The 231,396-nt window shown below is 39.1% G+C and overlaps 1 protein-coding gene across 5 annotated transcripts; it reads right to left on the bottom strand.

Annotated features, from left to right (window-relative positions):
• Positions 1-528: 528 nt before the first annotated feature.
• Positions 529-188,046, bottom strand: NCOA2 (nuclear receptor coactivator 2). Of its 5 annotated transcripts, none has more exons than XM_040075201.2 (24): positions 187,919-188,046; positions 178,011-178,090; positions 116,503-116,747; positions 72,326-72,427; positions 71,162-71,334; positions 49,310-49,413; positions 44,305-44,482; positions 42,695-42,880; positions 41,733-41,834; positions 41,501-41,641; positions 38,040-38,187; positions 34,596-35,865; positions 25,758-25,968; positions 22,204-22,413; positions 20,235-20,450; positions 19,470-19,599; positions 16,345-16,510; positions 14,189-14,470; positions 13,338-13,415; positions 12,566-12,803; positions 11,667-11,844; positions 9,216-9,414; positions 3,739-3,828; positions 529-893 (listed from the first exon to the last, which is right to left on the bottom strand). In XM_040075201.2, the coding sequence occupies exons 4-24, from the start codon at positions 72,406-72,408 to the stop codon at positions 882-884; spliced, it is 4,395 nt and encodes a 1,464-aa protein (XP_039931135.1). In that variant the 5' UTR covers positions 72,409-72,427; positions 116,503-116,747; positions 178,011-178,090; positions 187,919-188,046; the 3' UTR covers positions 529-881. The 5 variants fall into 5 exon arrangements, with proteins under 5 accessions (XP_039931135.1, XP_039931363.1, XP_039931213.1 ...); XM_040075429.2 differs by having other exon boundaries at positions 187,878-188,019; XM_040075279.2 differs by lacking the exon at positions 187,919-188,046 and adding an exon at positions 186,310-186,328.
• Between the last annotated feature and the right edge of the window lie 43,350 nt (positions 188,047-231,396).

Raw genomic sequence — 231,396 nt, 5'->3', positions numbered from 1 at the left:
AATAACGGAGTAACCTGTTTTTAAATTCTATTAGAAAGAGTAAGATGATAGAGGTCAGGAGAGCCAAGTTTAAAAAAAAAAAAAAAAACAGATTTGCTGATTGTTAGGAATTTAATTAAATGAGAATGTAACCAACTTGTATGTTTGGATTCATGACTTGCATCATTAACATTACCACAAAACCCAACCAAATCACCCCTTATAAACAGCCCTCTCACAGGGTAATTTTCATTTGTTTTACAACTTTAACCCCATTCAAAATTGGTCTGTATAGTTTTCTGCATCAGTTGATCTTCTCTGACTTGCTGTCAGTGGAACATGCTTGTTGGAGGTCTCTAAATGTACCGGACGTTGCTTCTACGCCCTCCTCCGTGCCTCCTCTCCGCCCCAAAATGCAGGCCTTAGTCTAAAACACCAGTTTTCAGACAGAACTGAATCCTTTGCACCAGACTGTGTAAGCCAGGGAAAACAAAGCAAAAAAACCCCCAAGGTCTAGAACTAAACAGAAACAGAACAAGAGCATGGTTGTTTTTCCTTAAATACATACATTTAAATACATTCAATCTGACATGGTTTATGAAAGTTGCCTGTCAACATTTACTTTGCAGGAGAGATCTAAGTTGCACTAAGGTGAATGCAGTGAACAGACTGAGCAATGTCTGTACGCTAGCTTCAGACTGTCAAAGAAGAGGCTGCTCTTGGGCAAGGACGTCCTGGCTCCCCTCGGGAAGGCAGGGCTGAGTCCTGTCGGCAGCGGGCAGCTGCTGCGGCTGGCGGCTCCGCCGGGACACGACAAACAGACGCAGCTCTTCAAACTGGTAAGGGTTTGGGGCCATAAGCCCAGTCAGCTGAAGAAAGGAGCAACCAAACCACCCTCAGGGTCAGCAATATTTCTGGAAAAGAAGAGAAATGGGGAAAAAACAAATGAATTCTTCCTGCTGGGAGAGTGAAGATGGATAGGTCAATGAGATCTGGGATGCTGGAGTGCAACATCCACTATCAACTGTGCATTACTGTAATGCTTTCCACCTGAAATTTAATTGGACTTTATAAAGCGAAACTATTCTTTGTATAGGCTGATACAACTGACCAGTGATTTAGTTCGTTTGATATCAGTGGAGGTTTAACTTCACTGCAGTCTTAGGTTCTCAGTTCATTCCAATTATCCTGGATATTATAATAACTCAGGACTATCCACCTCTTGTGAACGCCAATTTGGCATTGGCAATAGGGTTTAAAAGACGTTTCATTCTCAGAATATGTGCAAAAATCTCTTAGTGCTGCATCGCTGTCAAAGGGAACAACTGCCCTGGCTCACTTTCCCCTCCGAGACTCATAATGAAAAAGGGAATAAAGAAGTAAAGTCAGCTTCAGCTACGGATCCCTAGAGATGTTTTTTACCCCATACTTAATACCCTTGCAATGTCTTTACACAAATATAGTACAAACTGGTTTCAGCTGAGTTGATTATCTTCTTTCTTATTCACAAGAACATCAGGATGTGGTTTTCACAGTTGTTTTAAGACTACTCCTTCCAGTGGCTGCAATCTGTGCCTTTCTGTCTTCCTCTCCTTGTAAATGCCTGCTCCCGTGGGGTGCTGTGGTCAATCAGGTCAGAGAGTCAATCCAGCCAAACCCATTTTCCTCTCCCCTTGGAGTTGCTTTTCACTCACATCCTGTGGCTCTGGCCATGGAGCAGCTCTTTGCTCCTGTCACACATGAAGAAGGCCCTGTTTGCTCAGTGCACACCTTCCTCTGCATTCACACAAGGCCTAGAAATGTTGCTTTACTGACAAATAAAGTCAGTGTTAAGAATTACCCCTCAATGCAGGAAAGCAGGTCCTATGTTTTGTACATCTCCTACTCCCAGTTTGGCTGGAGCTCTTTGGGTGTGACCAGCCATGGGCAGCACTGAGTCCTGATCGTGGCTCCTCCTTCCTTCCTCACAGCACAGAGACACCACACTCACATCCCTCATGCCCTGACTAATACGGACAAACTAAACTTTGACTCCCCTTTCTAACATGCTGAGAGGCAGTTCAGGGGCCCTTGTTAGTGGTTTTCCAAGTGGAAACAAAAGTGAAAATCCAAAGATGTCCTTATTTTCAGGGTGGACATTTAGGAAGGAGCATCTCCAGAGAGATACTAAATAAACACTCCCACTACACAGCAACTTGAAAAAAGTTATGTACTGCGAAAGTTGCACATTAATTGCACAGCTTGAACGTTCTTAAAAAAAACCCAACAAAACCCAAGAAGTTTTGTAGGAGTAGTTAATGGCTCAGTAGCATGAAAAAACCAGCTGTTTAACCTCTACTACAGTTCAAAGTTCAGTGAAAGGTATTTATAGTGCATATAAACTGCATTTTCATTGACAGTCAGAAGTACATTAGTAAAATAAACGCAGAATCACTGAGTGCAGTCTGATGTACCTTTCCAAAATAATTTGAGAGGCTTCAAGAAGTTGCTTTTCTTCAGGTGAAACAAAGCTTCTCTTATGCATTGCTACTGTCCCTCTCATTATCATGGCACTGACTCCATTATTATAACTTTACACCCCAGAGATTTCCTGCCACAAGTCATGCCACTCATTTCTTTCCATCTGCACCCTGACTTCTCTCCACCATCCCTTGTACCCCTTCTGTCACATTCACTCTCTTTTCCTTCTCTCTTCAACAATTATTTAAAATCTACCTCCTCCTTTAGTCTGCTTCTGTCTCAACATCCTTATTCCTTTTCTTTCCTCAGCAGTACCTGGTATTTCTTCTCTGACAGCCAGGCTTCTCTTAGCACATGACATTTAACTGCTTTGGGAATGCACTAAGTAAGAGACCTTCTAGCAGCCTCCCTAAAAAGGCCCACAGGAGAGCTGGAGAGGGACTTTTTACAATGGCATATAGTGACAGCACAGTGGGCAATGGCTTTAAACTCAAAGAGTAGGTTAAGATTAGATATAAGAAGAAATTCATTACTGTGAATGTGGTGAGGCACTGGAACAGGTTGCCCAGACAAGTTGTGGATGACTCACCCCTGGAAGTGCTCAGGGTTGGATGGGGCTCTGAGCAAGCTCGTCTAATGGCAGGGGGTTGGAACTAGCTATCTTTAAGGTTCCTTCCAACCCAAACCAATTTATAATTCTGTAATAAAGCCTTGGTATATAACAACTTCTGCTAGAGCAGAATACACTTCATCTTTCTATTAATCAAAGTGACCATGAAATTGCTGCAGAAGAGACTCTTTATGTACAGATCCCCCACTCTTGGAGACAGACATCTGTATGTTTATATGAGCAATGAATGTGTGAGAAGAACTGGAGTCTGGGAAGATTTAAGTACATATGAATACAAAAAAGACAGGGACACAATAAAATACATGTATGGTTACTTCTGCCTCAGTACTTTCACATTCTCCATTTTCATTCATGTTAGTAACTTTTCTGACAGATGTTTCTAATTTCCCCTATTACCCAAATTCCTCTTCTTTAACAGCAGGGAACCTCACCGCAGCCTGGCCCAGGAGGCCGCCGCTAGATGGCACCTCCCCCGCGCTGCTCGGCCGCCCTCTGTCTGTCCGTCTGTCTGGCCCTCCCTCCCTCCTTCTCTGCGTCTATAGAGCAATCCTCCCTCACATTAATTACTATTATCCAGGGCACTTGTAACTCTGTGAGTAAAAAGCTGCCGTATCCGCTCCAGCCACAGTACATTCATAGTTCTGCTGCGCCTGTGCCTCGTTTCTTACCCGTGCTGCATCTCCGTCCTGCTTTATCATATCCATTCCAGGCAGCTGGTTTGGAAAGAGATTGCCTCCCCTCATAGCAGGATCATTAACCTGTGGGTAACAAGATATTAAGGAGAACTAATCAAAAAATATATTGTGAGTAGGGCTGGGAATTAAAAAGAAGCATTACAGAACATTACACTACTTGCATGTACTAATGCCCACTCCCGAGACAATGCTCAAGTCAGGGAAGTGGCTGTATAGCCAGGCACTTCTCTTGCACAGCATGTGTTTGACTTACACCATTCTGCTTCACAGTCAACAACAAAGATTTCATTCCTGATACCATGACCCTTATGCATATTTCACAAAGCAGGTTCCATAAATTAGGTCACTGTTATCTGAACAGGACATCTCTGCTATCAAAGTTCTGAAAGCAGAAACATGTAACTACCTTCCCAACCTCAACAACACACAGCTTTGCTGCTTGCAAACCACCACACACTTTTTTCAAAACCTGATGAGGTAACATGTAGGCCAAATTATACCAACTACTGATTTAGTTTTAACAATATTTTTCTGCTTGTAAGCAATGGGAGAAAGATAACATTAAACAGGAAAACATGCAGTGGCATGTTTTCCTAAAGGATGGTCTCCATAATTTTCTGAACACAGTGACAAGAAAGTATTGAAGCTGTGCATCTCTGCACAACCAAAAGGTCTGTCATGCTTAGTTATGTGGAAAGGGTAGTTTGCCAAATTTACAGCATTGCTTTCTCAAAGGATTAATCGTGCCATGTAGGAACTGGCATAAAATACAAAACAGAGTCCTTCAGCAAGGTTCTGAAATATGAGAAGAAACAGCTTTCCTTAGAAGTTTTACAGGGAAAGAAAGAAACCTCTTTCTAGTTTCTGAGTCAATTCTCTGTTACTTCCTTCAGAGTAGATCCCATTCTCTTGACACCCTCCCTCCAGACATATATACTGGTAAGATCCTGTCTCTGCCTTCTCTTCTCGAGGAAGACTGCCTTGAATTTACCACACAAAGTCTTCTCATTTCAGGTCCTTCTGCCTGTTATTTCTGTTGCCATTCACTGATTTTGAAAAATGCATTCATATGCACTTTTGATTTGTTTCAAATTTTGATTTGTTTCAAATCCTGCCAGAGACAAGACTACAATTTAACGGGAAAGATTAAAAACTTAAAATATTTTTGCCATAGGAATTTTAACTCTAAAGAAATTGAGTAAGTGCTGCAATCCTCCTAGTGATGTTTTCTGCTTCTTGAAGTGGTGAGATTTTTAAACCTGAATGTGAAAATTTAAATCAGAAGGGAAGAGAACCACATTATTTTATTCAGAAAGAAAGATAATAGACAGCTTTGCAGCTCTATCTACACGCATTTGATGAATCCATGTTAAAAAGTGCCTTCTGCTACTAATCAACATTCATTACAATGTGCAAGCACAAATCCCTTTTCTCATTGTTCAGTAGACAAAGGAAGGTAAAAATGAAAGCAGAAATATAAAATTTATATCCTGAATCAACAGCAGTTTTGGAACGAAAAGATGACTGCATGATTTGCCTCATAGCACTTAGGACAGGTACGGAAAAGGCAAGTGGCTCCAGGCCGCTGCAAAAGGAACACAGGCATCAAGTGAAGTTTCTATTAAAGAATCTCTTTGCCAGTGATGATGTAAGAATCCTGACTGACATGGTATCAGATATAAATACCTCCAACCTAAACTCAAAAACCCAATTAAAAAACCCCTACTATTTTGTTATATGAATACATTTGCTTCAGAAGACCGTAAAACAAAACACTCCATATCAACTTTTCTGACTGCAAAAAAATTCAATTAGGAAAGTATAGAGAAGGACAAAGAAACTGAAAGGTTTTTATAATTTTCTCAAAAAAGGTAAAGTGGTGTTATCACACATGAAGTCTGACTAAAAAAGAATAAATATATTTTTGAATTCCTTTGCAATTATGCAAAATTAATAGTCTCCCATAAACCAAAGTTATATAACAAGGTGTCTAACAAGTAAAGTTTCCTACCACTACAGAGCTCCTTTAATCTGGTATGCTGAGCAAATTCAAAATACCACTTCAAGATAAGTCTTCTTAAATGCCATGATCATTTTGGCCTGGGGAGTACTGCCCTGTGCAGATAAATGCACAACTACTCTGAGAGGAGTTCTAAACAGGGGTTTATTTCATATAATGAAAAGCCTCTTTTCTTGCATAGGTTTCATACTGCCTCTTTGATAGCTCAGTTAATAGCATGGATCCATGATGCAAAATAAGTAACAGGCAAAACCACAGCAAGAGTTCACTGTGAAAACAAGAAGATGAGGACAAGGGCACAGTAAGATCTCTGAACAGTGCAACACCAGGAAGGGTTACTTTCTTGATGCCTGGGGAAGCTGTTTTGGACAGGAGGAACCTGCAGACCTGGCAGCTAGGAATTCAGCACTCTTGGTAGCAGCCTCTAGAAGAAACACTAGTAAGAGCAGCCTGAAGAGATTTAATGTAATTTTAAGAGAGAAGGTGATAATGAGACAAGATTTCATTCCTCAAATATATCAAAGAGCCTCTAAGCATGTAATAATTACCAAGCCCATTCTGGCCATAGTCCTTTTGCTTGGTGATGCTGGGAGCCCAGGTGGTAAACAAGAGAAATTAGAGATAACACAAGTATGATCAGATAAACACCAAACTTAGTATTTCTGAGCTCTGGATATATCTGTATGATACAGCATTGTGCCACAATGAGAGATGAGAGAGACAACAAAATGTATTTGGTAGCAGGGGTAATACATCTGCTTCTCACCAGGTAAGTCCAGGCACACTTTATTATTAGGTAATAAGATCTTACTTCCAAAACCACCCAATAGCAATAATGTTGAGTATTTTTTGCAAAAGCTAGAACACATTTGAATCACTGTTACTCTCACTGTGGTTAGAAAGAAATAGGCATGTGAAGTTCAAATTATGTATTATGGAACAAAAAGTGACACTGAGTAAGTAAACAGAAGTGTAGGTGACATTGCAAGAAAACCCCGAAGAATGAATGAAATGGAAACACTCAGCAGAATTACAGAAAATAGTAATTTTGAAAACCACCAGTTACAAGAAAAAGTTCAGCAGAGTCTAGGTCAATTGCTTAATAAATATGCCAAACAGTAAAACACTAAGCCCTGAAAACAGGAAAAAAAGGTGTCAATTTTAGTATTCAAGTGTACATTTTTAGTTATTCATGTTTCTCAAGAAAGAAAATGCAAAGCAGTACAGCACATTCCTGAGTACTAAAAAGTACTGTCTCGTGGCCCAGAAATGGCCCCTCAGCTGTCAGCTGGCCACCTCTTACCTAGACCAAGTATAAAACATTTGCTTGCAGATGACACAGTGCTGGGGTGGTAAATCAGGAGGAAAACAGGTTACTGTTACAGAATGAGCCACGCCACTTCACTTTAACAGATGGGATCTAAGAAACACTATTTGATGGAGACAGGAAGGAGGCAATACTTTTGGGAAGAAAGAATGCAGGTTTCATCTATGTAGAATGTATTGAGGAGAAACATAAAGGTTTCAGTGTGACATTGTCACCAAAAGAACTAAGGCAATCCATAGACTGGGAAAGAAATTACATGCAGAACTTGACTCTTCATGGCTTTGGTGCAGTCACTGTTAAATCACTGTCTCTGGTTACCCTGTTCACACTTCTAGAATGAGGTTACAACAAAGAGTTTAAAGTAGATCCAAAAAAGGTACTGATGGGCTGAAACTCAAATGTTGAGATGGATAAAGAACTTCAGCCTATTCAGCTTACTGGAAGTTAGATAGATGCTATCTTGAAACAAGATCTTGTAGTCTAACAGGGAGGAAAAGCAGTGTAACGGCTGTGCCACGGGAAACAGTAGCCTGCATGGAAATCTTTGAAATAAAACCAGATCTCTTTCTACAATGCAGTTTGTCAGTTCAGGTTCCTAGGAAAAATTGTGTAGCATGGGTATGCTGAGAAATCAGATTGGATCATCACCTTTAAAACCCCTCTCTTTTCTTTTTTGGTTTTACTATTTTACTACACTAAATGTGTGCAATTCTATTAACCTGGGAACTAATAATAAACAAAGTCTGCTATAATTGGGCTCAGCAACTGGGAATATCAAAGAAGGTGATAGATTTGGGAGTATCAAAATTACTTTGGGTCACCAATATGTAGCAGCTGTAAAAGACAAATGTGATCTGCAGCTGTATCTGTTGGAGTATTCCAAAAGAAATGGGGAAGAACTAGTGTCATGCACTTGGCTCTGGTGCTTAGGAAATACTGATTCAAACTAGAACAGCTGCAGGAAAGGAAAGGGAATTTAAAACCTAAGAGATTGAAAAACTGTGGCTTGTTTGGCTAACAAGAAAAATCCCACAAAACCCAAAACTAAACAATCCAACAATCTCACACTAACCAAAAAAAAAAAAAAAACCAACCAAACATGTTGATAGAATCTTTCTAAAATACAAGAAAAGATCTATTTAAGGTAAATGACAACATTGGAAAAGTAAATACTCCGTTATCAAATTCAGGCTAGAAAAAAAGTCATGCATTTACAAGCCATCAACATAATCAGCTTTAAACTGCAACATTATGTTATCAGAAAAAAAGTTATAGCAAGAGATGTCCATAGCAGGAGATGTTACCGGAAGACACAAGAGGTACTGTCCTGCCACTGTTTCTAAGAAAAGTTCATCATTTCAAGCCTGTGCTTTTGAACAAGCAGTGTTCTGAACAAGCTGAAGGCCAGTTTTGAAACAAATATATGAGCCTGTTAATTAAGAGGATTTGTTTGTCAAACACTTATTAATGTACTGAGAGAGTTTAACTGAGGATTGACAAACAAAATGTTATTTTTCTTATTTCAGATATCCTAAGTAGCAGTATCAAATAAGAATGAGTGTGTTAACAACCTTTCAGCAGAGACGGTTACTTACCTGTTGGTTCAGCGACCTATTTGATATGCACCACATCACAAAAAATGTGCATTTAGTGCTTGTGAAGCTCGCTCATGGCAAGTTCTGAAAGCTGATCATTTATTGTCTGGGACTACAAACACTGTAGCAGTTGAAGTATCTGCCCATGCTGATAACTGCCCATGCTGGCTGCTTTCACTCTTCTCTCTAGGAAGCAGCTGCCTGCCATCAAGTTCTAGCCCCAGCTGCTAAGAAAATCAGCAACCGCACCTGTGCTTCAGACACTTACCTCCTGAGAACAGGAGCTACCACCAGCACATGCTTCCCAGGGAAGTCCAGGAGCTAGCTATAGTGCTCTCTACCTCACTGGTCACCTTGGCTACTTGAGTGCAGAGCTAAAGCCAAAGCCCTTTCAACATCATCATTTCTCAAGACAACTAGTAGGAGAAACATAATGCAGTGGACCTGAAAAACTACTGGAAGTAAAAGCAAATCCTCTAGCTGTCATCTCACATCTTTAGATTCTCACCTGCTCAGGACCCATGGAGGACAACCCTGATGTAGGCACAGAGGTCGCTGAGGTCATGCTGATCTGCCCTGTCATCTGGTTCATGTTGTTCATACCACTTGTGTTGGTTGCCATGGATACACTGATGTTCATGTTATTGTTGTACATGCTGGTGCTTGCTTGCTGCCCAAAATGTGGTGGGGACTGCTGTGAAAACATGCTACAGCAAGGAATGGAAAAAGCAATGTGTCAGACTTAGAATGCTGAAGCCGCTAGGAAACCTTTTAAAATCTATCTTAAGCCAGAATTTATATATACTGTCATTTATTCCAACTTCAAAGGAAAAACTAGTTTTCACCTGCATTAATGTCTAAGGAGTCGATTTTCAAAATTTAAGGTCACATGTCTGTGTACAAAAACGCATGCCTTTGCGTGTGAAACTATTGCAGAGTACAAATCTGTTATGCACGTGCAAGAACAGCCAATTAGCTGTCCAAAGGAGCCTCGTGTGTATTTTAAAGTAATGTTTGGAGGGAGAGGAGTACACCTTTAACCTCCAGTGTTAGCACAGCACAGGACTATTGAGTTGAAATTGTAGACGGGGTAATAAACTTTCTTTTTCGCAAAATAAGCTATTTGCATATATGAATACCAGATTTGCACATACATTTATGGCAAGCAGGCTCACAATTATAGACATGCAGTTGTGCAGAAATTTATTTACTAGGTCTTAGCATCAGGTTTTGAAACTGTGGCACTGTAAGAAACAACATAAAGTCTAAGACAATTACCCTCTATATTTCTTTAAGGGCATTTCTGAACAACTTAAGCAGAACTAACTGTGGAAAACCTCATCCCAGATTTTATTCAGTCCAAGTGCTTTCTGGACAGTATCTTCCTTCTCATTATGTTGAAAGACATATGACAGACTTCTTTACATTTCCGAAAATGCACTTCGCTGTTTACACATCAGTCTTTTCTAGTCTTTGAGCATAATTCAACAACGGATGAAGGAATTGTTACTGGCAATATGTCTGTTTAAAGGATGCGCATTAGACTGAAATACTGGAAGGGCTGCTGTGTCTCAGCATCAGTGGCCGACTTTCCCTCCCTGAGAAGCACTGCTCTCACAGCTGAGGAAATCTTTCAGGCTCAACACTCCACCTCGCACTTGCGTACTCCATTAGGCTACTGCTGTGCACTCTGAGACCTGGTGGAGTGCAACGGCATTCTGGGCACAGGACCAAGCCCAGAAAAGCCCACCATTCTCTTCTCTCCAATTCCATGTCTTTTCAGGCCACCTCACCCCGTTTTTAAGTCGTTATCTGGATGGCTGAAAGAGTACACTACAGATCATTGTGAATACTCAGTGGCTTGTGTAAGCACATTTGACATGTCTCTGCTGTAGAGCTGCAGTTTAGTAAAGCCAACCCCACTGGACTTAGGGAGCTGCCCTGCTGCCATTTTTGGCAGGAGCCACGAGAGTGGCAGCTATGCCTCCTGCAGATGTTTCAGGAAGACTGTGAGGATGAGGCATGGACAGGATAAGGATAAGAGATAAATCAGCTGCTTTAGGGGTCAAATTTACTTGGATTAGCCTCATCAATAAAATACTGGTGTTTTGGGTTTACGATATCATTATCACCTAGTAGGAAAAATACTTATTGCCATGCTAGGACAGTAAGACTGAGAACTTCAGGATGACAAAAGCACTGTGCTAGAGACAGCTGTGTGCACTCCAGTGCCAACTGACAGAGGCTGTACCTGGTAGCTCCTCCCATCTTCCAAGAAAAAGCTCAGATCACTGCCATCAGGAAGCTCATCACTGTCTACTGACAGTGTTCAACATCCAACCCATTTGATTTGGACAGACTGATTATTAGAGCTATACCCACTGGGGCAGGGGCCTCAGCTGAAAAGGTGACTGCATGCATGAGATATTGCTACAACGCTGTCAGGGAATGACAGCTATATGCTGACCCCCAGCATGTGCAAGCACTAATGGGCTGAACCTGGTTACACTCCAGCATTTAAAGTGGGAGGTGATAATCCAGTTACTGCAATTCCAGAGCAGCAGGGAATGCATAGGCTCTGGCTTAGCTGATCCAGCCATGTGGAAAGCAGTGTGGGATGAAAATCATATGCAGAAGAAATGCATCCACACAAACGCTGGGGGCTAGAGTACACTGTGCAGCACAGGTGCTTCTTAAGGGCACACAGTGTTTGATCAGTTATAACAGACAAAGCAATGCACTGCGTGGATGCAGGTCTTTTAGCTATGCACTCACTTTGCCTTGTATGAAGACAGAATTTAAACCAACTCGTCAAGCCAAATTGAAAAGAAATCTCTTTTAGGATAGATAGTTAACAACAAACACGCAAACAGTTACATAAAATGAGCCCATAAATGAGTGTAGACCATAAATGACCCCATTACTCTGTCTGTCCATTCTGGTTTTCTTCTGGATTTACCTGTTACCACCCATATTCCCTTGTGCCCACCCATTCATCTCCGTAGAGGACTGATAGGCAGGATTAGCCTGAGTCTGCTGAATCATGGGGCTTTGAGTGTGAGCCAGCCTTGGTGACATCAGTGGACTCTGAGGAGTGGTGGCCCCTGTGAAGCCTGGATCGGGCTGCTGACTAATACCTGAAGAAGAAAATGAGAAATTTACCCACTGTACATTTAGAGTTAAACCAAGAGCTCATACCTGCAGATGTGTCTTCACACAACCCTACTTCTATCATCAGGTAGGAGCAGATACCAAATTTAGCGTTGGATGGACGTAATTTGTTATATTAGCAAAATTTTCACATAACATAGTATTTAATAGAATTATAACATACAGTAGATATAAATAAAGAAACTGTATAATAATAATAACTGTATGGAGGTAACTGCCCAGAACAAAGTGGTTTGTAGCTTTGTAAAACAAAAAAAGGAAACTGTATTAATTACCATATTACACATAGGGTTAGGGGTAGGAAATTGAATGCCTTCTGTAAAACTGATTTATATTACTTAAATAGAAGAGGTTTTTGTTTAGTTCACTCAAAATTCAGAGTCCATCAAGCAAATACATACAAACATATGTGTTCGTGTGTGCGTACACATATTTATCTGCATACATCTATATATAAACAAACATACACTGCACTTCTGCTGCTGCTCATAGAAAGAGCAGTGCTGGAGAATAACTGGTACTGGAGCCAGGAAAGTGCAACCTCCAAGGCATCCAAACTGCCATGTTTTCCACTGTTCCCAGGGAGCCAGGCAAGAGCCTGTGGACCAGGGGCTCGGACCCAGCACTGGGGAGAGCACGGGGGTGTAAGGACTGACAAAGTGCACTGAGGGGGAGTGGAACCAGTACCGTAGTTTGGAGGAAATGGAAACTGCTGTGCATTTGCCTGCGGGATGCGCGGGTTGCTCATGGTTGCTGGGATGCCACCGGTGGCCACCATGCTGGGGGTCATGCTCAAGCCTTGCCCTCGCATCATCAGCGTCCGCTGCTGCACCTGCTGCTGCTGCTGCTGCATCTGCCGCTGCCGCAGGTGCTGGCTCAGGATCTCCCGCTGCCTCTGCGCCAGCATCTGCGCGTTGATGGGGCCCTGGGGGAAAACCACCGCCACCCATCAACAACCCTTCCAAGGCAAACCAACCAGCAGAGGCGTCTCCACCAGAGCAATCTCAAAGATTCCAGCTTCTTTCCCCCCTCACCCCATAACAAACAAAAATATAAAGCAGGAGAATAATTAGCAGAAGCTAATACTTCTGCTGGGAAAGACTTCCAACAGTGCAGGAGTCAGTAACTAAAATAGTATCAGTGTGTAAGGCTGCAGTGATTTGTATTTGCAGTGATTCACATTTACAAATGGAGCAGCTCATTAAAAACACACATCTTTAGGAAATGAGAAACATGGTTAAAAATGAAGTTATATCAAATCTTTATGAAACAATCATCCAGCCCATGTAAAAATGGGAATGACTCTCAGAAATAGAACAGCAAAATACTCCCTATCACACAGATTGCAATATGTGTGTTGAAACTGTACTTGCCACATAACATTACTATTGTATTATATTGGGGCAAGAAAGCAAAAAAGGAAGTGACTTTCTGTTTAAAAAGGTATTATTTTTCTCACCTGTGTTGGCACTCCAGTTCTCAAAGACAGATTCATATTGGAGACGCTGCTGATCTGATTTATCAGTGGCTGCCGATTCTGAAGAGAAAAAAAGCAAACCACCCCAACACCAAAACCCAGAAGTTTTTAGAAGGAAAGGGAAAAAAAGAAGTGTTACATACAAAGTCATACAGATCTACTTCCCTGATTAGCTGGTCTGTAGACCTAGCTCTACATATCCAAGCACTGACTAATTTTTCTCCTCAAATCCTACTACCATCCACAGAATGCTGTTTCTTAAAGAGACAATACAGCATAAAAATAACAACAAAGGCACTATGCTGTTTATACCAAACATGGTCCCTTCATAGTTCCTGTTCTTTTTGACTTTGGGACTCGACTGTTGAGGTTTGCTCCAAATTAGACCTTATCCTGATGATTGAAGGCAGAAGTGTTCTTTCCTCCTTAAATGCAAAAAGTATTGATATCTCACTGGTAGTACTACAAACCTACGTATTTAAAAATTAAACAAGAAACAAGAACTTAATTCTCATAAGCAGATCAAGGCCAAGAGGAAAAAAAAAGGATGCAGGTAATGGGCAGCAATAAAAGCAGTTAGATTTGCAGAAGAGTCAAGATACAACAAATAGAAAAATATGTACAGAACAAAACGCACCAACGCAACCTTGCTCAAAGACTTAATGACAAAACAGAAGATCAAAAAAGAGAACGTGCAAAGCACTATCTTGTCAACTTCATTGTGGCTCCTGTCAAATCTTAGCTTAAAAGCCGAATGGAGCAAGACCCGGTTTATTTGGAGCAAGCCGACCGCACGCGCCACCCAGGAGAGCTGGGCACGGAAGGGGCTGTACCTGCTGCGCCTGGAGCCGGTGCTGCAGCTGGAGCCGCAGCTGGTTGGGCTGGTTCTGCACGATGCCGGCGGGCCGCAGGCCGGGCCGGGGCTGCATGCGCAGGGCGGTGTATCCCGGGCGCTGCCCCATGGCCGCGTGGAAGCTCGGGTCCTGCATGGGCGCGTAGCTGCCCTGCGCCATCTGCGCCTGTGCCGCGTACTGCTGTGAGAACACCGGAGCCTTCTGCTCCATCAGCATGCTGGACTCCTGGCTCGGGAAGGTCTCGGGGTCGACAGCTTGGCTCTGCAGAAACACACGAACAATAGGAACAGTTGGTGGGACACGGCTTTCCAGAGGATTATACGGGACTAACGCAGGCAGCCTGTGAAAACAACCTCCTAGGATGGGAATGTTTCCAAACAGAAAATTACAGTAGCTTTTTTACCTCAATATAAAACTTATAAATAAGCAGAACTGTATATCTGAGTATCAAAATATATTCACAAAGACAAATTATTCCTCTCTTTTCCTTTGTTTTGTCCTTTGTTTTTTAACAAAACCTCACAATCTTCCGTTCTTTACACAGACCTTGTACTACTATGAATAAAAACCTGAAATGACAAATGCTAGATCAGAATCTGTAAATGAAGTGATGGCAGCGTATTTTTGCTATTGAATCTGAGGTAAATTCAAAGGTATTACAAACGAATAAGTAGATTTTTATCAGTATCTTCAAACAAAAAAATGACTTCAAATAAAGACGTCTGGAACTATTACAGAAGCTAATGTGAACAGAGTGCCTAATTCTTTCTGGGCACTTTTGCACTAACTGATTATCCATTAGCATAAATAAACTAACACAATTCTACATTTTATTCTAGATACTCCCCTAATATTTGCTGTAGCCAGAATAATTTTATAGCTTATTCCACAATGACCTTGAAAATGAAGTTAATCTAAATTTCAGTGTCCTCATGAAAGAAGGTCTTTAAGCTGCTGTAAAATGTTCAAAGGCTATTTTAAAAAACATGTTTTAAAATGAAGCAGTTCTCTTATCTGCAAGATCCTTTAACTCTTTCCACTGAATTATTAATTAAATAGAAACATATTTACTTCTTAGTTTGAAATAAACCGTTATTCACAATTTTTGGTGGTGGCATTCCAAAACCTATATAATATTGCATGAAAATTTCATACCGCAAAATTGAAGTTCACCAATAAATTTTATCTCCAGCTCTACACCTCACTGACTTCTGTGTCGTACCAAATAGGCTTGGAGATAGCTTTCTCATGTTCAAAGCAGAATTTCATTGGTCCTATTTCATATCTAAAATGCAGAGCTAGTTCAGAAATTATGCTCAGGGTGCTGATGAGTGCTGGGGAATGAAATGAGTATTGCAGGTTCCTCTGAGAATATTAAGTCATTATACAGACATATACTGATTTGGGAAATAAAATTCTGATGCCAGAAATTCTGATGTCAGGAACTTACTTTTACTCAAAATACTTTTATTTTTGCCACATTTTTTTTTCACCATATAAAACTGAAACAGGCAAGAACCACATGAAACTCAACAAAAGTAACCGTGGGGAAGAATGGATGGAAAAGCACAGAACAAAGTGTAGCATGCTCACAATTTAGAAAAAGGAAATTACAGTTGAAGTGCTTGGAATTAAATCAACTGCCTCAGATAAAACCCATCCATTAACACACATTAATCAACTAAGGAAAAAACCATGGGTGAATTTACACATCTCAGGTTTGCTAATCCAAACACTTGTTTGGCCTCATCACACTAAACTCCTGTCAGGAGCAGCTCCTCTGCTCCTAGGTCTTCATGCTCTTATTTTCCTCTTTCCTATACTGTATTGCTGGCCATGATCTTACCTTTGTCCTCCCACAGTTGTTCCTCTGACCACTATATTTTTGTTTTGGTCAGTTTAGTTGCATAAAGCAGGTCAGAAGAAGGAGAGCTAGGTGAGGGTGGCAGGGGAGAGGAAGGAAGACTAAACCAGTGGCTGAGGGAAGGTTTTTCAGGTGACACTGAGCCATTAAATGGACTCCCACCATCCTAGCTTGCAAGAAGTGTTTTATAATCCCCTCTTTCAACTCCACTGTGACAACATATCTTATAAAAGCAGTATCTAATGCATGCAAAATACCATGTCTGGTATACCTGGCTCACTAGTTCTGGTATTCCTAGAGCCCTGTCGATTTCTTCTAAACCATCAAAATTCCTTAATGCCATGTAAAGCTGATCCAGGAGAGCACCCTCATCACTTGGTGACTCTGATGAAGGATGATTACACAAGAGATCATCTGGTGAGCTGCCAAACGGTTGCCTGTGAAAACATGAACACAGGGTTAGTAAAGAGCTGCTGGAAAACATGAACTAATATCGGGGGATTAGTACTCAAATGGAACAAACAAATGGAGACAGAATTTTTTTTAATCGCTGACAATTTTGTCTAGAAAGTTATTCTGGATCGAAGTTAAGCTACCCAAAGAAGCAAGCAAATAGTGTGATTAATGCCTGCCAAGACCCTACAAGCATGTTGTATCTGACAAGCAAGAAAGCCCACCAAAGGTAACCTGAGCGCTGACTGCATATTACAGGGTCAACAGAGGAACAGAGAAGTCAGTACTGAGGACAGAAGGCTAAACAACTGATTTTTTTTTAAAACTAGCTGTAACTTTGAATGTTTCATGTCAGGTCAAGTATACTATCACAAGTAGTACTCACTTCCATAGATTCTCCCCTTAAGTTGGTTTTCTATCAGGCTAAACAAGCCAAAGAGGTCACAGACAGGTCTGTGGATTGTCTGAGCTTGTACATACTGAACATCTGGAAGAGCTGGGCAGAAGCATGAGGGAGCAGGGAGAAAAGAACATTCCCCTTTTTGTTTGCAGCAAAACACTGCATCAGCTCACCCCAAATGCACACTTGGGTACCAGTTTATACACTTGGTTATGTGCCTTGGAAGGACATCAGCAAGATTTTGGATACTGTCAAGCAGCATGTGATGGCTCTATAAATCCTGCTTACCTCACCCCTGAATTTGTATGCAAAGCACACACACAGTTACAAAGGCAGAATAAAGGTTTATTATAAACCCAGAGGACAAAACTTCTTGAGAAACAAACTAAATCTGAAATAACACCTTATCTGCAGCCAAATAACACGTTTTTGTTCTGCAGTTCACACACCTGCCCTGCTTCACGCACGCTACCACAAAACTGCAGCAGAAAATATAAAGAGCAGAGCATTCTGCAGGCAAGGGCAGCTACAATATGCACATCATGGAAGAATCCCATCCCAGATAATTATTCAAAGACAACAAAAGCTGTCACCCATGGAGGGAGGAAAAGCACTATATATGAACCCTTTTTACATGTCTGTTTAGAAAAAACAAAGAAACATGTTTGTGTATTTAATTTCCATAATGAGATATATGGTTGCCATGGAAGTCTAATCTCTATGTCAAAGCTAAGCAGGAGAGCTGCATCGTCAGGCTACACACTGAATGAACTCAAAGGATGGCAAGCAGGAAAACTAATAAAAATATATTCCTCTTAATTGGATCCCAGATAGTAAAAAAAAAAAAAAAAAAAAAGATATATGACACACCTTTAAAACATTGCAAAGTATTAATCAAACTCATACAGAGAAATTTCTTTAACTCTCATAGATGAAATTATAAATCAGCAAAAGGGAAGAGCAAAAAAAAAAATCCTTTGATTCAAATTGCTTACAAACTCTAAAGATAACTTAAAAGAAAGGATCTATTATATGGAAAAACAATTGATGAGGCTAGCAAAAAAATCCTCCTTGAAATTGCAAATGAGTGTAAGCACACATGATAAAACCTAAAACATTTGTCAAATTATGTGTATTAAAAAATGACAGTTACTTACAATTTCTCTATTTCTTTTATATACCCCAATGACAATTCTAATTTTTAGTTTAAGAATTATTTTTACTCATTTAATACACAGCAAAAATCAGATTATAAAAATACTAAACTTGGGGATTAATAAAGCAAGAAATGGCAGCATCAACCAATTAATCATCTCTGGCTGGGGCGTAAATGATAAAAATATTGTTACTTTCAGGTGCAATGCAATAGGAATTTTTTCCACCACCTTCACTTATAAGGAAGTTATGAGAAATGAAAAGGTAAAAAAAAAATGGAAGAAGTAACTGCCCGGCTTGCTGACCAGACATAACCCTCTATTTTTCTTTTATGGTGTAATTTTTAAAGTGAGTAATTCAGTTATACAAACAGCGCATTTTGTATATGGTTATGCTAACCTAGGGAAACTCCAGTAAACATCTCGAAAAGCATGGACTATAACAAAGAAAATGCCACATATATTTATGGATAATATTTTCAGACATCCTAATGAAAACTAAAAGAATATAGTCAGAACATTTTTTTTCAAACATACTTTTTTCCCACATGTATCCACTTCATTTTCTTTTCAGTGATCCTCCAATTTACTACTTACACAATTGAAAATATTTCAACATTTTGCACTTGCTTTTCCATTTTGCATTCCTTAGACATTCCATATAAACACGGTCTCTCTAAAGCAAGCTGCAAACCTTTTGGAGAAGACACGGCTCTTTCTTAAGAAGTGTAAGCTGCTCATAACAGTTGTGCCACCATTTAAAAGTCTTGATAGTGAATGAAGTTATTAATACATTACATATGAGTTAATGAGTTGTGACCAAACTGTAGCTCAGATTTCCTGAGGAGGAGCTAACTTCAGGGAGGAGGCAGCCTTCCTTTCACTTCATCTTTCCTTCCTCCTCTTTTACAGAATTTAGGTCAATTAAAAAAGCCCAAACAAAACACAATTAACCATGTCCTACACCACTGAAAATGCAACCCTGCTGCAGGAAGGGACAGAAATCATGACTAGGTAGTCATGGCTAGTACTACTGGCACTCTTCCACACGCAGTGTTAAGTGTAATTGTTTACAATAAGAACAGCAAAATCAGACAGAATCATGCCCATGTTAATGCTCAAGAGGTGAAAAATGGCGCAACTATACCTCAAGTGCTGGCAGCATTCACTGTGATACAGAACTTTCAATTCATTCAACACAATTACATGACAAAGAGAGCATTTATAAATAATTTTGGAACACACATGGATTTCATGAATACAAAATAGTACAAAAATTAAATTGATGCACATTTGGTGAATGTTTTATGTAGAACTTTGCTTCTATGAGGTGTATAAATTATAGGCCTGCAAAATCTCTCTGTGTTCTGACGTGACACCAAGACTCACCTGTTCTGATTACCAAAAGTTGCCTGTTCTATAGGCAAGATGCTTTCTGGCCATGGTGCAGTCTGATTTGGAGGTGCCTGCTGTTGGCTATACTGAGGTCCTCCTATGTTCATTTCCAATTCAGATGGCCCTAATCAAGAAAAAATAACCATATAACTCTTCCAAAGAGAAGCTACTTTCATGTTAATTGTTTCAATGGAGTTACCTATGTTATGGTAAAAACAAACAAAAGCATTAAGACTTCAGCAACATTACAATGAAAACATCACTATTCTTTTGTTAAAATTTGCTTTTAAATTTTGAGAAAACATGAGTACTCTGAAAGTGGTTCAAAACGATAAAATAGCAGATACAACATCGTAGATGCAAAAATTAATAAGACAAGCATAAGAAAAAGACTGTATGTCGAGTCAGTATTATAATGCTCTTGCTTTAAAAGTAACTAGGAGCAATTATCATTCCACAGCATTTCCTCTAAAAACACTCCACAGTCTTTAGGGAAGCAAGGCACCCTCATATCCTCTTTCTTTGGCCACACAACCGTGGAGCTACAGAGTAGCAGGAACTGTCCATCTCCATACATGTGTTAAAATATAGCGCTTTAGGCACCTTCTTTCCCACGTCCACGGGAGAATTTCACTATGAAATACGGTTCTTATCAAATGTATAAATGAAGTGAGGATTTTTTACTTTCTTTTTCTTTCTCCTGTTTCATCTTTAACAATCCAGCGTGCACCAAAAGGAACAGCTCCGCATGCGACTTACCCATATTCATGACCTGAGACGGGAGCATCTGCCTTGGGCCGGGCTGGTTGCTGGGTCTCAAGGGGATGCTGGCCGTGGGGTTGCGGATCATGCCTGCTTGCACCGGCCGGTTCATGGCGCCAGCCGTGGGCGCGCAGGTCACCCTCACCGCGGGAGCCTGGCTGCCCCAGTCTCCAGATGCCATGGCAGGCCGAGGGGCATTGCCACCAATCATTCCTGCGCAAAAGCCAAACACACTCAGGTACCAGTGCATGATCAGAACAGCCCTGACACTACTGCTGCCTGAGGAGCTGCATTTTCAGCAATACCAATGCAGTACCACCACAGCTGCCCATCCAGATGTGCAAAGCTGCAGAATGCCGCTCTACGCTGCTTAGTCAAGGGGCGGGAGACTGTGATCGATCTTACAGGAGGAAGACCCTTTCATCGTTTCCGAAACGCTGCTCAGAGTAAGTGTTCCCACATGTAGTCTGCAACAGGTGCTGAGGGTGTGTGGATAGCCTTAACTTCCTTCCTCAGGAAATGAATCACGTTTGCTGATGTGTGTCACTGCTTTACTTTCCAAGTGCTAAGTGAGAATGGGGACTTCAGGAACAACGTGTTAACACTAAACGCACTTACAAATTAGAAGGATTGAGTATCAATTCAGGTCCTGCAAACACCTTTTGGAGACTTCTGTCACTTAGAACCTAGAGCCTTCGGAGCTTCAAGGCTCACCCAGATAATCTCAGACCAATGTACGGTGCAGGGAAATTACTCACAGGAACTTTCCGATAGATGCTGAAGTTCATTACCGTTATTATAGGGGAAGTCCTCCCACACCTACTGTAGACAACTGATACGTTTTATTTACACTTGGAATATATAGAATACTACACTCTGACAGTAGCCAAAAAAGCGTCAAGCAAAACCCGACACAAAAATCCCCGAGCCCCAAAGATGGCATTCATAGTATTTATGCATTTCAATTTTCTATCAGTCGAGAGAGTAGATAAAACACTGATTTCAAATTGGACTATTGGTTCAGATTGGTCTTTTCAGTTGCATTATGCAACCTCCCTAAATGAATACAAAAAGCCACGCAAACAATGACTACTTATCAGTTCAATTATTTGGTGACATATAACCAGAGTAAAACCCTCCGAAGGGGGTCGTTTCAGCTGCTGTACAAAATTTGCTTTAGTGTTATACCCTCAGGTTCAGTCCATTTGTGTACATATTCTATCAGCTGAAAGATGTGCTATGCTAGACCAATGCAGGGACACAATACTACTTTCTAATTTGTATACATAAGATGAATAAAACCCTCTAATATGTACAAAGAACACGAAAGTGAGAGGACACTAGAAAGAATACAAGTTGATCTCTAAACTGATTAAACAAAATATTTCAGTGTCTAGCTGCATGTCTCTTTTAATTCTGATGCCAACTAAATATATAAATTTGACACCAAATAGCCAGCTGATAGGATTTACAATGCCCATTTATTTACTCAGAGCTCTTACAGTAGTTGTTGCAAACTTGCACAATCTTAGACTATGCACTAGTTGAAATAAATTCATCAGCCAGACTCTTCTTGTCTAACAGGCTACACGCTTGTTCATGTATTAGGTGAACACGTTGTTAATCACAACATCTGACTGTTCCCAAATAGGAGCTAAAGCTACGAAATAAAGAGTAATTGAGGGCAAAGCCAACATCATAAGGGCAACAGTATTGGCCCTGACTTCGTTTTGAAAGGCCCATCTCTGTGGGTAGGTAAAAAGCAGTGCATAAAAAGCAGGACTAAAAATACGCAGACACAGAAATTCAAAATAAATATGTCAATACGTAACACCCCACAAAACACGATTCCTTCCCGACTTTATGGAAAGTAATAATCCGCCCTGGTATTAACTGCAATGTTAAGCTGCACATGCTATAGCCTATTACTCATGCATATTTAAAAATAAAAGGAAAATCATCTTACCTGTGCTACTGTTGCCTAAGGTTCCTTGACTTCCTATCATCCCTTCATTCCTGCCCATCAGTCCCGGCTGAGGTATCACTGAGTAGGGGCTACTCGTTCTTATGGGTGGGAAAGTTCCTGCACCTGTTGGGTTCTGCAGTGTTATGTCAAGTGGTAAATTCTGGTTTGGTAATAACCTGCCCAGTTGCCCTGCTCGTGGGTTATTAAAAGCTAGACAGGAGGAGCAAAGAAAAAAAGCAAAGTTACAAGAATGGAAACTTCACTAGGAAAAAAAGAAAAAAAGAAAAAAAAAAAAAGAAGAACCCAGACACAATTAAAGCTCTTGGGCTCAGCTATTTAATGTTGCATGATTTACCCACTTTATATCTGTCTGAGAAACATCCCTTCTTGACATTTAAATGTAAATTTCAAAATGGAACATTCTGACACTAAACACAAACCAGATATGATGTATATTTAAAAAAAAAAGCCTTTAAATTATGTAATTTAACTGACAGAAGAGCCACTACAGCAAAATACACCTCTGTGTTGTGCATACTACTGCCAATTAATCTTGTACCTAGTAGGACTGTAATTGCATGCAGATGTCATCCTGAGGCAGATTGTTAGGAATTATCTCAATTTGGACAGTTTTCCAGCATAAGATGTGCCCCTGAAGAAATTTTCAAAATTAAGGAGAGATTGACTCCATATTGGGTCCCAAAGCCCCATTTCAACATGTCCCTCTTAATTTTTTGGGTTTTTACATTTTTTTTGGTATTAATAAGAATAAATACTTCCATGATTCAGCAGCAACAAAAAAACCAGTCCAGAAACAGAGCTGTGCCACCATAATGTTCTGGTAAAATAGAACCATCCTTGATGGTTACTGCCACCTTTATGTAACTACCTCCTTCTGGGTTGTGCTTTTAAAATCAGCCTCTGCAAATGAAACGGCAGACTGCCTCAGCAGAGTGAGTTTCAGACTGTGACTGGCAAGCATCTGGCTCAGCTGGTCTTTGGGCAATGTTCCAATGCATGAGAGCATCCTCTGTGTGCTCAGCTAGTTCTCAAACATGAATGAAACACTGACCTTGTAGTTTTGATTCCATTTCCAATCACACCCATAAAATACATGCAAGTAAATTAAACATTTTTTGTGAGAGTATTATTTGCAATACTTTCTGATAGCTTCCCCTAGGAGCGGCTCTGATCCTTTACAGCATCCTTACAGCAAGTTCTGCATTTTTGTGTCCATCACATTACTGGAGAAGTTAAATTAATACTTTCTTATTTTCTTATTCACTAGGTTGGAAGAGACTTTCAAGATCATCAAGTCCAACCCATGCCCTAACACCTCAACTAAACCATGGCATAGAATGCTATATCCAATCTTTTTCTAAACACATCCAGGGTTGGTGATTTCACCACCTCCCTGGGCAGACTATTCCAGTACTTTATCACTCTTTCCATGAAAAACTTTTTTCTAATATCCAACCTATTTTAGATCGAAGTAGTGCTACTTCTAATCTGAAAACTTAGATGAGGTTTAGTAAATTTGTTAAAATGACAGAAATATCTCATAACAGAGGTCTCTGACTTTTATTTTCCTTTTGTAAAACCGGACCACAGGAACTTATTGTATTTATTTTTTTAATATAAGTTCTCTGCCAGATGAATGTGCAGAATATGCGTACCAAAAATACACCTAATTCCTGACCATGAGATTTAAGTTTTGTCTTGTCTGCCTATTCAACCAAGCAAACAAAACTGACTTATAAAGCAAAAGTTACTTTCTCAAGATTATGGGCATCACAAAGCCCAAGGACTGAAGCAAAATTAAACTTCAGCGACAGTTTCAGAACAATTTGCTCTAGAAGTTTGACACATCACATAGATAAATGAGTTATAGTATGTGCAGCTTTGCCAGCATCCACTAATATTACAAAAAGGAATTCTGGAAATGCAGCACAAAATAACAACACAGTTGATGAGTTGTGATGGTGCTTAGATCACATCACCTCCTGTTTATTCTACTCTTTGTCAGGATGGGACTAAGGAGGCTCCCTATCCCCCATGTAACAGACTCCAGCAATTTGGGAGATCTAGCAAAAAATATTTGTCTGTTGAAAATAAATGCAATTCATTGAAACCTGTAAAGTTTAAGTTGGTTATTTCTTCAGGAGAAAAAAAAAAATGTTAAAAAACCCGAGATCTCTTTTGGAATTGTGTATGATTTGACATTCATTCTACATTGCTTTTCTGTGAGCATATGAGAGGCCCCTCACAATTTCTGTGGACCTGTTTTCTGTGTGCTTTTCTACTGAACACAAGGCACAAGCTCCTAGGGGAATCAGGCACAGACACAAAACTGAGCTGGGGGAAAATATTTTAGTTTTTTAATTTAGATGGGAAACAGGATGCTGTTTTTACAGAACTGCTGCTAACCACCAAGCCACTCTCATTTACAGTCATACTGTTACTGTACTGCCAGTAGCTTTGAAAGCAGATTTAAAGCTAGGCTAGCCCTAGAAAGCCAAGAGGCTGGAAGGAACAAACAGACCTTGCTTCACGAAGAATATGCTGAAAGACTTCATATGCACAAAGATTTCCTTCTGACTTCTGAGGTGCTGCTGTTAGTACCTCTATACTCACAAAAGCAAGCACCTTAAACCCAAACATCCTTCTCTGAGCAACATGGAAAACAAGCGATAACTTATGAATCTGAAATGGCCTTAACGTGAATTTAAACACTAATATTTTTTGATAGAATATTAGTATTTATCTAAACGCTTTAAATTTGAGTGAATTTGAAAGTGGCTCAGCATTAGTTAACTATTATCAGAATGGCTAAAAATATTATCTAAACCCTATGCTTTACAAGAAAATAATCTAGAGCACATTTAAGGAAGTAAATAGATGTGGCCATTCTAGCCAACAGGAGCAAAAAATGAAGTACTATTTTTAATGCTGTTTTATTCAACATTAGTACTCGATAAGACTCCTGTCTTGCTTGCTTTCCATTATACTGTGATGGCAAACCAGTACTTCAATGCTGATTTGTAAGCTGATTAATAAGGTTAAAGAAAGCTGTCAGCTGGAACTGACTCAACTAAAAGCCACAATCTCAAATCAAAGTTGGGGATTCCTAACCTTCTGTCCCTCTATTAACCTTGTGCTTTTAGAAGAAGATTATTCTCCTTCATGCTTAGAAAAGCTTCTCTCGCACCTTTCCCTGCACGAACTGCCAGAAAGGAATGATCTGGATCTGCACGGCAAAAAAACCCCACGGGCTCTCCACGCCAAAACCCGCACATGTGACCACGGGAGGGGCTGTCTGGTTTGAGGGTACCCTGAACCCGTCTCCGCGGACGCAGACTCGCAGGGTGTGCGAGTTAGACACGACTCCTGCGCGGTGGGAGCGGGCACGACCGCAGATGGCGCTCGGTCACCACACACCACCAGCCCAGCACCGGGAGCTGCCCAGCTCCTCCCCGGCTGACCCGGGGCACCGCGGCCCCGCACCGGCGCGCTCCCGAGCTCGCTGTACGCCTGCGAAGGCGGGCTGCACTCACTGCTCTGTGGAATCCTCATTGCTGGTTTCTGGGTGGCCACCGCCGCGCCGGGGCTGCTGTCACTGGTGAGCTGCATGAGGTCATTGATGATGGCTTGCTTGTCGACCGAGCCCGCTGGCACGCCTGGGCGGCTATCTGGGAAAAGCTGCGGTAACTGGCTGTTCTGCAGGTCATCCAGAATCTCTTCCAAGTTGTCCAGCTCACTGCCCGGCTGCAACAAAGAACGCACAAACCCACAGTACGGGTCGCTGCTCGCCCGCTGTTGGCGCCCTGCTAGCGCCCAGCCGGGCAGCCCCCAGAGTCACAGCCGCACGGCCTCGGATGTGACTGGCACCAGGCCTGACGCGGAGAGCTCACAAACCCGGGGGAAGGGGACTCTGCAGGCTTCCCAGGGCTAGTCTGCCTTGCTTTTGGGGAGCCCAGTGTGGTACTGGCACCCCTTCAAAAGCCCCGCATCGCGATGTATGATTCCATACCTTGGGCTACAGAGAGATGCTTCCCTGTGCACTGTGTGATCAGTGCTGACAGGATAACAGGAAATCTAGGAGTGCTGAAGATGGGGGTTTACGTAGGTATAACCAATATTTCTTTCAGCACAGTTGTATTTCTAGTCTCTTTATGACTTGATTAAAAGCATACAATTGAAAAGTTACTTTATGGCTGTAACAATTCCCCATATGCCTTTTCTTTGTTGTATTCAAAACCTGAACACCGAATAACTCTTATATATGTTAACTGGCAAGATATATACATAGGACTGGGAATTTATTTTGCTCCCAACTTCCCAAATCATTGAAAATAACTTCTCTAGAATATGAAAAGAGAAATCTACATATGAATTTACATTTAAATTCAGTAGAAAAGTATCATGAAATAAGGATGGGAGAAGAATTAAGTTCACCTTACACTAACATAATTACTGACCTGCTTGTTTTTCTTAAATATATTGATTTTTCACTGGTATTCTCTTTTGTCAGCTTCTATGTCTAAAACCTCTCAGAATGAAAATGATTTTCTGACTGAAATGTGGAAATCATTGCAACTATATTCTCCAATCCTAAACTCTTGATTAGGGTAAAACTTGGGTAATAATTAGGAACAGGGTGTCCAGTTTCAGTTTACTACCATCTTGAACAGTAAATGTATCATAATAGTACATATAAGAAGTATCTACTCAAAATCAGTGTCTTCATTAGGAAATGGGCAATGACAGAGGAGAGGCAGAGTGAGCAGCCACCCGTGAAGGATGAGGAACTGAGAAACAACACCACAAACGTGCAGAACTGAAATACAATTCCTCCTGGGTGGGTGTTGTTTTTTTTTTTGTTTGTTTTGTTTGTTTGTTTGTTTTGGTTTGGTTTTTTTGTCCTTCCCCACATCATGAACTTCTTACTGAGAGCAAGCTTATGCCACAGATCACAGAATACTATAGAAATACCTGAGATGGCTTTAAACTACCTACTGAGGCTCTCACAGGCCAGGTAGGAAGCACTGCACATTAGTCTGGGCAGAACTCCTGCTGCCCCATCTAACCTGCTCCTGGGAAGTCCAGCTATTTTATTCAAAGGTAGCTAAAATGCCCCAAGGTTACACTGCTACATGCTTTTTTTGGGGGGATGACTGACTGCAAATAATCACGGTATTATTTTTTTATTCCTTCTACATCCTCTCCTAGTCATATAAACTGTAGTATATGGTACAAAAGAGGAGGGAACTCACTCCATTAAGAGGAAGCACGTGGGCGATCTAGAGGCTGGTGTTATTGGCAAAATGGTAGGAAATCAGAGAATCAGAGGACTGGAAGAAATTGAAAGCCTCCAGGCAAAATCTGTGTATGCCATTCCCTATGGAACTTCATACAGTTGCTTGTTAAAGACATCCAGAGACAGAAAATCCACAGCTTCCCTGGAGAATTGGTTTCAGCACTCTGCCATCCTTACTAGTCTTGCTTTTTTTTTCTCAGTCTCAATGCAAAATCTCTCACAGTAAGATTTAGACCCTTCCTTCCAATCATTTTTTAAAACTGGAGAACATACTGTGTTCCCCTTCCTTTTTCTAACTTTTTCTGTATTTGAAAACATGCGCCCTTGTGTGTTTTAAGCTGAAATTAATAAACAATCTCAACTTGCGGATTTTCTTCAGCAAATAACCTGTTTTCTAGGCCTCTCATTATTCTTGTTGTTCCTGTAGATTGCTTTCAGTTGATCCACACTTTTGCTGAAGCCATGTCCAAGACAGGACTTAAAATGAAGCCTTATAACTGCTGGGTAAAACAGAAAACTTACTGTACACATTGTACACTTTGATGGCATAATCCAGAAAAGCACGTGATTCTTTTAATTACACGACATTACTGACTCTCACTTATCTTGTCGTCACTATGATCCCTAGAACACCTCTGAAAAACTCCTATTTAGTCAGTTCTCCCCTCATTAAAAAAAAAAAAAAAAAAAAAAAAAAAATCTGAGAGACTATTCTTCAGTAATGATAATAAATAGCATTTATTCAGCCTGAATGTTCTAACATTCTGTATCTCTTTGCTGCAGCTGAATCTGAATTGTGTCCTCCAGTGCGTTTGCAGACATCCAAGTGCCACGCTCAGCTTTACCAAGCTCTATTGTCACGTCAGGTCACGTAGGTTAACTAAAACACTGAGCAGCTCTAGATGCTGCACTGGTCCTGCAGCATCTCCATCTTGATCCTTCAGTAACTCCTGTGTGTGGAGGGATCTCCAAACAGCTTCCTCACCACTCACAGCAGCTCCATCTTGACCATGCACCTCTACCCTGCCATAAGGAAAAGGGCCAAAGAGCCTTACTCAAATCTGAACACCCTGACACGCTGTTCCTCTTACGCCAACAATCCTGCTACCCTCTTGCTGAAGGAAAACAGGTTGGCTGGTCCAAGACTACCTGTTCTTGACAAATCCCTCTGATGACTCACTGCTTTCCAGGCAATTAGAAGCAGCTGGGTGGACCCAGCATATCAGTAGAAAAGGCTGTGCCAGGAGGAATCAAATGTGATTATATGAAGCCTAAACCACTGCAAAGACAGGTGATAAGCAGATTCAAAAAGGTGCTCCAAGAGACAGCCATGAGTGATGTCTCTAGAAGCTGCAGTTTGAGCGATGGGAGATCTGGAACAAGAAGACCACAAGAGCCAGGAGAAGAGACTGATACAGAGCATCATAAATTATAGAAGGATGATTCAGTACTCTTTGGGGGAATTAAGACATATGGCCTTCATTACACGTATCCGAGACAACAGCGAAGGGCAGTTTTATACGTTGCAGGGGGGTTTTTTGGTTTTATGCGGGATTTTGTGTTTTCTTTTAGCATTCTGGCTACTGCAATTCTTTTTTCAAACACTAGATATTAAAAACAAACAAACAAAAAACAAACACCTCAAAACCAAACCTAAAAAAACACCAATGAAGAACATATTGATCCAAATGTATCAGAAAACTACACTCCCTAAGATGCTTTTAATTCCTCTCAGAAGTGGCAAAGAAAGGGCAAATACAACAGATGTACTACAACAACACATACATAACCTTCTCCTTTTTTTGCTTAATAATCAATATTAAACATTTCATCTTTATATTTTCATAAGGGTTCTCAACTGCTACAAAATCTCCAAGAGATGTGGAATTAACACCAACCTATGACGTTAGCCTAAGTCTTTCCAGACTCACCCTCAAATGGCACCATATGTGCAGAAACTAGCATTAAAATATTTACTTGGTTAGTTTCATGGGATTTTTCTTTTATTTATATTCTATATTTATTTTGTTAATGGTCTAAATTGAATTTTATGTAACTAGAAGCACACCCTGTGCTCCCTGTGAAACAATTATTTGTCAGGAATTGAAAAAAGCCCACCTGATAAAGTGCTAAGCATTGCAAGAAAGTTCTTGTGTGGATATTTTCACTATGTCTAAGTAATGCAATTATGACAATCTCTGTAGAACTTGGACACTAAGTGCCAGAAAATGTAAAACAAATAATTCTCCAGAATATTTTTGCATTTGAAAAAGTACTTATTTTATAATGTCATAGAGAGAAATTCAGAATAAAGTTAAGAGCTTACAGGATTTTTTTCAGCTGTACTGAAAGGCAGCTGCACCTCAACATGAAGTTTGGTTTACAAAAGATGCTGTTTCAAGGTCTAGCTTCCATGGATTGTAAAGGACTAGATAAGATACTCAAGTCTCCAAAAACCTCCTTCCTGCCATGGGCATTGCTCATGGCTTGCACTGTGACCCTGTATTCTAACGACTTACAACAGGATGTCTTTTAATGGGGACACAGCTTGAAACTACACCTGACCTGCATAAATTTGAAGTTAGCTCATCTTCTACCTCAGAAGTATGGGCAAAGCATTTGACCATAAGAAGCTAACAAAATCAAATCCCTGCTCCAAACTGGCAATAAATTAAAGGATTATGAAAAGAAGGGAAAAGGAAATTAGAAGTGGAACCAATACAGTGTTTTTCTCCCTGGTAACTGCAATAAACATAAAATTGGCTAGAAATCCTATTAAATTATCAAGCTATTCTATGACTAACATTTGAAAACAGAACTCTAATTGAAAGACATTCAGAAAATGGAATCTTCATTCTAAGGTTTTGATAGAATTTCAAGAAGAAACAAATGTTCCTCATGAACTTAATGGATTCTGGACTATTAAACCAGAAATAGGTTTTTTAAAGATGAGTGGCATGTGTAGAGAAAATATGCTAGTCTTGGGAAGATACTGATTTCCACATAAAGCATGAGCACAGCGGAGTTGATCAAGTATGTGAGGAACACCAGAGCAGTTTTTGAGTTTTAGGACAAAAATGTACATACTTGAGATGATTTCTGGAACAGCATTTGTGCAGACTGTTGCATTGCACAGTCCCTGTCAAACAGGCTGTCTTTGTGGTCTACTGAACAAAAAAGAGGAGAGTACACTTGTGGAGATCAGGATTTTATTCCATACTCCCCCAAGTGATTTCTCAGAGAACAAGCTACATTGGCAGGGCAATATCTAATACTGATATTTCAGTATTAGATATTTCATGGTATTTCTCTTATGTTCCCCTGTACTTTCATCTCTCCTTCCCCTCCAAGCTGTGAGCCAGTCCTTGCCACATCTGACCATCTCCTGATTACTACAGGGGCTGCTCCTGGCAGTGGACAGTCAGGGAGAATGGGAAGAGACAGGCTTACTCCTGAGGGACACTCTCTTCCCTTTCTAACAGCGGTAACCATGTGAGAACTTGTGGTGCTTGACCACAACAACCCTACTACGGTTGGTGCTGTAGGAAAACCCCACTGACTATCCCCAGCAGGTCTCTCTTTCATCCTCTCCCCTACAGCTGCTCTAACTGGAACAGCAATCAGCCTAATACAGCCTGATAACCATCATCCCACCAAGGAAGGGAAAAAGGTACAGCTGTGCTGGAAATATTCTCTGCCATTTGAGAAAGGCTTCCTGTCAGTTGCTCTCTGCAGAAGAGTATGTTTAAACACACTACCTAGAAGACTGCTATTTTTAGTACAGTGGTGCACTTCAAAGCATTTCCTGCTCAGAAAGTCACACCAAAAGTAAAAGGAGAAAATGCAATGGCTCTGTTGCCTCCCAACACACTGATCTCCCTTGTAGAGTCCATCCCACTGCTGCTCTGCTGCAGTTTCCAGAGAAACTGCACACTCCAGTGACTAATTACTTAAAAATACAACATTCCTCAGGGAGGAGAAGTTTTAAATAACCTGCAAAATAGGTAACACAAGCACATGGCTAATTTTTACATATGGGAGGAAGAAGGAGGGGGAAGGATGCAGGAGGATGGAAGAATTTAGCTCAAGAATCTGTGTTCTAGTCTTGTACTAAATAGTTCCAGCTTTGATCTAAATTTAGGCAATGAGCACTTCCTGTGGGAGACCATCTTCCAAAGCTGAAGAGTTTCGATGCTAAATATTGTTAGTGATTTTATAATTAGGGTAAAGTGGTTATTTGTTTAAAGGCCTGGACTTCAGACAGTTAAACACTTACATTATTCTATATTCCCCACCATTTCCTCTCCTAGTCCATGCATGACTTCTGTTTATTCAGCTCCAGGTTTCACTGCATTTTAAGTGGGTTTTAAAGTTCTGTTTACAACCAAGAGGAGCAACAGAAGCCCTTCTGTCATTATCCAGCAGTCTTCCATCACAAGTGACAAGACTGGCTGCTCCATACCTTGGTGCTGAGGAAGCCCTTACCACTTTATCACGACTCCTGCACTGCTTTGTGGTTTTCTGAACAAACTCAACTCCTGGACCTCTCTGTACCTCCGGTTCCCTCTATCCCAGGAGACAAACTCTGTCTTCAAATTTTAAGAAAAGGCAATACATCCACAGCCCACATTTCAACCCCCTCACATCCCTCCCCAACCTCAGAAACATAAAACCTAAAAATAAAAAATGAATGGACTATTCACTTCACGAAGTTCATCATACAGGAGACCTGATTTTCAACTGCTTGAGGTTGGCAATGCTTGTAGACACTAAAGTCTCTTTCTTTAAAGTTAGTTTTATAGTTAGTCTCATGTTTACATTTAGGGTGAGACACAACTAGCCTATGAAAGTAAAGCAGCTAGTTTAAACTGTTCACCTGTGCTACCACTTGTCAATGGGAACATCAGTAAAGAACAGCTCACATTGTCTGTTTTAGACAAACATTAGGATTTAAAAAAAAAAAAAAAAAAAAAATCCTGGAGTATTTTTCTGTGTTTCTATCAGCAACAAAAGGAGTTTGCAGGACTAGACATCAAAGTTCCAGCGGGGACAAAACCAGCTTTCTGAGAATTGGTTCATAAGCTAAACTGTTTCTTGTGTACTCCACAGAAATTATGAAAGGAGAAATTTTATTTCTTTTAGAATGTTAATTATTGGGAAAAAAACCCATCTGAATGCCATGATTTTGATCTATGGATGAAGGGCATAATTTTTTTGGTGATTACCAAATTTTAAGTTCTTGCTGAGTGTCTAATACTGGAGGACTGAAGACCTCTGCTTTCAATCTAGTACTGACTTCAATGCATAGGATCTGAACTAGGATTTGAAATCTATCAGACATTTTAAAAATATGCCATTCTTGTCAGTTTAGCTATGCATTTCTAGATATCTGTGTTTTTCTAGCCTAATGAACCATAAGTTCTCACAGAGAATCTAAACCCTACCTCTACAGACACTATAAAATACAGGTTTCTACTGAAAACTAAACTAACATCCAGGCTTGAGGATGAATCAGTGCAAATTTCAGTGAGGAGAAATTAGTACAATTTGGCCTCCTTCCTCCTAAAGTGTGGGATGGATTGAAAAACCACAATTGCTCCTACATAGTGGCAACAGTTGTCAAATTTTGTTGAAACAAAAGCAGCAAAGTAACCTTAGGAGCTGCCTGGATAACTGAGATTTTAACATTGCTGCATCTACGCTGGAGTGGCATGTTTGGCCTCTATGTTTTGTGTCTACATCCACTGTTGAAAGAACTGTCTACTAGTTATAGACTGCCAAAAGGGCAAGTTAAAAAAAAAAAAATCCAGTGTTGTGATTTAGGATTAAGAAAATGTAGTCTATCCCTCCTCAGCCTCACAATACAATATAGAAAATATAGAAAATATAAAAAAAGAATGTCTTTATACACACACAATGAAAAGATACAATAGGTTTAAAAAAATAAACAAGCTCAAACCTAGTCTGCACTTTAGAAAATACATAAAATTTTTAAAATTAAGCACATGGCTGTGAATGAGACACATGAATGTTTGCATTGTGTATGATCTGATCATGGTTTACAAACTAAGGCTTTACACACAGGGCTGCCTTGGGATTAATGACCAGCTGGGAAATTTGATAGTGTAGGACAAACCTAAGGATCGTTAACTCCAGCTAGCTATAACCTTCCCAGAAAATGCTTTATGCTAAATTGATACTGTAATTACTCATTTTATAAATAATCTAAACAGTAATATTGAAGTAGCAGATTGTATTCACTGAGCTCCTTTTTCTTGCAAAGCTCTGAGAACTGGAGCACTCTGGGTGATGTGGACCTGGTGCTTTTGTAAAGTGAATTCTGTATGAAAGCCAGTGACATAACACTTCTTAGCACAGGTCCCAACAATACACAATTTATTATTGTGTTGGGCAGCACAGCAACAAGCAGTCCTGCACAGAAAGTCTGAATGCAAAATTCAATGCAGATAACCTTGCGCAAGGAGACGTGATCCCTGCACTGAACGATTAATCATCTGCAGAAACTTGAGGCTGAATATAAAGAATTTTTAAGACAACAAGAAAACCCCATCAAATCCTCCGAATTGGCACTGAACTCTATTTGCTTTGATTTTAATTTGCAGGTCAAGCATAGCACAAAGACCAGTAATGCAAAATTTCAGACAACTCCTGTTCTTGAGCATGAACCTGTTTTCCATGGGAGGAGTGTAGCTGCTATGCTGGGCTAGGTCAAGGACCCATTTAGCAAGCACAACAGCAGTTCAACATCAGCCTGTGGGAAAAGCTGTCAATTAGTTAGCACTACCCAAGAGTCACGAGTATTTTTTCTTTGCCTGACTACCATCTGGGATAGGCACCCTGCATTATCCATCTCCTCCCAGGCAGAGTCTGTGCTTTTACACAGTGTGATCAACAGACCCTAGTAACACCCACTGGGAAACTGAGTGAAGACTGGATTTCAAAAGACAGGTAAACAGCCTCCTGGAGCGCCAAGATGCAGCTCTTAGGGGAAGTCAGATGGCAGGAATGCAGGCCTGGAACAAGTCATTCACACATAATGCAAAAATGAGCTTACCTGTTCATTAGGCTCAAAGCTTATCTCTTCTTTTTCCGTCCTCATAGCTATTAACTTTGTGCTACCGGAAGGGTCTGTCTTACTGTCCAACCGCTCCAGTTTTGGGGGTATGTCTGGTAAACCAATATCTTTAGTATCATCTTTATCTAGCAAGTAGCGAAGTAGTGCATTATTATTCTTCTTAGGACTCGCTGGCTCCTGTTTAACAGTCACCTCTGAACCGGGAGCTGTGCTACTGGACTCCTGGTTCAGTTCTTTGCCTGTGGCCTCTGCTGTGAGCTTGGCCAAATCTACAGGAGAACTACTGTCCTGCAATAGTCTGTGCAAAATTTTATGCTTCTCCTTGAGTGAGGTTCCGTGTGTTGAACCAGACCCAGGCAACCCTCCTGCGGAGTCCTTGCTAATGTCTCCCATGGTACTGGACAAAGGTGAAGGCTCCATCTGATCTGATTTGGTGGTCAGCAATTGTAAGAGCTTTGTCTGGCTTTTTCCATCATGCAGTTTGTTCTGTCCATCAGGTCTCTCGCCACTGACAACCGGTGGCATGTTGCTATCGTTGTTCTCCTTCTGTTCTCCTGAATGGCAGCTGCTCTCTGCTTGTCCAGTTGTACCTTCTGATTGCTCCCCATATATTCCAAAGCAGTCTTTAGAGTCCAGGCTTCCCATCTTGCTTAGCTGGGGAGGATTCATATTCACAGGGGAATTTTGTAAATTTCCCATTTTTAGGTCAGGTGAAGCCAACGACGATCCAAGAGAAACGCCGTGGCCCTCGCTGAGGGCCTGAAGTGCGTTCAGGGAGCTGTTGGTGTAGTTATGGCTATTTCCTGTGCTGCTGCAGACTCCCACAGGTGAATGTAAGCTTCCTGCAGGGGAGAACTGACTGGGTGGGATGCGAGGACTTCCTGCCACTCCAGGGCTCACGCGATGCCTTGGGGAAAGCATAGAGTTTGGCTGCCCTGGGTTCATGCCGGGGCTGCTTTGTGAGGGGCTATTCATTTTTAGTGCATAGTTACTACCCTGAGGAGTGGATGCTTGTATGCTTGACACATGGTTCATGCCCCCTGAACCACCAAACCTGCCTGTTGGCATGCCCACTTGCTCCTTTGGGCCATTTATGGCAAAATTTATATTGCTACTGATGGTCATATCCTGACCTGGGTTCCCACTGCACATGGCCTGATGGGCGGGGCTGCTGGAACTAATTGGGTTCAGTATCTTCCCCATTCCTTGTCCAGTCAAATCCTGATTCATTCCACAGACATTCTGCTCTCTATGTGGCAAAAGGGAGAAAAACAGCCTATTAGCTACATGACAGTTGCCAACCTGCAATTACATTACAGAAAAAGAAGCAAAACCCCAAACCTCACTTTAAAATGACACAAAACCCCTACAATCAAAAACAAAACAACAATTTGACAAAACTGATATGCAACTCTCAACATGGCTGAACATTAACAGTACAGTTTTTCAGTACCTCATTAGAAGACAATGAAAGAGAGGAAAAACAAAATTAAACCTCATTTAAATGACACTCATTGGAAATGCTGATAGGTTACAATTTCAGACTCCCTTTAATGTATCCATCCTCTACAGTTTGGCAAAAGCTAACTTCTAGAACTGAAAGAAATCTCATCTGAAACATATGACCCAACAAATACATGTTTTACAAGACAGCTGCAAACAGCTGTTTGCTGGAGTTTTGAATTTCTCTGAGTTAGCCCCACGACAAGGCTGGAGTGGGCTATTTGCCCACGAAGTTCATAGCAAAAAGAAAGTTGAAAAAGTCACATTTTTACACTGCCGGAGTATTTCAATACTGCTCCAAAACAGCATGTGAGCCAAGGAACTACTGGATACTGGTTCAGAATGAGAACAGCCTGTTAGCAATCCAGTCCTGCACAGGCATTTAGGAAAAGGGGAGAAGAAAAACAACAAACCACACACACAGGAGCTGAAACTCATATTTTAGAGATGTAGGCCGTAAGACAGAAGAAGCAGAAGAGAGACACACATATACACACACACAGAGAAAAGCTCTTGTGAGAGCACCTGAAGGTCACTTTTCCTCAGTAGATTTTAATTAGTTTATGGGAGGATGTAATACACTTCTTACTCTGTGCTAAAACTTAAATTAGGAAAATCAGACATATTCCCAAATGCTGAAAGCTACAAAAGAGACAGAGTCAAGTAGGTTAGGAAGGAAAAAAATTTGAGATTCTGGAAAAAAAAAAAAAAAGGAAAAAAAAAAAAATCATATTGGCTATGGACTTCCAAAACCAAACAGAAATGGAACATTCCTAATACACATTCTCCATGAGACAAAACCCATTCCTATTTGCAAAGTATAAGTGCAGATAAAACTTCACTTTTGCTAAAGCATGAGAAGTGAAATAATTGAAGAATATAGAGTAGTGAATCTTGTTATTTGGTATTTGTTACCGTGGGTATAAGGCAAAGGTGAAAATCATTAACTTTTATAAAATAGGGGTATTTTTAAAACCGTATTACAAATACAGTAGTACCAGCACTCTGCTAAAAAAATTGCAAGAAAATATATGAGTAACATTTAAAAATTATTAGTGATTGCTTTTTAAATTTTAAAATTTGGCACTTAATAAAATACTAGGTCTATTCAGCAATCCAAAGAAAACAAATTGCAGACAGCTTTTGGTCAGATCAATCTACAATTTCTACAGAACGGTTTCAGTTATAATTATGTTTAGCACTGTTTTCTTCCTCTCAAGAAAAATTATACAGAGGGTTCAAGGAAAATGGCATTATAATTATAGTAAGCCAATAAAACCTGAAACAAAATCTGATATAAATACACCAGGATATGCAATGACCTAATAAAAATTGTATGTTGAAGTTCTGATGTCAGTGATTACTCAACCCTGACTCTAGCACAGTATTGGCACAGTATTTTTTGAAAAAATCCCCCAAACTAACAGTAGTGACACTTTTTAGTGGACATATGAAAGTCACTAAGCCAAGCACCAGAAAAGAAAAGGCATGAAGTGAATAAAAAAAAAACTATGTAGCACTTTGCCTAAAGTGCAGGCCTAGTAAATGTAACATGTTCTTTTAAGAAGAACCAGAAACAATAACAGAATGTGAACTACAGGAATCCTAAACTTTCTAGACTTAATTACAGTTGGAAAATTTCTTGTATCTAGTATGCAAAATACAGGAAACTAAAATACTGAAATTAAGAACATGGCATTGAAAATCCAGCATGTCATTTTAAAATTCTGAAATAATCTTACAGTCTTTTCCTGCTGCAAGCACTGATTTCAAAACCTTACTTTGTTTCCATGATATCAGTTCTGGGTCAACGGAAATCTATCCGCAATAGGTTGCCTTAAGCAATCTATTTGCTTTGGCAGCCTCGTACTTTGCACGTCTCTTAGCACAGTGTGGATGTAAGGAAGTGGCCAGCATTACCTGTGAAGCATATGCAAGGAGATTACAAGCTGAGGTTCACTGGTCGTCTGAGAACGGATGAGCTTGCTCTTCGTTTGGGCAGAAACGATGGTGCCATCCGACAGGGAAAAGCGATAAACGGGACTGAAGGCCAGTCCCTGCCTCAGCACTGCAGGCAAGCAGAACAACACAGTTCAGCTAATGAGAAACTGCAGTACAGGTAGCTCAGCTGCTCAACATCTCATGTTCAGCATCGATATTTAAGCAAAACAAACAAAAAGAACATTTTGAAAATAAATAGATGCGATGCATACAAAAGAAAGGATCCCGCATGTTGTAGGGTGATCAAATGAAAATCTGTAAGGAGCGACAGCAATAACAGGAAGATGCTATGAAACAGAATATATCTCAGGAGCAGACAGGAAGTTCTTGATGTCCATTTCACTTTTTATCAAATATGTGTCTAATTCCTTTTGTTCACTTTTTCATTGTACCACCTACATCATAATGATTTAATATAAATGTCCTTAGTTTTTGGATCATCTGTTTCCATTAGCCTGTATATTCTCTTCCTTACTGCCTGCCTAATTGTCTTGCAAGTTACTCTCACTTCTTCTTTTGTCTAAAAAATGCATAAACTCTTACATGAGAACAATTAGAAATGAGAACTGGAAAGAGAAATTATTACTTCTAAAAGAGCAAATGCGAAATATATATAGCTCAAAAAAAATTACAAATACAATTACCTAAACCAAAACTGGGGCTTTGGTACTGTTTCTCAGTGTTGACTGCATTTCAGACTTGGGGTTTACTTCACTGTACGTATTCTGCAGCCCTTAAAGTTTTTAATGTAAATCTGAACTTCAACAAATTCAGTTCTCCAACTTCCAAAGACCCCCGTGACACTTCTTTAATGAAAAATTCAAACATGTTATGGAAAAGCCAATCTCCCAGACATTTATTCTACTGTTCACTCTCTGCCATCTATGAAACAAGTGCGGTCACTTATACAATTTCTAGTCCAAAAGCAATCACATTAGGATTGCAGACATGAGAGAAGTAAAATGCTTCAAAAATTTGCATATAATCATTTAAGGAAAAAATAAGAACAAAGGACTACAAATACATTTAGTTTCCTATTTTTTCATACATATATATTTTCTGTGGGGTTCTTTCTCTCTCTTTTTTTTTTTTTTTTTTTTAATTAATAGTATCCTGTGATCTTCATTTCATTGCTTGTCTTTTAATATTTCCTGTTGTAATGAAATGACATGGATTTCCAAGTGTGACCTTTATTTATCTGGTCTACAGAGCTACCACATTTTCAGCCTTGCAAGACTGGTTACGATTGCTTTCCTTCCCTGTCCCCCACTGTTATATATTGTTCTGCAAGGTTTCAAAGTATTATCTAGGCAGTGAGAAAACAGGAAGCACAATTTAAACAACCAGAAGGGGTTTTTCAGAGTAAAAATGTAACGAAAAACAAAAACCTACAACAGTGAAACAATACAAAACAAAATTTCACTGTTAGGTATGTCATTGTTTCAGTTTAACCTCTGGGCACCAGAAGGTCCAAAGCTCTTAACTTTAGCATATACCACATCAGGAAATTCCAGTACTCAATGCCAACAGGATACAAGTGAAATCTCTACTTAAATCATTTTCCAAACTAATTCTTTAAGCAAACAAGAATGTTTCCATATTCCTCTTGAGGAAATGCTATTTTTCTGACTGTGGCCAATAAAAACTTACCATATATTCTGCATTTTATACTGAGAGAGAATTTTAAAGCATGCTTTTTACTGTTTATCAAGCTAATGCTGCATTTTTTCACACTAATGATGGACTACATGTAGGAGATCATTACTTTCTTTGCTTCCATTCTCAAACCACAATGACTTGAAAACTGCAAGCACAAAGATGCTACAGGCAAAGATATTACATGTTTCTCTTCTCCATACTGCAGAGCAGGGGAGCAAATATTTCTGCCATTATTTCTCTTTAGTGCTGCATCATTTGTAGGAAAGTAATTCCACGGGTTTTTCCTCCTTTTATCACTCACTCTTTTCACTTTGACAAGAAGAGAAGAGCTCTCTCATTTAGACTAATTCTACAATTTGCATGACGATCCTAAGCCGCAATTGCAATATGATACAGCGTAAACTCCAAAACACGTATGTTTTCACCACTTCATAGAAAGCTTAAGAGAGGAGTCATTCAAACCTTAGGGCTCAGAGTAGTAGCTGCTAATGTGGTTACGAATAACTTGAAGAATACAGAAATAACAAGTGCTGGGATGCCATAACACATATCCCTAAATCATCTCTGGCACAGATGAGTCCTTACCTGCAATTGCTTTCTAAACACCTGGTGTAACTTTAATTGCACGCTGCCTTCTTCAGTTCTGTCTAGAATCACAGCACACGGCTGTGAACTTTTAGCACTTCTACTGTATTTTTATATATATATATCCCAAAACCTGTTATCTAAAATAACACAGCATTTCCGTGATCCCACATTTCTAAAACACCACCTGAAGATTTCGGGAAAGCAGAATATATTAAAGAATATTTAACTAATGCCTCGTGACTAAAGCTCTTTTTTCTGTGTGTATTTGGTGGAATAATTTGATATTCCAGTTACAATTTAGTACCCGAGATGACATTCTGTTGCTTAATGACCATGGTAACTATTTGTTATAAGCCAGCTGTAAACCCTGTTCTTTAAACATGAGCCCAAAGAATGATGCTTCTGTACTGGAAATGTTCCAGCTATTCCCACTCGGTTTTGAGATTACTTTCCCATGGACTAGATAGAGTTATTTGCTTTTATTAATTTGGGTCTGTGTTACTAGAATTAGAAGTAAAAGGGTTTTATGAAAAGTCCCCATCCAGTCACTAGCACTGAAACCTCATGGGGACCATTCCAAAGTGCAGAACTTTCTTACTCCTTACCTGCCATAATCTTGACTGAGTAGATGTGCCTGTGGTATATCCTATCACAGTTATCAGCTAGATACAGTGCAAAAATGTAGGTTTTCAAATAGCATGAGGTGCAGCTTTGGGAATTTACACTCACTGCTTCTCACAGGAAATGTGACAGTGGGCGACCATTTTCTTAGAGAAAGGGAATACAGACAATGAACTGCAATGTGTGAGCTGAGGTTTTTGAACAATATTGGTCAGTGAGCATTTTGGTGGACAACATCCAAGGGTTTTTCTTTCCAAAACAGTTTTGACATTTTGAAGATCTAAAACACACTCCAGGATGGCATAGGTGTAACAAGAAGGTTAAAACAACCAGTGAGAAAGCTGAAGACCTCCCTAGAGAGTCATCAGTGCATTAAGTAAAACAGGTTGAGAAAGGGACTGTCAGTAGCTGGTGATTATTTCATGAAAGCACAACAAAGAGCACAACCAAGAGACACAAATGGCAAACAGGTTATATAAAATATATAAGGTGCTAATAGTATAGAACCTAACCTTCCTGGTGATGCCTCTTGGCAAAAGATATTTCTCCCTCATGCTGCGAATGGAACCTCTGAATGCATCTTCTCACCAGATCCTCCCAGCCAGGTTTCATAGCTGCTCGCATGGTACTCGTGTCCAGTGAAGTTATTTTGCCTGGTATTAGATACATTAGAAAATATTTATCATAGCAATTTCCCCATTGAGGAGAAGGAAATAAAATCAAAAAACTTCTATTTCACAATACCTTGAAGATCCTGGCGTGTAGTAAAGCTCTCTGAAGAAGGAAGAAGTGGTCTTTCCTTCATTGGAGCTCTTCTTGCAACACAAATCAAGCAAGACTGCAAATCTTAGAGAAAAATGTTACTTCATTTAATTTTTATGGAAAGAAAGGACTTTTGCTTCCACAAAGACTTCAAGAGTACTTTTAAAAAGTTCTTTAAATACATTTGGACCAAAAACCACAGATTTTTGTACCAATAAATGCATGGACAAAACTCAGTGGGTCTGTATCTTCATTACTTCCTCAAACACTAAATAAAACAGGAAAGGTAGGTTTGCTTTCTTTCAGAAGAAAAATAAACAAGGACTCCACCACAATCCAGAAGTATTGGCACATATTTATGTATCTACCTGTAGTAGCTCAACCACTCAGGAGGTAGTAATAAAGAAGAATATACTGCATGCACAAAGAGGACATTTCTTCAACACTCACCATTTTGTACCTTCTAAGCAAAATTTCTTAAACTTGCCCCCAATGCTTGCTGTTCGTGAGAACTCAGCTTCACAGTAACCATTTCTACTTACCTGAATACTTACAAAACAATCTGAGGAAATTTACCTGCTGAAGTAGTAAATGGTAAAGGAAATGGTGAACCACGATTGTCTTCAAATTCTAAGAATTCAAAAAATTGCCCTTTGAAACTTTCTTCCTAGTCAGCGACATTTTTCTTACAATTGCAGCAATATAAAACTAGGGTATCTCTCTTTGAGGTAAACAGAATTTCTCTCAGTTCTCTCAGCTGGTTTAATAAATAGGTGCATGCAAGTGTATACTTTCATAGCCAGTACATTTCTACAGTTAAATTAAATTAAAAAAAAAAAACCAAACCAAACAAAACGTAAGAATTTCTCTGATTTTCAGGACTTAGAGGTCACTTTATCAACAGCTCTGAAAGTGCATTAACACAAACTAGAAATGATAATTACCTTCACCGTCCTCCTTGAAAGAATTTGGTTGAGAAACAGCAAAGCACTGCATAGTTTCATATTTCTGATGTGCTTCCTGGTTATCATGGCCTTCTTCAGAATCAGCAAGAGGTTTTACCAGCATCCGACAATTAAAGGTATGGCTATTACGCCTAGGAGTGTCACCAGACCAAGATCCCCCATTCACTGAGCAAAAGCAAAATCAGATAGTGAGACAAATCTGGTACCAGGCATTTCTGCTGCTTATCCACAGGAAACTAATCAAGATGGCTTTACAAACTGGCTGGGAAACAAGCTCATTTAACAACAACATCAATTTAATTTTAATAGCAAAGCCCAAACCAGGGCTACATAACTAGGTAATTTATAAAATTAACAGATTTTAAGACCATTGCTAATTTGTCCAGCTATTACGTTTTTTTTTTTTCAAATGACTTAAAATGACATAGTAGAAAAGCAGAATAAAAGTCTAAATATTGGTGCATGTAAAAGTTATACAGCACAGCAAAAGCCTACTGAATATATTAAGTTGATTTATGAGACTGAAAAAAGTAAGGCAGTATGTAGGGTCTTTCCAGTAAACTTAAAAGGTACTACTAAAAGACATGGCTGCATTGTATAAAAATCTCTGTCCAGATTAGAAAGGGAAAGAAACGAAACTAATACGCACTTATAAAAACAGGAAGCAATACAATAGGGAATACACTGAAATACACAGTCACAGCTGCAATGGGGAAGACTGAAGGGTTGAAATGACCCAGGTGGAGCTATAGATAAAACTAAAGTCTAACACAGTGCTTAAGACTAGTAAAAAAAGAAACAAAATCCTGAGATGCACAAATACAGGTACTGGGCATCAGTCAGAGCGAATTAATGTTACACCACATTAGGACATAGCAGGGTCATATTTAAAATACTCTTCGCTTGCCCTCTTCAGTCATAAAATGCAATAAATGCGGTAATATATTGACTTTATCCATTTACATTTTTGCTTCTTCAGAGTATATAAGTACAGTAATAAAAAGCTAAAGTGAATTGAGTAATACTTTTTAAACTGCTGTGGGTAAATGAGGAACCCAGTATTGACTTTCTCTTTCTTTTCATCTCCTCCAAAACTCAATGACATTAAAAGTAGTATTAATATGAATCCAAAAATGGCTGCAACTAACAAAAACAATTTCTGAAAGCTAAGATTAAATATTGCTGACAATAAAAACATTGTAATAAAAATTCTAGTTTAAGGAGTTTCTGATTTTTCTTTTATATTCCTCCTTTCCTGGGCCTTTCTTGGAACAAGCAGCCTAGACAGAGAACTAACAGAGTTCACATCACTAATGCTGTCTTTTAGTGATTCACTCTGGAGATCCATTAAAAAATATCAGGTAACATGAATTACTAAGAGCAATTTTAACAAAGGAGAATTTGAAAAGAGTGGAGGATGCTTTTGAGAATAATATTAATCATTCATAGTCCATATATACATTAAAAATAAATAATGTATATGATGAAACTGTAAGTAGTGTCAGGACATTAACTTAAGTTATTGAAATGCTGACTTACAAAACCAAAGTTAAATAAGTAATGGTATGATAAGAGGAAAAGTTATATACCTAAAGATTTTGGCAGCAGGATTTTGACAAATTCATTGTGGTCCCCTACATGCAGGATGCTGTATATGCTTGTGTTCATCAGCTCTTCTTGGTTGTACCTCAGGTACTGCGTCACATTCTCAGAAACAAACACAACATTACCTTCTGGGTTCACTACAAAGAAGAACCCATCTAGGGCCTAAAAGGGAAAAAACAGAAACCCCAGGAGAGAAAGAAAGAGAGTGAGAGAGAGAATAGCAAACAATCAGATTAACAAAATATACAGAAAATAAATACTCCATTCAGAAGACGTAACTGAATCTTTCCTCATCCATCCCAGTTCTTATATTATTGTCTGTAAGAGCAAAGGACACATTTCAGATTGAGCATCTAATCTTACGTACATGACACTAGTGTAAAAGCACGGAAAGGTATACACCTTGCAAAATAATGAAACCCACACATGGAAACAAACCAAATCCCCCACCCCAAACAAGCAAAATGGGAGAGGCTGCCATCTATCTATCCATCTGCCTGTGTATGAAGTAAGAAACTTGGACCAGAAGATGGTTCTGCTAAAGCCACAGCCTGTTCACTCCTCTATGCAGTACAGGAAGATTGATCCCGGGAACACACCACAGGACATCCTGGCACAAGGCAAGGAAAACACTGGCAGAAAGAAAGACTCTCTCCCCATCCCCAGCAGTGCATCTGCATAGAGACAAGGCCCCATGGAGCTGGTAGTGTGAGGCATTAAAAGCAGAGGAGGGCAAAGGGAGCTGAGAGCAGGCAGTGAGCAGTGAAGATGGGGGGGGGGGGGGGCTTTAGCCTCTGCTCCCAAGGACTGCTTTCATTTTTAAAAAAATCTGACACCAGTTTAATTCAGTCCACACATTATCCAGGGAACAGGAATCAGATTTTCACCTCCTCAACTCAGCTTCACGGTTTTCCAAAGGACTTAAAATTTCTGTGAGGAAGTGTCTACATTAGTGTTTTCTGCTGATTGGTTTCCCTTCTTATCTCTTGTGACAGTGATGACCTAGCTGCAGCATTCTCTCCAGGATATCTGCCCTACACTATCTGAAACCTAAGCCAAATACTACATCACTTCTAGCCAATGAGGATGAAGTAAAAATTTGAGTATTACTAAGAAATTCTCATGCAAATTTTATTTTTCTTAGGATGCAAGCATGATTGCAGATGGTAGAAATATATCATCCCTCTAGTTTTATGTCATATGAGCAGATAAAGGGGGTGATACAGTTAAACTTAAAAGCACCAAAGCTTTTGGTCTAAACATTCAATTAACAATCTACACAGACTTCTGCAGCTTTGCCTGATTTATTCACCTCTCTAAGGATTGGCAGGAAATCACTAGAAGAGTTGTTAGTTATTGTATCTCCAGGGACAGAAATAAATTAGAAAAACAGGCCACCCACAATTCATTGTGGGTCAAACCCAGGTGGATCTATACTAAATCTGAACACAGCTCACTGCAAAACAGTCTGAACAAGGAGGAGCTGCCACAGCAAGCACAAGGCATTTTTGACCTGTGCACTTGTACAACTTGCGTACTTTTTAACTTGCATACTGCACAACTCGTGTGTTGGTCGTAGCAGGCAGTTCTCAAGTCCACTGGTAACAGATGTTTAAAATATTGCACATTACTGAGCAGTTGGCAAATCCAGGCAATAGAAGAGAAGGCAAAGAACGGATTTTACTTCTGCCTTCAGCCACCTAGCAGGAGACTAAAGAGAGGGCAGAGCCAGGCTCTAGGTTAGAGTTCACAAGGGAAGGATGAGATGCAACAATCACAGGTTGCAAGTCAGGAAACTTCATGGAGATAAAAGAAAAAAAAATTCCACCATGAAGGTGCTCAGATATGGGAAGAGGCTGCAAAAACTCCTCCCACAGAGATGTTCAAACCTCGGCTGGACTCGGATCTGGGCCACCCGCTCTGCACAGAGCAGCTTGCAGTGGGAGGCAGGAACACACAAGCTCCAGAGGTTCTTCCCAAACTAAGTTAGGTGAGTTAGATAATGATTCTGCTGCAGGGGAGGGTCAGTGAAAACACAATGCAAGCAGAGCAGCTGAGCCAATGGCTGACAAATGCTTTCTCTGTTCTATTTTAAAATTATAACTTATTAAAAGCCACAAATAAATGTATACTTTCCCTGAAACCCTCTAAATTAAGATAAACTATGTCTTTTTTTCTCCTGGTGTCACAAATTCTAATCTCAGACATAGATTTTTATCATTGCCTTCTTTTTGTATCTGATAATTCTTGGTTCCTCCTGTTGATTTACTTTTTTTGTGAGCTCTGTCCTTTATGCGTACTTCCTTAACATTCATTACATTTTCCTGCTGAGTAGTATTTATTTTAACTAATAAAGATTTACAAATTAATTAATAAATCGAGGCTCTAGTATAATTTTCAGCATAATAATTTCAAGTATAATAATCAGCATCTCTGCTATGGACTAGTGTCTTAGGCTGCATTTCACCACCACTTAAGGCCAGCGTAAGCACGGCCTGTTTGATTTAGTACTTCCAACATCACATCAGCAACCTGTACTGCATGAGGCTATGAAGAGATGGACCAGAGAGCTGAGCTGGCTGAAAAGTAATTAAAGGAAAAAAAAAAAAGATGCTAGCCACATCAGTCCTCAGCTGGCCAACCATAGAAGCCACGGTTTTTAGAGCCGGTAGAAGGGTGTGGGTTTGCCTGAACTATCCTGCTGGACAGCGGTCCACACATTGATTCACAGGGGCTGCAAAACCAAAGCTATCACAGATGTTTATTGGAGTCCTAAGGAGAAAATTTTCAAAGGTGGAGATGGCAAGCAAGAGATTATGAGAGTCACTGGCATCCCACAATAATGTTCAGTTCCCCCAACTGTTTCCTGGAGTGGCAACTTCTTTGGCAAGGAAGTGCTCTCTGTGCTGCTCCCTCACAGCTGTTTCTTGAGTTGATCACAGATATGGCCATCTGGGCTTAGAGTAACAAAGGGCCTTATATTTCAGTCTCTCATTTTTTCTGTTCTCTTAAGAAAATAATCTTGCAGGTAAAAGCAGCAGGCTTTTAAAGAAGTCAGTGCACCAAGACACTTGAATATTTTAGAAGCCTCTACTTTTGCAATAATTTCTTACTTCTGTTCCCAGATGTGAGCCACCAAAATCAAAAACTCTTCTTCAGAGCTATTGGGAAAATGGGTGAACAAATAATGGACAATATGATGGAAGAGAAATCAAGAAAACAGATATTTTAGATTATATATTGGAACAGAAAATACATTTTCTTTGAGATGTTGTCATCTCTCTCTTGACTACTTTTCCACACTTTCTTCCTATCTACTTTATGCTTTGAGCAAGAAATATGTTAACACGTTCCTCAGAGGCAGTTGCCTGATGAATTTTACTCACTTTCTTCAGCTTGAAACACTCATTATTTTGAGGACTGTTCAGTTTTATTCTTCAATAAAAACATACAATTACATTTCTAAACCAAATCAACTAATAAACTGCTCATCAGCATTGCCATTTTTATTATTATTTGGCAATGAGAAAGGGTAGGGGGTTTTTTAAGAGGTTGTATAAAAGGGTTCTGTAAAGATGAAATAACTGAATTGCACTTCCTTAAGGTGATAAAGACACAAAGAAAGTATCTGTAGTCTTTCCACAGCAAATATAGAACAACTTTCAGTACATTTTAAATTTCTTGGTGCAAAAGGACCATGGTTCATTAATTAAGTCCCACGATGTTTCATTGTTAATAGGCAAAGGAAAACTAAACTAAATTAAATGGAACAACAGAATAAATGGGTGATTTTACATGTTGTGTTTGCTGTAATAGCCAATTGCGCAAGATAAACCAGGAAAAATATAATCTTATTCTTATTTTCCCTGTGATTAAAACAAGTCCTTACAATTAAATTAATAGAAAATTAAAGATAATTTTTAACATAGCAGTGTAAGAGATGAATGCATAACCTTGTCTGATAGCAAAACCAACAACATTCAATTCAGTGAGTATGTATAATAAACATTAAACTAAATAAATTAATCTGTTACCCCCACTTTTCAAAGAACAATGCCTCCAATCTGTCTAATCTTTATTTTGCACACAGTATAGAAAACTATGTCTTCATTTGACCTATTATGAAAAAGAAAGCAAATATTTAAAACTGTTATAGATGTATTCAGAATAATCATGCTTCTGCCAAAGCTGGTTCCTTCAGCTTGATTCAGAGTTGTGTTTTATGTTACCTAAAGTAACATTTATTCTTCCTTACAGATAAGGTCCACAGCCAGAACAGGATGGGAATAAAGAGTTTGCAAGTAAGTTTAAGCAGATAAAGCAGCAGTGCCGAAGGACAGTAGCACATGACGTAAGGATCCTTGATAACATACCTACCCAACATTACTGCTAACAAGCATTTGGAAGCTAGGCTTGAATCATACAGCCTTTTGGGGTATCAAAATAACAGCTGAAGTCAGACAGAAATCTTAACTGAACAAACTGAAATACATATATTGAAAATCTCTCCTGGATTACTTTCATATTCTAGAGGGAAGAGTCCTGCTTCAAGCACCGAAATGATAAAATATTAAAGCAGTATAGCAATGACATGCAATTTTAGAGGAATATTATTCACTTGTACACTACAGTACATGTAAGTCAATGTTTAAGTGCAACAGGTCTTCCACAGCTGTTGTGGTTCAGAACAAATAAAACATGCACAAGCAGACACACAAGACTTGGTATCAGCTGGAGCCCCTCAAGTTGCCTGTGTTACAAAGAAGCAGAACTCTCTGCTGCTCTTCCTTCTTCCAGTTAAAGAGAGTTTCATCACTGAATGCAACAGAAATAAATATGCTGCCTGCTCTTTAATGACAATCCCAAGCAGCCAGGATGGCTTTTCTCTCTTAAGCATTCCTTTACAGCAACCTCTGACTACACCTTTTCATTTCATTCATCTTAGGAGGAGGAGAACTGCCCTAAATACAGGGATTTTGTGCTCTTTACCTCAAGCATCATTGGTCCAAGTGCATCCTTGTCGATGACACTCTGACCTGTAGATGATACGTCTGCTTTTTGCACCTCATCTTCATTAGCTGCTGCTGCTTTTTCTGCAAGAGAGAAAATGATGTGTTAAGCGACAGCGGAGTGATCTCACGGATACACCAAGAGCCCACAGAGTATGAGAAGAGCTGTGAAACGCTTACAGTGCAACAGTTCTGAAAATGAGATTAGACAGTCTCCCATAAGGATTCAATGGAAGCATAACTAGCCTATTTGCTCCTCAGTTTTCAGGTCTTATGACACAAATGAAATAACTTCTCGCATTTCTCTGCTACTAGACATTTTACCAAACTACAGAGCCTAACACTGGGCAAAGACAAGGGCTCTCTATGAAGGTGCAGTGAGCAAAAACCAGGATGAAGGTGTAGTGCAAGACTGATCTAGATGAGCATGCAAAGCTTACAGCTGCAGAGCCTTTCCAGGACCGCTATATTTAGAAGGAAAAACATTAAGTCCACCATCTACAGTTTCAGTACTGAGAAGCAGCGGCCTCAGTTCTGTTACCATGTCTCCACCCACATTCTTACTATCGCGTAATTTTCATACCACCTTATTTACCAATATGTTATTAGAACTACATCACATTTCAAGTGCTGCATTTGAAAATTACAGGCAAGAAAACAATGATTTCATGCTCCTGGAAGATAATGCCATACACTAAATTTGTTGTATACAGAATCATAGGTTATACCCAACTCCAAAAGTAAGGGATATGCAGAGAACTTTCAAACCTCGTGGGGTTATAATTCCAATTTATCAAGTAATGAACTGTATTAATTTTTCTATTTCAAGAATGATTTTTTTTTTTAAGGATGAAGTAATAAAAGTAATAAAACTCGTATGTAAAATACATATCCTGATGCACACATTACATTGTAAATTAATGAAACAAGTTATTTTTTGTTCTTAGTTCTATACTACAAACATTATTTTACTATTTTTCAAGCAGCAGTTATGTAAAAACTAGGGCCATCCTGCAATCTAGAATATTAAAAATAATTAGAATTTTCTTATTTTTTAGTATGATGCAATAGATTATTTACTAAACATGAAAGCACACTGAAATCATAACAAGAATTTATGTCTTCAACAATAAACCAGAAGAACATTCATTGTAGGAATTACTGAAAGTACCATGTGTGAATGGAACAAAAGGCCTTTGGAAAATCACCATTAGTGAAAATTAAAGGATCAGTCATACAGATTGAAACGTATCCAAGTGTACAGTATTTCCCATTATCCTTAGATCTGCAAAAATGCAGGTAAAGTTCTTCTGAACTTTCCTTGTCTTAGGTTTTAAGGTCAGTGTGAATATGGGCTGCTCAGACATAGAGTAAAGGAACTGCTTTTGTGAAGCCCTGGGTGTTCTCCTGTCAGCAATCACCCACTGGCAATAATGCTTTGGTCATTTGGGCTGTCTCATCCTAGATTTTTATGTCTCTTGCTTTCATCAAGACTCACAAAAATTTTAGCTCTTTTCTTAGGTGTTCTACACTATGTAACACCATTGTGAATAATGATTTAGCAAATTGCTCTGAAGATGGAGTTGCAGCTAATGGACTAATTTTAAATCCCTCTGATTAGCATAATCTGATAGAAATAAGTTCACTAGAAATAACATTTCCTCTGCCACTTGAACTCACAAGGACATAAAATTAGTATTTCTGGTTGAGATTAGGGGTGGGATTTTATTTTTTTCCTCACCTTTCTTGTTTTGGCAAAAAGCAGAAATTAGGTGTAACAGAAAAACAATTCAACGATCCTTCCCATGCTACAACACAGCAGAGTTGGCACCATATGATGATACGAAACTGAAAACATGTTCTAAAAATTGTAGAAGAACTCTAAAAATAGAGTTGAGCTTTTAATAAAACCAGTGATGATATCTGTTTCCCATCTGTTCCTGCTAGCATAAAGTGATCTCTATTTTCACACTGCAAAATATTAGAATGGACAGGGATACCAGCTTCTTGCTCTCGTTCGATCACTGCTTCAGCCACTGATACCATCTTCATTATGGCAGAACATGGGATTATTCTCTATGAGCCAGAAATGGAGGGGCTGCAGATATGATCCAACAATGGTGTGCAAGCACATAAATTAGTCTCCTCATGTCACCAGTTTAAAGACTACTTTTATTGACTATTTTTCACACAATACGAAATATACGCTGCTGTTTTTTTCACTCTTACAACCATGGAGTTGAAACAAACCACCCATAACATTGATAAGAACAATTGTTTTCTTTCATGCACACTGATGTTATTATTACAATAACTTAAAATGTCCTCTTTTTCCTTTATACAAATGAAAAAGAGGACATTTTAAATTATTGTGATAGTATTCAACACAGAAGCTGCACTACCAGGTCAGACCAAGGATCTCTCAAACCTCACATCCAGTTCCTGAGAGCTGCTGCTTTTCTCTCCACTTCCCTGTTTTCTCCATTTTGATTGCTTAATCCCTGACTGCTTCTGCTTCATCACCAGCTGTCCCTCACAACCATTTGACTTCTTTGTTTTCTTTTCCCTACTACACTCTTCCTCAGAAGGTCCAATATCTTTGTGGAATCAATAAACTCAGTGCTTTCTCAAGGAAAAAGTGCAATGAACAGAGAAAATATGAAAATGCTGTTTATACTCAAACGCTACCTACCCACTTTTCCCAGAGATGGTGACAACGTACACTACACTACTCATGAACTTTGGCTAGGCACTCTGAAAAGCAGTATAAATCACAAGAGCTCCAAAATTATGGACTTCCTAATTGGATCTGTAATGCAATTGGGTAAGAATTCAAGTAGCTGGAGAGCTTAGAAGAGGCTACACATCCAGGCCACAAGCCACACTTCAATTTAAGAGGCATTGTATAGCAAAACTAGGCCTCAGCCAGCCCCTGAGTAGGACCAGCTGTAATTTACGCCACTGTTATAAACAAGCAGCTACTAATAACGTCTATCCGTTTTTGACTGAATTACAAAGCCCCTCGTGTAGACTTTTTCAGCACACACAAGAGAGTAAGCACCAATCCTGTTAGCTGTGTCGTCCTGACAGTCAGTCATGGGGAATGTCTTGAAATACAATTCTTCCCCTCAGCGATACAGCACGTGGGGCTAATTGACAACAAAAAATTGTTGCAGGAAGGCTGGAAAAACACCCCAATGATTGATACACAAATTTCTAATGCTGACAAAATAATGCATTATCACAAGTCAGTATTCTTCATTTTTCTTAACAGTTCCAGCTTCGTTGTTAAGCGATAGTGCAAAAATGTAAAGTTTACTTTCCCTTTTTTACTTCCATCTCTTTAAGTTCACGGGAGCCCAACAAAGAAATCAAAAGCACAGAGAGTTGATAATTTCTACACTAGATTAATGATCTTTGAATTTCAAAGCTTAGGAAAATAGCTGTAAAGGCCCAACCTTGCAAAGCCTCTCAGAAGCCCATTTTTCCAGGCCCATGAGAATTGTTGGGGTTACCCTCTGACTAAGCACAGCCGCTAGATTTTGCCACTGCAGCCCCATGGAGAGTGGGAGCTGGTTCCCTGACCTCCCACCTTCCAGGGACACCTCCTGCTAGAACAGTGACGCCCCTGTTAAATGGCAGCCAAGTGTAACCAGGTATCCTTCAGGCACAGTGGCCAAAGGGCAGCAGAGAAAGAGCGCGGACAGAGAAATACAGCCTTTTGCTGCCAGATGAAGTGAGCAGGATGGAGAGGGGCTTCCCATGGCTTCATCTCCATAGAGGAAATTCTGCACTGGAATTGGGAGGGAGCGTTGTATTAGAAACTGGTCCCATCCTTATGGCTACCAGGGATCAAGCATATTTTATCTGAATTATAGTAGTATAAATTTCATGCATATGAAATAATTATTAGCTCTGCTCAATTAAGAATTTAGCCTAGAGAGAGAAAAAAATTTAAATAAAATACAAGTACCCCTGAGAGACATACTGCAAAGAATATATACATCCAATTATGTAGTATTTTAGTGATGTGTGTAATTTAGGCTTTAAACTGTGGGTACGTTTACAATTGCATAAGCAGTGTTATACTAAAATACATATTAATATTTTCAATTGGGCATCTTCCTAGTGATCAGAAACTGTTATTTACTTTTCCATTTAATATACAGAATAAAGAAGGAAAAAAAAGAAGCCCTCAAAAATATTTTCTGATGAATTTATGAGTGGGAAGCCTCAAGCTTTATTCAAAGCTCATTCCAGATTCTGAAAGCAAACCTTTGTGAAATCACATTAGTTTAACAGAAATTCACAAGTCAGAGAAAGAGAAGCCAAAAGCAATAATTGGAAGTCTCCTACTACATTTTAACTTGAGTTGGGAGGATGGAAAACCTTCTTGATTTTTCCATCCTCCCAACTCAAGCTATGTCAGTTTTCTCTGCATTTCTGACAGCAGACTCTGAAGTGTTACTGATGGGCATCACCTTCTCTTAGTTGTTTCAAACCCTACTTTCCTACAGGTGGGCAGGCAGCACCAGCTGAATCGCTCAAAAAGCGCTCTCTGTCTGTATTCAAGCTCTGCTCCAACTTCCTTAAGGAAATCCGCTACAGAAATATTTTCCCCTTCGTGCTCTCTGCAAAACCAAAATGCATTTTTGAATTAAAAGAGCAAAACTTAGCCTCTGCGGGAATTTCAAAATGATGAAGCATAATTTGAAAGAGAAAATTTGCATCAAAACAGATTTAGCTTATTTTTCATTGGACCGGCATTTAAGTTTCTTCACAGAACAAGAAGAACATGAGAGAGGCTGGTGACATGCCGGACAAGGAATAATCAAAGAAAAAGGTCAAGCAAAAAAATGCCCAACCCTGTAACAGGTATATTCAAGTTTATTATCAAATACTGTTTAAAACAGGTTTCCCAGAAGCCCTATATATAATTCCTGCTCTCTGTAATTTTTTTGGAATTGCTATGGAAATGCCACACTACCTCAAATTGCATATGCTTTTTTGTACAATAGGTAAAAAAATATAAACAAAGCGATTTCTAATAAGTGACACTAGAAAGCTCAACACTTCACTCTTCAAAAAAAAAAAAAAAATCACACAAATCAAGATCGTTATAACAGTAACAGGAACATCACTTGAAAGTGAATGTAAAAGCTATACAAATTTTAAACGTGCAATTTAATTTTACACTGGAGCTATCTTGAAAACAACTTCTCCATTTTTTGTCTATATCAGCCAACTACTTTTGTCTTGCCTAATTCATACATCTCGGTTTGCCCTGCATGATCCTTCTGAATTGCTGTGCAAAAATAGCATCCAAACAATCAAGAAAACTGCAGAAGTATCTAACTGTCGGAGGATAAGGGTAGATACAGTACTAAAAATTAATGCTAACATAATAGAAAGCATACTTAGCGAAGGCTATATTTTAGCTGACCTTACAGTTCTGAGTATTAGATTAAATAACATTTCAAATATTAGATGTAATAACATCTGTGTATGACTATTGCTAAGTAACTGTATTCACTGTGGTAATGGACAGGAGGTTTTTAACATGAATAGGGCTGTACAGAAAGTGCCTTCCAATGTATCAACTTGAATAAATCACAGAAGAGAAAAAACCCCAAAAATTGTATTTGGTAACGTGAGTAGTTTTGGATCACTACACATGATGAAGTAAAGCAGTGAAGAACGTGCAAGTTATTTTGATGCTTGGTTAACCACAGGGAAAGCAGCTCTGCCTTGTAGCTGTGTAATTCAAAGCACTACGATCCATGGCTCACTCGAAACTTGATATCCCCGTGCACGTTCTCACCCAGTTCCCATTGCCTCAACACAAGCTGTTTTTATTCCCTGAAAGCAAGCAATTTTTCAAAACACCAGTGCCTAAGAAACAGCGACTATTTCAGCAATCAATTTTAAGACCAGCTTATCCCATCCTTGTGAATAAAGTTAGCTACTATTTTAGGGAAGTGATTATATAGTGAGGTTGCTCTTTCATCACACAGCACACATCTGCCCAGAGCAAAGAAGCTCTTAGACTCTTGAATACATATTTTCCCCCAGAAACTATAGATCAAGTCTTACAGGAAAAACTATGCAACATCTCAGGAAGGTTTTAGGAGGTAAAACAAGGGAGAATTATGCATCTGCACTGAACTAAAATTAGAAAAGCTGCCATATGGCTCTGTGAAGCCAGCAGCACGTTCTTATTCATTAGGAAGCATTCTGCTAACATAAAAACACAAGGCCTTCCTGTGCTCTCCAAATGTGTTTATCTTTTCAACATTAATGCATGATATATCATCAGGCTGCTGAAATCTCCTGCAGTGCATATTAAAAAAGCACAGCTGCACTTTTTCTCAGCACGTTTATTCACTGCGAGCACAGCTTTGCCCACCTCCCTGACACAGCCCTCTTGTCAGCCCAGCTCCCCTTTGGCTGGAACGGGCTGCACTCCCACTGCACACTCTGCTCATCACACCCACACAGTTTAGCTTCATATTTACTACTGCTGGTGGAAGCACACTTAAATGGTAAATGACCCTAGGGCTTAAGCTAAAAGCCCTTGGAAAGCTGTGAGCAAAACTACTCGTTCAGGAGTAGTTTCAGCACTTACAACGCTGCGATTTCTTTTTTTCCAGTGCAAGCTGCTCTAGCTGGCGCAGCTGCTCTCCTATCTCATGTATACCTGCCCCACCTCCCCATAGTAAAGAAGCATCACTAAGGCACTAACTCTACGGAAAACTTCATTTTCTCACAGAACCATCAAATATAGGTAAACATTCGTGGAGCTTTACAGGCTTTGAGTGAAATCCTGCTCTTAGGAAAATTCAGTAACAGTAGCCAGCATATAAAATTTTCATGGACACTGAAAGGAAAACAAGCACTAAAACTCATGCTGGATTTAGGAATAGCAACAAATGAAAGTAGTAACACGTAAAATTAATACTAGTTTTCTCTCTTAATAATTTCAACATTTCACAACCATTCTTTTCTTGTATGAGTCAGCATTTTTGTCACTCAATGCACCTTCTGTAAGAAATACTGCCTGAGAAATAATTGCCCCAGCTCAGTTAAACTGGAACAAGGACAAAAATAATGAAATTCAACTTACCAAGGATAATATTAAACTGCTGGAGAGAAAGAAGCCTATTATCTCGGTATGTATTTTTTTGCTGAATACTTTAATAAGCATTTTACTACCTTTTCCTCGGTTTCTTCCTACCTCTCATTTTGCTGTCTCTGCTGTCACCAACATCTATGACCTCTTTTCCTTTTTGTTATTACAAAACTCAGTGATCTGCTTCTTGGAAGTGAGGAAGAAGACAGGGGCAGCAGTGGAAGTGCCCACTCCTTCCTGCCCTGGCCCCAGGATCCAGCCCCATGAGCTGAAGTACTACAGTGCTGCATTCCCGGCACACGGCACCACTCAGAGCACCAAGGTAGAATCCCATCCATAAATACACTGAAATAACTTCTATGAAGATTGCTAACTCTTGGATATAGTTATCAGTATTAACTCAGTGACAGCTAAAAGTGATGTTATTCACAGAAACAGCATTATTTACAGAACTTTGTACCTACTATCTGCAGATTTATCTACTTAATGCAGTGGGCAAGAGATTATCTTACCTGGTTTATTACCTCAGAAGGTCCCCCTGGGGACTGAAGTACAACCCAGAATTACAACCCTCCTGCTGCTGCTGCTCAAGTGAAGAGTAAAATGGTTTGATCCATCCCCAGCATAAAATAAAAATATGAAACAATGCAGCAATTCAAATAATTTCTTTAGTTATATTATTTGTAGTATTTTTATTTATCAGTAAAGACACAGGACAACTGCTATGTCTAAGACACAAACTAAGACTGAAAGGAGCCCTCAATCCAGAGACTATTTCTCACCCCATGCCTCCTTTAAACTTCTGGTAATGTGTCAAACTACCACAGTGTAAGTGGAAAGTCGTTTTTTATCTCTAGAATATGGAACTAAGCTTCTATCATGACCATCACCTGCTGAATCACTGGACATGCTGCAACACTAACTTTTTTCCACTAAGTTTTCAAAAAGGTGGAAAGGAATATAACTAGGTATAGTTTTACTCCTGCAAAATTTTTAGACAGGTCTTATTACTAAAATATTTCAGTGTGTTCAACATATGCTTTTATCTGAAATGAAAGGTTGTGCTTAACTTGGCAATCAGAAAATTCAAATGTACATGTATATATTCCTGTGATTTAAAGATAGTATCTTTTCCCCAAAAAGACTACCAACGCTATCTTCCCAGTGTATACTGACTGATTAGAGAAATATCTAAATAAATTAATCACCAAAGGTGCCCTGCCCAGGGAATTTCCTTATCAAAAAGCTAAAATCCAAGATGACGCTGAGAATTTATAATTTTCACTGGTTTTAGAATGCATTTTAAAATACAGGAGTTGGGGGCTCTGGTTTTGCATTTACTTTACCTAAGAATGACTAGTAACCAGTATAATGACAAATATCTGATTGATTACAGTGTAATTTATAGTATTTAATAAATGCCTAAAATACAATACTCGAACAATAAAGGAGTACATGTGTTAGATTTAGTACACTGGCTGTAAGCGCCTTACCCCAAAATACCCTCAATTTAATCAGCCACTTATTATTCTATGCTAAAATCAGATAAGCAGATTCAAATATATGTATCTGTAGCTGTATACACAAACACATCCAGGAAACAGTTTTGCATCTGTTGCTATTTACATGATTTCAAAACACTCACGTGAACTACTCAATTGTGCACGACAGCAAACGCCACACAGCCATCAGCATTGACTTAAAATCTGTTACATTGATATGGCTGCATTTCAAAAGAAAGAGCCAAGCTAACTGACCTCTGCGCTGAAATATTAGATACAAATATTTGGCACCACTTCATTTAACAAAGCAATTATTTTCTTTGGTATGTACTGAATCAGGACCGAAAATTTTACTGTGTTTTTTGGCATTTGCAATTTTATAAGTGTTAGATATTTACCTAATGAGTAACCTCATCTTATTTTGATAATTCATCTCTCAAAACAGTATTAATATGAGTGTCTAAATGGCGGGACTCCAATGTTCTTCAGCATTTTGGCTGAGCTGATGTTTTCAAAGACAAGAAACATGGAAGAATCTGATTATTTCATTCAACACAGGACTCCACCATGGTCTCAGAAAAAAAAAAAAATTGTTTTTACAATGCAATATAATAATTAAATAATTATATTATTATAATAATATATTGCTTTTACAAATGTTAACAGCCCTCCAATTGGTTCTCTGGCATGTAAAAACACAGGCCAGATTTTGAAAATAAAGATATAAGGGTAAACACTCTAGTCTAGAATCTGCAAATGCAGTTGCCAAGCTAATTAAACTTACAGGTTTCCAAAACCTAGGCCAAAATTACATACTGAAAAGAGTATTAATCTAGCCAGACTTTGTTTCTTGAAGCCTAACTCTTCTGTACTCAACCAGCTGTTAAAAGGAAACAGATGACTCCCTTTCTTCGAACGCCACATCGCCATGATTACAAAATAATCTGCCTTATTTTAGGATGCCGATAATAAATCTTTGTGACACACCACATCATCCACAACAACAGGAAAAGATCTTTTTGCTTTTATAAATTGCCATTGACAACCGCATAAGTTTTCAAGAGCCCTAATGCGGTCCACAAAAAAAGAAATATGATGGATCATGGGCTCCCTATGAGCCCATGAAAAGAAGTTTCTACAATAAAGCATAGGCCAAAGTGGAGTACAGATAATTGAAGACATCTAAGGAAGAACAGAAACAGGTTTAATTTAATGTGTCCATGTTAGCATGGACTACAGGGCTCCTACTGATTCTAATAGTCCAGATTATGGTAGATAAATCTTTTGCAAAAAAGCTCTAAATCATTAAGGACAAGTAAAGTTTTCTTCTGTATCAGCCCAGTGTTCCAAAATAGAAGCTTGGGCCCCTCTTACTCGTCTAACCCATCATCACAGGCCTCAGCCAAATTTTCAAGGCAATTTAGAAACAGAAACTTTCCTATTACTACAAGGAAAGCAGATGGAAAAACAAAACCTTCTTAGAAGAAACTGTTTATTTCTGCATGTTAGTTATTTAAAGGGATTTTTTTAAAAACAAGTCCTTTACAAAACTGTGTGATAAATTTCATGTATTTCAACAGTGGCTGCATTACTTCTGGTACATTATGAATACAGTGCGGCTGTGGGAAGAAAGGTAATGATTATTAAGCAGCATTGTTTAAAATATTCTCTAAAATTAAGAGATCTTTTTTCATTACCCTAGAAAATCTTGGCTTATCTTGTTGCTATGATTTACATCCAGACAAAGTCACTTTTAACCTCAACTGCATTAATTTGTTCTGTCACATATTAATTAGCAGACATTTTAAAATGTCTGCTAATAGCACTGATAGGTACAAATGGGCTCCCTTCAACAGACTGAACCATACTTAAAACTTAATTAATTAGGCCCTACCATTTCTGTTTCTCTAATTCAGATTCACAAAGCAGGGATCAGCACCCAGTCTGAAATATATCAGTATAATCCATAAACAGATAAATGATTAAACACTAATGGAATTGTTTTCTCTCTTTTCTCAGTGAGCTTTATCAGTTCTCTTCTAAGAAGAACCTTGGAGCTGTTTTAACAGTTCCCCAAGAGTTCCCCATGGGCGACTAGGAGCTCAGTGGAAAGGACGTTCCATGTTGTGCTGGTGGGTGCTGCCCAGCCAGCTCTGTAGTCTTGCTGCCCTTCCCAGCTCCAAACTCCTCACATGGCACAGGCTGGGAGTGAGGGGCCCTTGTTGGGCAATCATCACCCTGAATATGCTGAACACATGTAGCTCAAACCAGGAAATACTGAATATTATGGTCTGCCTCCAGCCATGTCCCTTCTTGGCACAAAGGCCAGTAATGCAGGTCTGCAGCCAAGCCCGTACATTACATCAGAAGTGATAATCCAGAACACTTTACTCCAGTCTCCAATTCACTTATTTGCTTACAGAAAGGAACATGGGCGCCTGCTCCTCATTTTACATTTTACCCATTAGAGCACCATCAGGTGAGACCTTTTACATAACAGCTGCTATTTCCACAGTATTATGCATTCACTCAAGAATACTGGGGCCAAAGTCCTTATTAAATAAACCAACCAACTAACCCAACAAAAATCCCCACAAAAAACAATAGAAGAAACCATACCACTTCCTTTGGAAAGCATTTAAGCTGCTGAGATAAACTATATATGCTCCTTGTCTGAGCTTCAAAGAAAGAATAAATGGCAATGCCCACGACCATCACGTAGCTCAGGGAAAGGAAGAGTATTCTCGCACCATAATTCACAATGACCCTGAGAATGCCAATATCCTCCCTCAGTTATATTTAATAAAGGTTTTACAGACTGGCTTCTCTGCCTGTATCAGTGACATAAAAAAGTAAGGGGGAAAAAGCTTACTGGGGATATTTGCATTTTAGATTGCCAACTGCAAACACATGATTGTATTTTGAACATTAACTACAATGGCCTGACAATCTGCACGTCAATGTTCTCTTAAAATCAGCACCTCTTGCAGATAGACAGATGGTGGCTCAACTTTCAAGCTCTATAGTAATCACAATAATCCTTGATTTTCATCAGTGTAACACTCAACAATTCATTAGTAACTTTTGTCACATTCCCTAAACTATTGGATGATTTCTTACTGCAGCAACTAAGAGTAAAAACATTATCAGAGGATGATAGTGAATGGAATAAAACTGTCACAGGTTGGGTGTTGCTGGTTATAAAATTATAGCTAAAGCCACACCAAAGCAAGAGACAGCATGACTGGGGAAGATGTGAAAAACAAAACACAGGACAATTATTGAAGATTATAACAGTACAGGCTTAAAAAGAAAGCTCATCAAAAATTGGGGGGAAATTCAAAAACACAAAGAAAATCCATTTGTTACAAAACTCCACTTTTGACAATTAGTGACAGGGAGCATTGCATTCAGAGCAGTCAACGGGGATATGAAGAAACAACTAAACACAGGAAAAAACCCCAAACATTCAAATATTTCCTTCAACCGAAGAAGGTGAAAGGTTTTATTCAAAAGAAGCAAGACAGGAAGAATTTTATGTTATTGGCACAAAACACCTTGATATTTTTCCACTAAACATCAAAACAAACAAACCAAGAAAAATCTAAATGAGGGTCCCTCTGAGTTTTCCAATCTATATTTAGAGATTACAACCTTGATATTTCTTCCTCTTTTTTTGTTAATTCTTTTTTTTTTAAATTTCCAAGTAGATTAAATGCTATATTTAAACACACTTCCTCTTCAGTGTTGAATATATGCCCACACCTAATTTGTCTCTGGAAGACATCGCCCTCAGAAGAATCATGGAAACTGCAGGTTGTTCCAACTCTTTCTAGGAAATTGTGCCTCATGAGAAAAAATACCAGTATAAGGCTAGTGCTCTTCACAACTGCATATCTTTAAGATGACAAGGAACCACTCTAACACATCCCCAATTATTTCACCAACTCCTGCATCATGACAAGAACTTCCACTGAATATTTTGAAGAACATTCAGACTTCTTTGGAAGGGCTGACAGAACCTACCAATTTCTTCATTAAGTTGCTCCCGGTTTGAATGAACTTGCCATTAACAATCTGCCCCTTCTGTATGAGTTGGTCACAAATTCCAGCCGTCAGGCTGTATCCTGCCTTGGTGTGCTGGAGTCCTCTGTGGCAGGCACACTATGGAGCTCCATTTTGGTTCCCAGTGAGCAAAGCAAGGTGCAGGCACATTCATATCAGCTCTGAGACAACTTGGGCCTCGGTGAAGGGAGGTACGACACAGCTGCTTCATCCAAAGGAGCATGCGGACATTTATTCAGATAACATGAGCATATCTGAAGCATCTCCAGTTATGGGAGTATTTACTTAATGGATTTAAGGTTTACGGAGTTATCCACTTTATCAGAACTTACATTTATGTACTTTTCCGTCTCCCCTTTCTGACATTTGCTCTGATCTTGTGCAAGTTAAAGAAGGAGACAACGTGTGTGCTTAAGTGTGCAGTGAATGCATTAAGAGTACCCCCTGTCTTGTAAAACAGAGATGTGCCAACACCTCATAGTGATGAAAGGAAACAGAAGGCACTTACTGACTCTCTAGTCGTTTGTCTGAGGGCATTCACTATGAACTCAACAGTGCTCATGGCAGAGCAAGCAACTGATCACTTGCCGTGTCATCCTTCAATCTTCAGTCTGTGATTTTCCCCCCAGCTGCCCACTCTGAGTTTTCATAAAAGAAACTGAAAGCTGAAGTAGTAATAGCTGACTTATTGTTTTCCATATCCTTGGTGATTTCACATCCAAGGACCCTATTTCCAAAATTTCCAACAGAATCTTTAACAGCAGTAACAACATGCATGACTTAGAACAGATGCAATTATCTTGGTTCCAGTTTGAACACAGAGAAGCCTTTGATCAATGTTTCTTCAATATGCTGTGAATCTACAGGTTTTCAGGATTCAAATGTAGTATGAAAGGCATTGCACCCTATTGTGAGTAAATATTATATTATTGCTTTTCAAGCTGCAGTCTTTAAAAAGAAAAGATAAAAGCTGTGTAACAAAAGCTAGATTTCTTAAAATAGATGATCTTTTTTTGACTGAAGTATCATCACTATTCACAGTGAATTAATTTGCTATTCCATAAATTAAGCTGCAGACGGAGAGCCAAGGTAACATGAAGTCTCCTTCATTTACTTGCTTTATGTGCTGTTGAGATTAAGACATTGCATTCACTAATCTAAAGGACACAGCAAGATTTGTTGTTCCACAGTCAGCACCTTCTACACTGCAAACCATCCAGAAACAAGGGACTAAACCCACTATCTTTAAGACTCAAATCAGAACAACTGTTCTTTAACACCTAAGCTCAGCATTTCTTTTTTAGCATCTAAACTCAGCCTTTATTTCTGACCACACCTCTCGAGACAGAACAGCTGGTGAGAAACACTAGACTCAAAAGCTTAGTCCATATTGTGGAGGGATGGATATCAGTCTCTATTTCTATATTTTATTTTCCCCTCAAATAAAAATGATAAATGAATTTATATTACAGTTCATAAGAGATCATATGATATACTGCAAAACCCCCCCCCCCCCAAATGAACCTGTAGAGTTTTGATGTTTAAAGCACCCAGTGACAATTTAAATGCAGTCTAAGAACAACACACTTACCAAGGGGGCAGCCTCCAAAACACAAAATTTCAAGAAGAGATGTCTCCATCTCTCTTATGGAAGACATTTTTACTACATAGAGTGTGATATGATCATTACATATTAAAGTAACTAAACTGAAATTTTAATGAAGATATTCCTGTAAAGAACAAAGAAGGAACACTTGACACATATCCCCCAAAGAAGGTTAAATATAGGAGAATCAGCAGAATCCTTTATAGCATTCCCCAGCACTGGTGTTATAGATCACAAACTCTTACACTGCAATCATCTTTGCAGCTATATAATACAAAGAAAACAGCCATACCTGGCACTTTGATTTATTTTTTTCTCTTGGATGTTTCGAGTTATGAAAGAAAACAAAGACCAAGGAAAAGCAAATATAAGTAGGATGCAAAACAAACAGCAAAGTTTTCCTCTAGCATTTGCCAGTAATGACTGTTTCTACCTGAAAAAGACCAGTACCTCAACCGCTAAGAGTAACATTTAGTTTCTTTTTAACTTTGACCCATAAACTGAAGTCAAAGCTTAGATTTTTGGTCTGAAACTATCAAGCAAATTATCTCTGGCATGGAAATCATCCATCATTGACTAAGCTGAAGCCCATGGTCAAGAGGAATGTCTTGTTAGGTGACAGCCATCACATGACACCCTGCAACATCCAACAACACCGGGACAACTGTGCGCTGTCCCACAGCTCCGTCATTGCTGGTGCACTTGGACCTGTGTGGGAGTGGGCCCCACCAAGGACCCATGGTGAGACAGATCCTCTACAACACTCAGAAACACTGCTCAGGCTCACCACACACTGCAGAACTGTGACTGCCATGGTAAGAGAGGAAAGGGAAACTGATCAGGAGGAGGGATGGGATGGTGAAACCAGGGCTTTTCAACAGCTGACTTACTTTCCAGAGGTTAGTTTGCAGCATGCAAACATGTAATCATTTGATGATCATCTCTATCTGTTTTCTTGAAGCAAGAGACTCATAGAATCATAGACTGGCTTAGGTTGGAAGAGAGCTTTAAAGATCTTTCACTCGACCAAGTTGTTCAAAGCCCCATGCCATCCAGCTCTGAACACCTCCAGGGATGGTGTAACCACAACTACCCTGGGCAACCTGCTCCAGCGCCCCATCACCCTCACAATAAAGAACTTCTTCTATCCTCTTTCTGCTTAAAACCACAGGCCTCAGTAAGAAGTCTCTCTCTCTGCCTTTCTTGTAAGCTCCCTTTACATACTGAAAGGCTGCAGTAAGGCCTCCCCAGAGCCTTCTCCACTCCATGCTGAACAATCCCCCTCTCTTAACTGTTTGATCCCAGTGTGGACACAGATGTATGCCATAAAGTGTCTTCAGCTACTTATTCGGTAAGTAAATATTAATTACATTATAACACTGCCTTCACAGGAGGACATCAATATAGTTAAAATGCCTTAACTTATGTGTAGATAAGGTCTAAGCTAAGTATTCTGCATGATACACAACTCCAGTAAAATAAGCAAACACCCAGAAGCTTCCTGCTTGATGGGTCCTGCTGGCCAATGATGACTTTTCATCAGACACAGAAAAGAAACTGATGGTTTGTGTTACCTAAAACCACGTTAAATTCTTCAGTGAATCAGCAGTTCTTTGGAGTCATGTAAGTAGTAAAGCCAACATAAACTGTGTATTTATCCAGAAAACTTTATAATGTACAGAGGAAGATCAAAGACACTTTCAGTGCATCACTCTCAGCTGTAGGTAGGGAAGACAGCAAAGGAAATTCAGTAATAATTGTTGTTTTGGGGTTTTTTTTGTAAATGCTCTGCATAAATTCCTTGACTTCAAGCACAAATTCATCTGACATTTAATTCAGTCTTAAAATCATATCAGACTGAAAATACGGTATATACAAATAGTGATAGCCATGTAGAATTCCTTCAAAAAGAAAAAGCTTCAAAAACTGGCATAAAATTTGAATAACTATTCTCAAATGTGATTAATATAAAAATATAAAATATAATTAAAATATATTTATAAAATTATAATTGTAAAATTGACCCAGTAAAATATTTTCAAAACAAAAACCAACAAACAAAACACAAGTCTGCATATGCTCTCTTGCCTTAATATCCTGATTTTGCAAGATACTTATGCACATAACTTTGAACCTTTAAGTAGTTCTACTGACTTAACAGGGATTACTCATCTGCTTAAAGTTAGGCAGTTGCTTAAATACCTTGTGAAATATGAATCTAAATTCAGATCTGATAAATTCAAAGTAGCAGCAGCCAAAGCAACACCTCATTACAGCGTTAAGACCATGCTGCTTTCTTTTAGCAAGTGATTTTACTTGCATACTGGTGCTGGAGGCAACAATACACTATCTGCTGGAGTGCCCCCGTGATTACACAGTACTGCTACAGGGAAGCAAAAACTGGTTTTGCTATCAAATGTGAAACCAGAAAAAGAAGAGAAATATGGTTAGCAACAAGCCTTCTTTTAAAGTTCATACAGGTTTCCATGCATGTCTCTCTTCATCAAGTACTTCTCCCTCTTCCAACACGATTTTGCTTTCACATGGTGATTCATTCTGTCCAAGGTCTGTCTTTTAAGGCTATTCTGAAAACAAGATCTGTTTCACAACTCAGAAGTGTACATTAACAGCTAGGCTGGTAATTGCCACCCAATATCCCTTCCCTGAACCACTGAAAAGCTGATCTACAGAACACAACACCTCTTCAGAAACTGGTGACACATGACAACTGGACTCTGCAGGAAAATGGAAGTGACATAAAATTATACTTGAGGATCCTACACCACAGTAGATTCAATCCCACCGTATGTGAATCTATGTAAGACAGGTGGATACCATCTGAAGAAAAATACTACAGAAGATGGAAAGGCTTGGAGAATAGAAAGAGAAAAATAAGAGATAGAGACCTGGAGTTTAATAAAAGGAACTCAGGGGACTTGGGGAAAACAAAAACAAAACAAAACAAAAAACAACAAAAAAAACACCCTACCAAACAAACAACCCCATGTCTCGTACTTATGTCCGGACACATTCCTCAGCACTCCAACCAAAGAGGTCAGAGGAGACTTAGCTGGAGAAACTGCTGAAGAAGCTTAAGGTGATCTTCAGTATCCTCTGTACCTACTGCATTGCTGATATTCAGACAGGAAGCTAAAAGCATAACTAGATAATGAATAAAAGGAAGTTTAAAAGTCTGAAGCAGGAGTTGTCCAAATGTGACAAATAGCCCCTGCTTTAAAAGACGAATTATTTACCTGCTGAGACTGGGGCCAGCATGACAGATAAAAGCAGCTGCAAACTAAGGGCAAGGGTTTGATTTTTGTTACATGCTTTAAACCCAAAAGAAGAAGAAAAACCAAAAAAAAACCCCAAAACAAACCACAAAACCCTGAAATAAAACCCAGAAAAAGACAAAACAAAACAATCAAACAAAAAACAAACAAACAAAACATTAAAAAAAAGAGAGAGAGAGAGAAAACCCACTACCATAATGAGGGGAGTCAGGCTGGTGACAAGAGTGAAGGAAAAGGACTATTGTTGGAATAAAATCAAATGAGATTGACGGGAAACTGTTCAACTGATTGTCAACTAAGGAAGCAGACAATTCAGATTACTTTTATTTGTTGTCAAAATTTTGTTGTCTTCAGATATGAGAAAACATTTTCAGCAGTACTTACACAACAGAAATTAGTGCCTTAAGTGCTGAAGTTGCTTCTTAAAATAAGATAGGATACTAAAAATCAATCAGACACTATTTTACTAAGCATATTTCTTAAGTACAACCAAATGGCTTTATTGTTCCTTAGCTGTTTGGCATATAAAGGAATGTTTATTCCCAATGGTCTTTACACTTGCCTAACACAAGCTTTTCAAATTAAGCATATGCAAATCAGAACTTACTTGCTTGTACACATTATGAACACATCTGCAACATATATGACCATTACTCTTTCCAAGAAACTTAACCTGCACTGCAAACAACAGGACAGCTTACACTTCAATAACCATGTCACACAACTGTTCCAAATTTATGTTATTAAAAAAAACTGAACGAATGCCTTCCAAAGTGTTTGAAACACAAGTCTCAAATCCCCAACAGAGATATCCACTTAAGATTTACATGAATACAACTTCTGTTTCATCTTCATGCTTCATAATCAAAATTTTTCATCTCCTCTGGACATTCACGAAATCTCTATCCAATCATTGTAAGATAATATGATAAAAGTCCTCAGTAGAAAACTAAGCTTTTGTAAAATAACTTGTCATCACTTCCCCAAGTACTAAAACCATTCCAAAACCAAGATTAAAACTTCCTGCAATGGTTTCATCTTCCAAATATCTTAAATTCTTTTAATGAATTCAGCTTTACACATGCATTTATAACTTGCCTTCAAATTGTAATAAACAGAATCTCTACAATACCACAACTTAGGAATCTTTGAAGTAAATACTGTGAGAAATGATATAAAGATAACAGATAAAGTATCCCAAGTATATATTTGCATATGAAATAGATCAGGATAACATTATACTAAATCACATTGTATTATTAAAACAAAATATCTATTACATTTTTCACCTACCAGCCCAGCTAGCTTGACATGGGAAACAACTATCAATCTGCATTTCATCCTTCCTTGTTCTTATTCCTAGAACCTAGAATCAGGTTTCCTCGACAAATCTCAGTAGCAGCTAGAAAACTTGTTGCTTTCAGGGGCTTTACAAGGTATTTATAACTGACTGTGCTTTTTAAGTAATTAGCACTTCATGGGCAATTAGAATTTTTAGTATTTATGTCAAAGAACCAATGTCTTTACTGAAACTTCTAAATAATAAAACTGTAAATTAAGTTCTCATTGATTTAATCTGTTCTGCTTTGGAAGAAATGCAGAGCAGACCCACTGCGTGACCACTAAGCCATCTTGATTTGTCCATGTCAGCGTAGAATAACTGAAGAGTTTCAGGATGTTCATTTAGTTTTGTCCTACAAGTATTCTGCATGACACTAAAATCAACAAAACAACTGTAATAAAATATTATTTTTAACCTGAGTCTTATGGCACTTCATGCAATTATAGCATTATTTTAGGAACTTATGTTTTAGAAATAGATAATACAAGTTTTTCACTGTTGCCAAGGTGTTCTAACAGGTCTTGACAGTGGAAAATCAATCAGAAAGATTCAGAATAACCTAAAAGTTAATACATTTAAATGATGAGCGTATCTAAGTGCAGGATTCCCAATGTGAGGTGATAAACTACCTATAAAACATGAGAGAGCAATAGCAATAGCCTCACTAGGTCATCAGCCTGTTTGTATTGTTAACGTCAGGATTTTGTGGCACTTAACGGAAGTACAGGTATACTGTACTGTTTGTCCAATTTGAACATTTAATATATGTGAGATATTTCTGTTAATGAAATACCTGTTCCAACATAATATTGAATTTCAGAGCATGCTGTCATTTGAATTTTTCTTAAAAGGAAAAGCCTTTAAAAATTGCTATTACAACAAGCAGAAGCAGCTTCTATGTAGGAATAGGTATCAAACCTTTATCAGCTCAAAGGCATCATTTCAAATATGCTGATTTTTATGTCCAGACCCTGAGATGTTATTAATGACCACCTTGAATGTCCCAGTGTTTTGCAGCGCCCCTTAAAAGAGGCTTAAACTCAGTTTGGACCAGCTGTGAGTTTTAAGAGAATACCCAGTTACCAGAACATCTAATTGTCCTCAAGTGAAGAACCTTGAGTAACTAAGCAACATCAAAAAGAGCAATTTAGTGTCTTTATTGCTCAAGGGTTGCAAACTACTTCTACTTGTTGAAATAAACAGTGCTCGCAGCAGTTTAGTCTGTCTTTAGAACTGTATTTTCAGATGTTTTTGCAATAAGACTTTATGACCTTAAGAAACTAACTGCACATTCAGCTTTGGCACAACTCTGGCTCATGATGACTTCAACAGTTCACATATAACTTGGTCCGGTGAGTGCAAATATTTTATAACAATATGAAAACTATTGTTGTGATATTGGTCCTAAACAACAGAACCCTGGATTGGACAAAATTCACCATGAGTTAGAGCCAGATTTTCAGACTAGATTTCTAGAACTGCTTACAGAATTACCGAAGTGGACTTGCAGATTTTCATTTGTGTACCCACTTCCCGGGAGAACACAATTTTTGTGTCCTTTTCTCAGATAAAGATAAGGAGTATGTGTTGCTTGGTGACAGAAAAAAAAAAAAAATTAAAAATCAATTTGAGAAAAGGATGAAGAAAATGAGGGGAAAAGAAGATATCAAAAGCCAGCAAGGCACAAAACAATGATGGACACTGTGTCAGGTTAACAAGTATACTTCTAATATGGGGCATGGCAACATCACTAGAACATCCACTTTAAAAATCATAGCAACCTAACAGCAAAAAGAAGAGAACAAGCTGAGAAATAGGAACACTCCCTAAGATTAATCCGTCAGAGCCACTTTGGAGGCAGCTGACACACAATCTGACTCCTTCCACTTTCCATTCAGCTTTGAATAGACTGATGTCTAAAACTGTAGATCTACTTTTACATTTAGATAAAAACATATCTAAATTATGAAACATGCAGTCTCCATTTTTATATTTTTACATACACAGTATGGAAAAGGAAGAATTATTTTCCCACAGAAAAGTGAAAAAGTGAAAGATGTTTAAAGTGTTTGAAAATCAAAGGAATCACTCTAAACACAGTTCACAAAGAGATATAAATCTTGTACATTAAAAGGAAAATGATATGCACCTACTTTAAGGATTTGAATCTGCCCCAAACACCTGCAGTGTGCCTGCCCAGACAGACCTGTGCCACAAAACCCACTTCCAAAAAATTTAAAGTTTCTAAAAGATTTGGGTTTTCTCTTTGAATAGGAAATATGTCAAAAGAAAAGAAATACAAAACTAATCTTCTAGACAAAGAACAGGAAGAAAACTGTCACGTTCTGTGGTTTACATTTATAACAGGGCCCTATCTAGAGATTAGAATAGTTTCAAATCTATTGTAGTTGAGGATATGATGTCATAATTTAAAGGACGCAGATAATTTAGTCCACAATATCTATTCATACCAACAAAAGAAAGCAAAACGAGTATGCAGAACACTTACATACCCCACTCTTCTGGATTATTTCTCTTTTGCATGGATTCATCATCCATGTAAGAGTATGTATTTTGGTTTTTTTCCCAAAGCCATCTTCTAGTTAAACTTTTGTGAAAGTGCAAGTAATTTCAATTCCATTAGATGCACACAACAGACTGATCGATTTTCTCTCTCTCTAAACAATTATCAGTGAAGCTTATTATAAAAATACTGAATATGACACTTAACACACTCTATTCACATGACTTTACAGCATTAGTCATTACTGATTAATGAAAAACATGGGAATTTGCTAAAGAAAAGCTGAAGAGGTTTATCTATCTATCAGGTTAGCCAAAAATAAAATAACAATCAACACAAAATATTCATTGTCAATTAATTAAGTATCTTACCTTGTTCTTTTATCTGACGAATTTGCTTCACAGTTTCTTTCAAGATTGCACATTTGTCAGGTTTAAAGTTAAAGTTGTCAATATCATTAAAATTTGCAAAAATCAGCTCTGCAAGCTCTTCAATGTATTTATTCTCTTGCTCACGATTGCGTTTCTCAGTGCTTCTTTTAGGGCTGAAAAAGGAGTTTATAAAAATGTTGTCTTTAATGTCAGTTTACTTGCTTTCTGGCCAGCTCAAAGTTGATTTCAAAAGGTTTTACAGTAGTTTAACAAAAACAGAGAAAGAACTGGCCTCTCTCACTACCAAAATATAACTTACAAGTTTCTAAAGCAGAAAGGTTTCCTCTGGAACAAGGAAAGGAGCATTAGAAAATATGTTTCTTGGTGTTTTTTTTTTGTTGTTTGTTTTCTTGTTTGTTGTTTTTTAATTTTTAAATTTATTTTTATTTTTTATTTATTTTATTTTATTATTTATTTATTTTTATTTCAGCACTCATATTTTTGTTTTGAAAGCAGATCGGGATAAGAAATTGAAAACACAAGATGATTTGGGGGGGAGTGGGGCGGGAGTTTGAATATTTACAAATGTCCCTCCCACACAGCATAGAGATTCTGAGGAGTATCATACAGTAATTGTGTATGAGAAAATAAAACAGCTTAAATCGTTAAACTGAGCAATCCATACTCCCTGCCTCCTTGTGAATTTATGGCAGTCTTAAAAAAAGATGATATATGAGTGGTTATGCTTTAAAATGCATTTGTATTGGTAACAGAACTGCTGTAAAGCTGGAAAACATTTTTCAAGACCTAGACTATAATGTACAACAGAGGTGGTAAAAAAATTCTGACTGACAAAATGAGTGACTGAAGACTTCTAGCAGTGAAAGCCAAAACCCATTTTTACATCTCTCCTAAACTGTCACCAAAATTCTGCATTTCGGCACAACATTGGATTCAAAAAATAAACAAACAAATAATAATAAAAGAGAATAGTTCTCATCCCCATCCCAAACCCCCAACAACACAGAATTACTGCAATAAATAGCTTGGCACTGACTTCTCTTTGCAAGAATGTTGTTTGTCATCTTCTAACTGAAAAACGGAAGCACATGTAACATTCTTTTAACTCATTCTCTCAATATTTCCAGAAGTAAATGGTCTGACCTGGGTCCAACCTGATCGGGATCCTTGCGCTTTCTTGACTCTGCTCTGGATGGGTCAGAGGTATTTTCTCCCATCCCACTCATCTTGAACACATATCAGCAACTAAAAGGAAGAAAGTGCAAAGAAAGGGTTATGGTGGAAAAGTCTTGAGTTCTCAGTTCCTATTTCCACGTTTCTCATTCCACGCTCAACTGAGATTTTACTTGGCAAATCTATAATTCAAAATAGAGCTGGTTTGAAAGGCACCAGTAAAAACACTGTGTTTGTGACCCCACAAAATGCTACACAAAACTCCTTGAGAAGAAAATTTGTGGTGGGCAAGTAAAGCATTATCATCTCATTGATTGTTACCAGTTATGTAAGAACAGATAAGTATGTTTTGTGCCCGTGTTGCTGAATTTTCATGGTAAATTTGAAAGGTTGAATGATGAAAGACAAAGGAAAAGCCATAGTGCCATACAGCAAGAAAAACACAACAGAAATACATTAAATAAAACATGTGTCCCAGCTACATGAAAAAGCAGCACATGCAGCTTTAGTTAAAAATCAGAAGACAATGCCTGCAAAAGTACACGTACAAAACTGTAGAAAGAGAACATCTGCCAGCACTAGAGATTGCTGAGGAACTGATAAATATTTTGTACATATAATCTACCTCATGAGGAGAGTAACTTGTCAAGCTAATCTAGTAAAACAACACAAGCTCATAATTTGTGCAATAAACAGCCTGGAGAAATCCTGCCCTGCTCCCAACTGTTGGTTTCCCTTTGCCCTGTAGAAGCACATGAAACTCGCCTGCCTCGGATTATGTATTTCTCAACAAGTACCAATATTCTGGAGGCAGGAATCACTAAACGACATAGGGAGATAATGTAAATGACCAAAAATTCATGCAAGATGGGGCAGTCCCAGCTCAGCATCTGCCTAGTTGCTGCCACTTTTGTGAGGATGATGGCAAAGAGGTGTTCCTAGACATTTCAGAGAGCTCCTGTGTCGTTTGGGATTAGCAGAAAAATAAGCATGAGGGACATGAAGTAGGTGAGTGCATCCAGGAGGTAACTCACACCACAGTAAAATAAGAGCTGGAGCCTGTAATTGTATGACCACTTAACTTTGGCATAAAGTGGAAATCAGGTATCGAAACAAGGAAGTTCACCACCTCCTTCAAGCCCTTCATCTCTGTCCCACCAGTTCCTTTCCCTCTGCTGGCCTGGTCAGCCATGCACTGAACCTAATGAAGGAGCTGCTGGGGGTTAAAGACACAGTCCCTTTCTCTTTTTCTTTTTGACATTTTTTAAAATCTAGCTGCCAGCCTATGTGTTGGTAATCAGATGTTCACATTGAAATCTCAGTTTTCCCAACAAGCCAATGGAGTGAAGATATTACAAATATTGGCAGAACCAGCCCAAAGGGTAAGGTCCATGCAGTAAATGCTGAGAAAGGCTATTCACTGAAACCTGAGCAAACCAATGATGAGTTGGAGCCATCTCAGATTCAGAACTGACCACCACCTAACATTTCCCTAAATTAGAAGTAAAAATTAAAAAAAAAAAAAATTAAAAAAATATATATTTTTACTGAAAGTATTTTTTTCACAGACTATTCGGAGTCGGAAGGGACCTACATGGACCACTGAGTCCAACTCTTAAGTGAACTGCCCATAGCAGGATCAAACCCACAACCTCGGTGTTACTAACTCCATGCTCTGACCGACTGAGCTGATCTCAGTATTTTTTTTTAACCAGTTTGTGCAGAGAATGGAGTAATTTCCCTTCTTCTAGATACTGTTCTAGTTCCATGAGAAAGACTGTATCATATATAGCTTCCATCTGGTCTTTGACTGAAATGGCATCAGATTGTATTTGAAAGATATTTGGATTATCTTTTTCTCTACCGAGTCTACACATGCATATGCATATCTACATATACATACACACTATTATTTTGAGAAGATCCCACTGTAAGCCACCAAGGCCGTGGTTCCACGGCAGAGCAGACACAACTCTCAAAGGGAAGATGCACCATCACAACCACCATCCTGTCCTTGCTGCAAACCCCCGGTGACCTCATCAAGGCAAAAGCAGAGCCACAGCAACGCCAACCGTGCTGCGGAGCACGAGACATGCGCCGCAGCCTCCAGCGCGGTCTGACACCGGCTGCTCCGTAACGACTGCCTCTCCTCACTGATTTCTAGCCCCAGCAGACATACACACCTGAACTTAGCCAAGAATAGAGCAGCAATATACATTCATGGATTAGGGGCTAGGTACTTCCCTCGAAACTGCGCCTTTTCACAAGTATCGCAAATAAGAGCTCCAAGGAAGGTGCAAGATACTTTTAAGGAAACTGACAATATTTAAACAGAAGCTTTGTCAGTGGAGGGCTGGAACTGTCCTTGCAGCTCTGTTTCAATGACTAAATTTTTTGCTGACCAAGGTGAGAAAAAATCATCAGCATGATGAAAGCTGTACATTCCCAAGATATGATCTCTGATCCAGAATCTGATGGTGACCTAAAGTTCAGAAGAACAATTAGGCATTCTTACGCTTCCCAAGTAAGCCCTGAGAAATGCAAATCAGGTATTTTTCTTGAGAAAAGAAAGCACGACAATTCACAAATACCTGTCAAACCTTCAACTGTCATCTTCTCACTCCCCTTCCCTCCCAAGCAGAAAGAAGGGAAGCATTTAGGGTGGATACCACCCTCCAAAACCCCTTCCTCCTCAAGAAAGCATAAACAAACTCTTACATTCCTACCTACCTTTCCTACCTCTGTCAGACCTACTTAAAAGGGAAGTTTTATTTCTGTGGGAACCAAAGTTTCACCAGTAGTTCCACCAATGCATAAATCAATTCCTCTTGCATTCACACTGATGGTATTCTGTAGGAATCCCACTAGGTCCACACTATCAGCCTTTGTAGGACATACTAAAACTCATCTCCCACCATAAACTCTAAACTTTATCTTTCTGTATTAAGGAGAACAAAAGCGGTATCATAATTAGAAAACTAGCAATTTCTTCTCTCCTTATTAAACATAGCAAATAATTATAAACAAATAGTCTATGTATTTATTTTGTTTGTACTTACAGGCTATTACATCTTCTTCTCAGCAGCATTATCAGTTTATTCTTAGAATGAGTTACCCATTTCTTTCTCACTCATCATAACTTATTTCTGGAAATCCACCACCCACTACCAAGTTTGCTTTCTGTTCTCCTTTATGTCTTAATTAAAAATCATGTTCTATACCTCAAAGATTTTTATAGGCCGTTTTCTTGTCTTGTAGGTAACTGTGCTCCAGAGGAGAATGTAAAACCCAGAGATACATGTCTTGGAAAGTGGAGAGCTCAACAGATGATACTGAAGCAATCTAAAAAAATCTCAAAGGCTAAAATGAAAGTCACTCATCCATATCTAGCACACAGTACTAAAATCAAAAGGATGTGCCCCCAAACCCTTGTCTCCCTAGGTATTTGGGGTCTGACTGGGATAGTTAAAAGGTCAGGTATTCTTCTGCAATTCAGAAACTAGAATTTATTCCCTAGTTTGGAGAAATGAGGAAGAATCAATTTTTAGAAGGTGTGGATAGACTCTTCTGTAACACTATCTTACGAACTAAAACAGCCAGAGACTGGGCGATGGAGATAGAGTTTCCCTTTCTCAGAGACCTCCTATGCCTGCATTTCCCAGCATGCAGGACAGCCTCCTGGGTGCTAGGCTACCTACCTGCCAAAGCTGCAGCCAAGAGGCCAAGGCTGATTAACTCCTGCAGCGCAGAGTTTTTAGGGGTGTGGTCCATACCACTAAACTCAAGAGTAAGTAGTTCAAACTGTCTGAAGACACAGGGATTGAGGTTTAATGCCCTTAGGCTGAGGAGGGTAGCAAAGCTCCATCTCCCATTTCTCAGCAATGACTCTAACGAGTCAGAGGCAAGCACTCTCCCAGTTTCCTCATGTCTTTTAAAAAGAAAGCAGCTGTTTCACATATTTTTCCATGAGCTAATTCACAATCAAGACCAATGCATACCACTAGATGAAGAACTTGAGAAGGTTTAGGTACCTCTACAAATTTAATGTGGCACAAGCAAGAAACTAAAACTACATTTTTCTGAAGAAAGTACTTCTGGGCACATAGAGTACAAAGGAGCAGGAAACAGAAAATGTCATGAATTTTTATTTAATTGATAGATGAATTTTAGACATAGAAATAAACATCTGGAGGTCAAAGCAACTAAAGTGTATATTATGCTTTTTGGTTTCTGCCTTAACTTCCTCCATATATATTAATCTGTATCAAAAATGTCTTTGTTATTAATTATTACCAACGGTTTTATAGTACACAAGCATTCATAGCATTATATAATTCAATATTTTAACAAGAAAACTTAGGAACTTTTAAAGCACTTTTAGATATTCCTAGGTTCCTGAACCACTCATATAACTTCTCAGCTCAGAAAACAGAAGTCCCACATTTGAAGACTGAATTTTTCCAGGAAACATGACAATTCAAAACTAAAGACACGATGAGTATGAGGGACTCAAGGTTTTACTCCAGTAAACTTCCCCTTAAGGGAACTGCCTTAGATTAGAAAGTAGCATTTATCCTGCTCCACTGATATTTTTATACATCTCTACAGCAATTTTCAGAAAGAAGAAAGATAAAGAAATCAAACCATCCGATCCATTCTAAGCTTTAGAAGTAGTGGAAATGTAATATCAGCTCTATAATATAAAAATACAAAAATCAAGAAAATGTTGGTGAGGGTTATTTAGCAAGGCATAGAAAAATGATTAACCAAATTGGAAATTAGTAAAAACAAAACCAGCAGTAATCACGGCTTTGAGAAGAGAGAGATAAAGACATGCTTGATAATTAAAAAAATAGCATCATATGTCAGATACTGAACCAACTAAGTTTTATTTTAAAAGAAATTGTCTTACAAAGTTAAGCTTTCATGCATGTCTCACAGAATGAATTCTAATGCAAGACAGGCACTCCCTTTTTCATTGTGTAAGTTGTTTGAGAGTTGTATTGCACTCTAAAATACAAACACAATATTCCGCTGTGAAATTGGTATTTTGCCTTCAGTGGTGGTACCAGATTCTTCTGCTCTCTATTGTGGGTTTTTTCCCATGTGTCCTACCCCAACAAAACACCAAAACTACAACAATAACTAAGAGCTGAACTTCTAATGCTGACTAAGATGCTACTCAAGCTTTAATTTCATTGGGCATAAATGAGCAATAGAACAATGGAAATATAAATACACTCACTGTAGCATTTCCCTACAAGGAAGGAGATAATTAGAGAATCAGATATATTATTGTTAAAAATATCTAAAGAACTAATTTTACTCTCCTACTGATGACCTGTACCAACAGTACATCGCAGGTACCTTAATACTTTTTTCCTATTTATATTTAATTCCAGAAGTGCATTTTTCCTCTCTTTCTATTTCATTACCATAGGCCAAAGCATCCAAAATACTTGTTAAAAAACCACTGGCTAATTATGCCAATTTACAATTAAATCACAAACACTCAAAAGTTAAATTAAAAAAACTTTAGGACAGTTCATGTTAGTAACTATATTCATTGACACCTAACCAGTTTCTGCCACATGCTGGGAGACTGAAACAACAGAGCCTGAAATATGCTTAAATTCTTCTTTCTTTTTTTTTGGTTTTTTTTTTTGTTTTTTTAGTTTAGTTTAGTTTTGTTTAGTTTTGTTTTTGTTGTTATCAGTAATAAAACAATAGTCTCTGCTCTTGTCGTGACGGCACATCCTCCTTTACATCCTCCACCAGCAACTGCTAAAGTTGGAGACACAGAGAGACTTAACTGAATTATAAAGCAATAGTAAACAGCTATCTTTCAAATGGGAAAGAAAAGCAGAGGCACTGTGAAGCGGGAGACAGGAAAACATCTAGCACAAATCACCTGTGTAAATTTTCACATCTCTTCAACTCAAATGTCACAAAGGAACAAGGCATGCACAGTAAGCCTTCCAACACTGATCCTCAGCCCCAGTGAATTCAGTTAATCATCCAGAGTCAATGCAGAAGAAGATAATGTGCATTTTATCTCTTATCAGAGCAGGCCATCTTCCAAACAAGGCCTGTTAAACTGTCAGATTTATTATAAGCCTAACAAATGCAGTTAAAGAATAAATGAGGATTACACCTTCAAAGCTGCTATTTCAACCTGAAAAGTAGCAAACAAAAGGTAAAGTACCATATAGTGGACAATCAGGTAGCAGTACTATACTGCCAGCACTCCAGCCCACCAACACATGAAACCAGTGTATATACAACTGATACCTATCGAAGAGATTTACTAAAGTCAGTGTTTTATTGAGTAACAAACAGAAAAATACTGTTTACTGACCAAAAATATACAAGTCAATGAAAAGTTTGGCAGAAATTTTTCTCCAACAGCTAATTTGAAAAAAACCCCCAGCTTATGATTCTGTGGTTGTTTACTCAAACACACAGCCATTACAGTTCATCCTTTTTTCCTGTGAAGTTGCCATGACTAGAAAGCTTTCTATCTCAGTTTCAAAATTAGAAATGTACTCTGTGCAACATTAATTCTGGTAGAAGCCAGAGGAAAGTTGGAAGTCACATGCAAATTCTGATTCTTCACATTTTTTCCTGCTTATGAACCCCTTTTTTCACTGGCTACATTTCAGAACTGGAAAAATATTTTGTATTGATATATACTGCAATCTTCAACCTTTTTGGGGAAGGCAACGCTCGCTAGCCACTTTCCCAGGCTTCCAAAGGAAATCGCTGTCAGAGGCAGGATAAGATACTAGATCAGAGGGTGTGTGTTGGGGGGGGACACTGGAGCCTAAGGCCAACCTTTCCTTGGTCAGCTACAACAGTTCAGGAGGAACTTTAACTCCCAGCACACTCCACATAGCATCTATCAGAGTCCCAGGCAGTGAACGCAGCCTGCCTGCCCCACGTGCTGCACCACACTTGGAGAAGCTCAACCTTCTCACACACAAACTCGCTTGGCACAGGTATTTCAACAAATCCAGACAAACTTGAACAAGGGTTTGAAAATGAATAAAAAAACCAGGAGATGAAAATCAAGGGAAATAAAAGGAACAAGGGGAAAAAAAAGATTGCCACTGTCTGGTAAAATAAGATTTAAGGAAGAGCTCTACAAATGAGAAGTGTGACAGAAAAGAAATTTAAGAGGTATGTTAAATCATCCTCCTGAATTCCTGGTATAAGTAAGCCATGTGCTCTACAGCCAACTTACGTATTCCTGTCCTCCACCGTTAAACACCTGGAACCCCAAACAAAATAAAGCCAATCTGCCAAAATAAACAAGATGTCCAACAGCTTGGCTGGTGATGGTAACCTCACATTAAAAACATTAACTAATTTATTTATGAGTATGCTTCTTTCTCAACACAGCGCTACCGCTTTTACTATAGATGAAACTGTCTAAAACCTTTGCCACCCTACAACAGTCACACAGTATAAAGCAAAAAGGGAAAACAGAGTTTCTAAAAGGAAGGTGATAGCAGCAAGCTGAAAGACTCTAGTCACCTTTAAAGGATTTGTACTAAAATCTGACACGCACCTGTAGCCTCTTCTATCTTTTCTATTCTTTCTATTTTAAAGACAGTCTATTATATGTAACATTAAAACAAGATTTATGGCAGGACTTGCCAAACTCTAATTTATTCTTCAACTTCACAAACTTTAACTAAGAAAAGAAACATAATTTACTTGGAAATGCCATTGAGCCCATGTGTAAAAGAACTAACTGAAAACTGGCTCTAACACTTACTACTCACATTTTTAAGCTGAAGGCTCCTTCCTCAATCTTTTCCCTCACTCCTGTGTAATGGCTTTAGAGTGGTGTATTAGACAGTCAGAAGACGACATATTCCATTTGCAGCCTGAAAGCCAATAATGCTCATGAATTTTTTACCTGACAGACACTTCAAGATGCCACTGGGAAGATCATCTAATAAACACATTAGGCTGCAAATGGGCGGCAGCAGCTCTTTAACACATGCTGTAACAATCAAATAAATGGCTAACATTAATGTTCAGTGTTACAGACTGGGATTTAATATGACTTTCTGTAAAATCCACCTACATCTTGACGGAGAAAGAGGTTTTTCTCAGCTACCCAAACCCACAAGTTTAAGAAACTCCCAGTTCTGCTTGAAACTTTGCCAAAACCCCTCCAGACTGACCCCAGCACTGTAGGCTGGCTCCTACCTTCTGTATTCCCATAGGCTAAGGCTCTTAACAGAGCCACTCACTCAGCTGCTTATGGATTAGGCTACGTCAGCACCTCTAATATGCCCAGGAATAGCAAAACCAGGCTCTAATAAAACAACACTGAAAAAATACCAGAAGAAGGAAGTACCTTTTTTTTTTTTTTTTTTTCTTTAATTATACAACAGGTTTGCTTAATTTCTACTTTTAAAGAGGAAAAAATCTGTTTTCAGTAAAACATTATCAAAGAGGAGACAGATGTTACTACTGAAAAAAAACCCTTCACGACTCTGTATCGTAATTTCACATCTGGGATTCTATTTCTCTGGTTATCTAGAATTGTTCGTGATTCTTAATAATCACGGACAAAAAAATGTAGGTTAATATCACTAAAACCTCCCTTTAAACACCAAATTAAGTAACAAAATAGAATGCCATATATATACATACATATCTACCTATATCTATATCTATCTCTCTATATCTCTCTATCTCTATCTCTATATCTATCTAATCTATATCTAATCTATAGATATCAGTCACTCTTACATTCTTTTGTTTGTATTAGGTAGGTAGCTAAGTTAAAAAACCAAACCATACCAAAAGTTATTCTAAATCCATTTAGTTTTCTATGACGCATTTAATAAGTATTAAACTATGGCTGAAAAAAATACTAAGCCTGCAAGGATTTTCACTGGAAAAGGAGTCCAAATTCCCACATAAGTTGTTTATTTAATCTAGATCTTTCTCTTGCAGTTCACAATTATTAACAACTTATGAGACTGATTTTGAAGCCTACTATTTCATATCTACTGTGATTTTAAATAAAACTTTGTAAACAGCATAGCTGATAAATGAAGCAAATCTAGCAACCAAGAAAAGGATAGTATTATGAGAATCTTTGTATTTAAACAGCTTTTATTTCCAGTTGATGATACTTCTGGAACAGTGAGCTAAGTATATTTTGACTCCCACAGAATCTTCTCCACCAATCTCAGTTTCAAAACTGAAATTTGTTATTTGTCCGCTTAAATTCCCACCCCAACTTTCCTCCCCAGAAACCACCAAAGAGCAAGGAGAAAATCAGACTTGAGAGAGGGGAAAAATGGAGCAACTCTCACAAGCATAAGGCACTGTGGAAAAACTCAAATCCAAGAACATTTTCTAATCTCATAACTGACACAAATGTATACGACACCAGAAAGCTTATACAGTTTGGTGTGATTTTCAAGACGCCCATCTTAGCAGTGAGAAAAATATGACCAATCACATAAACAAGGGCATTTACACATCTCTGCAATGTGGGCTTGCCTACACTAGGATTTCACTCCAGTTAACTGCCTGTCAAACACCAGTCTGTTTACATTAGATAAAACATATTCCATTGATAAAAAGCTCAGGAAACATGGTTCTGTATAGGTAAAAAGTAAAAAGTAGGGGGCAAGCCAGACAGAAACACAGCATGTTTCCACATAAGGTAAGTAACATGTAGAGTTATAGGACCTACACACAGAGACATTAAACTATCATATTTGAATTAGAGTTCCTTCATTTATCAATCTGAGTTTCAATGACTTCGCATAGCTGGAGAGGTGTTGGTCCTCCTGGTCACTAGGACCAGCTTCGCATGTCTGCACACTCGGGTGCAATGTGATGTGCAACCCAGGCTTCAGCAAAAGATGCTTACGCTGCATGCCACCTTTCATGCCTATAACCTGGGCATCAAAATAATGTTCCCTCAGCCCCAGAGTAGATACTGTTACTGAAAGCACATAATCCAACTCTATGTGTCTTCTCTGGCGCCTCATCAAACACTGAACTCATGTTTTCAATTTTCACATACCTACAGTACCAAGACGGTTTCTTTTTTCTTTTCTTCCTAACCACCCATTACTAGGAAGCATGTTTAGACTTCAGGCCATTCTTTTGAATGCCAAGCACTGAATTAAAACCCTGAATCGCAGAAAGTGCACCTAAACATTATCTATAATATTTCTACACTTTTTGCTATTGTTATTATGAAAAAAGAATAACCTACTGCATGCATATGTACAAGATATACACTCCACACTTCTTCCTATAATACTGAGATGCTTTCATAAGCAAACTTTCCATTTAACAATGTATAATAATAAATATTCAAATTAAGAATTCAAGCTGCTTTGTTCCTGAAGGTTGCAAGTTAACAGTCTGAAGTCAAACATGCTTATAAGAAAATGGTAGCACTCAACTCCACAAACGGCCACAGTTGTGGTAAGTTTAACAGCTGTCTATGAGGTGCACTGGACCTCACTTTGATGTCCTCTGTGCCCCCCAGAAGTTCAGAATGCTGCATCACTTCTTTAAACTCTACACCCAAATTATCCTGTTCACTACAGTTTACCCATCCTCTCTGCCTCTGAAATGCATTTATAGTGTCTGTCCTGGAAAACTCGGTGTCCTCCTCAGCTTAGTCCCAGAGGGTGCCTGCCTGGTGGCAAGGATGTGGTTCCGGATGTTATGGGAGAGACCAGATGGAGAGTTTGGCCTCTATTCCCATCCCGTATTTGTATGAACAGGTAGATTCCCTCAGCAGGTGCTTCCTGCTGATACTGGTATGCATGCCAGTGTCATCCATTTATACTGGAGCAGCAGAGTAAGCCTTGGGAAGTAGAAAAAAGCTTTTTTTCTCATAAAGTCAGAAGTGCTACAAATTTAACACATGCTTTTTGAGAGAACACAGCTATATGCACGAAAGATTATATTTGTATCACCTCCCAACATGCAGAATTACAGTTTTGTACTTAAATATAAACTAGATGGACATAAAACTTCTGGCAAAGCTATTGTGAGTGCTAACTATGCACATTGTTACTAAGCACAAAAATTAAAGCCACCAAATTATGTCAGAGCCACACATGAGAGTCTTGCCAACACTTACAAAGTATGATTAACTTGATTTTCTTAATACATCCATGAGTTCAAAAACTGGTCTGTGAACACGAATAACAGTTATTAACAACTTCAAATTTCATGTCGGTCTTCATTTTATTTGCTTTAGTAAGAAAATGCAACCAGCAATAACTGAAGAAGATGAAAGTTTAATCATCATTTTAAAGCACTTAAAAGCATTAAACTCATAAAAATGTTGTTGCTTTACTTCGTCAACTGCCAAGAAATAAAATCTGATGAACATCAGCTTTGCAGTCACATGTGTCTATGTGTATACACACACACACATATGTACGAATACAGGCTGTGACCATATAAAATATTCATAGAAATGGCTATATGAGTCAACCAAAAGAAACATTTAGTTTGTGACTAGTCAGTCATGGAAGCTAAGAGAGGTATCTTGGAAGAAGGTACTAAGCAGCTGTAGATGATCCTTCCCCCCATATCTGCTCTCTGTCTCTGACAATCAGTGGTACAAGCTTAGCTGCAGTGCTGCTGTGCCTCCTCTTCCCTCTGAACCTACCTTCAGTGGTGCCTAATTCCATCTTAAATCCATATACACCTTTGGCCACCACAATGCTTACAGACAACACCCTATAAGCTTTACAACAGCTCTCTATAAGCTCCCCAAAGCAGAAGTGACACTGTAAAAAAATTGAACAGTTCTATGGGTACACTGTGACTCAACTGAAATAAATCAGAATTTTATCACTGACTTCACTGAAGCTTCGATTTTCCTCCTAGTCTGCTAGAAGAAGATGTCAAACTGTTATTTCTCTCTTTTGTAGGTCATAAATCACTCCATGGGCCTGAAAAAGCTACGCTTGTATCCTGCGGCCCAAAGAAAACAAGGTTACTCTATTAAAGCGGAATGCTAATTATGAGCCATTTAATTCTCTTTGTAAAAATAAACTGGAATTAAGTTTTGCTAATAATGAAACAGTTTCTGGTAAAGAGGAATCGCAAGTGCTAAGAAAGAATCAATATCTAATCCAAGTATTTTTAATTTTGGATGGTAATGGAATATAATTACTAAAGAGAGGAACACCCACTACATTCATAGAAGGAGCTGACCAGAAGTCTGCAATATACTGCCTCAAAGCAAAAAATAACACACATTTATAACTACTTGGACTGAACACCTGGAAAAACTTCAGGAAAAGGACCAAAAATAATTTTATTCCATGCAGTTCTAACAGAAGTTTCTTCATGAGAATCTTGTGTTGCTCAATCACAACACAGCCTATGCTATCAGGAATGGAAAATCACAGCAGCACAGCATCCTGATGAAATTTGTTTAGGGACAGCGTGCATAGGAAAAAATTAAATGGAAGCAGCAAAGAAGATATTCAGGCATGAAACACTGCAAATTAAATGCATTTATCATAAACTTTTGGTTTGAGTCTTCATTCACAATTTTCATCCGATTCCTGCACAGTTCCTTATGCTCTGTATCCTCACCACCCAGCCCGCCCTCCCCAGGGCCTCACTGTACATCTTCAGCTATCAGGGCAACGAGGCAGGGATCAGCCTCACTCCCGGGTACCGAAACCAGCCCACTTCTGAGAGACCCAGGCTTCCACATCTTACATCTCACCTCCAGAGACCAAAGCTTTACCTGCTAACAATAATTTTTAGTCCAGTTCAAGCATCCTTCTAGGCCTGCCACGGATGAACATAAGCAGTAAGAGAATCTAAGGAGGAATGCAGGCAGTAAAATGACTCCATCAGGATTTCCTCTCAAGTACAGCGATTATCAACTTACAAACACCCTTCTCATTTACTCAGCTCCAACAGCTTGGCTTGTAGATCCAGTCCTCAGTCCTTAACGCCGCTTTCTTATTACAATTATGGGGCTATTATATAGCAATGTGCTAACAAACTTATTCTACTTAATAAAGTAGATTCTGAGAATTAAGGTTGTTTTCACACCCTCCCTCATTCTTTTCTATGACTAGCCTAAATAAGTAAATAAATCTAATGCCATTATAAAATCTAACCAGACAGTTGACTCCCCAATGACACTTATTATTAAAAATGGTTCTAAGAACTCTGGAGTGGGGGGGGAAAAAAAAAAATCTCAAAGTACACCTCTAGTTCACACATTCCAAGAAGAGTGTTTTTTCTTACAATATTGGTATATTTTGCAACGTGGTCACCTTCCCTCCTCCCTTGCGTGAGAAATTTCCCTTACAGAGATGACAACAAAATGGGGTAGGGGGGGGATGGAAACTGGGGGGGGAAGGAGAAAGAGAGCAACATCTTTCGAACATTAGCAGTGTAACCCTGTTGACCACAGAAGTATACATGAATTTGAAAAATGGGCAAACAAAATTACTCTGGTCAAAGATAGTTTTATATATGCTAGACACAATAATTCTGTAAGAAATTGCTTACAAAAGAAAACATCCCAACTTGAGTTTTGTGAGAACACAGAGCCACCTGAAGAACAGTCTACACAAAAGGCTGGTTTTATTCCAAATTCCCCCCCCAAATACATCCTAAAAGGGACCAGGGAAATCAAAATGACTGTACAAGGAGCTAAAAAAATTATTTTTCTACAAAACATAGGTGCCAACATATCAGAGAGCACTACTCAGCCCCCACTATCTTGTTAGATCTTCTGTAATGAAATAAAGGAAGAAAACACAAGAAGCAGAGAGGAAGTTTCATTGTTCTTGTGGCTTCGGCATTTGGTGCCGTGAACGTGACAGGCTCTCAAGCCTCTACTCAACGGCACCGCCTGCCCCAGGCCTCTGTACCGAAATGTTACTATGCTGCAATTAAAATAATCAAACCGAGACAAAAGAGAACAAGCAAATAAATAGCGCAAACTTGTTTACGTTTCTGGCTCTGCCCTCACAGTATGAAATAAAGTCTCTTCAAACACAAACTACATTAATTTAAAAAACAATAATATTTTCCTTTCTCCCTCCTATCTCAAAGTAGCATGAGTTTTTCAAAGTCCTAAATAAAATAAACTAAGGCATTTCCTGTATGTATTTAGTTAATTATTAAACCGATTCTAAGCATGATAGTCACCACCACTGTTTCAATATGAATTCGGGGAAACACACTTTTAGCAAACTGCCAGTGCACTGCAGTAATGACTGATCATATTCATCCTCTCAACCCTGCCCTTAACCGTGGAGGCAAATTTCTAAAGAAATGACAACCAGCACTTCTATACAAATCCAAACACTTCATTTTAGCTGCTTTCTTTGTGGCCCAGGATTAGTATTACTGCTGTGGTTTAAGGAGAAATGCTGGGCTTAATGCTGTGTACGAGAGGAAAATAAAGTCAACAAACCTGCAATAACTTCCCAAGCAGGGGAGACAGCATACCGTCTTCACTTTACTGCAAGTAACTACCAATAACCTTTCTGAGTGGGATATTATTAGTTAATTAATCTGCAATATTAAATGCTGTCCTCCCAAGGTTAAAAGAAAGGTAAATACTGCCAAGATATTTAATGACATCATCATGCATAACCATGAGATAAATGCGAGGTCTGAAGATTAACTGAATGTCATTCTGTTTACATGATCATGAACTTGTAAAGAAAACTATTAAGATTAGAGAATAGAGAAAGTTATATAACAACTACCAATGTTTCAGTGTGTTTTGTCTACTCAAGCTCTTGGTCAGAAAGAGAAAGCTTTATTGCAAAAATGTCTCACTCTTACATACTTTGTACTTTTTCATGTGCATATAAATTACTGAATATTGAATAGTAATTACTGCAATGAAAAAGACACTCTCAGGCTCCACCTCCTCTTGACAGTGGGAAAACATAGATGGGTTTGTGTATTATTCTGGATGCCAGAAAACTTGCTTACAAAAATATTTCCTGTGCACTAAGATATATTTAGCCTCATAAACCCATAAAACTGTCACAGGCAACCACAAGTACACCTGTAGCCATTAGAACGGTGAGGGGGGGGGGAGAAAAACAACAGAAACTGCAGACTCGAATTTACATTCTTTCTTTGCAATTGTTATTTAGAAACATTATCTTTAAACTCTCTTACCCAAACAGAAATTAGCTGTTCGTCCCACTCCCCCAAACCAACACCCTCTAGCCCCCCCTGCACCCCCAACATCCAGACACCTATGATGCACACAGGAGCACACATACGTGCAGAGAGAAAGCACTAACAATGAAGTCACAGCACTTCAGAAACACACCTTGTCGTCTTCCAGCCTTTGCAGATGAAGGCAGATCTTATTAGTTTTTCTGCGTCTTCAGATCAAGATGTAGATAAATCCCCCACCCATCACGCTGGGTTTTTTTATTAAAAACAGGAGAGTGAAAAAAAAAAAAAAAAAAAAAAAGAAAAAAGATGACCAAAAAAAAAAGGAAAAAAAAAAAAAAAAGGAAAAAAGACGATTACCAGTAAATTTACAGCCTTAAAAATATCAGCTCTCCATTATCCCAAACCAGTGTTATGTCTTGATGTAAACCAAAGCACATGCTGAGTGAGGACGTGCGCACACAGCAGCTTATCATCTCTGTCATCTGCTTCTAATGACAGCTGACAAACTGGCCACGCTAATCCTTCCCTAACTGCTGATCAGAGAGATCCCCCTTTGACAATCCAGCATGGTGGAGTACTCGAAAATTCCTCCTGCTTCTGTTCTGTTGCTGCTCTAAAAAGCAGTTTCCTTTTCATTGAGATAATAGCCTTTTCTGCAGTCACGTGGCACCCGGGCTACATTAGCAGAGCTTGATGATAACAGAGTAACTCCCCTCCCTGCCTTCTGCTGATTTCAAGTGTACGGCTCCTGGAGAAACCCAAACCTGGCACCCCTGAAATCATTTTGCATCTTCCTCTATAGAAAAACAAATTGTGCTGTCGATGTGGAAGCGGAATGTAAGGACTCCCTCTACTTCTTGCACCAAAACTAATTAGCAAGTACATTTTTAAGCAGTGCCTTTGTGGGGGCACACACGCTGGTCATAAACATGTCGTATGAGACTAAACTGAATATTAAGCACGCTTAATACTGAGTATCTGGCATGCTAGAATTATTCTTTTCCCCCTAGAGCACTTTAATTTTTTCCCTGTAATTTTACTTCTGCTGCAATAAATACTCTTCTCTCAGCAACAACCTATGGTTCAACTCCCCCCAGCACCCAACTCTCCTGCAAATGCAAAAAAGCACAAATAACAAATGATTCACACTACAAACTCCAGTGTCAGTGCTTCTATATATTAAGTGACATCATTTATCTTGCTTTTACTCAGTACCATGACAAATATCTTAAGCATTTTTTAAACACACTGTCAAGTCAAGAAACCGACCAAAGTTTTAGCTTCGGAGTTTCCTCCTGAATGCCAAACCCCAGGCGGGTTTGCACCTCACTATTCAGAACTTTTCCTGCTTGTAAAAGGCAAAGTACAGAGACAAGCGTAATGCTCTGTCCTGCCTTCACTGAAGTAGTTCACAGACTACAGAACAAGCTTTTCCTCTTCTGCATTAGCACCATTTCCCTATTAACTTGGCACACAGCATAGACATATCCAATTTATTCCCCCCAGCCCTGTCCCGCTCTGACAGCACTGGGCAGTGCAGCTGGGCACAGATCAGCATAGCCGTACCCAGACATTTTGTTGCTGGGATTTGCAAACTACATAAGAAACCTGTGGATGAAGCACTGCAAAATAATTGTCACGCCCACAGAATAACTTTTGCAGCTTTGTACCTGCTCTTTTCCTGCATGATCAAGAAACAGAACCACCTCCTTTTGCTTTAAGGTGGATATTAGAAAAAAGATTCTTCCCCCTGCAAGGGTGGTTGGCCACAGGCTCCTCAAGGAAGTGGTCACAGCCCCAGCCTGACTGAGTTCAAGGAGTGTTTGGAAAATGCTCTCAGGCACATGGTATGACTTAGGGATGGTGCTGAGCAGGGCCAGGAGTTGGACTTGATGATCCTTCTGGGTCCTTCCAATTCAGAATATTCTGTAATTCCTTCTATTTCCATCTTACACCACTTCATTCTCCTTAAAGACAACACTGATGGTTAACTTATGGTTTCAGCAGGAAAATGGAAAGCAGTATTAGAAACTGTGGCTGTACTCACGGGTAAATAAAATGGAAATTGTGAAGAAAGAGTGGCTGTCCTGTGCATACGATTTTTGCCAATGCTGTCCCATCACCCTTTCTGTTTACCCCTCTCCCTAAGGACAGCTCTACTCAGGAAAGCAGCCCTGCCCAAGGCTCTAGGGAAACCCACTCCAACCCCATGATCACTGTTACAAGCTGAGGCCCAATCTTTCTGCAGCAGAGCAGCTGACAAAGAAATGGGAACGAGGCCCCTTCTGGAGCAGCGTGAATCCTATTTCTACTCTTCTCTTTTCCATGCAATAGAGGGAATCTGTGAGAAAGATTCTCAGTCCAGGAAGAAATAATCTGGTTCCATAAGGAGAATATATTCAGCAGCAAAACATATTCACAGAAAATTGAGATTTGTTTGTTGGTTTTTTTTTTTGTCCCAGGACTTTCTCAGTATGTTCCTCCTTCTCAAAGCACTACACTGCATAGGGTAAGCAAAATGAACGTTATTTGGAGTTATATACAATTTTTACCCCAACAGAACAGGAACTGCTTTGTAATCTTAACTTTATCTCATTTGCATTTTCCATATGAATTCCTATCTAAAGAAGATGCATCAAGCATACTAAAATTAAATTGGTAAATGATACTAATGGGACAAAACCTGAAGATTAGGGAAAGCATCCCTGATATTCAAGAAAATATATTAACAATCACTAGAAGGAAAATCAGCTTTCACAAGAATGCACACACACAAACCACTTCACTCGTGAAGTACAAACCTAAGGAAAACAAAAAATGGGAGCATCCCAGTCAGGTAACATCGCTAGAACTATCTTGCTAATATTTACAGGAATCATAAAATGAGAAATTTAAAGTCAAAACAATATGGTGAGCACAAACACAATAATCACAGTATTAAAGAAAGAGTTATGTGTAAATAAAAAGGAGGTAACAGAAAAGAGTCATTGTAGCAATAAAACAGGAGCTGAAGGCTGAAAAAGCAGTGAAAGTACACAGATGTTGTTAAAAAGATTGCTTATGGAAGAACAGTATACAGATAAAGCTAATGGAGAAGTGGGAACATTCCACAGCAGAACAGACTAATTCTAGACAAAAAGGGAAAGGAGAAATGAGCGAAAAAATATTCCTGACAGAAAACACTGCTCTGAATGGGAATAAGGGAACATGTAACAGCAAAGAAGGAAATGCTCTTTGGCTTTATCAGGCAGTGAATACATGCTTCAAATGAAATGACAGAGTTGTTGCTACCTTTTAAATAGTTTCACAGGAATCATACACTTAATTTGGGGATGAGCAGGTGACTCTCAAAACTAGTTCTAACATTAGAGATTTTTTTCATATTAGGATAAGACACAGACCTTACACAGCTGAAGAGGTCACCTAAGTTTTCTGTAAGAAATATATTTCATTGATACTTTTTCTTCGCCCAGCTGCAGGTGACTTTGCAGTAGACATGGGGAAAATGCAGCTTCACTAAAACATTTACAATTTATGTTCAAATAATTAAAACTGATAAATAGAACACTGCCTTCATTGCATGCACTTCACAGTTTTTAAAAGTCTGTTTTCTTGTTCTTCCTTTATCTTTTCTTAAGAAAGAGTGAATCTTGCAGACAGGACATACCACAACAATCTGGTGTTCCTTGCCCTTCTGACATACCCATATCTGAGAAGGACAGGTAAAGCCATCTCAAAATACCTTTTCAGTCTTTTTAATTCCAAAGCATAACTTTTTAGTCCTTTCTCTCTCTCATTCTCCATACCATACCCAGGAGGATCCAATTCCACCCTCACAATCCCTTTGATCCTATGAGTTTGGAGTAGCCAAAGGGGTACCCAAATTGACAGCTATAGTAACAGCCCTCATTTGCAAAATAGCAAGACATTTCAAACTGTGTTTGTAAGATTGCAAATCTGACCCACTAGGCTTTATTTAAGGCATGAGGCCACTGACTTTTAGGAAAGCTGACTGGGCAGCATTAAGTCTCACTCCTTGTGAGAAAGACTGGAAGGGCACTGCATCAGCATAGAGAACAAGCAGAAACTATTAGAACTGACTGCTGCGATGCACAGTAAGTATATTAGTGCTCATATAAAGAACAAAGACAGTATAGTGATTTACATATGTTACATTTCAATGAATGTAGATGCAAACATACAGTTTATCAAATATTAGGTACTTTTTTTTTCAAACTCCTCTAAATGAACATTAAAAAAAAGCTTTGGTTTTTCAAAACTGAAAACCTCTTGACTTAAATGTCAATGACCTCAACCTTTCATCCGTTTAGGAACTCCTAACTGAAAACTCCTAATTGAAAACCAGGATTCTTCCTTTTACCAGCTGATGAAAAATAAATAGAATGCTGTAGATAAATCTAGTTTTTCTGACCTTTGCATCTCCTCTCGAAGGGCTCGGAAATCATATCACTGGAATTTCTAGCATCTGGCATTACTCACAGTCAGTCTCTCTATTAGCAGTACATGCACCTACAGTGCTAAGAACCTTTTGATTTCTGTCCACGTGAGGGCAATGAAAAGACATTCCTCCTCTCTCAACCTCTTAGATACTATTGTTGACCTCTCAGTTCTTAGACATTACTGTTGACTTCTCTCTTCATTTCATAAAATGTCCATGCTTCTTGAAGACAGCTCATCAAGGCTCTCACAGCTTTCATAAAGACGCACCCAGCCATCCACTCAGAGTATTCCACATGAAAGTACCTGCAACATCTAACTGGAGGATACAATACTGAGGTGTGTGCCATATATAGCAATAAAGTTCTGTATGGGCATGTCCACTGACAATTGTGGGGTTTGTTTTTTTTTAAGACAAGTTTGATGACTATGGTTAATTGAAATGTTTGAGTAATAGTTGATGATGATTTCTTTTTTTCTTTTTTCTTTTTTTTGGTCTCTACTGCTCCACTCCTTTGCCTTTAATTAAGAAGAGATACAAGAGAAGAAAAAGAAGAAGAACTGGCTCAGTTCTTTCTCCTTCTGCAAACTAAAAAAGGTTGTTCCACCCTACTCAGAGCCTCTCAAGCTGAGTGCTTGCCAGTGCTCTCTATGGGTTACACACAGAGATGTGCTCTCTGGTGGAAATGGGCCTCAACCCACAGAGAGAAAAGTTCAAGACCATGAGTTGCTTCCATCCATGCTGAGGGCACATGAGAGGAACTCAGCAAAGGAAGTTTAGCAAGCAGAGAAAAGCAGAACCAGAATGGAAATACTAGAGCTTGGAAAAAAAAATTGTATTAACACAATATGCTACATAAATGTATTAACATCTAGTCCTACCATGCTTTTTTAACAGAATGCAGCTAAGTTATGAAGAGTCTGGGATTTTTTTAAAAAGAAATTACTTTACGCTCTACAAAATGTGCCTTCCAGTGAATATATTTTTAAAATCAGCTCAAACTCTTTATTTCAACTCATCTCAAAACAGAAGTACTTCTAAGGACTTTTAATAGTAAAAAGTTCCCAAATTCTGCAGACTGACTGCTGGCAAGATTCAATGGCTGAGATTTGAATTAGACGAAAGTTTAAACTAGATAAAATTCAGACAAGAAAATGTTTATTAGTAATAGCAAAACAAAATCATACTAATTAATCCAAGGGTAAGGTAGGTTTTCTTTCATGTTGTCTTATCTATAAATAAAATATTTCTAAATGGCATCATATGACTCAATCAAGGTAGAGGATTAAAGTTGAAATAACTTGGTGAAATGTCAAGGTTTCTGATAACCAGGCAGGGCAGAACAGTGTAACACTCCAGCTGGCCGTAACAGCAACAGCGTGTGAACTCAGCAGGATTTGATACATCGCCTGTGTTTCCCTTGAAACAGAAACTTGCTGTTGTGTTTAATGCAAGTGGGACCTCTGTCTTTTAGTTTGGGATACGGCAAATTATTTTGCCATACCTGGTGATGAATACTCAGGTCTCTGTACCTAGATCTCTTTTTTTAAGAGAAGACTAACATTTCCCAGGAAGCCACAAAAATCTCATCAGCGTTCAGCAGTCTTCCAACTGCTAGTGGGTTGTATTTGAAAAGTCAGCTCGCGTAAGAAACAAGCAGGAAAGGCACAGAGACTCTATCTTGCAGATCCTGTAATTCTGGGCTTTCACATGCTTCCAAGAGACCTCACTGAAGAAAGGTGATGCTACTGATTACAATTAGTGTCACTTGGGAGAAACTGGAACACAGTGACAGCTGCTTTTTGCAAATCTGAGAATAGATAATAAGCTAATTTAACATTGCATCATCCACTCTAATCAATTCTAACAAGCACCTGAAGCAACACTTAGCGATGCTGACTGTGAACGGTGACAATGGACAGCAAAGACTGATGACTGACCCCTTGCCTTAACCACTCAGAATGTGGTACACAGTAAAGCAGGGTGATGCTCCATATTTTGGTATTATTAAACATCCAAAATATCAGTGGATGAGATGAGGTAGAGACAGAAACTGAAGAAAGTCAGGTTTTCTATTAACACATTTCAAATGGTAATTTCCATCAGTATTAGACAGAACCATGAAACTTAACTGAGCCCAAGCACAAATAGCCCTGAGAACTACAAGACCTGGTACTACTTGATGAGAAAACCAAAAATCAGAGACTGCAGCCTATCAAATAAAACAAAAAGTGAAAGGAAAAGCAGGAGCAATTGAAATTAATTTGACTTAAAATAATTAAATACTCTGCAATGAAATAAATATCAACTTCAGGACAATTGGTCTACGCTCATTTTTATAATAGGTAGATGCGACAAAATTGGCATTTAACTTGAGAATCTAAAAATCCCACTTGCGAAAATAAAAGAGGAAAAACTAAAAACCCAATTGTGAAAATAAAAGAAGAAAAAACCCACAACTTTTTTCACAATTCAACAGCAATGACTAAATGTAGGGTATTATGGAATATTTAACATAATGACAGTTTTCAACAGAAACCAGACTTGCTCACTTATCACATGAAAGTGCAGGTTTGCTATAAGTGGCAGTAATAAGAAATGACACTTTTAAAGCATGTAAGACAATTCCAATTTCATTTAAGTGAAGGAGCAATAAAATTTAGGTATGCAGGTAAATATTTACCATAGAAATAAGACAATTCTCACAGAGACTTAATTCTGAGCAGAATCTCAATTAATCCCCAGTGTGGTTAGCACGGAATATTTAAGTCTATGATAAGAGGAAACATGTCCGAACTTAGGTCTACTGTTAACTCTTAAAAGTTCAACACACAAAATTCCAAAACAGGAATCTGTTTACAGCTTTGTACTATGATTTCCCTAAAATCAACTGCAAAGTCAGTTCATATGTAAGACTGAAGGGAAAAAGATCAGAGGCAGAATACCACTTGATCATGTTAATCTGAAATATTTAGAACGTACAGCAAATCCTCTCCCATCCTGAGGACTCCTACACATATTTATGTCATATTGTACATCAATGTGAAAAAGCTAAACACAATCTTTGAAAACAGATGGCAGACACTTTACAACTGCTATCAACTGCAAAGAGCAGGCCTGACATATCATCCCTCAGTGCAGAATTAGTGACCCATGCCATGTTCATACACAGTAAATTTTCCACAAAAGCAATCTCAAAAGTATTACTTTAATGAAAATATCAAAAATATGGGCAGTGCATTTCATTCTCTTAAAGGCTGCATTTGAGCGTGTTGTCCTGAAGTGCAAGATACAAGGTCAGTTAAATGAGGAGAAAAGTCAAGTTTGGAAGAATACATGGCTATTTCATTGCTTTCCTTTTGGCAAAGAGATTCCCATCCTTATCTTTCAAACACATGGCTGTCATGACTCATCTTGAAAAAGCAGTACTTGACAGTTCACAGGACTATTTCTTAAAATCATTAACAAATAACTTTTAATATGAGACTTATGAGTAGTTTTTTACATATTGCCAGTCCTAGGTTCTTAAAAACCTACATTTTCTAAGCTCCAAGTTAACAATGCAGTAATATATAATATTGTTTAAGCCATTTGTCTTGAGTGAAGCAAATATCCTTTTGAGAAGAAATCAGCCAAGTTTAAATTAACTGTCCTTTCCGCTGTGCGATTCCTTCCCCAAAACTAAAGAGAAAACAGGCAGGGCATGTAACATATCAAGACAAAAAGAGCTCAAAGAAAACATTTAGCTGGCAGTTTTAACAGCAGTATGGCAAAGACACAGACGATTTGAAATCATCTGGACATAAAGTCATATTTTGCCTTCAAAGGTCAGAAATGCAACCACAATCCAACAGACAGTCAAAGCAACTGTGAGAGAACCGATGTGCTCTGTTTCCAAACTACACCTCCACCCGAGAAGCAGGATGCCCCAACAAGGCCACCTTAAACTCCAAGTCCATGGCCACTACCGCTGTCCAAAGGCAATCCGGCCTTACTGGCTAAACAATATTTCAAGACTGTCTTGTGACTTTGTTTTGTGATAAGCATTTGTATCAACTGATTTGCAGATGACACTGCAGCGCTAATTTTGAATGATAAAGCCACGTAAGGGTCCTGGACATGGGAAGGCTGATTTTGTCTTTACTGCATATATGACCAGCAGGTCAAGGGAGGTGATTCTGCCCTTCTACTCCGCTCTTGCAACACCCCACCCAGAGTCCTGCATTCAGTTCTGTGGCCTCCAAAAGAAAGGACATGCATCTGATGGAGTGAGTCCAGAGGAAGGCCACAAAGATGATCAGAGGGCTCAAGCACCTTTCCTATTAAGACAAAGAGAGCTGGGGTTGCTCAGCCTGGAGAAGTCTCCAGGAAGCCTTCCAGAACCTAAAGAGGACTTACTGGAAACCTGAGGAAGGACTCCTCACAAAGGCATGCAGAGACAGAAGAGGAAATGGCTTTAACCTGAAAGAGGGTAAGTTTGGATTAGATATTGGGAAGAAATTCTTTACTGTAAGAGTGGCAAGAGGCTGAAACAGACTGCTCAGAGATGTTGTGGAGGCCCCATCCCCGGAAGTGTCCAGGCTGGATGGGGCTTTGAGCAGCCTGGGCTAGTGGAAGGTATTCCTGTCCATGCAGGGGAGTTGGAACAGGATGATCTGTAAAGTCACTTTCAACCAAAACTATTCTGTGATTCCATGATGTTACAGGAATTGTGGGGTTTGGATACTATTGTTTTGGAATAGCTACACAGGACACTCTGATAACCACTCATATTTTTAAAAATATTTCTAACTTAACTCAGCAGAGCCAAGGTTCAGGGACAATCACTTTAACCCCAGAAGAGAGCCTGACAGGAGTGGATACAATGAAATTTAAATAAACTGAGGCCATGAATTAACACTGAAGGGAGCTTTGCTCTCAAACTGGTGTGATTCTCTTGATAAGCATGTTTGACGCTGTATTTGCTTGCTGCCGTTACTGTTCAAAAAAAGTTAAGGTATTAGAGGGCTGCTGAAGGATTGTTTTTAACTTGAAAGGCTTTTGGAAAAAAAAAAAAAATCCCACATTTTCCACTTTTTAGATTTTACATGGGAGGGGGTGCAACATGCAATGATGACCACCCAGAAATGTAAGCCCTTCCACGTCAAGAGGAAAAGATATCTACAGTGAAATAAATTTTACAAACAATGTTGAGAAACCAATAAAGGCAAATCCATGTTCCTATCAGCCAAGAGAGATGCAATTTCTTAGATTACCTGCTGCCTGGAGACTTTGGATTTAATGCAATTCTGAATACACTGGCTGTCAAGCCTACATAATTGCATATACAGTGGGCACTGAGGGGCACACGTGAGAACATTTTTTGAGAGGAGCAACAGCAGAGAGCCTCCAGTGGAAACAATGAATGATGTGCTGGAAATTAACAGGGTCAATTAAAACCAGGTAAAACGAGACTACAGCTCCTATCTGCAGTGCTGTTCCTCTCTACAAAAGTGTGGTTTAAAAAAAAATAAAATCCCAATATTATTTTATGACTTTAAATATTTCATAATACAAGGGAAAAAAACAGCGAAGGAAATATTGAGCTGAGCATCCCCTATATAACATTGACACTAACATTTGTACTTGCAGTGGAGATTACTGAGATGGATAAGGAGAAAGAAGTGGCAAAGTACCCATTTAGGGTTCATGTTCTTAGGAAGCTTCCATGACACAGTATCCCTGCAACTTCTAATACATCACACTCACTTACTATCTGTGGCATATGCAAATTAGATTAATCACTTTTTTAACTATATAGCCTGCAGTACCTCAGCATTCTTAAAGAGTCAGAGTGGTGGGTAGATAAGAAAAATCAGACCAGCCAAGACATCAGATTCTACAGCTGTGAGGAGGGCTAGATGAAAGTATCCAATAAATGCAAAGACCATGCAAAACAATGCCTAAAGTGTAATGGAAGAGAACCAATATGGGAAGGCAACGTAAAGGGAAATATTTCCAAGCAGATGGCTCCTTTTAACCAGACACTTTACTATGGTCTAAAAGTAGTATTCTAAATGAAATGTATTGATATGTAGAAGCAATTATTTTTAACAGTTCTCTGAAAAAGCTCCTACTTGGGAAGAGCACTCCTTCTTTTGCCATCACAATCTGATTTTTAGTAACATTTTCCCAATCTTTCCAACTACACATGACTTCAGCTGTAAAACTGCCCTTTATCCAAAAGTGCAGTAGAGAACCAAATGTATCCAGGAGTGCGTTATCTCCAAGAGGAGTTTTAAAATCCGTGCAAGAACCCTCTTGCCTCTATTGTCAGCACTAAAAAGTCTGTGCCTACCCCAAATAGTTAAAAGCTCTTTTGTATTTAGCTGGATACAAATTCGACATAATATCTGGACTTGAATTAAAGGCCAAGCACTTGAGATTTATGCTAATGTCACAGATCTCATTTCTATGTAATTTAAGTGTGCTCCACTGAAGACCATTCCTTACAGTCTCTCAGAGGCCAAAACTGGGAAACCAAATTATTAAAGTAGCATATGTCAGCAAGAACATGTACAGCAGTTCTACAAAACCTGTGCTAGCTGCCTACTGATTTCCAAGTACAGTGGAGAATGTTCACAATGAAGTGTAAAGACTTGTTCTTGCAACAAGCCCATTCTTGCTTTCTGCAGGCTTTATATCGCTACCTATATTCAAGATAAGCTATGCACACACACACATATAACACATGCCTAAATTAATAAAATAAATAATGTAAACAGTAAGCAGAGAACACAACCTTTTGATGACAAGTAGGACCTACAACAAATCCTAGGAAACATGCTAGAAGAAAAATCAGTTTCTTTTAAAGCACATTGCTGGTACATCAATTAGAAAACAAATGGCTACAAGCACTAGCAGTAATCTCTTACCCTGTATTAACTCTACCACAATTTTCATGCCATGAAACTCTACTTTGCTTACTCCAAAACCCAATATTTGCCTCACCTATGACTACTGGCTTTGGTCTTCTCATATTAATTCTTTATTTTTAAAATGTTTATTACTTTGAAAACTACATTTGCACTCTCAGACAAAGCTGGATATTAAAATTTGAAACCAATTCTTTGGAAAAACCAAAGTTTCAATATTATCACACACTCATACGTACAAAATTATATTAGATTTCATACAATGAACACGTTTTTAGGTAGAGCTGTGAAGGTATGACTTTTATTCTCAGGAGAAAAAGGAACAGACAAGCTATCTATAACCTTACAGTCTGCATGCTGTGCATGTCATGTAGCAATAAATAATTCATATTTTGACCTTATGGGATACCTTTTACTCATGGATTTCAAAGAGCTTTTGCAAAGGTGGATATATGTTTTATTATTGGAAGTTTATAGATCTCAGGATAAAGAGAAACACAAAATCACCTATTCAAGGTCATTTAGTAAGCCAGGTGTATTTAAGTGAGTAGTATCAGGCATTCTGCCCTCTCGGTTCAGGTTGCAGCTTACAGGGACACTATGACAACAGCCAGATACTGCCTTAAACTTCAATTAAACCTGCGAGAAAGCATGATGAATCTTATCTCTGTAAAAATACAGAAAATCTAAACATATTCCCGGGTGAGAAAGGAGAATAAATTACTAACTCTAGGTATGTGGTAGCAGGATAGCACAGGAATTCTCCAGAATAATCTTATACAAGCATTCTGGAAAGGGCACTGGATTCACTGGCAGAGCTGTCAGGATCTGCTAAAGAGGGATGAAAACAAAGCTGTCTTCCTCCACAATGAGATTTTCTTGGAGACCATATCAGTTAGCAGAATAAAGCTGAAGAAAGCAGTAGCTGGTCTAGCATACTACAATAAAAAATTGTATAGAAAGGTGAACAGTAGAAAATAATACATTTTTAAAAGACTGATTAAATTTCCAGCAACGTTCCCAGAAGATACACTATGAGGACTTAAGATTATGTAAACCAGAATGAACCACATTAACTATTCTAGTAAATACTCTTTTTTATTTTCATTTACCAAAAAAAGAAAAGGTGTTTATCCTGAAGTTAATAACTCCTTAAAAATACTTTAAAATAAAAAGAATACATATGCAAAAAACTTTGTATAGAAAACAACTCCAAACTGATATATAAATATGAGAATATTTGTGAGAATGTAGCACCAGGAAGACAGTTTGTTAGTTAACACCACAGCAATAATGCTTTGGATTAAATACTTAAGTCTTGCAATTCTCTAAACTGCCTTACCTAACATTAAGTACAGAGCTCCATTCATGGCCTTAACCGTAAAGATTACGTGCAAGTGCTTTCTTGATGCAAGTTCAGAACGTTTTTTTACTTTTCAGGACAGAGTTCTTATGCTTAGACTGCTGAGAACTTAGAAACATATAACATGCATAAATTATCCGTTCAGCTGCCCTCTGAAGTGCAGCAGTAGTCAGACCCAAGGTCCCTATGTGTTAGCCAAGAAAGATAACAAAGAAATAAGCCTTGGGTTGTTTCTTTGTATTGCTTATGTTTGTTTCTTTTTCCCCAAAGAAAGAAGGTACTATAATCTTCCATAGAGGGATCTTACTCTGTTCTAATAATGTGATGTTTAAACAACCCAAAGATAAATATTTTACAGAGGGGAAAAAATTATCACCACTGTTATCACTACTGGCTTCTAACAATTGGTAGCAAAATAGTATTTCATAAAAGGTCAGCACTTCGAAGCTAGATTTAACTAACACCACCACTGAAATGTTTCCTTTACATAAAGTTAGGTTTTAAAAAGAAAAAAGAAATCACGTACTCTTTATTCTGTACATACCAAAATGAAGTAAACCCAGAACCTAGTTACTGGCAAATCAAACTACAATCATTGGGAGAAAAAAAACCGCTATCCTGACACATCTATGTGATCAGAATGAAATGGAGTTTAAAAGACATACAGAATGCACTAAGAAAAGACAAATTTGCCAGAATTTTCCTGGGATTAATTAAAGAGGAACCATTTTAAATCCTTCTCCTCTTCCCAAGCCTGTCCAAGCTGAATTTACTCCATTTAGGAAACAAATGCAGAGTAAGCAGGAAGGCATGCGCTATTTTCAAATCAGAAAAGCAATCTGGTTTAGAGAAGGGAATTTTTTAAGCTTTCAAAATACAAAACCATTCAGAAGACCAAACAAAATACATTTCTCAATTCCTTTGTGCAAGTGGAGTCCTTCAGACAGACAAAAAAATGTGCCCCTCATGAATAATTTCCTGCACAAGATTTACAAGTAACTCTCAAAAGTCTTGATGTTCACGCCCAACTGCAAAAATATTTGATGTAATGGAGAGATAAGCAATGCCTCTTGTTGGAGCTGAGTCTCTGATCCCCCTATCCTGGTGTGTAAACAGGAGCATCAGCACTGAGGACTGGGATAAACACAAGCCTCCGTGCAAAAGGTGAGGGACAATTACCACACATTGCACATGTTTCATCACAGTTTGCCCCATACCTTCTCCGTATTTAAGCTCATTACCTTTTTTTCACCGCTACTTTCACCACCTGTGCTTAAGCAGAAATTATTATAAGCTTATTAGCTGTAAGTGGTCACGTCTACAAACATGGGGAAGGGTTGGTGCTTGGTGCCAATCAGCTTTCACTAATCTGCACCCTACCAGTGATCCCACTGCTCCTCAGGATTGACTGTCAGGAGGTCAAAACCACTCCCTGAGCCAACAGGGTCGCAAATGTCACGTTCCGGTCTCCCTCCCTCCTGCTGAAGGCATGTATCAACCTAACTCCCACGTCTTATGGAAAATGAATGTGACCAGTTACTTCTTCGATTCTGAAGGTATTTGTTATGTCACAGACATTGTGCAAAGCCAGAGATCTTCACAGCTTAGGTGAGAAGAAGAGAAAATCTCAGAAGATCCGCAGAGTTCCTCATGCATTTACAAATGAAGAGTATCAAATTCAATACTTTCTTGTAACAAATATTTCACCTTTATTTTGATTTTTTTTTGTGGGGAAAAAAATAGATCTAAATCTGAACCTTGTCTACGTTTCCACTAGCAACTGAAATGTATCAAAAAACCCCATTCTTTTAGTCGGTCTGTATGGGCAAATTACTGCTTTTATCCTCCAATTACACAGCCAGCTACTTCACTTGGTGAACAGCATGAAAATAGCTGTGTTATACTACATACTATAACAATATTCTATGTATTACTTTATTTGTAATGATTATACAATGGTTTATTGACAACTTAAAAACTTCTCAATATCCAAAATACTCTTGTGACAATAGTCTTCTTGCAGAAACCTAAGTATTACTGGTAGGGCAGTGATGGCGCCCTCCTGCCACACTAACTTCAAGCCCAAGTTAAACCAGGTAAGTACCGACACAGGTGAGTAATACCACGATATAGCACAACAAGGAAAGATTCCACCAGGGTTTGAAAAGTCGTCTTCTGGAGGCAGAAAAAGCCCACCACTATACTTGAATCTGTATGCAACCTACGGTCTAAGAAAACGACAGCTTTTGTCACTTACTCTTTCAGAGCACTTACAAAGGAAAACTAAATGAGGTATTTAGATAACACTAAAAGGAAACTGAGCTTACCCTTATTGCACACAGGTGTTTCACCTACTTACCAAAGGATAGATAAGAACTTTTTGAGCCACTCATAATGGAAACCTTCGTACTCAGCTTTGAGCAATACTAGAAGAGTCATTTTAACTATTTTATTTCCAGCAATGATTAGGAAATACGAGCATCTCTCTTATACTGTGGCAAGAAATAATGATCAGAATCAAAAGAAGAATATGCAAGCATTATAAAGCATGGGTCACTCTTACAGGTTTAATATACCCTCTAGTTCGGTTGAAGTGTTAATAGGTTTTACATTTTAAAGCAGCATACAGAGTATTCATCAGGTAACTATAATTGTTCAGGATATTTCAGGTACTGCAATACAAGACCAGTTATTTACATAATAGCTGTGAAAAGTGCACATCCTTAAATTAGATTTCTATTTTAATCAGTGAAACTGTGGGAATAATCCTATAATATTTCAATAATGTTTCAATAGTAACATTTCAGTAATAATGTTTCAATACCTTTCTATACTTCAAAAAGAACAAGAATAAAACTAGACAAAACTCAGGATATTCTGGCTCTGAAAATTATTTTTTCCCCAAGTATGAAACCCTCCTCTTTAATTTATTTCCCTTTCTACTTCATGTATTAAGAATAATCTTTCTCTATAGCGTTGTTTTTCGCAAGTACAACGAATTCAGAATACCTCTATGAAGTTGGTACTTACGAGGCAGAGAGTTGATAATAAAACAGACAGCCACCTCACACTGAAAAATTATGCTACTACCTTCAGATTAAGGTTACTCAGTTAGGTTTTAATGAGGTCTGTGGGGTAAACCTGCCAACTTACTATCTCTCTCTGGCATAAGGCCCCCCATCCAGCCTCCACAGGGAGCACAGGGCAGCACTTGTGGTTGTGAGCCCACTCGGAAGAGCTGGGACATAACAGGTCCAGGCAAATTTTGAGAGCAACTCAAACCTGGCAATCTGAAAGCTTTTCATCTGTAAAAGAGGGGAATGCACCAGTGGGATTTTTAACTGAACTAAAGTTTGTTTTGGTAGGTTTTTTTTTGTGTGTGTGCGTGTGAGAGGGATTATAAAACTGCAGAAGGACTTAATCTACAACAGTGTGTGCTGTTTGACATTTGAGGAGAGTAGTTTTCCTTTCACTGTATTTTAATAACCAGAAGAGTTTCGAAATCTTGTGTGACCAGATCAAACTCATGTAGTAGCAGTCACTGAGACGTTTAAGTGCCTTAAAGCTTGCAGCAGCAGCTCTTTGCTGCAGGTACAGACATGGCTAAAATGAACACAATTCATCTCCAAAAAGAAATGGAATTACACCCAGCAGTCTATGTACAGTACAAGCTTCAGCATGATTTAAAAGAAAAAAAAAAAGGCAAATCCAACCGACAACGCTTTATCAGTATTTAAAAATTCTCCCTTCCTCCAAAGAGCATTTTCCAGTATCTTATTTAGCTTACTACCATATGCTTGCAATTTCTACTCTCTGTAGAAGTCATTCTGAAAAACCAAAGGAAAATTTTTGTGAACCACAAATATAATAAAATAACCCCCTCCATGAAATGGTCTAAAAAACTTGGATTGCTTCTGCTCCACCTCCCCACATCTGGCACTCGCATCAGATTACAGGCCAGAAGGCAACGCAAAGAGACGGAAAGGGAGATAGTGGCTGGCTCACAACTAGAAGGAAGCATGCCCTCTATAACTCACTCTTTTTCCAAATGCCGATACGTCAAACCACGATAGAAAAAGCAATTGTGGGAGAAGTCTGCACCCGTACACACACAAGACACACAAACATCCGACAGGCAGCAAATTACACAAAATATGCTCAGATTACTTCAGTCTGTGCCAAAAGTGCAACTGGGCTTCTGATTTTGTAACTGACAAAATTTACAGGAAATGGGCAATCATTAGTTTCTAATTCACAACACTTTCACTTCTTCTAATTTGCCACGTATTTCTTAGGCACAACAAAACCAGAAGACGCTGAATTATCTGAACACCACGGTCAAATAAGCAGTTTATTGATTGGTCTTTTTGAAGTTTAAATTTTGCAGACTTTAAACTGGTTTAAAACTCAACCAGGAAGATACATGAATCTACACAAGAATCCAAGGAGTTGATTGGGAGTGTTGTTTCCCAGAGCTCTCTCTGGAGCCACATTCTCCTCATCCCTTCAAGCCTGCATCAGCAGCACAACAGCATAAAAACTTCCAGAGTCTTTCAAGCTAAGCAATAAATCTACTGCAGTCTGAATTATTGAAATTATTCACACTGTTCAAATGACTTTTTGTTCCAAATGGACTCAGCACACTGGTCAGGAACCCGTCAAGTCAAACACGAGTGACAAAAGTGGAATTCTCCTTGCTAAGCTAATTGATGGCCCAACAAAAACAAAACGCAACTGCATATTCAAAACTTTCAAAGACGCACTGTATTAGAGTTGCAGAGCGCCTTCCTCTCGGTGCCTGCTGAAATATGATCGTAATTGCTGCGAAAGGGCGAGAGACCGACTATATGTTAAATCCTGCCATCTGTAGGTGCTTTGCACAGTTCCATTTGCTGCTGCCGGGTCAAAAGTTTACCCTATTTTCGCTTGTTCATAACCAATCACACAAGCCTCTGCTATGCGTAATCTTTGACCTACTCTCAAAGCAATTTTTGTATTATATAGTCATATGATCACACTGAAAAAACCCACACATTTTATTAAGAATACACTTCTTGTTGGTTAGCTTTATAATTATTATTATTATTTCCATATTCAGTAAGCGTACTGTACCGGCCTTGTTCTTCCCAGTTAACTCCCTTGGAGCACAATCACAGAGCCATGAATTCTCCAGCATTTCTGGCCAGTTGCAATCCAGAACCACAAGCAAAACAGAGCTGGAAAGCATTCACAGTATGTGTCATTTTAGAAGTAAGGGGAAGGAACTGCTCGATTTGTACTAACAGGGAGAGAAGATGCTCTGTAAACATTTAAATTAATGTTCATAGTGAAAATTAAACATGTTTCTGAAAATTAGGATTGCTATAGGAATATGCCTATATATTTACCTTAAAAACTAAATATGCAAAAATATACTTCATGGAAACATTAATGCTACTGATATTATTATTATTAAATATCAAGGGAACAAGCAGTTTCATGAACAACAGAATTAATTAAGCCTCATCTCCCACAGATTTATACCTCCTGGTTGGTTGACTTCGGTGTCTAGAAAGGTGAAAGCTTTGAAGGAAGTTTTTCCCACAGCTGGGACATTTGTTTAAAGCCTCTCTTTTCCCATCAGTAGGATTCCCAGACAACTAATAAGATTATTTCATGCTACAACCTCTCCCTCTGTCAGGGCACCTTTAGGTGGTTCCACCTATATTCAGCTACTTATTTTCACAAAACCTGCAGGATCTGAATTTCGAGATCTCCACTGTGCCAAAAAATGTGATCAAAATCAGCAATAGGTTCAAAAGATAATGAGGGGAATTGAAGAGATGTGTGTGCATCTACACAAGTGCACAGTGTGACCTCATGAGCCCTGTTTCTGTAGGAAAAGCGGTTAAGAATAAAGGAGAGTATTTGACCTTCTTACTATTTCAGAGAAAGCTAACTTACAAGGACTCAGCTAAACACCTAGCTATACTAATAGATCACCTAAAAGTAATACCACAATATTTAAATCCATCTTGTACATTTTGCTAGACAGTTTTTAAAGAAAAACAGACACACAGGCCCCATTTAACTTGTAATAGGAGATAAAATCAGATACTTTTCCACAGATATGTATTTTACTGTAATCTATGAATTGTGATAGATTCGTGATGTTTTAAATTATTTTCAACCTAGCATTTATACAAGTGTGTTCAGTCTTCAAGAATATAAACACAAGTCAGCACTTGCAGGAATAGTTACATTGCTCCATTTCACATTTGCCTCTTAGTTGCTAAACCCTCCATAAATGTAACAAGAGAATATAAACCAGCCCTTGCCATTGCGATCAGTGAAGTAATACAAACCACAGAATTATCAATCAAATAACAGCATTAAGCCACTTTCAAGCAGGTAATAAAATACGTTCAAATACAAAATTGTAATAGTTATGAAGTCAGATCATTTACTAAGTGACAGAATAAAAATTACCCCAAATAAATAAATCAATATGTAAATTTGAAGGCAATGCCAGTCTACCTTCTCACCTCTTTGGTACAGCAAAGACTATAGGACTTAGCAGCTCTTACAGCAAAGATCAGGACCTTCGATGTGCAAAGCACATCTCTTTAGACTATTATACATGAAGTCATATATTACTTCCATAAACTGATCAGTCTAAGTCAATGAGATGCCTGAGAAACAGAAAAAGCCACTGATAATGCTTCACTTTTGTAGAGAGATGAATAAAAACCAAAGTAAAATACAATATTTTAAATATTTTTTTAAAACAATATTTTAAAGCAATGAAAGCAGTTTATCTAACTGGCAAACACGATGACATATGCCAGACACTAGCTATTAGATATTGGACAAAATTCTGTACAAGAAGACACTTCTTATACATATTATAAACGTAGATACAAAAAATTAATAAACTGTGTGCACATATACACACAGCATTCAGACATCTGTTAGCAGGACTGATATCACCTATGATCCAGGCCAAGAACAAGTGAATAGTCCTTTGCTCAGGGGAAAGCGAGATGGATGCTGTTACAGGAAACCTATTCCACTCAGCTTATCAGCAGCAAAATGAACAGTGGAAAAAGCCCAATATAAAAGAAGAAGAAAAGGCAACAGAACTGACTTTTAAGAACACAAAGGGAAGGCTGAAGGTACCCAGAGGTATCTACATGTCTAAGCACAGGACAATTTTTCACCTTCGCAGAACAGCCTGATCTAGAGCAGAGCTCAAACAACTGAAGCAACAACTTATCAGGAGATAAAAAGACCGAAGAAGTGAACCTGAGAATTCAGGAAACCTGACTCAAACCCCAAGGTGATCCCATAGCATGGAAATGCTATAAAGCCACTCAGCGTTTTATGTAAGTTTGTGCATCTCTTCCAATTTTCTTACAGTGCAAAAAGTGGTTTTAGAAAGCTTGCAACTGAGCATGACTTCATATTACTCTTTATATAACTGGGACAATTTGGAGAGTTTAACACTGATCTTGGTAATGTGGTTAGTTCACTCACATGGACCCCATTCCTGATAAGGAGAAACAATCTGTATCCAGCAAAGAGATCTTTCATGCCAGAGCCAGAAACTTTACAGGAACCTGTGGAGGTACAGGGGAATTTAAAAGTACCAGGATTTTATGTAGATCCACAGGGCAATGACATGAGGGATCTGTGGTGCAGATTTTTTTCTTTTGGTTTTATTTAAGAACAACAATTCTGCTACATAATTAGAGACCAGGCCAATCGCAGTAACTCCTTACAATCATGCATATAATATTTCTGTTTGACTGTAATGGAATGAAGCGATCCAGACTATTTCTCTAAATACACATACACAAAAGTAACCAGTTTCTTCTACCATCAGATGATTGAATTATAGTAAATTGAGATCTTAAAGATACCATCCAATTTGTACGTGATTTTTCTGTTGTTCATTTTCACCGGAACCATTTTCATTAGTACAAGAGCCTAATGACTCCCTAGGTGTGAAAATCCTTAAAACAATGAATCTGAAAAAAGAAAAGTTAAAAAAGTTATAGTTCACATAAAAACCTAAATCTTAATTTAGTATTTAACCGTATGATGATAAAAACATTCTAATAATTGTTGGAAGAATTTGCTTTGGATGATCTGCACAGATTAAAAAGGTATTCAGTGCTCTCATGTAATGGATATGCGTATTATCTCAGGAAAAAAAAAAATTATAAACTACTACTGCATGACAATGAATAGCACATATACAATTTTATACATTTTATTATTATTATTGTTTTAGAGAGAAAGAGAGATTTCCATCTTCCCACATTCTTTTCAGGTTTAATAGTTACAGTCTCAAATTAATCTTGCAGTTCTCCTAAGAGGCAATATAAAACTGTAATATCAAAATCCACTCAAAAATTAGTATTTGACTTCTCAAATAGCAACTAGAAGTCTGAATCTGAATTACTTCATATGCAAATAAGGTGCTTTTTATACGGCATAGGAGCTGGTAGTTGATAAGGGCATTTTTAATGAAGTGTTTCAAAGGATGTGGTTTTCTATTAAAAGAGGTCATCTATTACAAGGAGTTGGCAATTCTGTTTCAGTGGTTGGCTGCAAAACCTCCCACCAGCTAATTCTCACAGACTTCACTTCCTAGTCCTCGGGGTAGTCACCAGCTCAGCTAGCCTGCACATACTGCAAGCAGTCATCCTAGAAATATTATCAAGATATTATCACAGAAATAAAGCCGGACCACAGGAGAAGGGAGGCTCCTCCACTCCCTCAGAGCCAGCCCTCTAAACTGGATTGTGGCAAGCCTCCAATGCAGTCCAGTTGCTGGGCAGCATTTGCTGCAGCGAAGCTGCTCTCCATCTCCTTTGGTAAAGAGGAGCAGATGGAAATTTCCTGTAGGCTGGTCTTGGCCCAGAGAGCACTGTTTGGACGATACTACTCCACGAATAAGAGCAATCCATTCATTGCAACAAGCTGACTGGCCCTACTGTCCTCTTTTACAACACAGCTCGGTCCAATCCCTTCAGTCAGTGATAAAACACAGAGCAATGTGAGCACATTTCACTGCCTGTGCCTGGGTAGGAACTAAGCCATGAAGGAAAATATGGCCATGTCACGCTGAGCAAAGAAACACATGAGTAACTCTGGCAAGCACCTAAGATAAGGCTTTTCTGAATGACTAAAGGTAATGTTATATTGATGTTATGATAAATTATTACCTACGGACACAGAGTAAGCAGACGCCGCAGCAGAAGCTGTGCAACCACACTCTTCAGAGTGGCAGCTGTTTGTTCTTCTCTCAACATTGGAAGATAAGAATAGAAAGAAATCCTATACACAATAAAAACTGTTATAAACCTGTTGTGTCCTGAAAGTTTCCAAATTTTATTTAGAATGAAAGAAACACTTCAATATATGTTACCACCATGGATTTTTCACAAGATTCAAAGGAGCTCTCACTTTCTTTCACTTCTTGTCTGTCCATGATAGCTAAAACACTCTGGAGTTCAAAGCAGAACTCTGTCTGATTTCTGTTCCCCTTGCAATCACTGGTGTACATATCTTGTTTGCTATGCACAGGCTGCTAAGACTGCTTTTCCAAACTCCATTCAAACATGAGTGAAGGTGCTGGTCATTGATGTAGCTTTTCTGGTTGTTCCAGTGACAATAAATGGGTTTGCCAGATTTTCCTGAAGAAATTAAAACACTGGAACAGGATTAGATAGTCCTTTTAAGGCATAAAAACAAAAGGTGGTCACTGAATTTATGAAATTTCAATATTTATCTGATAGTTGAAGAGAAAACCTAGAAAAGGGAAGGAACATGTTCTGTATCATGTTTAGGATGGAGGAATCTTTGTTGAGCTCTGCCTAAAGGTTTCTCACAGGGCTTTGCAAAATGCAGTGCTACCTACCACATGAAGAAAAGGCTCATCACTCTCAATCACCATATGCAGCCAGTGTTGCAGCTTCATTTTCTGCAGTGCTTTCCTGCAGAAAATCTGGGTGAGCAAACTTTCCCGGGAAAGGCTCCTCAATGGTATTTTCCAGCAAGCAGAGTTCATGGGGAATATTCAGTAGGTATTTGCTGCTCAAGTGCATTATATCAGCAGAGACAGAGAGTGTGACAGGCCTTGTCTGGATGAAAAGTTAGAGATGGCTCTCCAAGCAGCCTAAAGCATATTTAAACCAACCTGAGAGTGTACGGGAACAGAAGAGGAATTCTTTCTTATCCTTTTGTACTCATGCTTTTCTGTCACACTAAGTGCATGAGTAGAGTCAAAGGCAGGATGGCTGAATTAACTCAGAAAAAAGCTGTCCAAAAAAGCTGAGCAATCAGTCCTCAAAAAATTAATGATAAAAGACTTTGAATAAAGCCAATTTGTAATGGAATGTAAGAAGGGAAGTCCCTAAAGAGAAAAACTGTCTACCAGCTCTGCAGCAGGTTTTGCTGCCCCATGCAGTTTACCATGGCAAGATGCCAACTTGGCAAGACTCTCTCCTCTCCAAGGAGCCTGGCAGAGATCCAGCCACACTCACAAGTCTCATTGCTGCTGCCAAGCTCGAGGGGCAACTGAAGACCCTCTTCTGTGAATCTGCAGATCTGGTTATGACTGGGGATATTTGTGTTTCAAAATGTTCTTAACCAAGTCAAGTTCCCTCTGTGTTTATACAGTGACTGAACAGGCGAAACAGAATACTTAACTCAGCTACAGAAATGAGCCACAGATTGTTAATTATATAGCTATTTGCACTTTGACTGGAAGAGGAAGTAAGCTGGTTATAACTACTTTGGGCTTTACTCCTGCAACTGCATTGAAACCACATTTATGACAGCTGAAACTATGCAATTTTATGTAAATGTAGGCACTTCCTGTTTTTGAAACAAGTCGTGGTCTGGTTGCCCTTACCTCACGGTAACGTCACTGGAACCAGAATGTATTAAATGTGCTCAGTTTTAGTGACTTTATGATCTTATTTTGCTAATTATTTTTAAATGTGTAGATAATATGCATCTTTTGGACTACTGCTGCCAAGCATATCTATTCCTAAGATTAAGCTCTGCTCCTTAGCATCAAGAAACACATGCTTTTCACGTGTGAGACCGAAATGCCCTGCTATCTCTGGCGCATGCTCAGTCCCTGGTGACATGGTCATGGTCACTCGCAGATGAGGAGGCAGGTGTGTCACACTCCCCCAGCAGGCAGGCTGCACTCTGAACTACACATGCAGGCAGACCTAACTTTTTCCAATCACTATGAAGTATTACAAGTAATCTGTAATAGCAGCAATAACAAAAAACTTTATTATTTTGCACGCTGCCGTGTTCATTCTTCATTGTGGCAAGCATCTGTTTAATTTTAAAGTGAGTGTGCAGAGTAACCACAGCCTCACTGGCACAAATTGAAGAAAATCACAATCTGACTAGAAGATAATTTTGAAAATATTATTTAACAACTGTAATAGGCCAGAGCATGCTTCCTGCCCTTTTCTCTAATTTTGCTCATTTATGTTAACTGGAACTCACAAACCCAACTTCTGCAATGAGTACAATTACATAAATCAGCACTCTTGCTTTTCCAGTATAGTCATTTTCCTACGAGATTACAGAAGGAAGACTGATCCTACTGTTCAAGCAGAAAGCAAAAGGATATCCAGTAATTCCTGATGATAAAATGTGGTAATTCTTACCCAAAAATCCACCCCCCACCCCCCATTTAATTTACAGTGTATTCCTCCAGATTTTGTTTGGGACATACTGCCTGAGAGTCAGGTACCCCCCTGTAAGTCCAAGATATTTACAGTCAAGATAGCCGAAATCCTTAACAGAGAGAAGGGACAGCATTTCTACCACCTTTCTTTTGCACTCCAAGACCACAACCTCATATTTCAGACCATTAGATCCTCACCAGCTTCACAGTGCTAACAGTGAACAACTACAGACCTCTAGTCTCATGCTCTAAGAAGACTAAGTAAAAATTGCCTAAAAGTCCTTGTGCAAAAACCTTCCACTAGAAGAAACACTAAAGCTAAAAATTCACATTCAATTACACCAGTTTGATTGATTTCTCTCAACTTTAAAAGGAAACACAGTATACAGTCAAGCAGGCACTTCTTAGAAACACTTCCCTTGGCTGTTTTCTCAACCAAGGCATGGTTTTGAAAGCCATTTACAACTACAAGAGGCTGGACGTGCCATCCCTCTCTTCCAGGCCATCTTCAGCAGAGACATTTGTCCAGCCCTGCAGTTAGGAAGTTCAAAGAGGTGAAGAGTCAGCCAAGTGACTCAACCAGAAATGCATTGAGTCGTCCTCCGGTTTGGCTCCCTGAGCCAGCTAGAGCTGTGGCCGCAGCAGCACTGGCACAAGGGAGAGGGGGTAACACCTCAGCACAGAGGGTGCAAGCCACACTTCAGGAAGCTGTCAGACCAATGCTAGCTGCCATGATGTCACATTTGTGGCATCTCCACAAAAACTGGCCGCATGTTCAGCCCCTAACCTCCAAACAAGAGAGGACACATAAAAATCCAATTCATGATGTCCATCTAGAGCTGCCCAGACTAGGGACTCGCTGAGCTACAAAGTCTCCACTCATCTTCTTTTTTTTGACTGAAGCCTACTGTTTCTACACAGAAACACTCAAGTCCAGATCTTTGCAAACTTGTTTTCCAAAGTAATGTGAGCATTTCTAATAAGGAGAAGAAAAAAAAGGACTTAATGAAGGCAACCCAGATTAGCTAAATGACACATCACACTGGAACAATTCTGCTGTTAAAGACCATGCAGATGTTATGATGGAGGGAAAGAAAGCCTTTCTTTAGCTACAGCACAGCTGCTGCATACAACTTCAAAAAGACTTGGCACAGGATTTCAGCCACAAAACTTTCCCCTCACTTCATTTCATGAACGTCATCTGCAGCTTCAGTGAACTGCATCAAGGACAAAACCAACACGTGGGAAGTTTGTAACATCTTATCGGCAGTGGGGCAGCTTTTTGCACCAGCAGTACTCACATGCACATTCAGAAAACTTGACTATACATCTCCATTCCTCCTCATCCCAGCAATCCCTCAAAAGCAATGATATCCCACACTGCTGTCTCTACTATTTATATCTCCATTATCTTCTAAGTTAAAGAAGACAAACTACTACATAATTAACAAATATTAAAGCTCAAAAACCAGCTGTAACAAACAGATAATTTCCTTTGCTTTTTAAGTAACATTAGAATGTATTATCAACTTCCATTCAGCCCTCATACATTAGGCTACTCTAAATAGACACCCTGACCACAAAGTTGAAAACGTCACAGCTTACAATCACCCTGTATGCACACGGTTAATACCAGTCTTGTATTTTCCATGTAACATACGTAGCACAAAGAAAATACATATTCACTGTCTAAATTCAAAGTCCAGCTTTCTTCTTCAAATATGTCAAAGTATTCCAGCTAGTTATAGGTAGTATATAGGAAGAACTTGCATTGTTTTTATAATATTTAACAGTAAAGCACACAAAACTTAACTTGTTCTGCATTACATTTGTGATTTCATTTCGGTGTTGATATACCTGAGAACTTTAAGATGCATGTACGTATATGAGATTAAATTAAAACATTTCTGACACGTGGAAACAAAATCTTGGAAAAACTATTTTTAATTTCTCCCTTTTTTCTTCTCTCAATACTCATATGATATCAGCTTGCTGACTCTGAGACGTTCTTAGGCATCTACCATGTGAAACCATAAACTGCTTTATCACCTACAATATTTTTCCCACATCTTCAAATCTATGAAGAATTTGTGCAAATGAGAAAACAGCAATAGGAGCAACTAAAACTCTATTAATATTTAAACATCATAAGTAAAACAGACTATGAAAAAATGCAGAAAAAAAGAAACAGAAATAGAAGTAGAAAGAAACAGAAATAGTAATAATAGAAATCAAAATTCACTGGAAGAGGACTTTTTTTAAAACCTGCTCAACTACTTTACTCCAAGAACTTGGAAAACCACAACTTTAAAGACTATTAGCAATATTGATTAAAAACAGTGAAGAAAACTCATTAAACCATAGGTAAAGCTTGAAATACTAGAAACATTAACCACAGTATTACAGTATTCATAAAAACAAAACATTTCGACATGGCCTACTTTAATAATAGTAAAAAAAGTAAAGAATATGGGCTCTAACCCCCTGACTCAACTGATCTTATAAAACACCATCTACTTTTCAGAATTAGCAACAGACTCATGAAATTGAGCCAATTTGTTCAACAGATGTTTCAGTTGACTCAAGAGAAATTTTACTTTTCTATTGTAGAAACAGAGTGAGCTGAGTAAAATTCCACTCTTATTAGCAGTGTTCAAAGTATATTAGCTCATAATTAGCTGCCATTTCCATTCCTTCTTTCTTTGACATACCAGAAAACATTTTCCACTCCGGAGTAGACGTGACACTGAAATAAAGTAGGCACATTGATAAAAACAAGTCACCTCCTTCTCTCCCCCCCGCTCCCCGTTTTATGGGACATGCAGGAACGGCAGAGTTTTTATTTTCCTTGGCGTTCCTGTCTCACATTAGCTGATAATCTCCCGGTGTGGCTGTGCCAGTGCACTGCCCTGCAGGCCCACAACACCCCTGCTGTTCCAGTGCTGAGCTCTCCTCCAGCGGGCTCTGCGAACGGCGCAATCCTTTCTCCTTTCGTAATGTGCGCTATTGCATCAGTCTAATTGCAACATAATTCTCAATACTCTAGATAAAGCAAATAATTTCATTTTTAACTTCTGCTCGTAAAATGAAGATTGTTTCCCCGCCACCCCCACCGCTTTTTTTTGTTTATTTTCAAAGATTTAAAGAAAGACTTGCACACTGCACAGCAGTAGTCAAACAAAAATACCTCTTGTTTTCTTAGAAAGCAGCGCTTAGAAATATTTCTCAACACCTAAAGCGTTAGTGCAGCCTTTCACAGAGCCATATGTAGTGGATCCCCTGTGAGCTGGCAGGAAGGGGAACGTACATTCTTGCTCTGTATATTTATAATAATATTCAGCCATTATAAAACCTTCGTAGTTTTTTACTCTCTGTCTTCCCTGCAATAGAGAATAACAGTTTATCTGGCAAACACACTCACTATGTTTCCAGGCACTGAAGACACACTCTTGGTTAATTCATAAAACCTAATTTAATGTTAGATATTTTGCATTCAGGTTAGCTGAGTCGAAACAATATTTAGCTTAATCATGCCCTGGCCAAAAATTATCTGTTATCTACTGATTACAACAGAATTGTAGCTAGCTATAGACATCACACTGGAAAAATACAAACCCCAGGCCTGAGGAACTGCAGATGAAATTCTGACTCCAAGCCATTCTGATAGCAGGCATTACAAACAGTGTCTACTTAGTATCTGATACAATAACCAGGCACAACAGTCATGTGCCTGCAATGAATGATGAATTTACATGTCATTTTAATTTTATGTACGTATATTATCTGAGTTGACATTATCAAAAAACGCTGTGCTTCTTACACCCCAAATCATCTTTCATGACACAAATGTCTACACTAAAACTAATCTGGATGCAAGCACTCACAGGAGGAAGTATCAGAAGGTAAGACTCAGAAAACCTGAACTCTGCCTTTGTTTGCTTTTGTGGCATGGTATACGTCGCAGTTTTGTCATACCATTTCCACAGCACCTCTGCACCGTTCAAAAAATTACAAAATTGCCACTAATCAAAACAATAATCTGTTTAACTCTTGGCATTTGGAGTATGGTCCTACACCTGATTTACTGCACACTACTCAAACTTTTTTTTGGAAGATGGAACAAGTGATTTCTTTGTGAATTCAATGGCGCAGCTGAGTGCTCCATCAACATAATGGTTAGTCTTGCCCTCACTCTGTTATTCCTAACTTAGAATAACTCTGTTATTCCTAGCTTCCTAACTAAAGCAATGACAGCTCTAAGGTCAAAATGATTCTCCACTTCTGAAGACAACTTTGTCTCCAGTTTGGCATAACTCAGACTAACTAATTTTTTCACAGCACTTAGCATTACGTTGTGCTTTATACAGGACCTTCAAACCTCAGCCCCCACTGCCTCACCCCCAGTTACCAGTGGTCAGTACTTCTCCAAGTAAGATCCGAAGATCTCAAGTCATCCACAAGAAAGGAAGACAAAGTTAGCAAAGATGTGAGAAAAGCTAGGACTGAGCAACTTACCTAGCATCACCTAGGAAGTCTGCAGCACAGCCAGGAAGGGAGTCCCGCTCGCCAGGGCAGCATGCAGCTGCACAGAGCACCGGAATGGCTCCTGCCTTCTGCAATCCCCTGCCTCGGCCACCACGCACGTCCCGATTTCTGCTGGAAGTGAGGCAGGGGTACTCCAGAGAACAGCCTTCTCCAATGCATCAACCAGATTCATTCCCAGAACAAGTCCATCCTGTGCACAGAATGGAGCAGGGGTCCTACGGGAAAAAAACCAGCACGTCAGCATGGGATTTAATACCATTAAATTGAAGAGCTTCCTCACAAGGGGCCAAACAAAAGAGATTTGCAAAGATAAACTCAGTTTTGACAATCCTCGACTTGGACGCTGCCACACTGGAAAAGTGTTTGCATTCACCACTTCTAGAAATAAGAAATTGAGACATCAGACACTGTCATACTGACACCTACAAAAAACAGCAGTTGGGTTGAAATCTTCAGATGCCCTGTGCAGCTTTTTGTGGGAAAGGAGTATCAAATTGTTTGCAAATGTGAAATTACTCTCTGCATGGAAATTAGCCATAGGTGATGACTGAAAATATTCTCAAGGAGCTTCTACCGAAATCAAAGAGTGTTTACTTAATATTCAAGATCTCTGGACCTTCCAGAACAAACTTCTCTGCCTGTTTTCCTCAAGCCGTATCCCCTGGCCCATGTTGATTCAAGCCCTGGTCCTTCTTCATTCCTAACTTCAGCACCCCTGCCAAGTCTCTCCATACTCTGCTCCCCAAGGATTTTAATCTCTCCTGGCTCAGTCACTTCCAGGCTTGGCTAACAGTGCCACACTCTCCCCATGACTCCCCCTTCTTGCTTCATTCCCTCATATTAACTCTCAGTCTCCCACCAGGTCTGCTCCCCTGTTCACAGTTTTTAGCGCATTTTGGAGCCCAGGCCACACTAAGGTCCCACACACGTCATAGTCCCATGGATTTGCTTCTGGCTCTCAGGCACTGGGGCACAAACCCAGCCTCCTCCTCCAAGCCACACATGCCCAAGATACCATGTGAGATCTGTCATTTCTTTAAAAAGTTATAGTTTGTTTCAATCCGAGAATTTTGCAGTGCTGACAAAGGCAAAGCTGCGACTCGTAATCTGATCTTCTTCCCCAGTGCCCTTCAGTAGAGCTTCCCACACTCAAACTCCTCAGTCTCTGTTTCAAAGGGAAGGACATGGAGCATTTCCAAAAAAAAAATTAGTTTTTGTTTCATATGCTTGTTTTTTAAAAATCTAAAACGAGAAACTTTTTCCACACATGCTCACAGATAGCTAAATTATTTTGGCAGGAAAAAAAAAAAAAAAAAAAAAAAACCAAAAAACCTGCAACTTCTGTCACTCTCTTTTCAGCCCTTAACAGCTTAACTCACTCAGCTCACTCAAACCAGAACTGTGCAAATCTTATCACCTGAGTGGTCAAACTGAGGAGTAGCAGCTGTGGGTGGACAGTGCTGGAGTGAACCCCATGCCACACCAGCTGCCTTTGCCTTCACCACCAGTTCTGTTGCGTGCCTACACGCAATGTGCAGACAGCATCATCGGACAGCACACAGCGCAGCCGCCATTTCTTCAGATGCTCTCATCCCGGAGTTACCAATGACTGCCTGAAAAGCTACAGCTGCTCAAAAAATACTTCTAGGCCAGGAAGACCTGAAGAAAATGTGATGATGGTCACACACAGCTAATAGAGATAATTTAAGCAACACCATTTTATTTTACATTTGCAGTAAATTAGGAGAAGCCCTTTTGTATAAGTTACGAAAGGGAAGGATAACTTCACACAGTACTATTGCTTGCGATCAGCTGCCCCTGCCTGGAGAGGAAATAGCCTTCTTACACAAAATATTGGGAAGCCTCATTTTTTCTTTCCTCTATTTAGTTATTTATCTCTGCATGAAAAACTAACGCAGCATGCTGTCAAGTAGTGTACAAAGGGAAGATTATATATATATAAAAGAAAAAGGAAAACCTCTCAAAACAGATAACATTCTTTTAGAACAAAGTCCAATTTACAGGTTTTTATACTGAGCTCTTAGGAGCAAACAGTGCAACAATTCCTTGATGGCTCTTGTAAATATTCTGTACAAAAAAGGTCCAAAAGAAGAGACCAGGCAAAGATAAAAGCATTCGCATGCTCACAGACAGATGCTAATATGACACGGATTAAATGTAGTACGACACTTATTTTTCAATAAGAAATAATTATTTCTAAGGAACGACTAGCCATTCCTATAAGATTATATTTAGTCTAGAGACATTTGATGCACCTAATTCTTAACAACTATGGCAAAAGAAGTATGGGACCCACATGCACACTCCTTATGTTAATTCCTATGAAAAATAAACTGAGAAGCTTCAACTTCAATGTGTGAAAAAAAAAAATAAAAGTATTAAAAGCTCACTTCCATTTTCCAAAATTACTAATAAATAATTTTATCATATTTTTAATTCAATTTGGCAATGAATCTGGCTATCAAGCATCCATATTAGCTATATGGATTTTTTTAAGCCAGAATAATTATCACATCACTAGTTACAGTTCAGATGAAAAATACAATTAAACTGAATGAAACTTTAGTACTTCAATGTATAATCATGGAAACTACACAAAACTTCTTGCTTAAAAAAACGAGAGCAGAATTTCATGCACTATTTCATTTGGCAGACTATAACCTATTTGCTGTCAGCAAAGGACTTTTTTCAGTGAAGAAAAAGCAAAGTATCTGAATTCATACAGCATTGCCCAAGTGATCAGAAGGATCAGCCACTGCTAGTTGTCTCTCAGCTGTAAGCAACTGCAGCGGATTTTGTTCCTACAGATCACTATTTTGTGTTCCTGAAAACTCATCTGAAATCCAGCAGACCTCCAAAAAAAGCTATGTGTTTGTTTAACATAAGCTAACCTAATTATTTTGTCATCCAAATCAATATTTATGGACTAAAACACTACTTCAAGTAGGAAAGCTTTAATGTAAAACAAATCATAAAACACTGATAATGGATATGCTTGAAAAGGCTCTAGGATTGCATGTATTTATATAAGATTTGTGAATATGTAAACACTTGGTTATATATGTCAAGAAAAAGGTGAGGCTCAGTGCAGTGAACTAAACATCTAAAGACTAAGCTTCTTTAGAACAGTATACTCCTACAAGGACTTAAGACAGCTGGCTGAAGTGTATCAAGCATCTTTCCCTAACAGCACAGGCTCATCCAAGTCCATAAATTCATTGTTTCTATTTATTCTATTTTTTTAAAGTAGTTTCCAGCAGTTTTGAAATACAAACTGTTCCCTGAAAACCTTCAGCAGCTTTTTATTGCTAATACAATTATCACAAAGCCACACTACAATACAAACAGGGTGCTTGCTATGATCAACACTGGCATAATTTGGTGAGGGATTCTTCTCTATATGAATAAAACAAATTCTGTTATAAATTTTGTTAGGGAAGCTGTTCTTTAAAACATCATAAGGGAAATAATTTCCTACAATACTATAACTTTCAATCATCAAAAATCCCTAAGTCATGATTCCTTTTTAATCTTAAGAAATTTCTCAAAGAATTCTATAATCCTACAGAACTATAAAATCATATATACTAGCACCAACACAAAAACTACTTCATGCATTGATCAACATGTATAATGTTGATAGTTTCTTTACTCTTTCATTTCAATCTGTTCAAATAACATGACACAACGAGTTCAGTATAAAACATTATGGTTCTTACGCAAATTAACAGACTCCCAGCATTAACGTTACTGCTCCACAATACATTGCACACCTGCTCACAGCTTGTCTTCACACTGAAAAGTAGATTAAAATGGAATAATAAACTTCCACCTGTATTCCACTGATTTTACTGACTCGGGGCATATTATTAGAAAAAAAAAAAAAAAAGTGAGTTACCGATACTGACAACAGCACCTACAGCTTCCAACTGTTCTGGCACTGCATCCCTCAGTTTTGTGTCTCACTGCTGTATGAAAGAAAGCCCTTTCCCTGGTGCTGTGGTTAGAGAAAAAAGGTATGGAACTCCTAGCACTGTTTAATTCCATCCTACCCACATCATGGCAGGGACATGGTCCCAACAGGAGGAAGCTGAGGCTGGAAGCAGAACCCAGGGAGAACGTGTGCAGCTTTGGGGGCCAGCTCGGCAGACCTTGTCCCCCTCTGCCACTGGCAGTCCCCTTCCCGCTCCTCCGAACCGCAGCATTTCTGCCTTGGGGCTGAAAGACAGCATCAGCGAGCCCAAGATGCTGCTCTGAGAAAAAAGAAAATGGAGCCCACTGGAATCACATGGACCCCAAGCCACAGCCATGGCAACCACAGCAGCCTCTGGAGCTGCCGCTGGAGCCCACGATCCAGCCAGAACCACCGAGCGTTCCAATCCCACTCCTGCAGCCAGGCCAAGAGGAAGAGTCTCCTAAGCTGGTTCAAGGCCCTGTCACATCCCACCAGGTTTTGTCCATTTTTCCAGGTGCAGGGGAAATTAGGCTGGGAGCATCCCTGACACACTGCCTTTGTCTTCCCATACATCACATGGCTCAGCATGGGGCCAGTTGCCATTCTGCCTTTGGCTGGGAAACCACACCAGGTGCTGTCTTCAGGAAGTGTTTTGGTTTATCCAGTGGTAAAGACTCTTTTGTAGGTAAAACACTCGCTTTATTACATTCTTTTTATTAACACTGCTGTGGTTATTGCAGTTTTTCAGTAAACTGTGACTCCATCTTTTAATCTCTCCTACCAGAAGGGAGCAGGGGTAAGGGGCAAATTGAATGGCTTTAACTTTCCCACTGGCTTTTAAAATAGCACACTTGGAATCCAAGTCAAGGACAATGAGCACCCACAACACCAATCCTCTACTGTTAACCCTAGCACCACTACAAGTTCAAGGCAATTCAGTTTCAGTCAAATATTCTTCAGATCAAATGACTTTTCCATTCTCTAGCAAGTATTGAGGGAAACACCAGATGCAAAGAGCATAGCATGTGGACATCAGCTCATGTCCCCCACAGACTTTTTCTTGGGATCTACAGCAATTTCCAGCACCTCAAGCAATGTTCTGACTGACTAAAGCTTGGTTATGTCATGAGCACTTCTTTGAGACCAACATTCAAGCTCACCTCACTTCATGTACTCTACGAGAGAATTTGTTTTCCTCAGTCTATGAACAACAGTGCCAAAATAGCTAGAGAGCAAGTAGTAAAGAGGTATATAGCAGTGTGTAATCCATATGCTGTCTACTAAAATAAATCTACTTATAGTCGGTTGTTTTCAAACAATACACCTGAGTCCCAGATTTGTGAATATCGGAAGTCATATACTTAGGTGTGATTTAACTAATTTTTAAAGTAAATCAGAGTTATAAAAGCAAAACTGAGTACCAGCACAGATACAAGGATATTTTGCATAGAAAGCTAATAAAAAGTCCTTAGAATAAATGCATACACACCTGTAGTATTCTCTGAAGTGAAAATGATCCCTGGCACACGTTCGGCTTTGGTACTGTACCATAACAAAGTTATCTTCCTTTTATTACTGTGGCTTGGAGTAGAAGTACACTGTGATCACTTATTTTTGTGAGCAAATCCCCATTTTTGCTACAGGGCTTTATGACTATTACAAAACTATGCTTTAGTTTTCACCAAGGTGATTTTCAGAAATTCAAAACTACATTATATAATTCATACATTTTCCGGAGACACAAGAAAGTTCTCCACAGAGCAGAGAATAAAAAAATAGAACACACATAACACATAGAAATGCATGTTATGTATAGGTTCCTTACCAAAATAATGAACATTAAAGTCTATTGAACTCTATTACACTATTTGTGCCTAATTTGCGAAATTCTTTGAATAAAATGTCCTTTTTTATAATACTTGCTAAGCCAACAGTGTGCTTAGCTCCAGAAACTGTAGGTCTTGAGCCTCAAAATCATGATGAGAAGGAGTAGAGGATATTTTCTAACAGAAAATGTGTGAGGAAATGTTAGTTTGGTGCCTCAGAGCTTGACAGCTCTGATTTAATACACTGATTTCTCCTCTACTGCCTGGGCTACATTTGTAAAACTTAATAATCTCCTTTTTGATATCTCTTATTTGAACCCACAAATCATTTCTCTCATGGAGAACATCCCAAACACCATCATATTATCCTGGAAAGAAATGCTCAAAGTGTGCTGTCATACCACAGCACTGAGCGAACCTAAAAGTTAACTATTAAAAGGCTCCTTGCTCCTGTCCCTTTCCTTGCCTTCATCCTATGCTGCTCAGTTTATCCTGCCATATCAAACTGTCTCAGTCACTTTTTGATGCTTTTCCCCTTTGCATAAATAGAATAACGCTGGCTAGCCCAAAGACTAGGAATCAGGCACGTTCCCTGCCAGGTAAGTACATTTGATTAAGCTAGACCAGCCCTCTGAAATCTGATGACTATGGCCATTTCCTACCTCTTTCCAACTGAGGCTGAAGAATCTCTGAATATGCCAAACAGCAGTTTCCAAGCTGTAATGCATGGCTGATAGCCTCAATAATTGCTCTACAGCTAATCTGGCAAAACTGTATCACACCCCACCATTATAAATCCCTAGATTTCACAAAGATAGAGCAGTAGCCACCAAGAAAATTTATTAATGGGAAAATATCCTCAAAAACTTAGGGAAGCACTCAGCAACAAAGCTTGCCTGTCCCAGGTCCTTGTACAAGAAGTGAGCAAAGTCCCCAGGACATTAATCTGCCCTGCTCGTATTCCATGGTCTCAGTGGCACCTCTCTCACCTTCAGCCAGTGTGTACCAGGAACACCTCACACTTAACACACTTCAAACTACACAGTACAGCAGTTACAGAAGTTTTTGTAAGTTTTTCAGCAAAGAGGGGGGGGAAAAAATCAACACTAACGTCAATATTTTGATTCAAATTGTGCTGCTGGATTTTTTTTTTTTTTTTTTTTTTTTTTTTTTTTTAATTTCTTGCCAAGCATAGGGGTTTTTTTCATCCTTTAAGCCAAATCACCATGAACTCACTATGAAACCCATGGAAAGGATGCTTCTTTATCACAATCTCACCAAACGAGAAACGGTTTTAATACTTAATACTTCAGTGACAGTTACAACAAAGAAACAGAGAATTGTTATATATTAATCCTACGAATTCTGAATCTCAAAAGAATGTACAGCATTTAAATATATGTTTCAAGAGACATTGACTCTATTTACTATGAATAATACTATGCATATACATTTATATAGATATACACATTATATATTTTATATATATATATATATATATATATATATATGTCTGATTTGTAAAAAAACCTGCCCCCAAAATGCTGCTCAATTCTTCTAAAAATCAAGCCAGTTCCAGTGTTATGACTAAATTTGGTGACTCATTTTTGTCTTTGGTTCCAGGATTTTTCTCCAGATATCCCCAGAAATAAGGAAACTGCTTTTGTTTCTGCTGAACACAAACGGAGCTAAGTTGCAGCTCTCAAAAGAGAGAGAATATTTTAATTGCTTCAAGCACTCATTAAGTGCAAGCAGGATCAGGTGGAAAAGCTGCTATACCTACAGCTCAGGGCAACTGCAGTACCCAGCTTTCACCAAGCAATGTTCTCGTGCAAGGTAGGGTGCAAAGAAATTCTGACTACACATAAATTAAAGGAGGTAAAGAGAGCTTCACACTTTGCCACAACAACCTGTCACGCTCACTGCACCTATTCAGAGCACCCTGAACACCCCCTCGCCACGTTTCTGCCCTCCTCTACTTCACAGACTATTGACCCACCTCATGCACTCCTTGAGTCACATGAGCTCTCCTCCTCCCTTCAGCCCCTTTTTGGGAAGCTAAGGGCCATTAATATGACTGCTACCTGACTGGTTTCTAACCAGGCAGGCCAGTTTTACTGCTGTCTTAATGACTGCAAACGAGACAACTGCATTTTCCAGTTTTCTGAGTGAGTAGCCGCTCCAGCAGGGTACATGAGGGAACGCCTGGTGCACACGCCTGTCCACGGCCCTGCAGACTCCCAGCTCTTGCATCACACTGGTGGCTGATACCACTGCACATGCACAGGGCAGCTGAGCACGCAAACCAAACACCTTTAGATGGAAATCATTTTTTTCTCTTTAAAAAGTGGCCAGATGGCGTGCCTAACTCTATTTCTCCTCTTGCATGACAGCAGGACAGATTCCCATTTCTACCGACACACTACAAGAGTTTTTGTAAACCATCCTTTGTTAACACCAGGGCTTCCTGTCTCACAATTCTTCTACTTCCTCTCTCACCCCACTTCCCATACACCCCAAATCCTCATTCCCATCTATCTTCCTCCTGGTCATGAGACAGGTCTTTACTGGAGCGCTGACTCTCTGAGCTGCACCAGGAGGATGGGCAGAGAGCGAGTGGGGATGTTACGCTGGAAGGTGTTAACGGCCACCATCAAATGGCTCTTTCATCTCCAGGCAATTACAGAGCTGGGCCTGCAAACCAGATGCAAGGGGCTCCCTCCTTCCCTCATGTCTTCCTTCTGCATCCCAGACAGACAGAAGTGCCATCAACTTGAGTCCAAAGCCCTATAAACCAATTAGAGGTTTATTTCGAACTTAAAAAGAAGAAAAGAACTGTGTTGCCTTTATAGATGCCAGAAGGAGTTTGCAAACCAACAGCGCAGCTCTGAAAGAGACTCTTGTAACAACTCCTGTCTGCTTAAGAGGTGGCTGAAAATATGCAATTTGATGGCTGAAGTTTAACAACATTTGAAATTCTCAGAAGTTCTTATCACAATCATATGTATAAAAAAGAGAATTTTTAAAAGCTTCAAATACTAGATGAAAAGCATGTAAGATTGGTTAGGTGCTTTCTACTAATTAGTACTGCTTTTATTATACCGGGCAAGAAAATGACAATTTTTTTTCCTAAACTGGCAGTGAACAGCCAATTCAATAAGCTGCGTTTTTGTTTTCTGTGACAGGGCAGTGGAAAAATCTCTTTCATTTATTAGGTCTGCAGAGACCAAAACTGGCTGGGTGTCAAACCTGCTTTGTAGAAGCCCAGATCCGTTCAGCCATGTGTAGATTCCATAATTCTTTATGACCTGTTCTCAGTATCAGCTTCACAAAAGATGAAACTTTGGTGTCTTCCAGCGAGTGTTAGTGCGACCCTTTATAAAAGGAAGCAAAAACCTGAACTGACAGTTCAACACATAAAGGAGGAAATAAAAAAAAGAAAAAAAAAAAAAGAAAAAAAAAGAAAAAAAAAAAAAAAAGAAAAAAAAAAATAAAAGAAAAACACCCTAATGGCAGTGCCAAATTAAATTTGTTTTAGATTTTTTTTCCCCAGATGAGCTTTGCATAAAGATATAAAATGAGGTCTCCTACAATGGTGCATAAGAAGGCTGTATAAATATGTAAATTTTAACAGCTCATTGCTCCATGCCCCAGTGCATGCACCTATGCTTAAGTGACAGTTTCATCACCTCAGCAGTGATTGCAGAGTATCCAGAATTTGTCATGGGGACAGACAGGGCAAGGCCTTAAGCTGAAAGGCCTGATGGCAAACTGAGATAGTAAAGAAAGCTTTTTTTTTTTTTTTTTTTAGGAGGATGGGGCTTTCAAGATAGAAGAAAACCAGGAGGGTAGAATGACTGACTTGCTTTTAACTAGAAGAATGGCTAGATGGCTTTGATAAACTGAATAAAATGTGCTGCCCTGTTAAACACTACTTCTCACATCAAATCAGGTGCACTCTATAACATATACAGGGAAAAATATTAAACTTCAATTTTCAGTAAACACACTCAGCATCACATTCTTACATTTTTTTATAGCAGAACTTTATGAATAACAGCACTCGTAACACTTTTTAATCTCGGACTGTGAAACTGAAATAACTAATTAATCATTTTATTAAAGAGAAATATTCTTGGCTATGCTAAGATTCCTCTGTATCTGTCTATACTGACAGCATTTCTTTGAATTGTCCCATTGTTTTGGCAACGCATTTTTACCTATCGCATTCTTTAAGATAAAAAGAACTGCAAACTAACTCACAAATGTTTCCCACATTATTAAGTACTGTAAATACTCATTTTACCATTAAACCAAGGAATTCTTGTGAAATATGCAATATGCTTCACATATGCTAGAAGTCTAGTGTCCTCATTCCATACTCAGTTTGTAATCTTGCATCCGACACATATGTAAACATTAGTAGTCTTAACGACACCTTTCCATGCAAGCTACATGTATTTATCAAGACAGATAAACATGCACACATGCACATGATTTTCTTTAAAGTTTAATGAAATCTGCAGGGTCTTTAGGTCTCCAGAGAGTACGTGTGATTTTTATCACCACCACATAAACAGCCTTCTTTAATGCTCCTCTCTGCAGCGTGCAGTCCGCAGATCACACGAGCACAGAGACTCTGAACTTAGGATTCATTTTCACAAGAGCACTGGGAATGTTACACAGCACCATTTCTCATACAGAGAAGGGAATCTGTGCTCTTCACACACAGGTCTGCCACAATTCAAACTTCAGCCATAATTTGCTGATGGTTTTAGGGCAAGGAGTAAAAATTTTAGAAGTAAACAAATGCAGCGTTCATGAATACAACATAGAAACAATTTAGAACCATTTTAGGAATATGACGCTCAAATATGGCTCATTTAACATTTTAGAAATCTGCTGCAAAACATTAAAACTCTAACCTAATCTTTGTTCCCAGCTTGAAGCAGAACAGCTTTGTGTTGCCTCTAAAAATAGGGAGGGAGCAGTGGGGGATGGGAAGGGGACTGAATAAGAGGATAAGTGGGAGCGAGAACTGATACACCATACTGGCAGTAATTTTAAAAAGACTAGTGACTGGTATTCTTGAAACGATGGCTTTCCTAACAAAGTCAAGCACTTTCTCAATTACCAAATAAAAAAGGTCATCCTGTACTTTTTATTTTGTACATGCACATGCAAAGGAAAAAAGGAAAAGTTTTGTTTCATCTATTACCAAAACCATCATTCTGCAGTCAACACTTTTAATGAAATACAGGCCAAAGGATTAGTCAGAACAGATTCATGGAAAAAAAAGGAAATCTGTATGAAAATACAAGCACACCACATAACTAAACCCTAAAGAGAATCCTGCTTAAGTACCTCCAAATATTGTCCTACAAGGGTCCCTGCAAGCACTTCCACTCACCCCAGCTCCACAACAATTAGCAGCAACTTTAGTAGCCACTGCCCTGAAGATGAGGAAGTATACTAATATCATCAGTAACGCCCTGAATTAAGCATTCCAAGTATCAAATGTGTCAGCAATATAATCCATGTGTGTTAGAAGTCTTAAGAAATTTTTTTTTCCTTTTTTTTTTTTTTTTTTTTTCCCCCCCCCCCGAAAAGGAGCAGTCAGAGATCTGGCAGGGAAGGCTATGGGTGATTGGGTGATGGTACAGGGAAGGCAGTTGCTGCTGAGCTATTGACCAACTGGAGAGACAAGTTACTTCGAAGCTACAGTGTCCCAAACAAGGTAAGAAAGTCAACTAATTGTGTCTGTCACAGGAAAACTTGTGATGAGCCAAAGGATGGGCACGAGTATGGAGCGCCACTAATACAGTGCTGCAGGCCTGGCCCTGGACAGGCAGAAGTAGCACAACCCAACACTTACCATGGCTTAACATGGCCCAGCTCAGCTGGGGATTTATGTGAGTAAACATGACTCCAGGAGTTTTTTCAGAGAGTTATTTTTAAATACTTGACCATATGAGCTTCCTTGGAATAGGAAAAAAGGGGAGGCAAAACTAAACAGTCATTACACATATAGTTAAATATAACATTAAAAAAACCCACAAAATATTTAAACTTACTAGAAATGTATGCTTTCATTTTAATTTTAAAGTTGGCAGTGGACCTGGACCAAAAGAAGGTTATATTCTAACAGAGATGAAGCAGCGTGGATTTTCTAAAACTAGTCTTTAAAAAAACCCAAACTTGCTCAAAATCTCTCACTTAAAAAAGTGGCAATTTGGGTTTGAGCTCTTACTCAGAGATGTGCTAAAATCACTCAGAGCAAGAAGAACTGAAGTAGGAACAGCAACAGAAGTTAGAGCACAACAGGAGAATGTGGCTGCACAGAGCTCAGTTAACAACACCCCTATCAACACATTACGTCAGGAGGTTTGACATGGAGTTTTCCCAAGAAGCATCTGCACTAATGCCAAAAAGAAACTCAAAAGTCTTTATCAGCTACTTCTGTTTTAAAATATGGATATAAACACATCTGGATCTATGTAAATCATCCCCAAAGACGCAGTGGGATGTTCATGGTCACAAGCAGTAAGCATTATCAAGAGAAATGGCTGAGAGCAAGAAAGAAAACAATTACATCTAATGGCATATTTTGGAAATACTGATAAGTTTTGACTGCTGCAAATCTAAAACCCGTATTTTTCCAGCAGCACTTGTTAATATATTTAGAATCAAATTCTGTAACAATACCTAAAATTACAAAGCAAACAACTGGTTGAAAACATGCTTTCAGTACACAGAGAGAAGTATCTGTTTATCAATCAACCTCAAATCAATTGTCCCCTTTTGTTTACTTGGGATACTTTCACCTGGCACCAGCAATAATGCATGCAAAAAATTGCACAGTTCTGCCACAGTTGTGGTTAATTATCCATTGGTGAAGTCCTCAGCAAAATTATTTGTCACAAAACATGTTATGACAATGGAATAGTGGAATTTCACAATGGAATAGTGAAATTTAAATATTAAAATTACATTACCTTATCTCCATATATGACAGTAATTAATAGCCATTGAAAGAATGGGACCTTTTCCTGGCATGCATATTACCCTTTAAGGTTACTTAATATTGCTTACTCCCTCATATTCCCTTAGTTTTCTAAGTTTGGACTTTTATATGATTAGAAGAAACTGGGTTTTTTTATTTTTTTTTATTTCAAGGAAAGTACACTCACCCCACATCTCAGAGTGGAAAACACAGACAGCTAAGCCTTTTCTCAAGTAAAGTTTCTCCCAAAAAACACCCCCTCAAGCCAACACCCTCTTTCTCTGAATCAACAGAAGAAAAACACCAGAAACATCCAACCCCATCTGAGACTGGTTAACACTTATGGGTTTACTCATTTTAATATTTGGATATTCAATACATTTTCATTTAGTATGTGTACATCTGCATTTCTGGAACAACAAAGCTTCTCTTCACATGGCAAAGCACTAAAAAAATTCTGCACTATCTGCTGCAGACTGGTTTCCTTTCTGCTACATACACCCCATATACTTGAGATGATCTGATAACTTCTTTCTGGTTTTGCACAATTACTACAGCTAATGAAGTTTGTGGTTGTTTATTAGAGAGAGAAGGAAGAGCTGCATCAGCTTTAACCCAAAAACTGTGATGCTGTATGAATCTTTCCTACAGCGGCCATTTAAAATGTCCATTTAATTGCAAAACAGCAAATTCTTTTATGAGCTTCCAGAGTTTATCTCAAAGTACACAATTGAAAAAAAATATTTAAAAACCCCCACAAACAAACAAAAAAACCCCAAACCAAACCAAACAACAGCAAAAAAACCCCCAAAAAACAAAAAAAAAAAAAAAACAAAAAAAACCCAAAAAGCAAAAAAAACCCAAAAAACAAAACAACAACAAAAAAAAAACCCCAAAAAGAAAAAAAAAAAAAAACACAAAAAAAACACCAAAAAAAACCCAAAAAACAAACCCACAAAAAAAACCAAACCCAAAAAAACCAAACCAGAAAGAGCATGAGCACTCATACCACATGCACCACTAATCATCCACAGAGACAGAATAAACCTCTCTATTACATACACATTTGAATACCAGCAACCTGTGTACTTACTTGTATTTGCAACATCCTTACACATCCCAGAACCCCTCATTCTAACCAGTGTTTAGGTTAATGGTTGGAGTCAATCCTCTTTGAGGTCCCTCTCAACCTAAATGACTCCTATGATCTAAGACAATGCATTTTGTGTTCCCTCACCTCAAAGAGTTGATGAAAGGCTGAAGGCAATGAACTGAAAGGGGGGTGAAATGAGACATGTAATATTTACGAGGGAAGATTTGGAGTTTCCAACCGTAAATAAGCTTTCTTCAAATTTTATTCCTTAGTATTTATAACCAGTTACAAGATAATAGTTAATTTGGCATGAGTGCAGCTGAGTATCTGCAGGAGACTAAAGCCATAAAAACCATCTGCAGACACCAAGTGGAAGTAAGCGATCCTTGGGCTGTTTTTTCTGTTACCTTTGTACCTTGAAGAGACACTGATGCCTTTCCATCCATATAAAGCTTTTCAATGGTCAACAGATACAAGTTATAAAACTGAAAGAGGAAAAAGCACAAAAAACCACTCACAAAATCACCCCATAAAACCAGGTTTCACGTGACAACAAAGGCTCTGATCTTCCTCACTTTGTTTCCATGTTAGTGTACCCCAAAAACCCCCAAACAATGACAGCATAGGAATAGAAAAATCAAGCTCTTGAGTTAGGACCTAACTGAGCTTGCCTGAGGAAATCAGTTTCCTCACATGGATGAATTATAATGCATCTAAGCACACACATTCCAACTGTGCTGCCCTCTGCACTCCACCACAGTATTCACTGTATTCAATGTTTTACTTACATTGCCCATTGCATGACTGCATGCATCACTTGCTGTAGTATTCAGAAATGTTTGGTGTCGAGTATTATTTTCATAAAGGAACTTTCTATGAAGTTCACAAGTAAGCTGACCTGCTTAATTTACAGTATCGTTTGTGTTTAGGATCAGCATTATGCTTTCAACATGAGCAACAGGCAGTATCGAAACGGAGGTGATTATTATGGAAACTCAGGCCTTTCTTTTCTACAGTACTTAGGAAATACATTCATTTAAATATTCAAACCACGTAATCTCCTGACTCAAAGTACAGCTTCTCCTTGAGAAGACTGAGCACTCAGCATTTTTGCAAATCAGACCAAAGCTGAGCACATGCAATCAAGATGAATACTTGGTGCCGACCTCCAAAAAAAGCTGAACAACATGCAAGCATCACATGGGAAGCTGGTGGCAGAGCCTAGCACAGAATTCTGTTCTTTTACAGCTGCCTCGGTCAGAAGACTATTTTTTGACTGCAATCCTTGCCCAATTCAACTTTAGGCAGACACCTGCCATGAAAACTTGGTGAAGATGGAAGCAACTGAAAATCAGATTTCATATTCATATTGAGATCTGTCAGTTAGTATAATATACTAACAGTTTGGCTTTAAATATTACCTTCTCCAACTTTTTACTCCTTTTATGTGGGTTGTCAGCTTTAAAGGCCACAATTTTTTGTGCATTAAATTTTATTTTATATATATGCATGTTTCTATATATTTGTCTCTTACATACCTCTATGTTTATTGTATCTATAAAAGACTACAGCCAAAATGTTATTGAAATGTTAATAATTCAGATTTTGAGATGGGGGGATAGGTGAGCCAATTCTAAAATTTAAGCAAATTAAGTATGAAAGAATGAAGTACTCATTTTGGAGGAAAAAAGGTCACTTGATGAAAAATTTCTCAACTAAATGTGAAATACATTAAAAACATACTGCTAATACAATTCTGCTTTTTTGGCATCATATTGTTGCTGAACCGCTCATTCATGAACTGCTAGCATGAGCTTGAATACAAATGCAATGCTTAAATTACACAGCCCCAGTTTAAGACGTCTGTGGGGGAAAAAAAAAAACAAACCAAACCTATTTCAAAAAGCCAGACGTTTATCATGCTGGGGAACTCAGGGTTTCACATGATAACATTTTACACCTTTCCTTTTGGGTTCCCTTTGAAGGACACTCACACTATTTATGTGTCTAGTGACAAAACACCTAATCCCATTACAGACAGTAGGTTAGCAAACCAGAAGATCTGTTGTGATCTATTGCTCTCTCTCTGTATGCATTCACTGAGCAGAATGATTGGAAGAAACACGGGCAAAAAGGGATAGCAAATTTATTTTTTTTGAACTAGAATTACGGAGCTTGTTGGAGGAGAAGAAAGTCCTGATTCCTTGGTCCCAGGATCTGTTTCTATTTTGGTTTTGTAGGATTTTTTTCCATGTTTCTGGATCAAAATAACAAAGAATACTTTTAAGAATTCATCAGGGAACACTGTACTTCCCCTGCACAGCTACTGCTCTGGAGACTGGACAGGAACCTTCACTTTATCACCTGAAGCATACCTGAGCTCTCTTTCTGGAACATATTGTATCTTAGCATATAACATGAAAACTACTAATCATTCCTTCCCCCAAAAAATCAGATATGATCTTGTCAAATAAACTATATTGATTAGTTTTAACTATATTGCTGTGTTTTAATTCCTGGTTAATTAAGACCTTGGTCAGCCTTCACAAGATTTTATCTAAGACTAGAATTAGTCTGTTAGGACTAGAATAAGCAATATCCTGCCCAAAACAATGTCAAACTTCTCAGAATATCGAGATTTTCCACATGTGACAAGTCTAGGTGTGAGTGTGGGGCTGCTCGATACAAAAAGTAAAAACTATATTATCAGTACAGATAACTCTGCAGATAAGCCCATGAAGTTATGGACAGAAGTTGACAAACTAACCCAGTATGTTCAACTGCTTTGCTGTTTCATATCCTGCTGAGCCAGAACAGGAAAGGCAAGTGTTTCACCATCAGCTCAAGAGCTCAAAACACAGTGAGTATTAATTAAAAAAAAAAAAAGAAAAAGAGAGAGAGAGAGAGAGAACTACACTTTTCATTTTCTGTGTCGTTAATTGCAAAACTACAGTTTTCTCCTTGGGTTGCTTTGATTTCTCTTTTGTCACTTTCTACTATCACAAGCTTCTGATTTAGATCTGGCTTCTCCCCCTACCCTGCCTTGCTTTGACTTGTTTCACATCATTCCCAAGTGCCTTAATTTTCTTAATAATATCCATAGTTTTCAATCCGTTTTAATCTGCAGTGTTGGTTTCTCATCGAGACTTTTTAAAAACAATTATTTTTCAAATCATGTAGCTTATCATTTGTGTATTTCACACCTTTTTGTAGTGTAAAATACACAAATACACACAAATTCATGTGCACCTAGCTTTAGAGAGGTACTTCTTGTCCCCCCCTAACTAGTCTAGGCTTGATTGTGCCTTGAAATTTGCAGCATTCTTTTTTTTTGGTTGTGTCTTCAATCATCCTTTTAATTCCAAACAACGGGATGCAATGCCTTTCTTTTCAAAGCATGGTGCACAACGTCTTCCATAAGGACATTGCTATCTCCATATTTAAAATACCCAAAGTAATGGTATTACCAGACAAAAACTCAGTAAGCATTCCTCAGTTTGTAATCTCCCATGGTGTCCTCCTTTTCTTCCCTTCTTCATCTCTTGGGAGGATCAACCACTCTCACCTACAGTGTGACTTTAGCAGATATTTGTCTTACACTCTGTTATAAACATTTAGAATTATCTTCCACAGGGTTGTCTGAAAAATCACAGCTAATGAATGGCACCATTTCTAACAAAGTCAGATGCCCTCAAAAGGCTTAGTTCTGTTTCAGTTTTCCTATCATAAATCTGCATGTGAAGTGGGAAATACCTATTGTTCACTTTCCTAACAAAGCAAATGCTTTTCTAAAAAACCTAATCAGTGTATACATACTTTTTTCCTTTGCTATATATTTAAAACCTTGATTAGATATCAATATGCTAGAAACAGCAGTCTAAAAAGTCCACAATGATTTCCCAAGAGACTCCTTAACTTGATTCTTGCCTTATTTTCATCTAGCTGCCTTTTGGGGAAGTTAAGTTCATTTGTTTCACCACCATCTTCATTTCACTGGAATGGAAAGTGAACTGAATGGAACCAAGAAGATTCTAACCACAAAGAAAAAGAAATCTACTTCAAATGAGAAGCAGAAAGTGGCAGAAACTGTGGACTACAAGTGTTTTGCAGCAAAAGTTAATCACAGCTGTACTCAAATTAGCACAGCTACAGAATTACCATCTGCATACCAGCACGCATGACACGACAACTTAATCACTTTGCTCATAATAAAGTCCAACATCACTGAAGTCCTCCTAAATTATTTTGTTTTCAAAGATACACTAAATCCCTAAATTATGTCAACACTCAGTGCAGAACATGATCACAATTCCATTTAAAAAGTGGCCGGCTTACTTTGCTGATGACATCACTTAGGAAGGAAGGTGCTTTTTATTAGAATGGCTGGCACCCTGCACCCCTGCTTTCTGACTCCAGTTTATCCAGTTTACCCACCTAAGTATTTTCCACCATTATTTCTCATGCACACAAAGATCTGCCATTCATTAAAGGCGCATTATTAAATTAGTATAATAATGTTTCTATGACCCACATAATTTCAAAAACCATCAGGAGATCAACTTTATTTTCCTTATTAATTAAGTGAATAAAGCAGCAAGACAGGACAATGCAATAATCTCAGTCCACATATATCTAAACAACAGGAACCATACACATCCCTTTCATTAGTTAAGCAGAGATAAGAAATAAAAAATGAAGCTATGATCTCAAGGTAGAAAAAGACCAATTTGACAATGGTATTTTACTATAGTAGTTCTAAGATGTTTTATACATTTAAAATTTTATTAGAACTTTAACAAAATCATAAAATTACGGAATCATAGAATCATTGCAGATGGAAAAGCCCTTGAAGATCATCCAACAGTCCAACTGTTAAATTCACACTGCTGTATTCACCACTAAATTATGTCCCCAAGCACCACAGCCACATGCTTTTTGAACACTTCCAGGGATGATGATTCCACCACTTACTTCCCTGGGAAGCATGTTCAAATGCCTGACCACCATTTCAGTGGTCAGAAACAATTTTTCCTAATATTCAATCTAAACCTCTCCTGACACAACTTCAGGCCATTTGGTCTTGTCCTGTCCCTTGTTACCTGGGAAAAAAGACGTAGCCCCATCTCACTACACTCTCAGGTAGTTGTACAGCATGTAGGAGGCTCCCTTAAGTCTCCTTTTCTCCAGGCTAAACAATCCCAGCTCCTTCAGCTGCTCCTCATGAGACTTGTGCTCCAGACCCTTTCCCAGCTCTGTTGCCCTTCTCTGGTGTCTTGGATTATGTAACCTAAAAATATGTATTCTATTTCATCTGTTGAAAACTGTTTTTTGTGAGATGTGTTATCCTCCTTACTCCAGGGGGAAGAGGGCAGATGCCTTCTGATAATGGCCCAGCCATTAAATCCAGGTGGGGCAGTGTTTCTTATCTCTTTCACCACCCCTCAATCCTCCAGGGTGACATCTTCTGATAATGGGCCATTAGGGCCCACCAATGACATGACACATTCCATCATCCCATTGGGAGATGCTCCACCCAGTGGGGGAGGAGCCAGCTGTTCCCAGCTAGATAAAAACTGGGACTGAAGGTATCTGGTTTTTCCACTGTGTTCCCGGAGGAAGACTGGACCCATCTTGTCGCCACTGGACTTCCTACAGAATCATCTCTACTCCACAGAACCACATCCATTACTCCAGGATTTATCTGGACTGCTTCCAACATCCTGACCAAAGGGCGCCAGGTCGTATCCCTGACTCTGTCAGGGTTTTTTCCAGGATCTTTTTTTTGTTTGCTTCCTTGCTTGTTTTTTGGTACTACTACATTTGTGGTTTTTTTTTTTTTTTTAATATTCCTATTAAAGAACTGTTACTCCTAGTCCCCTATCTTTGCCTGAAAGCCCCTAATTGCAAAATTATAATAATTTGGAGGGAAGGGGGTTTACATTCTCCATTCCAAGGGAGGCTCTAGTTTTCCCTGGCAGACAACTGTCTTTCAAAACCATGACATCTGGACACACTCCAGCACCTTAATGCCATTCCTGCAGTGAGGGCCCAAAACTAAACACAGCACCCCAGGTGTGGTCACACCAAGTGCTGAGTACAGGGGGACAATGACTGCCCTCATCCTGCTGGCCACGCTATTGCTGATACAAGCCAGGATGCCACTGGCCTTCTTGGCCACCTGGACACACGCTGGCTCCTGGGCACACACTTGGCCACACACATGTTCAGCTGCCGTTGACCAGTACCACCACCAGTACCACCCAGGTCCTTTTCCATCAAGCAGCTTTCCAGCCACTCTGCCCCAAGCCTGCGGTGCTGCATGGGATTGCTGTGACTTCCAAAAGATTGTAACTAAAGGCAATAAATATTGGTTTATCACTTTTGCATTTCTGACTGACAGAAGAAATGCTTTAAATTAAAACCTTTCCAAGGTAGTGACAGTGTCAGAAACAGATACTAGACAGTTCTAAGGTTTGCCAAAAAGACTTCATCCCATCACACAATAAATGAGTTTCTGATTTAATAGGAAAAACTACACATTTGCAGGCAAAGAAAATTCCACTTCTTCACAATTATCTAAACAAACAGATAACATTACAAATAGGAAGCAGAAGTCTTATGGGAAAAAGCAAACAATCTCCTCATTAAAAAATGCCCTTTGCTAAGCACTTTTACATACATTAGAAAAGTGACAAGTCTGCTGATGCCATTATGCAACCCTTATGCACATATACAAGTTGATTTTTGTATATAGCAAAGTAATCAATTACCTAATTGGTATAAAGACTCAAAAGAACCTCTTCCATGTGTTCCCAAAAAGAGAAAATAATGACAGCAAGTCTTTTTGCAAAACAACAGAGATATGAAAGATGTGGCTTCATATACCATCTGTAACTGTAATGCCAGACGGATGTTTCCCAGAGAGCCGATCTTTTCTCTACAACTGCATCTAAATTTTTTCCACTACTGTATGCAGAAAGAAAACCTCTCTGATCTGACACCTTGACAAAAGTTACCTGAAAAAATTTATTAGCAAAAAATTTGAACTATTTATATGAAGGACTACATCCAAGTAACAGAAGTTTCAACCACCCTACAGAATGGGTTTTAAGAAATCCACAAAATAACATTAACAAATAAACAAATTTGCAAGCTTGTTCTGAATTTTCTTCTAAATCAGTTATAGTCCATCATCTCAAGACTAAACTTTGACTTTACTTATGACAATGCAATGTACCTTGAATGTACCTTTGAAATCTAAACTAAAATTATTAGTTAATTTTGCACACAATGAATTGCTGACTCCCATGGTCACCTCATTTAACATAGATTACTTAAGCTAAAGCTTTTGGTAAAATAATACATGCTTCTTTAAGAGTCATTCAACAAGTGTTGTGACTAACAAAGCTTACTTTCCTATAGATTTCTGCCATGTGATTGGTTGACCTTGTAAAGCTCTTCCCATGCCTGAGACATGGATGAAATCACCCTAAACCTATGCCAATTCCTTTGGATCTCACACCTTTTCTTCCTCAGTTCAGCCATTAATAATGTCTTGGCTTAGGTTTCTGCTGTTATAAATGTCTTTTTAAGATATTTACTCCTCCTCCCTTTGAGATACTTGTCAATACTTACTGAAAAGGGCTAATACTTCAAAACTAACAAGCAATGAAACCCTGAGACAGTCAGACACTGTAATGATAATTGGTTTTACTGCAAAAACAAGTTTAAACATTGAACTTCTAAAGTTTCAATGATCACCTTTCAAAAAGAAAGGTTTGACATCAAGCAGAGTTTCTTCACGGAAAGGGTTGTTAAACATTGGTGGTGGGGTCAGCCAAAGGAAAGAGGAGGTGCCAAAGAAACAACTTAGCTTGGCACTCAGTGACAAGGTGGTGGTCAGTAAAGGACTGGAGTCTATGATCTCAGAGGTCTTCTACAACTTTTGATATATAGGGAAAGAACAGTACCTTTTCTCTCATTTGTGTTGTGCTACACACAGAAGAGAAGCTGCAGTGAATCACAGAAAGCCCAAATTTCTGGAAGCACACAGCCAAGGCACTACTTTGCCTGGAAATTAAGAGTGATATTGAATCTCCTACTGGTTTTGACCTAACTAGCCCCTTGCTAAAACTTTAAAACAAAGCAATTGTTTGTTCTTCAAAAAGTGCTAAACGTCACAAGTTAATGCTTAAGCATCCCCCTAGGCTTTAACTCCATCAACCAGCAGTGTTAATTAGACTGAGCTAGGCAAATCCATCAGGAACACACCTTTAAAGCCTGGACTAGACAAGACTGAACACTAATATAAATTGAGTGGATAAATTTATTAGCATAACCACCTAGCAAATATCCCACCAGGCTTGTAAGCCTTAGTGCCTATAAGGTGCAATAATATAAACAGATTAAAGGTTTATTGTCACAAAAAATAGTGGTGACACATTGTGCTAAGTGAATACACACCAGTTAAACCCAATATAAGCTTTGCCTTTAATTGGACACAGGTTACCATCTTCCAGCATCACTTAGATTGAGGTCTAGCTATCTCTATGATATGATGGTATTATCTCTATGATGAAACCTTCAGCAAGTTCTTATCTGTAACTGGCTTTGGTTCTGAACGGATGATGACAATTCTGCAGTGTAGCTAAGCCAGCCCAAATGCAGCGCTGGTGAATGGTATTGCACCCACAGCACCCTGCATAGACTGTAAGATGGCCTAACTTTTTACCAAGGGATCATCTATGCTGTGCAGCTACCACAAATAATGGCAAAAGGCAATCCATGTAAAAGTGTAAGACTACACACAGAAAACTGAGGTTTAAGTGACAAACAACAACTTGCACCAACTTGAGTTCCCCTTCTCCACGCTAAGCAAGACTTTCATTCTAACTCAGAAGAAAGGGCAGCTCATTATTCCTCGGGCATTTCAGCAACACGTGCGGGAATGGTTACGGACTGGGGCACGGTAGGTGTCGTGCAAGCAGAAACCTGTATTCTCCTCTTACGACCGTTTCAGGTGCTAAACTTGCAGAACCACAGGATATAACAGCACCCTCAGTACACAGACTACTTCGGAGATGAATACAAGGAGGACTTAATAATTTAGTATCTCTATTTCTAAAAAAAGCTACATAGAATAATTCCAGATTATTTTCTGCTCAAGTTCTTCAGCTTTTCGCAGTTGTGCAGTTTTATTTGAAGTTATCACACAACTGGGAAATCTTGCTGCCTGAAACTCTGAACAGATTAAAATGCTGTGGTTTTTCTAGAACTATCTTATTGGAAACAATCCTTAGATTCAAACCCCTCTAAAGATGTTAAACATGTGCCAAGCTGCCTATTTTAGGCTTGTCTTCCATCCATCTCCTTTATAAGGGCAAAATTTTCCAAGTGTGAAACAATCCAAAGCACTGGTTATATATTTTAAATGTCATGCTAAAATCCTAATTAAATTATCAAACAATTATTCAATTATTTCCCCATAACTTTTGCAAAATAATGTAGATTTCAGTCTCCCTTAACCCACACTACCGCCTTTCAGAGTTTAAATCCAGAACTAAATGCAATGACCACACTACACAAAATTTAACAAATGCATACTTTAATAGTTTCCTATTTTTTTTTTCATCATCCAACAAGCAGTCCGAATAGACTACAGATTTCATAGGAGAATTTTCAGTGGACTACAGAAAACAATGTCCTGATAGTTCTTAACTACATTTTTACATTAACTACACAAGTATGGCACAAAAAATAAAAGACATAGCAGTACTGTAACAAAACAAAACATATTTCTACAGATATGCAAGTTAAGGCCAGATACCAACTGTATGCATGTGGCTTCCAGTGAATGATGCAACCAACAGCAGAATTCCAGTCTTATCAGAGACCTGAATGCTTTCCCAAAGACAATGTACTCAGTTTGTCTTACTACTGAATCTTTTCTGCCTTGTCAAGTCATGGACCTTGGCTCCAACCTGATGAATGCCCAGATTTGATAGAATTTGAAATTATTCCCTAACATTGGCTATAACATCATGATTCTTACTCATGAAGAAAAACAATAAAACAAAATTTCAAAGTAATGCAAAAAAGTGGAAAACAAAACCTTTGAAAGACACTATACTCACCATTCCTTCACTGATTTAGTATCATTCTAGAAAACTTAAGAGATGTTAGATATGCAGTTCTCATATTTTTAACTCTAAGTTATAACCTGAAGCCTAGCAGAGTTTTGGGGTTGGGACAAAGGAAGCACTGATATTATTAAATAAGTATTAAATTAGAACTTTATAGACTATAGCTGAAGTAGTCCATCCTCACAGCCTCCTGCTCTTCAACATACAGTAACAGTGGTTGTAGCTAAAAAATGCCTTAAGTCAACTGAAAATAAGAGAAGCATTCTGCTGTATTTTTAATTTTGCTATATCTTTATGGCCAATCTTTGCTTGCAGTCTTTGCAAGTCAACTGTTTCAAGCAGATGGGAAATCAAAACAGTACTCAAAACAGAGTCAAAAATAGAGGCAAAAAACTGTTTTTAAGGGAGTGAAATGAAGAAAGCATTACTCTACTGAATCTCAATTATGTTACAGAGCACTCTCTAAAGATCCTATGAAATATAACTAAAAGACTTACAACCTGAATAAACAAATACAGGCTAGAAGTACAGGTATCTTGCCATTTTACAGGACAATTATTGGAATATTAATTTTCCAACCTACTTCCAAAAATCCAACTCATATTCTAACTCGCCCTCTTTAAGTTCTTATCTGTGATGAATTCACTCTTTCAACATGTGTAGCCTTCTTGCCAAATAACAAAAGCACTTAACTGTACTTAACTCTTTAATGTACTACTATTATGTGCTATGTGCAAAATGTGCTATATTTCATAGAAGAAAAAAAATTGAGTGAGGATAGTGGGAGTTTCACTCCATCTGCTGAAAATGTAACTGGGAAAACTGTAAAACCTAGGGGTTTTTACATCATTCTGCAGAACTGGGGCAGAGAGAGGGAAAGGTAGTGTGTATATAGGCAATACTAAAGAAATTCCAGATCTTTTTAATATTAAAAGTTTATTTGAAACATCATTTTAGAACCAATATGTAATTCCTCAAACCTCACTGTTGCCTAGCAAACCTGCGGAAAACAAAGTTTTGCCACCTAACCCAAAAGTGGACAACAAATACACATTTCTGGTCTCTTCTCACTTTTTTGCAGGACAATTCCCTATTTCCATCCAGGAAAGCCAGAAAGAATGAGCACGTTTCAAAGGAATGTCACTGCTTAATTCCCGACACATTCTCTTTATATTTCAGTCTTCATGGAAACTAAGATCACCATGCTTTCTCAGTAAGTTCATCATGCTAAAACTAGACGACCTTCTTGGGAAGAAATGAGGAACACACAAGAGATGTACCTCAGAACAGTCTGTACACACACCTAATGACAACAATTTCTTCAAGAAATCTTGAAAACCTATACGGTTTGATCTTTCTGTTCACATGTCTGCACCAGAGCACAAAGCTAAGAAGACTGAAGTGTACAACAGTTACTGTTGTGAACACAGGGAGCCAGGAATTAGACTGCAACATCTCTCATGCAAACAATTATCATGTTCTAGATCAGACTAAACTTGTTTCCACAGAAATGAGCGATCCCCCTTATGATCATATTTGAGGAACTGGTCCTTAATGTAGCTAGATATAACATGTCAGTGCACAATAAAGATTTCAAGGGTTGAAATACTTAGCAAAGAAACTAGAGGCTCAGAAGGAAACTAAATGAGGCTCTCAACCCAAGCAGCAATTTCAAGAGATACTAGAGGCCACATTTCCACAGAAAATGTTTCCTTCAGACACAAAACGAGTAACCTCAGGCCCTTTCATTAACATCCAGCATACTACAGATGTATTTGATTTAGGAAGTTGTGTCAACATGACTTCAGTAAAGTTATCTTGCTTTTCAATAAACACAGTCAAAATGAAATTTCTCACAAGGATTCTAATATTTCAGTTATATTAATTGCAAATTCATAAATCTTTTTCTAGTCTCCAATGCCAATTCTGCCCCACCCACACTCCATAGAGAACTTAGATAAATACGCCAAACAGGCAAGAAAGTCTCACATATTTGAGCTTGGTGTAGATTAAATGCACTTTATGCAAACATTCTGTTATGTAAACATTTATTAATAATTTCCTTATATTTAAATTAAAAATTCAAATGGAAATACAAGGCTGTATGACACAAGAGTTGTTTTAATTAGTGCAAAGAAATTAATTTTTGTTAAATGTCAGATCATTTAAACAACCAGCACCTATGTTTAGGTTTAGAGAGGGGGGGAAAAAAAAAAAAAAATGCCATACGACAGTATTGGTGAGAGAAGCAAGATTCCCATACCAAGCATACTAAGAAATATGGAGATGTCTCACTGCAAAAAGACAGTTTTAGTTCTAGCAGTATCTTGGCATGGGTGGAAGTGAATTAGCGTTACAGCAAGCAAGCGAATTAATCTGAAAAGCAAAACCTACAGCCATGTAGTCTGTATTAGCAATGATACGTACCAAGTCGTTCCAGCAAGACCTTGCCACTTAAGAGTACTTTCGTACTCCAGCCACACAGACCCCAGAGACTCAACCCACATTTCCTGACTTCTACAACAAAGAGTGTCATTAGCTACCAGCATCATCCGGAATGCAGTACTACAGTAACCATACTTAAAGAAACCTTTCATCTAGTTTGGGAAAAACAAAAGTATGGTGAGACTGGTATGACAAGTTAATCAACTTTTAAGCTATTAAACTTAGCTTCAAACAAGACAGCTAATAGGCACACAGTCCTACACATACAGAACCTGTGCTCAACTCAAGTTAATACAAGTATTAAATGTTCAGTTTAGTCTGCTTCTTCCAATTCATGACTTCAGTTTAGTCTGCTTATTCTAATTCTCTACTTCCTGTTGTTTTCATTTGATTCATCTATCAAGTAATGCATAATTTCATAAGATTTAGATGCTAATTAAAAGTCTCAAAGGAGGTTCTCTTTGCTACACAATTGCAGCACTGGATTCTATTAAGAGCAGAGATTCAAGAATTATTTTACTAATATGCTGGTGCTCAAAAAAATCTGTACTATTAGGTTGGAATTATGACTTTTCTGGGTCTTATCTTTTTCTGCAAGTTGTGTTTAACTGTTGATTTTAATAAAGCACTAAAATACTCTTCTATACTCAGACACAGTTGAGTCTTATAATTCCTAGTAATCTTACGACTTTTAATTCCTTACATTCTTGTATGTAATTTTTCTATGCCACAGCCAGTCTAGCTGCAATGGGAGCCAAGACCTCTCTATTCTGACCCTGTGACTATGCCTCTTATTATTACATCTTTTGCCATCTTAGTACGTTTTACTAAAACAATACTACTGCATATATTTTTTACTTTAGCTTATCTCTATAGTAGCCTATTTCATTAAGTACATAATGAGAACAAAGTGCACAGATGAGGAAGGTATCAATACAAACAAAAAGAAGTCCCTTAGGCTTCTCATGTAAAACACAGAAAAACTGTACCATATTTTTGAAAAAAACTGTGGAGGGGCTGTGAGAACCAACACGTAATTGCTGAAGAATATATCATTACTGCTTCACCTGACCAGAGAACATCAGATGGGGTATTCATGAAATGTCTTCCAGCAACCTCACAAATAATCTTGCCTGGAACAAACCTGTGCTTCTGACTCCGTTCAGACAACTAACACCTCTCCGTATGTACCCAGGCTGGCTGTAGTACTGCCATTGATTTCTTGACTACATGTGTGCACTGAGCTTCTAGAGATCACAGGTTAAGTAGCAGAGATAATCCTGTTGCAGTTATCTGTAATTTGTTCACATAAATGTTGATTATATTGGCCAGGCTGGTGGAATAAAACCACTTGCTGTTCTACAGCATGACTGAGAAACCCTGTGTGCAGTTGAGATAAAAAGGTGCAACAGAGGTGGTATTCCTGGCACAGAACTCTATTTTCCTTAACCTGCAATTCCTTCTGTATTTTGTTTAGCAGTGGTGTTACAGGAACAGCTGTGTCAGTAAAAACTGCAACCTTCAGGTACCTTATGTTCTGAAAAGCTTTTTTTTTTTTTTTTTTTTTTTTTAATTATTAAGTTAATTACAATTATTTGTGCATCTGCTTATTTAACATCAGAGAAATATAAAGGAAAAAAAATCTGAAGGACAACTGAAGTATAATTTTTGAAATCCTGTTAATTTTATTTTTTTAATATATTTCTAGATAAAAACTGTAGAACTACTCAGATTTCAGCACCACCTTCTTCCCATCAGCTTGCTTTTCATTAACTGTGTGATTCTTAGATCTCTAAACTACAGAAGTCAAGCTACAATTAATCACTGAAGGTGCTTGCTAGATGAGGTTAAGAGAGTTCCAGTTGCATCCTGATTAAATCTACACAAACCAAACAAATTATCTTTGTAAAGAAAGCTATCCAATATATTTACCTTTTACAATCTGAACAAAACTTTCGGTTTTCAGCATGGATACCTAGGGAAGCAAGATATTTCAAACTGCCATATTCCTGCCAGTTTCAGTTTTCGGACCAAATGGCCAGTGCTCTCTTGAAAAAGAAAGAACATTTCAGATAGCTGAGAGTTTAATGAAAATCCTTAAACTCCCTCTTATTTTCTTTTTAAGCAAGTTTTTCAGTAATTCTCAAAGACCCTATTCAGAATTAAAGCCTCTCTCTTACAAGGTTTACTAGAGAAGCTGATGACACTCTGTAAGGGTTTGTTTCTTATTATTCTCAAGACTGCTGTTTGCATGGTAGTGATTTCTGTGGATTTGGAAGAAACTATAATCTTCTAGTACAGATCATAATAATTCTTTGTCCAACAATTAAGTACATAATACACACATACCATCTAGCAACCAAAGAAATTTATTATTCCTAAAAGCTTCAGAAACCATGATAGGCAAAAACCTGTAATTTCAATATTTGCTTTTAGAAGAATGAAGTTTCTAGTAATTTCAGGACATTTGTTTGTCAAAGTTGAATTTGGCCCAGTGTGAGCCAGGCCACTGAGATGAAATGCCAGGCATACCCAAAAACATCAAATCACAGTGTCTTTTCAACACTGTCTCAATGTCAAACGGTAACAATGAAAAAAAGAAATAAAACAAAGACCTATTGAGGTCAATGGGACATTTCAAATAACTCTGCTATGTACTTTCTAATGAGACTTGTTAGCAAAGCTTACACTTCAACTGCCTAACTACTTTCATCATAAAAGATCTTGAAAGATTTTCAAGCCCAAGTGCCTACACCTCAGTGGTTTACAGTATACCTTTGATATTCAGTAGAGGAAATCCCCATGGGCTACATAACTGTTTTCATTTTGTCCCATGAAATTCTTTTCACTTTTGGACAATGTATATGCTGTTGAAGTCCAAATTTTCCTTCTCTCTTGCATTCCTGCAAATTTTTGACAGCCTACCATGGTCATAACCATTAGTTACAAAGCTGGGCTCATTTCACCACCAAAGCAGCAATGGAAATGTCAGAATAATTTTAAATGGTCAGCAGAAAACTCTTTCCTCCTGCATCCTCTCAATTTACCTTCCAAAAGACACCATGAGGGTCAGAAGATCCCTTCCCTCTGACCATGACACTGTGGTTCTAATAAAACCAGAATTAGCACACAGCTAAAGCAGCTGATACTCCACAAGGTGGTAACAAAGAGAATAATTTCCTCCAATGATGGACAAGGGAAAATACTGCATGATCAATCATGACCAGGATTTTTTTTTGCCCATCCAAACACCTAAAACTCAAAGCAAACCACACAGCCTATCAAAGACTGATGGCAGACAATTTTGTAGACCAGCTGAAGACAATTTTCTAGTTCAGCTGAAATCTTTAAGGCATCAGTGCTCCAATTCAAAACTAAAACCTTATTGCTTCCTATTTATTAAACCTTAGAACGTCCTTGCATATATTATTACAGAATGTAAATTAGGTTATACACTCAAGACTTTGAAACATGGGAAATAGTAGCTTGACAGTTATCAATGCTGCTTTGGATATTCTACTGTGTCATGCAAATGCATTATGATTAAGTTTTTTACCTACATAGTATCATTCCTTCATTAACTTTATCTTCTTTACTGTTAAGGAAAACAACATGCTGAGAAAGGCAAATGAGTACAGCAACCAAATATAAGTAGAGCAGGACCCTCCCTCCCACTGAATAGCAACTTCCAGATGACAAAGTTACTCTCATTCCCATATTCTAAATTCACCACCATAGGAAAATATCTTCTGGCAAAATGTTTTTCTTCGTCAAGATGCCAAGTACTTTTTTTCAGTATTAAAGCTTTGGCCTAGGGAACCTTGAACTCTGAATTTCCTTTTCTTCTCCCCCTCCCTTCCTGCTTCAGAACAGAGAAGCACAGAACAAAGGTTTATGCTTCAACAGAGATCACAAATGATGGATCCACCAGAGAACGAAGCAAACTACGTACCTCTGCCTCAAATGGAAGCACATACATAGGTTCACCACACTTTAAGGACCATTGCTAATTTTATTTACTGCTCCTAGTTCTGGGACTAGGGGGATTAAAAAAAATCAGTTGACAAGAGTCATGCTTTTAATTTCCCCATGTCTATCAACTTCTGTCCTATCTTTTCTGGTCCTAGGACAGACACAGAGCTGTTCACACTGGGTGAAGTAAGAGGGGTACTGTGGGAATCAGCCACAGCTCTCATCCACAGCTGCAGGTTTCAACTGATCCTACTTCAGGAAGGTTCAGGGCTGCAGCTGTTACACAATCAGAGAGAGAATCTCAAAGAGAGGCCAATACTGTCTGAAATTTTCTTCTCATTGCTTCAACTTGCATGGAGCTATCTCTGCCGTCCTACCCTCCTCCCCAAATGGGGGAAACTACACCAGAGACACAGTAACACTGGAAACACAGAATGGCTGAGGCTAGAAGGGACCTCTGGAGATGGTCTAGTGCAACCCAGTGCCCAAAGCAGGGTTAGCTACAGCAGGCTGCACAGGACATGGTTCAAATGGGCCTTTGGTATCTCCAAGGATGGAAACTCCACAACTTCTAAGAGCAACAACCAAAGTCTAAGTAAGTTTTTCATTTATGGTGAACCCATCAAACGCTATTTGGATATTCATGCTCTGCTCTAGTTTGAACTATGAAAGATTCATCAAACTTCGTGATTATATATGCCTCAAAGACACCTGAAAGAAAACATTTTTACTGAGCACAGTCACCAGACTCTCCAAGAAAAACTCCCAATTCCATATTCATATAATCTACAGGCTAGAGCTCAGTGGTTCTGTGTGGTGTGAATAAAGTGCTCAAAGAAACGTTTAGTTTTTAAAGAAAGACTTCCCAGAGTATATAAAATCTTTTTTAAAAGGAAATTTATTGGAGAGATACCAAAGTAAAGGAAGAAATCCACTAAGGGGAAAAAGTAGTACTTTTTTAATACTACAGAGATTAGACAGACGTGGAGGGTAAAACTACACTGGAAGAAGATTTCAGACCTGTATCAGACACTACAGAGTCTTAGAAGAAAACAAGAAGTACCAGCATAACAATATTAACATCACAGAAACAGTCATACTTTGATTCACTCTAAGATGAAGGATGAAGACCTGACTCCAAGATATGTAATCCTTAACAACATCACAGAACTGATGTAATTTTGACACAGGAGGTGTGCCTACTTTGAGAAACTCTCATGAATTCTCTTATCCCCTTGTTTAGCCAGCTCTGTGCAGCAAGTAATGCTGAACCACACCTGGGTATCTTTGATCTTTCCTGCTTCAGAGAGAAGATAACTATTCCAGACAGATGGATTAAGTGGGTCAGAGTAGCTCTTCATGGCATGAAGTTTCTTTCAACCAACCCATCTCCAGTCTCCTGGAGCTGCCTGTCGCAGCCGTAACATGTGACAGAGACAACTTTAAAGCAGGACTCTGGTATTGAGATAGCATCTCAGTCACCAGAACTTCATGAACTTTCCCACTAAGAATCATTTCAGACAGGTATTGCAGACATCTCAGAAAGCCTCACAGAATTCCCACAAATCTCCATGGAGAGTTTAGAAATGGAGAGGGGTGGAATGGTAGAAAGGCCCTCTGCATAACTGTCATCCAAGAGGCATTTCAAAGGCCAAATACTTCGTTTTTAACTACCCTGCTTCTTCAGGGCTGCCCCTAGGCTACCAACAAGACAGGACCTGCCTGCTCTCCTGATAATGAAATAAAAAACACAGGTGCAGTCACAGAAAGGACCCTCCAGCACACAATCAACATCAAGCACTTTAACAGTGTACCACTCACTTGGCACAGGAAAGACATAGAGCTCAAGCAGATCACAAGATGGGTGCCTAGAAAAGGGGCAAAATTTACATATGGACATTCTTGGGATAAGCACCTACTGACTGCTATCTTGCACAGACCTTGGTACCAAGAACCAAAAATCAAAGCAAACAATTCATGACTTACAACATGGTAAAATACAAAGAACGTAAACTATAACTTCCCATTAAAAGCGATTCCTAACTACCTTCAGGTGAAGAGGAGAGTACAGCTATATATGACACGGGCACAGCTGATGCTGCTGGAGGGCAAAGCACATGCACCAGCCCTGGGCAGCTGTGCACATCTGGTATTTTGCATCAACAGCTACCCTGGGCAATCTGGGCATACACCCAGCATACACCAGGTTTCAACTCAAATATGAACATAATGAAATAATTACATAACAAGAAATTGCCTTTAAAAATCAAAGCCAAAAGCCACTAGATTCAAGATGCCTACTAATGTCACAGAAATAGCACTACAGTTCGACTGAAAAAATGCTGCTATTTTCAAGCATTTCTAATCACACAGAATCACACACAGGAACATTAGCTTGGAAGAGACCTACCTTCAAGATCATCGAGTCCAACCCAGCCCTAACACCTCAACTAAACCATGGCACCAAGTGCCACGTCCAGCCTGTATTTAAACACATCCAGGGATGGTGACTCCCCCACCTCCCCAGGCAAACCATTTCAGCACTTTATCACCCTTTCTGACAAAAATTTTTCTTAATAACCAACCTCTATCTCCCTTGGCACAGCTTAAGACTGTGTCCTTTCCTTCTGTCAGTTGCTGCCAAGAGAAAGAGACCACCTGACCAACCCTCACCTGACTACAGCCACCCTTCAGGAAGTTGTAGAGAGTGATAAGGTCACCTCTGAGTCTCCTTTTCTCCAGGCTAAACACCCCCAGCTCCCTCAGTCGTTTCTCACAGGGTTTGTGCTCCAAGCCCCTCACCAGCCTCACTGCCTCCTCTGGATGCGCTCAAGCATCTCAACGTCCTTCCTAAACTGAGGGGCCCAGAACTGGACACAGCACTCAAGGTGTGGCCTCACCAGTGCCGAGTACAGGGGAAGAATGACCTCCCTGCTCCTGCTGGCCACACCATTCCTGATCCAGGCCAGGATGCCATTGGCCCTCTTGGCCACCTGGGCACACTGCTGGCTCATGTTCAGCTGCTGTCACCAGTACCCCCAGGTCCCTTTCCTCCTGGGCACTGTCCAGCCACACCGTCCCTGGCCTATAACACTGCAGGGGGTTATTGTGGCCAAAATGCAGGATTTGGCACTTTGACTTATTAAACTTCATCTTATTGGACTTTGCCCATCCATCCAGCTGTTCAGGTCTCTCTGCAGAGCCATCCTGCCTTCCAAGAGACTGACACACACTCCCAGCTTAGTGTCATCTGCAAATTTACTAATGAAAGACTCAACACCCTCATCCATGCCATCAATAAAAATATTGAACAGAACTGGCCCCAGCACAGACCCTTGGGGGACACCACTGGTGACTGGCCGCCAGCTGGATGCAGCACTGCTCACCACCACTCTCTGAATTACATGTAAGAAACTATGAACTAAAACCTGAAAACACTTAGTACACAAGCAACTCAGACTTCATTTTACAACTTTTTAGCCTGAACACAAGAATAAATTTAACCATATTAACCTTTCTCTGTTAGTGTCTGCAGTTCTGTAGTTGTACTTTGATAGTCTTCAAGCTGATATGTCCATAGTAATCAGTTACAAAAGCTGGACTTGCTCACGTGTCATAAGTGCTGAATCGAGGAAAAAAAATGAGCACACCTAATTGCCAGTTCAGGAGATAACCTATTTAATAAGGTATATGTTACTCTCTTATATGTTATGTAAATGGGGAGGGGGTGGGGGTTGGTAGGGTTTTTTTTGTTTGGGTTTGTTTTTTGTTTTTTTGGTTTTTTTAGTATTTAATTATTTAACTGCTGCTTTGAAAATCAGGGCTCATGAAAAGTCCATATGTGGAAATGTATTTATTCTCCTTTTTAAGTGATTCCACATGTACAGTTACTCAAGTGTAAAAACTTAGATATCTTCCAATACAGCAGACCAAACACTAAAAAGCTGGAAAAATGTTGTAATAGTAGGAGATTTATCTAAGAAAAAAATCATGACAGTCAGTGTTATGCTTTTTACAGTACTAACACTACTAAAATGCATGTTCATGCAGTGGCCAAAAGAATTATACAATAAGCTTAGAAGTAAATATTAAAAAGCAGCAGGTTTCCAAACAGTGATCCAAAAATCCATGGCTGGCACATGGTTCTTTTTAGGGCATTTTCCCTGTAAGTCTCCATTAGAAATGCACAGCGGTCTTGAATATACTTGCTGAAGAAGGAGAGTTGTTCCATTGCTAAAAAGTTCTGGAATATCCTGGTTCAATTTGAGTTAAAAATAAAAACAAAACCCCAAAAAAAACCCCAATATGTTTAAGAAGTCAAATAGTTAACCTTTTCCTTCATACATATTCACTAACTATTAGAGGATCTATAGAAACTGTACCTAAGTAAAAACCAGTTATTATTTAATAATGTTTTTAAATATATCCAAGCTATTTTGGAAAATTGGTGTCTTTGGAGCTGTGTTCCTTTCTTATAGTCTGAAAGGTAGAGGCTGCTCATCCTAATAAATTATATAACCTCTTTTAAATGTGAAAAGCAAATATAAACTCTCACAAGTTTTTCAAGACCTGAAGGCCCTCTCCTTAATTAGCTTTCTAAGCCAATTAGAAGAGGTTTTTTGAACATCACTCAGTCAATGTTTTGTTTCAATAACTGCTTAGGAAACACCATTCTATTCAATATTTAAATTCATAGTTTAAATGACTCACTGAAATTCTACAACAGAATTCACTGTCCTTGGCAAACAAATATGAAGCATTACTTTATTCCTTAAATAGATCTAAAACTCCATGCCAATGCATAACAGATTTGTCAGAATTGGACTACCTTTCATTTACCTTTATGTGACACAAGCAAGCAGGAAGTTATTCCTTAGCTTGAGCCCAAGCACAGGAGCGACTTCTGCCTACCTAAATCAGTATGGTAACACACATCTTTGTGCTAAGCTTGCACGCCAGCCTTTCAGGCAGACACAATGCTCATTTCAAAGTGGCATGGATCTATATATACTCCAGAGTATGTAGTGGACCTTAATTTTACGCATGGCTGACAAATAAACCCATGTTAAAGGCTCTGTCCCTCTTCAGAAACAGTACAACAAAAATACCCAAAATACAACAAGTTCCACTAGTGGTTCAGCATTCAAAACAGTGGTTAAAGACAACCTGATTGCAAAGATACTCACAGAGCCACAAGGGGAGAAGAAGAAGGTGCTCCAAAAGACTCACCCACCTCCAGATGGACTTAAGGCACTTCAAATTGCTAGCAATTTCACTATCATTATTGCTGTTAAACTTCCTGTGGCCTCATAACTACTACATCCTGGCAATACTATATTGCTCCACGACTGAGCTTCTAGTCTTCCTGATACCTACTGGGTTTACCTTTTAGTTTGTCCACCTGATAAAAAGCCAATGCACTTTACCAAGACACACACCTCAGACTGGAGGTTGGTATGGATGTGTTCCAGACTGTATTTTTTACTGATTAGTCAGATTTACATAGTACTGTCAAAATCTGACTTTCGTCCTAACACAGCTACGTATTAAGCTATCCTTTGTAGCTGTTTATAATGTATAAAATCATCCTACCAATCATCCATTATGATGAATTTTTACACTAAAGAAGAGGCAAAACCTTTGCATATGTTCACAATCCACCCAGAAGCAAAACCACAAAGTAAGAATAAAACTCTTTTTTCCTTAAGTTTCAGAAAGTGTTTATTTTAGGTTAAATTATTATTTTCTTCCTGTAATAGCAACTTTTTCAAAGTTAGTTAAAATGTTTGCTGTTACAACCTCTACAGGTTGCTAAACACTTTCTGGGTACAAAGTCACAAGTTCTGTGGAATGCTGCTCTGTGTACTCTGCCTCTGCCAGCTCAACTTCCCTAAGTAACACACGCACCATACAAACACCAGGTATAAGTGAGGAGTTAAAGGTCTGTGCTTTCAAATTTTGTTATCTACAGAACACACAGCAGGTTCCACTTGACCACTCAAAGCATCATCTTCGGGGTTTTCTACAATCACAGCAAGTGCCACATCAGTGCATCCCTTTCGTGCAGTCAGAAAGGTTTAAAAGATAATCCAGTAATTCAAGTAATCACAGGGTTTGTACAGAATTTAATAAAAAAGCAGAACAAGGTTTCCCTACTCTCTGATACAGTGAAAAGGCATGTGAGTACTCCCTCAGTTTTAGAATTCATGACTTTTTGTAAAAAAAAAGATACAGATTTTCTTTCCACTAAGTGTTATTCCAAGTAGTATTATTCTAAATAAACACAGTGCTCTGATTAATTTATGGTATTAGTAAACAAGCATATATGGTAGCATGGTAATTTCTACCCTTTGTCACGCAAATGCAAGGCATTTCAGTTCTTGAAATGAGTGTCCCTGTGACCTAGGATTTCAAATAAACACCTTGAAACATTCAGGTGCCTCTTACATGTTAAACAACTAACACGACATATGCTAAAACTTAAGACTGAGATTACTTCCTGAACATTCCTGCAAAACTTAAACTGTGCTTCATAATATCTGGAAAAATCCCAAAGGAGAGAACATGAAGCCTCCTGTCAAATGAGCCCTTTTCCAGGGCAACATATCCCATGTCTGACAAACCCTGAAATGTACAAAGGGGCAACCAGCAAAGATTGCTAAACATGCTAAAGATCAATACCTTTGCACAAGCAGCACAACCTGGAGAACTAAGCATGGGACTGGCTGCTGCAACCCTGCAGTTTATGCTGCTGCAAAAACAAACATGTATCTATCTTCCTGGTTTCTTACATGAACAAATTGATGGCACAGTTATAATTACAGAAGTTTTGTGAAATTCCCTAAAGAGCTCTCTATGCCCCAGTAAAGCACGAAAGTGTGTCAAACTATTACTGGCTCTGTTTTTAGGAACCTTGGCAGTAAAAAAAAAAAAAAAAAAAAAAAAAAAAAAAAAAAAAAAAAAAAAAAAGGCATAAATGACAAAGCCAAAATAACTAAAATGCTCACAAAAAGCCAGACAGCATGCTAAAGGTATTAGAAACCTCAACAACCTCAGCAACTGCTCCAACTGTCAAAATTAGCATTCTTATTAAAAAGACGGCATGACTTTGGTTTGCTTCTGTAAAACATATAAGAGAACATATAAGAGTCCTCTAAACAACTAACTCCACAGAGCAAACTTTAAATAGACTATTATCAGATTTTTTTTTCTTCTGCCTTATCTTAAGGCAGCTAATGCGAGGTTTTACAAAGCACCATGTACAGATATCATGAGAGAATAGCTTTATAAACAAATTTTAAGAACATTTCTCCTTGCAGTCCCTCAGAACACAAAAAAATCACAAACGAGTACAATTTGGCCTGGAAAGGCCTTGCATATATATTAGAGGTGCCATCAGAATTCATTCCTTTCAACTATGCTTCAAAAAAGGCTCAAACATATCCTTATGATAGCAGATGTGTTCAAAATGCCATCAGAAACAAACACTATCATATAAACAATTTATATTCAAAGAAAACTCTTCCTATCACATAAAACTTGAAATCCACAGTTCTACAGCCAAGTTGAATAGTACCCTGGCCTCTCAAATCTAGATGTCTCATGAAGGTTTTCTACAAGTACATACAAAAAAATTAGTAATTAAAAAAAAGGAGGGAGGGGAAAGGAAGGAAAGGAATTTTAAGCAAGAGCAAGACATGAGTCCAGTTTTTATGTGAAAACAAGGTAATATAGTTCTGAAGTGCTTCTGACAGTAAGCAGAGAATGTCAGCTACCCCAAGAGTTGGAATATATACCTGGTTTGCCTGAGGTCTTCCCCTCTCAATATTGTGTTGATTTCTGACCAAAAGCTAATTTAAAATAAGCTAGTCATATCTACAAAAAGTACAAAAACATCTAACAACTACACAAGTTAAGCTCAAAACAGGTAAATTTGCACTGATCTACAGAAGTAAATCTTCTTTTCAACCCTGCAAAGAAATTCAATGTTCTAATCAGTAAGCAAAGGTAAGCAACTCTCAAACCTGTGTGTACCCAAACGGAAAGAAAGGAGATGCAGTAAAACCTGTTCCAACACGCTGTACATTAGAAATCTGACTCTCGTATTTCTTAGGAGCCAAAGTAAATGAAAAATGCAATGAAAAGCAAGCTAAGAACAAGGTAGAACAAAAAGGTACAAAGCTTCCACACATTACAGTATTGAGGAAATCCACTGAATCACATTTTTGTAGTTAAAAAGGTCAAAAAGAAAAAAAAAAACAAAAACCCCAGAGATTATTTATTCTTAATTCTATATTTGAACACACATACACACACGTCCTTCACAAGCGTCCTTGGATGTTAAATTAAACATACTTTCCCAACAGATCATGAAATTTGCCCTATCAGACAAAAATGTTTGGCTAAAGATAGGTAACTAAACCAAACAACCATAATTCAGCAGAAAAAATGTTAAAAAATGGATTTAAGAGTACTAGTCGTTTACCATGAGGGTTTGAACTTTATGTATGGCAACCTTCTGAAATTACAGAGCTAAAAAACAACAGCTCAAAGAAAAACTACAGCAAAAAGTAGTTTCAAATACAACCAAATGCACAGAAACACTAGTTGTCCTTTTGTTTGTAGGCCATTCAAAGATGGTTTTCCCATCACAACTCTGTTGGGCTATTTGTGGGATGACAGGTAATTATTTACACACAACTCTTCAGAGCAAAGGTGGACATAACGTGCAGTTAAGACAGGCAAATGAAAGGCAGCTGACGTCTGCATTGACACTCTCCAAAGCACTCCTGATGTGGAAAGCCTCTTTCACAAGAATTCACACTAATTTACAACAGGAAAGGAATCATCCCTAAGTAGCTAGGCTGAGATTTTACTCTGCTATTGGTTATATTACATTCCTGGTGACAAAAGTTGTTGACATTAAGGGTGAACAGCAGAATTAGTGCTAGAAGAAAAACCGCCTTATATATCGCTTTCAACTTTTTCTTCACTACTGACAGCAATTGAATAGCTTAAGAATTTTGTTTAAAAGTTTAAGACAGTTTTTACCAAATGCAATCGAGGAAATAAGTCTTATACTCTCTCTTACAAAGACTGTTTTATTTGCTTGTCAATGACGTAGGCCAGTGGTACTTTGCCTTTGAAACTGTCCACCATTTCTTCTTTAACTTTACAGCTCCTAGGAAATGCATAAACTCCGTGCCCAAATGTTTCAGGACTCATTTTCCCCGAAGGCCATTCCTTAACAGGACGAGCTCGCACATGTGGCCAACTGCTATATTAAGGAACGGGATTAGTATCTGAAAACCGATCAACATCTACATCACCGCTGGATAGAATAATTGAAATTACTGCAGCATCGTTCATCGACAGGCCCGCAATCAGCTCCGAGCATCGCTAGCATGGTGCGCGAGAACAAGGACGGGGCTTTAAAAACCCAGTTGTTTTCCTAACAGGGTTGTCACTGTTGTAGGACGTGACTTGGAAAGCTTATGAGGTGCAACTGAGTACTTACTCAGCTGGAAGTAATAGAGTGATACTTTCACAAGAGCCTTTAAAAATCAAGTGTGCAAGTGATGTAACACCAGTAGACAGAAAAAGGACAGGAAAACAGCATGTAGAGGAGAGGAATAGAAGGCATTTATATGAAAAGTAGAATTGTTACGCTAAGGGGTTTTTCTCTTAAATCTTTTGCCTGATAATAACAGTGCATATTTCAGTAACATCCATTTGTGTATTACACTTGGGAGAGAACTAAACACTCATTTAATTTGTAGAACAGCACTAGATGCAATTGCCCAATCTCTCCGCTTCTGCCAGAGTTTATGACAATTTATTCATTTACTTGGTTATTGGAATCGCAAGAGGCTGGACTTTTAACTTCTGCTATTGAACAAATCCTGAGATATATGGAAAGGATATAAACACTTAATTCACATAATTATGTTGAAACAATGACATACTAAAACAAAGGCATAAATTCATGAGTACTGAAATCACTGCTTCAGCTCTCAGGTTAGGAGATCTGGAAACAGAAACCTTAGAATACACTTGCACATTAAAAATAAGTGTCAGTCTTAATTTAGGATTTCCTGGTTATTACTGATATAAACAGTACAACAGGAAATGTATGTACTTTGAGATTGTAATATCTTAGAATAAAACATGTCCTTAAAGTATGGTTATAAAAATATCCACCACAGTATCTGTAGTCAAATATACAAATTAATATATTTACAGTGGAACTAACATGCCATAACAGTCTCTTTGCCGCAAACATTTGTCACTTGGGTAGAACAAACAAGTATCTTAAGGTTTTAAAGCCTTTCTGCAGTTCAAAATTCTCATTTATCCCCATGATTGTGTTATATTAAAATGCACAAAAATTCTGCATTTAGGAAAAGGAGATGAGAGAAGACTTCTGTAAGACTAGAATTCTGAATGTTGTTCAAATGTATGCAGATAACATTACCAGTTTTTCTGGCACAAATTAGGTCCTTTTCATTTTTATTGATTCTGTTACCAAAGGGAAACAAAGGATGACAGCACTCCATTTTGGTTTCTTAAATGCAGGAAAATGAAAAGTATCATAAGTACAATTCAAAGTGGTGCTCATTTGGAAAGCTGAGGAAAAATATTTTTCAAAAGGAGAAGTGTTAACATTTCAAACCATTATTTGAAAGCTCTTAAGGGAGCTGAGAGAAGCAAGGAGAGGATTACAGCAACAACATTAGGTGCAAACTTAGAGTCTCATGAAGTACAGTGGAACAAAACAAGTGTGCGTATGTGGGTGGGACATTATGGAAAACGAAATATATAAATGAGTCAAGAATTACATTTATTGTTTTAAATATACCCATTAAATTTTATTCCATAATTTTCAGCAGACTTTAGTGGATAACCTTACCATCTGACTGCTGTAACCACAAGCCTTTTTCCCACCATTTTGTTTTCTCCAGAATCTAATCTCATCTGGAAGAGGATCATAAATGTATTAGGGCAAAAGCAATGGCATCCAGTTTCTGTTCCTTTTCGCTTATCTTGCCACCAAATGGGAGTGAGGAAAAGGGGTCACTGCTGCAACTACAGACAGCTCAACTTCAGCTTAGCAGCATTCATTTTCTAACAGGCAGAGGTCATCAAAGAACTAACCTACCAAAACCACTTCTTTTGCAAGTACATTCTCAAGAGTGTCCTGTTAGAGTAAGATTCACGATGAACCTTTGAGTGAAACAGAATATCACTTTGAGACAGCACACTGAACAGTCCTGGTGCTTACTACAGGTATTTAAAACCATAATCTGGTTTGGGCAAGTTGGCAATTTTACAACTTGAGCTCCTGTCACCACAGGAAAATGCCACAGTAGTGACTATTCTTTATTTCAGAATATCCCTTTCATCAACACAGTCTGTAAAAAAATGTCCAAGACCACAGCCTCATCCGCATATGTAACAACCATTTATCAGATGTCTCGTTATCTTTCAGAAAAGGAAAACAAAAATCTGACTTAGTTCTACCCTACTTAACTTATGACACTTGTTAAAGCATTAAATAATGTTTCTTACCCTCCACCACCACTTCCTGATACTCTTGTGAAATGAGGCTTAGAGCTGGTGTGAGTGCATAGCATGAGCTATGGGATCACCAAAGGACTCCGCTGCATTTAGTTCCTCCTTAGAAGGCACTTCCCAGACACGTAAGAAAACAGTGTCAGAAGGTACTTCACCTGTTTGTCAAAGATTCATAAACTGCCATAAAATAGCATACTGACAGAATCTAGCTAAGTCAGTGAAAAAATTTAAATTACACTCCTGATTATGGATAACAGGACTCTGCTCCTTAAAGCAGTATCACATGAGCATCTCAAGGGCGACCGAAAGAAAAATGGAGTGTTACGTTCTTCAGGTGGTCAAAAGCTTCTCTACTAGAATAAAGTACTTTCTATCCTTTCTTCTAAACTCCAAAGAATAGCTGAACCTTTTAAAGTCATGTCTTCGGTAAGCTTTTACTTTCTGAACAGCAATTTAAATTGCAAGTCCATTTTGTGGTAAAATTTTAATCTACTAAAATATAAATGTGCACAAAAGAAAAACAATTAAGCTTCGTCTGCAAAATATATTAAAGCTGCCAATATAAAGTGTGCACATGAAAAATTAAGACAGTAAAAATATATAATGAAAGACATCTGGCACAAATGTCAGCCTTCACATGCTTGTTTTGTCAGCTGTCAAATCATGGTAATATACGATGGTAAAAGGCACACTGACAGCAATGTTGCTGGTATTTTAAAGAACAATCATAAAATGTATGCATCTGCATTGCTACCAAAGTAATTGAACAGGGCTGCTGGGCCATAGAAAAATATTCATGCTAATGCCTCTGAATCTCAAATCAAACTCTGTCCCAAATAATTTCTTTTCCACACAAGGCTTTTTCAAAGAGTTACCTGGAGTTATTGCATGCATGCAAGCCTTTACAGCCATTGTAGGTAAATACTGTTCCTAAGCAGCAAATGACATGGGGTCAAGGAATGCTTGCTATTCATTATATACTTACCTTTGTCAATAACAAAAGTATTTTAAAAACAGATGCAAGGGGGGGAAAAAAAAAATCCTCCCAATAATTCCCTGCTTGATTCCATCTCAAAGAGTTAATTATTTTGGTACATCTTACTGATTAAAAAAAAAAAAAAAAAATCCAATTTTTCCTCTATATCAAACACGAGTTCCAGTTACTTTTTACTTGAGCACATGAAGCACTAAAACCTCAGGCTGTGGTCCCATTACCATCGTCTTATAGACCATAAAGACTAACAAGAAGTTGGAATATTGTATCGATATAGGTTTTGAACTCAATTTGTTTCTTTATAAAATAATGATTGACAGCAATCATTTGTACCATGGGACAAAAAAGAAAGTTGTCCAAGCTTATGCTACCTACCTGAAGATTTTATATATCATTATAGTCATCATCTCCTGGAAACCAAAGGAGCAGCAGTAATACGAGTTAGTCATAAAGACTCCAACCTAGCTTCCTGTTAAATATATAATCATGTTGTAACAAAAACACATTACTTATAAATAACCATTCCTTTAAAAGTATGCCTGGATTTTCTTCTGCTGTTGTCAGGAAGCTAAATCAGGTCTGCATTTATTCACATACCAGGCACACTGTGACATTTTATTTAAATGTTGAGGAAGGTGAATAAAGAAAGTTTTCACTAGAAACTAAGTTTATTTAGTTTGGTTGTTGGGATCCTATTAATTTGCAAAGTTAACTTCTGCCTTAACGTTAGGAAGTAGAAAAGTTTTAGTCTCCCTGAAACTGACTTTCAAGACAGAAGGGAAGACAGGTGAGACTTAAGGGATGAAACTACTACTCTTGGCTTTCAAAGACACTGCAGCAGGCACTGGACTTGGTGAGTCCCAGAGGAAGCTACAAAGTGATGGGCTTTCCTAAGGAAAAGCCCAGGAGGAAAATTTTATTAGGTGTCATTTTATAAAGTAAGTTGAAGCAGTCCTCCAGCCACTGAAATTCAGAAATAATGAGCCTAGGCTAAAGCTGGGTTAAGTACAGCTGGCCTCAGCAGGAGCATCAGACCTGACCAAGGGAATCTTCTACCACACAGAAATCTGATGTACACAAAATTGGCCAGTAAACAGCTTGAGTTTGTGACACTTGCTTCTACCATGTTACATTCAAAGATATTTTCCCCTCAATCATTTTTACTGAGTAACACTTAGTATAGACTAACTGCATAAATCTCACTGCTTTCTCTTATCCAAACAGTGACTAAGCACATAAGTTCTCATAGTGGTGTAAGTCTACAATCACTTGTGGCAAATTATATATATACATATAATATACCTCACTCTTTTCAGTAAGTTTTTGTTATCACCAAAACTATTAAAATGAAGCTTTCCACATGAGCAGTAGCTCAGTGAAATATTACTGCCACTTCAAATGCTTTCTCTATAATATCAAATACCACCAAGATATTTAATCAGATTGATTATCTGAGGCTGAAACAAACAGCTTGCAGAACTGATCATCAGAATCACTGTTAGATGTGGGGAACGACAAATGGAGGCCTGTACTGATCCACTGCCAGAGAACACTGTACATTTTCTTTCTGCCTCTACCTTAAAAATCAAGAGATGAAAAGAGGGGAAAAAAGGAGAGGGGGAAAAAAGGAGAGGGGGAAAAAAGGAGAGGGGGAAAAAAGGAGAGGGGGAAAAAAGGAGAGGGGGAAAAAAGGAGAGGGGGAAAAAAAGGTGAGGGGAAAAAAGGAGAGGGGAAAAAAGGAGAGGGGAAAAAAGGAGAGGGGAAAAAAGGAGAGGGGAAAAAAGGAGAGGGGAAAAAAGGAGAGGGGAAAAAAGGAGAGGGGAAAAAAGGGAGGAGGGGAAAAAAGGAGAGGGGAAAAAAGGAGTAGTGGGAAATAGAGGAGAGGGAAATGAAGGTGAGGAAAGACGGAGGAAAGAGGAGGGAGGAAAGGAGGCGAGGGGGGGGAAAAGAGGGAGGTAAGAGGGAGGAAAGAGGAAGATCGGAAGAAAGAGGGAGAAAGAGGGAAGGAAAGAGGAGGCGAACGACCGAGGAGGAAAGAGCGGAGGAACCTGAACGAGGGAGGAAGAGGGAAACGATGGAGGAAAGAGGGAGGAATAAGAGGGAGAACGCGAAAGAGGGAGGAAAGAGGGAGGAGGAAAGAGGAGGAAAGAGGAGGAAAGAGGAGGAAAGATGAAAGAGGAGGAAGGAGGAAAGAGGAGGAAAGACGAAAGAGGAAAGAGGAGGAAAGAGGGAGGAAAGAGGGAGGAAAGAGGGAGGAAAGAGGGAGGAAAGAGGGAGGAAAGAGGGAGGAAAGAGGGAGGAAAGAGGGAGGAAAGAGGGAGGAAAGAGGGAGGAAAGAGGGAGGAAAGAGGGAGGAAAGAGGGAGGAAAGAGGGAGGAAAGATGACATTATGGCTAATTCATAGACAAAAAAACAAGACTACAACTACAAGTAGCAATTTTAATTTTGTACAACAAAAGTATCTATAATTTGCATATTTAACCTGAATTTCTCAGTGCATGGAGTTTTTCACACTTTTCTATAAAGAAAGGGAGTTGTAAACTTTAAATACCTTTATACATTTCAGAAGATTATATTAATATTGTATATGTTTTTTTCAACAGGTTTTGAAACACATAAGACAGTGTCTTCCTATAACTTATCTTCTGGTATTTAATATAAAAAGTCTTAAATCTCATAATCCCTCTGCTGCATGAAAAGGTGTTTCAATCCCCAGCTGACAAGCAGAGAGTAAGAAGCATGGAAATTTAGCTTGACAAACATGCACCTGAACGACTCTGTGTCCTCAGCCATCCATAATTTTGCTCTCCCATAATGATTTTTCTGATGCCACACGTGGGCTGTCAACAGGTGAGGTTCTTCTTTCACTAACAGGATGACTGTCATACATGATGATGTAATTTCTTATACCCTGTAGAAGCACAGTTCCTTTGGGGCAGTGGAAGAAAAGGGCAAAACACACACAGAGTATCCCACAAACGCACATAAACATGTTTTATCTCAGTCACGATCACATGGGTTTCACTTCCTTCAGAAACCAGACTAAAAAGGACAAAGGTAGGGAAGATACATAAATACACAACTATCAGATTCATTTATTCTCACACCTTTTTATCTCTCTACTGCTCACTTCCTCAGTAATTTTTGGTAAGCTTTCCCTATTACAATGTACCGATCATCAAAGAGAAGCTTGGGAAACATTCTGGCATCCATGTAATTCTTGTAAAAACACTAGGAAGTATAATCCTCTCAAAACAAGGATCCTAGGGAAATAGGGAAGCCGTATTTTGGCTTTTTACCAACCATTTCACAGCAAAGGTAATTAGTAAGTTACATACCATTGGAAGCAAAATCAGCACAAATCCAGCTTCCCTCACTGCTTGCTCTCTCTTCTAATGATGCCAAGATCGTGACATGCTTACTTAACATGGTTATTGTTTCCAGTTTCAAACCCTTATACTTAATTAAGTTTCAGCTCTAGATGATCTCTCTTAAACAGCCAAACAAACCAAAAATACTCCAAATCCATTACCTCACCTTCCCCCCGCCCCCCCCCCCACCTCGCTATAGCAACAACGCATCAGAAACACTTCAGAAGGATTTAGTTTGTGTTGGTTGAATGGCTAGGATTTGGTAAGTGCATGTGATAAGCTACTTTTGAAATAAATTACACAGCATAACATATGTTTCAGTAACAGTAAGCACCCAGATTCTGGTCAGTCTTTTCATATCAAGAGAACACTATGTATCAGGAGCAAAAGTCTGGAGAGAAGTCATCTGAAAAAACACCAAGATGAGTAATAAGTTGCATTTTATGCATATTAGGTACAGTCTTCCATCACCTGACAAACTGGAGGAGCTGCCCCTCTGTCTCTTGCACAAAATGCTATTGCCTTTTGGGATCAAAAAGCATCAGACTTTTTAAAAGCAAATTTTAAAGCGAATATTATAAAAGTTTTATATAATACATAATCACACATGCCTATGCATATATACACCCCCATCCTAAAGGAATTCCATGATTTCCATTTAAATGCTGAAAAGATTCTGAAGAGCTGAAAAGATTGAGACAGCAATCAGCATCTCAATACTCCTTTCAAGAACCAACAGGAAATGATAACTGATGAAAAATTCCAAATATTATTAATACAGGAAAATATGTCCAGCTTTGACAACCAATGCAGTCATGGAATAAACACTTCCATCTTCAGTAGCTGCTAAAACAAACACTCTTTTACAGGCTTTGACAGAGAACAGAATTCATTTCCCCTTTGCAGCTGCAGTGTTTCAAAGTCAGTTAAACATCAATGTGACAGCCTTACTTGCGAGAGCTCAGACATTTACTATATTATCTTAGCTGGACATGAGCAGAAAGCAGAGACTGTGAAGGCAGAGAAGGCAGGGGGGAGAGAGGGAAATCAAGATTGTTTTTCTTAAATACCTTATGAAGTGTTCATCTTAGTTTTTGCCAGAGAGTTATTTTTCTTGTTCATTTATTCTGTATTTAAAGACTCGACTAATACAAACACAGCACAGATCTGGAAGGCAAAAAGTTCGCTAGGATGGAGCTTGTTTGTGCAGATACTACTGAGCTACCAACTTCTTGCTCTGTGACAGTCTGCTTCTACAAATGAAACCCCAGTTGACTGAGCTATTATCAATGCTTACAAATTAAACAATCTTATTTGCTGCTAGCCATCACCCTACTGATTTTCTCATTAATACCTAGAAGACACACAGTTTAGTCTCTTACCCTAATTTCTGCCATTGACTTTCCTGTACAACCCCTACCTCACAAGACCATTGTTAATATATATTAATTTCACACAGAGCAACAAGCATGCTAAATACTTAATAGTAAGGCATGCCAAATACTTAATAGTAAGCAGTTGGGAATATTGGCCAGGTGTCAAACCAACCCTAACAATGGCACAGGCCACTAAATTGAGGATCATGAACAAAGTTTAGACACTAAATAACTGTAGTAGCCATTTGCAAATTGAGGTTTTGTAGAAACCTGGCTGCTCACATGATTACAGCCCTGTCTACTTCCAGGTGTTCAATTACATTAAACGAAATTAAAAATACATCAATACATGTTCTTACTACTGGTTTCACATGAAAGCAGTTGTTGCCATTGGGGGAAATGCTGTGATCACAAAGAGAAAAAATGCCTTATGAATTACCTACACAAATGGTTTGCTGAGTGACTAGTTCTTTCATGACAAATGATACCTACAATACTCAAAAAGTTTTCTATTTGTATTGTGAACATATTTATCACTTCTCTGTGCATGCTATAAGCAAGCTTGAAAAAAAAAAAAGAAGAAAAATCAGCATTCTATTCTATTGTTAGTGGTGTTTTGTACATAAACACTGAAAAAAGACACATCTGAAACACAGCTTAAACTACAAATCTATTGTTCAAAAATAAAATGGACACAAAACAGTAGCTAGCCAAACCCAAACGTTGTCACATGAAACAGTCTGTGTAAATTATGTTATTACATGGTATTCTTTTTTTCTTCTTTGAGCTAAGTTGGAATTTCAGAGACAGCCTGAGGATTTGTGGCCATATCATTTGGCAAAACATGTAACCTTATATTCAGGAAACCTCCACATCTCAGCTAATCAGAGTTTGAGCCACCTTTCACCTTCTGAAGGGTCACTTCACAGTTAAGGGGAAGAGAAATCAAGATGGACTTCATCTGTCAATAATAAAATAGCCCTTCTTCACTCTTCATAGGAGCCCGAATCTGAGGATTTCTATTTCACAGTAATACTTTGAAGTTTCTGTCTGGCCACTGACTGACTCCCCATACTCCCCTAAGACACTTCAGTTAATATTTCCCCCCTAGGAAAAATGAAAGAAACAAATAAAACACTCCCTAACAAGCTCTTTAGCCTGTGCTTCTCTAAGCCATCCTCCTCCCCAAAAGGCTCGAATGAGTGACCTCCAGGGAATGCTGCCCAAGCCAGACTCAGGAGAGGGGCTGGCCTGTAACTCTGCCTACCACAGAAAAATGGTGTGTTTTGCTTTAACCATTTACTTGTTAAATCTTGATGTTTGGAGGGTTGCAGAAGTTTTTCCGTGCTGTGCTGCTGCACTCTCCTTACTCCAGCACCACTATTTTTAGTAAGCAACAAATGGGTGGCTGTAGGACCTCTCCTATCACCAGAAAGCTATCCAGCTTGAAGTGGACAAGCAGCCCAGCTCATGCATGCTAGCAATTCTTCAGATAGAGGCTTGCAAGCCCAGCCTTGCCTGCTTCTGCTGCAACTAGCACTTCATTACATTCATTTTAATGCAGTAGACAGGTCTTTCTTTTTTTTTTTTTCCCTTTTGTAAACAAACCTTTGATTATAATCCTGTAAAATAAACGTGTGTCCTTTCTCTCTTTATAAACCTTACTGCACTATGTTAGTTACATATGTGTCAGCTCCTAGAGAGCACAAAAAACCTTTATATCCTAAAAAAAATTCCCTTCTCCTACATGTGCATAAAACTGATGACTATGCTGGTTTTACTTAGTATTTCCTCCCAAAATAGCAAATCCCCAGATTTGGTCAAGACTTTAATTTCCCTATCAATTAACAACTTCAGAAACATGATACAAGACATTGAAATACAAATTACAATTGCTTTCAAATTGATACATATCAAACTACACCGTAACAAATATAGCTGCGTTAATTTAAAAAAGGAACAAAAAATTCTCAGAAGCTACAGTAAGTAAATTCTGTTAAATATGCAATTCAATCTATGTATAGACCCAGTTACTCAAACCAGAAATCTTAAGTGAAATAGAGGCACGTGGTGTGTGGCAGATTGGCAATGGAAAGTTCTGTAGGACAGGCTACACTCGGAACAGCGCTGGAGCTGAGCCCACGACTCATGTCAAAACTGATGTCAGAAAGTCTTGTGAATTTTCTCACTATAAGCAATGCATGCTGCACAGCTTGTCTCCATTCAATACTCCTCATCATTAAAAATTATGCATTATGCTAAGCTTCTCATTGTCTTATGTCCCATGACATCACGAACTATAGATTTTTTTTTTAATTCAGTTTAATTTGTAAGACAGAGAAACAAGCAATCTGGTGAGATATGACCGGTTTTTTTATACGACTTTTAAAAGCGAAATGTGGCTGAAAAAAATGTAACAGCAACATGCAACAAATTTCCAGTATGAAACAGTGAAAAGTAAAATGTTAGAGAGAATTAATTTTTCGCTGAAATCCCCCTGCTTTTACTTCACCAAATTCAAGCTACTAAATAACTGCCAAATATTCCCTTCATGTATGACACAGCATAAAACAGTTGAGTACTTGTATTTCAGTAACTTGCAAATTAATTTTAAATGTTTTGGCAGGATAAACTTCACATGCATAAACTTGCAAAATATACAAGCTGCTTCTTTACCTACTTATAAAAAAGCAGAACTCCCTTCAGTTCCAGTCACATGAATTTAATTTCATAATCAATTTTCTTTTGAAAAAAATACTGATTCTTCCTGTTGGGGCACAAAACATTCATGCAAATAAAAGAAACACAAAATAAAAACTTCTCCATGTGTAAATAAGACTGAAGACAAAACAAATAGTAAAATCCTAACCCAAACTCCCGCCCCAGTTAAAGAAGACATTTCCCCCTTATCCTTCAATTATATTAATCTCCAATTCGAAAGCTGATGGTCAGTAAAATCCAAAAAAAGAACAACAAAAAAAAAAAGACCCGACCCCTAAAAACAACAAAAACAAACCAAAAAATATCGCCACCCTACAATTTCAGCCTTAATTTAGATCTTAAAAATAAGCCCCATTCATACAAGGCCTTAGTCATCAGGTCACAATCCTAATTTAAAACAACAAATTTTCTCTTTTGGTTCCATTATAAGGTGATAGCTAGCACCTCTAGTAATTTAAAGACATCCCATTTTCCTTGAGGTTAACCGGACAGCAAATCAAATAATCCCACAGAGGATTCAGAGCAGGCTTGACCCATTACTGAAGTGTTAAATTAGAATTTCAAAGAGTAACTCCACAGTCACCCTTCACAGGGATAATTTTTAATTCTTCTCCTGTGAAATGTGAAGTTAAGTCAATACTTGGTGTTTTATCTCATAACAAAAGCAGACAAAAATACTGCTAATTCAAAACAATCTAGGTTGATTCTTGTTTAATAAAATAGCAAAAGGCCACTGCTTCAATGTTTTAAGAGGCAAGTTCTCTCTAGCATTTTTTTACAATTTCAGTATTAACTCACATTGGTAGAGAGAAGAAGGCATTTTATTTACATTTTATGAAATTAAACACATAAATATATTTATTTTCTCAACACAATCCACAAATACCAATGAAACTGCATTTTGCATATAGAGAAAATAATGAAAATTGACCCCATTTTACGGCTGAGAAAATGAGGAACTTAAGCTCAAGTGATTTGTTTAGTAAACTTCTGCCAAACCTGGCACTGAAGAATAAGCCCCTGGCTCTCTAGCTCAAGGTCTACCTCCATCCCTGTTGTTACCTATGCAAGTTCATTCCCATGGGTATAATTACATGCAGGGGCAAATATTCCAAGTTCCCAAATTCTAAAAAACATTTCTGCCACCTTATGTAAACTACTGGTTGAATTAAAAAAACAAACAAAAAAAAAGGTGCCTAAGGCAACAATACATTCAATTTTTGTAGCTGACCCTAATCCAGCCTAAATAAATAATTTTAGCTGCCTGCTCAACACAACAGCAGAAGCTTAGCCCACCAAGAGCCACAGAACCCGTCACAGGCATGGCATAAGAGTGGTTGATATCACCTGATATCCTACACAAATCAACAAGACAGAACTAAAAACTGATACTGCAACCAGTACAAATTACACAGCAGAAAAACACACACATAACTCCCTCCCCCCAATTTTTAAATTAAAATATGCAATAAAAATTCTCATGTTGTGCAGATACGCACCCTCACAAAAAAACATGTTACATTAATTTTTCTCCTCCTCAAGACAGTCTGTGTAAGAAAATACCAGTTCCCTTTTAGTGACTTCCTTCCCTGACAGTGGTAAGCAAAATCAGTTAAAAACCAATAAAACACAATGTTGTTTTTACATCCAGATAATGCAAGTGAAATATTAGCAGGAGGAGGTTTGACCCAATATTGGATTTTACATTTTCATCTTTCCTGTACTGCCAGTTAGCTCAAACTTTCTGCAAGAAACCTTATTTCCCTTCTCAGAATCTTGTCTCTTAAAAAAAGCCCCTACTCCCCCGAGGAAATTCTAAGGGCAGGTTCACAGTCATCCCTCCTCAGCTTCCGCAATACAACTTGAGTAAAAATTATTTACACAAGTGTAACAGAACTGAGAACAGCTCATTTATGAAGAAGTTACCACTATGCTTATACAGCAATATTTCCACAAAATCCAAACAGTAAGAACAGTCTCCAAATCATGTCAACAGCAAGAAAGCATATGGCCCTTCCCACTATGACATAAAGTACTCCCTAGTGGGTTTAAATTTTTCAGAGTTCAATTCTACCACTTCTGGCCACTTTATATATAGTTCACATTTTTACTTCTCAATTGCTCTGAGATATCAAAATAGGTCTCATTTTAATCTTTTCAGGTTTTTAAAAATACATCTGTTCTACAGGAGGAAATACCTCCCACCTTAGCAATAGATTTGGAAAGAAAAGATGGCATATGCAGTGGCAACCATGTGAAACTTTAATCGTATTACATCTTTGTAGTCAAATGCATCCATTTAATTACGGACAATGATACATCTGATTCAAGGAGCAGAGCTGTGCCTATAATGAATTTTTGATTTCAGCCACTGAACAGGAAAAACACATATTTTAAAACTGTTACAAGTTGTGCAAATAGTCAATTCACCAGGAAAAAATGCCCTTGTTTCAGATAGCTTACTTCACGTTGAAGTAGGGTAAGCTATTCAAAGCATTAAGAACATCCACAAGGGGATGTAACTGCTAAATATATCTGTGAACGTATACCTTAGCTTCCTTTGCAGTACCTTGTCTGAGAAGAAAACCTTTATGGGTAGCAGACAAATAAATTACATCTATAAAAGTAGGCAAGAGAAGAAACTACTGTCCTTTACTGTAGGACACACAAAACAGATAGGATGCTCACCTCCAATGAGGGAAAACAGCGAGCAGCCCAGAGACAAGAGCCACCTCCTAAAAGGCAGGAGACTCAAAAGCAAACCTCTGCTCTGAGTCAGGAGCAGTGCAATTCCCTCCTCCATCTTGTTGTGCACCCACATCCCGGCGTTCAGAAGGCGGAGGCACGCTGCTATCCACCCTCCAGCCTCTCCCTGCTTCAGCAAAGATGGCTGCATCCCCGAAGTCCAGGCCTGCCGGTGCGTTGGCAGGCACAGCTCCCGCAGTCATCCCAGCTGAAGTGGGTGACGCTCTCGGCCACAGCTGTAAAACTCTGGCAACCTGCCCGTGCCCAGCTCGGCACGATGGGGAGAGGCAGGGCCACCCTGGGCCCGGGAGCAGCCAGGGAGCGAGACCAGAGGCCAGGAGGCAGGGAGCCATCAGCTGTCCCTCTGCCCGGGGCACAGGCTGTGCCCTGAGATGGTGGCCCTGCAGGAGCCCTCTCCTTGCACCCCGCAGCAGCCCCCGCTCAGAGCTGCACCCACTGCCACACAGGTGTCTTCCCTGTGGCTTACCGACTGCTCAGTCTTGCTGTGACTCTAGCCTTGAAATCCAACACTTTTCATTTCAGAATATCCTAAGTGAGCCATTGTAGCATGTCTGATTAGCAGGGACTTCCCCCGCCCCCCTCAATGAAGATACTTATGAAATTCCAGCCAACTCATTAAGCTAGCCAAAAATAAATTTTCAGTAAGCAATTCCCCCTCAAAATACACACACACAAGTAAGTCTTACTCTCTAGAAAGTCTCACAACCATGGTTCAAGTTGTCCTGACACAAAACATGGGACTATCCCAAAGCTTTATGAGATTGTATCAGAAGACCACAAAACTGTTTTCCTGGAAGCTGGGGGCAGAAGGAAATAGCTCAGAAACCGAGTGATGAAGCAAGTAAGAGGACGAGTAAGTAAGAGGCAACTTTGATAACAACTGTTACTGGAATCAAGTTCAGCAGCAGCAGGCTGTCAGGTTTTTTCTTCCTCTTTAAGTGCCCACATTACCTAAAACAGGACCAGAGTACCATATGCATGGTTCCATGCCTGAATTCAAAAATAAATACATACTATTGTGAAACATATGTGCCATATACAAAGCATATTTGGCACTAACCAACTAAGGCTGAAAATTAATAGAACAAATCTATTTAACCATTTAGGTTGTGGCACATAGCCTGTGGTCTGTAGTAGCGGTGGTAGCATGGCTGGGGTGTGACTGGGGAAATAGCAGGTGATATCTCATATAAGATAGCCTGGTTTGGGGTAGTTTGGGTTTGGGGTTTTTTTTGCTTCCACAGATTTGTATCGAGTATGTTTTAAGTGTGGCAACAACAGCTTGACTCGCTGGTATTGGTTCCTCAAATATTTTAATGCTGATGTAGTGGGTTGACCGTGGTCGGACGCCAGATACCCACCAAAGACCTCTCCCTTACTCCTTACTGCAGATGGACAGGGGAAAGAAAGTATAACGAGTTCATGAGCTGAGATAAGGACTGGGAAGGATCACTCACCAAACACCATCACGGGCAAAACAGGTTAGAATCAGAGATATTAAGTGAATTTATTGCTAACAAAATCAGAGAAGGCTAATGAGAAGTAAATTGAAACCTTAAAAACACCTTCCTCTCACCCCTTCTTCCTAGCTGTGCCTTCCTCCCAAAGAGGAAGAGAGGGAATGGGGGTTATGGTCAGGTCATCAGCCCTTGTCCCTGTCATTACTCAGGGAGAGCAATCCTTCCCCCACTCCAACATGGGGTTCCTCCCATGGGAGATGGCTCTCCATGAACTTCTCTAAAGTAGGTCCATCTCAGCAGCAACAGTTCTCTACAAACTGCTGCAATCTGAGTCCCCCCCATGCGCAACAGTCTTCCCCAAACTGCTGCAGTGTGGGTCACTCTTCCATGGGGTGCAGTCCCTCAAGGCAGGCTGTTCCCCTGTGGGTCCTCCACAGGGTCACCAAAAACCTGCTCTAGCATGGGTTCCTCTCTCCATTGGTCTGCAGGTCACTGCCAGGACCCTGCTCCAGCATGGGCCTCCCACAGGGTCACAGCCTCCTCTGAGGCACCTGCCTGCTCTGGCATAGGGCTCCTCCACAGGCTGCAGGTGGGTCTCTGCATCCCCATGGATCTCTGTGGGCTTCAGGAGCAGAGCTGCTTCACCATGGCCATCACCATGGGCTGCAGAGGAATCCCAGCTCTGGTGCCCGGAGCACCTCCTGCCCCTCCTTCTGCACGGACCTCGGTATCTGCGCACTTGTTCCTCTCACATATTCCTACCCCGCTCTTCTCTGCTCACAATTACAACTGCGCAAGGACTTTTTTTTTCTCTTCTTAAACGCTATCTCGGAGGCGTTGCCACCATTCCTAATTGGCTCAGCCTTGACCAGCAGCACATCTGTCTTTGGCACAGCCTGGGGCTGGCTCTGCTGGACAAGGAGGAAGCCTCTGGCAGCTTCTCAAACAATCTGCCCATGACCAAAGCTTGGCCATGCAAACCCAATACAGCTGATCAAGAGCCTAGAACTTGGATACTTACAAAAGAGTAAGGTCACGAGGAAGGAAAGACTAAAATCACAGTCAGGGACAAGGAATTTTTTAAACATTAGGAGTCATGCATCAAGCTCCACGTACCATCCGCTGCAGGTAAACCCACCACTGGATACATTCTGGAAGTTACATACTGTAACTCAAGACAGAAAAAATTTTACATTAATCTGTTCAGCAGGACTAAGCAATAAAAAAGCAGTTAATCAGGATCTGTGAAGAGAAGCCAAGCAAAAAACCACAACTGAAAACTGAAAGGCCATAAAAATTAACCCAAGTGAAATTTCATGTGTTGGCCACCTACTTTTAGAGAAATGTTGATGGTTTTATCCCATTTTAAAATACTATTCAACTGTGTCACCATACAGTCGTTTCAAGCTCATGACCTGAAGAAAGAAATGCAGGGAATATTCTCACTCTCTTAAAGCAGTAAAATAGATACCTAGAGATTGAAGGACAAAGGAATCCAAGGCAACAAGAAATCTTCAATTCAATGTGTTACTTGTAAGGATAATGTTTTAAAGTTTAAGTGAGAACATTCCAATATAAACTAAGAAAAACATGCTGAAAAGAACATGAATAGAAACATTTTAATTCCTCCTGACACTACTACAGCTACCCTCAAGGAAAAAACAAATTGCAATACCTACTATAAAACTAATTCTTTTCTCAGTTCTAATTTTAAATATTCCTAGTTTGCCTATTGTTGTCATTTTGAAAGATACAAAGTCTGGTGTACAGAGAACACTGCAGTTTATTGATTTGGGATCACTGAAGGAAGAAAAGTACTGATAATGAAAAAAGGCAAGAATCTGGACCATAAAACAGATGTTGGAATAGGAGAACAGAGCATATTCTTCATTTATCATGGCCACAGTTGCAAACAGAGTTTTAGCAACACATTTACACACCAGCAAACACTGTGTGAAGAAGAAGAGTGTCAGTACCCTTTTTTGGTTGTGGTGAGATGACTAGAGGAGGTTTCTGTAACATATCTGAATAGTTAGAGCCCCGCACAATGATACTCACCAATCTTTCTAAATCATTTGCATAATACTGAACTTCTGTGACTTATCTAGGACCTTTCATCTGAATTTTTCGACATCCAAAGTTTGTTTTAAAAAGAAAACCTGTAATTTCTTGCCAGTCCAGTTAATATAAAAGTAAATTAATCAGAGAGAAACACATTGTACAATGCTTTATATTATAATCATCTACAAATTTCCTTACACCATTACAGCAGATAAGTCTTCTGAGCCTATAACATACCCACAATGCGGTATTAGAAAAATTCACCCACTTTAATGTACACAAATATCCATGAACCTCAAAGTATTGTACTATAATGCTGTCAAATAAACAGACTACTGGAATTCAATTTCCAGAAAGCCAAGGCAAAATCTACTGGCCTTCATCTGAAATACCAGTGTCATTTTCAAGCCCTGTATTTAATTAATACTATTTACTGTCAAGAGCCAAGCTGTGTAAATATTTCATTCTTCCCAATTCAGGGACTAAAGGCAGGCCCAGAGGAAAATCTGCCCAAGTAAATGCATCTCATCTTCTTTGATGATGCAAGTGCTCAGTTGTCCTGCTCTTGACCCCTCTAGAATTCCTAGGCTCCAATACTGGTGATACAATATCATCAATCTCTATATAAAATATACATTGATTTTCCACAGATGATAATGACAGCTATTCCTTTTGCTAATGCTAATACAGTATAACTTTGTCCATATAAAAAGGTTCCTATCAAGGTAAGAAATGAAAAATCTTAGCAAAGTCCATTACAAAGTCAAAACCAATATTTAAGAAGTGAATAAAATCAAGTTAGCAATCCCATTTCCTAAACATTTTTTATTTATCTCACTGAAATGGCAATGTTCAAAATAATCTTCCAGGACATAACTACATACAAAAGGCAAGCTTCAATCAATTGAATGAGTATCTTCAACAGTCTTGGATACATATTAAGTTTGGTTCCATCAATGCAGTAAAAAGTTCACTGACAGAGCACTCCATTTAAATCCGTTTACAGTAGGTAATGAGTTTTACATATATAAGAATAGTTTAATCCAGCTTTACAATGAATTTGAACATTGTGGCCTCAAAACTATGGAAGTATTTTAAAAGTACTTTCATTACTAACAAATCTAGTTCCGCTAGTTGCAAGCACAAGATTTCTCTCTACAGTACTCTAGATTTTCATAAAATTTAAAGGAAAGAATTGAAATATATTACATTTGTGTAAATTTTTCAACTTTTCCACAAAATAATGTTTTTCATAAACTCCCAGTTCCAATTTTAGGAGAAAAAAGCTTTTAGGGTGCAATTGTATAAATCTCAATAGATGCTCATTTCCCAATACTTCAGTTCTCATCGTACCACCCACGCAGAACTTCACTCTCAGATTAGGAGTATCATTCTAACTCTGATTACATTAAATTCACCATAATCAAGCATCCACTTTTACAAGCATCTTCATAGGCAATTCATGTTAACTAATGTCACTACTGAACAGCGGTGACTGAACACAGAATAATCTTATCACATTTCATGCAAAACACAACTCCCCAGTTTTGAGGACCAGCAATGAAAACACATCCCCTTTATTTATCACAAACCAATTCAATATAGATTAAGTATCCCTCACAGAGAAGAGCAGATTCATTAAAGGTCACACATACCTATATTTTATTTCAGCTTCTGTGGGAATTAGGGCACTCCGAACTGATTTGAGTTCTAGGTAAGCACCATTTCACCCCCCATTTGCAAGCTCACAGAAGTGAGCTCTGCCTTATTCAGGTTTGATACTTGGAATATGCTGTGAGTTCCTTATTTGCATCCTCAAATTAGTACCCAAGGCTCTTAAAAACTTGTTTTGATATAAGGTAGTTTTATTTTCAGTATTGCACTTTATTTTCTGACAGCATTCCCTTTACACAAGCATGTATTAGGAGAACACAGTCAAAAATAAGACATTTGTCAGAATTTTCTGTATCTACTACAGCTGTAAACAACAAGGACTATAACTCAGAATGAATAGACACACAAATATTTTCTATCACACTTGACACTAACTACAACACAAACAACAATGAAATCACTAGAAAGTTAGATGGAAACAGACTCTCCAGATCAAGAGTGACAGAAAACTGAGATTTCTCTAATCTATGTTCTCTGCTGGGAAATATTCCTTACAAAGCAAACCACTTCATGAGAAACGGAGAGAGAGATAAAGTTTTCTGGCTGGTAAATTTTAGACTGAAAATTAAAACAGATTTTTTAATCTGTTTGGGTTTTTTGCAAGTCTAAACTTAGCATAATTTTAATTGCATCCCCTTTTTTGATACCACACAGCAGCTGCTTCCCACTACCTCAACTAACATGAAAAAATACACCAAATAAGCCTTAACTAGCAGTTTCATTTTCCAAAAAACTTGATACAATCGTAGACAAGCTGAATGTGCACAATTTCAGTCAGAATCGTGGTACAGTCTCCCAAGATACAGTCAAAACCAACATCTGTAATTCCACAAGCAACACTTGTCAAAAGCCAAGGCCAGGATTTCTTAAATGACACTCCAATTATTGTATCCTTCCAACACTAGTATAATTCCAGATGGGTATACTGGTTAAAATAAACAGCTACAGCTCTTTGATCTTGCAACAGAGAAGGTGAATGTGCAAGTATGTCAAATAATAGGACTGAAGCCCTGGACACTCAAAAATCAATAGAAAAATTTCCAAGGATTCAATGGAACCAAGATTTTAAACTACCCCTTGGCTTATGGAACCTACTTTTGCTGAACTGTCCATAATAGGAACACAGAGATAACCACCCACTTTGAAACAAAAGGATATTTTGAGTGAAAACTACCTTTCTGCTTCATCCTTGCCCTATAAATCCTTTTGTGATACCCGTTTTTTACAGTGGTTTATGCCTCAATGTCATCACTACAGACTCCACGTGCAAATATTCATGTCATATTTGCTCTTATTAAAGGTTTTGAACTTCCTAAACACAGCAACTGTGTTTTGGTCATCATCTGTGTAAAGTTACCAGATTATTTTCTATCACTGTATCAACCAAATCTATAGTTAGACAGGGTTTTCTTTTTGCTCCACATTAATTAGGAAAAAACCACAAGCAATTATATGGAAATTGCTTTTTATTTTAACATTTCCCTAATGCATTCGGTTTTTTAATCGAAAATTGAAATTGAGACAACTGAAAACAAACACACGATCAACTTGACAACAAAATTTCATGTTCTCTGTAGAGAATCCTGGCAATGACATTTTTCTCCTTATTACACACACCTAATTCATTCTGAGTGCTATTCAGTAGGAAAACACTATTTTAGAGTCCTTGCATTTTTTTAAACAATTTCTTAAATGATTACAAAAGCAGATCATTATTGAGAAGACCCGCACATTATGATTATGCAGTTCAGGTAAGTAGTGTAAATAAGTAATAATTAATATGGTGTAAGTAATAAGTGTAAATAAGTTATAACATTTCTGTGGGTAAGCATTTTCAAGTTAATATAAACCAAAAACAAATTATTAACCAGAATTATAAACTTCATTGAATAGAATAAACTCCAGAGTGTTTTACCAGAAGTGAAAAGGGGAAAGACAGAAAAAAAGCAAAGAAAAACAGCTCAATCTGTTTTCACATTCACTGATGCTGGAAAATTAGGAAAGTTTAAAGAAAAGCATTGTTAGTTTTGCAAAAACTGCTGAACACAATTAGCAAAAGAGGAAATGATACCTGATGTGGACATACATAATTTTACCCATATTTGGTTGGTATTTTATAAACAGTCAGCCACCAAACAACTAAAAACTCCTTCAGCAGGCTCATTTCCCACCTCTATATTTAGTGTAAAAGCCTCAAAAATACATATTTCTGACCTTAATAAGTCACTCTATGTGTTAAAAGACAACATTTATTCATGAGTACACTGAAAAGGTTCTCACATAAAATCTCAAATGCGTATTTGTTGTAAAAGATTTATACCGAGTGAATATACTGGTATTATCAAACATACCTAAAATAAAATCACAGCATTTATACTCTACTTTCTTTCACTGCACTACCAAACTATTATTAGTCTGCATTTAAACAATCCGCAGGGGTCTCTTTTTCTAATTCTCAGTGGTATTATCCCTTCTTGAGAGCAGAGTTAAACAGGCACAGCATTGCCTGATGGAGTCATCAGACAGTAATTCTTGAGCAACAAGCAGTTTAAGTCATCAGTGTCATTATACCAATTTCAACCCTCAATTCAAGTAATTTATTAGTGCACAGAGTTGGATGGAAAACCTCGTATTATTTCATATTCAACCTTCGCCATAAGACAGACCATAATCAGCACATCTGAAAAACGTCAATTCCTTAGTTACAGTATAAAATATCAAACAAATCTAACGAGAAAGGCTGAAGGGTTCAAGTGATACTCTTTCTCAGCAGAAAGTCCCATTTCTGGTCCTGGCACCAAAGCAAGGACCCTCTGCTTCCATAACCAGTCTCACTATTATTTTCAAAGTTTCTAAAATATCAGTATCCCCACTCAGTGTGCAGTATCACAGGTTACTTACAAGCAAGGTTTGTTCTGCTGTATCCACACAATCAGTTTAAGATATCTAGCACCAAACTCCCCAGTGAAGAATATAAAACTGCAACACAATCCAATGAAATGCAACAGGATATAGACAACTCACCAAGACTCAGCGATGCAGACAATGATTTCTAGGGGCTGTGTATGCAGGGGGCCTCACTACTCAGACACATCTCAAGCATGCTAGGAACAAATTTGAGAGAAAAAATATTAGTCAGGGGTTTTTTTGGAGATGGTCACAGAAGAACAAAAATACGATGTTCAGCACATTGCCATTTTAAGCATAACACAAGGAGGGAAACACAAACTTTGAAGAGCATTATCTGCTCTTCCAGACACAACTACAACCCCCTTCCAGCTGCACAATCACTCCAGTCACACAGCTTCCTCTCTACCTGCTGCCTACTGCAAATTCACAGTGATAGCAGCTAAAATGTTTACATTAACTTACACAGTACACAGCCTCTATTTTCACTACAGAATCTGTGAGAACTCTGAAAGTGCTTGGTTCCTTTTTTTGGTTGACTGCTTGATCTGACAGCAAATTAGTTTCAAATCTCTAAAAAGGAGAAACTGGTGTTCTTTCAACCATTATTACAAGTTGCATGTACAGAAGCATGTTTCTTCTCTCAGCCTCTACTCACAATACTCCTGACCCAAGTGACAAGCGCCAGTGAACAGAAAGCCTTTCACTCATAAGGAGTCCCATAAAAACAGTAAAGAGTCCCATAGAACAGAGGCCACACATTGCACAGCAAAATAATTTCTTCAAGGGAGGAGGAGTGTGCCACTGCCCACACAAATATTTCACCTGGATTTCTGTTTGTAGGTCAGATAGCATTTATGTCAAATGTATCCAAACAAACTACCAAAGAAGTGTTTTCTACTTTCCTACTCTGACAAAAAGGCAGAACTTAAAGCAAATGAAAACACAAATAAAATGAAAGATACGCTACAAGAGTCATCAGGAAAAAAAATAAACAAAAAAACCCCAACAAACAAACAAACAAAAAACCCAACACAAAACCCCATACTAATTATGCTTCAAGAGTAATAGAATTTAGAATCAACCTCTTTCTTTGTCATTTCTGCCATCTTACAGAAACCTTCTTCAAACAAACTCTGCATAAGTTCTTTCAGTCACAGACAGGATACCACTACAGAAACAGACTATTCAGGAGCACCACTAACAAAGACATATTCTTATATAAAATATACACACAGAAGATAAGACTACATTATTTCCTCAGGAATGTCCAAAAAGCACACAAGCTCTGTGGATCACAAACTCGGGGCTTTGAGTGCATCCTTGTTGACAGAAAAAAATCATCTTGTCTTGGAGTAAGATTTTAAGTAAGCCTCTAGATCTTTTGGCAGTTCAGAGAGATGCCCAAGAGAAGTCACAGACTCAGCAGCAGATGGGGGCTGCAGCCCCAGCCCACAGTGGGGAGATCTCTCCCCCTGAGGAGCAGTAAACAGGACACTGCCTGCGCCAACAGGAGCATTTCCCACCCATCTCCTGTCTTTTACCTGCTGTGCATCAGTGAATGAGTACTTCCATTTTGTTTCTTGACAACTAATATGTCTGCTCACTTTCATTTTCCTGCTGTTTTTCCCCGTTTTTGCTGCTTTTCCTGGTTTCTGTGGCCTCCAATACAGCTGCTAAGGAGTCTGTACATAAGTTCTGTGGTTTCTGACCATTACAGTAGTGTCCACAAGGCCCCCACTGGAAAGGACAAACTTTGCTGATTTTGATTTGTTCCATTCATAAAATGTTCAACAATAATATTGTCTGAAAATAAAGACATTGTAGGTATCACAGTAGATGAAGCTACCTTTGAAACACAAAAACATGACTAACAAGATCTTTCTTCCCAAAAAATACCTCTTGAATCATAGAGCAACTAGCGACGGGGTCGTGTACCTGAATAGTTGTACTATCCGGTATGTTTCTGATATATTTCTCTAACTAAACTAGACCGTCAGTGAAGAAAAGAAGTGATGAAGATTAATATGGACAACGAAATTAAGTTAGTCCTTTGCCTTCCCTTCTCGAGCCCATTCTGGAGGCAGAAGAAAAAGCAAGCCAACCCGTGCATATGCAAATTTACACCCAATCCCACAAGAATTAGGAGCATCTTGGGATGACCCTCAGAACTCAAGGGAAACTACTCTTGCATGAAGCCAGGTCTCACCATGGTGTAACTCTGTTAACAGTGGTGCACCAAGGCCCACATGAAGGGCAGGTCACTGCCTTCATGAACGGAACAATTCACAAAGACATTACCTACAATATAAAAATGGAATACACCACAGCCACACCTGCCATTTTCCAACACCACTATCCAATCCCCCATCCCACAAAGAGTAAAAGAAAACTGTTTTAAAGGTCAAAACCCCTCAACTAAAAACAATTGATATGGAACAGAATAGCACACTGACTGTCTTCTGACTTCAGAACACTTAACATCTTTATTTTCTGTTTGTGCACAGTCACTTCTTTCCCTTCTGGTCTCTGTTCCAGGTACCCAAGATGCATTTACCTCCTTGGCCCATAAAAACTTTGTTGTGAACAAAATACACAACATCAAGGCTACAAACCACAGTTAAGCTGACAGGGATTGAGAACTGCCACCTTCAGACATATTTGGAAGAGATGATCCACAGAATGCAAGCTTAGTGAGCATGAACTTGGGGAGCTTAGTGAGGCTTTTCCCATCTACATCCAGTCTTCAGGTTCCATCATTCTTAAACTAAGAAGAAAAGGAGCCACAAATGATCTCACCATTGTGCACTTATCACTAGCTTCACACAGAACTGTAGCAAGAAAATATTTTGAGGCCTCATGAAAAATTCAGCATCGTTGTTGCAAAGCAATCCTTAAAAAAAAAAAAAAAACCAGCAAAACAAGCAAAAGTATGTTTGCACTGCAAATGCCAACAAAAATTGGCAAGCAATTAAAATAAAAAACCTTTGAACTATGCTATTAGAGCTACATTTTATAGCCTGTAAAGTATCAACAAGTTAATCTCTTTTTGCACCCAAGATAATGGCAACAACTCTTCTGGACTCATTTAAAGAAAATATACATCTCTAGCTGTAAATTTTAATTATGGGGGGAAACAAAACAAAACAAAACAAAAAAACCCCACAACAACAACAACAAAAAAAAAACCCCACACCCAAAGATTCAGACTGGAAGAAGAGCTTTTCTCCTTAAGAATATAATTGAAAACTGGAAATTATTTATTTATTTCTATACAATCAATATTCCTCCATGAAGAATCTATTTCAGAAAATGGATAGAACAGGATGAGAACATTGTCCGTGTATCTGGAGACCAAGGTATAAATGAGAATAGGAAGTGAAATTAGTTGACACTAATCACATATATTTCTCAGAATATATAAGTAGTTGGTCAGCAGGTCCTGACAATAATTTTGAAAGAGTAAAGAGAAAGGCCTGAAGAGCTACTTTATGAACTCTAAGCATGGTATAAGCAGAACAAAGAAAAATAATCTCCACTGCAGCCCAGATGATACTTGAACTCTCAGATTCACAAGTATTAAAGTTTATGACCTTGGGTCTTCTTAGGGTTTGGGTTGCTTTGTGTTTTTTGGTGGGGTTTTTTTTGTTGTTTTTTGTTTGGTTTTGGTTTTTTGTTAATTTCTAATTCCAACACACAGGCATATGATACATTTGTAAGTTCATAAAAATATGTGTAATAAAAGTGTCAGTGTATACTCTCAAATTTATTCATAAGCAGACTTCCCTCTGTTCTGAAGAAATTTTATTTTTAAATGCAGTTTAGTATCTCCTACATAATCCATGAGGTACAAATAGATGACAAACTGCATTGTTTCTAATTGGAGTGATTTTCTTCAAAATCCATGGGCCAGGCTCATTAGAGATCAATACTGACAGCAATGAAAAACTAAATCTGTTCACACACAGATGAATTACAGCATAGGCAGAGTAAGAGTAAAATTCCATAATAATTCTGACTTAACAAGCAAAATGTTCTTTCACTTTCCATGCCCATTCTTCAATCCCAGGCTTCTCCACTGAGGCAGCCAATAAAGCAGCCAATTGTGATATGCCCACTATAAATCCTACCCAAGAGCAACAATATGTCTTACATAGCTCACTAAAAAAGCATCAAAATAGCAACTCTCAGTCAACACTACAGCAGATATATGTTCTCACTATGTCCCCTCATAGAAGCTCATGTGATCCATACTACCTAAGATTTATGGCTAAATCAACACATTCGGTAGATATTTTAATTAATTTTTCACCTATACTCTCTGCCCTTTCATTAATCCAATAAAGGTTTCCATGTAATGGGGACTATTCTAGTAAAATACAAGTTTTCCTTTCCAAACAGAAACCAACTTCTTGAAGTTCAAAAACAAAGAGAAAAATGTAAATAGGATTTACTGAGGACACTGTATCTTAGCTGCAAAAAGCAAATGCACATTCCAAAGAAGCTTCTGAATATCTAAGTAATGGGAGCACACTCACGGAACAAGTGAGATTTACTATCAGTTGTAACTGCTAAAATGAGAGCAAAGGAAAAATAATATCTGTCAGTAACTGTATTAATGGGAGATTGTTATGGAAGCCTTTTAAGGAAATGCAAGACTTGGAATAGCATAATGATGAAGCTGCAGAAGAAAAAAAAAATGCGCATATTGTTAATATGTTGCAGTATAGCTTCAGACATTTAAATTAATGAACTAATTTCAAACTTCAAGATGTCAGGCACTCCAACGACGATACATTTTCCATAGGAATTGTTTCCATTATATATCCATAAAACCCTTAAATAAAATTTCCATTAGTCTTTAATTTGAATAACGTGCAATTTCCACAGAAAAAGATTGAAAAATCATAAACAGTTACAAAATGCAGTGCAGCAAATCTACTACATTCAAGATCTATTTTTCTAACTATTTATCAACTCAAAATAATTGTATAAAATCATCAAAAGTATTCCAGATGCTCAGGAGAGGAAAGGCTGTTCTAGGTAATAGGTAAATGCAGGACTGAATGAAAGAAAATTAATTTCTTCCCCTCATTTTTCCATATAAATGCTAATTCTGGATATTCAAAACACTGACAAAATTGCTTTGTCTTAAAACTGTCTAAAGGATTCCCTGGGCTTTTTTGTCTTGCTTTTTTTTTTTTTTTTCCCCCCTCTAATTCTGTAGCCTAAATTGATTAAACTATACAACCTGTCCTTTTTCACGTCAGATTTCTACTTGGTATGTTTTGAAAAGGCTAAGCTACTGAATCATTAAAATAGGCAGTGTTTGCATAATGTAAATACTGCTGACAAACTACTAATTGCAGAACTGGTAAGATGCCTTCGTAATATGTAACCACAGATGTAATATTAGAAATTATTCTTACTACTCAAAGTTACCATTTCAGCAATACATATGACTGCTTAAAATGCTATTCCAACATAGAGCAGGACTCCTGGCAACTGAATTTTATTCCCTGGAATCATAAAATATTATCAAAATATTATCTATAATAAATACATGAAATATACGTTATCTAAGCTCCATTATCCTGACGGGTAAAAGCCAAAGAAGACTTCGGTAAGGTTTAAATTCCCAAGAGAAGAAGAGCTCAGATCCTGTCTGCAAGCACACAATGGAATCACAGCTGACGATGCACATCTTTTTCTGGATGTCTCCATATGCTCAGGAGGGTTTTTTCCCCTCCTCTCCCTCCCTGTTTCTCCCTCTCCGCCTCCCTTGCTCCCAGGATTACATTGAAGAATTTGTCATTTTCTGCTGCCAGAAGTGTAAGAATGTTTTAACAACTAACAAAAATAAAGTAGTGCAGTGAACTTCACCTCATTTAAAAATAAAAATACGGGATCCTGCCAGAGTAGCTGTCTGTAACTAAGTTAACTAACAGCAGAAAATGGGTGGATGAATGGATGCTGTTATATGCCTTCTACAAAGTAATTATCAACGTTACTCTGTTCTTAGTTTAAAATGCTGTGTCACACAGTGGAGTATAGACAGTAACAACACATTTAACCTCTGACCTCTAAAGCCAAACACGGACATAAATGAATATTGAGCATTTTAATGCCTATCAGAACACTGAAGAAATGTGTGGAATTTGTTAAATATACCTACTTGCATGCAAACTGCATTGTTCAGAGAGGCCAGCCACAGCAAATGTACAAAAACTGAACGTGGCAAGAACAGTTTTAGTTCAGCGTTCCCTTTCCTCAATGCACAATCTATTAGTGCTCGGCAGACAAAGAGAGTTACGTTTGTATTTAAATTTGGTAGCAGTCTTTGGTTCGTCTTTTTCTTTCAAATGAACTGACAGCATCCTCAAGGCTTAGACTTCTTAAGCCTCTGCAATTCTGGTGTCAGGTGCTAGAGAAACTCCAGCTGAGCGCAGAAGCCCAGATTTTGCCAATGAGACGGTGACATCAGCAACAAAGGCAAGGAGCAGAAGACAGTGGGCACTGTAGCAGCAGCTGGCTCGCTCACTGACTTTGTTCTTCCTGCTGCAAAATCTGGGCCCCCTGCAGATGGGCTAGCTCTTACTGGTTTTTTTTGGAGGACAGAAGGAAAAGTTGGGAATGCCAACACTACAGAGGGTTTACATGCCTCTTTCAACAGAGCCTTTCAGCCTTCTAATGAGCAAGCTACACCCTAAATGATTATAAAACCATAAACAGTATTCCTAAGTAATTAATTTTTACTTCAGAGTCTAAGTTTAATGCAATATACTGCACTATATGTGAATAAATCCCTTGTTTTCCATTGTTTCCACCAGAAATAACCTTTATTTTGTCTCTCAAATAACAAAATTCCAGTTTAAAAACTTAAACTGATTCCAAAAGTACCATTCTTGATGGCAATAAAGTATTCCTTCCTCATATGTCTTGAGTTTCAAATTTAGCACTGACACCACCAGGACATACCATGAGAAATTTACACACTTAGTAAAGAAGTGCCTTCAGACATTGCAGAGATACTGAAGAACCACATCAGACATGGATTCTCTCCCTAGTAAAGACCACAAGCCTGAGAAAATACAAAGTTGAGAAATCTTCAGGTTTTATGTGAAATAAAGAGTACAGTGACTAAAAAGATGAGGTGATTGAAGCATGTTTTACATGCATTTATTGCATAATGCCCATCGAGATAAAAATATTAAAAATAATGTGATTCTTCAAAATACTGCATGTTAAAAAAAATGAACCTTTCTTCTTAAAGTTGTAATCAACATTTTTGAAGGTTGAGTCCATGAAAAAGTATTTTCCTCAAGACTGTAGATAACCAAGATTTCCTATGAACATTAAGCTTCTCACACTCGTGAATTAACCATTTGGGGACAATTTACATATGACACAACAGAGCCAACTTCTATGTCCAGTCCCCAAAGAGCTGTTACCACAAATGCAAAAGTAAGGGATACAAATGCATGAGTGTCCATATGTGCCTGCATACACATCTGTACACGGAAGTATGTGCAAAGCTGGTATATCCTATTTGTGACACCACTGCTGACGTAAACAAACAAGTGTTCTGGAAAAAAGTAGGAGGCACCAAGTACATACCCAAAGTGCAATAAAACAAACAGTTTCCATCCACTCTAATCTGTGTTTAAGAAAACAAGATTTCTGCTTTGGGGTGTAATATTTTCGGTATGACATTAAAAATGGTATACAACGTGGTAATTTCTCAGAGAGCATCCAGCACTGGGCAGCTTCCTGCCTTTGGGCACTGCCATAGGATTCCCCCACGAGAGGAGCCCACCAGGTGGCCCAACACTGTCACTGGGTTATAAGGAGCCGGGAAATTAACTGACTAGAGTAGTTTTTATAGTTCAGTACATAAAAAAACCCAAAGGGATAAAATCCAAATGACTGCCTTCAGCCACGATGGCAGAACAACAAAAAAAATGCTTTAAGTTCAAAGACTGGCAGTTTTAAATGCTTACTTATTTACAGTGGCAATAGAGATCTGCTGTAACTGCTATAGCCAGGCACTATATGCTTAGCTCAAATTATACTTAAACATTATGGGTTGAATTCTAAAGCCTATTCACCTGCTTCTTACTACTCTGAGGAGGGGGAAAAAAAAAGAAAAAAAAAAAAAAAAGGAAAAAAAAAAAAAGGAAGAAATATTAAAAAACTGATTATCATCGAACAAGCAGCCTGTTCTCCTTTCACAAGGAGACTCTCCTGGCTAAATTACAAGTACATTTATGCAGTGTCCCATATAGACACACTTCAGACCAAAGTATACAGGCCAACTCAAACTAAGTACATATCATGATATACAGATATCACGACTTCCTGGTGACTACAAGCAATCTCCTTGCCTTTTTTTTTTTTTAATTTCCTTCCCCCCCACCTTTTTTTGCCAAGGCTCTCGAGCAGGTTTCCCACAAACTACACGGCCTGAACGCCCCTCTCCGGCAAGAGCAGAGCGCGTTCCCCGAGCCGGGGGAACGCTCAGGCCCGAGCGGCGGCAAAGGAGCGAGGGGCAGCGAGGGAGCCGAGGGACGCGGCTCCGGTTACGCCTCGCCCGGCGGCCTCCGAGCCGCGCGGTGCCCGCGGCGGCGCACACGCCGCCCTCCGCGGAGGCGGGGAGGGGCCGCGCACCCGCCCTCCGCGGAGGCGGCGGGCACCTCCGCACCGCCCCTCCCCCGCGCCTCACGCGTGGGGCTCCGCTCGCCGCGGAGCGCCCCGCCCGCGGCCGCCGCCCGCTGCGGGGAAGCGGGAGGGAGCGGAGCGGCACCCGCCCAGGGACCCCGGCCCCGCGCCCCGCCGGCTGCTCTCCTCTTCCCCCTCCTCCCGCCGCCGCTCCCCGCCCCGCGCACACACGCAGACACACGGCACTGCGGCGGCCGGGCCCCCACCCCTCCCCGGGCCGCGGGGAGGCGGCGGCCGGGCGCCCCGGGCTGCGCTCGCACGCAGCTGCGACGCCCCGCCGCCCGCCCCCGCGGCTCGGCTCGGCCCGGCCCGGCGCTGCGCGGCGCGCACGGGCGGGCACAACCCCCGCGCAGAAAGTTAGAGAAGTTGCCCGCTTCGCCCCCTCCTTCTCCTCGCATCCCCTGAGAGCGCGGAGCGGCGGCGAGGCGCCCTGAGCAGGGGGAAGGGGAGAGGGCGGCGGGCGGCTCGGTCTCTGCCCGTCGCGGAAAGGGGAGGCGGCAGGCCCGGCCCCGCGGACGGAGCGCGGAGCGGCCCGCGCCGCTGCGCACCGAGTCGTTGTCAGCCGGGGAAGGGGAGGCGGCGTGCGCCGCTCTGCTCCCCAAATCACCCCTTTTGTCATCGGGGAGAGATCCTCCCTCAAGTTTCGCGATCGCTGCGCGGTGGGGGCGAGGGGGAACGTCCGGAACAGTCCCTTCAAAATCGCACCCCGCTGCCCCATCCTCCTCCGGCCCGGCCAGGGCAGTCCCTGACCCCCAGATCGGCCCTTCGCCTTTCCCGGTTCCTCGCACTTTCCGCCCCCTCCCTCCCCCCACCCCCCCCCCCCCCCCCCCCCACAAGCCAGGGGCGCGGAGAGGCGGCACCCGACCTCCGCCTGGCCTGGGAGCAGGAAACCGGCCCCCTCGGCCCGGCAGGGTGGGGTGCCCAATGCCCCCCTCCCTCACCGAAACAGGGGGACGTCCCGGAGAAGTAACCCCGCGCCCCCACCCCCCACCGCTGGGCGCGGGGGTGCGAGCACGATGCCCCGGCGAGGGGCGGCCCCGCGGTCCCTCGGCTCCCCACGGAGGGGCCGCAGCCCCCGCCCCGCTCCCCCCGCCGCCGGCGCGGGGGAAGCCGCCCTCGCCGCGGCCGCGGTGCCGCCCGCCAACGCCGCCCCTCCGCGCACCGGCGCGGCCCCGGGCGTCCCCCGGCGCTACGCGGGGCGGCCGGGCCGGCGCGGGGGGCTCGGGCACACCCCCCGCCGCGCCGGGGCCGTGCGGGAGCCGTTACCGGGGTCAGTGCCGTCTCCCGCCGCCGCCGCCGGCGCTGACCTTCGCTTTGTAAGATGAAGCTGAAGCTGGGGCTGCGGCCGCCATGTTCCTTTTTAATAACTGCCTGCTTGTTTATTTCAATGGAGACCCTCCCACCGCTCGCCCTCCTCCTCCTCCTCCTCCCCTTCTACCCAGAGGAGGGCTGGACGGGGAGGAGGCAGGGGGAGGCACAAGTCACTCCCCCCTGCCCCCCGGCACAGCGGCAGCGGCCGGGCCCCGGGCGGGGGGAGGCCGGGCCGGGCGGCAGCGCGGTCCGGGGGCCGCCACCGCCCCTCGCCGCTGCCGCTCGGCGGAGCGCGGGGCTGCTCCGCTCCGCTCGGCTCCGCGCCCCGCCCGCAGGGACAATGGCAGCCGCCCCGCTCTCAGCCCTGCGCGGCGCTCCCGGGAGCCTCCTCCTCGGCACACGAACCGGGGAGAAAGGGGAAGGGAAAAACAAAGTCCTTCGCCCTCGGAGGGAGAGACTTCGGCTGTGGCCCTTTGCTGTCCGCCCTTGGAGGAGCCCCGCTCCCAGGCGGGACCGGAGTAGTCAGCCCTCTTACTGCTTTCAGTGGCCCATATTCACGAAAACAGGGAAGCGAGGCGGGGGAATACAGTCTTATTTCCTTTCTCTGCCTCCGGGGGAAGAAAAAAAAAAAAAAAAAAAAAAAAAAAAAAAAAAAAAAAAAAAAAAAAAGACATACTCGCTGAAAATCGTGTCAGCTGTATCTCACTCAGGGGAGCAAGAGGATTGAGATGCAGGCTTTCCCTAGATTGGAGGAGTGAATACATGAGTTAAAATTTGTTAAGGGCGGGAGGGCGATTGTTAAACATTGCCCTTTAGTTCAAGAAGCAATCCATGATGCAGAAATCCTATCTTACAAGAAAAGCTTTACGTTTTCACACGTATTGATAATGGCGAGTTGTCCTTTACACTGCAACAGTCCTTATTTTTGACATTTTCTAGCCTGGATGTGCAGCCCCAAGTTGTTCTGTAGCTATCTGCAGATTATATATTGTTCCTGGTGGTATAGCTAACTCTGCTTGCAATTAGGCTCGTCCAATATTTTTTTGATCATAATCCTTGTTTTTCAGATGGTTATATTTTGCCCTACTGTGCTGCATACAATTTCCCATGCTTGTTTGACTTCATTTTTTTTTTAAAGCTGTTTTCTTGCATTGGGCAAAAATAGTTCAATTGTTTCTCCAAAAATTAAAGGAAAACTCTTTCCCACTATCCTCCTCCAAGTTAAAGAAAGAAGCCTTTGCAATCAACTAGCTGAAAAGTTGCAATATTTTCTTCTGCTAGTGAGAGAACTCAGAAATGGGAGGGGTGGCCATCAGAAATCTATTTGAATTTAGTCCCATTAGAGATGGAGATGGAGGGATTGTCATTCTTATATGCTCAATTGGAGCTTTGATGCAATAGTAACCAAGGATCCAATCTACATTAATGCCACTGTTTTAGCTGGAGTACTTTTGACATCATCTTAGGAAGACAAGGCTCCAGCACTGGGCTGCAGCAGCTGGAGAGGACAACCTTTCTGAATGTCCCTCCTCATCAATTGTATTTGGCAGAGAAATTATTTTGTCTTCAAGAAGCTCTTCCACCCTGCCTGTACACAGGCAGGCAAAAAAGAAATTGAGGGTTAATTCTGTCAGTAGAACAGACAGAACAGAATATTACCTTGAAATAAAATAGCAAGTAAGAATAGCTGGCATTTAAGGGGGAAAAAAAAAATTAAAAAAAAAAAAAAAAAAAAAAAAAGGGGGAAGTGTGGGTAAAGAGTCCTGGAGAGACAGCTTTTCCTCTGACCTCATTTGTCATATCTGTGCAAATCTCTGTAGCAAATAAGGTAACAGTTAGATAGGCAATAATCTCATTTACCTCACAGTTGTGATTCATTGTCCGACGCAAAGTGAAACAGTGGTTCACTGGGGGAAAAAAGAAAAAAGTATGTCTTTAATTTTGTGACCATAAACAGTCCAATGTAGAATTGCATAGATAATTTTAATTCCAACATTTCTTATTTAGGAAAGCTTGATTTTCTTTTTTTTTTCCCCTAACATCTAACTTTCTTTAACATAACCAAAAATCTTTATTAAACTAATACCTAAATCCACCAGGAAGAGCAAGGAAGAGCTTTTAACTTGTTGTGGTAAGAACATAAAAGACAGCTCATATAACATGGAGTTTATAGTCTCAACATTGACAGAAAGCCCTGGCTCCTATGTGGCTGAGTTTCCCAGTCAAACTGTGTGGGAGAGGGGATTTAACTACACGCATATGTTCAGATCCACTGAAATTTGTTACAAGCTTCTAACTCACAAGCAATTACATTTTGTCATCTAAGGCCAAACCCCAAAGCCCTGGTCACAAGTATCATTGTATACAAAGACCAGTAATTATGTTATTCCTCACTGCTATTCTTTAAAGGCAAGGGACCATCTTCCAGATGGGAAATAGATTTGGTAAACACACTTCAGTGCAGATTTTATTCAGCATTACAGCTCTTCTCTGAAACTCTTCCAGTGTCACGATTGCTGCATTGTGCTGACTAGAGCTGGGCTTAGTTTTTCAGCAAAAGCTTCATCCATTCTAAACAAGAGTAATACAAGCTTCCTGTCATCCCCTTGTACGCACTTTCCTCCTCTTCATTCTTCTGCTTGTTGTTGTTTTGTTCACAACATCACTTTATGCATTAATTTGATTATTCACTGTCATTTGAAAACCTTTCCTGGTGTGAAAATTAACATTGAGAGAAATTTCTAATTATTTTGAGTTTTCAGTGAGATTTAGTTGAATTTCCTCTCATAACCTCTTTTTTTTTTTTTTTTTCTTTTTTTCCCCCTAAAATAATAGGAAAAAATTCAAAATCAATGCAGCCATGTTTTCCTGGTCAATACAGTCATATATTGTCAATGTTCTTTTTTTAACTTTTTCTACATACGATATTGCTTTTAAAATTGGTATACAGAGTAAAACTAGAACTTGCAGGTGTTTCTAACTGGTTTTCAAATAAGTGAAGTTATTTTTCCATAAGGTGGAAGGTTATGAACAAATTGTTGGTAGCTTATGAACTTGGTAGGCCATTCAGGTATGGCTGCTGTCTCATAAAGCTCTACCTGCAGCTTATATGCATAAGGAAGAATGGTTTATATGCACCTGCTGATGTCAGGGCTATATATAATGCAGCTGTTGGTGCACAAAGCTTTTTTCTCATGAGCAGCTGCATTTTCTCTGTAGAATCACTTTGCCCACATTTATGGGGAATTGAATCCCCACTAATTCATTAACTTTCCCAAGTGGATTTAAATATGGTCTTTATGAAACCAATAAGATTTTTGTTGACACAGTATACACCTAACTGAACCCCCCACCCCCCCCCCGAAAAAAAAAGAAAAAAAAAAAAGAGAAAAAAAAAGCAGCTGCAATATCTTAACCTTCTTCAGGATTCAGGGGACCTGTTGAGGTCTTCTGGTTGAGGTGTCATCTCCAAGTAGGGCTAATTTTGAAGTTATGCCAGGTTTTCCAGGATCATTACCAGATGACTTTTACTGTCTCTACAGCTTCTTGGAACTACCCATTCCACCATTTGAACATATTTGTGAGGTGGTGTTTTTTTTTTTTTTTTCCCCATGACACCTAATTGGTCTGTTCCAGCTTATGCCTGTTGCTTCCCACAATGAAACAGTTACTGTGGACTTCCTAGAAGGTTCCATCTTCTCTATATATGCCCATTAAGAAGCTGAAGAGAACATTAAAATTTACACCAGCCTTCTCTTCTTCAGACTAATGGCCTGACCTTCTTTCTTGGTCTCTTCTTGTAAATCATGTGCTCCAGCACCCTCACCATTGTGGTGGCCCTCCTCTGGATTTTCTTTTTTATGTCTGTTTCTTTCACACACTGGGTACTTAAAACTGCTTTCCAGCTTTCCAGATGTGGTCTTGCTCCATGGATAGGAATAACCAGTTTTCTCAATCTGTTGGCTATTCTTTTACTCTTGCAGCCCAGGATGCTGTTGACCTTTGTAGCAAGGTCACTGCTGGCTTACTTGATGCTCAACAGGACTCTCAAATTTCTCATTGAAAATCCTTTCAAAAGCGGGAGGTTTTAGCCTATTTGGCTATTCTGTACCAGATGCAAAATGCTACGCCACCAGTCATTGGACTTTGTGAGGTTCCTGCCAGCCCATATCTCCAGTCTGCTAAGGTTGTCCAGAGCACTGAGCGGTTTCCCACTTTGCTGTGATCTGCTCTTCATCTCACCACTGAAATCACTGGACCGTGTTACACAGCAACAGTCACAGTATCCACCCTTGAAGTACCTTGGCCACCAGCAGGATCTGCTCCCACTGATCACAGCCTTTGAGACCAATGGTCCAGTCAGTGTTCCACCTTATCTTCTCCTTACCCTAGTTTATACCTCTCCAATGTGGTTAAGGGAGGCCTCTGGTTGATTGTGTCTAAAGCTTTGTTAAAGTCAAGATAAACGACATCAGCTGCTCTCCACTTCTCCACAGATTCACTTATCTCATTATAAAAACCAGTCACATTGGTCAGGCAGAATTTGCCTTTTGTAAACCCTTGCAAAGAGAGAAATGGATACACTAACTTGCTGCCTGCTCCAGGCACCCTATTGCCTTTCACACACCTGGAGAAGGTAAATTCCAGGAGAATTTACTACTTAATCCTCCCACAGACTGAAGTCAGGCTGGCTGGCCTGTAGTTCTTTGGATCTTTCTCCAAGAAGATGGACTTGACATTTCCCTTTTTCCACCTTCCCCCATCACCCCTACCTTTACTCGCTACACCACCACACCAACCCCTGTCATGACACACACACCCCAGGGTTCCTACAACTAGGGTCACTCTCTGGCCTCCATTTGCATCTCCAAACTTGCTGATTATCCTGCTTCCATTAGCCCTTTACCACAATCTGCCCTTTCAAAAATAACGCATTGACTTACATGGTTTCCTTTAAAGCATCAGGGATCTGGCTGGGGTTCTTCAAGGACACTTTGGCTTTATCATGATTTGATACAGTGCTACAACAGTCTCATTAAGAGCATACAGTGAAGAGCATATCCTAGGCATATAGTGCTTATATGGTTAGAATTTTTTTTTTCCTAGAAAAACTTTAGAGATATATATATATATATTGTTTTTGCACCTCAAATAATAAGCTCCTAACTAAAAAGAAGTGGTTAATTAAACATCTTGTTGTATGATTATTCCTTATTAATCCAATAATCTGCTTCACAATAGTTTTTTTTAAAAAATAAAATAATCTTGAAAAGCTTAATACATCTTAATACAAAAAAAATCAAGATAAATTTTACCAAAAATATTTTGAATAAAGTTATAAATGTATAAGCTAATAATAAGAATTTTAATCAATATTTGTTCAAATATTTTATACTAGAATAAAAGACTCATTTTACTCATGCTACTTGGTAAACAATTCATGCTAAGACAAAATGATATTCAGCTGAAGGAAATATGCCTGTAGAACTAAAGCACAAGAACTCTAGTTGTACCAGAAGTGTAGTTATTTGCCTCATATTGTAATGTCATACCAAAACCCTTGCCTTTTTACCTGGCTGGGTGCACCTCCATTTACCTAGCCTGCTTGTTTCTGTTACTTTCCTTCAGCTATGGATAGTAATTGTCACACATGAGGTGCTGGATCAGACAAGCAAAACCTGCCTCGAAAACTCATCTTAAACACTGTGAGGGAACTGCTGAGTAGGTGACACCGAACTCCACCCTGAAAAAAGGGGCATTGCCTGCTGGGTGCTCCTGGACCCAGTGCCTGCTGAACTCCAGAGGTCCTTTCCAGCCTCAAGGAATTCTGTGGCTCTGTGATATTTTTGTGGGGGAAAAAAAAAAAAAAAATCTTTATGCTATTCTGCTTTATTTTGCACTGCTCTCCAGCTCCTTCAATTGTTCTTTTCTTTAACCACCTTCTTTTTCCTTTTGCCCTTATTTTCTCTTTTATCTTTGTTTTTGCTAGTCTTTTATTCTCAGTCTCTCCCATATTCTCATCCTGCAGCATGTGTTCAACAATAGTTATGCTGTGACATATTCTGTGTATCCATGCAGTCTATTAAAAAAGACATTGTCATCCCTCCTACTGAGGATTTAAAAAGCCCAGCTCACTCCTGTACTCTGCCTTTAACCAGAATGGTAAACAGCCCTCAAGCATACACATTAAGAGGCAGAACTGAACTACTCATAAGAAACAGAGGTAGAAGTGTTTCATTATGATTTTGCTGGCTAAAGAGCAGTGTTGTCTTCCCCTTGTAATTACACTGTTGAATATGTTAACTTACCTTTTGTTTAGAATTGTACAACACTGTCCCCTTTCCCTTGATTTCCTGCACTGGAACACACAAATTTTTGTACCTTCACAAGATTTCCATATTGAAGAGCATTGCCAAGGAAGGGCATAAAGGCCATGCCACCATTACCAAGTGGAGATGCACACATGAACAAGCCCCCTTTGTGCTGCTCTCTTTGAGATATGCTCTGAAAAGTGATTCTAGGCAGATTTATTAATTCATAATTAACAATTACTTCTCATGGTTGACCATATACATTAGAAAACCTTCCTCCTAAGTCACAAGCACATGCAACCCTAAGTGACTCTACATCTTCTGTGTTGAAAGTACTTTCTAAACTTACTATTAAGATGATTACATCTTGAGTCTGATCAATCTCTGCTCACCACTGCCCAGTTACTATGTAAATCCCGATTTATGTACACATGTAAGTTTACCAGCTCATGTAATTAGAGTCCAGAAGATAGAAAAAAAAAATCAGTGGTAGTGAAGCATGTTTTTAACTAGCAAAAACTAAGCATGTCTGTACAAGCAACACATTTCATGCAGCAGACTTAAAATTTGCCTCCTTCTTTTGCAGTTCCTAATGCCATTGTGAAAGAAACGAAATGGATGGAAGGATGACAGTGATTTAGTCACAGAACCAGTTAAATGACTTTCCAAACTGGAGGCCACAGATAGCTTTTTGATTTACAGATAACACAGAAGCTTGATTTTAGAAACTTTTAACTGAAGTAAATGAAGTCCAGAAAGTATGAAGTAAATTTAGAGTCTGGCTTCACTTCAAGAGAGAGTTAGGAGCTTCAAGTTATACTTCTGTAAACTCAGACAATCAGCCTCTTGCTCTATTTTTTTTAGTCATTAGGGCTTTTTAAAAATTTATTTTATTCTTAAAACAATTAAATTTTCATTAGGGCTTCCCAAGCTCAGGTTTTTTTGTTTGACTTCCAACCCTAAACCCAAGAACAAAAAAATTTTTGTACAGAATCATTTTAATCTAACAAAATTAGAAAAAAAATATTGTCCCTGAATTTTTTGGACTATGTGGTAGGGTAGAGGTTTTCCATTCCCTAAGACTGCCTCCGTTTCACCCTAATGGCATGGCCTCTGAAAACTCCTTGACATCAGTTTCATCTGACTCACCAGAGGCATCAGGAAAGGGGAACAGTCATTCTTGAAGACTGGGGCAGAGAGTGCAAAACGACCAGAACAGTTGAAGGTTTCCCTAATCAGTTTTGGACATCTGTCCTCTTTCCCTGAACAGCTCCTTGGATTTGCAGACTCTGGTGGTCTCCTTGAGCTGCCCTCCCTGCTTTAGGGGTAGATACTATAGCTACATGAACCTTCATATGTAGGTTGAGATGACACGTTGTTCACAATACAGCAAGAATTTCTGTGGGTTCTTTTCACCTTTCTTGCACCAGGAAGAAGTGGTAACAGCGCTGAACTTTGAATAATCACTGGTTATCAAAATTGTCACCTTACCAAAATAAGTCTCTGCTCCAACCTCCTTTGCACCCTCAAGGAGACAGCTTCACATTAGTAAAAGATAGTTCCTGAAGTTGTACGAACCATAGTACATTCTCACCTCAGTTTTTTCTAGACAGAGGATCTGCTTTTACTACACATGCTTGTTACCCATTAAATATACCTCATCAGGAAATAGTAAAGTTAGCAAAAGCCAAAGCTGAAGAAGAGAGAGAGAGGCAACAGTTGTATTTATCTTGATATTTTTTCTTGTGCTGTTGCACTGCAGCCATTCCACTTATAAGTTCTCAAATGCATTTGTAATAACTATAGCAATGTTTAAAAATATTAGACAGTAAAGCTGTTTCATTAAAAAAATTGAAGAGGAAAGGGAATAAGAGAGAAATGGATACACTAACTGAGGGCTGTATTTGCAGTAACACAAAACATGCTTGACTAGGTGTTTGAAAGATGATGCAAATGTACCGAATGGTTTGGAAAAGCACAATTTGTAATCATGTGTGTACTTACACACAACTTAACCAACTCAGCCTTACCATTGTCTGGTGAGTCCAACCTGACAGCGAAGGTAATGGGCTCTGTCAATAGCTCTGCTTGCACTCTTTAAATCAACAAGTGTTTTGCAAGAGTCACTGTAGCCTAAGGTTTCGAAGAGAAGCGATGTAAAGCTATTTCTCCTCCCCCACCCTTGCAGTCCTTTCTGCTCTGTCCCACTCGGAAGGCAATTTACAGCCTAAGCATTCCCCTACTTGTTTTGATGCTTACATTTAAGAAAGATCCTGCGTTAGATGATTCAGGTATATTTGATGAGATTCTTGTAACTACTGTGCTTGCTGTGATGCAGGCTTCCAGAACAAATTGTCCTTGTGCTCTCCTCTACTAAGTCTCAGCCATATGTTTACCAAATGGAAAAAAATGTCCTATGAAGGGCAGACTGAGACAAAGGTGTTCATCAGAGAGAATCAAACTATTAAGAAGAATTTAATTTCTTTATAGAAACCGATCACATTCCCTCTCAGTTTAAATAAAGCTGGGTTGGTTAAATATATAACCTGAATCCAGGGGAAAAAAAAAAAATGCAACCACCAGCTCATGAGGCTGAAAGAGGTCAGGAGGCCATCTGTGTCCACCCCCCTCCTTTAAGTCTGGATGATCAGCACCTGTCTCACTCCTAATGGATCGGTCTAACCTGTTCTTAATGGCCTGTAATGAAGACATCTCAGCCTCCCAGGCAACTGCATTGCTTTAAACTTCTCACCATAAGTTTTTCTAGTGCTTTAAACAGGGTTTCTTTTGCTGCAGTTTAGCCCTTTATCTTCTCCTCAAATCTACCACAGATACGGAGATTTTTTTCCCCCCCCCTCTCTTTTTGCTATTCTCACCCTTAAGCAGAGCTGCAGCAGAATTCTCTTCAGTCTGTTGCAAACCCAGTTCCTTCCTGCTCTCCTTCCAGGGCACGTTTTGCCGGTCCCTGCTCACTCAACCTACTGTGGGCTTTCTGCTGTTGATGCAGAGAAATGAATTCATTTTTGACACTGAGCATACTGTTTACTTTGAGGCCTTACTGGTGCTGGAAGCATTGCCTTGCCATTGCCATAATTTGCCATGCAAGCTGTACGTAACTTTCTGCATCCCAGTAAATACTTTATTTCTTCCACACCCCTCCAACAATATGGCATTGCTCGCTGTTGTTCAGAGAACAGATATAGCACCCTAACTTCAGGATTCCCCAGATTTTAAAATGCAGTTTAGTACATTATTATATTATACATTACATTGATGTAAAGACACACCACTTCAGATTAAGACCTTTCCTAGCCATTACTTAAATAAAAATTGAAGAAAGAGATCTAACAGAGCTATTTAGAGCTCAAATATTTGCGCATTTTGGCAAAATCAAGACTCTAAATCAAAGCACCGCTAGTGTTTGTGAGCAGATCTGCCCGAATTTTTCAAACACAATGGCACATAGATTTTTTTCTGTGCTGTCTGTATTTCTGCAAATCAGGATCGGGAATATCAGAAAACCATCAAAAAACTACAGAAAATGCTCAATAACACCTCATTATATAGTCATAAGACAAACATTCTTTTATGTAGGGGAAAAAACAAACAAACAAACAAATGGGATGGAGAAGGATACTACTTATGTCTGTGAAACTGAGATGGTCACATTTGCCTGGGTATTCTCTTCATAGCCATGTACTTTGCTAAACAGGACCCAAAACTATAGGTTTAAACACAGGGCACTACACTTCTGCTGTAGCAGCAATTACCTCTCGATCCCATTTTGCTAACGACTGTACAAGTTTATTGCAAAAAGATTTTCCCTGGCCAAACATTGCAAGCTAAATACCAGATAAGGAATGGGTGGACCGGAAAAAACAAACAAACAAAAAAAACCCAACAAAACCAACCAAACAAAAAAACCCCAACAACAGCAACAAGAAAACCCACCCCGATCTAACCTACAAGCCCCATCCTCAATCTCAGCCTAGAGACTGGAGTTAAAGGGAACAGTGAAACAAGTACAGGCTTTGGTATGATAGAGAGGTGTCCTACTCCAGCAGCTGCTAAACTGTTGTTGAGTCACTTGGTAGAAACTAGAGCAGGGTAAACAATACAACAATTCAAAAAATTCAGGAGACACCCTTAGGTAAGTGATTTGGCAAATATATTTAGCTTTGCTGGGGATACTCACTGAGACTACTTACGTGCCTAAGCACCTTGCTAATCAGGAGGCTATTTAAGCTATTTGGAGTCAGAAACTGAAATGTGTTTGTTTGAAGCTGGTGGGCCTGGTTTTAGCTGGTTCTTGCAAGACAAAATCATACATAATACAATATGTCTTCCAAACAGGCATTTAGTTGAATTTATTTGCTACCGATATATTTTTTTTAAGATTGTTTTTCATACTCATTATTGTAGATCCATGTATTTTTTCTGTTAAATTTTTTTTTTTAAAAAAATCAATTCAATACTTCACCATTCATTACATACTTTTGAGGCAAAGCATGTTTGCAAGCAAAAAAAGGTTTTTTTAAAATTATTTAAATCTCATCCCCCACTACTTTGATAAAATCTTTCATTTTCTTTGAGTAACAATCATAGAAGAGGAACCCTGAATTGTGACATGTAGAACAAGCTCTCTTCAAGGAAAACTATGTATAATTGTGAATAACTTGTGTATAATTTTGAATGTGTTAATTAACTTTTTGTATGCTTGGTTTAGTTTTCCATACTGGCTATCTTACATGCAATATTTAATTTATAATCTACATATAAAAACTGAGTTAAATATTACACATTCTTATTAAATTGGTTATATGCCTTTTCTATGGATGAACTGCTTGTGATATTATTCAGGAATTCTATTTGATTGATTACTTTAAAGTGTGTTCACTTCCAGTGTCTTACTTAGTGTTCCCTTCACTGACACACTGTTTGTGAATATTTGCAAATTTTAGAGGAGAAAGAGAATGCATTGCTTAGAGAAGTCAGGTATTATATTTCTGTTTAAACATCAGAAGGCCTCTGCAGCTATGTAGTGATAAATTGCAATCTTCTCCTTGTGTGAGCTTATTTTCCTTATATTTTCTCACTGTTCTGTCAAAAACTAGAAGAAATAAATTATAATCATGGAGATCAGAGAGTCTTCCTAATTCACATAACTCAAACAAGAAAATCGAGTGAGCTGGCAAACCCCAAACAATGGAATGAAGAAGTAATGCAAGAGTAATTTCTAATTAGTGTTTATTTTGTAGAAACAGAGTGTTTAAATATCTGGAATTTCATCTGAACACCACCTTTTAAATATGTTGCTTTTAAGATATATATATATCTCTTCTAATACAATGCATTATATTTAGAAATGTGCCTATATACACATTATAGACATTAAATAACACTATAAAATTACCAGCTGTAATTATTCATAGCCATTGTAAGTAAACACAGTGAAATCAGGGCAAAAAGACAAAGTAATCGAAGTTGAGAGAAGAAAAGATAAAAATGCGAATTTCTGAGTAGATAAAATTCTAATAAACGAGACCGCTTTCAAGAGATAATTCCTCCTCTTTTCATGCACCATGCCAGTTTGGTGACTGGAGTTAGAAATTCTGGATATGAAATGCAAATTAAGATGAAACTGAAAATCAAGTTGTTTCTCACACAAGGAAATGTGCATACATTTTAGATATCCCATAACCCATAACCAAATCATGACCGAATTGCTGCTTCAGAGCAAGTGGAAAGGTTTATGGGGGAAAAAAAAAATAATAAAATAGTTCTTGAAGAGTCAAGGTATGGAAATATCTCTTTATACCTGCAGCCACCTCAAACTTCATGTGTTCCTCTAAGACCTACCTACCTATAATCCAGACAGAAACACATGAGAAAATCCTGTACAGATTGAAATAAAGACAGAATCTGCACTGAAATACTGAAAAAAAAAAAAAAAAAAAAAAAAAAAAAAAGCTGCTAAAAGGCACAATGTGAAGGTTCACCCCTACACTGTGTTTTGTAAATGCAAGTCTTATTCTAAATACAAGCAGAAAGGAACCTCGCCCTAACTCAAATCACAGTGTCTGCAACTACCACTTACTGGGGAAAAAAAAAAAAAAATAAAAAGAGGACAAGAACACTTTGTAGTTCTTGTGTAACTGGTTCACACACAGGTAGGTAGAAATCTGCATCAAACCCCTGCGTCAGCTCTTTCTCCTGTGAGCGCTGCGCGTTACCCTTTCCTTGCCCCATGAAATGGGGTGGAACTGCAGGGCTGACGTCACTTACACAGAGCAAACCAAGTCGCGCAGCGCTAAAAGCAGACCACAGACAGCTTTTCTTTGGCTATACCCTATGCTTTTCCCAGCCAGCAGCAGTCATCTCACTGCATTGCAAGCTCTTCCTATTGATACTGCTCCTTACCGCCTGTTCTAAGGAGGAAATGCTGCAAGGAGCAAGGCAATGGAAGCCAAACAGCTTGCAGCGTATCGGCTCCAAACTGAAGGCTTGAAATTCCCTAAACGTACTAGGTTCTTGTTAAAGAGCACAGAGCAGCTGTACTATTTCACAACCAATTGCTGTATTTTATACAGCAGTAATCAAGCCCTACTGTCACATCCAAATTCCTGTGTTTGGGGGTTCCAGAGGCGACGGGTGCTGAGGTATTGTAAGTCAGGCAAGATTTCAGGCAGTGAAGGTACTTGTAAATATTTCAGGTCCTTGTAAAACTTCTGAACAAAAACTACTATGGAAGCCAAACTTTCGAAGCCGACAAAAACTAGCGATCCCAGCATGGTTTTAATTGTGGGAAAAGCAGTACAAGCACTCAACTTTTAGAAAACAAAACAACAAAAAACCCCCACTTTCAACTTCTTAGCCAAAATAATGAGATGTTATGTAACACTTGGGTCAAGGTGTCCATTTTAGTTCAAGTCAGGGCTGAGGCACGAATATGTACCTCTTGGATTATAACCTGGAAAGTTTTAGTGGGGTACTCTTGCTCCAGCTGCACTCCTTTAAATAAATCCTTACCTTTATCGTATCTTCTCTTGGTCTTCCTTTTTCACTGAGGCTTAAAAAAATCCACAAGCTCCCTTTTCAACAGAGAAACTGCTTGCTTTTCCATCTTGACCAAGAGAGGAGGCCATGAGTGGGGAAGGACATGACAGGACATGACAGCAGGGGTGGCTGGAGCTTGGGACACCTGCCTCAGTGGGTGCTGGCAAGTGTAACGGGGTTCCCCAGTTCTCCAAAGCCAATGCTCAATGCTCCAATGCTCAACCTCAGCAGCTCCTCACAGGCACCAGGAAAAAAAGAAAATTGCACTGCAGTAAATTCAAAGCAATGGTTATGTGAGGAAGCAACACAAAAATAATAAACATTCTGATATTTACTTGTTTCTTGTTTTCTAAGCAGAAAAGCAAATAAGATCTTTCTTTTCTCTCTCTGTCTGCTTCTCTCTCTTTTTTTTTTTTTTTTTCTCTTTTTTTTTTTCCCCCTCAGAATTTCTTTTCTTGAAACCTGAACCTGAATTTGATGGGGGGGGAAGCCTGGAAAACAAAAGTCTCTACCCACGGAATAAGAGAATAAGAAAAACATGTCTGATGCCAAGGAGATGGAGGTCACAGCAGCAAACTTACTTTGCAATTTCCTTGTATCTCCATAGAACACCTTCCGTAAGCAATTAATTCACTTAATTAGATGTTCAACACCTTTAAAACTTAGGCCCCCATTGTCGTAAAAAAATTAATAAAGTGTAGTAATTCTGTTTGTAGAAGTGAATTTCCCACAAAGTAATAACTGTTTTCTTTGGACTTTCATTCCTTCTTAGTTAATTTGATTGCATGGATTAAGATGTAGAAGCTTCATCAAGAATATAGCTAGTTGAAGTTTCTTCAAGGTCTTTTTTTTAAGGGATACAAAAATTTCTGTTTATGTAGCTCTGTTTGGGAACCTAACATTTACTGAGATAAATGGTAAGGTAATTATATTCAATGTTACTGAAAGAAAATGACAGAGAACATTATGTAATCGTTCTATTTCTGCAAATCCATGTTTTTTAGTTGCTAGTCTGCAATCTGTATTTTACCCAGTAATATCCCAATTTCCTCCCTAAGACAAGATGCAAATTGAGTTTATAGTTTATTTTAATATTTCCTGCCATCAAATTATATGGATAAGAAATCCTGTATATTCGTGCCATAATCCCATTTCTGTAGAAGAAAAGAACATACGACCTGTAGTATAATATTGTCATGCAAATGGATTTGAGTCTCCCTATCTTAGCTTGCCCAGACTTTGAAATCTTTTAAAATAAACAACATATTTTTTTAGGTTAGCTGGAGCATGAACTTAGAAACTTCACATGGAAAACTGAGATATCATCTTTCAAAATGAACAAAATAATGGAGAGTAAAAAAAAAATCCTTGTTTAACATGGTTTTGCTTAGAGTTCCATTAAGAAATGAAGAACAGTTCTCCAAGCCTTTCACTGAAATACTACAATATAACTTGAGACACAGAACAGATCTTTGGGTTTCACCGAGCACAAGTTTTGTGACATGAATGTTTAATTTCATTAGAAGATGAGAATGAAAGTCAAAGAAAGATTTATAGCTGCATTAAATTTCAAAAGGGAAAAAAAGAACCCAGTCTCTCTGCAGAAAGGAGAATATAGGACAGGAGAGAAAGGTATCTTTATGAGACTGGTGAAAGTACTTTGATGTCCTAAGAATAAAAATGTTGAAAATTGGCATGAAAAGTAAGGGGAAACATAGTGGGACCATCATAACTCCAGGTCCAAGCAAAACATAGAAACAAAGTGAAAAATACTAAATTATATCATAATAAATAGGCAAGATAAAATCAATTGAGAGAGGGATTTAAAACTGGTACCTATGTAATTTTAATGCAGTCAATTATTATAAATCCAGCAGAGCACAGAAATTACACATTCATAGAAATGTCTTCAATTAGATACCTTTTTACAGCAAATATATAGCAAGAGAAAACACTTGTTACTTCTAGTTGATATGCAAAGTACACAGTACAATCTGGGGAAATGAATGCAATGATGGTCAAGATTTAACAGTTGGTAATTTCAGGGTAGTTGAAACTTTAATGTGGTTTGTTCTTCTGTCCTCAATGTTTTCTGAAAATCAGGTCCCCTCTGATGTTTTCTCAGAAACTGGGGCACACAGAATAACTAGCAATTTGTTAAAACTGTGGCCTGAAAATACCTTCAGGAAATAGACAACTGCACAAAGTTTGATGAATATTTTGACTGACTCTTGTGAAAATTTTGGGCAAAGGCAGAATACAGTGGAATGTCCAACAATGAATATTAACACATAAGTCACACCTCCTCAAAAGAAAAACAAAAATGTAGCATTCTATCTGATAAAACTATGAAGAAAAAAAAATCCAGCTTCTTTATGAGGTGGAGAAACCACCTTCTAGTGCATCAGAATAATCACTATCAAGCAAACACATATTAGATGTATTGAATGTTTGGGGAAAGTACCAAACTAAAAGCCAGGAATACCCAACATGTTTCAGTGTGACAACCTAACCACAGTGCTGTGTGATGCTGATGAATTCTTTTCTGACAATATTACCATGATAAATGTAATTAATACTAATACTAATAAATACTAATACTAATAACACAGGATGCAGTAGTGCTTTAATTTCTGTAGAGCATTATAAAACTATGAAGTGCTACCTGCTGTATTTTTTATTACTACTGTTACAATGCTCTTTATTTTTCAGCCACAAAGCTGCAGGTAGATTTTTTTCATACATGTGTATAAGATAGCCACAACCACCAAGACTGTTGTCCAGAAAAAGTAAGATACAACTCTTCAAATGAATTCAACTCTTGAATATGTTCTGGAAAAAGTTAAGACCAGAAAGAAAGTATATAAGGCCCTATATTTGAATCCACTAAAAACCTTCATTTTCCCTTATTCTTGCATCAAGTGTCTTCCACAGCCCATGGTCTGGACTCATAGTCACATGGGTACCTACTCTCTAAATTTAAAGTCAGAAATTACTAGAGAGTATTCTGGAGAACCTTTATCTCTCTCTATACATTTTCCAGACTCATAATGAGTAACCTCATAAAGGAAGTGCTCGAACGCTTTGATTTTTATTGCAAGGCAGCACATCAGAAGAGAAAATTATTGTTCCAAGTAAGATTCGGCAAGGATCGGAATACACCTGGAAGAAATATCCATTGCTTTAAAAAATTGATGATACAATTTTATTTAAAATGCTTTGAAAATGGAAGTAACACCTGTAATCCCCAACCTGGTTGTCCTCATGAAATAATAGCAGGGCCTGTTTCACAGGTTTGTGCGACGGCTGGTGATGTGTCCTGTTAATCTTACTTAAAGGGTGACTTCAAGCTGACTTATATGGCTTGACAGCCATTTAGACATCTTTAAAAACCAGAAAGGTAAGCAGTGAGAATGTGAGTTTATTTAGCTTTCTATGAGCTTAAGGAGGTTTATAAATTGGTTTCATCTCATTTAGCAGCTTCATTAATACAATGGCAGAGCATGTAGTAAACAACATGCTAATCACATCACATCATGCTAAAATGATAGGGTCTGGTGGCATTAATGAGAATGGAGATAGTATTAAAGGAAAAAAAAAAAAAAAAAAAAAAACCAAAACCAAAACCAAAAACAAAACCCAGAGACAATGAAAACAGTGTAAGAAAATACAATAGCACACTTTGAAAATGACTATAGGCAGAGTACAGTCAAAGCCAGGGAAGGGAAGGCGGAGCGGCGGAAGCAGGCGTGCCCAGGCAGCCCTGCAGGTGACACTAGACAGAGATTTGGAGGTGGTTTCACAACCTGATGCAGCAGCACAAAAAGGATGTAAAATCCAGGATGCTACTGTGGCGTTTCTCTTCTAATAGAGCAGAGAAAGACACTCCTTCTAGCTAAATCTGGTTCATTTTTCACTCCCAGAAGACATGCAGCATGCTGGCATAGATTGAAACGAACTGAAATGAAGGGTAGAAAGAGAGAAAAGGTCTTAAAGGTTGCAAGGAGAACATTAAACTCTTAAGAGGTTTTAAAACTTCCCCTTCAGAAATGTTGGAAGAGGCAAAGTTTGGAAACATTAGATAAAACATGATGGAGGGAAGTGAAGAAGGGGGTTGGCAATGGGTATATTTTTTGATTGAGTCGAATCATTCCAGCCAGAAACCGTTCAAAGTCTCTTGCAGATGAATGGTGGCAAATTAGAAATGAGTTGTCATTCTCTCTGCTAGTCCCACGGAGAAAGGCTTCATTTTGCAAAGGCCTTGTGCCAAGTGACATCTCCATCAGTCACAACAAAAGAGTCAAGATCTGAAAGGAGAACACAAGCAGCTTCTTTTCAGATGTATATGCTCTCAAAAATTCTTAAATTATTTCATGAACAATATTCATCATGAGAACCAGTGGCTCATTATCTGCATTTTTCACAAGAATTCTGACCAAAATTTTAATAATGTGTCATTCTGAAAACTGACACTCAAATCATATTAAATCATTTGAAGTGTAAAGCCACAAACTTTGCTGTTTAGCAAAGAGCACCACTGCTGTTAGATTGTGGTACTCCCTCATCCTGCCGAAGCTTCCTTTAAATTGTGTTGTCCCTGACCCTGTTTCAAGACTTTTCAGCTCTTCTCTCTCAACCAATGCTTCAGGTAATGGCTGCTACTGGCAAATATCTTGAGGATAGGCAATTCCCAGCCTAGCTTCTAATAAATATAACTGCTACTACAGACCCAGTAGGGTTTGTGTGCACTTCTCTCTCAGTGCTGCTGTTATTCTCTGAAACTTTGGAGTAGTCATGTTGTAGTAAAAGCCACTTTTCCTTATGCAGAGGGAGAACCATGAAACTTCATTAATAATATTTTTTTCGTTTCTTAAGGGCTAGAACCAAACTAACATGCTTCTCATCCTTAATTTTATGCACATAGATTTGAAAATGGTGACTCACCAGAATTAAAAGGCAATGCAACTCTGTCTTTTGAGCCAAGATAAAAAGACTCATCTGCTGCATAAATCTTGGGATCCTACTAGAAAACAACGTAAAAGTGGAACTGCTCAGTCCAGCCAGCATACAAAACAGTATCCGAGAATGCTCACCATGACATATCCAGGTTCCCTCACTCCTCAAAAACTCTCCCTCTGGTTGTTACCCATGAAATAAGCACATGAACTTGGCTTATCCCTGATTTGCAACCAGACTGCCTCCTCCATGGCACCTGCAGCTGCTGCTCAGCCCCGAACAGCATCCCCAGGACTGCACCCTGCCAGGCTGTGGCCCGCAGGATTTCTTCTGCACTCTGCCTTTGGGCTGTATCTAGTGAGTTCTGCCCAAACACAGTAGTAGAAAAAACAGCTCTGGCACTGTTGGTAACAGTGTGGTCCTCTGAGACTGAGAGAGTGCAAAAGCAAGGAGCCATCCCACCTCCTGTCCGCTTCCTGATACCTGAGCAGGCACCGCGTGTTCACATACCTGCCTGCATGCACACACAGTGTGACAGCCACTCAAAGCTGGAAAAAAAAAGGGGACAAATGAGTTCAGATCTCTTCGCTCTCAAAAAGAGGGCCATTTCATGCACTGTTATATGCACTGCGTTGGCAGAATCAACGGTAAGCATCATCCTGTTTATAAATCAAACCGAGATTGTTTTCCTAATTACATTTACATCACTTTGGTTTTTAAATTTTCATCATAAACAGGGCACGTATTCTGGAATGACATCAAGGACTTTCTAATGACACAGAAAATAGGCAGATAACTTTGCAGCAATATTGACTTGTGATGCTTGTGTGCAATAAAAAAAGCTTTTTTCATCAGGGCTCTGCATATAGGGAATTCCAAAACAAGACATGAAGCAACAAGAAATTGTTTATGAATTATAATCTTATATTAATAATTGGGGGACCAGGGCAAAAAGTAAACAAAAACTAATTTTATTTAATGATTTTTATTTCTGTTCCAAGCTTTTCTGACACTAGCTCAGCCTCCCCCACTCTGCCTCTCTTTGCACTGAATTCTGCCTGATCACATGGCCACAAGTCAAAATGAGATCAAATGACGCAGAAAACTAAAATTGAACTTTAACCCCCACTTCTTCTCACCAATTATTTCCCCCATGCACTGGCAAGAAAAAAAAATTCAAATATGAAGCAGAAGTCATTCCCCCACAAATAGTGAAGTCAAACAAAACCCAATCCAAACCAAAAAAACCAAAACAAAACTCCAGACAAATAGCTAAAACGTTTAATTTGACACAAAGACTTTCCTTTTTGCACAGTTCTGCCAGGCAGATTATCTGCAACGAGAAGCAGAGCATTTAGAATGAAGAGCAGAAATAGAAATGTAGGCGTGGAGACTGCTAGCTCAGAAGAGTCTTTTGTCTGGCGATACTGTGACTAAAGATAATCTTTGTTTATCTTGTATGTTTAACTTGTGTCTTGTATAGCCAAAGTGTTGGAAAAAAAATGTGGAATTACAAGTGAGTAACTGAACAAACCCATAACACAGGGTATAATTTCTAGGCATGGTGAAGGCAGGAAAAACAAACTCAGCAGTTATTATACTGTATTTATTCTCTTTTTTCTTTATAAGCACTCCCAGACTTGTGGCACAATAATGTTACAATTAAAGCATACTTTGACTAACAATTTCACACCAGAATGGAACGAATTATGTGACATTACTAACACAGCAAAGCAGAGCTGCAATGCACCCTGGCTACACAAGTAACAGCTCACAGCTAAAACTTTACAGAGATGAAGGAGTGAGCTCAAGGCTGCCGAAAACTGAATAGGATTTAAGTATTTAGTGTCAGCCAATCAGTGAAATATGATTAATGAGTCTGGAGGAGTACACTGCTTTTTAGTCCCCAAAGCAAGGCGGACATGGGGGGAAATGTATTGGAGCTCTTCAGCGATAAAAGCCGCAGCAAAATTCTGCACAGTTAAACTACACGTTCAATTGCAGCTGCTTATTTCTCCTCTGTGTGATTAGAGCCTCCCATTTCCCTCATTACAGGCTTGATATTATTGAAGCAAAGCCAACAGCAAGTTAGCAAGCCAGCAGGGGATCAAATTGATTATACAGTTAGCTGTGGAAAAACTGAAATTCTTTATTAAGGGGAAATGAAATACAGTTAATTTATGCTTCAGCTGAACCCCTCCCACACTACACTTACTCTGCTGGTACTCTGAATTTTCTCTGAAGCTACAAGACAGCTGAGAAATTACAAAAGCTTTATTGATATAAAAATAAGTCAGGCCTTCAGTATTTTTTAAAGGATTTTTCTATTACTAGTTACCATAAGTCAGTATATAGGACAACACGACATTAAAGCCAAAAAGAAAGGAAGGTAGAAAGCGTGTGGGTTTAGGTAGACTGGAAGATTTGCTATCTGTCTTTAGCTGGGGTTACAGAGGCAGTCCAAAAGTAAACGTAAACATCACTTTATCAGTAAAGCAGCAACTCAATTTTTGTGGTATTTCAGTTGTAAATCTCTTCCCCAAAATGAAGAAAATAATCATTTGGGACCAGAAGTAATTTTTTGAGAATTAGAACAGGCCTGTTAGTTTATTTCTGATAAGGACGGACTGTGAGATAAAGCTTGTTTCTAAAATGAGACCTTGCAGAAGACAGCACCACACTTGCCCCATCCCAAGCAGTTTTAGCCAAGCAGTTCGGATCTTCCCTACAGAGCTGAAGAGTGTTGAGAGCTCATGAGCAGAAACTTCCCACTGCCCCACAGCCCTCTGCTCTCCAGCCCCAAACATCTGTCGTTGTCAAAGCCCCGATAAATAGAGCTGTGGATGGAAGTCTACTGAGGAACATCCCCTCTCCAAGCAGCTGTCACCACCCATTGCTCATAGCAAAGTGGTCCCAGACCACTGGCCACCCTTCCCAAAGACAATCACTGCTTCCTTTAATCAATTTTGCATTGTCCCTTTCCATCCCCTGGCAGGAGGAGGGATACATCCTCTTCAGAAGGCACCTTGGCTTCTGTCCCGTGAGGCATGAAGGATGTTGTAACTTGTGGAGGTTTTAGCAACAGAGCCTACACAAGAGTCCCACGGAGGGAAATGCTTCATGAGACTGCTCTGCAGGAAGTGAAAATAGCATACAAGGCATTTTTAAATAAATTTGTCAGGATTCACAGCCTTAATCATTGCCGTTGACAAGATTTGCTTAATCGAATTGCAAGGAGGAGCAGGCCTTTAGTTGCTGGTCTCCTTAGATAGGTCTTCCTGTGCTTCACTAGACTTTCTTCTCCCTTCTTTGTGTTTCTGATGCTTTCTTCCTGTTGCAGCACCCTTGTAGTATGTTTTTTCTCTGAATCACTGAGGAATGCTTTGAGATTTCTCCCTGGCTTTCAGACAAAACCTCTACCAGTTTTCTATACCTGTCAGTGTCTTTTTGGATAAAAAGATCATGATGGTTTTGGCTGGGGTAGGATCCAACTTCTTCATAGCTGGTATCGGGCTGTGTTTTGGGTTTGTGCTACAAACTGTTGACAACACAGAGATGTTTTAGCTGTTGCTTATCGGGGCTTGCGCAGAGTCCAGGCCTTTTCTACTCCTCACCCCGTCCCAACAGCGAGCAGCTGGGGGTGCCAAGGAGTTGGGAGGGGACACAGCTGGGACACCTGACCCCAACTGACCCTATTTCATACCATATGGCATCAAGCTCAGCATACAAAGTGGGGGGAAGAAGGAGCAAGATGAGGATGCTCAGAGTAATGGTGTTTGTCTTCCCAAGTCACCATTATGTGTGCTGGAGCCCTGCTTTCCTGGGGGTGCCTGAGCACCTGCCTTCCTGTGGGAAATGGTGAACTAATTCCTTCTTTTGCTTTGCTTGTGGATGTTGCTTTTGCTTTACCCATTAAATTTATTTATCTCAACCCTTGAGTTTTCTCACTTTCACCCTTCTGATCCTTTCCCTGATCCCACTGATGGGAGTGAGTGAATGGCTGTGTGGGGCTTAGTTACCAGCTGGGGTTAAACCATGACAAATATTCAGGGGTCTTATTAGAATAAAAGCAACTGAGCTTGACTTGCACTACCCACTTTAGCAATATTAATACTGAAAGAGAAGTAAAAAGAAACATTATTCTTTTAATTTCTCTTACTCTTCTCAACCAAGAAAGGTTTTCTTTTTCGCTTTCTGCTATAATATACACTGGCTGATGTGAGGAAGTGCTAATAAATGCAAGTGAAAGTTTGCACACAACTTAAAATGCAGAGGAGCTTATTTCACTGAAGGCTGCATGTTTACCAGGAAATGAGGTGGACTCAAATTGCCCTTGTGACTGCTTGAGACATATACTCATTAAAGATACCATTGAAGTAATATGGAGGAGGAAATAAATTGCTTGAAAGGACAGTGCCAAGACTGGCAAATCTAAAATTTACTACACAGTTACACAGAAGCTATTTTGGGAGCCACAATCACCTCTTGGAAAAATAAACACATTTCCACAGAACAGCAATTCCGTATGTTGCACTTGGCCATCTTCACTGAAGCCAGTAGGGTAATGACTTTTACAAGTGGCAAAAACCAGTCTCTTGGCAAAAACAATCCCTAACCTCATGAAATACAGAATATTTTCCTAAAAGGAAAACAAAGTTGAAATGCATTTTATATAAATATAGATATATATAATTGTTGTTTACGAGAAAATTGCTACTAGAACACAGTAAGCCTATGGTACACAAACTTGGATATCAAACAATTACCGACATAAAAATGCTGCTTTTATGCTGACAGGTGGTTTTCAAAAAGAAACAAGAAACCCCCACCCTGTTTCACAGACAATTAAGTGTGACAGATTTCCAAGAAATTCTCTGTGGCATTCTGAAGAAGTTTTTTCCTGATCCATACATGCTATCTATTTAATACCGTATTATTTTTATATGATGCAAAAAGCACCATCAGGAAACCAATCACCTAAACACCCTGGATACATCCTAGCTCTGACTGGGATGTAACCAGAAAGCATCCAGAAAGTTGTGTGTGCATGTGTATATGCATCGATATATACATATATACTCTGCACACAAAGTCTTTTCATAGGCTTGTCTCCTATATTTTGATGTTTCATTTTGCTTTTCCTTTGCTGTGTGACTGGTTTTTACATTTATGTATGTAAAATATATATAAAATTTTAAATTAAATATAAAAATATATATAATTCAAAATATTTCCATTTTGCAAAGGGAGCATGGGAAGAGACTGCAAAGACCTAGGGCTCTTCTCAGCAACCCAAGGTAAGGGCCATGAAAAATTCCTGTTGTGAAAATCCATCCTCACACAGCTATGGGGGCTCTTTAGCTAAGTGGTGTCATCTTAAGGCAAGGGCTTGAATTACAGAGCATGAGTACTGATTTGGAGAACCCCCATTATTTGCAATAGAGATGCAAGACGCAGTAAATTCTTCGTGACTTCATAGTATATGACCGAAGAAACCTCACTATGGCACAGAAAAAGCCCAGGGGACAGGGGTTTTCTGTTAGGGCACGTTGTTTTTCTGTGGATAGAGCTGCTTACATGTAAGAGAATCATATCACTAAATGGATCTATCCACCTGCAACAAATCTGACACCTGCATTTTCAGCACAATAAAGACAACCTGTAGTGCGTGTGCCATTTAGCCATCCCCGGACTGCTGACAAGAATTTGCAAATCCAATGCCTCTAAATTCCTTTAGGTGACCCTGTTATTGGTCTCAAGTACAATTCATATACTTTGACGGCGGAAAATATTTGTTTTGTACAGTAGGCAACAAAGAAAAGTGATTGACAAGCATATATGAAGTGAACAGCACATCCAGAGCCTGTCCTAGCCAAATGCTCTGTGTATTACACAGCATTGTTTCCTAATACTTTCACAGTTGCTTGTAATGCTTTTTGGCTAATAAGTTCCAAATGCTTTACAAAGATTCAGACATTTCAAAAAATCATTAATATTTTTGAGTGTATTTTTCTGTGAAGCCAAGCTGAAATCCTGAAAGGAACATTTAAGAAGATGGCCTAGTCATGAGTGCAACAAAAAGGCATCTCAAAAGCAGTTGGCATCAAGAAGAGTGACAAAAATCAAGGCATTCAAAAGTCCTCTGTGAGTTTCAGAAATCTGTGGTCTGTGAGTCCTGTTTCCTGCGTCTTTAAGACATAACATGTTATTGTTCTGCATCAGGGAGCATCCATCCGCAGCTGGGAGCAATACGCACCACTGACACCAGCCCCTGCTTTGCCAGGTGTAAAAACCTGGAGTTAAATAATTTTACCCCTAGGTCATTCTTTGAGTCAGTTACAGTGCAGAGGAGAGCTGCCTTTCCATCACCTTGCTGACAATTAGATACACAACAGATGCAAAGCACCCATCTTTCTCACTACCAAAAGTGAAAACCCGCACCCTTAACTCGGAATTTCCTTGCTGTAACAAAAAGTGAATATTTTATTTTTGTTTTCAGTTTACTAGTTTGAAAGGTCATGTAAGTCTACTTTTATGAATATCCTTAACATAAGCTGGAACAATATCAACACAAATTAAGAGGATTCTGAAAAGAAAGAGGTGGAGAATAATGCTTTACCATTGTAACACTATTGTATTAACATCACCTCTTGAGTGAGGTTGGTGCACTACACAGGAATCTGGGCTGTTTTGCTATAAGTGGAAAGTTCCTTAAGTAGGGTGTCTCTGCAGTGATGAAGGATGAAGGGAAGAGGTGGAGATTTAAAAAGCCAGATTTGGTTCTCAGAAAGAATACAGCAACATAAGAACAGGTACAGGAATTTGAAGATTTTTTTTCAGCTGCTACGTTTTTGTAGCTTTTCTAGCCTGTACAGAATAAAGTCTTCAGCATTTAAAGCACTAAAGGCCTGTAAAACTTCAGACAACTGGAAAACAAAACAAAAAAACCCACCCCAATCCCAAAATGCAAACCCAAATCATCTGAGGCACTAGAGCAATGCTGATTCACTTGGGATCCTAGGTAATACAACCCATCAAATCTAAGATCTTTTATCTTTTGGGGACCCAAACCAGGACCCAGTAGGGAAACAAAGGAAAGTAAAAGAAAAACCAAAGGAAAGAAGTAAGTTTGATGCAGTGTTAAAACATAGGTCTTTGTTAAATCCCAGATGTACTCCAGGCTAGCTGTATTTTGAGGCATTATAGGCTCCTCGAGGAAGGAAGAGGTGTAATCTCCAATCCAATGGGGACATTATGAGGTTTAATGCTGACTGTTCTATTGGTGCAAATGTGGGAACATGGAAGATTGGAACAAGAACAAAACAAGTAAAACTGTCTAACATTCATGCAATTTCTATCAGCTTTTGCTTGCTTAGGACTAGAGAGTAACAGAGAGCAACTCTGTTCAGCCTGTTTTTGAACAGCAACTGGAGATGAGCTAGGAAAGTCACAGCACTAAAGCATCCAGCTGACACTTGAACAACATGTCTAAAATGAGCATATCCAGAAGCACCTAGTGGCTGAGGAAAAAAATTCTCCACTTTTGCATTACAAGTCCTATTTTTAGATCACTGGTATTTTAAAATAAGGTTTTCAAGAAGAGGTATTTTTATAAAAAACCAGACAGAATTTACAGAACAAGACCAAAATGTGAAGTGCTGGATGACTGTGGGTGAAGGAAAAGACTTTGGCAGAGGCTTCTCAGCAAGACAGCCTAGCCCAGACTCCTGGCCAGGCTCCAGCTTTGGAAGCTGTCCTCAGACTCCTCCGAGATGACTATCGGCTCCTCTTCCTGCTCAAAGCTGTTGAGCAATAAAGCTCTGAGTTGTCAAACTGATACTGCTCTTTCAAGCAGAAGTGCTGTGATTCAGTCATCAGTGAAATAACCCTCCCGATACTAAAACTCCCAGAGCTGCTCTGGAATCAAAAGCGTAATTATAAATGCAACGATTTTGTTTTGTTTAGCTTTTTGGTGAATACTGGTTTGTTATTGTCTTTACTTTTGTGACCTTTCATTAGTAACGACTGACCACGTAATACCGGAAATCTTTCACTACAAACAGGAATAAGGTTGTGCACTTCACAGCTACATTTTAGGAGCATGAGAAATATTTTGAAAAATGGCTTTGTTCCTTCATTGTGTCATCTCAGTAAAGCAAGAGAAGAGAGGATGCCCGAGCACAACAGAAGCACTTTATGTCATGAGACTGGCAAAGCCAAACTTGAATGATCCCCATGGAAGCGCTGCTTTCTTTATGCTAACATTTCTTCAGCATCCTCAGAAATGAATTAGGATGTCCTTTGAGTACTGAAACTAACTCTATCTTGCCTACTAGCCACTATTTTTTTTGTTTGTTTGTTTGTTTGTTTTGGGGTGTGGTTTTTTGGGACATTTTGGGGTTTTTTGTTATTTTAAATCTCGGTTGGTTTGGTTTTGTTGGTGTATTTTTGTTTAGTAGTTTTTCTGTTTGTGTGTGGGTTTTGTGTTGTTTTTGGGTTTATTTTCCAGGAAGATCAAAACTTTGTATCTAAAATGTTTGGTTTTTCACACCAAATTCAAACTTCTGTTCACCAGCACTTGTATCTCAGCATTGACTTCTTCTGGCTGTCTTACTGATTATTCTACTAGCAAGTATTTCCCCTACATAACATTTCTTGATTTGCTAAAACACTTCTAAACATTACTGCTTTCCATGTTCTCCAAGCGATGCTGTCAGGAACATTCTAGCGGTGTGTTTGTGAATCAAAAACTGGTATTTTATAGAGAAAAAAAAAAAACAGGAAAGGTCTAGCTTGCCTTGAACTTTCTTAAAACTAGCATATTCATACGGGCAAGATGTCTGTAAGAGAAGATGTGCCCCTATTCTCTTTCCCTCCTCACCACTGCCTTTGCAACAAGAATGAAAGCCAACTATCACACCTGCAGAAATCCCAAAGTGCCTGAGGACAGTTCCTCTGGTTTTTTCAGGAAGATATTTGAGGTACACAAGCTACCGTGATAATTTAATTCCCTGCAAATATGTTGTAGAAGGAAGAATGGCAACTGAACTAAGAATGCCTCCAAGTTGTGCCAAGGGATGTCTAGAATTAATATCAGGAAAAGTTTCTTCATCCTGAGGGTCGTCAAGCAGTGGAACAGGCTGGCCAGGGAAGTAGTTGAGGACCATTCCTTGGGGGTGTAGAAGAGGTACTTAGAGACATGGTTTAGTGGTGGGCTTGGCAGTGTTAATGGCTGGACTCAATCTTAAAACTCTTTCCCAACCTAAATGTTTCTACGCATCTGTTACTGAATTAAACGTCTATCTCCTAAGTATCCAATCATCCTTGAGAAACGAGACAAACAATTAATCATCCAAACAGCTAGAAACAGATAAAAAACTAGCTTTTTTACAAAGGGTTTTCTGACTAAGGCCAAGTTTTTCAATGTAAAGGAGAGCAGATCATATCTACCCGGTTTTTGTGATCTAAAGCACATTTCTGGTTCTATTACAAAAATTTCTTCTTTGGGATACACCCATTGGGAAGTTCCAGCATTTTTGGTCATGTTGGCTGTCAAAAATGCATGGAGCTTTGTTGGTGGGAAGGACGGTTTTCTGTTTCCAGGCTCAGACCAATTATAGCTTAGATCAAACCCTGCAATAAAACACTTTAACAACCGCCAATTCTATCATATGCAAACACTTAAATTTCTACTGAATCCCCCAGCCTAATCGACCATCTACAGCCTTACTTACCCCGAGAACATTGCCAGAAGTACATTTGTTCCTCATCATTTCATATTCTAGGCATGAACACAATGTAAAGTTCAGTTGTGTTCATCTCATAGTAGGAAAAGAAGTGTCTTAACGTAAAAAGCTCAGAAAAAACAAATTTGGATATGCTGATATTGTCTGAAAACTGGGTTTTAAACTAACAGACCCTCATGGGATTTCTTGGCAACCCTTGTGAAAGCTTGGAAAGAATGTGGATTACTATTGGGTGCTCTTTTAAGAACCCAGAGTATAACCCTTCCAGACCAAGCTGCCAGTGGCCCTTCCCTTTGTCCCCTCCAATAAAAACCATAAATTCCTCCAGAGGGAAAAGGCACTCCTGGGTGTCCAGAGGTTGCACCAGGTTGGCAAGGTGTGCTGCAGCTATGCTACTGCAAAATGCGTGTCATTTTTCATTTTTGCCAGAGAAGAGAACTCATGAACAGTGACAGGGCTGCCATTAGGAGTGTGATGTCTCTGCATTACAGACCAGCTCTCTAGTCTTCCATGAAAAAGAAGATACGAAAAAATCCCACCAAGCGAGGTCTGTTGCATAAAAAGAAAATGCAGAATGGCATATAAGGAAAAATAAAACAGAAGGATGGCAGTGTCTTTCATTTATAACATCACCTTTAAACTTTATTTTAGCCTTATACTTTTTGGTAAATCAAGAAAGCTCACATGGACTCCAGGTGGAGCTGGGATGAGTGCATATTGACAGTAAGGGTTTTCTCTTAAGCCATGTCACTGACTAATGACTGATCACAGAGAGTTTTCTTCTAACTAGGTGGCTAGATAAGGAGGCAGCAGATAGTCTTCTAACCCCGATCTGTATCCGCAGTGTGGTTACACACAGCAGCCTGAAACTACCTACAAATCTGACAATCCTTAGCAGTGACTTGAGGCTGTCATAGCCTTAGCCTTTAGAACTCTTTTCCTCCAGAGGGCCACTTCCTTGTCTGCAGAAGACCAGGACACCAGCTCTCCCTACCAGGTTCTCACCCCAGCACCTCGAGCTGAACAGCAGAAGAGCTCTCATCCATGCCATTTCCCCCACCAGCTGTCAATCCTCCTTGCTCCTCACCTCTCCTTTCCACGCTGCTCTCACTTTTTGACTTTTGAGCTTTTTGTCTCCAACAGTCCCCCAGGACAGACAGCCACTTCCAATCTGCTGCTCCCATTTTGCCTTGTCTCATTGCTGCTCTTGCATAATCAGTGGTAATGTTCATTAGCCTGTGGCTGGTAGAGGTAACCAGACCTCCTTCTTTGCCCTTTCGGCTTCCCTTCTGCAGATGCTTGTATCTCAGCTTAGGAATCTAATCTCACCTAATAAAGTGGCCAGTGTCCAGGACAAGCCCTTGAATAGATTAAATGGAACATTTTGGTGGGGGCGGGGAAGGGGGAACACCACCCCCCCCCCAAAAAAAAATGAAGGAAAAATGCACTAGCAGCAGCCTGCAGGAGCAAAAGACAGTCATTTGCTTTCTGAACCCATTTGCAGTTGGGTAAATGATGAAATAAAATGAAATAAAATTATATTTCCAATTGCTGCCTCCAAGGGAGCAGAAGGGGATCAGAGAGGAGAGCATAGCTCTGGAGAACCAGGAGCTAGAGCAGCAGTTTTCAGTTCTGCTAGAGAAATCCTCTGTCAGAAGCGCTGTCTCAGGCAGGCTGTGGGCTCGGCATTATGTACCCACGCTTTGGTGGATTCGCCCCGCTCGAAACCACTCTGCCATTTTCAGGTGAAAGTTGACGTAGTTGGAGGTTTATAATCAACCATGTTCTGCTTTATCCTTTCTGCTTACATTCTTCTTATCATACACATCACCAAGAGAGACAGAAAAACCAGAAAAAAACGGGGCTAAGAACGGAACATTCAGACTTTTAATCTTGTAAATATGTGCTAAGCCTTGCCAGGGACTGCAGCGTTCCCAGCGCAGATAAGCATCGCTCCCTCGTGTGGTTAAAACTCACTATTGCTAATTCAGCGCCACTGCAGATCCCTGCATGAAAATTCAGGGAAGAAAGGGTTATTTGCCGGGATTTGCATCTCAATGCACAGTCACATACGCGTTCACGCATGCAAAAGTATGAGTACAATAATACACCTTGCACAGAGTTCACTCTGAACTGACAATTTCACCTTGTATCTGTGTTAAAATGCTAAAAAAAAAAAAAAAAAAAAAAAAAAAAAAAAAAAAATTAAAAAAAAAAAAATCATGTCCCTCAAAAGGCTGGTAAAAAGAGCAAAGAAAACTGGGATCTGATATGGAGAAATCTACAGCTCCTTACAAAAGAGGTTGTAAGGAATAGAGTTTTTCATGTGCAAACACTGAATCGTTGCCCTCTAGATAACCAATAGTTAAACCCACAGAGTAGCTTGAAAATTGAAGATGTGAAACTCCTGGATCCTTCACAGGATTAACACACAACCTTGAATATCTTCTCAGAATGTGCAGAATCCTATATAAGACTTTCTGTGAGCATTCAGAGCCTCCACAGACCTCATCAATTTGCCTGTTAATTCACACCTGAATGGCCTTTATGAGTCCAACACAGAGTGTAATGACAAAGTCCCTTATTGCATGTAAGTAGACAAGAGATGTGTTATTAACGCTGTTTAACAGACCTGTACCAAGGCACCCTAATGCCTCAAACCCCCCTCCCTTGCCCTGGTTTCCAGCTTCATAGCACAACAGAGGATGCCTCTCATTTTGTCTCAATGCAGTGGACCCTTCTTATGCAGCTTAGCACAATAAGATTGCATAAACAGGTCCCTACAGAAGACAAAACCCCCCCCCCAAAACCCCCCAACAACCCAAAAAACCCCCCTGTACTACTTCCAGACAAGCTGCAATTCGATCAACAGAACAATGAATTATTCTCTGTGCTTTCACTGCTAACAAATCAGAATTTGTTTAAAAAGCCAGGTATATTAGAAGGATTATATGAAATATCATTTTGCAATAAATTCTTTCCCAAAAACACTGGGGAGTGAAAATGGGAATAAGAGACTGAAATAGTTGAAATTTGTGTTCTATTAACTCAGTAGCAAGATATTTGAATAAGAAAGCATTATTCCATTGTACAGTATGAGCAAATATGTTTATTCGCAGGAGTAACAGCCAACTCAGGTATTTCCAGCTGATATCAGGAAATGTTCAAATTTATCTAGAATACATAGCTACTGCTATGTGTTGCAAAGAATGGCTGGAGATCAAGAATTAAAATACCTTGAACACAGGACATACAATGTCATTTAATCCCGGGCAAAAAAAGGAAATGTGCTCTCTGGGACTTTTCCACCCCACCTTCTCATACAAAATGTTTATTGCATTCAAGATGCAAATGTCCTTGAAAGAGAAAAATAAAGAGAGCATAAAGGTGATAATTTAGGAACAAACTGCATCTACATATGTCAGTGCTTTCCAGGAACTTGCAGCTGCTATTTTTCCCACCGTAGTGACTGTGGCTTCTCTCTCCCTTTTATAAGAAAACTAGACCCATCCCTACAGGAGTTTCCCTTCAAGCAGCCTCCCTACCCTCCCCCATCCTTAAGGAACCATAATTCAAGCTTAAATACTTTGGAAAGAAATCCATTTTCCTGCAGCATAGGAAGACTGATGCACAAACATTAGAGCAATCTAATTTTAGATCATTCAGACAATACGCTGGATCCTTACGCGCATTTATTTAAGGCTATTTATAGTCCTCCAGACACTGCTGGAAGTATAGTCATCCATTGTGGAGCTATTCTGCTGTGCCCCAGTTTGGGAGGGAGGAAGGGAGGGAGGGATGGAGGAGGCAATCAAGAGTCTGATTGTTCTGGGGAACACAGGTACAGAGGTGTTGGATGAAATGTTCATTTGCAGGCTGAACGGCGATCAAAAGTTCTGGCCGCTTAGCAACACTGCTGCTGCCAAGAACTGTAGGGGCACTGGAGAACTTGGAAGTCCCAAACTGCACCAAATTACAGGCCCAGAGACAAGTGCTGCTCATAGCTGCAGGCATGGAAAAGGGACCATGTGCCAGAGTGGGGGAAAAAAACTCGAAAAAGTTTTTAGTCCTCTGGGGACATTTTTGGAGTAGAATAAATGGCTATACTGTACCTCAGAGCCTGAGTGCTGGAGTCAGCATCTCCCTCGAAGGCACGTGACTTCCAGAACAAAGTTCTTCTTTTTGCTGTAGGCACTTGCAAGTTCATCTGAACACTGGCACCCCACAGTCTCTAGGTCCTGGTTATGAGAATGCCTCTCAAATCCCAACCTTCTTCAGTTCTTCTTTTTAGTTCATTTAAAAGAAAAACAAAACCCACAACCAAACAGACCAACACATCTTCTAGGTTCAGATGAATTTTAACAACACATTAAGGCAACATTTCTAATGCACACATCCAGCGGTTGAACTGTAATTCATGCTTCACGGTGTCACAAAAGCCTTTGGACCACCAGCTCTGGTTCTCCTGCTGTAAGATGAGATCATACTTCTTCTCCAGTTTGCCCTGCCCGATACACAGACCATCTTTTATCACATCTAGATGCAAGTCCTGGGGCTATTCTAGAGCAGATGTGCTATTTTAATTCAGTGTCATTCGGATATCCAGGTCAAAGGACTCCCACTTGAAAAGATGGACAATCCAAAGCACTACAGCACAACACCTTGTTTTCACCACAGTATCTCTTGAGTAGGAAAATCTGCTTTTGAAATTATTGGTGATTATTGACAGCCTTCCCCGTGGATCTGGCCACACAGAACTCAAGGCCTCACTGTTTTCCTATAGAGCAGCCACTGTAAGGCACAGCAGATAAAGTACATTTGTAGGTCACAGATCCTTAAGTCAGCGTCCTAGTATCTGTGTGAGCTAAATATGATCCACTATTTAAAGAGAAGCAGGTAGTAAGTTTAAAATCACTATTCCAAGGCTCATAAAAAGTCTGAGATCTTTGCTCTCAGATCTAAATCTGGTTTTGGAAGTATTAGCCAGCTGATGTTGGTGTGATCAAACCATACTTCTTGGTACTCCAAAAGATAGTTCCTCACTCGAAGAAAACAACTTTGCATTTTATGAAATTGCCATGGACAAAGATGAGTGACTAGTAAAATGGGAAAAGGACAAACCAGCATAATAAGGTAGCTCTGTCTCAAAGATTTTTTTGTTTCTAAAAATTACTTATGGTAGATTATGTTATATAATCTTGATCTGTATTGAGACATATAGTTATGACCCTTTAAGACCTAGCTGATCTCCAAAGAAATCCAAGCTACTCCCAGCAATGAGGGTGGGTCAGCAGTGCTCTTGCCAAAAGGGGTTAATTGATTATGCTGCCATCTTTCAAAACCTTTTGTTCCCAGACCTTTGAAACATCCAGAGCTTGCTACTGAAATAGTGCAGAACTAAGGTATAAAAGCCAGCTTCACTTTCATATAAATGGTCCTCTCAAAGAGTATTTTCCCAAATCATATGAAAAAAATGTTTAAATAGAATCAGGTAGAGCAGTAACAGAGAGCAACCACTGCACAGGCTCTACACTACGAACAAAACCAACAACAGACCACTAGAGTGAGCATGGCCGAGGAAGACCAGGCTGCATTCAAAATAAAGTCTTTCACATCGTGTTGGCAAGTCACTGTTTATTTTCCTTGTGAGGAACTCTTGTATCCCTAATCAATTAATATGCCAGCATTCTAGGAATATGGTTATGCAACTCAGCTGACGTGTAAGCACCTGCAGCTAAGATTGGTGCCATCCAGAGGGACCTGGACGAGTTCGAGAAGCTGGCCCATGGGAGTTTCATGAAGTTCAACAAGACCAAATGCAAAGTGCTGCACGTGGGTCGGGACAACAGCTGGTCTCAATACAGATCAAGAGCAGTCCTGCTGAGAAGGACTTGTAGGTGCTGGTAGATGAGAGGCTGGACACGACCCAGCAAGGTGCACTCACAGCCCAGAAAGCCAAAAATGTCCTGGGTTGCATCAAAAGCAGCGTGGGCAGCAGGGCCAGGGAGGGGATTCTGCCCCCCCTGCTCTGCTGAGACCCCACCTGCTGTGCTGCACCCAGCTCGGGGGTCCTCAGCACCCAAAGGATATCAACCTGTTGCAGTGAGTCCAGAGGAGGCCACCAAGATGATTAGAGGAAATCTCTAAAGAGGAAAGGCTGAGAGAACTGGGATTGGTAAGCCTGGAGAACAGACAGCTTAGGGGTGACCTAACTGGGCCCTTCTGTACCTTGAAGGGAGCCTGCAAGAAAGCGGGAGAGGGGATGTTGGGGAGGATGAAGCCAGAAAGCCCTATAAATATGGCTGCTTAGACTCTGAGAATGTGAAACCTGTAAATGAGATAGAATTGAAAGTAAGTTTTGATGTTTGAGGTGTCCTAGCTACTGGATGTCTGGGAAAACAGTTATGTGACCAGCTGAAGGTCACCTGCAGCCAGACCCAGAGGTCAAATGGAATGTTCTGTCTCACTCCCCAATGTATGGTTCATCCCACACCTGTACCCCTCCCCTGAAGTATCAGGTATCTGTAACCCCATTGGCACAAGTCCTGTCCCAGCCCACCTCGAGACCCCTTGTCAGGGGACTGTGAGGATGGGTTGGTCCTCTTTGCTCTTTGCTCTTGGAATTTCCTCTCCCTACCTCTCCCTTCCCCCACCTCCCTAGGCCTTGCCACGAGCTGCAGCCTGGCAGCTCAGAGCAAGGCCTCACATCCTTTACAATAAACCTCATCTTCTAAAACCCAACTTCAGAGATCTCTCGTCTACATTCATCCACACCGTCCTGGAGTCCACGGCAGAGGAGCAATTTCTACAAGGGACTTTTTAATGAGAGCATGTTGTGACAGGACAAGTAGAGATGGATTCAAACTGAAGGACTGTAGGTTTAGATTAGATATTAGAAAGAAATTATTTTCTGTGAGGGTGGGGAGGCTCCAGAATAGATTGCCCAGTGAAGTTGTGGATGCCCCATCTCCAGAGGTGATCAAGAGTAGGCTAGATGGGGCTCTGAGCAACCTGATCTAGTAGAAGGTGTCCCTGCCCACGGCATGGGGGTTGGATCTTTAAGGTCACTTCCAGCCCAAACCATTCTATGATGTGAAATATGTATCAGAAAAATGTGGTTCAAAATAGAAAAAAAAATCAAATCTAGAAGTGAATTAAGTATATTAGGATATACTTCCCAATAAACTTAACATATAAGGTCAAAAATTAAGTATTTAGGTGAACTAGAAAAGGTACATAAAAGCACAGATAATCACATGTACAGAACAATTTCTGCACAAAAAAAAATACTAAATAGAGAGGGAACCCTCAGGCTTGAAAAAGAGAGGTCTATAAAATAAAGCCTAACATGAGAGCGATGAAGAGGGAATTATTATTCACTACTTGAGACTCACACAAGGAAATCATCAGGTTTAAAGCACAAGCCACAGGAAATATTTTTTCCAAACAAGGCATAGTTAAATTGTGTAACTTATTGAGTATTGTGGATGCCAAGTATTTAAATGGGTTCAAGAGGGATTACACAAATGCATGTAGAATACTTCTATTGGTGGCTATAAAAAAATTAAAAGAAAAAAAAACCCTAGTTTTGATGTACCAGATGCTTCAGAAGCCTGTCAAGTGATAACTGCCAGAAACTGGGGGGGATGAAACATGAGGACAGTTCTCACAGTTTTACATCCCTTCCCCAAAGGGCCATGAGTGCCAGACCCTGGAGCACATGGACTTCTGGGTTTGTCCAGGATAGCAGCTCTTTGCAGAGAAGCCTTACAGCTGTGGAGACGAGAAGTCTGTCAGGCTTCCCTGTAAGAGGAACCTCTGGGGTTAATCATAGTTTCTCTGGCCTTCACTGCAGCTCATTCTCATGACTTCAGTGACTTGTGGGGCAGAGAAGGGGAAGAGGGGAGAGTGAGAGAGCAGAAGCAGAGTGCCAAGAGAACTATGGCACCATTTGTGTTGCCTCTAGAAACGGCACCATTTCCTCTACCTTCTAAAAAATTTTCCTCCAGAAAGCTTCTGAGAGTTTTCTTGGGAACAGTTTACAATGTCTGAACTTTTTTTTTTTTTTTTTTTTCCAATGGCATGCAATGAACAAAATCTAAATACCAGTGCCAAGAATTAGAATGATTTACATCATTCTCTCCAGGGTGGGGCATACTCTATTCTCTACTCAGAGGCTCCTAATGTTCCCCATGCTGCTATGCTGTATTTATCATTATAAATTAAAAGGTTTCCATTTCAAATCTCTGAAGCTCTTGAAGCAGAGCAGGCTTGGTAGTGGGGAGCAGGGGGTATTTATTAAAGCCCTGAGGGAATCAAGTGCTTCCAGTGCAATCTCAGCTCCTGGCTCCTGCTGCATTCCTGCAGGTCTCAGTGCAGCCATTCATCTCCAAAGCGATAACCAGACCAAGAGGAGAATGCTTGATATTGTACCTTCCCAGTGTAAGCATTGCAAGTCTTTGGACCTGTTTTCAACTGCATTTCCACAGATGTGGAGCCACACAAATTGACATTTCACACACCGTCTGTCTCAGAGTGCAGTGTGGCAACGCCAAGCCAATGATTAGGCCAGTCAGACACTCAACCCATTGCCATCAGTTTAATGAATTACAAAACAAAGCACATCCATAGCTCATAGCATGATTCAGATAGTTTGCCATTTCTTAACAGGGCTACCCAAATCCAGATGTTCAGGAAAATTTTGCCCAGACTCCACCAAAGTCCCAGGAAATTCCTGAAGGAGAGCCATATTTCTTATTATTTTTCCAGGGTTAGATTTCCCTGCGCTGTTCTCCGGCAGCAAAAGCAATCCTATCAGGACCCAGAACAGCTAGAACCAATGCAGGATTTTTATTTATTTATTTATTTATTTTAAAATTTTTTTAAATATTCCCCCCCCCACCTAGACCAGGGTTAAATTACCCCCAAAGACAAGTACAAAAATTAGTGGACTACATAATTTTCCAATGTCACACCAAAACACCTTTTTTTTTAATATAAACGAGGGAATGTGTTAAAGAAAAAACTCTGCCTTATTATTATAAAAAAAATTCACAACTTTTAACTTGTATTTTCTGAGAAGCTGTTTTAACTACTACAGGCTAAGTTTTCATACAGCTCCTGCAGCATCTAAAGGGAGATGTCCAAAAGCAAAGCTCCCACCAAACAAGCATCTCCCATTGGCAGATAAAAGCTGAAACTTCAGTGCAGGAAACAATCTCATAAGCCTTTCTAACAAGTAACTTCATTTTGAAAGCACTAAAAATTGGGGGAAATAGAGAGAGCATGTTTTCTTTATTTTCCCCCTACCCTAAGGTTTCAGCAAAGAAAGCAGGCATCTGCCACAGCCCTGTGTACTTGCCTACAAAACTGATCTCAGACAGCAGATGTAATCCGAGGCTTGCTTTGCACTCTCAATGCTGCCTTTCATCTAAGGTGTTGCACTTTTGAGCTAAGATAAAAGCTTTAATACTGGAGACCTACATCCTGTTCTCTCAACCAGAAGAGAGGAAGTAGATTCTTGCCAAATTAGGACACCTTCCAAGCCCTGCATAATAGAACACAGGTTTTATTACTATGTCAAAACTACAAGGAGATTGGTCTCATTTAATTCAACGCTGTTTTCTGAGTTACAGCAGAAATGCTTCTTAAAAGACAACAAGTAATTTTCACTGAAAATGCAGCAAAAAGTGGGCTTTTGGCGGTATTCTTGATGGCCACCAGTCAACCGGAGCCAAGCGCAGCTGTCACAGACTTTGGTGGCCTCTAGTGGCTGTTTTGTCCACAGCCCAAACTCATCACATGATTTGACTCCTAGAGTCCATCTGCTCCATTTCCCATCCCTACTTGCTGGATCACTCCAAACCTGGCATCAGAGTGAGACGATACTGAGAGGTGCAGTAGGGGAAAGATAAAGTAGGGAATTGTTACTCATCTTAGATGCCATGTACCCATCCAGACCTACCTGTCCTCACCACCTACAGTAGATTTCCTGTCACCTGACTGGTATAAACAATGGCAAGCAGCTCTGGTTCTTGAAATTATGTTTTCCATTGATTTTCTAACACAATTTCTTTTTAAGCCACAGTTTAAGCTATGATATCTAACAATGAAGTCAAGAACAAAACATGTCTTCATGAAAGACTAATCTTTTAACATTGTCTTTCAATTAGTTTGAAAGTTAAAAGTTACAAATGCAGGGTTTTAAGAATGAAATATTTAAATAGTTCAACAGTTCCTCAAAAGCGACAATCTGACGTGTCTTGAAGTGAATACAGAGCTCATGGGATCTGTAAAAATTTCCTCTAGAATGTATCAAGTCAAACCTAATGGAAAGTAACAGTCAAGGTAAAAGTTTTCTAAAAGCAGTCTAACTTTCCCGAAGTTGGGTACAGTTCTCAGACCCCACCACGTTGCCAAATCACTAACAGAACAGTGTGGAGGCTCCAGTTCAGATTGGATGAAATTTTGCTCTTCTGATCAGGGAAGCAAAAGCTTTAAAAGTTGTTCAGCTGAAGGGAGTGGCGACACTGGAAAAGCAAGATCCCAGGCTGCACCAGACACTGCCCAGCACAGCTCTTGGTGTTCTCCAAGTTCGTGGCTACTCTCTCAGACTGCAAAGTGCTACTCAAAGGACACAAAATGCTGCACAAACATTACAGCAAACAAGGGCCCCCTTCCCAAGAGGGAGGGCCAATGCAGTTTCCCAAATTGACAGAAGGTTTGAAAACCAGTCCTGAACTCCTGATAATCTGGTGCAAATTCCAGCTCCGGCCCAAGTTACAAGCCATTCCTCTTCAGCCTCAGCAATTTCCTGTCTCTGGTGTTCACTGGTTCCAGTGACTATCCCCAAACGAAACCCTGTATTTGTCATTGAGCAGTATCTCCCTGATGCTGCTGGACTGTAAGCAAGGCCAGAAGCAACTTACATGCTTCCATTTTTGTAACAGACTATTCAAGCACAGTTTTAATTCGATACTCTTTATTATGATATCCAGGAAAACAATAACAAGGTGATTGCTTATTACAGCTTCCACAGGCTGGGGCTCCAGACCTCAGTGTCCTGGGTACACACACGCGCACGCACACACACGCACAAAAGACAACCCTCGCCACGAGAACTTACAATCTACACAAACAAAACAAAGATAGTGATTCATCAAGAAACAAAGAGGAGGAATCACCTGCGTGAGAACATGAACTAAGTTTTGGCTTGGTTTCTAGTCTGGAGTTCAAGAGTTGAAATTCCTACCCTGTTACAGTATTCTTATTACTAAGGGCTGAATATTAATCTATTAATTACAACGCAAGATACAGTCTTCAACTTCAAAACAAATATAAGGAGACACAAAGCTCTAGACTGTAATTTTTCAAGTGGTGTACAGCAAAACTACAGTCTAGAGGTTTAGAGATCTTAAGTGCCCAGTTTCCTACATGAGAAAGGCAGTGAGAGTGAACTGCAATATGCAAAGCGAAACCATCCAAGAATATCCACCTCTGTTAAATCAGACCGACTAACTTTTATTTATTTAATTAATTAATTCAGTATATCAAATTGCCGAACACTCTTGTGTGTGGCACGAAGAAGTAACAACTGTGTTGTGCTGAATGACAATGCCTGACCTTTAACGTTAACCACAATAAATACTGACAAAGAATGGATACCGAAACTCTATTGAATTATAAAGCTACACTTTAGCTGCTCTGATTCTGCAAAAAGTTTAAAACACAAAGAGAAGAAAAAGGAGTTGTCATTTCTGGCACTCACATCACAGGCTTGCCATCCTTGAGCTGGATAAAACTAAAGTATCTGCAGAAACCTAAAGTAAAAGTGACAGGACACACAGAAAGAGATCAAGAGCAACTGTATTGGATTCAAAACTAGGCCGTAAGCCTTTTTTTTTTAAACCAGAAATAACAGTTGTCGCCTTTTGAATTGGCAACATCAAAAGAGCTTCTTTAAAGGCAGAAAGCAGTCAGCCTACTGCAGCTGCAGCCCAGCACTCCTCACCCACTGCTCACCAAAAGGAATGGACAGTGGCAGATGCCAACAGCAGTCCCATTTCACCCACAACAGCACTTGCTATGTGGATGTGAGCTATATCCAAGTTGTACTGCAATTTATTCATCCTAAAGAGTTTCAGTTATCATAAGGAGGTTCTGATGACACTCAACATATTGATGTGCTTATTTCTTTTGCACATCTGATCCATAAACACTCCAGCACTGATCCTATTTTAGTTCTAAGAGCACACAAAATTCCTTATTGTGTAGAGATTTAGGGTTATCAGATCCAAAACTGAATAGTTCAGGGAGCAGTGTGAAGAGGGGATACCCACCACACATCCACCACAACAACTTAAGAGTATATAAAACAACCCCAACAAAAAACTGACAAGCATGGGCAAATCCAGTGCACTAAAGATAATCCACAGCTCATGATGTAAGAAATTCAAATATGATGAACAGATGACAACTGACGTCAGTCCTTTGAAGTCTTTTTCTTTTTAAAGGATTTTCTATATATTCCCCAAGCCTTCATTTTGTAGGACATTCTTACACCCTGCATCAGAAATAACCTAAATATTTGCATAACAAGATTCAGGCATTAAACCACACCTCCCCTCCAGATACCACCTCTGTATGCAGGCTCCCACCAGCCTGTAAATTTTACAAACATCACCACTGCCTCTACTTTGTGTCCAAGTCCCTTTAATATTGACATTTTCCGGCGAGATCCATTAGGGCAGCAATGATCACCACTGCATAGGGAGCCTATTGAAACTGCCAATCTCCAACATTTACAACACAGGCCCAAAGGGCTGAGTCACAAATGGAACCAAACCCAAGTATGACCTAGGAATCAGCTGGTGAACTTCCTGAAAACAGGAAAACAAGAGAAACCAAACAATCCCCCCCTCCCCTATGTGTACCAAGACACATACAGTGCAATCCTTGCAAAGCTCTCTGGAAGACCTCCTCCAGTACATACAGGGCTGATGTGGAGAACAAAAAATCTCACACCAAAAAAAAAAACCCCACCAAAACCCAGTAACTGCCCCCCCCTCGGTTTCCTGGCTGTTAAGGAAAGTATTGTTGTTTGTTTGATCCAGGACAACCGACATGTTCAAAATCCCAATTTCTACACTGCCAGTATCCTCTTGCACTTCTTGGAAACCCTGATGACAGATAAAATGTATCTCAGTACCGTAGTAAATCACAATGAGTATTTCCCCTTCCCCAACGAGATCTGAAAAAAAAAAAATCCATTAATACTCAATGGATTTGGCATGGAGGAACTACTAGTGAGACCAGGTCCCTTCTGGTACTGGTGACTGGAAGCCTTTAAAGACCCCCCATGCTGTAATCTAGTGTAACTTTTAAGCAACATGCTGTTAGAAAGCAGCAGCTGCCTCAGAATCTGATTGATCTTTACCCTGCAACTTTTCTTCTTGCTTATACATGTAAAACTCTGGGGTTACTATCAGGCAACTAACCCAATGGAAAAAACCCAAACATGCATGTTTTCAGGTGCACCAGCTCCCTGGTCTAGCTCACCATGCAACCAGAAAAACTTGTGTTAGCTAAGGCAAGGGACAGAACCACAATTCTGGCAACAACCTACATTACTTTCAGGCTAGCATAGCTGTGGAAATCCTCCCTTCCCTTTCATATCAAATTCTGCCCACAACAAAATCAGCTCAGGTGCAGTCAGCCAGAAATCTTTAAAGAACAAAGGAATGCAGATGTGCATTGACTCTTTTTACAGAAGTCCAATTACCTATACCAGAGGAACACACTGCTTATTACAATTCTGGGTACTATAACTCCGTAAACACAACCAAAATTTTCAAAGAAAAAGAGTATGTAGAAAAAAATACCAAATGCTTACAAATAACTGCTGATTTTCTAAATGCATTATCTCAACACACATAATTTACCTTCAGCATAACCTAAAGTTAGAAGAAATAGCCTATGCATTTTCTCTGCTCAGCAAATTCCTTCACCATTCCTAGTATGGGCATGGGATCACTAGAAAAACAGCATTTCCAAAGAGTATTTTCACATTCATGGAGGATTCACACAGGAGAAATCTGTCTTTGCAACCAGTCAAGGAGAAAGTGTCCAGATGAAAACTAAAACACTGAAAATTAATTTCAGCTGCTCTGCATTCCTTGTTTGTCGTTTGAAATTAAATATAACCACTTTAAAAGTAAAATACTGGTTTTGAGAGAATATTCTGGCACATAAAACAAACACACATTTGGGGGTCAAAAAAAGGCTTGAAATCATCTGTTGTTAAATCTTGAAAAGTTTGGGCAAGATGGGGCAAAGAGAAGGAGGTTTAAGAAAAAAAAACAAACCCAACAAACCCTATCTACTGTCTGTGTAATTATTCAATTCAAACCCATCTAAATGGACAAAGCTTTCTCTTTGTGGGACCTAGTAATTGACGAGGATAAATTTACTGCCTATTTTATTTGGCATAGGATATAATAATGAACTCCTCAGTCATTTCCATTTCTAATTTTCTTGATGCCATAATTAAGAAAACATGATTAGATAACTAATCTTCTTCCATCTTACTGAATGCCAGATTACGAGCAAAGAGCCAAAAAAGCAATAACATTTGAAAATCAATTTTTAGCAATTCAAAAGAAGTTATCCAGCCAAACAATACTCTTATGCTAAAACAAATAATATCAAGCTAGAAGGCTCCAATATCTTCTAAGTTTATGAGTGTTTCCATCCAAAGGCAGATAATTAAAAATTGCTAGTCTTGCCCCATCAAACATGATAAATATGTATTTTTAGTTATGAGAGAACAGACAGAAAATACTGGCTTCCAATACTCTAACTAAATTCTAGAACAACTGTTGTTACTTTCTATTACTTGGCAGACACCAACAACTCCTATAAGGCAATGATGAATATTAAGCCATTGTGGGAAAAAAAGTGCTTTTGTAAATGTCCAAAGGACAAGAATGTCCATCCATAAGGCCAAAAGGAGAGAAAAAGCAATGTCAGTATTAACAGTCGAGAATATATCCTTCTGAAGTTTCTGAAAATTAACCTGAAGTTTACATTTCAAGACTACTGTGCCAAAGAATGAGGTTTACAAGAAATAGTTTGCCTTAGGGAAACAACTATTACAACCCTCAGACTCCTATAAGTCTTGAAGATCTCAAGAAGTACCTTAAATGCTCGCTTCGTAAAGGTTCCTCCACCCTTTATGATTCTTTATGATTCAGCCCCAGTACAACCAGGTATCACAAGCAAACTGATTTAGAGTCCAAGCACCAGAGTAGACACTTAAAATTTACCCCCTTTGGCTTAAGGTACAAGTTGAGAGCAAGGCACACAGAATCTGTGAAGGTTTTTCTAGAAATATCAGACACAAAATAC

The sequence above is a fragment of the Hirundo rustica genome, chromosome 1 (genome assembly GCF_015227805.2).
Source record: "Hirundo rustica isolate bHirRus1 chromosome 1, bHirRus1.pri.v3, whole genome shotgun sequence".
In the NCBI taxonomy this organism is placed as follows: Eukaryota; Metazoa; Chordata; class Aves; order Passeriformes; family Hirundinidae; genus Hirundo; species Hirundo rustica.
This window is presented reverse-complemented; position numbering and strand designations above follow the sequence as displayed.

Excerpts from the sequence above, each read along its gene's own strand:
- NCOA2 (XM_040075201.2), bottom strand. The coding sequence starts at position 72,408 with ATGAGTGGGATGGGAGAAAATACCTCTGACCCATCCAGAGCAGAGTCA. Across the intron at positions 13,416-14,188 it reads ACCGGCTCCAGGCGCAGCAG|AATCGGCAGCCACTGATAAA; the intron begins GTACAGCCCCTT and ends TTTTCTCTTCAG. Across the intron at positions 12,804-13,337 it reads GAACTGGAGTGCCAACACAG|GGCCCCATCAACGCGCAGAT; the intron begins GTGAGAAAAATA and ends GTTTTCCCCCAG.